Source organism: Mirounga angustirostris, unplaced genomic scaffold, assembly GCF_029215605.1.
Source record: "Mirounga angustirostris isolate CCGP_5_RB_7025 unplaced genomic scaffold, mMirAng1.0.hap1 SCAF_17, whole genome shotgun sequence".
Lineage (NCBI taxonomy): Eukaryota > Metazoa > Chordata > Mammalia > Carnivora > Phocidae > Mirounga > Mirounga angustirostris.
The window spans coordinates 45,648,506-45,927,125 of record NW_026991725.1 but is presented as its reverse complement, the minus strand read 5'-3'; the positions used below and the strand labels follow the sequence as shown (position 1 = coordinate 45,927,125).

The following is a 278,620-nucleotide window of genomic DNA, read 5'->3' as shown; positions in this document are numbered from 1 at the left end:
AGAGGATCTGGACACTGCCTGCAAATCGATGTGTGGCAGACAGACTCCATGCGCACTGGTGACCAGCGGGGCCAGGGAAGCGGGTTCTGCTGGTTCAGGGGAGGCAGATCCAGGCCCCTTGGGTCAAGGAGAGAGGGAGGTCACGACACACAGGACAGGTAGGAGGAGACCATCACACACAGTGCTCGGTTCACCAACATGTTCACAGCACGGGGCGGATCGGGAGGCCGCAGTCCCTGGAGCAGTCAGGGAGGCCTCCCTGGAGGTGGGCAGGTGGAGAGGCAGAGCGCTCAGGGCGCACCCGCGGGGTGAGAGCCCAGAGCCGTGAGTGTGGCGGGCGGACTAGGGGGCCGGGCTCTGGCCAGCAGAGAAGGGGCTGAGCGCGTCCGCGGCAGAGGGGCCGAGGCTGGGGGCGAGCGGACATGCCCAGTGGGGGCGGCAGCTCAGTGCCAACCGGTCGGAGGTGGGTGCGGCTCCGGAAGCTCAGTGCTGCCTCCACCTGTCCCAGCGATCCGGCCTGGGCTGCCATGTCGCCAGCCCTCTGAGGGCGCGTGGGAGGACCGGCCGGGTCAGGACACCAGCACGACCCGCAACCCGGACGCGCCCTGCACTTTCGGGACCGCCGCGGACTGGGCTGCGGTGCCCCCGGTTGGAGGGCGGCGGGCGGCCTTCTGAGGCCCGGGGCTGAGCCGGGCCTGGAACCTGCCATGCACCTGGCATGAGTTTCCTTCCTCAACCCAGGGCTCCTCGCCACGGGCCTGGCGGTGGCCCCACAGGGGACTGACTTTTCTGGGGATGGATTCGCGCCAGGATGTCCACGTTCTCCCGCCTTGTGCAAGGCGCTATCAGACGGGTGTTGACAAGGGCCGGCCTGCAGCCTGGCCCCAGCCCCTCGCGGACGGTGCTCACCTCCACCAGACCCCTGTGCCCACCCCAGCACCTTGTGCTGAGGTCACACTTCACAGCGAACGCCAGCGGCTTCGGTGTGCACCTTCACCCCGACCCCAGCCCTGAACTGCTGGTGTGCTGACCGGGCTGCTGGACGTCGCTCTGTGGGTGAGGGCCTCCCGCTAAATAGGCCCAAACAGGCTCCTGGAGGCCCCCCTGCCCACACCCGTTCTCTGCTCGTGTCCCCACTGCAAGCGCAGCCTGAGTCCACGCATGGGCGTGGACAGCGGTGATCTGCAGGACTCAGCGCACCCGGCGTACGACCACGCGTGCGACGTATGGGCTTACACGGATGCGACAACATGTGACGTAACGTGACGTGTCCCAGCTCTGTCCCTCCAGGAAGCCTGAAGGAGGGGCACCTCCAGCATCCACATCTTGGCCACTAACAGAAGAAGGGCTCCTCGGACGAAGGGCTGGCCCCAGGCCTGGGGAGGCCGAGGCGAACCTGAGGCGAGGAAGCGTCTGTAGGATGATGGGGACGGGTCAGGACGGCTCAAGGGACACCGAGGGCTCCCATGGCCAAACAGGAGATAATGTATGAAACGGAGCGGCGGCAGTGACGCGTTAGAACCTGCTGGATAACGTGGGACTCGATGAGCTCGTAGGGACCCAGACGGACCCAGACGCCCGTCCCGTGCCTCCAGCAACCTCAGGGGAAAGCTGAGGACCTCGGTAGCGCGAGGGAGCCGCGGGGAAGAACGCCAAGCAGCACGCGGCGCTGGGTAACGCACATCTCAGCAGGCTCCCGGATCGGGCACTGCCGGTCCCCCGGCTTTGTCGCTGTGTCCGGGTTGTGCGGGACGACGTCCTTGTTTACAGAGACACACTCTGAAGCCATGCAGGGTGACGAGGCAGCGTCTCTGCTTACAGATGATTCAAGGAAACAAACGTCCATGCTGTGCGTCTGGCTTTTCTGTGTGGTTACGTGACAAACAGGGTTTGCTGAGAGCCCATCTCTGGGCTCGCCCTCGGGGCTCTGACTCAGCGGGTCTAGACGGACGAGGGTGGCGGTGCCCAGACCACACTCTGCGTAGCCGGCCTCTGCCCACTGACCCTGTCCCCAGTGCTGGGACCAGCAGCTCACCATCCTTCCAGGTCCTTCCTTTGCCTTCCAGCAGGAAGGCTTCTCTGCCAGACCCTGCAGTTAGCTCCTGGGTGCCGTTTGGGGCTCAACCCCAGTGCCACAATCTCGGGGAGACCTCCCTTCTGGAAGCTTCCTGCCCTTACCAGGCTCCAGAAGCTGTGAAATCTGCCTACCGCCTTCCTTGTCCGTCTCAAAGGCAGCGGGACTGCCTGGGACTCCCTGCCTCCCTCCTCCGCTTGGGAGCGCCTCGTGGTTACGCTGGGCCCACAGATGACCACGGACGATCTCCTCATCCTCGGGACCCACAGCTTCAGTTCCACAAAAACTTGGTTCCCCTTCACTTCGTAACCTAAAATAGCCACGACCTCCAGGGGCCAGGATGTGGACGTCTTTGGGGACCATTATTCTGCCTGGATGTATCACCACTCACTACCCCCACCCTACCCGTCGAGCCCACTCGTGTGTTCAAGGACACTCTACGAGCCCGACAAAATCCTAGGTTCGTAACAGTGGGCAACGTACACCAGATCCCCAACGCGTGGCTCAGTGCAGCCCACCTCGGAGCTAACCGTGGCTTCTGGGCGGGCAGTGGGGCGGGGACGTGGGTGAGAACTCTTCCAGGGATGGCTGAGGCCCACGCCTGTTCTCCGCCCCCCACCCCAAAGTTCTTCGGGCCCCTCCGAGCAGCCGAAGAAAGCTACGTGCTTGCTCCCTTGAGGCATGAACCTGTACCCTCCACACACACGCCCCCATTCTGCAAATAACTTCGGGGCACCATGGACCACTGAGGCCATCTCGTGGGCCCCAGCCAGAAACAACTCCTCTCCACGCGGTCTCCCTGGTCCAGGCCAGCCTCCCCTTCCCGGAGGCCACGGCGCCCGTGACTCACAACGTCCAGACACTGCTGAGGGATGGCCCCACTGTGCGCCCGGCCCGTGGGTGCTCACAGGTGCAAGCCATCGAGACAGATACTAACTCAGGGGCCTCCCGACTCTTGCTGGAGACAGAAGCAGCTGGAGACACATTTTCTACCTCGTGTGAAAAATAACGTTCGGGTGGATGGAAACCTCCATGAATCGAGGATTTTCAGTCGTCTACTGTGACTTTCGGACTGCAATGAGCGGCGGCCGCTTGAAACCCCAGCTCCAGGCTGCGCCCAGCGTGGAGAAGAACACCCTCAGCCTGCGGTCCGACGGGGGCTCGGGGTTCAGCGCTCTGTGCTTCTGAAACGATGATGCCTCTCCGTTCAGAAGTAAAACGCCTGCCCGCTCCGCCCCGCCTCGGGTCACCCTTCTGCGCTAATCCTCGTGCACGCTCCGTCTAGCCAGGCTCCCGCCGCCGGCTCTCCGGCCACCCCCCCACCCCACCCCCTCGTTGCCTCGGGCTCTCAGGACGGCCCCAAGGCGGAAGTGAGCCTGAGATGAGGCCCGTCCTTCGGGGTCCGGGTGGTCCCGCCCGCGTTCTCAGCGATGAGCAGGGATGACATCAGCTTGCACCGGGCACCTTATTCCTGCAGGTGGATGCTTCCCCGAACGTTCCCGTTCTACCTTACATGGTCCTCTGCAGCCGCCCTCCAGCAAGCGTCTCGGGCTCCGGCCACAGCATGATCTGGGAGTTCTCCACACGCTGCTTCAGGGGCGGGGACTTGACGGCAGCTGTCTCTTTAAATACCACACACACCCCATCCCTCCCTTGGCATATCTCGCATGGTGATGGATTCTTTGAGACCCTGCTCTAGTGTCACCTCCTCCAGGAAGCCCTCCCTGATGACTCATGAGTTGCCCTGAAGGTTCTCATCCTCTATACTTCAAATGACATTTCTGAGCCCTGACTGCCCGTGCCCACAGGGGCCTGCGCTTCCCTCCATCATGTCGTGAACCACTCACTGTGCTCACCTTCTCCACCACTCTGATCCTCTTCACCTTGTGGACCCCGTCTGCAGGGACTTGACCACTGGAGAAAAGCTCTCCTCTCGGGCGGGTGGTCTCAAGGTCTGGTCTGGACCAGCGCTGGGGACTCGTAAGCCCCTGTAACTCTGCTAAGTTGGGAGCCCCTCACCGGACCACCGTCAGCGACGTCTGATGCTCCTCATCCTCCCCCCCGCCCCATCCCCTCTTCCGGTTCTGAGCTCGGCTGGGAGAGGGGTGCTCCTTACCAGACATGCTCGCAAACACTCCAGCAGGTGCTGAGTGCCAGCCATTCGCCCCGGGGATACCCATCGAGCATCCCTGTGCCAGGACAGAGCACGTGAGAGTAAGACCTGACCTGTCCTCAAGGATCAGAGCAGCGAGGAACGGGCTGCAAGGTAAACTGCTGGAACGTGACGTGTTCTCACTCGGGACAAGCAAAGCGCTGTGGGACTCAGCACTAAGATGGACCGGCCCTGCCTGAAGAGTAGGAGATGGCTCTGACCAGGAATAATTTGGGTTTTCCGTGCAAATTGAAGTCTGGAGGCTGCTCCACGCAGTGCAAACATGGAGCGGTTCTAAAGTGCACAGCGCTTGGGGGGGCGCGATCAACCCTCCGTGCTGCATCCTGGGACGCAGGGATGTGGGACGTGTAGAAGAGGCTGGTCCCAGAAGAAAGGCATCTTCACCACCAGGACAAGGGCTCTAGAATTCGCCGTGCATGCGACAGGGGCCAGGACGGCCCTGCGCTTCATAAAGACGCCACCTTCTCAGAACCTGACACTTGCAGGCTCTGAGCCCCTCCTGTGGCCGGAAGGACAGAGAACCAGGAAGACTGAGGAGGCTGGAGACCGCGGGCGGTTTCCCTTCTGACGGCGATGCTCTCTCCTTGGCCGTGACGGATCTTTCTGCAGCCCCTGATGCAGGAGCTCACTGAAGCACAGAGAGAGCGACCCGGCCACGGACGCCTCCTGGACCCCAGGAGTATGCTCAGATCCGGGCGAGATGGCATGGAAATCGGAGAGAACACGGTCTCACCGGCTCGAGGATGCAGCCCCTCAGAGGTGAGCAGCTTCCACAGAAGCCGCAGTCCCCCCATCCAAACGATCCGAACGGTGTCCTGGGTGTGTGGTGGGGACTCTGGCCTCAAGCAGGGCAGGAAGGAGGAACGCATTAGGTGCTGCCAGGCTTCTGCCCCCAGCACCCGCCCCGGAGCCCCAGGCAAGGGCAAGCTCCTTCCCTGGACGTCAGGGCCTGGGCCCAGCCTTGGGGAAGCAGGACAGAGAGGAGACCAGGCTCTTGGTCTTGGTCCTGTCGGCCTGTGGGTTGTCCCCTCAGGAGCAAGAGGAAAGAAGGAGCAGAAGACAGAGTTCTCGTCCCCAGGGACTCACAGTCTACACGGTGAGAAAGGCCCGTGGCACCCAAGCCACCGGAAGGTCACAGAGTCCAGCTCCTTCCCTGTCCTGCATGCATGGGAAACTCAGCTCCGCCCCGAGAACCCCGTGTCAGTAACGACACTCCCTTCTCTGCGGCCCCCAGACCCTCCGAGCCGGTCCTGCAGCCTGACTTGCACAAGGATCGGCTGTTTTCTCTAACAAGGAACTCCTCTGGCCAATGGCTATGCCACGCCCCAGGCCTGGCATGCAGGAGGCGCTCAATACCTGAGCTGTGGAACCACTTGCGATGCAGGTGAGCCCTGGGTCAGGCCACGCGGGAGCTCACGGGGCGGTGCTCCAGCCCTTTCTCCCGGCCCCACCTCAGCCCGAGGTGCAGAACCTCCGCACCCGGCCGAGCCAGAGAAGATCACTGACGGCATCTGTGTGTCGGGAACGCAGGTCCTCAGTGGCCAGTCACAGCCATCAGCCAGAACACCGGGACACCCTCTCCCTGAGCGTGCACTGAGCGCGGCTGGTGCACCACCCGCGCCACCGGAAACCACGGTGGGCAAGAGACGCAGGGCCAGACGGAGCTCCTGGAGCTCGGACTGCCGCGCTGGAGGCTTCCATGGGGCCGGCCCGGGCAGCCCCTCAGAACACGTCCCCCAGGGCTCCCAGAAACCCTGTCTGAGCGGGAAGGAACCGCATCAGGCTTCCTGTGACCATCGGCCAGCAAGAGCTGCCCAACAGCCAAGGCAGGCGGTTGTTTTAATTTCGTTATCTGCCTTTCCTTCCAAGAGACTGGAACTGGATACGCACAGCAGAGAGATATTTTTAAATATTCAGACCCAACGGCAGCATCTGAGTGAAAACTTTTGCTTGGAGACTTTACAAGTTCCGTATTGTGCCAAAAGATACACTTCATTTTTTTTTCTTTAGCTGTTTTTATTCTTTAACTTATTGATTGATTTGGATACCCGAAAACTCTGAGCCCGTCTTCTGGGCGCCAGGAAAACCCCCGTGTGCTCGTGCAGCCGGAGCCTCCGGGCCACCATCCTCACTGCCACCCCTGTCACCCTGAGGTCACCGTCAGCACCAAGACCCAGGGCTCCCTGCCCACCTCCCTCTCGAACCCAGAGCCGCGGTGTCAGGCCTCAATGGGTTTCCTGCGGCCGCCAGGACAAGTCACCACACTCAGTGCCTCGAAGCAACACCACCACGTTCTCCGGCAGCTCTGGAGCTGCAAGGTCTAAATCCGGGGCGTCAGGCGGCTGCGCTCCTTCTGGAGGACCTGGGCACGTGCATCTTCTCGCCTTTCCCAGGGTCCAGACACACCTGTGCCCTTGGACCCCGGCCCTCCTCCCCCTTCAGAGCAGCGGCGGAGAATCTCCACCTGCTTCCCTCTCTCCCGGTCTGTCTCTCCCCCGCACACATGCGCACACGCGAGAACACACACACATGCAGGCACATACACATGGGCACACGAGCACACGTCAGCACGCGTGCACACGCACATACATGTGTGACCGCATGCAAGGCACACGAGTCAGCAGACACGCACATACATGTGTGAGCATGCACACACCTCTGCTTCCCTGTCACACCTCCTCTGACGCAAACCCTCCTGCCTCCCATGTAGGAGGGTCCTCGTGATGACCTGGGGCGCATCCGAACAATCCAGGATCATTCCCCCCCCGTAAGAACCCTGATTCAATCGCATCGGCAAAACCCCTCCTGCAGGGTGAGGTCGATTCACAGGTTGGGGGCAGGAGGACGTGGCGTCCTTCCAGAGACTGTGACCCCATCTGGCACAGGCCCCGTCCAGTTCCTCAGGGTGCAGCTACTACAGTCCCTCGGGCCTCGGGCTGACCACCTGGGCCTTGGGCACCCAGCAGAGCCTTATTCACCGGACCTGCCGCCCGCGCAGAGGGAAGCCCCACGATGCCCGTCTGTGTGGCTCTAAGCAGTGTCCTGCCCTCCCTGGCCCTCAGTCTCCCGTGTGCGCAGGGTGGCGGGTGGGGACATGGGCTTCCAGTTCTGCCCTCCCACCCCAAGACCGCTTGGCACACAGGCCTACCAGAGAGGGCCCAGCCTGCCGCTCGCCAGCCGGCGGTGAGCACAACCATGTCCAGAGAGAAGCCGTTCACCCAGGACCCAGGAGTGGGAACGATGAAGAAGTCCCTCAGCTTACGTGTTCTAATTAAATCAGCATAAATCTAATTTGGATGTAATGTTCAGAATATGACCCATAAAAACATCCATGAGTGCTGTTCCATGGGGCCTCCTGGAGGAAAGCGGCCCTTAGGGGCCCAGGAAAGGGCCGCCTGGCGCTGTGACCAACAGGCTCCCCCGGAGGCCAGGAAGGGTCTGTGACAGGCCGGAGGATGCTGGCTTCCTGCCTGGACCTCCTGAGGCACAGGAAGGAAGGGACGGCCTGGGGGTGTAGGGACGGTGACCGAGCAGGCCACGGGTCCGAGGCTCAGTCCTCTTGGCTCCGAGACGGGGCTGGAGGAAGGCCCCTCGTGTTACTCAGCCAGCGACAACTTCCACCGACAAGTGTCCCCTTGACCTCCTGACCTCCTTCTGACAGGTCTTCACCCAACCTTGGAAAACACTCCTACCAGTTCCCACTTTGCTACAGGGGAGAAAACCCTCCTAATGAAAGTTCCTGGTGAATAACAAGAGTCTTGTATCACGGAATCTTGCACACATTTTTCAACAATAAAAATGAAAACAAGTTTTCTTTCCTACGAGGATTTCTGTTCTGCTGCACTTACCAGCCTGGGAAGGAGATGTGATGGACCCAGACTCCGTTTTACGGCCACCCTGGGGAACAGAGATGCCGTCAACGCAAGCGTGGAGGAGCTGTGGGGACAGAAGTTAGAGACGGAGACCGTGATAGTCTAATAAATGTTATTATTTGAAATTGGATTTGGGGGCATCAGCTCGAACAGTCACTGCCGGGACCGTGAAGGTCACGCCTGCAGACAGCCAGGACACCCCGGGCCCCGGTGCTGGACGCTGCAGCTTCCAAGGTACTCCCGGGCTCCTGGCAAGGAGGCTTTCATCTGAGAACACCTCCGTCCTCACGAGGGTCGGTGTCCCCACAGGACGGATGGGACAAGGCTGATGCACAGAGAGGGGCCGGTGGGGGTGGGGACGGAGGTTCAACCTGTCGGCCAAACGCAGCACGCAGGCACCAGGTGAGCCTGGGAGTGGTGCCAGGAATGTCCCAGCAGACGTGCTGGCAGAGAAGGCTGGAGAGACCGCCTCCCCTGGGGGCGCGGGGTGCGAGCAGGAGACCAGTGTCGCCTGTTTACTGCCGGGTGAGCAAGTGCGATGTTGCACCTGCCAGTCCGTGAGGGACCCAGATCTGCCCGTCCCGCCCGAACCGCAGGGGGGCAGGGCTGCCCCCATGCTGAGGGCTCCACTCGTGGGCCCCTGGCCTGGTCCCAGGGGCGGGAGAAGGACCGTTAGGCAGGGCTCCTTTGCTCTGCCCGTGACGTGTGATTTCGCCTCCACAGCTGCCGTGGTCCCAGTCTGGCCGGAGACAGGGATCCCAGCTCCCGCCGAGAGCTCCAGGTCTGCCTGAGAGGGAGCACTGTGGGCCCCGGATCCGGGGCTGGAAGACTGGGGGGTCACCCGGCTGTCCCCGTGCCCCTCTGCAGCCTCCACGGCACTAACGGCTGCTCACTGAGCGCCAGCTGTATACACGCCCTTCCTCCAGGCCCGTTTAGGTCGACATCTCTGATCCTGAGTCCCACGGGGCAGCCACCACTCTCCCCATTCTAGGAACCTGGAGGCCCAAGGTCACTTTTAGAGCACCGAATGGCAGGCAGGTGTGGCTGGACCCAGGCTGGTGTCATTCCCACACCAGGCAGAGCGAGGCTGGAGGTCAGGGTGGGCCCTGGAGCCCGACTCCCTGGGCTTGAAGGCCGAGCCTGCTGTTTGCGGGGTGTGACCCCGTGCACACACCTCCCCGTCGGCAACATGGCCAGGAGAACTCACTCCGTGGCGCTGAGGCATCCTGCACGCCGAACTCCAGGGGAGGGGCTCCGGGCTGGGGGGCTCTAAGGCGGGTCTGCTGGTCAGCAGCATCAGCACCACCTGGAACCTGTCAGGGAAACAGGTTCTCAGGCCCCACCCGGACCCACTGGCTCAGAGACGGGGCGGGCCCAGCCGTCGTGTTTCCACGCACCCTCCAGGAAATCCGGGAGCGCCATCCTGTTTAGAACCACCCGTCTGGAGAGTAGCGTGGGCATGGGTTCTGGACTGGGCTGATCTCAGCTCAAAGCCTGACCTCAAGCCTTTTGCAGGGAACTTGGGTAAGTTCCGGAACTTTCTATCCTGTGGCGCTCCTAGAGACTAAACAAGGGTCATCATCTTATCCTGGAGATCTTGGTCAGGGTCAAAGAGGAGAAAGCGCTGAAGGGCTTTTTAAACTGTGGGGTGCCACCCAAGGTCATCGGGGGTCTCACCCCCTTCTGCCGCCCTCCCAGGTGCCCCCACGTCGGGGGCCGGGGAGGTGCGGAGGGACAGGTACACACATCTCCACCCCTCCGCCATCACCCAGCTGCGGCGGAGCCTGGGTCTCGGCATGCTGAAGCTGCAGTTAGAGCAGGAAGCCTCCGGAGAGAAGCGGCCCAGCGCCTGCCCCTGCCAGGTTCCACAGTCACCGTAGCCACCCGGGGCCGGCCTGCAGCTCCAGGTCCAGTGCTCCTGAAACGGGCCATCGTGAACACAGTGTCTGGGTCCCGAGTCCCTCAAGAGTGTGCTGGGCGGGGATGGCAGGAGCCGACGGGTCAGGCCGCTGACAGCCTGGGCCCCGTGCAGGCTCTCCCCCAGAGCAGGTCTGGGAAGCTTGCTGTCCGCCGGCTGCCGGCCACAAGCCTCACGTCCCCCCGCCCTCCGCAGCTGTCTGTCTGCAGGCAGATCAGTCCGGCAAGACTCCCACCATGTCAGGAACCTGCCAGGGTCGCCCAGTGAACCTTCCTGCCCCTCACCGCTGGGTCTGGCAAGCCCTGCGTGCTGCCCTGAAAGACTTTGACCACTGAGGCTCTGAGGAGAGATGGAGCCCCACTCCCCCTGCGGCGGGCAAAGCCATCCCCCACTTCCTGCTGCAGCGCGGAAAGGCCCAGAACAAGGGGCTCCCAGGGGCCAGCCCGGCAGCTCACTCAGCCCTCCCGAGAAGCAAGGCTTCAACCCTGAACGTGGTGGCTTCCGATGCTCCAGCCCCTCGCCTCACTCCACCACGGGCAGGCAGCTCCTCACAAAGCCAGCCATCACGCCAGCATTGCTGGGTCCGACGGGGGCCGAGTCCCTGCGCGTCTGCTCGGGCTCACACTCGGGGGCCCGTGAGCAGCGAATGCTGCCCTGAAGCTCTCTGTAATCTGGGGGACCTACGCCTTGGGAGGGGAGGGAAGCAGGGCTGGGCGGGTGGGGGCAGAAGCTGAGCTGCGGGGGCATCTGCAACCATGGGCTTCGCTGACCCCACACACAGCTCTGGAGCCGGGACCACATCCCACGGCTCCGGGGAGCTGGGGAAAGAAGGCAGGCCCTCTTCACCCCGGGGCTGATCACAGATGCGGACCGCCCCAGAAAGGGAGCGGGCTCCCAGGCGAAGCGACCCTCTTGAGGGGGGGCAATCCCTAGAAGGGGAGCGACGGGGGAGCACCCTGGCTGCAGACCCTCCAGCAGCTGGGGACTCGTCGTCCATGTCCCACAGCATCCGCCCCAGGGGCCCCCGAGGAGGCAGAGGGCCGTGCGGCCAGCATCTTCCTGCTGCCCCCGGGACAGCGAGGGGGCTGGAGGAGACGCAGGGGGAGACCTCCCCATACCCCACCGTGGAGACGGTGACACAGACTACAAGCAGATCACAAACAACCCCAGATTCTGAACACACCCAAAGCAAAGCCATTCCAAGTGGTGAGGACTAATCTGTGACATTTCTAGAAGGAAACCAACTCAGAGTTTCAACCCACTGCTTACCCACACGGCAAACCACTCCTGGGCTGGGGCGCGATGTCTGCAGACCCATCTGCCAGTGGGTGTGAATCCAGCAGCCTCAGCACAGGACTTGGGGAGACACCGGCAAAGTGTCCCCTGCTGCATGGAAGGCGTGTGGGCCCTGAAGCCACAGCCCCAATTTCACATCCTGGCTCTGCCGCTGGCTAGCTGTGTGACCCTGGACAGATCAGCGGACCTCTCTGAGCTTCCGCTTCCTCCCCCGCCAAACGGGGATAATAACTGTGTATAGGCCCGTCAGGAGTTGTCCTGTTACCCATCTCATACCAGGGTGGACTGTCACGGAAGACACACGGGCGTCTCGGGTGTCTCCCCGAGCTCTGTGTTTGCTGGGCCTCGCCATGCTCCCGGCCCCGGGGTTGGGGGGTGCCAGGCGGTGAAGACAAGAGAGAATACTGGACCTGCCCTCAGGGAGCTCTCCGACTCGTCCAGACCAAGGAGCGCCCTCGTGAAGGAGCAAGGACATCTCTGATTGCCTGCAGGGGATAGTTCTAACCCCTTTTATAGCTCACAGACGGGCGAGCTGAAGTTCCAAGGGGGACACGCAGCCTGAGCTGGAGCCAGAATTCAGGTCTGTCTGGCCTCAAACCCCGTGACCACCTTGGGGGCACACTGGCCGCCGGTGCTCCTGACTCCTGCGTCAGCTCAGCCCCTCATGCTGAGCAGGAGACTTGAGTGAAGGAGTCCAGCGGGCTAATCAGGGTGGCTGCCTGGAGAAAGAGCAATCCAGGCCCAAGGAGAGGAGGGTGGAGGAGCGAGTGTCTGCGGGAAGCCTGAGGGCTGGGTGCTGGCCTGTCCTCGCCCTCCTCCCAGCCCCACCTCTCTGTCCGGTGGGAATAGGGGTCGGAGTGTCCGGGGCTCCCAGCTCTGCCTCGCTGGGGCTCCCGGGTCCTGACGTGACCCTGACTGGAGGGAGGGGCTGCAGAGCCCTCTGTGGGCTTGGCAAAGGCCACACGGCAGCTCGGCCTCTCCCCTGCCACAGGCAGAGGCCCACAGCTGACGGCACGCACCGCCTGCCCTGGCTACTTCCCGGGGACCCAAGCCAAATGGCGTCTCATGGAAGCAAGGGGGCTGCAGGCGCCACCCCACCGCCCTCACATGCCCGACCTCCAGGGAGCACCTGCCCGAGCGCAGCACCCGGCGGCCCGGAGCTAGGTGAGCACGGGTGGGAGCTGGCGGCTGTGCGGCCCAGGTGCTCTACCCCGCTGCAGCCTGCCCACCAGCCCCGGGACTCCACCAGCATCCGAGGAGCCAAGTGACGGAAGGAACCCCTCGTGGCTGGAAGGGCGCTGAAATGAATCAGCTCTAGCGGCCCCTCCTCGGCCTACACTCCCGGTCCCGCCACGGCCGGCCGGAAGCCCCCACACCTGTCCCCGCAAACCCAGCGCCTGGCAAAGCCCAGCCCCAGGGGAGGCAGCCGGGCTCTCCAATGAGCGGAGGCTGTTGTGTGAACCTGTCAACATGGGGGCGCAGGGCTCCCGGCAGCCTCCCCGCCCCTGCCCTGCACGTGGATCCCACCCCGAGGGGAGCCCTGTGCAGAGGGAGCCCCCTGTTCTTGGGAGGCACACTTGGTCCCTGGGGCGTCTCTAACGGGTCACCAGAAAGCTGCCCTCTCGCAGCTCTGGGGTCCACAGTCAAGGTGTCAGCGGCCCTCTGGGGGGGTGTCTCGGGCCGACGCATCCCTGCCTCTTCCAGCTTCTGGAGGCTGCCCAGGGTCCCGGCCGTGGCCTGGGGCTCCAGGCTCGGCCTCATGGCCTTCTCCGTGCCCATACAAAGGCCCCCCCGCCTTCCGTGAGGGTTGTGTGGTGCCCTTAGGATCTGCCAACAGCCCAGCAGAGACCCCTCCTCCCGAGACCCTCGACTCTGACACCAGGTCACAGGCATGGGTCCTCGGCATTCGGACGCGGCCTCCCCATCTCGGGCGCTCCTCGCGGATTCTGGAGGGCATGGGCACGCTGAGCGGTTCCTCCATTAGGGACGGCCCAGGACTGGCCTCTGCTGTGAGGTCTGTGGGAAGGTCAGCGGCCTGTGGAGGTCACTGCCACGGCCTCCTTGTGCTCGGCAGCTCACCCCCTTCGGCGGGCTAGCCTGGACCCTCACCTGGGGCTTCTGTGGCCACGAGGACGCAGCTTTTGAAGGCACTCCCGGGCACGGGGACCAATCACCCTAGTTCCCTATGCTTTGCTAGCCTTAGCTCTGGAAGTCCGTATCCTGTGACCCCTGGGTCCTGGGCACACGGATGCACAGGAGAGGGACACTCCTGGCCAGCAACCCTAGCAGACCACAATCTGAGCAGGAGACACTGCTTCTCTAGGCCGGCTCTTGGGGTCCCCCCACACCCTCAGCACTCTGCCTGGGAGGCCAGGCCCCACTGGTTGCCCAGGACCCTCCCCACGCCCCGCACCCCGTCACCACACTCCAGGGGCCCTAAACAACAGGCAGGTGCGGTCTCGCGGATCTGGAGGCAGAAGTCTGAGATCGAGGTGTCGGCATGGCGGGGCTCCGTCGGAAAGCAGTGAAGGAACCCTTCTTGGCCCCGTCCTCACTCCCGGGGCTTTGAGGGAAATCTCCGGTGTTCCTCGGCTTGCAGATCCCTCACCCCAATCTCTGCCCCATCCTCACAGGCGTCCCCGCACCCTGTGCCCGAACTCCCTTATCTCGTAAGGACACCCGAACTACTGGACTGAGGCCGCCTGAGTGACCAGCTTCTCCACAAGGAGACCATGTCTCCATGGGCCCCGGGGACGGACTCCGGCTTCCTCTCAGCCCACAGCACTCCTGGGGGGCTTCGGTCTCCTGGCTCCAGCATGGCCCCAGGCTCTCCCTGCTCTGGACGCCCCCACCCCGTGCCGGTGAGGACTCCCACACGGAGCCCTGACACTTGGAGGCTCTTGGCCAGCCCAGCACCCATGAGGGAGGTGGCGCTGGGACCGTGTGGCGGGGCTCACGCCGAGGAAGGCTTACTTCCTCCAGGGCCAAAAGGCATCCAATCCATGCTGTGTGGCCCACGTCCCCGCCGACGGTCCACACGCGCTGTGCCCTCCGCTTGCAACACCGCACCCCTTCATCTGGCCGACTGCCGCTCGTCCTGCAAGCTCATCTCGCTCGTCCTTCAGGGGAGGCTCCCCCCACGAAGCTCCACTCCGCTGCACCCCTCGCCCCTGTCGTGTGTCCACCAAACGTGTGTGTGCCTGGTCACGTGTGTAGGCAGCACAGGGCTCCCTCACCAGACAGATCCAGACGCTGAGGAAGGACCACTCGGCCCTGCGGGTCTGCCTGCATCCCTCTAGAAATAAAGAACTCACCAGCTCCTGAAAAGCTCCCCCATCTCTCCTCGGCTCTGACGCCCAGAAGGCGACCCGACCCCATCCCCGTCCTCTAAGCGGCCCTCCTCTGTGCTGGGGCTCCATCCTGTCGTCTGCGCATGGGGGGGGCAGCACCAGGCAGCACCAGGAGCCCCTGCGTGGTCTGGTGAATGTTCCAGAACACACGCCCAGGCTTCGCCACACTCTTTGACCTTCTGGAATGTCTTCACCCTCTGGTTTTACGTGCAACCCAACCCACGGACGATGTCAACGCAAACACAGCAGAGCACTTTGGGAGGAAAGCAAAAGCTCGTTTGTTTTTAGGGAAATGCAAGTGAAAACAAAAATGTGATCCTACTTCTTAGCCTCCAAATGTAAAAAGACTGATAAGATCCAATCCAGCTGGGATGTGAGGAAAGGGACACTCGCGAAGCTTGTCGGCGGACTATTTCAACCATTCTGGAAAGTCATCGAGTGGGATTTACTCAAGTTGAAGACACAGAGTCCCTCTGACCCAGGAGCAGTGCTGCTTCTGGGAACCTCTCCAACCGAAATAAAAGCGCCAGCCCAAAATGTGCATGAGCAAGAACTGAAAACCCCACGTTCTCTGGAACACTACACAACCATCATGAACAATGAGGTTCAGCCACGTAAAGTGACTTGCAGAGAGATGCATGAAATAGCGAGTGGGGAAAAACAACAAGAAAATACTACAGACGGTATGTTTTGTTTAAAAAAAAAAGGAGCAGTAGTAGGTGGAGGCGTCTAGCCCTTATTATGTCTGGAGGCAGGGGGAAGGCAGGGGCCTCAGCACGCCAGCCCCATGTGTGGTTTTGGGGTACGCAGGTGATGGCAGCCACGGAAGGCCCACGGCCCCGCATGCTCCCGTGGCAGACCAGGTCCCAGGAGGCTCGGGGACAGAACTCACACAGTATGACCCGCTCACTGTAAACATCCAGTGGACACAGCTGTGATACTTCCGGAACTTACGGCTGTGACAGAAAGACGAGTTGTTCTCGGGGTTGCTTGGTTTTACTCAGACGATCCCGACAGTGGAGACAGGGAGGGAACAGAAAAGCCCCTGTGGCCTCATCCCCTCCGGGTTCTAGAAGGGCCCAGACGGGAGAGGGCAGGGGGCGTTTCTGAGCACCCTCAAAGCACTTGCGGTTAGAGCTGGGGCGGACTGCCCTGGGCTCCTGGCGCCCAGCCCCTACCCCGCCCGCGTCAGCTGCAGGCGCGCGGCCCAGGCTCCTGTGAGCAGCCCCTCTGCACACTTGGGAACAGAGGCGGCCCAGCTGGACCGTCCCAAGGTCGGCAGTGGTTCAGAGCTGCATCTCAGCCACCCACAGCCCCTAGCAGCCCCCCAGGGCTGCCCATCTTCTCTGGGCCAGGAGCCATCACGGCAGGGAGATGGCTCCTGGCACCCTCTCCTCAGACGCGGATGAGATCGGGACGAGGTGTGGCACACGGAGGGGACACCTCTCCGGGACCACTGCAGCTGGGTCTGCGGGGTGCCAGGCCCACCCTGATGGGGCGATCCCATCAGCCTCCGCCCCCCACCCTGGCTGTGCACCCAGCATCTCAGGCACGCGGCATGAGTGCCCAAACCAAGGCCCGCCCGCACAGCTGTCATGGGGCTTCTCAACCAGGGTTCACGGGGTGAGGGCACGTGGGCTCCAGCACCAGCTCCTCGGCTGGTTCTGATGGGCACTCCACACACAGCCCATTCTTCGCGGCGTGTATGTTGGATCCCGTTTGCCCACGTTCCGCTTTCCCTCACACTGACCCTGGAATGGGGCCTTGGCTGCCGATGGCAACCGTGAGTTATTTTCAGATGACCCTCTGCTGGATTGAACGGCCCCAGAGCGGCAGGCCTGGGAAGATACTGGGGACTCTCTCTTCCTTCTGCCGTCCTTCTGCATTGGACGCGGGGCAGGAGGTGGGTCTCTGTGGAAGGAGCATGCCTGCGCGGCCTCAGCCAAGTCCGTCAAGCCAACAGCCAGCAGTGAGCAGCCGACCCTGCGAGGATCGAAGGTGAGGGGCTCAAGCTGCTTGACCGTCCCTGGCAAAGCTGAAGTGGCCAGGCCTCGCCAACCCGACTTCATGGTTCTGGCGGTTTCCAGGATGCTCCTCCCTGCTGAACCTCCAGTCAAGCCATGTCCAACCTCTTAGCATGCAGGACGCAGCCGGTGCCTGGGGGCTGCTCTCTGCTGCATGCTGCCCTCTGGCAACAAGAGCTCAGCCCTGGCCTCCCTAGGCCCGCCTGCAGGCCACCCAGCTCCCCAAGAGTCCAGAAACCAGGGCCAGAACTGCAGGAGGAACGTCCCCTAAAACCACGTGTGGCCGTCCGTGGGCACTCACTTGGAGCTGCATGGGCGAGGCCCTGTGATTGGAGCAGGCTCAGGGCAGCGCCAGCCCACTTCCCCAGGCAGGACAGGCCCCGGCACAGATGGGCACTCCGTGAGCGCAGACAGACTCAGCCACGCTGTCCTCACTGCCTGCAGGCAGCGGGGAAGAGGATTCAAAATCAACAATCTTTCACATTAGGCGCATCCACTTGGCTGTCCTTTAATGACAAAAACAACGTATGCCCAAATCAAACAATCACCAACCACAGAAAAAAGCGAATCTCCCTCCCTGCCAGCAACACTAGGCAGCCCTGGTACCACCCGAGGGCGGCGGCCAGCAGCGTGCCATGTTCCTTCCACGTCCCCTGGGCCTATAAGCACGCACGCACGTGCGCCTCCGCAGGCTTGTCCGCCGGGAGCCGGGTCCACGCTCGCACGCACGTCTCCTTATGTTTGTCCGCCGGGAGCCTGGTCATGTACTTAGGAAGCTAAACTGTCTTCTAACAAACGTCCTTCCAGATCAAAAGACACACATGTTAACTTATTCTCTTCAACGACTGCCGGCCATTCCTTCCGGGTAAACCACACACTGTTGAAACGTCCTCCTCCCCATCGGCGTTTTAGTCTGGATCCGCCAGAGAGACAGACCCAACAGGATGTGTACAGACAGAAGAACTTACTTCGAGTGACAGGCTCATGTGACGGTGCAGGCTGGCCAGTGTGAACTGTGGCGAGTAAGGCCACAGGCCGCAGGCCCAAGGGAGGACTCAGCCTGAGTCTGTGAGCACAGTTCCTCCTTCTGTTGAGCAGGGAGTCTTTCCTCTGAGGGCCTTCAACTGATGGGATAAGGCCCACCCACACGGTGGAGGATAATCAACGCTTCAAAGTCTACCGATTTAAGTCTCAATCTCCTCTCACACACACACAAAACCTCCACAGAAACATCCAGAATCATGTTTGGCAAAGTAGCTGGGCACCAGGCCCCAGCCAGGTTGACATACAAAATTAACCATCACGGCAGGCATTCAAACATTTACTGAATCATCACTACCTGGCACACTGCCCTGGAAGATTTTCATCCACATCATTTTCTTGAATCTTCCCAATAATCCAGAGGGTACACAGAACTGCCTAATACACCTGATGAACTGATGCTCAGAATTCGGGCATCTCACGACACGTTCTGAGCGCTTACCAGCTCCCCTCTGTAACGCAGGCTCGACAACAGTAAACATGAAGGCAGACGATAAGCGTCCAACAGAGCAGAGACCCTTCTGCTCCCAGCGGGGTGCAGGGCCTGGACGGCCCTTGCTCGAAGTGCGGAGCCCTCCCACAGCGCGTGGGTGGGCGCAGCAGGTGCGCAAACTATTTAGAAACCGCACCGGCCCCTGCAAGCTGGGAGGCTCCTTAATTAAGCAGCAGCCTGGCCCACCACCTGGCCGCGTGTTTCCATTTCCTGGCCTGAGCTCCAGTGTTACCACAGTCGGCGCTTTGCAGAGGAGATCTGAGAAACATTAGCACTCTCCCGAGCCCACGCTCCAGACCCCCTGGGGAGCCCACCTCGCCATCTGCCGCCGGCCCCAAACTGAGCATGCACCAACAGGGGAAACCGCGCACCGTATGTGCAATGTGCTTTCGAAGGCAGAGGGGGAGGGGGGCCGTGGAGCTCTGGGCTGGGCGTGCTCCCCACCGACACCCGAGCCAGGGCCCCAGGCCAGCTCTGGACAGCAGGACAGGGTGCTCGTGGCACGTTCCCCTGGTGCCCCTGTGGCCCTGCGCTCCCCGCGCTGGACTCGCTTCAGGGGCACAGGATGCGGAGAGGCCTCGGCCATCTGCTGACGCCTGCAGCTTTCCAGACACCCAGGGCTGGAGGGTGACGCCTGGGACCTCAGACAGGGCACACTGCTTTGCTGCCCGCCACCCCGACCGCACACACCCAGAGACCCCCCCCTCCGTTTAGGAGTGAGAACGGGGTCACTGCGGGGACCGCTGATGCAGTTTCTCTCTGGGCTTCTGAGGTGGGGACAAGGGGTGTGAGCATTGAAAGGCGATAAACGCAGGCAGCACTGGCCCACCAGCCACCCATCCTCGCCCTGATCCGTGTGGGAAGGCCCCCACTGCTGGGAGGGGGCACTGGAGGGAGCTGGTGACTCCGACCAGTGCGGCTGAGCCCCCGCCCCTGACCCAGGGCCAAGAGAGGGAGGGACGAGGAGGAGTAGGAGGGTCCAGGGTTGGGACCCGCAGGCCTGGGGAGGCCAGGCTCTCAGGGGTGCAGACGACGGGCATGCATATCTCAGGATCCCCAAGTCAGGGACTGAGAGGGGCCGAGAGTGGAGAAATGGGCTGAGATTGGGCCAGCAGTCCCAGTAAGTGGACAGATGAAGGAAACGTGCCTTGGAAGAAATGGAGTCACTCACTGGGCGCTAGGAGTCAGAAAATAAATCCAGCGCCAGAAATCCAGAGCATCACACTTTTCCCCCAACCAACTCTGTGACCATAAGGTTCCATTCCCACCACACAAGCACCAAGTGCGTGGCTCCTTGGGACATTGTTCTCCGTGGAGCGCAGAACGCAGCCCCGGACCCCTGGCTGGGAAAGACAGCCGCCGACTTAGCGCTGTCGTGAGCGTGGGGTTGTCACGGTGGGGACTTCTGCGTTGGATGCTGTAGGACCGCCCGTAGGGAAACCTCAGCTCATATCCTTTCTTGTCACGGGAGGGCTTAACGGGAGGGCTTACTTCCCCCCAAGCCCCTTGTGGTATTATAGTCTGGGTTCCACAGAAGCAGATTTTGAGATCAAGGTTTGAGAGCGGGTGGGTTACTAGGGTGGTTACTACCGGGAGCCCTGCAGGGAGTGGGAAGGTGCTCTCACGAGCAGGACGCCACCGTGGGGAGTGGGTCTGGAGCGCTCCCCATCGCCACCACCGGAGCGAGGAGACTGGGCTCCTTATCGCCCGCTTCTCTTTGTCATGGGCCAAGGGCGGCTCCTAGAGGCACGGACATCCAGGCACTGCTGAGCCTGGCCGGAGCCTGTGGTGGGTGCAGGCCGTGCAGAAACGCTGTGCCGGGCATGCGTGTGTCTCATCCCATCACGTGAGACAAGCCTTGTCTAATGTCCTCAATCAGGAACCAAGTAAAATGATATGCCCAGTCTACGTAGAAGTAATAGTCTTAAAATCGGGAACATCTCCACCATTGGGTCTGACATCCCACCCCATGCAGGAAATCCAACTGAACCATCATTCTGAGCAAAAATCACCCTGCACGTGAGTGACCCCAGGAGACAGGACCCTTCCTCCTGAGCCCAGCTCCCTTGCTGTACAAAGTCCAGACTGTGACACAGAGGCTTCAGCTCAGTTAAAAACGCCTCCCCTGTGATTTGCACCTACTAGCCCCAGTTCAGTCTTCTGGGGCCACACACAGGGAAAACCAAACCAGACACTTCGCTGTCTGCAGGAGGCAGAAGCCTAACCCCCGAAGGTGCCCACGGCCTCATCCCCAGAACCTGCGAGAGTTGCCTTCTATGGCAAAAGGGATTCTCAGGTATGATTAAATGAAGGGCCTCGACATGGGAAGACTGTCCTGGGCTGCCCGGTGTCATCACAAGGGACCTTACAAGGGAAGAGAGAAGCCGGGGAGTGAGAGGAGATGTGAACATGCAGGCAGACGTCAGAAGGCTAAGGATGCTGTTCTGCTGACCGAACAGGGCCAGAGCCACTGACAGCCTCTGGAAGCTGCAAAACACAGGTAACAAAGGCGCCCCCCAGGCCTCCAGAAGCAAAGCAGCTCTGCCGACACCTTGATTTTGGCCTGGCGACCTCTGACCTCTGGAACGGTAGGACAAGTTTATGTGGTTACAAGCCACGAGATCTGCGGTCATCTGTTACAGAAGCAAGAGGAATTCAGTGTGCCATCTTCGTGCCGGCCCTCGACGTGGTGAAGCCAAAGACCACAGCGCCCCCCCCAGCTTCCTCAACCAGCTCTCACGCAACACGATCTCTGGCTCTTGCCATCCCTGTGGCCCGGCTCGGTAAACTCTAGTGCCCACAGCTACTTCCCTGGCGGCCCCACTCGATGGACGTGTGACTCCACGTGAAACCTGCTCAAGTCCAGAAAGGACCGGCGTCACAGCCTCCCTTGATCCAAACAGCCCTCCTCCCCGTTGTGTCTACGTTGTGACAGCCTCGTCAGACTGACAGCCACACGCTGAGTCCCCATCGTGTGAGATGTTTCAGCCTGTTCCCCGCGTCCTGCATGCGCACACCTGAGTTTTCAGACCCAAATGTAGGAGTCTACATTACATTTCTTCTGCTTAGCCCTTAAACTTGGTTTTCCTCCTGATTCTGACCCGTTGTTCCAGCCCAGCTAAGTCACCTCGGAGTCTGACTTCCAGTGATAAGGAACCAGAGCTCCCCTGCAGGGCTCTGCACCTGCTGCATCCTTTCAGACTCTAGTCCACCCCCAGCCGGCTGAGACTAGAGCCACGGCCTGTGCCCACAGCTGTCCCTTTCCTGATCCCCCAAAGACAAGCACAGCTCAAAGACAAAAAATTGGTGTTTTTCTCATGACAACTGGGAAGCAATGCAGAGGGAGTAAAAAAGTAATCAACTGGAGGAAATTCAAGTGGTCTCGACCCCACAGGTCCATGCAGCATGGCCCCTCATCTACGGCTAGAGCCCCCGAGACCATCACGAGATGCCCATGGACGTCTCCTTAACTTTACCCCCTGAAGATGGGCTTAATAGCCCCCTCTACCTCCAATGTCCCCCACACACACTCCCTGAACTAGGGAGCCCCTTTCCCTGAGTGAAGACACCATCTTGCAGAAGGTCAGGGGCCTCCGTGCCTCTGCTGGGCAGCTTACATCCGTGTCCCCTAGACCACGAGAGCCTTAGTCACTAAGGTTCTGTTTAGTGTAGGACGAACCCTCTCTGCAAACTTCTTCATAGGCACCCACCTATGTCCCCAGCTGATAAGCAGACACTTAGCATTATCCAAACATTAGCTGTAATCACCGTCAACTAATAAAGACCCTCAACAGAACAGCCAAGGACAGAGAGCTGGATGACACTCTGCAGACCTTCTTCTGGCTTCACCGCAGTTCTGTCTGGCCATTCGGTTCCAGGTTAGTACAGGATAAGCTCATCCTTCCCCTATACAGCAGGGCGGGGACCTAGACCAAGACAAAGTGAAAACCAATTCTATATAAAGAACTCCTACAACTCAACAACTAAAAGTTAACTCATTTTTTTCAATGGACTGAGCCCTTCAGTAGACATTTCTCCAAAGAAGACATACAAATAACCAACAGACACATGAAAAGATGCTCCACATCACTGATCATCAGGGAAATGCAAATCAAAACCACAGTGAGATTCCACCTCACACCTGTCAGAATGGCTAAAATCAGCAACACAAGAAACAGCAGGTGTTGGGAAGATGCGGAGAAAGGGGAACCTCGTGCACCGTTGGTGGGAACGCAAGCTGGTGCAGCCCCTCTGGAGAACAGTATGGAGGGGCCTCCAACAGTTACAAATAGAGCTACCCTAGACCATCTTCCCAAAACTGCACTGAGATGACCAAAGCAACAGGAAGCTAAGAGTGCGTCCTGGCCTGGGCTGCAGTAACAAACGTGCCTGAGCTGGGGCTTATCAATGACAGGAATGCATCTCTTGCCGCTCTGGAGGCTGGAAGTCCACGATCAAGGCCCCGGCAGGTTTGCAGTCTCATAGCTGGCCTGGTCCTCTCAGAGGGACACAGAATAACGAGCTCTCCGGGGTCTCCTTCAATGGGCACTAGTCCCATCACAGGGGCTCCGCCCTCATGACCTCATCTCCTCCCAAATGTCCCACCTCCAAACAGCACCTCACTGCTCCAAGCCAGTGGGGGCCACTGAGTCCACGGCAGGGCCTGCGGCAGAGAGAGGCGTGCAGAGCCTCCTCCTGGAACAGGTCAGTACCTGGTCAGGGAACGTGGTCAGTAAATGGACAAATGAATACACACACACACACACCCAGCAAGAAGGCTCACGAGGCATACAAGGCAATGATGGGCCCCCTGGGAAATGGGTAGGAAGGTTCCTCAGCAGAGCCCAGGAAAGTCTCGGAGCTCAAGGGAACAGGGACCTGGAGCGAGGGCAGGAGGGACGTGAACAGGAGGCGGGAAGCCAGAGTGTGGGAGGCAAGCGCTTGCATGAGCTGCGGGAAGGACCGGCCCACGGTGGTCCCATCTGGGTCAGTGGAGGGGGGCGTGCTGAACCAGGCTCCGGGTGTGGTCGTGAGGGCAGAGAAAAGAGGGCCAACTGCAGGTCACCCCGACAAGCAGGACTGAGGCAGCCGGAGCCCCAAAACCTCAGCCCAACGCCAGTGTCCCAACCCACCAGATGTCAATTACTTGTACAGAACCCAAAGTCAGATCCGTTTACAGCAGGACTCAGCATATAGGCCCATATCCACCTCTCACCGAAACAATACTTACTCTTACTACTCGTGTGGCATTCTGGTATTTTCTCTTCTGGTGTAGTCGGTTTCATTAAAAAAAAAGATCCTGGCCAGAACCCACTAGCATGATTCAATGCAGCTCAGGTCTCCATGGTAACTCCACCACTCTCCATACACAGATGCCCCCAAGGTTCACCCAAGAGGCAGGGAGAAGAAGTGGAAGCAGGAAGCATCAGAAAGAGGACAACTTCTAGGTTTCAGGGACTCTGTCAGAACCCCAAGAATTGCTGGCATCCCTCACTAGAGGATGCCTGCCTAGGACACTGGGCTCTGTCGCCCATCTGCCACAAGGGAGGCCCCTACTTCCTCTGCTCCCAGCAGATATGGAAGAGCTTTGTGCAAATCAAAGAGAAAAATACAAATGTCACAATGGGGAAAAGGGCCAAAGGCATGAACTGGTAATTCACAGGAAAAGGAAGAATGGGACAAGGACACAGCTTATTAACTTGAGGATGCGCCCACCCCCCGGCTCTAGAGCCAGTTCCGTCTGCAGGGGGTGGGGAGGATGAGGGAGGAAGGGACAGAGCTTCTGAGAAGAGCCTTTTCAGTTATGAGTTAGAGCCCCTTTAATATTCTTGGGAGAGACACAAGGAAGGCCTGATTCCTTTTTTAATTACTTGGGGCCGTGTGCCTGCTTCTCTGATTAAGCTCCGTGCTGAGCCAAGACTGGGCTCTCACGTGGGGCATGCAGATGAGAGATGTGTAACCTCCCCGGAGATCAGAGAGACACAGAATAACGTGACCGTGCAGGGTCACTGGAACCCAGCAGCTTGGAAGAGGGGTGGAAAGTGGCACCGACTGTCCGAAGTGCAACCTGCATTCTCTGTCATGATTCAGACTGCACACGTTCTCCGACTCAGCACTTCCACGCATGCACAGTCACTGAAGGAAGTAACTGGAAAGGCACGCGCATATATTTACCGGAAGGTGAAATGCCGAAAACGAGCTAAACAGCCATCACAAACATTTACCTACACGCACTGGGTACCAGATGAGGACAGGGTGTGTAAAGGCTTTGTTCTGGTTACCGCTCGTGTCCCCCATACGGGAAGTGCCCTGCGGTCCCCACTGCAGAGGGGAAGACATGAAGACTCAAAGCACGGCTGCGTGACAACAGCCTGTTCTCAGGACCGACTGTAACCTACAGTGACCTACCGTAGACACGTTTAAGAGCAACGCATGTCTGTCGAGTCTCCCTGTGTGCCAGGCGCTCTCCCAGATGCTGAGGACACAGAGCTGATTAAACCAGACAGAAGCCTTTGTCTTTCAGGTGCCCACAGCTGTCTGTGCGTGCCGGGGAAGAGGGACCGCAAGACAAGTGGACAAGCAGGCTCAGTTGTGCATAATGTGATCTATTCATCCATCCAACCAACAGTTACTAAGCGGCCACTCTTTGCAGGGGATCTGCAGGGCCCTCCTCTGGCCTGTAAGGCCCACAAGGTCAGAGCCTGGCTCCTCCCCGTCTCCTGGTTCATGGTTCAGCCTGGGGTGGGTGCGGAGCCCACCCACCAGAAATGTCTGCTGACTCGATGAATCAGCACAAGAAAATATAAACATGAGGTTTTGGAACAAGATCCTTCCTTTTCCCCTAAAATAGAAGTATCCTTTAAATTTTTAGGACAAAAGTTAACGTTCTTGAAGGAAACGCTGAGACAATTCAGAAGTATCAACGGTGAAACCCCCTACCGTAACCCCACTTCTGGGAATGAATTCTGATCTTCTCGAGCTATTTTCAGATTCCCAACAGTGCCCCCAGAACAGTCTCCCTAGTTACTCTGCCGCACGCAGTACCTAACCTGTCCACTTTACACGTTTATCAAAGGTGGAACTGCTTTATTCTTTATCTGATTACTGTTCACTGACGGTATCACCCGAACCAAGGACAGAACCTTCACACAGAAGCTGAAGACTACGGAGAAGGAGCTTTCCTCCACACAGCTAATGGCCACATTTGGAGACCAAGACAAAGGATTTTTTCAACTGAGGAGTAGCAGAAAATACCAGTTCTCCGTCGTTGAGTCCCCTGTCCCAACTTCCTCCCCCAAGTCTGCTCCTTAAAATCTCTGCGTCTTTTGTGTCCTCGGCTTTTCGGAGCTCTGGTCTAGAAGGCCCATCTGTGTAAGTATCTCACGCGTGCGTGGATCAGACTTCCCATCCGTGGCCGAGGGATAGCGACAGGACCAAAGCCTGGGAGCCTTGCCCTGCAGCACCCTGTCCAAGCCTGGGCCCCCGGGTCTCCAGGTGCTGGAGCTACTGGGATTCCATGAGACACAGGTACGTGTTTGCTAAGCCGTGAGAGCAAGAGCAATTAAAAAGGTGTTAGTGGTGCTTTTGGGTCGACTCGTGTTCTTAAAACTAATTATTGGTTCATTAAGACTCCCAGCTTTCATCAAAGGTTTTGTCACATGGAAACAGCGGACACGCCGGACTCGTATGAAACAGAAGGTGAGCAAAAGCAAAGCAGCCCTCACAGCCAGGAGCTGCCTGGGGCTCTGGGGTCATCAGGACAAACCCTCTTACTGAGACCTGTGAACTCGGGGTGAGCAATGAAAACATACATGATTCATGCTGTGTGTATTAATCAGGTCTCCGTGCTGTGAAACTAGCCAGAAACTTTATCAATCTTTACTATCTTTGCACAGATCTTCATGATCGCTTCCAGTTGCAGACCTCTGACTGTTCTAGAAAGGTGGGATCAGAACCTGTTGATTAATCACGGGTATTCATTTCCTCTCTCACCCGAGACCCCACTCCAGTGAATGTGGACGACCGCGCCAGGTACAAACGCTCATCGACAAAGACCACGGGAGGAGAGCCGTCAGCAGAGCAGGGGCGCAAGTCAGTCTCCGGAGGCGGGTGGACGTGGGACGGCGGGGAGGCAGTGTGGAGGACACCGCCCCCAAGGTTACACGTGGAGACAGGTGCAGTCCTCTGCAGCCCTGTGGATGGGACTCGGAAATTTCTCACAGAAACGGAATTGAGATACAGAGCTGAAAGCAGGGTAGCTGAGTCCATTATACACATAATATGTGACCCCACTGCTGGACCAAAACTGAGCAGCCAGATCCATCTACCTAGGTGAAACACCAGAGTCAACCTCAAGGAAGACTGACAGCCTGTGTATGTTACTGCGGCCGCACAAGTTACCCCAAAGCTGAGCCCCTCACGACAACAAACACAATTATTATCCTTCAGCTTCTGCAGATCAGGAATTCAAGAGTGGCTCAGCTGGGTGGTTCTCGCTCGGGTCTCTCCTGAGGGCGCAGTCAAGACATGACGCAGAGCTGCATCATCTGAAGCCTTGCCTGGGGCCGGACAGTCTGCGTCCAGGACGGCTCCCTCACCACCCAGACTCTCCAGTGGCCGCCTGAGGGTCTCCATGACATGGCAGCTGACCTCCCCCAACAGCAAGAACAAGAGGAAACCTCAGTGCCTCTTGGACCTAACAGTGGAAGTCGTACGCTGTCTCGTTTGCCACACTCTATTTGTGAGAATAAAGTCACTAAGCCCGACGCTCACTCAACAGAAGTGGAATTAAGCTCTACCTCTTACAAGAGGTCATGCCCAAAAATCTACAGCTAAATTGAAAAGCCACCCCATCCCAGAAAAACAGACCTCCTCATCTGGGGTTCGGGGTCCCCCAGCCCTAAAGACAACTCCTTGTGACCAGTTCAAAGCCAACTCCCACCATTTAACAAGCCCCCCTATGGAGCACCTATGCACCCGTGTGTGGCTTATTCTAAATACAAATACAAATTATCTAAATGTAACTGTCAACCAGAACACCAGATACTTAAGAAATGAAAACCCCTATAGTGTAAAAGAGAAGGAATCAAACTATGAAAGAAAAAAGCTGACCCGTAAGGGATTAGAAACAATTCTGAAAACAGGAGATGAAAAACCACCACCAACAACCCTAACTAGTATCTTCAGGGAGAAAACAGAAGACATTGCATCTATTATAAAATAAAATGGTTCTACAAATTTAAACACTCAGAGAACATAAAGGAACTCCTAGAGATTAAAAATATATGGCCAAAAGTATTTTTAAAACATGTAAAAAGACTGTTTAAAAAAAGTCAAATCCAATAGCCCAGAAAATATAACAAAAAGAGACAGAATAGATGAGAGAAAAACAAGGAGAGGCCAACGAAAAGTCTGGGGGGCCCACCAGATACGAGATAACTAGTGGGGCTCCCAGGAGATGGAGGGAGAAAAAGACCTTCTAAGAAAACGAGGGAATTTATCAGATCTAGAGGACACAGCTATCAGTACTGAAAAGCTCACCAGGCCTTCAAGATAGTTTTGATGGAAACAAGAGCACTCTATCAACAGTTCATGGGGAAAGCTCAAAACATCGAGGATAAAAAATGCCCTTTGACCTAAAGCACGTGTTAGCAACCCATTTGTTTTTGTAAGTAAAGTGTTTTGTTTGTTTGTTTTTAATTTGGAATGCTTCCCAAATTTGCATACTGTCCTTGTGCAGAGGCCTCTGGCCTCTGGGTTCCGTAAGAACTGCACTGGCATGTTCTGCATGGAGCACGGGTGTTACACGAAAACAATGGACCGTGCATCACCACATCAAAAACCAACGATGTAGGCGCCTGGGTGGCTCAGTCGGTTGAGCGGCTGCCTTCAGCTCGGGTCGTGATCCTGGAGTCCCGGGATCGAGTCCCGCATCGGGCTCCCTGCTCGGCGGGGGGTCTGCTTCTCCCTCTGACCCTCTTCCCTCTTGTGCTGTCTCTCGTTTTCTCTCTCAAATAAATAAATAAAATCTTTAAAAAAAAAAACCAATGATGTACTGTATGGTGACTAACATAACATAATAAAATTTAAAAAAAAAGACAACCTTGCTTATAAAAAATAATACTAATAATAATAATAACAAAAAAAACCTTAAAAGCTAAAAAAAAAAAAAAAAAAAGAACTGCACCGGAGAAGCCCAGATTGCCCTGGGTTTGGAATTCCTCCCCACACGCCCACGAGGAGCCTCCTCCCCTGAGCCCGCTCCTTCTGGAAACTCCACAACTCCACCTCATTATGTACAAAGAAGTGATTCCCTCCCTCTTGGTCTGCAAATGTCCAGCCACATCCTCAAGACTCTGTTTTCAACATCTAAGGCTCCATCAATGTTTGGTAGCCAAGGTCCACACACCCTAGAGAGAAATTTCACAACCAACAAGAGAGGCTTTGTGACAGTTGTTCTAAATAAAAATTTCCTCTCTTTGCCAAATTTCCATTTTCCAGGTGAGAAAACTGAAGTCAGACAGGTCAAGTCACGTGCTCAAAGTTACGACACTGGGATCAGACCCAAGACTCAGAGCCAGGATTAGAATCCAGAAATGTCCGCTTCAGAGCCTGGCTCCAGGTTTCTGCTTCTCCTCCTCCTTTTCCAGGGAGGAGGGGCCAGTCACTGGCACTCTGTCCACCAAGTGAGCCAAGGCTCCCAGCTTCTGGTGGAGAGAACGTGACTGGCCTAGCTCAGGTCAACTGTGCCTTCGTGGGCCGAGCAGCTCTGGCCAGGGACAGCAGAGGCTGTGGGGATGCCGGTGAGTCAGGGGGCGGCTCCTGGGGCGACAAAAGGCGTATGAGCTGGAAGCCTGTCCCGAGGGGGCCTGTAACAGAGGGGTACAATTTCATGAGGCACAATCGGCTGATTTCGTATCGCTGTGTTCACTCACGTCAGTGGCCGGGCAGAACCGTGATGATTTTTCACCAGATGTATTCTGGTTCCCCACCCTGAGCAAGGCCCCTCTGGCTCAGGAGCAGAAAATGGAAATGCATTTGCTTCTTCCCCAGGCTCAGGCGTGGGGTGATTACTTGGCAAATAGCCCTGTCACATTTGGTCATCTCAGACATTTTTCCTACCCAGCAGCTCCTCTTCCCAAATGGACCCAGAGACATTTCTCAAAATGTTCTGCTCAAGCAAGCATGTGACAAAACAGCTTGTCAGTGTGTCTCTTTCTTGCCAAAATGAAACCATGATGTTAAGATCCAGTCCTTTATTCATTTAGAAACGATGTGATAACGGCGCGCTCGTTTAATTTTCTGGGGAAAATAAGATGCTTCTTTACTAGCGAAGCTCCCCGTAACCCCAACGAAGAGGCGTAATTATCTTCTTCAGAGTCAGTCCCTTGTGGATCCCCTAATTAATTTAAAATATAGACGAGGGCTGTTCAAAAAGTGAGTTTACAAGGTTAATTACTGGTGTATCGCGCACAGCACAGGCAGTTGGGGTGGTTTGCTGGGCGCATCCCGAACGGCAACCGAAGTCGACTGCCAACTCCCTCTCTGTCGAGGGCCTGAGTGCTGAGCAGCGACCGGCAGGCTGGTTCTCCGGATGCACGGCATTATCGAGGGAAATCAGCTCTGCTGGTGGTGGTCTGGGCCCTTGGCTAAAATGACTAACTGTGCACCCCAACACACGCTAGTCCACACACACACACGATCACACATGCGTGTGCACACACACAAATGTGCATGTATGTACGAGCAAGCATGCACGTCTGCAGTCCTGCACGTGCAGTCACACGCGTGCACATGCATCTCTCGCGCGTGCACACACACACACACACGTTACACAGGCAGCAATATGCCAAGGACGTGTTCTCAGCTAGTCGCCAGATGTTATACCTCCAAAATGCCAGGAGCCTACCAGAACAGAGGAGCTCCAGACAGAGAGCAATCTGTGTCTTCCTTTCCTGATAAAGACCCTAGGAGTTCTGTAGGAAAGGGGGGTCGCTACAGGGATGGGCTCTAGCTAAATCAGGTGGATAAGAGTGAGGGTACTGCAAGGTGGGAGAAAAGGGGAAGTTTGTTTCTTGCCTGGGACTTGCAATACGTAAGGGGGAGGGGCATCTCCACGTCCTTTCCCCAAATTCCTCCCCCTGCATGCCCACTTCCAGCTGTCCCCAAGTGGAGGTGTTGGCCCGGCTGGTCAAAGCGCGCGTTTCGCTAGCCAGCAGGGCTGCAGGCTCCGTGCCCCACTTCCCCTCCTGCCTCCTGCGGGACCAACAGGTGGGTAACCATGCCTCGCAGGGCCTGTGAGGAGCCACGAGGTACGGAGAGGACGCTGTGAGAGCAACACAGCAGAGAGAGCCATTGCTCTGTCCGTGATGTCCAGAAGGACGCACTCAGCTGGACCCTGCAGGGTGAACGGCAGCTGCAATGCCCGGGGAGGAGACCCGTTAATAGGGACAGTGGTGGACTCGTATGTACGGACCCGAACTCACCCAGTAATTAATTCGGCCGATAAACATGGCATTAACCCTCCCGTAGTGCTTGACTTAAATGAGGCTTTTATTGAAATACTGGGTCCAGTTTCAGATTTTGCAGCTAAAGCAAGTGGGGACGTTGGTAGTGGCGGGGAGGCTGGCACCAGAGCCGCGCTGAATGCCAAGTCAGAGGGGAGAGCCGGCCCGTGGCCCAGGACAGGCCCCCATCAGAGCCCCGCAGGATCCGACACCGGCTCGGATGCCCCGCCCCAGGTGTGTGCCAGGCTTCCAGGTAGTTCTCGGAGGTCGCAGAGCCAAGTCCTGATCTTCCCAAACGCGCCTGTGGGCAGATGATGGCAGTGCCCCCATCAGAGCCCCCCCCACCCCCACTGTCTCCCTTCCCGGTGCCCGGGACCTCCTCAGACAGTAAAACGGAGACACGGTCAGAGTCAGGTCCACATCTGGGTTGAGTCACGCGCCAGCAATTTGACCCTCAGTTTAGAGAGGTCCCTTTTCTAGTCTGTAAATCCTAAAAAGCACCTACCTTGTATTGTTTTTGAAGAATAAAGAGCATAATGTGCCAGGGTGTTACGTATTTAGCCCTGGGTCTAGCTCAGGATGGGAACTCACTAAACAAGACCTACAGTGCTCTGTTTCTTTCCTCAAGTCTGGACCCTCTAGTCCTCGGAGACAGGCCTTCTCTGCAGGTGGCCAGCAGCTCTGCACAGAGGTCAGTTTCTCAAGTATTCTTTGGCATTGGGGCTGGGGTTTGCTCCCGATACGCGGTGGGGGGGGGTGGCAGGAGGGCGTCTGGATCCCAGGAATTATCAAGGTCATGAGACACCATACCTACTGCATTCAGGTCACTTAGAGATCCTTCTAATGAGATATTGCCCTTGTGTTGAGTACTGTTGAAGACGAGCGACGGTGCATATGGGTTCATTGCTCCATTCTCCCTGGTTTTGTATGTTTTCATCGGTTTGATTTTTGTACAGACGTATATGAAATGAGTTGAATGGAGTTTCTGAATTCCACAGCTAGGAACAATATTGTTAGGCTCAGAAATTGGCACTCCTGTGCCCTTCTGCATTCTTGGTGAAGCTAGAGCCCTGCTGTGACCAGCAATAAGAATACAAGTGGGTACGCTTTAGGAGACCCAAACACCTTCATTTTTTTAAAGAGCACTGAGGAACATAAGTCATCCAAGTACAGTGTCTTGATTGAAAGGAACAAATTATTAACCATGACAGCTGAAACATAATGAGATTCTAATTGACACCTTTCCTAAATGTTCCTTGCCCCAGATCATATGCAGAGCAAGTGGTATCATTAGGAATAGAACTCAAGTTTTCTGCTCCTAAACCTGGTACTTTTTGTACTATAACCCTGTAGCTGTACTGTTAACCATCGTAACAGTAAAAGCCGAGAAAACAACAGCAGCTAGCATCTGTTAGGGCTTTCTCTCTGCCACAATCTCCACTAAGATTTCTGATGCTCTGTCTTCCGTGTATGTGCGTGTGTATGCGTGTGTGTATATGGGTGTGTGCCTGTGAACATGTGTGTGTGCACGTGTGTGTATCTGAATGTGCATATGTGTGTACACATGTATTGTGTGTATATGAATAAATAAATAAGTAGATAATCTCTTGAGCAATATAACATTATTATCCCCACTTTACAGACGAGGAGACGTAGGATCAGAGTCATCGGGTGACTTGCCTAAGGACATATTGTCAGGGAGAGCTGGGGCTGGGGGTCATCCTGCTCTATCCTGTCTGCTTCTGCAGGTGCCCATGGCTGCACAGAAGACTGTGGTTCAACAGTCTTTCCTGTCGGGCATTGTGGTTCTTTCCACTTTTTCCACTCTGCATTGGACATCCCCACACAGGACTTTGCTTTCATATCTGTCTCACCCTGTTCAAATGCAAAAGCTGCTTAAGATCAGGGATTTTTGCCCACTTTGTTCACTTCTGTATCTCCAGTGCCTAGAACAGAGACTAGGTCAAGTAGGCTCAATAAATATTTGTTGACAGGATGGATGGATAAGTGGATGGGTGGATGGATGGATTAGTGAGTAGAAGGAAGGAAGGATGGAAAGAAGGATGGATGGGTGGGTGGATGGATGGAAGGAAAGAAGGATGGATAGATGGGTAGATGATGGATGGACGGACGGACGGACGGACAGCCGGACAAACAGGGGGATGGGTAGGTGGGGGAGTACTTCCCTAGCATAGATACCCAGAAGTCTCCCTAGCTCTCACCCCTAGTGACCACAGAGTTTATAGGACAAGGGTTCTCAACCTTGGTTGCATATTAGACTCTCCTGGAGACCTTTGAAGAATACGGACGCCTGAATTCCAGCAGCAGATAGTCAGGTTTAACTGACCTGCCGTGTGGCCTAGGCACTGAAACATTTAAAAGCTCTCCAGGTAATCCGAATGTGCAGAAACACTAGTGTGGGCAGCCTGAGGACCACCCTTCTCAGAATTGCAGAGAGCACTTGTTAAAAATGCCAACTGTTGTGTCCCACCCACCAAGGCTTCCCAATCAAGAAGAGCCAATATGTGTTGATTTATGCCCAAGGGAGATTTTTTTCGTTCTCCACTCAGTACCAAATTTACAGGTAGGTGGTTTTCCTTGCAGTGAGGATCAAGGGTTATTTTTGGTTCCCTAATGATGAGAATGAGGGGTTCCTAGTAGACTCCCCACCTGGCCTGGGTCTTTGCCTATTATTCCAAATCAAATTTCATATTCAGCAAATGCCATTGGGGCAAAAATCCAAAGACTAGGAGGGGTGCCTGCCCTGAGTTTTTTACCTCATTGGTCCTTTTTTTCCAATTTATCAGTGCATTTAAGGAAAAAAAATTATATTTTATCCAGCACTGTTACAGAGGGAGGGTGGTCACAATATGTCGTGTGCCTTACTGGACAGGCAGAAGTCTGAGCTGTGTAAGATCTGCTTACTACAATTTGCTGGGATTTCCGCCATAACCTAATCCATACCCATCCGGTTTGTGTGAATATTTGTTTCAAGTGTGCTTGAAGATAGCGTGTATCATCTATTAACTGAAACGTCACGTACGTGTATATATGTGCAGAAGCATGTATGACTAGCTAACGATCACGTTATTAAAGTCTTCTCTATACTTCTCTCTTCTCTCTTTGATCTGTTGATTTCAGAGATAAAGGGCTCCATGCTGATTATCGATCAACTTCTTCCTGTTCTTTGACCCATCAGATCTTGCACAGGTATTTGGAAGCCACAGACCGGAGGCTCGTGATGGCTGTGACTTCGTCAGTTGATTGGACCTTCTGCCAATGCCAGTCGTCCCTCCTTATCCCTTTAATACTTTCTATCTTGAAATAATTATCGAATGTCAACAGGGTAACTTCTACTTTTCTGTTGTCAGGACTGGCTCAGCGTCGCTCATAACATCTCTGTCTTCCACATCCCTGTGTGATTCCCATTCCAGATGTGCTTCCTGGAAATAGCAGAGAGACACATTTCTAACCCTAACCTGAGACCTATCTCAGTAGGTGTACCTACGTACGGTCACTTTGGACTGACTCTTACCGTTTTATTTTGTGTTTCCTTTTAATCTGCTTTTTTCTTCCTCCAGCCACACCCCACCTCCTACCTGTCACCGAATGGCCCAACTGTCTTTATCGTATTTTTCTTCTCTCATGTTTCCCTTTCTGATACTCTTTCTCCATTGTTCCAGAGAATACCCTTAAATACTCCATGTCTGTACTTGAACCTACATTATCTATCAACATCTGGAAGGAATCAGTCTCTATATCTTTCCCTGGAGCAGAACGAAACTCCAAATATCCTTCGCTTCCTTCTTCCCCCTCCACCCTTTGTGTCTCTCCCACACTCATGTCCTCTGGGATTCGAATTCTAGATCTCCCTTATTTTTAGCAATTTATCTTTATTTTAGTGATTTATATTTAACACGTACTAGTGTTTTGCAGACCATCTCTTCATTGATTCATCTTTCATTTCTCTATTCATGTTTTCAGGTGGATTATGAGAAAGGTGGGGGGCAGGCAGGGTGGGTGGAGGGAAGAGGGAGGTCCAGGCTTACAGAGATGGAACGAGTGAGTCACGGGGATGAAAGGTTCAGCGCGCCGGTTACAGTCAGTGATGTAACAATGTCTACGGTGGTGAGCAGAGTGTTAACTTGTAGACGCGTCCAATCACCACGTAATGCACCTGACACTATGTAACATGTGTCCACTGTACTCAAGGTTTTTTTTTAAAAAATTACAAGGCGAAGTATGACTTGAATCCACATAATCCAAACTACAAGAGAGAGAGATTCACCCGGCATGACTTCTTCTGATTGGGCTCTGGGGGAGAGAGATCTTGATCGCTGTGCAGTCACTGACTCACCGGTCGTGAGTCAGTTAAAAGATTGCTGATGTTAATTCTGTCAAAGCACTGGTTGCTCTTTAAAGAGTGTAATAATTTTTGAGTTTCGTTCTTGGAGGGAAAAAGGAAGATAATGGGCAGATGGATTATGAGAAGTGAGTGTTCTGAGTTCTTGCCCATCGGAAACTGTCTTTCCCCTCTGGGGCATTTGAGGCAACGTAGGAAACCTTCGCTTTAAACTGCTTCCCCTCAGAGCTCAGACCACACGGCTCCTCGCCCGCTGGAGTGTTGCTCAGATTTGCCGTTTTATAGAGAATCGGTTCTTCGCTTTCTCTGTTGATCTTTTGCTCTTTCTGAAAAGTTTTTAGGATATTTCTCTTTATCCCCGGTGGTATGAAATCTTTCCACGATTGTCTGGGGCTTTGTGCATTTTTTATCCAATGCACTTGGCTCTTTGGTACCTTTCAATAATAGTGATTATTGTAATGTTAATTCCTGGCACTGAGCTTCATAGCATGGCTAGCCTAGGGATGCTTTGCACAACCCCATGCTGGATACTGTCATACTCCTTGTACAGACGAGGAAACTGAGCCACACACCCACAGAAAAGCCTTTCCTCAGTCCTGGGAAGCATTTTGCTATTATTTCTTGGAAAATTTCCTGCATTTCATTCTCTCTGCCGAGTCCTGTTTGTCGGGTATGGGATTTGGAGGTTAGTCTGTGGGCACAGGGTTTGGGAGATTCCCTCAGCTGCATCGTTGGGCTCACCTACCCCGACCTCAGCTGTGCCCCTCCTGCCCCTGGACCCACCTACGGAGGCCCTGCCGTTGGGAGTTAATTGGACACTTAGGTCGTCAGGGCCAGGGTCTCCAATAAGAAAGCAAAAAAAAGCTGAGACAGCTGAGACAAAACCGCACTAGCATCCTGTTCTGCAACTTCAACAGGACCACAATAGCTTCCTGTCTAGCAGCCTTTGCAGAAAAGGCTTTCGCAGGGCATCCTGAAACAAAATAATTCACCATAAACCATTGGCCACTATCACTTAGCCTCCAAATGTCAGCCCACGTGAACAATAACCCGGTAGGTAGACAGGTGCACGATCAAAGCCCCGATTGGCACACCTTAGCGGCCAGTCCACAGGGGCCTGTCCACAGGGGCCCAATCTCAGGATGCTTAAGATAGTTCCTGGAGAGCTTATAAAAAACCCTACACTTAGAAGCTTAAAGGGCGACCCTCTCAGGACTCCCTCCCTCTCCGGGAGCTTTATGCTTTTGCTCAGTAAATATTGCTTTGCTGCCCACCACTCTTTGGTCCACTTCTTCATTCTTCGAAGTGGCGCAAGCGAGAGCTGTGGGCACTAAGGGGACACAAATCCCGTAACGATGCCTCTCCAGTTCAGACAGCCTGGAGACAGGGATGGAGCAAGGGCCAGACGGCCGCCTGCCCCTCCACACCCATCGTTCACGATGCCCACTGCCCCGGCTCTCTCCCGGCCCCGCCAGCCCGTCCTCAGTTTGGCACCCCTAGACGTGGTGCCCCCAGTTGTTGCTGGCTTGGATTCTGCTCCATTTGCCTTCCGTCTTCTGTGGATTTCCAGTCCACTCCACAAGCCTGCTTTGTGCTTTCCACGGCTGTTGTGCATGGTGATACCTTTTCGGTCACATCTGGGGATTTGGAGCAGAAAGATAAGCAGGTCCTTTGTTCTCCACGCGACCCAGTCTCCTCCTCCCACCCTGAGCAGGGGGACCTGTGTGGCAACAAGGTGGACGGTGTCGCAGATGTACGGCCCCCAGGGAGAACGGGCCGCACGCCGGGCTGCAGCCTGAAGAGCCTGAGAAGCTCTCCAAGAACCGGACAGGACCCTGCAGCAGTCACCTCCATGCCTCAGCTGCAGAGGGGAAGACGGGCTGCTCTGACCCGCTCCCACCAGGCCCTGCTCTGTCCTGCTGGTGAATCCCTCTGCATCTGGAATTTAAATTTCCAGGAAAGACCTGACTGACCCGGTTTGTCACTATGACTGCTGATGCTCTAAGCTCCGCCACCACCCTCAGCCGCGGACCCACGCCCCGAGGTCGGAGCTCACCTGGGCGCCCTAGCCGGGGCCTCCATGGCAGGGGTCAGGTGGCCCCCCACGCAGTCCCTTGACCCAGACTGTGGTGGTGGCGGGTGCTCTAAGACCCCTCCTGTCCACCCCAGATCTGAACATCTGCGGCCTGTGGGCGTGTCTGCATGCTCAGCACCAGCCTCTCCACGACCACCGCTCTGGAAGGAAGAAATGTCCCCTGAGAAATCACGTCTACAAACCCGGGCTGTTGGCTCTAGGGCAAGGACTCTGAGGATGGAAGGGCTGGTTTAGGCTCAGAAACACCAGGGGAGCACCTCCGGGAGGATGTCCTCGTGCTTCCAAAAACCTGGCTCTCGGCGGTGCCCCCTTCCCTGGGACCCACCGGTGGGGGCAGAGTCCCTTTGCCTGGAGAGACCCCCACTCTCCCATCGGCTAATGGAGGGTGACACTTCCCTCGGGGTGACCCAGGCTGGGCCGGTGGAATTCCCTCTCCCCTCCCGGGAATTTGACACTCAGACCGTCCAGGAGGAAGTATTCCTGTATTTGCAGTTCTCACAAGCTGCCTCCTTGGCCCACGGCCCCGGCCCCAGAACGAGCCGTGTCCTGGCCAGATGCTGACCTCTGAGCCTGACCCCCGCTGGTGACCTCGGGCACACAGGGTCACGGGCGGCCCTGGTGTGTGAGCAGGTGGTTTCCCTCCCCATCGGTGGGCTCACATCACCTTTCCTCCCCTGCAGTGAGGGCGGCCGATGCCTGGACCTGTTGCTTCCACACCTGAGCCACGGGCTGCTCTCTCGCTTGGGACCCAGGGCCCAGAAAGAGCGCCAGGCCCGTCCGTGACCTGAAGGGACCTGGCAGGGGTAGGCACAGCTCCAACTCCCTCCCTCTGCAAGAACAGCTAAGCAGATGCCCCCAACCAGAACCCCTGAGGGTCATCGGGGCCACTGGAAGCCCCTGGGCTGTGCTCAGAGCTCCCACACTAGGGTCTTATATCCCAGTGTGCCTCCTGCAAACTCCCTCTGCACCCCCCTCCTCGGTTCATGCCAGCCTGCGGCCACGGCCCTTCCCGGGGGAGCCCCCCACCCCCGCCATGCAGCACTGACAGCTGGCAGGAGCACTCAGAGGACCAAATACAGCCACATTCCGCTGCTCACAACTCATCCACGCCCCCCGATGAAGGCCCCCCTCCTGGGTGTGGCTCTCCAGGCCCTCCATGATCTGGCCTCCAGGTGCCCCCACACCAGGCTGCACCCAGTGGGGAAGACAGTTTGTTCTTCCTGCAGACAGCTCCCAGCAAGTTCTCGTGGGCCTCCATTCAGACGCCTCCTCGGGGGAAACTGTCACTCCATACGGGAGAGTAGGGGGTTATCGTTACATATTGCAAATTGAAGCTGTTATTAATCAAAGCATCCCTGAAAATATCAAACACGTCATGTGACATCTCTTCCCTCCTCTCCTGGCCCCACTGTGCGTCCACAAGGAAGCTGACCTTTTCCACGGCCGAATTATAAATGTCAGAATTGTGTGGCTCCATCCTTCAATTACTGTCACCTTGAAAGGGGAGAGCGCTGGAGGCCTCAGGCTTAAGTCTTTTCAATCAACAGATAGGTTGTAAACACGCTGTTTGCTGGAGAGAGGAGTGCAGGGTTCCGAGAAGCCAGGCCGGCCCGACCACGCTTCCTACACGCCTCGTGCAGTGACCCAGAAAGCCAACAACTTCAGAGATGGTTCGGGGACCGATCACGACTACCCGTCTGATCTCCTCTGTTCCAACAAACTAAAGATTTAATTTTTCCTCAACTGCTATTTCCAGAAGCACCACAGGACAAAGAGGCCTCCATGGCCCATCTCCTAAATGCAGATAATTGTAGATTGCTTTTCGTGTTTTCATGTACATTGCTAAGTCGTGCTTTTATTCTGCAGCTTTAAAAAAAAAAAATTCCTTCTGGTCACATTTCTGTTTTTCATTCAAAGTCTCCAATCAACAAGAAAGCAGAATGGGTTGAGTCCAATAAGCTGGGGAAAGGCAATTGCTCATTCTGGGCTGATGTGATAGTTGTGGTATTTTTAGTGCCAATGTGTCGAATTAGCAGCCTTGCATGTGTTACAATATAATTTCTTCCTCTGTCTCTTGGAACCTATATTTGCAGTGTGGTCTTTTTTTTTTCTCCTTCTGCACTAAATTAACAAGGTATATTATTGGATTTTAGTTATCACCCAACTTGGGCAATCAATATTCTGTTTCTCCTTTCCACGGAACACCCTGGGTCTGATTTGAGCAGAGGAGCCTGGCCCCGTCAGGGAGAGGAGCGTTATAAATTCAGTGGGCCTCATCTGGGACCCGTAGGTCCAGACACACGCTGTCTGCTTCCAGGTTCAATGGCGCCAGAGCCCCATGGCCATGAGGGTGGTTGGCCCAGGGCGGCGGGATCCACTCGCCTCCCCAGCTGGAGGCTGGCCTGCATGCTGGGGCATGCACTCGGGGCACGTGGCCGAGCTTGCCCCTCCTCTCATTCCTCCCCCTCCCCCGAGAGCGAGGAGCAAGTGTAGCTGGGAAGGCAATGCTTTGTAGGGGAAGCGGTCACTCATCCTGAACCAGCCTTTCAGAGGTCACGAATCCTTGGATGTGGTACTTGTTCAGAGTGCTGGAGGCACATTGGGGAAGTGGTGCGTAAACCAGGCCGTGAGTGATGCCCAGAAGCTGGACAGAGGGTCGGGTGACCAACCCTCCCCATCTACCTGGGTCTGGGGAGTTTCCCAAGACGTGGGGGTCTCCCTGTTAAAAGCAGGACTGGACCGTCCCCGGCTAACTGGAACGGTGGGTCACCCTTGAAGGTCCCAACCCCCTCAAACATTAGAATCCGGCCATGCCTTTGAGTGGGGGACCCGGGGAACGCCCCAAGCCTGTTGGTGAGAGCGGCAAACCTCTGGGCAGATGCGCTTTGTGTCACTGATGGGACATTCACTGCCCTCTGCGGGCACGTGGGAGGGACGCTGGGCACACTCCACATGCAGAGGTCACCTCCAGAACTTAGCGCGGGGGCCAGGCCACGCCCATCGTGGGGACCAGCACAGCCAGGATTCGGCAGGGCCAGGCCGGTCCTGTGTCTTCCTCTGGAGCCCGACGTGTGGCTCTGGACACCCCCCTCACACACACTCACATACACACTCAAACTCACACACACGCTGTCCCTCCCCCGCGGCCCGCGAACAGCTGTGGTGCCCCTCCCCCAGACCGGAACCTTCTCTCCTGCTCCCCAGTCTCCCCATCTCAGGTAACAGGACTTCTGTTCTTCCCGTCACTCAACCCACACCCCCCATCCCCCCACCCCCCACCGCACCCAGGTGTCACCTGGACTCCTCCTCCTCTCCCTCCTCACCTCCACCCTACAAGAAGTCCTGTCAGGGCTCCTTGGAAACGTGGGAAGAATCCACCACCTCTCAGCATCTCCCTGGCTCCTACCCTGGGCGGGTCCCAGTCACCTGGCCCCTGGCCCTTTGTCACGGCCTCGGGGTCCCCCCGGCTTCTGCTGTCAGCCACCTTCACTCCGCCTTCCACAGAGCAGCCGGAGTGTGATCTTCAAACCTAAGTCTGATGGTTTCCGTCTTGAGTTCAAAGCTCTCGTCTCAGCGGGGCCCCCTTGTTGGGTCTCGCGTGCTGCACGCCTGCCCGGGGGCCCCTGCAGGTGCTCTCCCCTCTGCTGGAACGCCAGGGGCCCACGCGGCCAGCTCCCTCGCCATCCCAGGTGTCCCTGACAAGCGACTTGAAATTGCACGTGCCCCCAGCCAGCCCTCCCCGGCCTGCCCCCGCTTCTCCCCCTCCAAAGCACCACCAGCGCCACCCAGCACCCTCGACGCTGCCTTCCCCTCCCACCGGAATGCAGAACTCAGACTATGTCCAGGTTTATCTCCTTCCTGTCTTCATGTGTTCTAACATTTTTTTATGACGATTTCAAACATAAGGGAAGTTGGGAGAGTTGCACAAGGAGGGCTCACATGTGCACATGTGTGCACGCACGTGTGTGTGTGTGTGCGTGCGTGTGTGTTCGGGGCGAGGCTTAAAAATACAGCTTTCTAGGGCCACCTGGCTGGCTCGCTCAGGAGAGCATGCGACTCTGGATCTCAGGGTTGTGAGTTCGAGCCCCACGTTGGGCGTAGAGATTACTTAAAAATAAAATCTTAAAGGGGCGCCTGGGTGGCTCAGTCGTTGAGCGTCTGCCTTCGGCTCAGGTCATGATCCCAGGGTCCTGGGATCGAGCCCCACATCGGGCTCCTTGCTCGGCGGGAAGCCTGCTTCTCCCTCTCCCACTCCCCCTGCTGTGTTCCCTCTCTCACTGTCTCTCTCTGTCAAATAAATAAAATCTTTAAAAAAAATAAAAAATAAAAAATAAAAATAAAATCTTAAAAAAAAAAAAAGAGGGGCGCCTGGGTGGCTCAGTCGGTGAAGCGTCTGCCTTCGGCTCAGGTCATGATCCTGGGGTCTGGGATCCAGTCCCGCGTGGGGCTCCCTGCTCCGCGGAGAGCCTGCTTTTCCCTCCGCTCCTCCCCCTGCTCATTCTCTCTCTGTCTCTCTCTCTCTGCCAAATAAAAAAAATCTTAAAAAATAAAAAAAATACAGCATTCCAGCTTTCAAGGACCACATTGGATTTTATTTTCGCCACCTGGCGGGCTAAGGATAGGACAGAGAGGCGCGCTCTGCAGGTAGGCGCGGGGCCCCAGGGAGCTAGCTTCCTGTGGGTGGAGCCCACGGTCACGGGGAGGGCAGTGATTTAGATCTGGTAAAACGGCATCCCATTAAATTAATGCTGTTAATTTGAATTTTCTTGATTTCATAGTTCGCCATTCCGTAATCTGTCTACTTGTTTTGCTTTTAGAGTGAAATGAGAGCCATAAACAGAATTTTACTCCAGCTTTCGTGTTGGTACATAGTCAAGTGACATTATAATGGGAATTACTTGAGGCAACAGAAGTGGGGCAGAGTTATTTGGAAATATTTTTATTTTAAAAAGAGATTCCAGCGTTATTTGGGTTTGAGAACTATTTTATTTGGCGTTAGATATTTCTGCCAAGATCGCGGCCTCTGAGCCCTCCAACTGCCGGTGACTTCTTCATGCGCAATCTGTGTGATTTCTTTTCGGGGTCACCAGTGGCCCACGGGCAGCTCAGAGCCTGCGGAGGGACGTGCGGTGGGCTCCCCAAGCCCACCCAAAACACACCCAGCCTCCACCCGGTACAAATGAACGGGACAAAGCCGCAGGAGCTGGAAGCCGGAGGGGGAGACACGGCCATCACGGTGGGTCCCCCATTCTGGGAGAGAAGGAGCTGTGTGATATCGCAGGACGGACCCTCGTGCAGAGAAGCTGCCCCCAAATGACGGATCCTGGAGAGCGCGTGACGGCCACAAGCACGACCTTGCGGGAGATGGGCTCTTCCTTCTTCCTCTCCCACAACAAGAAAATACCGAGGCACCGCGTGAGGGATGAAAGCTCTCAGCAGTGGCCCAGTCATAAGCAAACACCCCAATCCCACATGTTGCCAGATTTCATATTCTAACTGGCGTGAAGAGCAGAGTGAAAGCCAATAGGAAACGCACAGTTCCCAACACAGCCGTTACCTGCAGCCCGCAAGGTCAGGGACGGCTCAGGCATCATAAGGTGTAGCCGGGACCGAACTCCCCACACACACCTCCCCCTTCGGCCTCCGTCTGGCTTCTCCCGCCCACACCCAGCACCCCAGCCCACCTCTGGTTTGCCGTGCTGAGGGTCCTCGTGCTCCTCCCCTTCCTGCTGGGAACGCCCCCCCCACCCCCCGCGCTGCAGACGGGCTGAGCCCTGCTTGTCCTCTCACCAGGCTGAGACGCTGCCTCCTCCAGGAAGCCTTCCCTGACCTGCGCCAACACAAGCATTTGTGCCCCTCCTCCACGCCCATGTGGTTTGAGTGTCTGTTCCCCCCACCAGACCGTAAGTGCCTTGAGGGCAGGGGCTGGGCTCCTCGATCTTCCACAGGCCTAGCCAAATGGGGGGCGCATACTCAGTTCCTGTTTGTGAATACTGTCACAGGAGAAGAACAAGGGACCCTGGGTGGGAGCTCCCCCCTCCCCCCCCCTCTGCTTCCCCGATCCCTGACCACTGGGCACGCTCGGTTTGTGCTGTGCCTTTGGGCTGCCCACTCCCTAAGGCAATGGGCCCTGGAGCAGGCTCACTCTCCCAACCAACCCAGCAGGTGCCCCCTCCCGGACCCCAGGTTTCCCCATTGGCCTGACCCAGGACCCAGAGCAAACCGCCAGGCACCGCCCCCCCCCCCCCCCCCCCCCCCACTGCAGGGGCTCTCGCTGGGTGTGGATGGCAGGTGTGGGGAGGAGTCCCTGGGGCCTGGACCACGTCTGGACAGGTGGCCTCCTTGGTTCCTGCTCCAGTCACTGGCCATTTGGCCCCCAGCTTCTCAGGAACAGGGCGTGACCGTGGGTCTCTCTGCCCAGCTCTGCCGACGTGCAGGCGGCCACCGCCTCTCCCCAGCCCTGCTGCGCCCGGATTCCTCATCCCCTGCCCACGGCACCGACCACCCGCTGCATCTCAGAGTCTTCTCTGCTGAGAACAAGAAATCCCCCATCCTTCCACTCCCGGGCTTCCCAGGCCAACTGGACCCAGAGATCGGTGGGGGAACCGGCTTTGCCCGAGGGGCAGGTGGAGGTCAGGTCAGGTGTCTCCCCCGTTGCTCCTCGCGTGTGCACAGCCCGGCCTCCAGCGTCCCAGCGTGTGACCGTGCAGACAACCCCCAATTCAAACGATAAAAGCCAGGTTCTCTCTGCCTCTAACATCCTGCCCGAAAATGAGCTGTCTTTTGAAACACGTGGTAAAGTGTAATCTTTCCTTCTTCGCCCTCAAGCTCCTTCATTTTGAAAGAAAACAGCGGCTGGCGGGTCGGATTTTGGGTTGTGTGTGTGTGTGTGTTTTGGTTTGTTTTGTTTGCCAATTATACATTTTGCTTCAAAAGGTGCCTGGAGAACAAAACAGAAGTGAAGACGTTCACGCTCTGAAGGGGGACGTTCTTCAGAGCCGCCCGCGCCCGCCACCCCGGTCTGGAGACCAGCGCGCCAGTCCTTAGCGGGAGCGCGGGTATCGGGCTGGAGCTCCGACTAGCGTTTGCGCGCTGCAGTGAAGAATGTCCTCTATTAATGACAACAGCTGTTGGTTTAATAAACCCAGAAAAGATCATTAAATTCCTCCACATTTCCCAGAAACAGATGGAAGAATTGTAGAAAGGTTCAGGCATATGGGGGAACATACGGAATTACGGCATCTCCAAAGAGGGGCCGAGCCTGCTGCGCTGACGGAGGGTCCGCACAGCGTCGCCGGGGGCACCAGGGACGGCGAGGTGCCCGGTGCCCCGCGGCGGGGCGTGGAGGCCACAAGCGCTCAGTGCGCCAGGCCCGGCCGGCAAGGTGGCCGCCCGATGGCGGGTTTGGGGAAGGCCGAGGGGGTGGCCCCACGTTGCTGCCTCAGCGAGTGCTGGAGGCACCGCCGGCTGGCCGCGGATGACACACTCACGTTCCCGCACACGCTTCCTCGGATCACCACTCGCTCACAGCGTGTGCGTAGACGCATGGGGTCGGTGCCCTGCGGGTGAAGTCCTGACAGGTGCAGCAGTGGACACAGCGCTGAGGGAAATGCCCACATCAGAGCCCGTCAGCTCCGTCCCTGTCCCTTCCCTGAGTTCAGGGTCCCAGGACCTGCGCCCCCTCTGTGCGTCCAGGCGCGGGTCGGCATTCATTCCAAGAGCGCTGGGGCCGGGGTTCTAAGGATTCGGATCTGACCCTGCATGCTTGGAGGAACGGGGCATCGGCCGCGGGGGAAATGCAGGGGTGAGACATTAGCTTCCCCCAGAAAGGGCACAGGACCCTTTACTCACACATTCATTAACCCCCACGCTATGTCAAGTGCTCCCACTCCCTCGTGCTGACAAACAAGGAAAGCTAAGCTGCACCTTCTACGGAGGAAGCAAAGAGCTCTGCGTCAACAGAGAGAAAACGGAAGACCGCGCGTGTTTGGGAATGCGGGTATAAATGGGCTCTGTAAGCAATGGCAGGACAAATAGAAAATCACTCTGACGAATAAATGCAGATTAACCAGGTTTGCAAGAATGGCTTAATGTTACAACATTAATTAACAGAGAATACATATGACACTGTTGGGTGGAAATGTTAAATAGCGTAAAGATCTCTTGTGCTGTTTGCTTCAATTTGTGTCCTTCTCAAATGTATTCATTGGTGTCATGGGTTGAACTGCATCCCGTCCCCAAACGATATGGTGAAGCCCTAGCCCCGCCTTGTCTGAGAACGGGACCTTGTTTGGAAATAGGGACTTGCAGGTGGAATTAGTTAAGGTGAGGTATACTGGAGTCAGGTGGGCCCTTCATGCAGTAAGACTGGTGTCCTTATAGAAGACAGAGATCCCGGGAGAAGCCCGGATCCCGCCCGCCGTGCACCCCAACCATGGCCGGCAGCACCAGACGCCAGGGAGACGCAAAGAGCTCCCCTGCGGGCTTGAGAGGGAGCGTGGTCCTGCGGACGCCTTAACTTTGCATCGCTGGCATCTCCAACCATGGGACGATAAACTCCTGCGATGTTGAGTCGGTCAGCGTGTGGTCCTTTGTTACAGCCCCAGGAAACCCACACAGTTGGTTTAAATCAGGTGCCCGCGAACGGCAGCCTGCAGGTCAAACCCAGCCCACGGGCTGCTTTTCCACAGGCCTCGAATTAAGATTGGTTTTTATATGTTACGTTTGTGGAAGAAGAGGAAGGAAGGGAGGGAGGAAAAGCAAAGAGGGAGGAGGAGGAGGGCATCTAGAGCACCTGTGTCCCACAAAGCCCAGGATATTTAGTATTTGACCCATTACAGAAAAAGCTTGCCGACTCTTGGCTTTATACAATCCTAATGAAAATTCCCAACAGATAAACTTAGGAGAAGGAGAAACAGGACAAAGTTTCAGCTAAGAAAGCTTTGGGTAAAAGAACAACAAGGGTTTGTGCATGAGATATTTACGTATATTAAGTATATAAACCCACAGTATAAGGAAACCAGGGAAATATCGGCAAACAGGTCAATGAAACAGGACACGTCCCCCTTAAATGAGCCTGGTTTATAATAATGAGAGTAATTTCTATTATAGAATTTCTATTTCCTGTAACGGTAGTTTGTAGGAATACATAAAATGTTTTAAATATTGGGGGAACTTGGGATATGGGGAAAAATAAATTATAAATTAAAATAAGTCCTAGACTGATTTTTTAAATTAAATGTAAAAAAAAAAGAAAAGAAAAGAAACTTAAAAGATCTGGAAGAGGATGTCACTGTTTGACCAGCTGTGGGGTGGGGGAGGATATTCCAAGCACGAAGCCACGGGAGGAAGTAACACAGATGAGATGACAACGTTTAAATTTCTGTGCCTCAGAAGAATCCTAAACCAGGGGCGCCTGGGTGGCTCTGTCAGTTAAGCATCTGTCTCCAGCTCAGGTCATGACCCGGGGTCCTGAGATCGAGTCACACATCGGGCTCCCTGCTCAGCAGGGAACCTGCTCAGAGGGGAACCCTCTGCCCCCTGTTCATGTCATGCTTTCTCTTTCTCAAATAAATTTTAAAAAATCTTAAAAAAGAAGAATCTTAAACCAAACTGGAAAGCAGATGACAAGCTAAGAGAATATTTGACCTCATTATGACAGAGAAAGGATTAAGAGCCTCCATACATAAAGAATACCATGAAGATCCTAGTGGAAGAATAGGCAACACCCAGGCCCCAAGAGTTCACGCAGGACACAGGATTGGCTAAGGAACATATGAAAAATAGCCATTTCCCTGATAATAAACACACACACACACACACACAGAAAACCAAGATCCCATATCTATCAAACTGGCAAAGTTTTCTGTGTTGGGAAGAGTCTACTTAAGGATGCAAATGCACGGACAGTGGAAGGATCCCCGAGGCCCCGCGTTGGCTTGCAGGTTTGCAAAGCAGTCTGTCCGTCCTGCTCTGTGATGGGAATGAGGGCTATGTGATGGCAGAAATGTCGACGGAGCCCAGGGTCACATCGGTTCACATGCAGTTCTTCCCGGGCTGTGTTTGCACCGCCATCAGCTGAGCCCCAAGGTGGGGCTCACAGCTGAGCAGGGGATCCCCGAGCTGCCTGCCCACCAGGGCGCCCCTGGGCCACCACCGGGTGCCCTCTGCTGGGGAGGCACCGTCCACACTCCCACCTCCTCTCCCTCGCTCAGCTCTTCATCTCCAGACCGTCCCCACACACCTCTCCAGCAAGCAGCTTCTACAAGTAGAGCAGTTCTTGCTCTCTTTGTTAGAAATTCAATTAATTTTTAAATAGCATTTTTATTAAGATGATTATTTTTTGTTAGTGTTGTGGTTACAACAGAGCATAATTTTTAGTGATCTGCCTTAAACATATTTTTTCCTGTAAGTTATATCCTTTTTACTGCATGATTTTACGGAACACAATATTTTTTGGCATTTTATATGAATATATACATATATATCATGTCGACATAGAACAGCTCCATATGATAATCAAAATCTTCAAAAAATTCCACTCACAGCAATACGTACATAGGGAAAAAAACGGAGACCCGCACAAAAATTTACGCGTGAGTGTGCTCATCAAGGACTTATTTGTAAAAGTAAAAAATTGGGAAAAATTATCCAAATGCATAATAGTTGATTGAATACCGGATATTCCAACTAAACAATGGAATGTATGAGCCATTAGAAGTCATCTTTTTGGAGAGCCCTTGGAGCAATGAAAATGTTCATAGTCGTTCATTAAGTGGGAAAAAAGCAGTCTATAACATAATGCAAATTTCATAATATACATTATTAAATTACATTCTTATCATTTACATGTGGCAAATATATAAATATGTGCAGCAGAATATAAATAATAATCAGACTCATAGTAGATGGGGTCGGGGGCATGCATTAACCAGCTCCTAGTGCTCTTCCAACAATTTCCAGGTTTCCTATTATAAATAAAAGAAAAATGAACATTACGTTTTAAGCAAATAAAAGTCTAATGGATCTTTTTTTGATACTAAGAGGCAAGGACAGAAGAAAGGACGGGGAAGGGGAAAGAGGATCGGGGGAGGGGGAGGCCACCCTCAGTTGGAACCCTGGCGCCACGTGCCCAGAGATCCGGGGACGGATGGAGGAAGACTCTTCCCCCGGCCTCCAGAAACCTTCAACTCCTAGAAACGTTCTGCCTTCTTCCCGAGCCAGCAATGCCTGGACACCTGGATTCTTAAAGCCCCCCTCACCCCCTTAGTGATGGCGACACACAACAAGGATGAGACCCACTGGTCTGAGAGCGCAGAGCCACAGAGCGGGGACATCGGGCTGTGAGGGTGTCTCCTGAGGGCACATAATTGCAGAGAAAGTAGCTCAGACTGTCAGTGACCTGGAGGAAGGTATGGGTCATTCTGGTGCTATAAAACAGGGACATAAAATCATATATGCGACTTGTGCTCGTGAACGCAAAAAATCTGTGCGGGGCGGGGGGAAATTCGAAGGAAGCATCCAAAGGCTAACGGACTTGCTTCTGGACGGTAGAATAACGGGTTACTAATTTCTACTTCTTTATATGCTTCTGAGACATCAGTATTTGCTATCATAGGCATGTACTAATTTTATAATTGAAAAAGTAGAAATTTAAAAACTGGGGAAAAATCACAGGTCCCCTAGATTACAAGCAAGTCCTCTAAGATGGAACCCTACCTACAGCTCAGAGTTTCCCTGCACGCCCCACACCCAGGGATCTGCCCTGGACACCTCAGCGTGCACGTGGGCTCACCCCAGCCACCAGACAGTCTGGCCCTCGCTACGGGGTCTCCGAGGTGTCTCCCTGCCATTGGCCCAGGTGGAAGTCCTCCGAGGATCCCCTCTACCCGCCCTCAGGGAAGCGACACCTCTCCATCCCAGAGGCCAGGGTCTTGTCGCCAGCCCTGACATGCAGCTGGGGGGCTTTGCCGTGGCCCTGTCCCCACACAGGGCACATTCCTGGCCCCCCAGACTGGCCCTGCCAGAGGCAGGGGGCCCAGGTGTTTGCTCCAGTCCATTCAGATCTTAGCAGAGTGTACAATGAGCTTGCTGGGAAATTTTAAAAACGTGTGATGTGCAATGTATCCATAATAAACAGTTCGCCTCTCTGTGCAGAAGCCCCTCAGGACAGGTCACAGGCAGTGTCTGAGACCTCCCCTCCACAGAGCGACTGACCACCAGGGAGCCTTTGAGGCCAGCCAGCAGGAACAGCGCCTGCAGCCTCGGGCAGGACCAGCCCCCGCAGAAACCATGCTGCTCCATTGCAATCGGAGGATGAGGACTGAGATGCCCTGAGCCCACTGACAGGCCCAGCAGGGGCCCCCAGGCTGGCCGCCAACACATCAGGGGCCTGGCTCAGAGGAGGTGGGTGGAGGCTCCTCTCCCCGGACACCTGCCTGCAGGTGCTCATCATCTCCGCGGGCATCGTGGGGCTCAGAGACGGACCCTGGGCTGGTCAGCACCTGCTCCCAGCTGTCCTGCTCAGACACAGCTCCCATGGAGTCCCCGGCAGGACAGCCTATCCGGTCTGTCTTACTGGCCTGGGTCCTGAATGCCCAACAGGTGCTGGACTGTTGGATAAAATGCCGCCGGCAGGACTGACCACAGCTACCGGTCTGCTGTGCCACTTCGTCCTGCTGCCACCGCGTGGGTCGGACCTGCTCCTGTCCCGGCCCACTGCCCCCCCAGGACTGGCGGCAACGTCCCCACCAACAAGCTGGGAAGAACAGACGGGGTCCGGGGCAGCCAGGAATGATGAAGCCCGCCCAGGACTGGGAGGGTGACCCCTTCAGCTCTCAGTGGCACCTGCTGAGGAGGCATCTTCGGGGTGAGTCTGGGGGGCTGAACGGAAGTTCTCAGATCGGAAATGGGGAGCACACAGCAACGAGCCAGGGCAGAAGGGGCTGGGGGGGTGTGGTCATCCCACTGCAGACAGTGGAGGGAGGACCCCGTGGGCACTTTCTTCCCCCCAATGCGCCAGAGGACACAGTGTCGCCTGCTAAGGTCCAGGGTGGGAGGCCACCCTGTTTCAGGGCTCTGGCGTGGACAGCGCGGCTGAGCACACCTGCCCACCCTGCACGCTCCTCTGGTCCACCCCTGCTCAGCCTCTCTGCCCCTCAGCTCCACCTCTTCCTCCTGGGAATGGCAGGGGAAGCACGGGATTGGGACCCAGCCCCCGAGTCTCCCACTGTGTGATGCCGGCAGGGGCCCCCACCTCTGAGCCCCGGTTTTCTTGCCTGTGAGGCGAGGATCAGGAAACCCACCTCCAGCTCTTGATCATAGAACAGAAGCCCCTCGAGCGATGCTCAGCACAGAGTAGTGCTTGAGAATCAGGATCTCTGTGCTTATTACACATGTCTCATGTCCTAAGCCCAGAGGCAGCCCACCTCCTCCAGGAAGCATTCCCGGCATGTCCACATCTCCCTTCTGGGCTCTGACAGTCTTGCCGTCTGCCCCATCAGTCCAACGCCTGACTCCTGACTCTCTGAGAGCAGACACCACCCCCTCCCCTGCTCCGGCCTCACCCTCGAGATAGAGTCCAGCAGACGGTAGGTGCTCTGGCAGGGAGTTCACGGAGCAAGGGCTCTGGAGGAGGGGAAATGAGGGAAGGGGCCGAGGGACAAGGCTGTGGGTAGCGGCTCCACCAGATTCCCACCTGTTCCCTTCTTCCTCTCCCGGCAGGGGCCATGGCAGAGTGATGGATGCGCCAGGGGCTATGCTTTATTAATCACCGTTATGGCACACATTCATCTTGGTGCAGGATTTTTACTTTTCTCTTCTAATAATGGATTAAAGCGCCCGGGTATTAATGGGCCAGATAGTTTATGTTTTGCTTAAGCACAAAAAACAAACCATCAGGCCCTCACGGCAACAGCACTCTCCCACAGATGGAGAGATCCGCCAAATAAATCGCTGAAGGTGGACCATGCAGGGCCAATACTCGAAGGTTTGCAAACATTTTGCAGCAAGTGCAATAGGACCTCTGCATGCAAACAATTACCCGCTCCCACCAGGGGGTTTTCCCTCCTCCTTGCCTTCCCAACAGCTTGGGGGCAATTAAGCTGCTAATCCCTGGACCACCTGTCCCTGTGCCCTGGTCACAAACTGAACAAGTCAGTCCTGGGAGCAAACACTTCATGGAGGCTCTGTGCCACCCAGAGACAGCAAGACGGGCCAAGACCTTGCTCCTCTCCCGGCACGTCTTTCCTGACAGGAATCTTGGGGAGAGAGGTTTCCTGAAAGGAGAAGCCAGAGGGAAACTCTTCATTTTGACCCTCTGCTTTGCACACCGTGGAGCGTCAGCCATGGTGGATCGTCTCGGATTCTGGCCCGGGGACCAAAGCTCTGTAATGCGCCAAGCCGTGGAGAGGGGACAGGAAAGCTGGTACTTATTTCCTGCATGGCACCACTCATGGTGTGACCTTGATCAATCCCCTACCACCTCTGGGTTTCGGCTCCCCATCTGAACAATGAATGCTCAGTTTTGCTAACTCCAGACTCTGCCATGTGTGGTTTAACCACTGCTGGGCTCCAATAGTCATACAGGACAGGAGCCCCAAGGGTTGGAGCTGAGCATTCAAAAGGACCGTGTATGCTTGGTGTCCACAGGAACTGCCCACTGAGCATGCTCAATGCCAAGGCAGGCAGGTGCCTCATCCAAGGCACCAGAGCAGACCCTGTCTCATTGGGCATGCTCAGTTGTAAAGGAAGGGGGCACTAGGCACACTTAATCACAGGCAATATCCTGCCTCTGATGAAAGCTTACCCTCTCTCCTTGAGTTCCCCAGAGATACGATAGATACACCAGAGGCCCTTAGCAAGTAGTTGACTTAAACAAATCACGCGATCTTTATCTGCTGGCTTAGATAGACTCCAAGTGAGATACGTGGGTCCTGAATAAAAATGTTACACCAAAGCTTCATCCCCTGCAAGTAAATCCTCATCCGCCAACCCTGCCCCCTGCAACACAGAGCATGTCCTCCTAGGCCATCTTCATTCCCCTATTTGTAAGAATATAGAAGATTTGAACAATACCATCCACCAACTTGACCTGATTAACATTGAGAGGTCACTCCATCAAACAGCAGAATTCACATTCTTCTCAGGAACACAAGGAATGTTCGCCAGGTCAGACCATATGTGTGGCCATAAAGCGTGTCTCAAAACATTTAAAAGATTGAAATCATACAAGTTATATTCTCTAATATAATGGAGTTAAATTTAAAAGAAATAGCAGTAAGCCATCTTGGAAATCACCAAATATCAGGAAATTAAGCAAAACACTTAAATAACCCATAGATCAGTGAAAAAAATAACAAAAGGAATTGGGAAATATTTCACACTGAATGATAATGAAAGCAAAACATATCAAAAATTGTAGGCAACAGCTAACACATGGGGTTAAAAGAAAAGTTAAAGCTCTAGATGCCTGTATTAATAAAGAAAAAAGGCACAAAATCAATGATCTCAGCTTCCACCTATAAATGTAAAAAAGAAAAGCAAATAAAACTCAGTGTAAGCAGGAGACAAGAAACAACAAGAAGAGAGAAAATCAATGATATAAAAATTGGACAAACTAATGAAAATCAGCAAAGTCAAAGTTGTCTCTTTGGAAAAATAATAAAATTGATAGCCTCTCTGAGGAGATTAATCAAGAAAAAAAGAGCAAAAACACACATTATCAATATCAGAAACTAAAGAGAGGATTTCACTACAGATTCTATATCTATTAAAAGAAGAATAGAAACAAACCAAGGATTGCTAGAGGGGAGGTGGGTGGGGGAATGGGGTAACTGGGTGATGGGCACAAAGGAGGACATGTGATGTGATGAGCACTGGGTGTTATACACAACTGATAAATTATTGAACACTACATCTGAAACTAATGATGTACTGTATGTTGGCTAATTGAATTTAAACAAAAAATTTAAAAAAAGAAGAATAGAGACTATTAAGAACAACCTTACAGCAATAAGTTGGCAACTTAGGTGAAGTAAACAAACTCTTTGAAAAAGATAACTCGCCAAAACTAACAATATGGAAGCATAAGTTTAAATAACCCTATATATAAAATAATTTTTAATTCAATTCGAAAACTTTCCCACAAAAAAAACCCCTTCAAGTCCAGATGGATTTACCAATGAATTTTATCAAACATTTAAGGAAGAAATAGTACCGATATTAAACAAAGTCTTTCAGAAAATCAAGGAGAAGGAAGCATTTCCCAAATCATTTAATGAAGCCAGAATAATTCTGGTACAAAAGCTGAAAATATATTAAAAAGAAGAAAATTACAAACCAGGAATCCTTAAGATTAGAGAGAGAAAAATTTTTATCCAACTACTAACAAATTAAACATAGTGGTATATAAAGGTGTAACACATCATGATCAAATAATGTTTGTCACAAGAATGCAACATTATTATAACATTGGGAAAATGTTTGAAAAAATCAAGTTGAAAAAATTTGAAAAAGTGAAATTTTCTAAATTAACGTAAAGGAGGAAAATCAGTGTAATTTGCAACACTTGTCATATAAAGGAGAAAAATCACATGATTTATTTATTTATTTATTTATTTTTAAGATTTTTATTTATTTATTGACAGAGAGACAGTGAGAGAGGGAACACAAGCTGGGGGGAGCGGGGGAGGGAGAAGCAGGCTTCCCACAGAGCATGGAGCCCGATGGGGGGCTTGATCCCAGGACCCCGGGATCATGACCTGATCCAAAGGAAGACGCTTAACGACTGAGCCACCCAGGTGCCCCGAAAAATCACATGATTTAGGTAAAGCATTGGACAAAATGCAACATCTACTATGGTTATAAAAAAATTAAACTATGAAAGAATTTCCTTAATCTGAGAGAGGTGTCTATTAAATCCCTAGAACTAACAACATCCTACTTAATAGTAAAACACTGAATGTTTTTCCTATAAAACCAATAGCAAAGTTACCTGATAATTGTTTTCAACGTTGTACTGGAAATTTTAGACAGTGTAATAGGAAAACAAAAATAAATAAAAATCATAAATATTGGAAATTGAGTAAAACTGTCATGATTCACAAGTGACATGGATGTATATATAGAATATGAAATCTACAAAAAAGTACCAGGATAATTGAGTTATCAGCCTTGCAGGATACAATGCCACTGTATAAAAATCAATGAGGGGTGCCTGGGTGGCTCAGTCTATTAAGCATCAACTCTTGATTTCAGCTCAGGTCATGATCTCAGGGTCCTGGGATTGAGCCCCATGTTGGGCTCAGCACTCAGAGGGAGTATGCTTGAGATTCTCTCTCTCTCCCTCTCCCTCTGTTCTTCCCTGCTTACACGCTCTCTCATTCTCTCTCTCAAATAAATAAATAAATCTTTTTTAAAAAATCAATGATTGTTTTATGTACTAGCAACAAAAAAATTAGAAAATGGAAATGTTTTAAAATACCATCTGCAATAGAGTTAATAACAGCAGATACCTAGGAATGAATGCAATGAAAGAGGAGCAAACCCGCTCTACCAAAAACTATAAAACATTGCTGCGAGGAATGAAAGATCTCCATAAATGGAAAGATATACCATGTTCATGAATCAAACAACTTGACATTATTATGATGTCTGCTCTCCCCAAACTGATCTATAGATCATAATCCCAGTTTCCAAGAAGAGCTTCCTGGGGAACTGACAAGTTGATTCTAAAATGTATAGGAAAATCCAGGTTACCTAGAATAGCCAAAACAGGATTGAAGAAGAACCAAGTTGGGAGACTTTAACTGATTCTTCTAAAGCAACAGTAATTGCTTCAGTACAGTTTTGATAGAACAGATAAACAGGTGAATGGAACAGAATACAAAGTCAAAAAAATCAACCCACACATATGGTCAATTAATTTTTGACAAAGTCGATTCAAGAAGAGAAAGGAACGTCTTTTTATAAATGGTGCTAGAACAACTGGATATCCATATTGAAAAAAAAAAATCTAAGCACCTTCCTCACTCCACATGCAAAAATTAAATAGAGGTATGTCATAGTCTTAAACATAGTGCTAGAACCACAAAACTTCCAGAGAAGACAGATGTTATTTTCAAGACTTGGGGAAGACAATGTATGAAATCATAGAATATGTAGATATATGATGGTCTCTGCCCCTCCCCCTCCCCTGTTTCTGGCACAGAGTTCCTAAATCCTTTGGCATTGCCTGAGTGATCGGAATGTCCTATGTTCTAAGGAGGTGACTCTTGGTGGCTCCTGGAGGGGGCTGGTCTCCAGAGAGACCAAGCCATGAATAAAAGCTTGGAATTTTTGGTCTCATTCACTGTTCTCTGGAGAGAGGCTAGAAATTGAGTTAATGATTGACTATGCCCATCATATGAGACCTCTGTAAAAATCCCCAAAGTATAGGGTTCCAGGAGCTTCTGGGTGGATGAACATGTAGGGATGTGGGGAGAGTGGTGCCTGAAGAGGGCATGGTGGCTCTGCCCCTTCCCCAGACCTCACCCTGGGCGTCCATCTGCTGTTCCTGAGTTATGTCCTTTTATGGTAACATGATAACCTGTTTCCTGAGGTCTGGGAGCTGCTCCAGAACATGAATCAGAACCAAAGAGGGGGTCGTGGGAACCTAGAGCTGGCTGGTCAGAAGCATAGGTAACACCTGGATCTGCAATGAGCACCTGAACAGGGTGGGGGTGGGGGACAGTCTTGTAGGGCTGAGCCCTCCCCCCATGGGATCTGATGTTGTCTCCAGGTAGGCAGGCTCAGAATTGAGTTAAATTGTAATGCCCCCAGCGGGTGTTGCAGAGAAGTGCTCGACAGGGGGAAAACCCACACGTCTGGTGACCAGAAGGGTCAGAAGTGAAGAGCTCTGTGTGAGAAGAACAGGAGAGATGCACCAAACAGTGAGATTTTCCTGCTCACAAAGGCTTCTTAGAACACAGAAAACAATACTCAACAAAAAATTTTTTTAAATGAACAAACCAAGTTTATCAAAATTTAAATTTCTTCTCTCCGATATATACCATCAACCACATTTATAAGCAGGCTACCAACTGAGAGAAGGGGACTCGTGCAGAATATGTAAGGAATCCCAGTAATCAACAGCAAAAAGACAAGGGACATGACTTTAAAAATGAGCAAAAGACTTGAAAAGACCTTTCATGAAAGAAAATAGATGACTAAGCACTAAGACATGAAAATGCTCAATACTCACGTCCATCTGGAAATGCAAATTAGAATCACAGCGAGATACATTTCATACCCACTGGGATGTGTTTTAACTGACAGCAGGTGGGCACAAGGAATCTTTCTGGGGGAGATGGAAATATTCTAAACCAGATTCGGTGGTGATACAACCATATACATTTATGAAAAACCTTCCAAGCACCCCACGTAGATGATTCCTCACCGAGCTCCATGAGGAGCATCAGCCGTGGATTACAAGGGAGAGACGCAAGCCTGTAGGGAAATTGTACCAAATAGCTGGAGAAAGTAAATGTAAAATTCAGGTGGTAATTACCTCGGAGAGGGTGGGAAGTCCTAAAAACAAAGAGGAAACTTCTAAGGTATTTGTAATCATTTTCCTCCATATTGGCAGCAATAGGTGGGTCGTTCATTGCATCAATACTTTTTATGCCTTATGGATAGTTTATAAATGATGTCTTGTTTCCACCCTAGAGTTAATGCAAACAACTTCACTAAACAGATCGTGGAAGAGATTGCGGTGGACCAGATAGGAACTCTCCTTAGAGTAACAACCTGCCCGGTGGGGAGTGGGTGGGTGAGACTTGACCCCCCACCAAGAAACTGGTAATAGCACCACAGGCAGAGTTAGGAGAGCCCCCAGGGATGAAAGCCAGTGGGGGCCACGTAGAGAGGCAGGTGGATGGACCTGATGGGGTGGGGGTTGCCCAGTGAGGAAGAGAAGGCAGAGGAAGACAACAATGGCTTGGCTCGAGACTGCGGATGCTCTACTTAGGACACATGGCCTGATTTCTTCCAGCTCCCTCAGCTCAGTGCTGGTTCAACATCACACCTCCACACTTCAACTGAGCTACACGTACATCCTCCTCAGGCTCAGTGTCCAGTCTGTTCGGAGAAGGTGAATGGGGACGTCGGAGAGGGGGGCTGATGGCGGTACCTTCAGCCCCGAGCAGCACCAGCTCTGGGATTCCTAAGCCAAGCGCAATGTCTGCATAGCTGGAAACATGGACGTTCCAGGCAGGGTGAGCTGTGTAACAGACAGAGCCGTGAGACATTCATGGTGCAAACGCAACAGGCAACCATTTCTGCCGCATGGCCCCAGTCCAAGGACGGGGTCCTGGCTGTCAACTCCCTCATGCAGTGACTTAAGTCACACACTGGTGGTTACCTCCTGACAGCCAGGAAGAGGAGGAGGGACACCTCTGTTTGAAGTTGTGGTCCAGCGACCTTGGGGCAGATAGGAATTCCTTAGGCAGCACAAAAAGAACAATCCATCAAAGAACAGACAATGAATTGGTCTGCATCAGAATGAAGATATTTGCCTTTTCCAAAGACACCATTAACAAAACGAAAAGACAAGAGGCACTGAGATTCGTGGGTTCTCTATATCTGACGAAGGACTTGTACTCAGAGTATATAAAGCACTCTGCGGACTCAACCAGAACATGACCACAAATGTTTAAATGGCCAAACGTTTTTAAAACATTCCCAAAAGGAGATACCAGGATGACCAAGAAGGACATCAAAGGATGCTTGGTATTCGTGGCCAAGGAGATGCAGCGGGACGTACACCCTCGGCCATAAACCATCCCCTACGGCACCCTTTACACCCTTAAAAGCACAGAAAACAGCCCCAAGCTAAACTCAAAACCACTCAACTAACCATAATATAAGGTAAGAATGGAGGAAAAGCGAATCCTAGTAAAACAGTACGTGTTTCAGCATTCACCGTGTAAACGCTTGGGCATGCTTGCGCCTGAAGACAGTGTGAAGCCTGCAGCCCTTTGCATGTATGTGCAGAGTCCCACACGGTGCTCCATAGGGAATGACTTCCAGTGTGCTAAATGACTGTTGGCACATTCAGAGCAAAAGGAAACATGAAATTCCCATGCTCTGTACCCTAGCTGCGTTCCTGGACTATTTGGTGTAGATGAAACACTGAACCAAAAAGGACGGGTGTTCTAGGTTCACATACATGTGAACAAATGCCCTACAAGAATGTCTGGCTGGACGTTCGAAGCCCAGCAAGACAAGGGATCGTTTGTCGAGAACATTGCAGGACAACGAGGCATCCCTCCGTCTTTGGTGCAAAAAAAACCTCACCCTGGAGCTTGAGGGGTCCCCTCGGGAGCGGGGCTTCCCGTCGGGATGTCAGATTGGAGGCTGTCATGACCCGAAATGCACACTATGGGAAACCACAAAGCACCACCCTCGAGGACCCCCAGGGAGACACAAGGAAGCAAAACGGAACAGGTGCCCGGGGGGGTGGGGAGGGGTGATAAGAGAAGCAGGTGCAGCTCCCGGCAGATCACTGAGCCGGTGGCTCTGTTTCCCGCCCACATCAACGGGGGAAGACTCGGTGATGCAGCCCCTTTGGGAGGTGGCCGGCCAGGTTGCCCACCGTACCTGTGTGGCTCGGAGACCCCGTCCTGAGGGCTGCAGGTGGCCCACTCCCAGCTCCAAAATCCAGAGCTCACCCTGAGAACGAGCTTCTGCTGGGCTTGAAAGACGGGCAAATTCAGGGCCTCCGGATGGGGGTGGGGTGTCTGGGCCAGGTGCATACCTCAAAATTGAATTTTTTTGTCTATGCCCCTCCCCCCACCTCAGAGCTTTTCCTGAGAAATGAGGGAAAGTCATGGCTTGATTTGATGGCTGTAGATGACTTGGCTGGGTCCCCAGGGGCAAAGGGAGAAGCCAGAACCTGTGTGTTTCTGCACGCCACACACACTTAGACGGTGATCTATGGGCTATGGAGTCATTTCTGTTAATTAAACTCCTTAATATAATTTGGAGGTAAGAGAGCTTGGCCTGTATTTCAGACGGTCCCTGGAGGATGGGGAAAGTGGGAGAATATGCCATCTGGCAAAGCACCGTGAAACTTAATCACAGGGCGACTCTGCCAGAAATCACATTGACGGAGGAGGGACACGCAGGTGGACAAGTCCACACGCAGAATCCCGACTCACTTCGCCGACCGCTCAAGGCTGAGAGCACGTTTTGGGGTCCCCACGGCCTGCGAATCCCCCAGGGGCTGTACCAGGCTCCCTCCACACCCCCATGGGAGTCCTGCACCCTCCCCCGCTCCCCCGGGGCCAGGCTCCCCTGACTGCCCCCCGAATCGAGCCCCCTTCCTGCTCAGACGGTGTTTCCTCGGGGCCACAGACGGGCCGCACTGTCCGAAGGCCATGCATCTTCGGAAGGAAATCAATACGTAATTATGTGTCTTGTGTGTGCAGTGGGACCCAGAGCCAGGCTATTGGGAATTAGATCGAGTAGAAGCCGAGGGGTCGGGGCTGGACCAGCAGGGACGAGCTGGCTGGGACGAGCCGGGCCCAGGTCCCGCCTGAGATCTTGGAGCCGTGGCCGCCTCGTGGGCCTCCCCCACGGACACTGGGTCCCGAGACATGTCGGGACAGGCAGAGCCAGGGGTGACGGCTGCTTGGCTTCTCCCTGTGGGTCTGCAGAGGGCTGGACGCCGCGCAACCACCCCGCGGGGTCAGAGAGGCCCAGGCCTGCGTCCTGCTGGGTCACCGCCAGTCACCGGCCCCCCGCGGAAAATGAGCAAACGAGAACAGCGGCCAGAGGGGTGTCTGCAAGCGTTCCGTGAGACGGAAGACGCAAACGCAAACACAGCGCCTGACACACAGCGGGCGGGCGCCACAGAAGGACGAGCCATAGGCACCAATACCCTGCATGGCTTTTCCACGATAGCGCCGGATGAGCTGGGTCAGCGGAAGAGCCCGCAGAACCGAGAAGGGATGTGCTCGAGGTCCGCCTGCGCTTTGATGAGACCTGACCCCATGATTGACTTATCGGGGTTCCGGAGGCTTGAGGTGCCCGAGCAGGGGGTCCGCAGACCGCCGTCTCCCCGCTTCTCCTGATCGCAAGGGCGCTGACCCCACCCTGGGCCACGCTCATGGCCTCCTGTCACCCCAACATTTCCCAAGACCCCCCACCAAATACCATCACCCTGGGCGACAGGGCTTCAACATATGGGTTTGGGGGGACACAGCTCGGGCCCCCGCGAGGGGCACGGCAGAGTGGGTGGCGGGGTCCCGAGCTGGTGCCAAGCCCAGCTGGGTTTGGGTCAATGCTCGCTTTCTTCATCCTCTCCAGGCCTCCTGGCAACTTGCCCGTAGCTGCGTGTGCGACTTGGGGAGCCTCCGCTGTGGTTCCCGCACCGTGGAGGCTCTGAGCCTCACATCCCGCTCTTTTCTCATCCCCGATTTCTTTTCCTGAGGTGGTTCCAGAAGGCACACTCTCCCACAGCATTAGAAAATAATTTATAGAAATAACGTTCCTTTAATGAAAGCTCCCGAACGATACAATTTTTACGGCCCGTGGCAGAATACGAAAGGTCCGAGCTCTTGCAGAGAAATGAATCTCTCCCACTCCGGTAGTCTCCAAGCACCACGACCTCCTCGGGTGCATATAATATATTGACTTGGGAAGTCTAACTTGCAGTGTAATTGGGCCAAGCCGGCCACTCAGTTCTGCTCCAGAGAGTCCTCCGAAGACAGGCTCTCTCGGCCAGGCTCATAAATACGAGGACAGGAAGAACAAACTCACTTCTGCTTGTTCTTCATCTTCCTTTTTTTTTTTTTTATAATTAAACAGTTAGTGGATAAATTGCATGGTAATTGATTGCAAAATTGCTTTTTTAATGAGATTTAGACACCAGGAAATAGCTTTTTTTCTCCAATACGCCCAAAGTGAACCTGGTCCTTTTGACAAGTCCCCTTGCTGGCCTCCTGGGCACGTGCCCCTCGGGGAGGAGCAGAGAGCAGGGGACGCGGCTCAGACTGTCTGAGGCTGTCCTGCCCGCCCCCTCATCCATCGGGATGCTGAAGGCTGCTCTGGGAAGTGTCTCCTGCATCTCGCCCCAGCTCACCATGTGCCCGTCCCCGGAGGGACCTGTGAGGTCCCCCGGCCCCCAGCACCCGGCTGGCAGGAACTGTCAGAACTTAAGGCTTCCCAGAATCTGGCACGGGGAGGTCTTTACATTTAGTGGATGAAGACACGGAGGCACTTCTCGGGACCCACCCCAGGCCTCCCTGATGGAATTCCAGCCCCCGCGAGTCCACAGCTCAGAGGCAAGACGCTGAAATAGGTACACCAACAGATCAAGAGGCCCCACGGTCGGTAGAGCCCGTGTACGAGAAGGAGCTCTTGCACGGGGCCTTGCAGGGTGAGTAGGAGTTGGCAGGATGAAGCCAGAGTGAGCACCGTGCTCTCTGCTCACACTGGGTGTCCAGTGGGTGCGTCCACGAGCAAGGCAACCGTGGCAGGAACCCGGCCGGCACCGGGAGGAGCTTGACCCGAGTCCTTGCCCAGCCACACCCTTGATCCATTTCGGCTTCTCCACCGCTCACCGGGGCTGTGGGTGTGAATTAACAGAGATGCTGTCTCTGCCCTCCTGAAGCTCAGCAGGAGACGTGCCCATGTAATCGTGCGTCCCCACCCTGTGCGGTCTGGAGGAGGAGACAGCCACCCCCCCAAATGGTCACACGCACAGAAAGTGCAAAATTCCAGGATGGGGCTGATCCTGTATGGGGTGGGCGGACAGGTTCTAGACCGGCTGTTGGATGCACCCTCCCCAAGGAAGATCCAGACATCACAAGCAACCTGGCGAGGCAGGGAACGCTGCTCCGCGTGGAGGGAACGGTGTGTGCAAAGGCCTGGGGCAAGGGGTCACGTCAACCCCTGGGGTCTGGGGGCCTCTCAGGAGGGCAGGGAAGGCAGAGCGGTGGCCGTGGAAAGGAGCTGTGTCTCTGTCAGGGAGGGCTTCGAGGCGGGAGTGACGTGGACAGGTCTGCGTCCAGAAGAGGCATCACTGGTGGCTGTGGACCGAGCATCTGGGGGGACGCGGGGTGCCGGAGGGCAGGCAGGAGGGTCCGCAGACGGCGCAGCCCACACACTGTCCTGTCCCCGGGTGGCCGCGTGTTCCCGTGTCTCCTGTGCCCTTGTGTGTCCTTTCAGGGACCCTCCCCAAATACCTGAGCCAGGTTCGGTTTGTCCCGAGCCCCTCACTCCGTCCTGCGGCTGGGTCAGTGACCACGGGGAGCCAGCTCTGCACAAATTCGGAAGCAGACTCATCATCAAGAGGTCTGGAAGCCGTCAGCAGCCCAGCACCCGTTGCGTGGATCCCCGGCACGTCCCCGAGTGGCTCGGGCGTCGAGTGAGGCTTCACCGCCGGGTGAACCCCTGAACGTACGGCCCCAACGCTGATAGACCTCCTCTTGCCCACGTGAGAGTCCAGCGCGAGTGCGTGCTCCTGGCGGTGATGCATTCCCTCCACATAAAGACTCAGGGACCGAGTTGTGTCAAGACTCGTGTCCCACCTGTCGTCCCCCTCGTCCAGCTTCTTCCGCAAACATTTTGGGCTTTGTGGGTCAGAATGCCTCTGCCACGACTTCTGGGCTCCGCCACCCACCGTAGCGGGGAAGCAGGCACAGACTAACCCGGGGGCGAATGGGCGTGGCCACGTGCCAGTAAACTTGACTTAGAGAGACAAGCAGCAGATGGGAAGGGCCGTGTTCCGATAAAACTTTATTTATAAAAACACACAGCAGGACCAGATTCAGCAGGTGTGCTGTATTTTGTCCCCTGCTCCCCGTTGGCAACGGGGTAAGGAGAGGGTCGAGGAACGCTCCTTGGTAAGTCCCTGCAGCCAGAACGGCCCCGCGTTCCTGTGTCCCTGCCCAGGTGAAAATTCGTCCCAGGCTGGGCAAGTGCCCCCTGGGGGAAGGGAAGCGGGTCCTGGTGATGGGCTAACCGCCAGCCCCGGGACCCGAGTTACTGAGTTCTGTCCAGCCAGCACTTACCGAGCACCTACCGTGGGGCAGGCTCTGAGCTCCATCCGGGGAGACTGGCGGGCACAGGACTCTGCTCCCGCCCGGGAGGAACCAGGGTCCAGTCTAAACAGAAAATGCAGCTATTCCTAAGAGCAACGCAAGCTCCCTTTCAGACAGGTGCCCGAAATGCCAGAACCACGCCCTACGGGGACGCAGCTGAAAGAGCCACAAATCAACAGGGCCCTCCAAGGCAGGAGCATTCTGTTCAGTTCTATTGAAGCCCCTGAGCTCAGCACAGCCCCCCACCCCACACACACACAGCCCCCAGAATTGGCTGGATGGGAGAATGCACCCCGACCCCTCCTCAGAGCTGGACCCTGGGGGCTTCTCATCCTCCACAGGTTCCTTAATCCAAGCCAGAGACCCCCGGATTACTGCAAAGTCAAGGGGAATCATTTGCATCCCAAAACGAGAGCAAACATTAGGTCTTTCCAGCAGGCGTTGGGGCTGGAGGGGGACTCCAGCCTTGCCTGCAGCCACGAGGTCTGACTCTAGGACTCTGTAACAGGAACTCAAGGATTCTTCACACCTTAGGAAAGGCAGGCACACCCACAGCTTGTGGGGACCCTCACAAGTGACGCGAAGGACAAGGTCAGCTCCGGTCCGTCCAGCTTACAGGAGACCCCAGCCAGGGCCTACGGGGTGAGGCGGGTCCCCCAGCGCCACACCAGGGCCTGGAGGCCAGGGCTGAGTCTGGAATCTATGGGGGCCATCCCCTCCCCGGGCCTGTGGCTCTAGCCCTGAGGACACCATACCACTAAGTACCCATCTCCTTGCATCTTCTCTGAAGAAGAGTGATCCAAGCCCAGTACGTACTGCAAACACTCAGAAGCTGTAATCTGGTGAAGTTTATAAATGAGGTGCCCTGGGGCGTGGCACAAAAGGGATGGGGTTTACAGAAAATCCAGGGACAGGGGCTGGGGGACACTCTCCGTTCCATGGCCTCTGGCGAGTCGCCCACACCCTCATTTTATTCCCAGTCATCCCAGGAGGGGTGGGCTCAGAAGCTCCCTGGAGTCTTCCCTACTCGAGGAAAGTGCTGCAGTCGATTTTCTCAGGGCATTAGGCCAACATCTTCACATTCCCTTAGTGGCTCCTTAGCCCCCGGAGGGGAGGCAAAGGCCCGCAGGGAGGCCTGGGCGAGGCCCTCAGGCAGCCTCTGGATTGAGGCCCAGCAGAGAGAGCGGGGGCCCTGGGGAGGGCGGGTGGAGGGCCGCCGACTCCCCGCAGGTGCCCAGAGCCCGGAAACGCCGCAGGTGCCCAGACTCAGAGCTCCAGAGTAGCGGTAGCGTGGTGAGAACGAGCGTGGGGGGTGCCCACAGGTCCTTGCGCATCCTTGGAGAGGGAGGGGGCCTGGGGGTGGGAGGAAGCCGTCCCGTCAGGGGCGGGAAGCTGGGCTGGGGGGACTTTCCAAATGGGAGCCCCCGCGCCAGGGAGGAGGTGACCACGGGACTTCGCGGGCGTCTGTTCTGAAAGGTCACGAGCGCCAGGCCAAAGTCAAGATTTGTATTATTTTTCGAAAGCCGCGTGGATGGGTGCGCGCTAGCTATACAAACAGGTGGTGATTGCAGTCACTTGCCGTTCCCGTGGCAACAGGCGAGATTAAAAGAGCAAACAAGGAGGGGAATTCTCTCCAGATTCAACTCCGCAGATTTCGGATTTTCACCGCCAAGCAGCATGCTAGAACATGGCGCCCGCGGCTCACCGTCCAAGTTCCTGGGTAAGCGACCCGGGGCCTCCAGCCTGACCACGCCGCCCTCACTCCTCCCATCCAGGGCCTGAAGGCATCGGGTAGCTTCTTGAACATCTCCAGCGACGGGGAGCTCACTCCACTGCTGTCTGGATATGGGTGCTCAATAAAGGGGGACTGTAGGCGGCCAGGGGTAAAACCATGAAGGCATGGGGTCAGGCTGCAGAAACAAGGACGAACAGACCACAGTGGCTAACGGTTCATCTTCCTCACAGCTAATGTTTATGGAAGCGTGGTTCTCAGTGCTCCACCCTCAACTGACCGCAGAGGACCAGGTGCGGTAGCTAGTGAGCAGAACAGTTGCACAGGTCACGCACTGTGCCAGTCACTCCCTACGCACGACCTCCTCTGGTCCCTGCCACAGCCTGCAGCAGCAGCATTATTATTCCTCCTTTGCAGACGAGGGATGGCAGCCTGGGGAGGTGAGGGCCAGCGTAGCAGAACCACGATGGAAGCTCAGACCCGTCTGACCCCAGGGGCACGTTTGGCCGTCCAGCTCAGCCCTGGAGGGAAGACTCCGCTGGATTTGGAGACAGTTGCCTGGCTGAGGCAGGTGGTGGCGAGAAGGTGGGGCTCGGACGGCTGGGCTGGGAGATGCTGGTTGCACCACGAGCCTGGTCTCTGAGCCCCACGCCCCTCTGCAGAGAGGCATGCTGTCACCAAGGAGGAGCAGATTTTTGGAAAAACATCGCTGAAACAAAACAATGAATTCACAAAGAAAATGACAATTACATACACCGCCCTGGGGCACCTGGTGTTAAGCCACAGATGAACAAGGTCCAGTCCCAAACTCAGCTGTCTAGTCACTGTGTACCTACTGTGTGCTGGGTGCTGTGGGAGGTACTGGAGATTCAGAAGGGACAAGGCCTGGCCCACAGAGAGGGAGGTTGGCATGGGGAGAGGTGGTCAAGGCCGCAAACCGCCACAGGGCAAATCAAAAGCAAGTGTCACGAGAGTGATGTGGACTGTGGGCTGAGGCTGGGATGGGGGGACCCTGGAGGGCTTCTTGGAGGAGAGGGCTTTTTCAGTCCTCTTGGTCTGGCCCATCCAGAGAGGCAGAGAGGGCCAGACAGGAGCGGAGATGCACCTGTGGGGTCAAAGCGACAACAGCCTGGGAGGGATGGGATAACACAGATGCTGGCAATGGGGAGCGACCTCGCCAGGCCCCACGGACGCACCGGACATAGAAGGAGCAGGGGGAGGAGCAGAATCTGCAGTTACGGCCATTCCAGCCACAGGCATGTGGGTTTGCCTCCCACTCAGGGCCACCGGGCAGGCAGAGGGTCAGGTGTGAACGTCTGCATCCTGAACGCTGAGGGTCTGCCGGCAGATACAGATCTCCAAATGAGGCCCGGGTATTCCTCCCTGGGTAACCCGCTGAAGCCGGGAGCCCGGGAGCAGCCAGGCCTCTGCTCGCTTGTCCTGCAGGGAAGCCCCCACGCCCGCCCGCCCACCAGCAGCTCAGCCCAAGTGCGGACACCACAACCAAACTTTCACTGTCTCACCTTAAAAATGCGCTGGGCCAGCAAGGGTCTCTAGACCCTGGAGACGACCGCCGGTGTAAGAAACACCGAGCAGGGACTTCTGATTAAATAAGGCTAATACAGGAGCAAAAGGGACATTTCAAAAACCTTACCATCAATACCCTCGGGGAGATAAAAAATATATATATATACTGTTCCCCACAAAACTGGAACAGAATTCCATAAAACAGAGATGACCCCACCATAAACAAGAGCTCTGAGAAATTAATACTAGAATAGCAGTATTACAAAATCGAGTGGAAAGTTGTGCAAATAAAGTTGAAGAAATATCCCCAAAAAATAAGACAAGAAAAGACACGGTCAGTAGGAAATCAAGAGTATAAAGTCTGGAATATCAGTGCATGAGGTCCAACATGGAACTGAGACGAGTGCCCGATGGAACGGGGCGGGGTGGGGGCGGGAAACACGACAGAGCAGATGACAAGCATTGCAGACGGAACGGCTTACTGGTGGCCCGCGAGAACGGAAGCCAAGGACCCGCCAAGGCGTGTCGTCGGGCAATTTCCCAGTGTCAGGAGTAAGGAAGGGCCTGAGAAGCTTCCGAGGGAAGTCACGTGCAGTCACGTCCAAAGGCTCAGGAATGAAAATGGCTCTCTGTACGCTCCAGGCTGACCCACATTCCCCCAAAACCCATATGGGCAAGTCCTCACCGTGACACCTCGAATGCGATGAGATTTGGGGACAGGGTCAATACTGACATCTCTAGTTAAGATGAGGTCACGCTGTAGCAGAGCGGGCCCCGAATCCAACAGGACAGATGTCCTCGTAAAAACTGGACACGGGCCCGCGCACAAGGAGATGCCACGTGAGGGTGAGGACAGACTTCGGGGTGATGACAGCTGAGCAAGGCCAAGGAGCACCAGAAACCTCCAGGGGCAAGGAGACAGGTGTGGAATGCATTGGCCCCCCGCCCCCAGAAGGAGCCCGCCATGGTCTTGGAGTTGCTGCCTCCAGAAGTGGGAGACAGAAGACTTTTGTGCAAGGCCCCGTTCGGTGGCGCTACCTCGTGGCAGCCCAAGAAGACTGAGTCATAGCCGCCGGAGGACGCTGGGAGAGTGGCGCGAAGCCCCCAAACTGGCCCCCAGCCTCAAATTCTCAGCCAGCCCACGACCAGTCGAGCGGGGAGGAAAAATAAATACACTCAGCCGTGCGTGATCTCCATCTGCCACGCACCTTTTCTCAGAAACCCGCTGGAGGACGCTCTGTCCCTGAAATGAAGGAGCAAATGAAAAAAGAGAAAGACGGGCCCTAGGAGGTGCGGAAGACAAGGAGTGCGAGGCAAAGGGGTGTCCCTGAGTGACGCTGTGAGGCAGGAACGGAAGGAATGTCACCGGAGGGAAAATCAAAAGCTGATGGATCACGGGGGAGTACCACCAAGAGGGACTGCACGGAACCCGCGGATGTTTGGAAGGAATTTCTGGTAGATGCACAGAACGCTAAGCCAGTCCATCCCTGGACAATTACGTCTCAGTGCCTTCCTTGGGTCGGGCACCGTTTTCAGCTCCGGGAACACGGCAGCGAGGTCGGCAGATAAACTCACCTTTGTGGGTTTACCTTCTAGTGCAGGAAATCACACCAGAGCGGAAATTGGGCCGCCTCTGGAAGTAAAGCGGGAACGGGGTGCTGGGGGAGGATGGGGGCTCCACTCCAGCCAGAGCAGCCAGGGAAGGCCTGACCGAGAGGGGCCTGGACGGGGTGAGGGAGGAGGTCTGCGGCGTCTGGGGAAACCGAGGCAGAGTCAGTGTGAAGATGCCCAAGGACGGGCAGGTCGCCGGCGCGCCTGTGTGCGGGAGGGAGCCGAACCCGGGAAGGAGCTCACACCCCAGGAGCAACCTGGTCTAACCACCGTGCCGCGGAATCACTCCACCTGCTTGCTGAAACAGGGAAGAGCGGTGGACGCGCAGGGACCCAGCACGGGGCGCGTCCTGAGCACCGGGTGGGAGCCCATGGTGGTTTGGACCACGGCGGCAGTGGCTGAGGGAGGCGGTGGGAAGCAGGAAGAATGCAGCCGCCACCCCCTTCCCACGGCCGCCCCGTGCAGACCCCGGGGAGGAAGTGCAGGAGCTCGGGCTTGGCTCAGACCACGCATCACCGCCACGCGACACGTGGCCACGGCGCTTGCTCGCCCCTGCTGGACGCGTGGTTCCCACCGCTGCTCTGGAATCAATGCTTGGATACGTGTTTACTTGGACACTCGCTCTTTCCTCTACACGCCGCACGCCAGGACGTGCATTCCTGAAAGACGCACTATTTTTTTCTGTAATACTGTGCTTTTCCGAGGCGATAATGTTTCAGCTAGCAGACAGTTCCACAGAAAAAACGCTCCCGAACCGTCTGATAGAAAATGCTGGTACGGGGCGCCTGGGTGGCTCAGTCGTTAAGCGTCTGCCTTCGGCTCAGGTCATGGTCCCGGGGTCCTGGGATCGAGCCCCACATCGGGCTCCCTGCTCGGCGGGAAGCCTGCTTCTCCCTCTCCCACTCCCCCTGCTTGTGTTCCCTCTCTCTCAAATAAATAAATAAAATCTTTAAAAAAAAAAATGCTGTTACAAATTACACCCTCGTTACGATGGAAGGATGATCTGTGGGTTCGGGTGTATTGTTTTAAACCACTTCTTTCCCTTAAAGACACACACCTGTGACTCAGCGATCTCGCCGCAGTAAAAACACACAACGGCTCTCCTCCTCCCGGTTCTGTTGACCAGCGTCTGTGTCCCTTTCAATAGTTTGTGTTTTACTCTCTCATTTTACTTTTTCTTTACTTAAAACCAGGATGAGTGGTTCTGTCCCGTGTAGATTTTAACGCAGCTGCTGAAGGTTGCAGGAAGAAAACCCCACCGGTGAAGCCGAAACTGAAAACCGAGAGCTGATCTTTGTGAACCTTCTGAGTGGATGTATTTTCAAATTGGCAATCGGAAAAATGATAAAATTAGCTGGAATCATACAGTGCGATGGGGGGGAGCAAGTTTGGCAGATTATTGTAATTCTAATTTTATTTTCCTTGTGGTGGGCTCGCAGGATGGGAGGTTGGGGACGCAGGCACGAAGCCGCTCTTTCCGTCTGGTGCCTCAGACTCTCATGCCCCGAATGCTGTGGGTTCGCAGAGATCCTAAATAGCCGGCTTCTGGGTCTTTGTGCCAAAGCTACATGGGAATTAGGACTTCATGATGTTGAGGAATACCTGCTGGAGAACTGTGTCTGCAGACCACCCGAGACCTCCCGTGACCTCCCAAACGCAGTGGCGCCCGTCCATCTTCATCCTAAAAGAATGGGTCCTGGACTTGGGACCTCGCTGCTGTCATTGACCCCGTTCTTGGCAGCGTGGACAGGACTTCCCCAGCTCCCCCGAGGGTGTCAGTCTCGAATAGTTTGAAAGCCGGGACTCTCGTACCGAAGGGGTAAAATATTCTTTGGGAGACAACTGAGCAACGGAAAGACAAGAGTGGACATGGAGACCCAGGTCTCTGGTCTACAAGGCCGTGGGACCAATGGGGGGCTCACCTGGGAGAAGCTCAGGCCAATCCCCTCACCCTGACCAGGCCCTGGACACTGCTGCTGACCTCCGCCATCCAGCAGCTAACGCGGATGCTGAGCCATCCTGAGCTCAGGGACGTTCCTCTCCATCCAGAGTCAGTCCCTGTGTCCCTGACACCGTCCACCTGGTACCCAGCCCCACACAAACAGCGCCGTGCTCAGCTAGTCCTCCCCAGCTGTGGTAACAAATGTCCACAAAAGAAGTGGCTTAAAACAACACAACATTTACCATCTCACAGTCTTGGGGTTCAGACGTCCAAAATGGGCCTCACTGGGCTGTAATCAAGATGTTGGCAGGGCTGGGTTCCTTCCAGGAGGTTCTAGGGGTGAGTCCGTCTTCTGGGGAGCATCCACGTCCCTCGGCACGCGTGGCCCCTTCCCCCACCTTCCCGGCCGGCAGCGTCTGGTGGAGTCCCTCTCTCTGGTCCCCTCCTCCACTCTGCAGGCCCCTCGTGGTTCTGAAGACCCACCAGACACTCCAGGGTCATCTCCCCATGTCAGGGTCAGCTGATTTCACTCCTCCTCAGCCGTGGGGGCCCGGCCCCCAAGGCAGCGGCAGACCCAGACGTGGAGCTGGGGAGGAGGGTTTCCGGCGGCCGGTCCTTGAGCTGTCACTGGTACAGAGACGCTGTCGGACCAGCTCCTCATCCAGGAGCCCGGCAAAGGGATTCACTGTGAACCAAGAAAAGCAAGATGGGGACCAGCGCCTGGAACGGTAAATGCAGAGAGCAAAGGCATGGGGGGCGTTCGAACCCCCCAGAGCCTGTCCCTTCCTCTGCACGGTCAGGGCAAACCTCAGACTCTTATGTATGCTTGGACCCCGTCTCCTCCACGCCCACGCGGGGGCCTTCCCAGCACGGCAGACCGGGGGCAGGGCTCCGCACCTCTGTTCTGTTGGCGGTGCTCATCCTCGTCGCTGACTTGGTTGCCCCCACCGACGAGAGCCTCAGCCTCCTCATCTCGTCTGAAAACCGGGATGATGATAATCCCCACACACATGCACACACACACACGTGCACGCCTCCCCCTCCCCCTCTGATTCCCTGGCGCCCTCTGCCTGCAAGTGCGGCTGAGACATGTGCACCCCACGTGGGACCCGCTCTGGCCGGCGCCCCCTCCCCGCTCCGAGGCCTAGCTGCTCCGCACCCCGCCACCCTCCAGCGTGTGCATCCTGAGTCTGAAACGGAGCCGCTCAGCACTCAGGGGTGGCCAGTGTCTTGCGCCTCTGATTCGGCACAAGACCACCCTCTCCTCCAGGGAAGCCACGCGAGGCAGGAGCCTGAGCAAGCCCCTCACTGGACTGGGACCTCCAGTGAGGTCGGGAAACAGTCTGCCTCCCGCTCACCTCCCTACACTCAGGCCCGAGGACCTGGAACGTTGTAAGCAAGCTCTCAGTCATGAACCCATGAATCAACTCATCGCCCGTGGCAGGCCTGCGAAACTTCTATTCTCGTCCCTGCAGGGAGGGAGCGGCTGACAAGGGCCCCCCGTTCCAGCGAGGACAGCCGCTGACCACCGTGCGGCCAGCTCTGAGTCCCTGGGCCCTGAGTCCTTTCAGGAAATGACTCACGCAGGCAGGGATGTGATCGCTGAAGACGGGATGTGTCCCCACTCTGCTCCAGACCTGCTGCTGGGCCCCGACCACAGGGCCTCACACCTGCTTCTGTGGAAGCTCACATACTGGGGCGGGGGCGGTGGAGAGGGGGGTGGGGGCTGTGCTCACCGGGCACAACCCTGGACCTCCTCGGTCACAGCCGCCGACAAGCGATGGGAAAGGTTTTGACAGAAGGCTCCAGAAGGGCGTCCTAAGCGCACACAACAGGGCCTCACTGCAGTCCAGAGCCTAACCCGCAAGAAGGAAGAGCCTCCTGGCCTCAGGTAAGCAGGGAGCCAAGCATGTTCTAAGTAGTTCCCACGAGCACAGAAGTGGATTCTTGTAAACGGGAGGAAGGTATCCACGTTCTGGTCTCAGATGCTTTGCCTCCACCCGCAAGGGCTGCACCCGAATTACCCAGCGGCACGCGAGTCTGACTGCAGAGGGGACTCCCGTTCTCCCGCGTCATCACGGTCCGACCTCACGCCAGGGAAGCATCGTCCTCCTCGAGCACGACTTTGACCCTACAGATCGCGGGCCTGGTCATGGAGTGCTCGGGAGCACCGACCCCGCGGAGCCGCCCGTGAGTCGTCATGGAGTGGCCTGAGGCTACCCCGAGCAACCACTTTCTGCTACCGGCCCCCGGCCCCCGACACCAGGGCCAGCCCTCTGTTTGTCCCCCAGACGTCTTCCAACAAGCGACTCATGTCCAGCCCTCCGCCCTCGGGACACAGGGCACCGTCGGCTGCCACGTAGGAAGGCGGGGGGGGGGGGGGCCATGCCCAGAGCGGCCCGGCTCTGCCACTGCGCTCCACAGGCCGGACTCAGGCCCGCGGGCGTCCGTCTAGCGTCACACAAGCTTCCCTCCACCCCAGCGGCAGGTTCCCGAGCCGCGTTCATGGCCCCCGGAGTCGCCGAGACCACCTGCTCGCCCTGCGCCGTGGCCCACCCCGTGAGAGCTGGTCCCTAAATCTCCAGCTAACCGCCACCCCCCTCCGGCAGCCTTCCTGGGAAGCTGGCTTCTGCACAACCCCAGAAATCGGTTCCCACTGCGGGCAGCTGATCTTAAATTAGCCGGAACGAGGCGTGGCGGGGAGGAAGCGGTCGGAGAGACGGCTGATGGCTTCACGGGATCTGAGGGGCCTCTTCTCCGCTGCCGCCGCTGCAAGCCTCCCCTCCCTCCTCCCATTTGGACTCGGGGGCGTCTGCAAGCCCAGAGCTGGGGCCTGGGGATGTGGGCCCAGGAACCGGCAGGGCGGCCCGTAGGGCAGCCGGAGATGCCAAGTCCTGGGAAAAGAAGAGGCATGTCTGGGAGACAAAAGCAAAACTGTCAGCAGATGAATACGAAGTTTCCGGATCAGGGTCACTTTCCTTGCTCCCAATGCCCCACAGGGGTCCCGAAAAGCCCTGCGAAGGAGGTGAAGACTCGGGGTCGGCCGTTTGCGGTATTGAATACGGAAAGGGCCGTTCACACGGGCACAAATATGCAGGAGGCTGCCCGAGGCCACAGATCCCTCCTCCCACGCAGGCGGAGCTGCCGGGCTCAAGCGGGCTGAGGAAGTTCGCGCTCGCCCAGAGCCCGAATCCAGAAGCGCCTAAACACGGGCTCGCAGGCCGCACATGGGGGGCCGGGGCGGCTGGGGTGTGACCCCGGTGCGTGAGGAGGTGACCCCGGGCCCCCGGCACACGGGGCAGTCGTAATAACGAGCGAGCCCATCGGCTGGGGTTCGGCCGGGGTCCCAAAGCGCCGTCCGTGTGGGGACCTTGGGGAAAGTTTCTCCAGGGGCCTTGCCGGAGGTGCGGGCAGGACGCAGTGAACCCGTGGGGGCTGGCCCCCCAGACCGCAGCTGTCAGGGGCCCGCACCAGCCCCAGAACGAGGGGGTCGTGGTTACCGAAGCCCCAAGTACAGTGGGTCGGCGGGAGCACGGAGTGGAGGTCGGAGGTCACAGCGGGAGAGCCGCAGAGACGCCTGCCCGCCCGCGTCCTGTGCCGGAGTCCCGGCCACGCGTGGGTTCCCAGGGGGGACCCCAGGCTCCAGCAGTGCCCTGGGGCCAGTCTGCAGGGGTGACCACGCCCTCGTCCGGGCTTACCCACCGCCCCAGCCCGGCCACCCGGCCAGGAGGAGCTTCCGCTGGATGAGACACGGACCCGGGGGCCCCGGCATCACTGGTCGGCAGTCGCTCCCGGTGTGGCCCTGGCCAGTGTCAGATGTGGACATCATCAGGCCCTGCCCTCACACGCTGACTTCTCCAGGCCCGCTGTGTGGAAACGCAGGGCCAGCAGCAGCCAATATGGCAACCGAGCAAATTAGGAAAAGCTGTGCCTTCCTCGAGACACTTCCCTGCCATCTGCTGGGCACTTGCGGTGACTACAAGTACCTAAGAGGACGAGGATGTAAACAGGGGCCCCTGGATTGTGCAGTGCACAACGTGCACAACTGTGAAGGGCAGCCCGGTGGCCTTTCACAGAGCCCCATCACAACCGAACGATGGTGATGATAGGTCTGTTGTCTGTCTCCCTGGGCCCCACCACCCACGCCCGCCAGCAAAGGCCACCAGGAGGGCGCCTCGGCTTGAACACACTAGGCTTACGCACTAACACAGTGAGAGATCAGAGAAGAGAACACACTGTCAGATCGTGCTCATATGAAGCTCGGGAAGGAGTCTAATTTGTAGTGTGTGGGACTGGAGCGGGACGGGGTGCGGGGCCCTCCTTCCCTCCCTCCCGGGGCGCCCGGTCAGTGTCGGCAAGTGTCCCCGTCCCTGGTTCTGTCCATGACTACCGCAGCCACCTCGGATACGCCCCTCCTCGTCTGCGAGCCTCAGTTTCTCCATCCACAAAACAAGGGCTTGGGCTGACCACTTCTGAGGGTCCTTGCGTGTGAGGACTGAGATGTTTCCCGTGAACAAATGCTCCAGCTCGGCCGATGCGCCTGAGCCCCCGTCCGCGGCGGGCATTGTCCTCACAGCTGCACGGCGCCCACCCAAACAGGCAGAGGGCACCGCCCGCCCGAGATCGACACCGTCCGCAGAGGCCGCTGGGGAGAGACCGGGGCCCCAGTCGTCCTCCGACGGGGTCTTTATTGGAGGCGAGAGGCAGAGCGAGAGTCTTTGCTCATCAGATTCTCGGCGGACGAGGACCTGAAGTCAGGAGCCCTGCACACGGGCAGTGGCCATCACGAAGACAAGGCTTTGCCTGACCTTCCAGGGGCGCCCGCAGCGGGCAGGGTCGGGGAAGGAGGCCCCCCAGACCGCGCGGGCGAGGCGCTCACTACGGCCCCCCGCGCTTGGACCATCCGGTGCAGGTGAGACTGGAGACCGTCTTTCCCCAAAGATGCCCGTGGCCTAATCCCCAGAACCCGTGAACAGGTCCCCTGTTGAGGCAGAGGGACCTGCCGTGTGACCCAGCTAAGGGCGCTGCGCGGGGAGACCACGCTGGGTGGCCAGCAGGCCAGCGCATTCACAAGGGTGCTGGCAGGAGGGAGGCCGGAGGCGCAGACAGGCCGGGGGACCCGATGGCCGCCTGTGGGGTGCACAGAGGCGGGAAGGCGTCTGCCACCGGCTTGAACACGGGGGCCTCCGGCCCGGATGTTTGGGGGCCTCCAGAAGCTGCAGATGGCGGGGAAGCCAGCGTAGGGGCCAGAGGCCAGGGTGGGGCGGCCGCGTGCTGTAGGGGCCCGGGTCAGCCCCCCCCACCCCGCACTAGCCAGATGGGGTATGAGATGCCATGGTTCCTGAACAGTGTCCTGTTGTCCCGCCTTGGCCTTTGGATGGTAGTAACAATAGGACGAGGTGAGCCTGCTCTCTCTCTCTCTCTCTCTCTCATGCACACACACACACACACGCACACCGGTAAGAAGCGTGCCTGGCAGGGCAGACATCACCGGGGAGAAGTGCAGGGAGGCTCAGAGAGCGGGGCCTCCAGGGGGAGAGGCCGTTCATGCCTGAGGCTGTCACAGGCACAGGACCCTTGTGTCCACCATAAAAAAAGTCAGGCGGAAAGGCTGGGGGCCGGCGGGGCTGGGAGAGAGCGGACCTAGAAAGACGTGAGTGGAAATGTGGCTGATCTTAATCCGCTGGATGGTGTGGCCGGAGGAACCCCAGTGGACCCTGTGACGAGGGGAGGGGTCTCCAGCTGCGCGGGTCCATCCCTGCCTGGAGCACTAACACCAGAACCGCCCTCGGTGTCCCCACCCTGCCCCCTTCTCTCTTGGTCTTGCAAAGGTCCTGGGGCATCGGGAGGGGAGATGCTCACAGGGGACCAGGCAGGGTCATGGAACACATTCGGGCATCAGCCCTGCTGGGGGGACTTCAGATGGGGGGAGGTCCTCGGGGACCCCAGAAAAGAGGACAGCTGGAGGGAAGGCACACACAGGAAACGGGAAGGACCACGGGGGTGGGAGTCCTCAGGCCGTAGCTCCTGGTCCTCAGACAGGCTCTGCATCTGCCTCTGAGCCACACTGGAACCTCTGCTCGCCCAGCCTCGCAGGGCCGTCGGGAGGCAGGTGACCGTCCCACGCCAGCTTCCCCAGCTCACAGCGTCCCCTTGCTCTGACCTCCTCCCCTCGGGCCTTGCTGGCCTTCCTCCCGGGTGGCCCTTAGCCGTGAGCAGAGCCCGCCAAACATCAACCCTCTTTCCTCCGCGGTGGGAGGACTGACACCTCAAAACTCCTGGTGCCTGAAGGGGGGAAGGAGAGAGAAAAGAAAACAGCACAACGTGCGTGGCCACTGCCGCCACCAGGAACAGCCTCGTTCTGGTGGCCCTGGGGGCTGTGGATTTGGAACCATAGAAAAAGAACTGTGATCACAGTGCCACGTGGGGCCTGTGGGGAAACTTACACTGTTTATTGGTTTTTTCCTTTTAGAGTCAGCCCTCGGACAAAGCACAAAAGAATTTTGGCTACAGACGGAGCCTGTGTGTTAACCGCGGGGAGACAGGGCGAAGTAAAGTTCCAGCGGTCGCCCTGCGCAGAAGAGAGTGGTGGGGACTCGAGAGAGCGTTCTAGAGGAAATCTATAAAGCTACAAAAATAACCAAGGAGAGGCAGGGGAGGCAAAGGAGGACAAGGGAAGCAGGGGAGGCCAGGGAGGTCAGAGGAAGCAGGGGAGGCCAGGGGTTGCCAGGGGAGGCAAGGAGAGGCAGGGAGGCCAGGGGAGGCCAGAGGAAGCTGGGGAGACTAGGGGAGGTCAGGGAGGCAGGGAGGCCAGGGGAGGCCAGGGGAGGCCGGGGAGGCCAGGGAAGCAGGGGAGGCAGGGGAGGCCAGGGGAGGCAGGGGAGGCAGGGCAGGCAGGGGAGGCCAGGGGAGGCAGGGGAGGCAGGGCAGGCAGGGGAGACAGGGGAGGCCAGGGGTTGCCAGAGGAGGCAGGGGAGGCCAGGGAGGCCAGAGGAAGCTGGGGAGACTAGGGGAGGTCAGGGAGGCAGGGAGGCCAGGGGAGGCAGGGGAGGCAGGGGAGGCCAGGGGAGGCAAGGGAGGCAGGGCAGGCAGGGGAGGCAGGGCAGGCAGGGGAGGCCAGGGGAGGCAGGGGAGGCAGGGGAGGCAGGGCAGGCAGGGGAGGCCAGGGGAGGCAGGGGAGGCAGGGCAGGCCAGGGGAGGCCCATTCTGCACCCTAGCCCAGCATGTTCCGGCATCGGAGCCGCTCTTCCTCCCGCTTCTCCTCCATGCGATTTTCCAAAAGCCTCAGCTCCCTGCGCACTGCCTTCCCCATGGATGGCTCCAGCTCCAGCACTTTCTGGAGGTCCGCCCTGGCCTCCGCCTCATTCCACACCTCCGCGTGAGCCCGGGCCCGCACGTAGTAGGCCTTTGCGATCCCTGAGGGGAGGATCAGACTGCACCAGCTGAGCCCCTTGGAGGCACGGCCTCAGAAGCTCACAAAACTCTTAACCTTGACCATGATCCTTAACCTCTCTGTGCCCCCTGAGCCGCCTCCTCGGCTGTAAATGGAGGTGATAACAGCCACAGCAGGACCTACTCCCCTCCCTGTGGGGACCCTGCCAGGGCCGCGGAGCAAACCTAAATCCATAACTTCCCTCCGGTTACGTAGGCTCCCTGCATTGCGGGCTCCAGGCCCCCGTCCCCGGCACCGAAGGAGGTGAGGAGTGCAGGGAACCCCCGTGCCTGGCTCCTGGCACACAGCCGGAGTGCGGCCCCCCGCCCCCCGGGCGCGCACCTGGGTGGAGCCGCAGGATGTCGCTGGTATGCTCTAGCACCTCGTAGTACTCCTCCTTCTTCAGCAGACACTGACAGTAGTTCACGATCAGGGTGTTGGTCATTTTCTCCAGCTTCAGCCACTGCACCTCCCAGGGCTTCTCCTGCAGGGGTGGGGGGGCACGCCTGCCTGCCGTGAGCTGGGCCGCCCTGCTAACCCTAACCCTGCCCCCCGGCCTGCGCCGGCCCCGTGGGCAGCCCCCTACCTTGGTCTGCAGGTTCCTCAGGCAGACGATGGCCTCCTGGTACTTGCTGGAGGCTTCCTCGTAGCGGCCCAGCTTGAAGAGGCGGTTCCCCTCCCCGTGGAGGAGGGGCACCACCTGCATCTTCTCCTCGTTGTTCAGGCTCCACGTCTCCCTCTGGTACTCACTCGGGGCCTCGACCTGGCCCGAGAGCGGCAGGCGGGTGAGGCGGGGACCCCGGGAACCTGTGTCCCCGCAGCTGGCCACATCCATATACAAAGGGGACAGAAGCCACGGGGCCCCGCCTTAAATGAGCACCTTTGTGCAAGTTAGGAATAGACAGCCCTTTGTCAACACTTGACTTCCAATATTCAGAAGACTGTCTCCATACTCATTTGGCTAGAACAAGACACTTTACTGCCATCTGCTGGAAAACTGTCATCAGAAAAGTTCAGATCTACAAGGTCTATAATGAGCACCTCAGAGGTGAGGCCCTTGTGCAGTGCACAAACCGCACAACTGTCCTAGCAGGCCCACAAAGGCCCTTTTGTGACACAATCCTCTTATTTGTTCCCCCATGTAGCCCTTGGGCTGAACCTCATCCTTGGCCATAAGCTGAGTCCCCACACGGGCTGGACCTTCTCCCACCACCCCACAAACATGGCTGTGGTTCACGAGCCCTCTCGTGCTCTAGAGAGAAAGCGGGTGACGCCCAGCGACCAGCGAGGCGGGGCTCCCCGCACGCTCCCTGAGGCTGGGACAGCGCTCCGCCCGCCCCATCCCCAGGGCACACCTGCAACAGCTCGATCACGAAGATCAGAGGCTGCGGCTCCTTCTGCAGCTCGTCCAGGTCCTCGTAGCCCAGTGTGTGGTAGGCGAACATGTTGGCCAGCCCACACGTGTGTACGTGCCACTCCGTGGGGTCCTTGCCCTCCGCCACCTGCCGCAGGCTCCGGGACAGGATGGGGTAGACCCCTGTGTGCTGGGAGGAAGGACGGCCGATGGCATCTGGCCTGTGTGCTCGGAGCTAGCCGGGCCACACGGAGCCCCGCTCTGAGTCCTGCCTCAGCCACCCCTGTCCCATGGTTGTTCCTGCTGATTGCACGCGCTGCGCCGTGTTCCAGGCCGACTGCTCTACCAGGTCCTTCTGTTAGCTCCTTCCATCCTTCAGATGCCCCAGAGAGGGAGGCACTTATCCCCCTTCTGTAGGTGGGGACACTGGAGCCCAGAGACATTAAGTAACTTGCTTAAGGTCACACAGCTAGGAAATGACGGAGCCGGGATTCATGCCCGGCTCCAGAGGACACGCTCTCATCTCAGGGCCATGCTGCCTCTTGCTGGCCCTTGTGGTCAGCCCTGACCTATTTCTCTCCCGGAGAGACCTGAGCCCGTGGGTCGGTGACCTGCAGGGAGGGAAGTGTGGGGAGTCGGGGAGGGAGCAGGCCCCAGGGGCCAGGGGCCAGGGGCCGGATCGGCAGCCCCAAGGTGCTGCTGAATAGCAGTGAGCCTGGGCACCTGTCTGAGCTCCGGTCCCCTCGGCCGTACCTGTGGTCGTGGAGCTGGGTTCGTGGGTTAGAGGTGGACTGGTAGAGGCCCAGCTCATCCCAGCCTCCCCCTGCACCGGGCTCAGGGCTTGCCGCCCTCGGGGTGGAGGAGGGCTGGGAAAACCAGCCCCTTGGGCCTCAGCTTGCCCATCTGTGAGCTGTCTCTGAGAGCCCCCCTCTGCGTGGACGGGGTTCAGAAACGGCCCGTCTCAGGCACCCTCACGGCAGCTCCAGGACCTGAAGGGGCGGAAACAGTTCAGCTTGTCCTCCAAGTCACCAGTGCGGGGATGAAGGTCAGGCCTCCCAGCCTCCCCCCAACCCCCTGCAGCTGGGATTAGCCCAGAAAGCCCTGCGGAGGCTCCTCTGTGAGAGAGGCCGCCAGCTGGTAGTTAATCCCGCCGGGATCCAGGCTGACCGGCAGGGAGAGGCCCAGCTGCAACTGGCCGAGGGAGAGGCCACTCCTGGCCCTACACGTGGCCCCAGCTCCCAGGCCCCGTGTCCCCGGCAAGTGCACTGAGCAATCGGGCCCCAAGGCCGGGTGGCTGCCTGGGCAGGACCTCGGGTAAAGACTTGTCCCATGAGACACCCACACCCTCGCTCTAGTAGAGCTCAGGGCAGCACGGTGGGCTGGGGGTGCCACCAGGAGCCCAAAAAAATCCAGGAAGGAGGAGGAAGGCCAGAAGAAGGTCCCGAGTCCTGTGCCCAGCCGGGTGGCACCTCCTTGGAGGGAGGGAGCAAGGAGGACTCCAGACTGTGTCAGTCTGGAGGCCAGCTTGCCCGGCTGGGGGCCGCAGAGCGGCCAGAACCACACGTGGGGCTCTGTGGAGCTCGCCTCCAGCGCTGGGGACGGAGACCAGGCCTGTGGCCGAGGCAGGGGGCCCCGGGACCCCCACACCGAGTGTCCTGTCTGCAGGGCTGTCTACACCGGAGGCTGCAAGCTGGTGAGCCATGGGCCAAATTCAGCTCGCAGATTGGTTTTGTCTTACTCCTCACCTCGTGGAGCCGTTATGACTAGTTCACCAACATTCAGATGTTGAGGGAGCTCTCATGCTCATGAAGACTTCCAGCTCAGCTTAAGAACTCAGAACGGCCAGCCGCCGGGGCTGCCCCTTTCACAAGGCGACCATCCAGTCGGAGCTGAGGACTGGCTGCCCCATTTGGATGAGGCAGATGATCTGCAGTCAGCCAGAGCTCCTGGCTCCTCGAGGAATCTGAGTTTGCAACCCGTGGCCTCACAATCCCGGGCACCATCGCAAAAGTCCCACACAGAGACCAGCGTCCTGTCGAGGGTGGGGGCGTGGCAGAAGCTCCCAGCTCCTCACTGGCCCTGCCTCCCTGGTGTAGGGGCAGGGGAGGGAGGGAGAAAGCCCCCTGCTCTTCAGTCCTCCAATGAGGACTGTCCAGGAGGAGGGCTCTGCAGGGAGTGATGAGCAGCACTGCTGGGGGAAAGCCAAGCCCTCCTAAGTCCTCTGTCGAACAAAATGATCATCCCACTGACTGCTGCCGTCTTTCTAAAACTCAGATTCTTAAATGGAGAGATGCCCCCGGAGGGGAAAGGGGCTAAGCAAATTAAGCATGCCAAACCTTTTCACACTTCCTGGCCTGGATGCCACCCGCTCCCTACGTGCAGACCTGGTGAACTCCTATGCATCCTTCAATACCCAGTTCGATGTCATCTTGGAGATGTTCCCCCAAGACCCTAAAGAATTAGTTGCCCATCTCCTGTGGCCCCGAAGCAGTCTGCCCCTCACTTGCTTACGTCATGGGACTGGCTGCCCTGCCTCAAAATTGCTCGAATGTTCACTCCTCCTCCAAGAACTGAGGTTCCTTGAGGGGCAGAACTTGGTCTGTTTCATTCCTAACACACAGCAGAGTCCAAAGCTGGTGCCCAGTGAACGTTTTCAGATAGATAGGCACAGACAGACCACGATGGGTGGATGCTTAGTGAGGTGGGCAGTGCCCTCCTGTGACTGTGGCCAAAAGGACGCAGACGGCACATGACACACAGCCGTGCTCACTTTAGGGGAAGCTCTGCAGACAACAAATCAATCAGCCAATCCAGGATTTATCGGCAACCCTCCGTGCACTCAGCTCTCCTGCGTTAGTGAACATGCATCCTATGGAGGCAGGGCCCTCGCTGGTGGCCAAGCCTTGTCTACCCTGCGGCCTGAATGACAGGTGCGCGTGGGTCTAAAACGTGCAGGGCATCCTCACTGTAAGCAAAGATATTACTTTAGATAGATATTTTAAACTATGTGAAGCCACAAAAAAGCCCATTTTCTGAAGACTTGGCTTGTTAAAAACAAAACACCTTTAACATCTTTCTAAGCACCAGGACGAAAAACAACACAGACGCCGGTAGGGCTCACCTGGTATTTGCCAGGTGAGTCAAGAAATAAGGGACAAGGCGGGCGGGCGCCCCTAGCGGTAGAGAACGGAACTGCAGCCTGGCTCCCCACTATGATGGGCAGCCGCCCCGGATGGGCAGTGAGGGGACCGGGGATCCCACCCTGACCGTGTCCCTTAACTTGTCTGACCCAGAGCAAGTCACTTTCCTTCTCTGCCTCTTACGCTTCCTCATCAGCAAAACGGGGGAGTCTGTCTCTGAAATTCTGCAAGCACTTTTCAATCTCCCGGTACTATGACTTTTCTTAGCCACCACCACGTCCTGTAATCCCCTCAACAGCCGCTTAGCGTACGGTTTCCCTTATTTATAGATGAACGAAATAGAGTGCCGGATAGAGAAAGGACTTCCCCGGGGCCACCCAGCCAAGTGACAGAGCAGAGCTCAAACTCAGATCTCTCTGTCTCTCTCTCCCAAATTGCTCCTTCGAAAGGTCAGCGGCGCCTGATGAAGGGATGGGTCTGAGCATCCGCCATCAACGGCTGGTGGGCCCATTAGGTGAAAGCCAAGGGGGAGCTTCGTAATGGCTGGATCGGGTTGGCGGCATCTCAACCTGTCAGCCGATCACGGTAACAAGACGCCTCCCGGCTGGAGAGGCCAGCAGACGGGGAAGGCTGCCTAGTGGGAAGCATGCAGCACAATTTCTAGAAACTGTGGGGACAGAGGAACATGGCAGACAATCCCATGGCAAAGCAACCAGCAAAATCAGAATGTGGGGACCTTCTGTAGGACAAGTGATCCAATTCCTTCAACAAATCCATGTCAAGGGAAAAACAGGGAAGGAAACAGAGCCCCGAGACACGCACCCACAAAGCCCTGTGCACAGATTTGTTTGGGTCCAGACTGGAACAAACCAACCACAAAGAGTAAATGAGGTGACGCCTGGAGAAATTTGAACAGTACCAGAGGGTAATTGGCGTGAAGGAATTATTGGGGTTTTAAAAAAATGTAATAATGATATTGAGGTGATGTTACTTTGATACCCTTTTTACAGATACAAATTTTAGTACTTTTAGATGTAACGGTAGGGAGTCTGGAGCGTGAATTAACCTTGCGGGATAAGGAAGAGCAGGGGACAGGGGTAGAGGAAGCCAGCCTGGCTGGGGTCCACGGTGGCTGGCATGGGGGGTGGGTGCGGAGGACTTCTCTGCACTTTCTGTCAACTTCTGTATATGTTTGAAAGTTTCCATAAGAAATGTTTGTTTGGGGCTCCTGGGTGGCTCAGTCGTCAAGCATCTGCCTTCGGCTCAGGTCATGATCCCAGGGTCCTGGGGTCGAATCCCACATCGGGCTCCCTGCTCACTGGGGAATCTGCTCCTCCTTCTACCCTCCCCCCAGCTTGGGCTTGTGCGCGCGCTCTCTCTCTCTCTCTCTCTCTCTCTCGCAAAAATAAATAAATAAAATATTTTTTAAAAAAGAAATGTTTGTTTAAATGTTCTGTGGCCCATTTCTATCTGGACCACAGAATGAGGAGGCAATCCCAGGAGGGCCACAGATTTGCAAATAGTTTTAGATGGCTCACGGAAGCCGGGAGGAGGGCGGGAAAGTGACCAGTGGCCAAAAGTGCCCAGGATCCGGTAATCGTGTGTGGGCACGGCCCTGGTGCCACGTCGTCCCGGCCAGCCACGACACCGACGGTCACTCTGGGGGCTTGTGGTTTTGGGTGACTCCCCTCCACGTGCCCAGTGGCAGAGGGAGAGGGTGCAGGGTTTTGCTTTCACCCCACTTGGCTGAAAGGCAGCAGCCCCGCAAAGGGGTGGACAAGCCCTGCAGGCGGCGTGGGCGGCATGGGCGGGCGTGGCCTACTTACGATGGAGTCACACCAGAACTCAGCCACCTCGCCTCGCCGCATGGACGTCAGCAGTACTTCCCAGACCTCGAGCTTGAACATGTTTCCGAGGATAATGTGCATGGGGTGGCCCACGCGCTTGCTGTCATCTATCACCGTCCGCTCCTCGTCGCATTTCATGGTGCGGAAGTGAAAGATCACCTGGTCAGCAAGAGGGGGGACGCTGGTCTTAAACACAACCTCCCACTGTCGCTCACGCGGCTGTCCTCGGGGCTCCACTCGCCCCACCCCTGCCAGATGCCCAGACCCCACAGCTACCCCCCCGCTGCCTGCACTCGCCGGGGCTGGGAAACCCCCCCTGCCCAGAGGACCCCGTCCCACTGCCTGGAAGCTCTGTGGGTCCGGAGGGCCTTGCTTACAGAAGCCCTGGATCTGGGGCCACAGACCCCGCCATGCCACCGTCATCCAGGGAAGCCCACCAGAGACTTGTGGACAAAACCGTGAACCCTGAGGGCCTCTCTTTTCAACTCAACATTTGGGGCTCCAGAAAATTCCCAAAGCCCTTCCCCCAGCCCACGCCAGAATTTAATTTGCCAGTATCGAAAACGTCCAGCGAGTGGGCACCAATTCCGAGTTTCCCAGAAGCTCAGGGGTTGATAATTCTGGGAAGGACCCTCCTGGCTCTGTTTTGGCAAAGCCGAAAGAGGCACAGCAGGAATGCAGAAGGCTGCCGTGGGGGGCCCCGTCTGGTACGGGGAGAGCAGGCCCACTCACCCGGGACCCCGTGATGAAGTTTGGGAGCTCCCCTGCGCCTCCATGCAGAATGGTTTTCTTGACCCCTTCCACGTTCAGGAGCAGAGCGGCATCCATGGCTCCCGGCCCAGGGAGGTGTCGGGCTCAGGCTGAGATAATCTCCCAGGAGGAAGACACCCAGACCCCGGGATTGGCCCTGCCCTGGGGGCGGGTGTGAGCCAGGAGTAAGCCGGGCGGCGCCTAGCGCCTGCTCCTCAGGGTGATGTGAGGCCCCCACCTGACACCCACCTTTGGTTTTCTCGCATCCCAAGAAGAAAGCAGCCGAGTGTTCTCAGAGAAGACGGAGAGAGGGTGTGGCAGGAAAGAGGCCTCAGGCCAGCCAAGGGGAACAGGACCCGGCGTCCGTGCCAAAGCCCTGTGGTCTCTACGGTCCCTGCCTTCCCTCTTGCCTCTTTCCTCCTCCTCTCCCCCCAAACTCTATGCAGGAGAGGATGTGATCCTGGGGGGTGGGGAAACCAGGTTTCTGGCCTGGGGGGCTCTAAAACGGGTAAGAGAAGGGGCAGGTTTGGGAAAAGTTAAGGGCGCCCCCCAGCCCCACTCCAGCCCCCACTCTAGGTCCTGGAGGTGGGGAGCAGGGCTCTCTCTTCCCCGTTGGAGGGTCTCATTCCTCATCCCTGTGCCCTGGGTCCCCGGGAGAACTCAGTCCCTGCACCTGGGATCCCCTTTCTGGCCTCCGTGACAGGTGGCCTGAAGATGTGGTGTCTGGCGCCACCTTGTGGCCAGTGGAAGCTGCTGTGCTCGGGCTCCCAGGGTCCTTCCTCTGGGTGACCCCAGACTGAGAGCGGGAAGGGACAGGGGCGCTGCAGAGAGGGGTGGAACACTGGATTGTCAGGAGCCACAGAGAGCCGCTGACCCCACCTCTCATTTCCTGACCTGCGGCCTTGGGTGTCTGCCACCCTCCTTAACTCCATTGTCCCCCCGAAACGTGAAGATCCATCTCCCCTGCCTCTCTCCCCTGGAGCAGCAAGTGGGACCCCAAACCCAGCCCCCCAAATTCTCCCACGAAGAACCACTGGCATAGAGGAGACCAAGCCTGAGCGCCCAAACCCAGACTGGGGCAGCTGGATCAGGCCCCTCCAGGCCCCGTCCCGGGGTGCTCAGACCCCCAAGGGCCCCGATCCAGCCCTCCCTGCAGGCAGGGTGTTCGGGTGCCGGGGTCCTGGGGTCCTTCTCCTCTGTCCCGCCCTTCCCTAGCCACACAGCAACCTAGAGGGGTCTGAACGCATAGGAAGCAAGACGGGAGGTCAGATGCTGAAAGTACAAAGGGAAATAAAAGTGATTACCATGAAAGTCGGGGGAGGGAGAGATGGAGGCAGGACTCAGGGGTGGGAGTGGGGGGCTGCTTCTGGGGTCCTGGCAATGCTGTCCCCTCCCCCCATGAGGGTGGTGTGGCTGTTGGCTTTGTATGTGTGCATCATGCTAGACGACTGATTTCTTGATGTAATCCGCGGTGGAAGAGAAAGCTGACTGATCGCTCTGCTCTAGAGGGTGGAGAGGGTCGAGAGGCATGGGGGACGGCGGGGTAGATCAGATAGATCTGAGCCCCCGGTAGGCAGGGGTGGGAGTGGGGTTGGGGGGTGCTTGTTGAAACGCAGGCCAGAAGAAGGAGGTGTTCAGGCCACAGCCTCCAGACGGGCCCCCAGACTAACCTCCTAAGGGACTTCAGGGAGAGGCAAGTCTAATAACCCCACCCCTCTTAAAACCCATCAAAGGCTTTCTGCCACTCTCAGGAATAGCCCAGGCTCCTTCCCCGCAGTGGATCAACCCCTGCCCCAGGCTGCCTGCCCCAGGGGGCGGGCCCTCAGTCCTCCCTCTGGCCTAGAAGCAGGTGGTGCCCAGGCCCCTACCCTGGCCTTGGCAGGCCCTTGTGTTGGAAAGCTTCGCCACCCCCCTCCACCCTGCACTTTGTCCCCTAGCTCCTCCCCTAAAACCCCCGCATGCCTGGGGGAGCCTGCGCGGTCCCCGCTCACATGGGGTTCCCCCCGCCCCTTCCTCCCCTTCCTCACCCCGAGCACGCCTCACTCGTGGCGTCTGGCACCGTGTTGTGTCTGCTTCTTCCAGCACCGACCATTCTAGGAGGTCACGGGAACTGGCAGGAAATTCTGCGGCTGGATAGGGAGCCCCGCCCAGGACAGGGCAGGGCTGGGGCCCCTCCTCCTCTCCTCCTCCACCCTCCTCTCCAAGAGAGGCACGGGTGGGGCTGGACCCCCCAAAGCCTCCGCCTGGGACTGGCTTTGTCTCCTTCCGCAGAGCCCCTGTCCCCTCCTGCAACCCCTCCACTAGGAGCCTGCCCCCCTCAGCACACCCCCTCTCCTTCCCCCGCCTGGCCTCTGAATGAGAGCCTCTCATTCAGAAGAAGACGTTTCTTCCTCCCCTCGTTGCCACAGACACTGCTGTCCCTTCACCCGGGCTGCCGGGGACGTTCTGAGGGAGGGGGCGCAAAGCCCCACGTGGGCAGGGGGCCCCGTCAAGCATCCCTCCATTCACGCCTGACCCTGGGGAGATCCCACGATCCACGACGGTTAAGCATTCGGGGTGGGAAGCCGGACACGCGAGGGTTTCTGTTCCAGCTCTGACTGCCCTCCGTGTTGGGCCAGACACGTCACCTTCCCAATCTGCGCTGCCATCCGAAATGGGAGTAAAAATAGCACCTCCTCTGTGGGCTTGGCCCGGGCTCAGGCTGGACGGATGCAGGCTGTCCTGTGATGGCCGGACACAGTGGGGACCAGCCCCTCGGAGCTCAGACTGTTTCCCCTTCACTGAGCCGCAGGTTAGTTTTCGGGAGAACAACGGGCGCTCGCTCCCCCCCCACCCCCGCGTCACTGGTGAAAGGCAGGAATCGAATCCCCTAAGTACCACCCGCAAGCCTGTCCCCAACAGGCCACAAGTCAGCCTCAGCGCGCGGAAGGTGGGGGGAAGGCAGAGCCCTGGTCAGGCGATGAAACAGCCAAGCAGAGAATCACAGCACACTGCTCAGAGTCCAACATTGCTTCCGGAAACTTCTGTCTCACTTACACACCTGTGGGCTGGGTGTCCGACCGTGGGTGCTGGCCCCCTGTGCCGGGAGCCCCCCCCCCCCCAAGCACATTCTCTGCTCCCTTGGCTCATTCTCTAGGCCTGAGCTGTAAACGGGCCATGTGGGCGCCTTCATTGTGTCATCATTTTCTTTGATTATTGGTTCCTCGGTTCATCGACGCTGGTCTCTCGGCACACGCTAGATCTGAGGAGTGGGTGCAGGGCCCCTGGTTCCCCACTCGGGGAATCCCGCCGGCCCCTACCTGAGGGCCACTGGGGCCCACCTCACCTCGCCAGACCTGTTTCCTGGTCTACTCCTAGGCTGCCGCGTGAGGTCACCACGGAGGGCTCGTCAGGCACACCAGCACCTGGGGCGCGCGTCCCCCCGCCCCCGCCGGGGAGAGGAGAGTCCCTGTGCCCGGGGACTGGGGTCCCCCAGCTCTGCAGCGGCCGGCCCAGAGCTACGGGGAGCGCCGATGGAGCCCCCGCCGGAGAGGGGGCGCGCTGCCCGGCGGGGAGCCCTGTCGCGGCCTGGGACAGAGCTACGCGGTGAGGGGCCCGAGGGCCGGGGGGACAGAGCTACGCGGTGAGGGGCCCGAGGGCCGGGTGAGGTCCGCAGCGGGGAAGCCGGGGGGGCGCGGCAGGGTGGCCCTGGGGTCGCGGGAAGCAGGGAGGGACTTTCTAAAGGGGGAGGTCTGGAGCTTGTTCGGATGCTGGGGGGGGAGGCCTCGCCCTGGATGGGGGGCTGCCCTGGAGAAGGGCGGGGGCCGGCCTATCCTAGTCTGTCCCCTCCTCCAGGATCCTCCAGGGTCCAGAGTGCGGGGGGCGCGTTTGGGGAACGCAGGGCAAGGACTGGAGACAGAGACACACGCGCGGGAGCGGGCACCTCGCGAGCGCACCGGGGACACACCCCCTCGGCGGGGGCCGGGCCGCGGGGACAAAGGGGCGCGGCCCGCGGCGTGGAGGGGGCGGCCAGCCAATCGGAGGGCAGCATTCCCGCCGCGAGGGCGGGGGCCAATCGGATCCCGGGCGCGGCCGCGCTGCGGGGACGCGGCCAATCAGCTACGAGGACGGGCCGGGGGGCGGGCCCGCGCGGAGTTTCAAACCGGCCGGGTGCGCGCGGAGCGGCCGTGCGGGGCGTGCGGGCGGCGCCGGGGGCTGTGGGTGCGTGCGTCCCGGGGACTCGGTGGCCCTTCCGTTCCCGCGGGACCCGGACGAGGCGGGGGGCTCGGGCAGGCCGGGCGCGCATGCGGGGCCGGCCGGGGATCGCAAGATGCGGATCGGGGGGTCCGCGCGGCGTTCGCGAAGGGGCCGCCGATGGGGCCCCGGCGCAGGGAGGCTCGGCGAGGGCCGGCCCGGACTCTGCCCGCCCCCCGCTGGAGTCCGAGGCCGAAAGGAGGCTGGAAGGGAAGACAGCCGTTGTAGACACCCGCAGACGCGCGGAGCGGCACGTGCCCCCTCCGCCCTCTTCTGGGCCTCGCTGACCCCTCTTCCAGGAAGCACCCTGCTTCCCGCACCCACGGCTGCCAAGGGCCTCCACGCCCAGCCCGGGCCGCCTGCATGTCCGTGGGGCCTGGGGAGGTAAGGGGATGCCTTGCTGACCTGCCCTTTGGTCTCCTCCCCAGGCTCTGGTGGGCTGAACAGACTCTTGCCCAGGCAGATGGCCTCCAAGTGGCCGGGCGTGGGGGCCTCGGTGCAGCCGAGATCGCTCCAGGACCAGCAACTGCTGGAGGGGAAGGAGGTGCTGCCGCGGGCCGCCTGCCATCCGGAGACCTCCGGGGGGGCCCTGGGCTCCCTGTGCAGACAGTTCCAGAGGAGGCTGCCCCTGAGAGCGGTCAGTCTCAACCTCGGCGCAGGGCCCTCCTGGAAACGCCTGGAAAGCCCCAAGCCAGGCCAGCAGGGCCTCCAGGCTGCGGCTCGCTCAGCGAAGAACGCCCTGGGTGCCGTGTCCCAGGTAAGGCGGGCGACGTCAACTGTCCCTTGGCCCAGGCTTCCGTGGTGCCAGACGGCTGAGGCCTCCAAGGGCCGCCGTGAGGAGGCAACCCCATGAGGACAGGTGCACTGTCCAGGGGAACCGAGCCCCACGACGCAAGACGATACAGCTGCGTTGTGGTAGGGTGGCAAGCAAGGGCGAAATGGGGGGACACCAAACACAGGAGGGCTTCCAGAGGAGGTGACTCCACGGAACCACCCAGGACAGGGGCAGTGGGAGGAGGTTGTAAGGCAAGCGAAATAGCCTGAGTCCAGATCCAGAGCTGGGGGACAGCGAGACGCAGAAGAGAAGTCTGGGTGTGGCCAGAGGGCAGAGAGCGAGGACGGGAAGGGCAGGGGTCCCGGGCGGGAGGTGTTTCTAGACTCTCCCAGGAGCGACTGGGAGCCAGGGGGAGGATTTTCAACAGGGTTGGAATCCGGCCGGATTAGCATATTAGTACTGTTCTTCAGCTAGGTTGGTAGAGGGTGAGAAGCAGATTCACCTCCGAGGGGCCTGGGGGCCTGGCCTTGCAGAGGCTCAAAGGTAGGTCTGCAGGGATTCGAGTCAGGTGACAAGTGTGGAGTACCTGTGGGCTTTCCAGGTGAACGGGTCTTCAAACCCAAAAATGAGGGAAGGTGTCACCTAGGAGGGACAGAAGCCGCAAGGATGGACCGACCCCCAAGGAAAGAATGGGGGTGGGTATCTCCTTGGGGTCTGACCGGGGATCTGAAATCCCCAGACCCTCCGCTGAGAGGTCTCTGAGCCAAACGTCAGTCTCGTCTGTAGGAGCCCCAGGACGGTTTTATTCCCCGGGGCTCAGAGACGTGAAATGAGACGGTCCGCCCACGGCCACACCACACACCACGTGGAACTTGGGTCTTAGTCTAACCTCTGGCCTCTGGCTCTGCCGGGCAGACGTTCTGGCTGAGAGGAGCCCCGGCGGGTCCGAGAGACCCCAGGGCTCAGGCTTGCCCCCGTAGGCAGTGAGGAGCCCCAGAGGGCTTCCGAGCCCTTGAGCGTCCCGAGAGCTGGCCCTGCAGAAGACTGCACCAGCGTGGACGGTGAACTGGTGTGTGAGACCAGAGGCGGGTCCTGGGGGGCAGGCCTGGGCTCTGGGCCTTGCTGGGAGAGCCGGGTCGTTACGGGTCCCGGGAGAGGGTTTGGGCTTGGGTGAACGCGGACTCTGAGCAGCGCACTCACTCCCCGGGTGGTTCTGAGGTGGCGGTTGCAGCAGACTCATCCTCCCCCGGGACCCGGGACCCGGGACCCGGAGCTGCCGGGGTCCGCAGGCCCGCTGGGGGGCCGAGGGGCGGGAGGTACAGCCGGGACACTTGGGAGTGGCGCCCGCTTGGCTTTGGTCCCTGCTCAGCTCTCCCTGTACCCGCCACAGAGAATCCAGGAGTCCTGCCACAGTGGCACCACGTGGCTGGCGGAGACCCGGGTGAGAGCCAGGAGGCGGCGGAGGGGGGCACAGAAGAGCGCCCGGCTGTCTGGAGACGCCCACGCCTACGTGGCCCTGGACCCGTGGGAGAGGGACGGTCACCGGCTCCCCGCCCACGGGGGCCCACGCGCCTACCCCCTGCGGCGGCCCAGGAGGGAGGCCGCCCTCCGCAGTCCCTACTCCTCGACAGAGCCCCTCCGCTCCCCCAGGTAAGGGGAGCAGTGCCTGGCGCCCCCAACGCGAGCTGGGCCCCCTCCCGCGGCTGCCAGGGGCACCTGAGCTGCCGGCAGCCATGCTCTGGCCCAGCTCTGCCCCGGCTGGCGGGGGGCCCGGGGGGGGGGTCCTCCAGGGCCTCAGTTTCCCTATCGGTCAAAGACGCGAGCCTCCCGGCGAGCCCAAAGCAAGTCTGAAAGCCCTCTGGAGGCCGAGGCTCAGGTTCCAAGGGGGCAACACAGGGCTGGCCTGTCTGCAAGGTCACCTGCCCTTGACCTTCCGGGCCTTGCGCTTTCTGTTCTGTGCCTGGCGTTCCAAGTGGCACCGATGTCACTTCCTGGGGGGAGGGGAGGGTCTGGGACAGGTGTTCCCAGCTCCCCGGGCATCTCCCCGGCCTGCACGCCCGGCCCAGTGCCACTTGGGGGGGCTGGCTACAGGTTTCCGCGAGTCTCGGGGGCGGCTTTTCCTTGTTTCAGCGAGTCTGACGGTGACCTAGAGCCTGTGGGAGCAGGACTTCAGCATCTCCAGCAGCTGTCCCAGGAGCCAGACGAGGCCATCGTGGCGGAGGAGAGGTGAGCCGGCATTTCTGGGGCCATCTTTGCCCCTGGGTCTGACCTGCTGTGTGACCCTGGCCTGCCCCTGCCCCTCTCTGGGCCTTCCTGGTGCCACATTTGTCCATCACCTGGAACCCCCCCAGGCCAGGTACCTGCTTCCTGGAAGACCTGCCCTTCCTCCAACATTCCCCATGGCTCCCCGATTCCTGCCTGCCCGTGGAATTGGGAAGAGCTCCGTGGCCGCTAGGGAGTTTCTGGTCTGTGCTCAGGAGCCCCTCCTGGAGGCAAGCCTCGGGTCTGCAGCTGCCCTAACGTGGGGCCAGTCCCCCGTCCATCCAGTGGCCACGATGGGCTCCTGGGGGGGGGGGGCGCGGCCAGCTCTGGGGACGTGGCGGGAGGGCCCCTCGAGCCCGCGGCACCAACGGCATCGGTCCCTCCCGCCCTCCCACCTCTAGCGGCGACATGACCGTTTCTCTCATCCGAGACTGAGAAGGACGGTGCCTGCAGGTAATGCCTTCCTCCGAGCATCTTCCCTGGGCCCTCCTCCTCCTCCTCACGCACAAACATGTGCAAGAACGGAGTCTTTTCTGGAAAACCCCCCGAGCTGATGGGCCCAGCAGGGCAGGAAGTGTGCGAGTCTCCCCTCGCCTGGAGCGAGGGCTGCTGACCTCACCGACCCCGTCAGTAGCTGAGCACACCGGCCGCCTCCTAGCTCCCGCCTCCGGGGGCACGACCGTGGGGCCCCCACGTCCCTGCTCTGAGCGCGGGGAGGGGGCACGAAGGGAGCCACATCTGACCACCACTCCCTCACACCAGGGCCCGTGTGTGCCCCCGGGGCTCCCAAGCACTGCCCTCGGGCCCCTGCTAACAAGGGGCCTCTGCTCAGAACCGGCCACAGCTGGTTCTGCCCGTGACCGCCCGCCCCAGCCTGAGACTCACCGGGCCTGGAGACTCAGGCCGCACTCGAGCTCCATGGCGCGTCTACAGCGGGAAGCCCGGGCAGCAGAGATTCTGCGGAGCCCTGAGCCGTGCACCCAGGAGGGGGACCTGCGAGGAATCAGCCCCTGGGCGGCCCAGGGACCCCAGCTCCCATCCCCGCGGCCCCCCCAGAGCCCCGAGCCCCTGGGCCCACAGACCCCTACTTGCCGTCAGCACAGAGCGCCGTGGGTGTGCGGGAAGGGGTGGCACGGCTCAGTGGGGGCTTCTGCCCTCGGTAACTTATTTAAGGAACCCGCTTTGTCATTTTATTAGAAACCAGCGTGTGACTTCCCTGGAGATAACACTGCTTTTTCATAATAAAGACTCTGCTTCCGAGTGTGACTTCTGTTCTCTGTGTCTCACACTCACACACACACCAGGCGGGGCGGCGGGGCTGCACTCCCCTCGTCCTCCCCGGGCCAAGCGGCCGGCCCCCAGCTCGGGGGGAGCACGAGGAGCAGGAACGGTCTCTCAGCTTTGCTCGGAACCAAGAACACCTTAAAGGCAAATAAGGTTTTTATTTAAGTGACAACATCCGAGAGTTAAAAACCAGCTCACGTCAAAATCAAGACCAGTTGTAAAAATCTTGTAGCTCCGTGATGCGGTGTGTGTCCTGTTAGAAACCTGGTATTTTACATTTTCTTCCCTCACGGATTTTGTACAAGGCAGCCATGAGGAATAGGGTAAACCTTTCTTTGACCACAGAACCATCCACCACAAGTAATACTGAGAGTCACACATTTAGGAACAGCCAGACCACGGACAAGGTCAGACAGGCTGCCGCCATGGAGTAAACAAATAGGAAAGGACAGTGGGGTCCCGGGGTGGAGGCCCCTCGAGCGGGCTGCCTCCTGTCCTGCCCCTCAGTGTCACCTGCCGATCCTCGTCCCAGTGGGGGTGGGGTCCCACTGCGTTCCCTCCCGGCCCCAAAGGCAGGACCCGGGCCAGGCCTCGCTACTGCTCGGGGACGTCACCCTAGCTGTGATTTTTAAGAAAGTGTCCCCAAGCCCAGAGGGAGGGGAAGGAGGGAGGGGTGGCTTCTTTTGGCTGAGCCAAAGAGAATAGGTTTCCAGAGCACTTGGCACCCAAACCCCCGGGATTCGGCGGGAAATTGGTTATTTAAGGCGGGGGCAAGCTGCGAGGCTCCGCCGCAGTCCGGGCGCCCCTCCGAGCGGGGCGGCACCGAGGCTGGCGGGGGGGGGCGTCCGAGCAGAACCAGTGCCACCTCCCCACCCGATGGGACTGGGTTTCTTTCAAAAACTGGCGCCCTGTTTTGCCTACAGGACACGTCAGGGGCACAGACTCTGGGCTCCAAGGAGGTAAAAGGACCATCTCGAGACCGTGAGACCGGCCTCCCCTCTTTCAGGGAGCCCACGCCCCAGCAACCTCCAGAATGCGGGGTCCACACCTGCTCTTCCGCGGCCCGGCACCCAGACAGGAGGGCCATTCATCCAAAAGCATGAAAAGAGTTGACTTTTTTAAATACGTGTTTTGTTGAGCCTAAGGGAGGAGTCGCGAGATCTTCCAGAGAAAACCCATGATGCCGGGAGAGCGGGCGCCAGCCAGCGGTGCACCCCGAGCCCCCAACAGGGCGAGTGCGGACGAGGGGGGCAGGCAGCGCTCCGGCGAGCACAGCCCCGGGTCGGGAAGAACAAACATGCCACACGAGAGACGAGGAGCTTTGGTCAGGCAGGAAGAGAGGTTCCCAGCCCCCAGGGAGCGGGCACACCGGGAACTGGAAGGATTCTCTAGAAAACAGCCAGACCGGGTCACGGAACTGCTCTGGGGAGAGGCAAGCCCCCTCCAGGGAACAGCACCACTGCGTGCTTTGTTTTTCTCGGCCTGGAGTGGACGGACACAACGGAACAAGCCACTGGTACAGGAAGTGCGTTGGTTAGTCTCTGGGAGAGCCGAGGAGCCTCCCGCTGCCGAACCCCACCCCGCACGCGCCCCAGCTGGGGCTCCTGGGGGTCCCGCTCACCGCGTCCCGCTGTACACCTTCAGCATCGCGGGCATGGGTCCTCCGAGCTCCGACAGCAAGGGGGTGGCCTCCGGCCGGGTGCCCCAGCCCAGCTCCAGAGCCCAGGCCCTGGAGCCCTGCTCACGGGACGCAGCTTCCCCTGCAGGGTCCCGGCGCTCTCTGTCTCCGTCTGTCTCTGTCTCTCAGGCTTCCGGCCTGGGGTTCGCAGAGCAGAGGAAGCCCAACTCGGGAAGAAGGAACTCCCACTAAGGACTTTATCACCTACATCAGCAGCTTCCGTGTAACATCAGAGAGGCAGGCCGTCTGCCCGCGCTCCGTCCAGAGCATATTCTGGAAAGGGTGGACGTGGCTAGGCCCTAAGCGCTGGCGCCTCACAGAGCGCCCCGCGGATGGAATGTGGAAGGAGGGGCGGCCCGTGTGGGGGCGGCCCGTGTGAACCGGGAACGGCCGGGAGGCAGGGCCAGAGAGGGAGCAGCCCGGGACTCGGGCTCGGTGCCGACAGCCCTGCAGGTGGAGCGGGCCAGCCGGCCGTGCCGGAGAAGACTCGCGTCCCGGAGAGCGCGGGCTGGGGGCTGGGAGCCCGGACCTCCCACCCCGGCCCCAGCAGGATGCCCGCTTTGCCAGGCAATTCACAGAGCGGTCGCTGTCCGGGGAGAACGCGGGCCACGCAGGAGCTGTGAGAGGTAGACGCTGAGCGGAAGCGACACGGGGCTCACGTGGGTGCCTGTTGCGGATACAGAGGTCTGGGCTCTGGGGCAGCCTGGCCGGACGCAGCCCCGCTTGGAGGAGCTGAGCCAGCCTCGGGGACGGCCAGAGAGGGCCCAGAAGCAGGCCGCGGCAGCCCCGGGGACAGCAGTGGGCCCGGCCGGACAGCAGCGGAGTGCAGGGACCCAGGCCCCCCGGCCAGGGGCTTACAGCAGGACAGTTTGGGCAGGCCTGAGGGGCCCCCCGCCCCGGGAGCCAAGCCCTGCCAACCTCAGGGGACGAGCCAGGGGAGGGTAAGGGCACCAAACCCAGCGGAGTGGCAGGCAGAAGGGAAGAGAATACAACAGTTTGAGCCAAAATCACATGAACCCCCAGAATGCCGGGATGTCAACTCTGTGCCCTCCAGGAGCCAAGAGGGAGAATCAGTGTGAGCAGAGCTAGGGAGGGCGAGTCAGATCAGTGCCCTCTGGGGCGATGTCCCTGTTCCTGGGACACCTGGTTCGGACATCAGTGCAAAGCAAACCGCCCCGGGGAGCAGGGACCCCTTCCCACCTCCCCATCCCCCTCCCTCCCCGCAAGGGCTTCCTGTGAACTGGTGGGGTGCTCGGAGCCCGCGAGGGGCCCCCAGAGCCCCCTCTCAGACTGCGTGCAATGTGCACCCTGGGCCCTCTGAGGGGCTCCTAGTGCAAGACAGCCCAGGAGTCAGAAACCCGCACCCATCTCAGCGGGGAGACCCGTCCAATCCCATAAGCAAGGCAGGGCCCAGAGAGAGCGAGCAGTGGGCTCACAGGCAGCCCAGCTGGGCCAGAGCCCAGGGCCGCAGCCTCACGGGGGAGGGAGGGCGCCAGGCAGGACCCCGGGAAGAGGAATGACTGTCCTCATGGGCCACGGGAGAATGGTGACAGTACCGAGGACAAGACGGGGACAATGGACAGCCGCAGGAGAACAGACCGTCAGCACCAGACCCCGCTCCCCCCAGGGCCGTGGACAGACACCGCGGACACAGGAGGACCCAGGGGATAGCCTCTCACTCGCAGAAGGTGGCCACTTGGCCCCAGGAAAGCCAGGAGGCCCAAGACGGTGACCCAGGATGCCACAGGGAGGGCGGTGCAAATGCCGCTCGCCCCTCCGGCAGGAGCTGTGCCCGCCGGGGCCGCTGGTGCCCGGTCTGGGGGCTTCTCCCCTCCGGGCCTGCCCGGCACCTCCAAAGCCTCGGGGCCCCAGAAGGATGGTCGACTCCGCCCAACCCTCCCGCTCCAGGCAGGCCGGCTCCCTGGCGTCGCACACGCACCAGCGCTGGCCCGGGCTTGCGGTCACGGGCCCCACGCGGGGAGGCAGTCGCGGCTGCACACAGACCCTGGGCTCTACCCCCGGGCGCGGCTGGGTCCCCCCCCCGCTCTGGTCGGACACTGCTGGACAGACACGGGAGGGAAAAAGCAGGAAAAGGCCTGTCTCGGGGAGAAGCAGCCCCCCGGCCCACAGGCAGGGCCCCCCTGCTCTGCGCACAGCCCGGCCCTCAGGGCACCGACTCGAACTTGGGGGGCCCGCGCGCCCAGCTGAGCGCGGCCAGGGGCCGCTCGTGGTCCTTGTCGGACTCGGGCTGGCTCTGCGCCCGCTCGGGCTTGGGGTTGGCGGGCGGGTCGGGCTGCTGCACCGACATGGTCCTGCGCAGGTGGTTGCGCTTCCGCAGGAACTCGGGCTGGGCGTGCAGCCCGAAGCTGCCCTTGCGCAGGATCATGCGCGAGTTGTTCTTCTTGGGGCGCGAGCGGTGGCCGGCCTCCAGCGCCGCCAGGTGGGCCGCGTAGCCCTCGCTCAGGAACTGCCGGCGGTGGGGGGGGGGGGGGAGGCACAGGCGTCAGGTGGGAGGAAGAGCCGCGAGCTGCCGCCCCCACGCCTCCCGCGGCCACCCTACCGGGTCTCCAGCTGTGCCCTGGAGCCTGGCGGGATGGGGAGCTCAGGACCCAGAACAGCTCCCCGCCCACCTCGAACCTCTGAGCACATCCATCCGCACCCCTGGGACACACAGAGCTCTGGGTTCTTGACGGGGGATCCTTGTCCCTTGCCACCAAATCCCCCAAATGCAAGTTTGTCCCATCACCCAGCCCCTCCTCCACGGACTCCATCAGGTCCTGGCCCCCACGGCGGCCTTCCTGCCCATCGCCCCCCTGGGTCCTCACACCCTGCTCCCCAGAAAGTGGGTTGTGGACCAGCAGCAGCTACAGGACCTGGGCCCTGACGGGCAGGCTCTCCGGCCCCAGCCAGGCCTACGGATGTGACCAAGGCCCCAGGACACCTGGGCATCAGGGCCTGAGAAGCCCCGGGTCCCACTCTGGGGGGGCATCTGGCCTGGGTCCCACTCTGGGGGGGGAAACCATCTCTGCCCTGGGTCCCACTCTGGGGGGCACTGCCCCTGGTCCCACTCTGGGGGGGAAACCATCTCTGCCCTGGGTCCCACTCTGGGGGGGGCACCGTCCCTGGGCCAGGTCCCACTCTGGGGGAACGCCATCTCTGGCCCGGGCCCCACTCTGGGGGGACACCATCTCTGCCCCAGGTCCCACTCTGGGGGGCACTGTCCCTGGCCCAGGTCCCACTCTGGGGGGGGCACTGTCCCTGGCCCGGGTCCCACTCTGGGGGGGGCACCGTCTCTGCCCGGGTCCCACTCTGAGAGGGCACCGTCTCTGCCCGGGTCCCACTCTGAGAGGGCACCGTCTCTGCCCCAGGTCTCACTCTGGGGGGCACCGTCTCTGCCCGGGTCCCACTCTGGGGGGCACCGTCTCTGCCCCAGGTCCCACTCTGGGGGGCACCGTCTCTGCCCGGGTCCCACTCTGGGGGGCACCGTCTCTGCCCCAGGTCCCACTCTGGGGGGCACCGTCTCTGCCCGGGTCCCACTCTGGGGGGGCACCGTCTCTGCCCCAGGTCCCACTCTGGGGGGCACCGTCTCTGCCCCAGGTCCCACTCTGGGGGGCACCGTCTCTGCCCGGGTCCCACTCTGGGGGGCACCGTCTCTGCCCCAGGTCCCACTCTGGGGGGCACCGTCTCTGCCCGGGTCCCACTCTGGGGGGCACCGTCTCTGCCCCAGGTCCCACTCTGGGGGGCACCGTCTCTGCCCGGGTCCCACTCTGGGGGGCACCGTCTCTGCCCCAGGTCCCACTCTGGGGGGCACCGTCTCTGCCCGGGTCCCACTCTGGGGGGCACCGTCTCTGCCCCAGGTCCCACTCTGGGGGGCACCGTCTCTGCCCGGGTCCCACTCTGAGAGGGCACCGTCTCTGCCCGGGTCCCACTCTGAGAGGGCACCGTCTCTGCCCCAGGTCCCACTCTGGGGGGCACCGTCTCTGCCCCAGGTCCCACTCTGGGGGGCACCGTCTCTGCCCGGGTCCCACTCTGGGGGGCACCGTCTCTGCCCCAGGTCCCACTCTGGGGGGCACCGTCTCTGCCCGGGTCCCACTCTGGGGGGCACCGTCTCTGCCCCAGGTCCCACTCTGGGGGGCACCGTCTCTGCCCGGGTCCCACTCTGAGAGGGCACCGTCTCTGCCCGGGTCCCACTCTGAGAGGGCACCGTCTCTGCCCCAGGTCTCACTCTGGGGGGCACCGTCTCTGCCCGGGTCCCACTCTGGGGGGCACCGTCTCTGCCCCAGGTCCCACTCTGGGGGGCACCGTCTCTGCCCGGGTCCCACTCTGGGGGGCACCGTCTCTGCCCCAGGTCCCACTCTGGGGGGCACCGTCTCTGCCCGGGTCCCACTCTGGGGGGGCACTGTCTCTGCCCCAGGTCCCACTCTGGGGGGCACCGTCTCTGCCCGGGTCCCACTCTGGGGGGCACCGTCTCTGCCCGGGTCCCACTCTGGGGGGCACCGTCTCTGCCCTGCATCTGAGGGTTGCTGTCACACTCCACAGTCCGAGGGGTCAGCACCCTCCCTTCAATCCCCGTGTTCTCCAACCTGCTCTCAGTCCCCGTGACAGCAGCACCTGTCTGGTCACCCACGCCAGAAACCGGGCGCCATCCGTGGCTCTCCCTGTCCTTCAGCCCACACGTCTGACCCAGTCACTTCGGACTCCAAGCCATCCTGCCTCGCGGTGTCTCTCGGACGCCTCCCCTTCTCCCGACGGGCCTTCCACCTGCAGCCTGGGGACCACTCTCAACCACAGACTCACCGCCAAGACGTCGAGGACACGGGCCGTGAGCCAGACGCTGGGCTGCGCCCCCCCAAGCCGAGCTGGGGTCCTGCTGCCACCCCCCACCTCTGCTTCTGCTGCTCCTGCCGCCAATGCTCCTCCCACCTCAAGCCTTTCCTGGACAACTCCTTCAAAGTCCCGAAACCCGCCCCCCCATCTTAGCTGTTCCTCGCTGGGGGCCCACGACCCCGTGCTCCCCGCCATGCATCAGGCCTCCTTTGCCCGCTATCCTGCTGGATGGGAGGACGTGACATCTGGTCCCACCAGGAGCCCCCCCTGCGCCCACACGGGGCCTGGCCGGGCACGTGCCCACCAGCACTGGTGGAATGAAGGGAGGACAGAGCAGACAGAAGAACCAGCTGCCTGCGCTGCCCCCCGCCTCCCGCGCCCCCCCCAGCCGCCACCCACCTGGCACTGGGCTTGGTACTTCTTGGCGGGCCGGCCCACGATGAAGATCTGGGAGGGGGGCAGCCCCAGCACGCTGTAGACAGAGATGTCCTTCGTGGAACCGTAGGCCGCGCTGATTCTGATGAAGCACTGGAACACAGGGCCGCCGGCTTCACCCCGCGTCAGGAAGCGTCCCTGCAGGAGCCGCCCCTCCCGCCCCGCCCTGCACCCCAGGCAGCTCCCAGGGGATTCGGAACCTCAGCACCTCCGACCCCACTGGACAGGGTGCTACAGGACCCAGGCCCAGGACCAGAGGCTGGGTGTTCCCCGCCCGCACCCCCAGACTGTGGAGCTCACGCAGCTCGTCGGCCGGCCACCCCTGATGCTCACCCTCCGGCTGCTCACTTTGAGCCCCCACTCTGGTCCCCCCATCGCCGGGGATAGCCCACTGACCACCTCGGCCTCCACCTTGGTTTCTTCAATGGCAGTGGCCTCCAGGGCTGACCCCAGAACTGCCTCTCTGGGCTCTGACGGTCCGCCTCCCCACTCCGCCCCTGCTCCTTCCCTTGCAGTCACTCACAGCTTCACCTCTCAGGGGCCTGGGCCCTTCCTCGTCCCCAGCCCCCCCGGGCCACGCCTCTGCTGCTGATGACCTCCAGGCCTCTGCGCCTGCTTGACCTGGGCCTGACCCTGTACACACGAGCCTCAGAGAACATCCCAGGCTCGTCTACCTCAGTGCCTTTGCACAGGCTGTTTCTTTGGCAAACTCACACGCAGGCTTCAGGACTCAGCTCAGAAGATGCCGCCTCCTAGAAGCCTTCTCTGCCCCCACCCCCCACCCGGGCAAAGCCGCCTCAGTCCTGTTTGCCCAGGGGCCTGTGCTAATCTGGGACCAGCAGGCTGTCGGTTCACCTGTCCTTCCTTCTCTGAGTCAGGGACTGGCAGACTTTGCTGTGAAAGCCCAGATAATAAGTACTGTGGGCTCCGCACTCTCGCACCCACGGTTAACACCACGTAAGCAAATGATGTGGCCGGGTTCCAACGCAACTGTGTTTACGGGCACTGAAATCTGGGTTTGCTATCATATTCACATCATGAACCGTGATGCTCCTTCTGATCTTCCCCCCAACCGCTGAAAGCTACCAAGGTCTGGGTCACACACACCAAGGCTGTGGGCTGCACTGAGCCCCTGGGCCCGCCCTCCATCAGCGGAATGCAGAACGCAGACCGTGGGGCCCTGTCCACCGTGTCTGATGCAGGAGGGGGAGGCAGAGCGTCTACCCGTCTAAGGAGCTCCCAGGGGACACTGTGCTGGGGCCTGGGTCCCACGGTGAGGACCGCTCCAGGTCACAGCTCGGGAGGAGAGGACGGCTCGGTGCCCCGAAGCAGGACCCGGACGGAGCACAGTGCCACTTAGGTGTCCACTGAATGAATAACCAGAGGCAGAGACAGAGTTTAGGCTTCGGGGGCAGGAGATAAAGGAGGACGCGTGTGACTCAGGAATCGTGGGCGAATCACTGAGCCCCAGTGAGCCGCCTCGTCCTCACGGGTCCCTGCGGACAGCACCCACCTTGCGGAGCTGTGCGGGCTCCCAGCGAGACACACGGGTGTGGCTCTGCACCCAGGCGCGGTTGCAGGTGGAGGGCGGAGGGGAGGAGCGTGCAGCAGGGCTTGGGGGCTGATCTCTCCCCTTCCCGGCTGTGGGGACTCACCTCCTGCACGAGGTTGCGGAGGAAGATGGCCTTCTGCCGCAGCGGGTCATGCACCAGCCCGTCCGAGAAGAAGATCATGCCCTGGGGGAAGTTGTGCTGGGAAAGCCAGGACACCACCCGCTGCTTCTGCATGTCCGGCCGGCCCGTGATGTACAGGATCAGGTAGCCCAGGTCCTGCCAGTGTCTGTGGACACACAGCAAGGGGGGTCCAGCCCCCACCCCACGCACCTGCAGCCCCCAGCCCCCCTGCAGCCCCCACCCCACCCGCAGCCCTCCTGAGGAGCCCCCGGGGAAGGACTCCAAAGCCACACTGGGGCTGAGCCCTGGGAGTCCCGGACATCTCCCAGATGGCCAGCAGACACCGCAGGCCCACCACCAACTGACCCCCACTGCTGCCCCCTCTGCTCCTCCCCTCCTTCCAGCAGGATCTGACCACCCTCCCCCTCAGCTTGCTTCTCTGCCCTGGCTCACAGCTCCCCCACTCCAACCCAGCCCGGGCAGCCCCCCAGGACTGCAGGCCCGTCTGTAGGGTGGGGGCACGGGGGAACTGCCACCTAGGGCTGACCTAGGGCCGACAGCCAGGCCTGGCAGGGCGTGCTCCTGCAGGCTGCGCTGGGGGGCCACTTCCTCCTTATCCTTGGGGCTGTTTCCACGGCGACATCTGTCAGTCACAGACCTATCCCCTCACTCCATCCTGGCTCCCGGCCCGTCCTCAGGTCTCCCTCCTCTGCGCACCTGGGGCCCGCCCCTCCACACACACAGCAGCTTTGCTGCCCACAAGCCTTGTGCTCTGCAGCTGCCGCCCCCTCCCCTGCACAGCCTCCCTGGCTTCCTCTCTTCCCGTGCCCATGCCCCTGTCTTTCAGGGCCCCCTCCTCCAGGAAGCCTTCCCAGCTTCCCAAGCAGAATCAGCCCCGTGGGAGGGTGCTCTCTGTTGACCTCACCCAGAATCCTGGCTGCAGGATGCCAGCTGGGCCCGACCTGCTGGGGCTGCTGGGGCACTAACCTCCCCCCAGGCTTGTCAGAGACTGGGGGTTTCCAAACCTGGAACCTGACCTGAGAGATCCGGGAGGTTTTGCAACAAAGCATGGGCCCAGGGGTCACCCCGGGGACTCCGGCGAGCTCTGAGCTGGGGCCCAGTCGCCTGTTTATCAAGAGCAGCTTCTGATGAGTGGCGAGGTTTGCAGAGTGCCACCGTGGCCCAGGCACCCAGGCGGACAGGCCCGAGCACTGGACGGGTCCCGGGGGGGCAGGACCACAGTCTCCCCTTCCCAGCTGTGGGAGGGGGACGCTCACTCACTCATTTGGGCGGGGGCTGGAGATGTCGTAAGAGAAATGAATGCTCCCCCCCCCCGAGCGGGAGCTGGACCCTGTCCAGGGCCTGCAGGACCAAAGGGCATCTAGCGGTCAGCTGACTCTGGGAGCCCCTAACCCAGGCTGGCCTGCTCTCCCCACAGTGCCCACAGCTACTGCGTGCAAGCAGAGCCTGGGCTCTGTCCTGCTCTTGGGGTTCTGTTCACTTGGAATCCTGGGTTACGGTTTCTCGTGCCTGTGACTTGTCTTCCCCACGGGACTGAGCTTCCTCCCTCTAGGAGTTCTGTCTGCTTCAGTTCCCAGCTTGAGCCTGGAAGGGTGGAGGCAGGGAGGGAGGGGGAGAGAAACAGGGAGGGAAAGAGGGAGGGAAGGAAAGAAGGAGGGATGGGTGGAGGCAGGGAGGGAGGGGGAGAGAAACAGGGAGGGAAGGAGGGAGGGAGGGAAGGAAGGAAAGAAGGAGGGAAGGGTGGAGTCTGGGAGGGAGGAGGGAGGGAGACAGGGGTGGAGGCAGGGAGGGAGGGGGAGAGAAGCAGGGAGGGAAGGAAAGAAGGAGGAAGGGGTAGAGGCTGGGAGGGAGGAGGGAGGCAGTGGTGGAGGCAGGGAGGGAGGGGGAGAGAAACAGGGAGGGAGGGAGGGAGGGAAGGAAAGAAGGAGGGAGGGGTGGAGGCTGGGAGGGAGGAGGGAGGGAGACGGGAGTGGTGGGAAGGAGACGGGAGTGGAGGCAGGGAGGGAGGGGGAGAGAAACAGGGAGGGAAGGAGGGAGGGAGGGAGGGAAGGAAAGAAGGAGGGAAGGGTGGAGGCTGGGAGGGAGGAGGGAGGGAGACAGGGGTGGAGGCAGGGAGGGAGGGGGAGAGAAACAGGGAGGGAGGGATGGAAAGATGGAGGGAGGGGTGGAGGCAGGGAGGGAGGAGGGAGGGAGACAGGGGTGGAGGCAGAGAGGGAGGGAGGCAGGGGTGGAGGCAGGGAGGGAGGAAAGTGGCCCCTCTCCCACTTTCCTACGGGCAAAACCTTTCTGTGGGCTGTTTCCAGCCACACCCGTGGCCCCGTCCGAATCCGGCTGCCGACCCGGTCCCGCCTACTCCCCACACGTGCTCTGCCCTTCCCTGTCGTCACGCTGCATCGTCTCTCTGGCCGATCAAAATCAGCAGTGTATTTTCTTCTTCTTGCTTTTCTACGTTCACGACTCTTTGTGCAATGGCGTGGACTGAACACATGCATCCATCCATCCTCCAGAGGCTGTTTCTAACGCCACCTCTCTCAGGAAGCCTGCCCTGCTTTCCCCAATCTCCCCCTTAGCCCTGTGCATTAGCTGGTCTCAAAAGGTGGCCCCTAGGGAGCCAGGTATCCCACATTCACACCTTTACGTGGCCCCTTCCCCGTGAGTCAGGGTGGATCCCACCACTACTTACGACCCACAGAACGCAGTGCAAAGGTCACTGCGACCCCCAAGGCTGGGTCATAAGAAGGCCTGCAGCTCCCCCTGGGTGTCCAGACTAGCCACGGAGAGCAGCCACGTGGACAGAGAGCGAGTGAGCCCAGCCGAGGAACAAGAGCTCACGTGAGTACAGAAGCCACATCGAACTGCAGCCTAGGGGGCCTGCAGACGACCCCAGATGGCCACCTGGCTGCGAGTCATGGGGACACGTGACAACATCAGCAGAGCCCCAGCAACCCACAGGACCACCAGAGATGGAATGATAAATTATTATTTTTGGCTGCTAAATTTGGAGGCATTTCTCACAGAGATAATCCAAATACACCAATTGTATCCTGACCAGGATCGGAAGTCGGGAGACCAGGCCTGATTCACCGCAGAGATAAGTGGACGCAGGGAGGGAGCGGGGAGCTGGGGTCCACGAGTGGCAGGGCGCTTCCGGGGGGCCCTGAGTCACGGAGACCAGGACTCCCCGGCTCCCGGCCCAGACAACACGCGGCCGTCTCCCCAGGCTGCAGGCTCCTGGCCCCGAAGGCAGGACACCTCCCTCGCAGGCAGGGAACACTCACCGGACAACGTCCACCGCCCCCGGCCGGACCTTGGGGTCACTTCCCATGATGGACACGCTGGCGGCGAAGGACCCGTCGATGCTGAACACCACGCACTCCATGCCCCGGGGCAGTACCGTGAGGTAACTCATCGCAAAGGTCTGGTCGCCCCTAGAAGGCATCTGCCTGTGGTCAGCCGTGCATCCGGGTCAGGTGTTGGCCTGAGGCCAGAGGTCAGCCTGCAGCTGGGGCCAGAGCTCGTGGGGGCCAGGGTCACAGAGAAGCTGGCTGGGCCTCCCGGTGCCAGGCCGGCGACCCTGTCCATCTCCGTCTCTCCCCACGGACAGGGACGGGCCCGCGGGAAAGCACAGCCCGCAGCTCACCTGACAACCATCTTCACCGGGTAGACGCCAACCCCCAGCCGCCGGGGCCGCGGCACGCTGTACGTGATCCGGCCGCTACTGCTGGTGATCTCCGTGTCCAGGTGCACCCAGCGGCCCGAGGACGGCTCTGCCATCACCAGGATGTCCACCTGCGTGCGGCGGGGGCGGGGGCTCCCTGAAGGCGGGGGCTGCGGCGCGGCCGAGGGGCCAGGCCAGGGAGCTCTCCGCCCGGCGCCCCTCCCGCCTCTCAGACACGCCGAGGTCACGCCTTCCCCCAGCTCACCTCCGCGGCCTGCTCCAGGCTCCCACCACCCGGCCCGCCCCCCGCCTTCACAGCCCGCGAGGGACAGCGCGGACGCCGTACCTTCTCCCCGGTCAGGGCCACCATGTCGAGGGGCCCATACATGAAACGCCCCAGCAGGACCTGGGGGCCGTCTTCGGCCGCGATCACGTCGTTGGCCCGGTGGTTCGCAGTCACGTTCTGAAAGGACAGAAGCGGGCTCGGCCGGAGCTGGCTTCTTCCTGACACCGTCCCTAGGACGGCCGGAGGGACGTGTCCCTGCCGCATCATGCCTTCACGGTAGACCTGAGCCGCGTTCCCGCGGGATCTGCGAGGAACACAGACCCGTGGACCCCAGCACAGTCTCCGAGGACAGACAAGCAGGCTCCGCTCCTGACCATCCCGCACACCCCGAGGGAGCGGTCGGTCCCGACTGTCCTCCTTCCCGGGTCCTGGCTGGACGTGGCCGGGACGCCTCTGGGGCTCCCTTCCTGGCCCGGCTCACGCCCCATAGCCATTTACTGGGAGAGCGGGATGTACCAGAGCGGAGGGAGCTGCGCAAGGACTCCATGTGGGCCCCCCACCAGGCACAGCCGCTCTGGCCCCCACCCCCACACTCCAGAGCATTCTGGACTGGGGTCATTTTGTCTGTAACTGTCCCGATGTCACCGTCCTTCCAGTTCTGGTTTCCATTCATCCTGCAGTTCAGAGGCCCCCCCGACCGCCCACCACCCCCAGCCTTGCTCCCAGACCCGAATCCCTCACGTCGGTGACCCTCCCCTTACAGGGCTCTCCCCACACCTGCCGGGGAAGCACCGTGAACTCGTGGCACCCACAGATGACGTCCGGATCCTGAGCCGAACCCACATGACCTTCCAGTGCACGTCCCGTTGCTCCCCATCCAGCCCGTGGCGCTGCCTCCGGGCCTGGGCTCACCCGGGCGCCCCGACTCCGCGTGACCCGAATGCCAGCCCACCCACCACCGCGGCCTGGCCCGGCCTCGCCCAGAAAGCACCCGCAGACTCCTCTCAACCCCCACGGTGTCTGCGTGCAATTCAGGCAATTCAGCTGCAGGCCCCTCACGGCACGAGTCCCTGGGCTGGGTGCCGGGCACGCGGGGACGAAGCAGTCAGGCATGCTGACCTGGACACAGTCGGGGGGCAACACAGGCCCCCTACAAGAGCACTCGAGGGGGGAGAGTGGACTCGTGCGAATAAACGCACGACAAGATGGGGAGCGCAGAGCCACACCGCCAGGAGACCCGTCGCGCTTGCCGGGGTGGCCAGACTCCTCACCAGTGCCCGCCCCCACAGGGTGCAGACTGGCACAGCGGCCTTGGAGAAGCTTGCCGGCCCCTCCCACAGACAGACGAGCTTCCCGGCTGGGTCCGCACCCCACAGAGTGAGAACACATGTCCACGCAAAAGCCCGTTGCATCGCTCCAGGCCGCCGGCCAAAGGTGTGTCCCTGTTCTGTGTGTGTCCCTGTTCTGTGTGTGTCCCAACAACCTGCACTTGGGACACACACAGAACAGGGACACAGAACAGGCCGTGAGGACGTCAGGACAAACGGGTGTGTCCCTGCGAGGCGAGACCGCTCGGCCACCCGCTCGGACGTGGGACGCCCCACAAGAGAGGCCTGACGCAGAAGACAGCAGCTGCATGACCCGTACACGGAGGGTCCACGGCGGGCGAATCCACAGAGAGCGGTGCTGGGGTGGCAGGGGGTGAGGGGCACGAGCCAGGGGTCTGCTCCTGAGGCCACGACCATGTTCCAGAACGGACTGCAGTGATGTTTGCACATATTGCGACCACGCCGACATCCACTGAGCTGGGCACGTTTACACGTGGTGTAAAATGTGGCTATAGCTCGATACGTAAGTTTACAAAAACAGCTGATTCACGGAGCGCCGGTCACCTTCTGTCCTCGGGACTGTTCTTAGGGTCCACGTCAGATGTTCCCACCAGGCCAGGGGCTGTGTCCCTAAGCCCCTACGCTCCCCCCAGCAGAGGACACAGTGGCCACATCCACACTTGCACTTATGCCTCCCAGACTCCTATTCCTGCTTCAACACCTTGTAGAGGTGACTCTCATTCACGGAAGCCCTGCGTGGCCTGCCCTGAGCGTCCTTTTCTCGTCTTCCTCTCCCTCTATCATGGCAAATACCACAGCAGGCCACGCTCAGTGGTGAAGCAGATGGTGGGCCCCACGGTTGTGGCCAGGACTCTGACTCACGTCCACATCTGCGGAGGCCGGACCTCCAGCAACTGCTGCTCAGCTGGTACCCCCCCGCAAGCCCCCCCGCAAGCCGACCCCAGTGCCCAGACCCCCAGAACCCCGCTCCCCCAGCCCTGCCACAGCCCGCTCCCGGTGGCCGCCAGGGAGCACGCACCCGCAGCTTGACCTGGGTCCTCTTACGGAGCCACTTCTCCCGGGGGTTGGCGGGGCTCAGCGCCGCAGGATCCAGGCCCGCGCTCTCCTTGACAGTCACGCTCTCATAGCGCATCACCTGACGAACAGAGGAGCAGGGCTCCAGGTCAGCCCGGCTGCCCTGCTCCCTCCGCCCGGACTGTCAGGCCCACCAGCCTGTGGCCGGCCAGGCCTCCCCACCTGCCAGCCTGGGACCCTCAGGGGGGCTGGGAGCCCCAGGACCCGACAGCTGGGCCCAGAGCACGGGGCTCTCAGACGCTCAGCTTCTGCCCGCTGCGCCCGAACCTCGCGGCGTCCGCTCTGTATCCCTTCTCTGCCCCGCTCCTTCCCTGAGGCCGGCCCCTCCCTCCTGCCCACTGCGGGCATTGCTCCCGCCGCACCCCCACCCACCCCACCAGGGCGTGCCCTCTAGCACCCAAACATGCTGCTCCCGTGCCCGTCCTGAGGATGTCTCCGTGCCTCTCAGAACCGTGGCATCTCTCCGTGGTCCCCCACAGCCACACCCCACGAAACACCCACCCCACCCATGCAAGGCTCCCGCCCGCCCCACCCCTCCCCTGCACCTGCTCCTGGCAGGCTCGCCCCAGGCCCCCCAGCAGCCACTGTGCACGAGGCCCCCTGACTGTGCCCTGCCCAGCTCAGAGGCTCACTCCCTCTTCTGCTCCGTCCCCGGGGACTGGTCTCCATCCTCTGGATCTGCGGCTCCCTCCCCGGAGGTTCTCTGCCTACAGTGACTCCCTCAGCATTTGGGGGAGCATGACTACAGACCTGGTCTTTGCTTCCGGCGCAGAGCTCCTAAGACCCTTGCAACTTCCTAAATGCTGAGAGACCTAAAGGTGCCTTTTGTCTGTTAATGAGGTGGCATTTGGACCCCACCTAAGGGGAGGCTGGAGGCCGGGAGAACTCCCAGTCCCCCCACTGACCAATGCGGACGGACGACTGACTGACGGGCTGGAGGTCGAATCGATCACCAAAAGCCAGTGGTTTAATCGATGGTGTCTAAGTAATGAAGCGTCCACGAAAGCCAAAAAGAATAGGGTGAGCGCGCGGGGGTGCTGGTGGATGGGGCTCCTGGAGGGGGCACGGCGGCCCTGCCCCTGCCCCACACCTCGCCCTGGGCCTCCCTCCCACCTGCTGTCCCTGAGCTGTGCCTAACAAACTGACGATCCAGTGAGTAAGGGGCTTCTCTGGGGCCTGGGAGCTGCTCTCGCTAACTGACGGAACCCGAGGTGGGCTTCTCGGATCGCCCGTGAGGCCCAGGCAACAACCTGCACTTGGGATTAGCTCCGGTGGAGGGTGGCGGCCTGGTGGGCTGAGCCCTCAGCCTGTGGGTAGGTGGGGTCAGAGCCGGGCCGCACTGTCTGGAGGAGAGCTGCCGGGCGTGGGGAACCCCACACATGGGAATCAGGGGGCCATGCCCATCACTGGCTTACGTGCCATCCACGTGGGCCCCAAGCTCCACTCACCTGACCTCCTGATCCCCGGCAGGCACCCCACTCTTCCCTGGTCCAGACCCAAGATGGCTTTCCACACCCCCGCCTGGCCCTGCTCCTCCCCAAACCTAGAAGCCGCCCCCAGGTGCTCGGGGACAGCAGGACCTGCGGGCCTCCCCTCTGTCACATCCGGCGGCCCCCTGGCGCCCCACACCAGCACCCAGCTGCCGTCCCGAAGTCGGGCTCCCAGGCTGGCCTCACAACGGGCCTCCTGCTTTCTCTCTGGCCCACCAAGCAGCAGACACAGGATTCCCTCCCAGACATACAGTCAGCTGACCGCTCTCCCTCGTCCGAGCCCTGCCGTGGCTTCTCGTGGGACACAGAACAGAATCCATCTCCTGCCCTCGGCCCCCAAGGCTGCACATGGTCTGTCCTCTCCGGCCCCACCTCCCGGCCTCCTTCCTCCCAGGCCCCCCCAGTCGCTGGCCTCTCTGAGGACCCTGAGGCCCTTGGAGGGACAGGCATTTGTCCCTTGTCTCCAGGATGGAAGATGGGTATGTACTCCCAGGTACTCTCTCTTTCATTTTCTAGAAAGTACCACACTGTTGACCAGAAGCCCATGCTCTTCGTGAGACCCACTGTCTGACCTTGCGACCCCCCACCTGGCTAACGGCTCCAGGGCCCAGGGTGGCCTGCAAGGTCGCCCTCTCCCACGCACAAGGACCGGCCCTCCAGGAAGGGGCGCAGTACCTGTCTCAGGATGAAGGCCACCACGTCCGTGGACTCCCAGTAGCTGGCGTGGAAGAGGTGAGGCAGGGCCACCGTGGGGAAGGCCGTGAGGACGTCAGGACAGTACAGGGCGTAATCGATGCGCTTGGTGCCCCACCACTTGGCCGTGACTGTGGGCCCGAGAGAGAGGTGAGGACAGTGTGGCCGGCCTGGGCCTGGACCCACGGGGCCGTGTGAGGCCAAAGCACCCAGCTCACACCGAGCTCCCAGCTTCCCGCGGCCAGCAGCTCCTTCACCTGCTGCCCCCAGGACAGGGGCTGCACACGGGACCCCGGGAGTGGGGGCCGGCCCTGCGGAGACATCCGGTCTCATCCCCGGGATGCAGGGTTAGGGCTCGGGCTGGGGTCGACGTCAGTCTAGGCCACGGCTCGGTCCACAGGGCCCTCTCCGGGCCAGAGGTCAGAGCTCAGTCTGCGCTTCCTTTATGGTTCCTGGCCTGCCCTCAGCAGCCACCCCAGGGAAGGTCCCTCTCCCTCCAGCCAGGCAGGGCCCTGAGGACCCTCACTCACTGCGGGAGGCGCCTGCGGGGGCCAGGCTGTCCGAGGACCCCGAGCTCTCGCTATGGGAGCTGTCCTGGCTCATCCTCCGTCCTGGGCGCTGGGCCCGCAGGGCCTGGGGAGACGAGGCGGGGGCGTCCGGAAGCGGTGGGCTGTCCCGCGAGCTGCCCTCCAGGAAGAGGGAGCTGTGGGCGTGTAGAGCATCCGCTGCAGGGGGAACGTCACAGTCAGGGCGAGGTCGTGCGTCCCCGAGCTGCCCACACTGCGCCTGCCCCACGTGGGCGGGAGCCCGGGCACCCGGAGGCGCCAGCCACCTCCCACCCCCCCACCCTCTGGGGCCCCCGGCGGGCCCGGCTGGGCTCCACCTCCTCTACGTCGTGGGCCCTGCGCATCTCTGGGAGACTGCCCCAAAAGCGTGGGCTGAGGTCACAGGGTGACCCGTGACCACGTGCTCTCGTTCAACTCCCCCCTGAGCCACGGAGGACTGAGGCCGAGCCTGCGTGTGAACGGCACTCCAGCCTGGGGGCTAAGGTGCTCTCTGGGGCCAGGGCGTTTTAGGGTGCGCGGGGGGAATGTTCAGAGCCATTTCTGTCTGCGGAAGCTCTTGACAAGTAGGACTTTGGAAATTAAGTTTCTGTTAAAAATCGGGGGGGCGGGGCTGGTTTTTAATCCCGAACGAGCCAGAGGCACTGCACCCTCCGCCCAATCTGCCCCAAAGCTCTGAGCAGGCTCTGGCCAGACTTCCTCAGCGGGGATACGGAGCCGAGGCCCTGGTCTCCTAGCCCTGACCACCCGTCGTGGGCCTCCCCTTGTCCATGCCTGGTCCACTCCACTCGCGCCCCGGAGGCTGGCCCTCCCCCACGCCCCCCGCCCTTGCTCCCCCTGCAAAGTTCCCCTGGACCCCCGTCCTCCAGGTCATCCCCACCTGTCCCAACGCCATGTCCAAGGCCCCGTCTTCCGAGATGCCCACCGGGGGTGACACTCCGTGCCCTGCCCTCCAGTCAGCACCCAGTGTGGGCCCCTGGACTTGCAGCCAGGCCTGGCGGCTCGGGCACTGTTGGTGCCAGCCACAGGAAGCCGTCGGGGGCAGAGCCTGGAGCCCCCAGGCGCCTCCGCGGAGCAGGTGCGCACGCGGTGGGATGCTGGGAAGGCAGGGGAGGCGGCTGCTTCCCTGGCTTCGGCTCGGTTGGAGCTCGCAGACCCTGCTCCGTGGGGGCTCGTGCCTCCTTCAGCTACTGCGGGACCCAGCCCCGGGCGCAGCATACCCTCGCACCCCCGCGAGCCTACCCAGGAGCAGGGACTGTCCATCGCCCAGCGGGAACCTCTGGTAGCGGGGCACGCTGACGGGTGGCACCAGGTGGAACTTGGGCTCCAGCAGGGGCTCCAGCCGTGAAGCCGAGGGGTCCGCACAATGGAAGAAGCTGTATACCTGGCCGCAGGCGGGACGCACCTGGAAGCCTGGGGGTGAGAGGTGATGGGGTGACGGGGTGCTCGCCCGACTGCAGCTTTGAGTCGCCCACCCCCCTGCTCAAGCCCCTGCCTCGGCTCCCTGCTACCAATAGGGGCAAGGCCGTTGTGCTGAGCTCGGCACTCGAGACCTTGCCGACCTGCCCCCTGCCCGCCCAGGAGCAGCACCGGAGGCCCCAGCACTGCGGCCGAGGCGCTCGCCTGCAGCCCCCCACCCAGGCCACGGTGTCCCCCGTCTCTGGGCCCCTGCTCACGCAGCCCCTCCCTCCGCTATCTCCCCGAGTCAGGCCCCTGCGAATCCGTCCGGCTTTCACGTAGCCGCTGCCTGATCTGCAAGGCAGACACGGTCCGTCACTGTGGCTCGGGGCGTCCCCGAGGCAGCCGGGTTCACGGCCGCCCAGAGCCGGCAGAACGCTTCTCCCACAGACCAGCAGGTGTCTCCACTGGGGCTCCCTGTCCACCGGGCTCAGGGGGCTGGCCGGCCCGGTGTCCAGGGAGCCCTCGGCTTCCTTGGCAATGCCGAGGGCGGCCGCGGGATTCTGCCTCACTCCCCAGCCTGCCTCGGGCAGAGCTCCCCCTTCTCATCCGTCCCGTTGTGTCAGCGTCGGTGAGCGCTGGTGCTAAAGCAGCTTGAGAAGCCCCGACACGCGGACCCTCGAGGCGCCCTCAGAATCACGGCGGAAGCACCGCTGGGCAGATCACTGCGCTGCGTGGTTTAGAGCAGTGGGGGCAGCTGTCCAAGGTGAGGGCACTGTGTGCGCCCGGGTACACGCAGGGGGCAGTACGGCCGACCGGCTGCAGCAGGCCTATCTGCCTGGGCGCCGGGGACGGGCGGCCGCAGGAGGGTAGACTCGGCTTCTCTGAACAGGGGCGTGAGATCCACCAGCGCCCGCGTACCTTTGCCCCATCAGGGGAAACCGCCCCCCCGTCTCCCCGTCCCCCACACCGTCTCCCCCAGCCCCTCCCCGAGCCAGAGGGCCTGACGCACCGCTCCAGACACACGAGGCCTCTCAGGCCCCAGCCCAAGCCACCCACCGTCCAGCCCGGGCAGCACCGTCCTCCGCATGGCCAGGACCAGGCCCAGGGGCGAGCCGAAGAGGAAGAAGTCGGACACGTCGAAGTCCAAGCGACCCAGGCTGACCTCGGGCGGCTGGGACCCCCCGGCTGCAGGGGGCTCGGCCTCATCCTTCAGCACGCTGGAGTGGATGCTGCCCCAGGGAGAAAGGGCCCGGAAGGCCGTTAGGGAAGCGCGCAGGCTGAGCGGGGAGAGCCCAGCCCTCCGTCCCCGCGGCAGCCTCCGAGCCCACACCCAGCCCCGCGCTGGCCACCAAGGCCTGACATTCGGCGAGGGCAGCGGTTGGCCGGCCCACGTTTCCTCTGAAGGGCCAGATGGTAAGCATTTCAGCCCTCGGGGGCCATAGGGCCCCCGCCCCGTCTAGTCGGCAAGCAGCCAGAGGAGACTCTTGGACAGACACGCTCGGCCACCATCCAATAAAGCTGTATTTCCCCAGCGGGGCTGGGAACCTAGGAGCACCCAAGCACCCCGCACAGGGGGAGGCCTGCCCCATGGTGCCGGCTCAGTGGGGGCCGCCCTGCGAGGTCCTGCATGGGCTCCAGAGAGGCCCGGCCGCACACACCCCCGCCCGCCGGTGACGTCAGGCCCGCCGGGATTGGGCCTTTCACCGCAGCCCGCAGACGCAGCCGCACAGGAAGGGGGCGCGGGTTCCAGCCAGTTCCAGGAGCCGCTGCTCAGAGCCCAGGCTGACGTTCAGCCAGGGACCCAGAGGGGCTGCCCAGGACGGGCTGCAGAACCGGGGACTCCCCGACCTTCCCGTTGGCCTTGATGCTCAGAGTTTAAGACCGCCCGGGGGATCCCCGGATCGATGAGGCGATTAACTGAACGCACATTCAGCCAGAATCCTCAGGGTGGACGTGAAAGGGGATTTTAGAAATAACAATGAGCGAGGGTCCGGGAGCGTCTGGGAGCTGGATGTGAAGGCTCGCGCTGCGAGGATGGTGCTGGTGTTGGGCGGTCCGCATGTCCCTAAACACGCAGGTCAGCTTCCTCGCTGCCCGAGAGACAGCCATCCGTCCCTAGCACAGAGGGAAGCTGGCCCTGCTGAGCCAGCTACAGAGGGCCTCCAACCTCTTCTCATTCCCCAAATCTGGGGCCTTCTTAAAGGATTTCTCAAGGATGAATCAGGAATGTTGCAATGTCAGCTTGCAACCCGCCTTGGAAAGTGGCTGTCAGAGCAGCTAGAATAGTCCGAGATCTGACTACGCAGAGCCTCTGATCTAGCGGATGCCCCTCCAGAAGGGCACCTGAGTGGGACAGCTCTCGACACACACAGACCCGTTTACGCGCAAACATGTTCACCAGAGCGCCACCTGTAATTTCAAAGCACGGGAAAAGCCACGCAGCCAAGTCCTGGGATGAAGTGAGGTGGCCATTCACTCAATAAAACATTCCCTGTAGAGAATACTCACCAACTACTTATTACGTAGGGAAAAAATCAGAAAAGATCACAATATGAGTAGAGTGAAACTATACGGGAAGCACGTAAACGGTATATACAGAAAGGAAATGCTCGGAAATGCTCAGAGCAGGTCTGTTTTGCAGAGCTTGTGACGACCTCACGTACCTGTCAGTGGGGTAAGAAAGGAGAAGGGACAGAGGGCAGGGGCAGCCCCTCCTGGGTGGGCTAACACCGGCCCGTGTCCAGAATGAACCTGCAGGTGACTCACTGAACTCCGGGCAGGAGGCACCGCCCTGGGGCCTGGGAGCCGGGACGCTGGCCCCAGGGCTTTGGCAGCTGCCCTTGCCACCCCAGGAAACTTCCCGGCCCACGGGGGCCTCTGCTGCCCCATCTGGGAAATAATAAGAACACACACCCGGAGTGGCTCCCAAAACACACCCACATCCGCTCTTGGACCACGTTCTCAAAGCCATCGGCGAAGCAGGCCGGCAGCAAGGGCCCTTCGGCAGAAAGAAGGCACTGCGCGGCCCAGGGAGGGGGACGGGCTGTCCTGGGCCTCTGCCAGTCGGGGTGGAGCAGGGACAGGGTGCAAGGCCCACGCAGAGTGGCCGGGGTCCCAGCACTTCGTGCTCACCCACGGGGCCCCTGGAAGGGCCCGGCAGCCATGACCGGTCTCAGGCCTCCCAGGGGCCTCTGAGCCGGGGCCCCCTCTGCCGCGGACACCGTGCTAGAAGGAGCGCTTACCTCGACAGGAAGGCGTGATGCTGGGTGATGGCCTCACAGTCGTAGGTGGACGAGTCGCTCTGTTTCCGCGGCAATGGCCTCTGGGGCTCCTCATCCTCGGGCACGCTGGACACATCGATGCTGCTTTTGCTGAGACGCTTGCTGCTGGCCAGACCGCATGCCTCGTCTGCCACAACGGGGCTGTCCTTTGGGGCCACGCAGAGGACAGGAGGGCACTGCGGCCACCGGAGACCCCGGGGCCCCACCTCCTCCCCGGGGTACGCGCGAACCCCTCTCCTGAGGTGTGAGGGCGGCATTCTTCCGAGGAGCCCCACGGCAGCGACGGTGGGATTTTAGGCACGGGCGACCCCCTGGACTCTGGACAGCCATCCAGGACCTAGCCCTCCGTGAGTCCCACTCTTGGGGGACCGTGAAGCAACGCTGCATAAGCTAGCTACCGCGGACAAGTGGGAAGGCTGACGTCCCCTCCCCCAGGAGAGGCCCCTGCTGCCCTGGGGCTGGGGGGCTCCCAGGGACAGACCCCTGTCCCATCCCCACTGTCTGGCCCGCACCTGCGTGCTGCTGATGCTCCCCTTCCGGCTGTCGCTGCCCGGGCTGTCACCCGAGGGCCCCACACTGTAGCAGATGGCATCAAAGGCCAGGAGGCCCCCCACACAGTCCCCGATGAGACACACCTGGAGAAGACACAGCTGGGACTGAAGGCCTGCCCACCGCCAACCCCGCGCCCCCATATCCAGCCAGAGCACCAGGCGCCTGTCCCCGGGAGGGTAGGGAACCTGTCCCGGTGAGACACGGAGAGAGCCCCAGTGGGGGACAGGTGCTCATTCTGCGGTCGTGGTCGGCCTGACGACAGCACTCAGGCTAGGGCCGGGGTCCGACTCGGCCTGAGGACGGACAGCACTCAGGCTAGGGTCAGGGGTCAGACTCGGGCCAGGGTCGGCCTGAGGATGGACAGCACTCAGGCTAGGGTCAGAGGTCAGACTCGGCCTGAGAATGGACAGCACTCAGGCTAGGGTCAGGGGTCAGACTCAGGCCAGGGTCGCCCCCAGGACAGACAGCACTCAGGCTAGGGTCGGGGTCAGACTCGGGCCAGGGTCAGCCTGAGGATGGACAGCACTCAGGGTAGGGTGTCAGGGGTCAGACTCGGGCCAGGGTTGGCCTGAGGACGGACAGCACTCAGGCTAGGGTCAGAGGTCAGACTCGGCCTGAGAATGGACAGCACTCAGGCTAGGGTCAGGGGTCAGACTCAGGCCAGGGTCGCCCCCAGGACAGACAGCACTCAGGCTAGGGTCAGGGGTCAGACTCAGGCCAGGGTCGCCCCCAGGACAGACAGCACTCAGGCTAGAGCCAGGGGTCAGACTCAGGCCAGGGTCGCCCCCAGGACAGACAGCACTCAGGCTAGGGTCAGAGGTCAGACTCGGCCTGAGAATGGACAGCACTCAGGCTAGAGCCAGGGGTCAGACTCAGGCCAGGGTCAGCCTGAGGATGGACAGCACTCAGGCTAGGGTCAGAGGTCAGACTCAGCCTGAGAATGGACAGCACTCAGGCTAGGGTCAGAGGTCAGACTCGGGCCAGGGTCAGCCTGAGGATGGACAGCACTCAGGCTAGAGCCAGGGGTCAGACTCAGGCCAGGGTCGCCCCCAGGACAGACAGCACTCAGGCTAGGGTCGGGGTCAGACTCGGGCCAGGGTCAGCCTGAGGATAGACAGCACTCAGGGTAGGGTGTCAGGGGTCAGACTCGGGCCAGGGTTGGCCTGAGGACGGACAGCACTCAGGCTAGGGTCAGAGGTCAGACTCGGCCTGAGAATGGACAGCACTCAGGCTAGGGTCAGGGGTCAGACTCAGGCCAGGGTCGCCCCCAGGACAGACAGCACTCAGGCTAGAACCAGGGGTCAGACTCAGGCCAGGGTCGCCCCCAGGACAGACAGCACTCAGGCTAGGGTCAGGGGTCAGACTCAGGCCAGGGTCGCCCCCAGGACAGACAGCACTCAGGCTAGAGCCAGGGGTCAGACTCAGGCCAGGGTCGCCCCCAGGACAGACAGCACTCAGGCTAGGGTCAGGGGTCAGACTCAGGCCAGGGTCAGCCTGAGGATGGACAGCACTCAGGCTAGGGTCAGGGGTCAGACTCGGGCCAGGGTCAGCCTGAGGATGGACAGCACTCAGGCTAGAGCCAGGGGTCAGACTCAGGCCAGGGTCGCCCCCAGGACAGACAGCACGCAGGCTGGGGTCAGGGGTCAGACTCGGCCTGAGGATGGACAGCACTCAGGCTAGGGTCAGGGGTCAGACTCGGGCCAGGGTCAGCCTGAGGATGGACAGCACTCAGGGTAGGGTGTCAGGGGTCAGACTCGGGCCAGGGTTGTCCTGAGGACGGACAGCACTCAGGCTAGGGTCAGGGGTCAGACTCGGCCTGAGGATGGACAGCACTCAGGCTAGGGTCAGGGGTCAGACTCGGGCCAGGGTCAGCCTGAGAATGGACAGCACTCAGGCTAGGGTCAGGGGTCAGACTCGGGCCAGGGTCAGCCTGAGGATGGACAGCACTCAGGCTAGGGTCAGGGGTCAGACTCGGGCCAGGGTCGGCCTGAGGACGGACAGCACTCAGGCTAGGGTCAGAGGTCAGACTCAGCCTGAGAATGGACAGCACTCAGGCTAGGGTCAGGGGTCAGACTCGGGCCAGGGTCGGCCTGATGACAGCACTCAGGCTAGGGCCAGGGCTCAGACTCAGGCCAGGGCCGCCCCCAGGACAGACAGCACTCAGGCTAGGGCCAGAGGTCAGACTCAGGCCAGGGTCGGCCTGAGGATGGACAGCACTCAGGCTAGGGCCAGGGGTCAGACTCGGGCCAGGGTCAGCCTGAGGATGGACAGCACTCAGGCTAGGGTCAGGGGTCAGACTCAAGCCAGGGTCGGCCTGAGGATGGACAGCACTCAGGCTAGGGTCAGGGGTCAGACTCGGGCCAGGGTCAGCCTGAGGATGGACAGCACTCAGGCTAGGGTCAGGGGTCAGACTCAGGCCAGGGTCAGCCTGAGGATGGACAGCACTCAGGCTAGGGTCAGAGGTCAGACTCAGCCTGAGAATGGACAGCACTCAGGCTAGGGTCAGGGGTCAGACTCAGGCCAGGGTCGGCCTGAGGATGGACAGCACTCAGGCTAGGGTCAGGGGTCAGACTCGGGCCAGGGTCAGCCTGAGGATGGACAGCACTCAGGCTAGGGCCAGGGGTCAGACTCAGGCCAGGGTCAGCCTGAGGATGGACAGCACTCAGGCTAGGGCCAGGGGTCAGACTCAGGCCAGGGTCAGCCTGAGGATGGACAGCACTCAGGCTAGGGTCAGGGGTCAGGTCGGCCTGAGGACAGAGAGCAGGCAGGCCAGGGTCAGGCTAGGTCAGGGCAGGTTGGGGAGGCCGTCCTACCTGCCCACTGAAGCCGATCCCATCAGGGGACTTGAGGAACTCCGCGTAGACCTGGTTGGCCCGCTCAATGACGGTAGCCACGGCGTCCTGGTAGCGCGGGGAGGAGATGGCCAGCAGGGGCAGGGCGGCCAGAGGGACGTGGTCCTGGCTGTTGCCGAGGCAGCCCTCATCGTGGCTGTAGGGGTTCAGGCTGCAGACAGGGTCAAGGGAAGCCCAGCCGGGCTCAGGAGCGGCAGGCAGAGGGCGGCGCAGACACAAGCTGGCCACGGTTAGGCCCCTGCTCAGGGCTCCAGAGGACGAGCCGGGTAAGAGCCAGAGTAAACACGGCGCAGGCGGGGTGTTTGGGGGGCACTGTGCTGGCTTCCTGTGCATCTGTGCCCGCACGAGCCTGGGATGCGAGCCTGGGGTCCCCTGGGGTAGCGACCCTCCCCTTCCCTCTTCTGCTGGGCCCCAAGCGACACCCCGATCACGGAGGAAGCCATCTGGTGCGGATCAGGATGGGGACATATCATCAGAGCAGACTTCCTGGAGGAGACGGAGTTTGGACTAGTTCTCAAGGAAGGCTTTAGGGACGCTAGAAAGGAGGAGAGCGAGCCCTCCAGGCGTGGGGTCCCATGTCAGCCGCCACTTGCAGATGGGCACACAGCTGCACGCATGACCTTGTGTCCGTCCTTCTCGGGAGAGGGTCAGAGCCTTCGTGGGCTTTGTGGAAAGGACCACGAGAGCCTGCCCTACAGCATCTTCACGGCCAGGGCAGAGTCCAGCCCCCTCATTTCCCTGCTTCCTCACCAGCAAGTCTCTCCCTCTGTGGGTGGCTCAGACCCCTCTGGGGTCAGCTCCCAGCACCCGCCCCAGCCCATACCCCCACCTGGCCTGCCTCTGTCCCTTGGCCGGGAGGGACCAGCCCCCTGCCCACGGCCCAAGCTCAGGCTGACGAGGGCCCAGTGCCGATCCTGCTGGCGACCTGACAGAGACCAGGACAGGCGACGGGGCTCAGGGTTTTCTGAGCAGGTGGCAGAGCCCTCGTGGTGCGCAAGCTGGCCTAACAGCCCTTCCTCATCTCCAAAGAACACAAATTAGAGGAAACAGGCCTCAATTGCAGCCGGAGAGATTTTAATTAGCTGAGCAAGAACTCCCTCCCGGCAGTGACTGGTGTGATGGATGGCCGGTGAGGAGCTGCCTGGGGGAGTGAGGCCGGTCCCCCGCCCTCCCCTCGAGTGGCCGGGCTATCCATCTTGCCGGTGATCAGGCCGGGGCTGGCTGACCCAGTTCTGGAGGTCAGACGTCCTTTGGGCGAGGGCCCGGGGTCCTGAGATCGAGAGCACGGTAACTCCTGACAGCCAGAGCGGGGAAGAGCCCACTTCCCAAGTCCCGTCGCAGGGCAGGTGCCCAGGACGCAGATTCCAGGGCTCCTGCCCTCCCGCCCGGAGACCCCAGGGTGAGCCCTGGAGTCCCGCATTAAAAGAATCATGTCGGGCTGGGGAACTATGACTCATCCCGTCCTTTCTTCCAGCTTGGATGGAGACCTGCCCTGCGCGTCCCGTGACTGCAGACGGTCAGAGGGGAGGCTGTTCTGGGTCCTGGAGGCAGCAGAGACCCTCCTGTCTCTCAGAGGGAAGAGTGAGCCCCGCACGCCCTGCTCTCTCCCCCAGGGCCCAGGGGCAGGCTTGGGTGAAGAACCCCGGCCCAGTGAGCGCGCTGCCCCATCCCCTCCACCGGATGCCCACGAGAGTGCCATCCCTCAGTGAGGACGAAGTGAGTCACAGCTCACCCCTCACTGTACCTGCTGCACCAGCCTGTGGGACCCTCACAAAATCTCCAGCAGGTACTTAGGACATGATTATCCCCATTTTACAGAGGAGGAAACCGGCACAGGGCAGTCTCCCGGGTCCCCCGCGGAGCCCTGCACCACCTGCATCAGAACACACATGCCCACTGGGCTCAAGAACGAGGCTGCCCGGGTTCGACTCCCGGCTCCAGTCGCTGGGTACCCCTGGGGGGATTTGCATTAGCCTCTCGGGGCCCCGGCATCCTCCTCTGGGCCAGGAGACCAGGGCCTCGTGAGCACCGGGAGCAGGTCTGCACCACCGAGGGGGCTGGCGCCACCCGGCCCGGCAGAGAAGGACACGCCACATGGCTGTTCACTGCTCTGGACTCTGACCACTCCCAGCACCGTGCTCAGGTCGGTCAGGGCCTGACGTCCCAGGGAGGTGCCCCAGGCAGGGAGCCCCGCCACGCCATCCCCACCAACCCCGGCCCGGCCAGAAGGGCAGGAAGGACTTAGAGACTCACTTAGAGACGAGTGAGAAGGCGTCCGAGCAGACAGCCGGGCAGGGCACGAACTTGATGAGGATGTGGCCCAGGGCCGCCGGGAAGTGGGCACGCGTGACCTTCTCCAGCACAGAGCTGAAGGTGTGGATGTCGGCCGCCTTGCAGGACGGGTCCCCCACGCCCGTGTCCAGGATGTTCCCCCCATGCAGCACCAGCAGGAGGACGTGCGTCTTGCAGGAGCGCTGTGGGCAGCCTTCCTAGAAGGACATCAGCCGGAATAGAGACAGGCAGAGACCCACCACCGCATGCGCAGCTGGCCTGTCTCCATTCCCGACGTGGCGGGACCTCCTGTGCGTTCAGAGGGAGGCGCACAGGCAGCCGGGTGACCAAGCCCCCCGTTGTCGGGGCAGGAAAGCTCCTAAGAGGCCCTTCTTGTTCACATGGGAGCCAGCAGCCCGGAGAAGGACAAGCACCTGCCCAGGGTCCCACAGCAAGTCCAAGGATGAGGAAGTCAAATGTCTGCCAGAAACGCTGACCAGAGGGGCGCCCAGACACCCCCAGAAGCCCAGCCCACCTCGTTGTCTTCGTGGATCTCGATGCTTCCCTGGGCTGGGAACCTCTGTCTTCTCAAGGAGACCCGATACAGTTCTCCTGCGGGGAACAGAGGACTCAGCACCTGTGGGCCTCCCTCAGGCCGGGTTGCAGGCGCTCCCTGGGGTCCGGCTGGGGGGACAGCGTCCAGCCCCCAGCTCCAGATCAGCGGCACCAGAAACCTTCGTCCCCCCAGGGAAGGGAGGCCAGCAGGGCAGGCCCCCGCACGCGCAGTCCCTGGGGCCGGGGAGGCTGTCCCAGAAAGCACCGTCCTGCTTTTCTTCACACGCGACAACAGCAACAGCAGAAACGCCCTCTGCTGACTTCGGCTTCCAGCTGTGGACGCAAATGTGGGCTGAGCACCCTCTGAAGCCCGGAGGCCCGTTTCAGGTCTTTCCTAAAACATCTGCCTGAAGCCATCAGAGCAAGGCCTTGAGTTGGGGGCCCAGGGCCCGGGGCAGGCGCACCCCACAGGCATGGCAGGTCTGGGCCCACACTCCTCACCACCACCGGGAGCTCTGGTGAGGCCGCCCCCAGGGGAAGGCTGTCCCCGCCTCCCTCAGCTGCCACTCCGCCTCTGGGGCCTCCAGCCTGGGCCCTGGGACCTGCAAGCAGCAGCCGCAGACTGTCTCTGGCCCGCCGCCTGTTTTTGTAAATAAAGTTTTATTGGAACACAGCTGGAGCGGTCGGCTGCTCACACAGGGGCCTTGGCGGCAGACTTTCCTAGTTGCCACAGCGTCTTCAGGGCCTGCAGAGCTGGAGTATTTGCCCTCCGGCCCTTACAGAGACGTCTGTGCGATCGATACCTAAGTTCCCGGAGTCTGGGGTGGAGAGAGGCCCCCTTGCTGCCTGCCCGGTGCCACCTGCCACGCTGACCTTGCTTCCTTCCTCTCCCTGCTCCCCATGGGAAGGACAGCATTTTCTCTGTGAGGCTACACCACACAGCTAGACTGTGACCCACTCGTGTGCCTTCAGTGACGGGGAACTCACTCACCTCCTAGAGCAGCCAGTTCCGCGCTGGGACAGTCTTTGTTTCCTTGCACACCCCCCCACCCCCCAGGGCCTGCCGCACCTGCCAGGAGTCACATGGGAGTGGGGAGGCTCCTTCCAGGGGCTCTGCGGGCAAGCCTGCAGCAGGGGCGGGTGGGGACCCAGCCGAGGGTCTGAGTCCGATCTCCCAGCCACCCCTGGCCCCACGGCGTTTGGTAACAAGGAATTTTTCTTGGAGGGCAAGTGCACTTCTGAACTCCTCGTTCCTTCCAGACACGGCCCTGGTCTAAGGGCAACTGCTTTACGAGCAGGGGGCTGCCACCCACGCCGGCGTGGGATGGTTTCCTCTGATGGAGGTTTGGCCTGGAGGTGGAGCAGGGAAGCCTCGGGGTGAGGGAGGCCTGGCTCGGCCCACACTCCCTCCAGCTCCTTCCGGCCGCTCAGCTCTTCTCCATAACATCCTGTGGACCCTGGGCCCCGACCTCAGGACAGGCTCCCAATACAACACACGGGGAGCTGGCCTGGTTTTTGCCGAGCACTTACTGTGTCCCAGACGCCGTCCCCTACTCCCCACAACCGCCCCCAAGCTTTGGGTCTCTGGGTATTAGTCCCATTTTCGGATGAGACATCCGAGCCTCACAACTCCTGCGTCATGGGCCCCAGGCCCCACCACGAATAAGGTTGAGCGAGCCAGCACACCCAACAGAGGACGCCGCCCGACGACGGTCCGTCCTCCCCGGGGTGGGGGCGGGGGGGTGACACCACGATCCCCGTCCGCAGGAGAGGAGACGCTCAGGCCGCCCGGCACGGACCCCTCCCCCAGAGCAAAGCAGCCACGCTCCATGGTGCGTGTGGCCTTGTGTGCGGCTCTGGGGCCCGTGCGGACCAGGAGACCACGACTTCCGAGGCTGGGGCGGACCTGCTTTGGAGCCAGAGTGCCCGAGTCCAAGTCTCGCTCTGAGCGGCTGGGTGAGGGGGCTCGGTTTTCTCATCTGGGACATGGGCTGGCGGCCTCCCAGGGCAGGGGCCGAGCATGAATGAGCTCAGACGTACCCGCGCTCAGAGCGGGGCCGGCCACACACCAAGTCTCTGTCCACGTCAGTCGTGCATGCGGAGGACAAGCCGGGCCAGAGGCTGGCGGGGACGTGGCTGCCTCCACACACGCCGCCCTGCCCCCAAGTCCCGCCCGAGCCTGGCGGCGACGCGCACTTCCAGGCTGCAGTTGCTACCGATTACCACCGTGAGCCTATAAACGAGCCGCAGGGAAGACGTGAGGGTCCCGCCGTCTCCCGGGCACCGTGCCCTCCGCGAGCTGGGGCTGCATCCTGCGCCTTGGGCCCCCGCCACGCTCCGGGCAGCGAACCGATGCTGCATCCTGGCCACCTGGCTCGGCGGGGACGGGCCTGGCAGGGCCCTCAGCACCCCCACGCCTTCCCCGGCCAATGGGAAGAGCCTGGCTTCATTTCAGTGTGCAGAGCCAGAGAGGTTTGGCAGGAGGGGAGGCCTCGCCCGCAGACCTAGATCCTGCCCCCCGAGGGCCGGCTAACAGGACTGGAGGCGCCCCCCGGGGACACGCACCTCTGCAGACACGTAGAAAGGCAGCCACGAGGCCCCCCTGCCTGGGCCTGGCCCACAAGCCTTCTGCTTTTCTGCGAACCAGACATTCCCCCCAGGGTAACTGAGAACACTGGCGCTGGCTCGCCCACCAGGCCCGGCAGGTTCACTCCTCCCTGTCTCCGCTCATGCCGAGCCTCTGCCGGCAAGGCCTTTCTCCCCGGGCACACCAGCAACCCTGCTCCCCTGCTCCAGCCTCGGGAAAGCCTTCTCAGACCTACTTAGGCAGAGATGGTCACCTCACACCGTGCTCGGCTGGGCCTGGCTCATGCGTCCATTTCTGCATCAGACTAGGGGGGCCCCGAGGGCAGGGATCATCAGCGGCCAGGGTCTAGCATGGTTTTTGTGAAAACCCACTGCAGGCAAAGATCCCAGGGTGCACGTGGCCTGTGAGACATGTCCATGCTCGTCAGTCCCTGGGAGAAATCCCGTTTAGGGAAGCCAAGTCTACAGGGACGTGCGTCTCCTGGAAGGCCCCCGGGGGGCTGGTGTCCGGGAACCACGGCGAGCTCTGGGCCTGGCCTGGGCCTTATCCGTCCTCCCCTCCGCGGGCTTCCCCAGAGCCTCTGGTGACGGGAGCGGCTGGTGGGGTCCTGGGAGGTGGGGAGCCCAGGGCCTCGTGGGCGGGCTGCCTGTTTCTCCCGACGTCTTTGTTTCTGCGGGCACAGCCCTATTCAGGCGGGGTCCCTGCGGTGCCCAGGTTCGGGGTGGGGTGCGCCCACGGCTGTTTCTGCGACCATGTCCTGTGACCGCAGCGCCCGCCCCCACCACCCTGCCAGCCTGCCCAGCTCCCCGGCCTCCTGCTGCCAGCTGGAGAGGGGAGGCTGTATTCGCTTAATCACAGCCTTGGAAACGCAGATTGTGACCACCCTTCTAATTACCCAAGTGCCACACTGTCCCTGACACAGAAGCCGAAGTCAACACCCATGCGCTTGGCATGCCAGGCAAGGCGTCCCCGGCTCGGCGGAGGGGCCCTGTCTCCGTCTCTGCTGCCTCCGGCCGCGGGACCCACGAGGGCCAGAGGCTGGGGTGCCCCTGGCTAAGGCCGGCCGCTCCATCCCACCAGCCCCTGCAGGCCCCCACCTGCCGCTTGCGCCCCCAGGCGAGCAGAGCCGGGCCCAGCTCGCGACCATGCGTCATGCCCTGAGAGCGACCCCATCCTCTGCATGCACGCACGGGCGTAATTCTGTGGACGAATCCCGAGTCTCTGCTGCCTGCTCTGAGTGGGATGCAGGACGTGGACCAGGAGTGTCCGGGAGGAACGAGAGCCTCATTCCCCGCAAGCGGTGTGGGGGGGGATCCGTGTCCTTGAGCCCCCAAGTGAATGCACGCAGACAGGCACACACACGGGGGACAGGGGTGGGAAGAGCCGGGGATGAGGATGAGCACCCCCGTCAGCGAGGTTTTGTTTGGATGGGGGGACAACAGGTGACCGTTCCCTGAACTCCGCGCTATTTTCCCATTTTTCTCCGGTGAGCCCGATTTCCTTTGGCGTAAAGCTATCTGTGAGTGTAAGCATGTGTCACACTCAGAGGAAGGACACTTTCAACAGCCGCAACCCCTGACTTCCCAAACACACACACCAGAGCGCAGGCCTGCCCTCGGGAGCTGGGGGCTGGCGAGGGGACCCGAGGGCGTGAAAAGGGAAGGACGGCGTAACCGTGAAACTCGAAGCGTGAATCAAAATCCTGCGTTTGGGTCACAGAACCAGCTGGACACCACGGCGGCCTCCTGCTCCGCTGGCTGGGGCCCAAACGCGTGTCTGGGAGCCCGAGGACCTCAAGGACACGGGCCTCGGCTGGGCAGGGGGCCGCCCCCACGGCCTCTGCGTTGCAGGCTCCATGGCCTTCAGTGCAGAAGGAGGAGGGCACGTTCCTGCAGCTCAGGCCACTCTGGGGGCTCAGATGGAACCCAGCAACCAGGCAGGAAAGCTGCGGGAAGGAGGCCCCCGCCTGGGGAGGAGCAGGCTCGAGGGGACGTGGTGGCCCACAAATGCCCAGGAGCTGCATTTGGGTCACGGGACCGTCCCGGAGGGAGGCTGTATGAGCAAGTTGTGTAAGTGGACGCTGGGCAGGTGGACGCTGGGCAGGAACTCCAGGCACGGTGGGCTAGGTGGACCTTGAGGTCCCTGCTGTGACAACTTAACCCTTTCAAGGTCAGGGCCCAACCCCATCAGCCTGGATGCATCTGCTAAGGAGGCTCGACCCCCGGTGGCTGGTCAGGCCCCCCCAGAGGCGCTGGCCCACACAGAGGCCTGACCACTGCCCCGCGGAGTGAGCCTGCGGGCGGAGGGGGAGGAACCGCCACGGAGCCCACCCGGCCCTGCTGGGAAGCGGGCACAGAGACAAGGAGTCATCAGCTGCTCCCACCGGCGCATGCCTGCACGCTAACCCCCTGCCACGTCCAGAGAAAGGACAGGGCACGGCTTTTATGCGTGGCCTCCGAACCCCAAACCTAGGGATGCCCACCGAAATTACTCCGAAAGGCCTTTTTCTCACCTCCCAGATGGGCTTTCCCGCGCTGCCCAGGGTGTGGGGAAGCAGCCCCTCCCCTGTTCACGGCTGGAGTCCGCGGAGGGCAGTTTGGCAACGTCACCAGAAACACCCAACGCCCCGGACGCCCCGGGACCAAGCCTCGTGCAGACGGGTGCACGCAGGACACCAGCCACGGCCGCGCGGTCATGCTACAAACACGGAAAGCAATCTGTGCCCACCGCGGGGGCCGGGGAGACAGTTAACACCAGGTGAGACAGGACACGCCTCCAAACGCACTGAGAAGCTGATAACCCCGACAGGTGACGATCGCCCGCGAGGAGCAGGGGGCAGAATGCGCTGCGTGCGGCGTGCCTAAAAATGCATACAAGCGGGTATTTATGGAGACGTCCGCGTGTGCAGGGAGTATGTCATCACCGCCGCGGGACAGGAGGAGGGCGCGTCACCTGCGTCCTTTTAGAATTCACGTGGTCGCCGGGCACTGCCACTCGGAAGTCAGGTTACAATGAGACTTTCCTCAGAGCCCGTGGAGCGGGCTAACTTCCTTTCGGAGACACTGCTTGGGTTTCTTTGCCTCTGGGGAGCCTTGTGGCCATGCTTCCTGGTTTTTGTTTCCAGAAGCTCTTTTGTTCCCAGGAGAAAAGGATTTGAGGAAACGGATTCTCTCCGGCTGAAAAGAGACCCCAGCCCCCAGCCCAGGCTGAGACCTGCGCGGGGTGCCCTAAGGGGCCCAGACCGCCAACAAGGGGCTGCAGAGCGGGACGCACGGGACCACAGGGTTGGGGCTCCCACGTGCCAGGGCCATGGGGTGGGGCACTCGGCTGCGACCTGCAGGGCTGGGAGCCGCCCAGGCCTGGTCTTGTGCCCCCGAGTTCCACTAAATCTGAGAATGTGGTCCTCTCACCGGGCCCTCCTCCAGCCCCGCGTCCACACAGACCTTCCTTCTCCTCTGGAACCCTGACCAAGTCACGGGCTAGATTCTACCTACTCTACAAAACGCTGTGCTATGTTCCCACACCAGCTTCTCCTCTGGGCTTAAGCACTAGGCTGTAGAATGGTTTTCAAACCTTCTCCATCTCACCACAGGGCCTTTGCACGTTCTGCTCCCCAAGACCCGACTCTTCTTCACATTGCTGTGTCCAAATATTCCCTCCTGAAACCTCAGGGGCCCTGCCCCTGGGGGCGTCCATCCTTACTCTCCTCCCAAAAGCACTGTGGCTCTTTCTTCCAGGACGAGTCCTCAGACTTCCGGCTTCGTGGTCACTTGACCTGGCATCTCCTCCATCCCCAGGCCGTGAGGTCCTGCAGGGCTGGGACTGGGTTTGCTTACACTCCATTTTATCCCCAAAGACCATCCAGATGCTGGCATCTAAAAGATGCTCATGAAATATTTTTCAAACAAATGAGCGAACAAATACCTTGTTCCCACTTTAGACCCTGTAAGTGTCAGAAGCTGAGGATGTCCCCAGCAAAGCAGAGATGCCACACAGACTCGCACGGACACACACACGTCCTCGTGCACTCACACGCACGTGCACACGCCTCAGCACTCACACGGCAACGGGCCTTGTTGAGCACAGACGTGCACACACGCAAGAGGAACGCTCCCCAGGCGGCCGTCTGCCACCCTGAGCTCAGTAAAGCCGGCTAAATATAGCCTGTCTGCAGCTGTGCTCAGCAAGCTGCCCACACAGGCCAGGAAAAGACACGTTACCGGGCTGGCGGGGGGGCCGTGGGGAAGGGCGGCCACGGGCAGGGGGCTCCGGGCTCTGCAGGGTGGGGTACTGGTGGGGAGGGCGGCTGTGGGCAGGGGTCTCCGGGCACCGCAGGGCAGGGGGGCCATGGGGGGGTGGCCACGGGCAGGGGGCTCCGGGCTCTGCAGGGTGGGAGTCCGGCAGGGAGGGTGGCCGCGGGCAGGGGTCTCCGGGCACCACAGAGCAGGGGTCTGTGGGAGAGGGCGGCCGCGGGCAGGGGGCTCCAGGCTCTGGAGGGTGGGGGTCTGGCAGGGAGGGTGGCCACGGGCACACCAGCGGGGAAGCCCTTGGTGGTGGTCCGGGCATCTGAGCTGCTGGTCTGATCGCTGGCCCCAGGCCCCAGGCAGTGGGACGTGAGGTCAGGCCCACACACAGTGGGGGTGGGTGGTGCTGGACGGCCACACAGCTTCCACAGGTGATGAGACCACGGAGCCAGGCTCAGTCAGGACGCAGCCCGAGACCAAGCGGGGCTCCGCTGGAGGCCAGGGCGGAGGCTTGATTGGGACGGAGACCGCAGGTCAGAAGGAACCAGGACTGGCAGTCAGTCTACGGTCGCGTCTTGGTCCGGGCACAAGAGAAAGTTCAGAGTCCCATGCACCGCCTACAGCCTCTCCACAGGGACGCACCGAACGCTCCAGCTCCCAGCGAGCTCCTGGGGAAGCCACTGAGCGTCTGTGCGCTCCTTCCAGGACTGGGAGTGGGAGGGCCGGGGAGGGCGGTGGGAAGGGTGGCCGCAAGGTCGTGCTGGGGAGGATGGCGGGTGGTCTGCCTCCGTCGGGAAGGGCTGCCGTGGGGAAGCTGGGAGGCAGGGAGGCCCGCGTGGAGGGCGGCGTGGAGGCCCGTGGAGGGCGGTGGGTCTGGGAGAGAGTCAGAAGTCAAGCAGGACCTCTAGTTCCTGGCTTGAGTTTGTGGAAAAGGTGCCTTCACTTTGGACGGAGGGACAGGAACGACGCTGGGGGGGGGGGGCAGCGGATGAGTCGCGGCCCCTGCGACCCATGCCAGGTCAGCCATGCCGGAAGCTGGGGGTGTTTGCTGGGCTTGGAGTGAGAACTCGGCAGACAGAGGAGACCCGGAGGCACAGACAGCGACGGAAACCAGAGAGCGCTAAAGCGTCCGCGCTAACGGGGCTCCGCAGACTCCACGTGCACGCGTCCCGGGCCCCCTGTCCTCGGCCCCCCAGGCTCCCTGGGTTCCCTGAACGGAACAATCTGGGTCCAAATAACGGGCCCAGGCAGAGGCGCGGGCTGCCGGGCCGTCTGCAGCTGCAGGATGAAGGTGGGCGCGGTCCCCAAGGAGGAGGAAGGATGCCTCACGCCCACGCGGGGGAGCCGGCCCAGGACACAGCTCTGAGCAGGGACAGCTGAGCGGCCGCAGGACCCGCAGAGCCCGGGAAAGACAGAGCTGCGTGCGGTCCCGAGATGCATCCCCACACCCGCACCAGGCGTGCCCATGGCCAGGCTCGTCGGAAAGCCAACCACACGTGGGGACCGTGAGTGCGTCCCACGTGGGAGGTGTGGCCCCTCCGCCCCGCAGCAACCCTGGGAAGTAGGCCTTACGGTCGTCTCTCCACAACGGAGAAAACGGAGGCTCGGAGACGTTAGGGAGCTCGCCTGGAGCGGCCCGGCACAGAATGAAGGAACAGGCCTCAAACCCAGGCCCAGCTCCCTTCCAGCTCAGAGGCTGGGGCAACAGCCCCAGGACTTTCTGAGTCCTGATCCCGGGTAACTCGTCCCAGCCCCCTCTTTGTTTCCAGCGAGGTTTCAAAACCGAGTAGAAATAATCGAGAAGACCGCGCTCAGGGAAGAAGGCCGCGGCCGGGAAAGCACATCACGACCGTCACGGACTTGCACTCTGCCGATTCCGGACCACGAGCAAACAAAGCGCCACAGACGACCGCTGTCGTTTCAAAAGCAAGAGCGCCCGAGCGCCGAGCTCCGTGGACGGCGGGGCCCAGCGGGTAAACGGCAGCACTGCCAAGGGGCCGCGTGCCCGGGGAAGGGCGTTCCGTGCTGGAGGTCTCGCCGTCCAAAGGCTGGCGCTAGACTCAGCCCACCGGCCCCGCCACCACGTTCCCGCGCGTCCTTCCTGAATAAGAGGATCCTGAAGGCGCAGACTTGCAGGACAGCCTTCAGCACAGAATTCCGACGAAGATCTATACCACGGCTTAAAAACAAAGAGACTTTGCTTCCTCTTAAACACGTTTTTTTCAGTCCGGTCCAGAAGCGGCAGATGTGGGGTCAGCCCTGCTGCTTTCCCTCTGAGGCGGGCCCTCCCTCCCTTGCTGAGGGACGTGGCCAACACCCCCCCCAGCGATGGGAGGTCTGACATGGGGGGGGGGCGGACTGGCGGGGAGAGACGCCCTCCAGGGGCTGGCTAATTCCCAGAGATGAACGAGCCTTCCACCTGCAAACACCCAATCTCGTGGTCCAACCACCTCCTTCACGCACAAGCCAACCCTCCCCTGCCCTCAATCCCCCCAGGACGGACTGCAGACACCCCCACATTTCTCAGAGTCGCCGCTCCTAAGCCATGGCCACCTTTCCTGTGGAAAACACTACCTGGGCTCCAGGCTATGTAGCCCCATGCTCCATCCGTCCCCCACTCCGGGGCTGTGCACCCCCATGCTCCGTCCGACCCGGAGGCCGTGCACCCCCGCTCTCCGCCCCTGCCCCAGGCCAAACCTGGTGCTTCCCTGTGGCCCTTCCTCTTGGGAAATGTGAATGTATTGATCTCCCCAGGTCTTCACTCAGCCACCTCTGTAGGCTAAAATCTGGGTGCACATTCAGACACAGCCCCGCTCATGCTGAGCTCCGCACACTCGTGGCCTGAGCTTTGGGGGTGCCCCCGACAGAGGTGCCCCTGACGGGCCTCGTCCACACCTGCCCCTGCGTGCGGAACACCTCCTCCGCACTGGCCCCCACCGTGGGAATGCAGACACCCTCCTGCAGCTGAGGGGTGGACGAGCCTGGGGGGTGGGTGGGCAGTGTGGGCTGAGCCCCCAAAGCTGCAACCACAGATCCAAACAGCAGGAGAGGGAAGACAGGGGTTCTGAGCCCCAACTTGCACCTTGACCCTCCCCAGCCCCAGCCTGCTGAGAAACTCAACACTGCCAACAGCGGACACATGGCTGAGACGGCCCATCAAGTCCACCCGAGCGTCCAGGGAGGACGTCCTCAGATCATGGTGTCGCCCACGGACACTCTCCCAAGTGTCCCTGGGTCAGGCCCTGTGGGAAACCCGGAGAAGCCCCATCGGACGGACGTGAAGGTCAAGGAGGACTTGGCGGCGGGCGGGGAGGGTCAGTGTCTGTGTCACCCAAAGAGCCTTGTCTCAGAAGCTCGAAGGCTTTGCACCCCATTCCCGTCCTGCCTCTGCCCACAGGCAAACGACACACGAGGCTTTGCGGGGTCCCATCCGCTGTGCTGGGCTCAGCCTCCTGGCCCACCGCCCCGAGCTGCCTGGCAGGTGGGAACTCGGGACCCCAAGCTCAGCTCACAGGGCAGGGAGGGGCCTGGGCCCAAGGAGGCTGGACCCACCCGGGGGAGACAAGCGTCCGGGGGGTCAGGCTTAACTCACGCTGCTTCTCCTGGAGGGCGCTGGAGGTGCACGGGGCGCTCCCGTCTCCTGCAGAGAAACAGAAGACACATGAGTGGACTCCCATCACTGTCGTGGACGCTGGGGGCCGTGTGGGGCTGCTGCCGGGCCCCTCTCGGAGCTGGGGGTGGGCAGAGGTCTCCCACCCCTCCTGCACCACAACACAGGGAGCCAGGATCATGGGGCCTGGCCTCTGCCGACCCAGCCAAGGCACCACCTCTGCCCCCAGCCTGGGGGCCGCCGGCCCTTCCCCCATCCCCACACTGTCGGTCCCCAAGTCCTGTGGGGTCTGCCGCCAAGACCTGGGCCCCACAGTGTCCATCAGTGTCCCCACGCCTGGCACGGTGCTTCTCAGCCGCACACGCTCCCCATGTGCACGACTCCGGCCGAGCTCCGTGGACCATGGAAATAGCCTCCCCCATCCAAGAGAAGCCGTTCTCGGCAATTATGAAAGTCACAGAAACTCCGCATTGACAATGTGGGAAACACTAACAGACATAAAGAAGGAAGAAGTTATCTCATGATCCCGTCACGGAGAGAAAGCTGGTGATGCCCTCAGGCCTGTCCTTCCAGGCTCTTCCAGACGCATCGTCAGGGCCTGCCGAGGTCACATCTGCAGGGCGGGCGGGGCCCCTGTCACTTGTCCCTGAGCTGCCTCCCGGAAGGCATCGCGGACCACAATGAAGCACAAAATACACTTTCTGTACCTCACGTTCGAGCATAAGCGATTCCCCAACCAAGTCACAACACCTGTGAACATCCTCCCAGGGCGTGAGAAGAACGTTCTGCAGGGGATAGATCATGGCTGACTTTAAAACGACCATGCTGGAGGGAAGATGCGAAATCCCGCCATCGCACTTACGCCCACAACCAACATCTCTGGGGTTGAAGCTCTTTGTGCATTTTTAGTGACTTCCCTGAAATCACACAGCCACGGAGGGGAAGCCGGGTCCACGGCAGGGAAGGGTGGGCCCCGGCCCGCACGTCCCCCGGGGACCCCTGCTCAGGCAGAGGCTGAGCTCTCCGCCTCCGGTCACCAGACTCACACCTGGACGCGCACTCTGCCCGGTCCACTCTCCCGCCCGCGGGCCCACAGCTGCTCCCCTTCATCGCAGCCTGAGCCTGGCAAGCGAGCCTCTCGGGAAAGTGGCCCCTGGGTGCCTGCTCAGCCTTCTCCCACCCCAACGGCCAGCACAGGGCCGGGGTCAGCAGAGGCCGGCTCCCTCCCTCGAGCCCACTGCTCCTCCACGGGATCGCTCAGAAAGGAGACCAAGCCGGAGGCCCCAGGAGCCCCCAGACCCAGCCGGCCAGGCCCCTGCCCGCGGGGGCCCAGGCGGTCAGTGCTCACATCTAGCCCACCAGCTGAACGGCCCTCGGCTCTGCCCTCTCTGCGTCTGGACCAGCTGAGGGACGGCAGAGAAGTGGCCCGACCAGGGCTTGGGGAGTGAGGTGGCAGTTCCAGGTCCCTGGGGCAGGACCATGCCTGCAGATCGCAGCCTCCTGAGCAGGTCAGTTCCCTGAAGCAAAGGTGTCTGCCGCGTCCCCAAAGACCCCCGTTCTCGAAGGCGTGGTTCAAAGCCCAGAACGCCCTTTCCAGGCAAAGTGACTCTTCCCTGCCCTGCAGAACGCAAGGAAGCTCAGCTGGGAAACCCTGCACCTCCCACCAACCATCCAGGGGCTGACGGCAGCCTGGAGCTGCCTCCCCGCGAGTGAAGCGCCCCAGAGCACCTGCAGCCCCTCCCCTGCCCACCAGGGCCGCCTCCTCAGCTCAGGTCCTCAGGGAGGCCCAGTCCACCGCCTCCCTCCCCTCCGAGGCCTGGACCTGAGTGCTCACAGAGGCTGCCAGGACCAGAGAGGGGAGCCGCAGAGCTGGGCGCAGGCTCCCACTGACTGGCTCTCGCTGTGTGACCTAAGGCAGGTCACCCTCCCTCTCTGGGCCTCGTTCTAGCACGGTGGCCCAAGCTCTCGGGTCCCCGTGCACACTCAGGTGCAAACACCTGTATGCAGACACTGGGCCCTCCTGTGCTAGTACGTGGCCCCTGGGCAGGTCACTCTGCGTGCCTCAGTCTCCGCCCATAACCTGGGGAGCTGGTGCTGCCCCCCTCAGGGGGCGTTCATGCGTGGAAAGCCCTGAGCACACAGCCAGGCGCACGGCGAGCGCTCAGCAAGTGGGTCCTATCTGCTTCCCGACTCCCAGCGACTGGGGCAGGATGTGTCCCCGTGTCTGTCAGGATCGCGGGCAGAGGACGAGGGACAGAGTCACGGTCACGCTGTGCGGGGCTCAGGCCAGAGCCTGGGTGCGAGGGAGGTCAGGGGCCCGGCCTCACAGAGGAGCCCGCTTGCAGCATGACAAGGCGGCCATGGCGGCGGCTTCCCCATGCTGAGCCCGCAGATGCCGCAGGAGAGAGGAAGACCACTGCCAGGCCCACAGGTCAGGCAGAGACCGGTGTCCCGTCTGAGCCCCATCAGGCCCACAGGGACGTCAGCTCCCGCCTCCCAGAGACACGGGGCCCAGCGTGGACATTAAGACCCTCCCGTGCTGAACGCCTTCCACATGCCCAGAGTGGAGGGAGGGGCTGGGGGGGGACACGGGAGGCCCAGGGGGGACTCATTCCCACCCAGGGGCCCCGGGGACGCGTGTGGCACAGCCACGATTAGACGGTGCCCCCTGCGCCGCGTCCAAGGAATCGCGGGGCTGTGGCAGAGCCTGGCCTGGGCGGGAGGCCCATTTCCCGGGGAGGAAACCGAGTCCTGGAGAGGCAGAGCCCAAAGCCAGTACTTTGGACGGCTGCTCTGCCCTGAGACGCCCTGGGGAACGTGCCCCTGACCCCGGCCCTCCCCCACCCAGGCCTCGTGGGCAGGTGCAGGGGAGGAGACATCCAGGGAGACAGGGAGGGGGCGGGAGGCAGCCCCAGTGCACGTTCTCTCCCCATCCCACCTGGCTGCACTTACAAAACACAGGTTTGAGGATAAAATTACTCAGATCTGGGAACACTGGCCCCCGACCCAGGGCCCTTCAAAGCTTTGGCGGCAAGCCCTGAGCACAGCACACATGCAGGGGCGTCCCCTGGGCACCTACCACGTGCGAGGGCATGGAGCGGAGGGACAGGCCGGTCTGACTCACGACCGTCCTGTTCTCGCACCAGGCCCTAGGGGTGACTCGCCTGGGCAGTTTCTGAGCCACTGACATCATAAAACACTTTCATTACCAGAAACGGAGCAGGACTTGTATCCCGGGCAGGATTTCAGTGGCCGTAATGCCAGGTAGGGAGGTGGAGCGGGGCTGCAGAAGCCGGGGGCCGGGGAGCAAGGGTGCAGAGCTGGAGGAAGCCAGGAGGGGGGTCCCTGCAAGCCAGGGTCCCCAGGACACACGTGGGTCGCCTGGGAGGAGGGAGGTCAGGAGGGAAGGCAGAGCCAGCCCCAGGACCGTGGCTTTATGGCTTGCCTACTGCGTCCCCACCTGCTCAATCACCGAGCTTCGGCTCAGAAGGATAAAGTCGGTACCCAATGTTTACATCTGGCCCCTCCAGACACCCCGGTCTGCCGGGGGCTCGTCCCATGACCCCTGCCCCATCCCATGACCCCTGCCCCATGGGGGCTCCTGGGATGGCTCAGGCAGTGTGGACGGTGCTTCCTCCAGGCGAGGGGGTGTCCCCAGGGAGGCTGGGCTGCCCGATGCTGGTGTCTCCCGTGGTGAAGCCTGAGCCAGGCATCAAGGGGCCTGGAGAGGCCACGGATCCGACCACGGGGCAGGAAGGAAACGGCCGCGGGAGGAGGTAAAGCCTGGAGCCCTCCCTCTTCCCTGGCAGGGCTGAGCCCCGGCTTCTGCCCTTCCTGCCGGGCAGGCTCCTCAGAGGAGGACGACGAAGCAGCACAGCTCTCGCTGCCCAAGGAGACCCCACTTGGCCTCACGGCCACACCTCTGTCCCAGCCTTCTCCAGTTTGCAAATTGCTGGAAGCCCCAGCAGACAGGACGGGCCGTGCAGTGGGCGGAACGCAGTGCAGGGCCCCGTCTCCTCCCCACGGATGCGGTTTCCCCTCCCCACCCCCTTCCAACAAACCAGCCCCCTTCCCCCCCGGGATGGAGAGAAGTGTTTCCACCACATACCTGCCTCACGGAGGCGGGGGAGCATTCGGACAGCTGGGGCCTTGGGGAAGAAGGAGCTAGGCACCCTCCCCCCGCGGCAGCCAGGAGGGCAGAGCTGACGCCCTGGGCTTTGCCAGCCACCCTGGAAGCAGAGCTGAGAGAAAGACCCCCACCCTCCTGCTCAGGGCGCCCCCCGCACATGGAGCCTCTAGCGTCTGCTGAGCGGCAGGGTCAGGACTCCCTCATGACCTCTCACTTGGCCCCCTGCACCCCTGCACACATTCCCAGGCCCTCCTATAGCCTTCTTGTTGGCTTCCAGAATGAACTTTCTAGAAAGTGCTCCTGCTTGAACCACCCCATGGATCCCCAGAGCACCCCCGGGATGGCCCGGACTCCTTCCCATCCCAGGCCTTCAGCTTCAGCATCCCCTCCCCACCGCTCACTGTCCCCAGCCCCGCACCTCGCACCCTGACTTCAGGCAAGAGGAACCCTGTGTGCTTCCCCCATCTCCTTGCTGCTCATCCCTCCTCTGCATCTCTGCACCTGCAGCTCCTTCTGCCCGCCTGGGGCCCCCTCCTGGGTCTGTCCAGAGCCCAGCAAGGCCTCCTGGCCCTGCATGTCCCTGCTCACGCTCCATGTCCCACGGACCCCACTGTTGTGAGGGGTCAGCCCACTGGGCTGTGTCTGCCCACCCCCTCTGCAGCCGTCAGCGTGTCCCCAACTCACCCCAGCACGGCGTGAGTACCAGCATGTGTAAGCCGAATGCACAGAGAGGGAGGAAGGCGTGAATGTGCCGTGAGCCCCTCCCTGCTTCGGGTCCGGAGAGGCAGGGCTGTACGCAGCAGGCTGGTTGGCACTGCACACAACAGCCCCCCTAAGCCATACGGGGCAGGGCGGAGGCGGTCTGGGAGAGGCTGGGCCTCAGGAAGGCTCCCGGAGAAAGTGCTCACAGTCAGCAAGCAGCCACCTGGCAGCTTTGGCCAGAGCACCGGATGAGCAGGAGAGGAGGGGGAGCATGGCCTAGAAGTGAGGACTACAGAATGGAAGACGGCCTTGGGATCGGTCTGACAGCCCCCTACAATCCGTGGTGGGAGCCGGCCACGGCTGTTTGATTCCTGCGACCATGGTGAGCTTACTAACCCCGGACAATTACATCGGCTGAAGGGAGGGTGCGAAGCCCACTGATGGCCTCCGTGCCCAGCTGGGGGATTTACCCTTCACTCCTCAGACAAGGAAAACCCACGTGCCGGCCTCATCACAGAATGAAGTCACTGGGTTTACAGAACACTGGGGCTGAACAGAAATGGTAAACAGATAACATGATCCAGGCTTTTTCTCCTGCCCCAAATCCCTAGAAAATGACACCAAATATTTTCCTAGGAATTGGTCTTTAGTGGTACTATAAAATAAGAAGGGGGTGTCCTTGGCAGACCAGACACTGTCAGGCCAAATCCACCAAGAGGTGGACAGCAGAGAGAACGGATGGGGGGAGATAGGGCTGGTGACAGGGTTTGCAGAGCCCACACAAAATGAAAACGTGGGGACCTTTGTTCGAAAGTACTAAGAATTTTAAGATGGCAACAGCAGAGCATAAAATCAAGTGTGAGACCCTTGTCAGCGTGGAGCTTCGTATGACTTCGAAGGTCAAACGTCCCTAACGCCGACTGAGGAGAGAGGAAGCCATGACCTGCATCCTGCAGAGGAAGGAAGCCCTGTGGCCAAAGGCGGGGCAGCTCGGGGGGAGAGCAGGCTCCTCGATGGAAAACCCAGGAGCAAAGGAAGCTTTTGCAACTGCCTGGGCGTGCTCATCCTCCTCCCAATACCCGCTTGTACCGAGCAGAGGCATCTGCCTTCAGGTGTGGGAAAGGCTGAACATTTGAGGAACGGGACACCCTGGGAAGCTAAAAATACCAAGAAGAATAAACCAGAAGCTAATATCACCCAGGAGCATGTTCTACCCTCCCCGATACTTAGATGACAGTTGTTTGCAATAAACAGACACATCACATCACCCAGCAATAGGCTGGGATGGGGGAAGTGCGACTACTAAGTCAGATTCACAGACAGTATCATCCAGTATCACAGGAACACCGACAGCGTGGAAGAAAGATGCCAAACTCAGTGACTGAGGGAGGCGAGTCCAGGAAAATGGATCTGCAGACCCCTTGGCCAGCTGGTGGCATCATAATGAATGGCCCTCAGACTTCAACAATTGCCATAAGGACCTAAAGGGTAGTTAAAACACATTCAGTGAGTCTGGGAGGGGCTCAAAATCCACGTTTCTGACAAGTGTCCAAGTGATGCTGATGCTGTTGGTCCAGGGACCACTCTTTGAGGACATTATCTAGACACAGGTCATAAGCCAGAGTCTGAGAGGAACGATGGGGAAAATAAAATAGCTCTCTGGAAAGGCAAAGGCAGAGAAGGTGGTTGGGGACACCTGGGCAGTGCCTGCTTCCCTCCTGTCAATAAGAATGTGGTCTTGATGACACCATTTGTTCCTAAAACAAGACTGTAAGCAGTCCCTTAAGTGATAGCTCATCGACTGTTAGTATAAATAATTCTGAAAGACATATGCAAACTCTGAGCATAAAAGATTAGCAACATGGCAAGGACCAAGTGGAATATAGCCCAGGAATACATATGAAAATCGATCATAATAATAGAAAACAGGACAAAACCCACAGGATCATCTCAATAGATGCAGAAAAAGCATTTGGCAAAACTCAACACCCTTTCATGATAAAAGCACTGATCCAACCCAGAATCAGAAGGAACTTCCTCAACCAGGTAAATGACAACTACAAAACAAAACAAAACAAAACAAAAAACCAGCTAGCATCATATTTAACAGAGGAAGACCAAAAACTCCACTGAAGATTGGGAACAAGACAAGATGTCAGCTCTCACCATTTCTATTCAGTATTATATTGGAGAATCTAGCCAGGGAATTCAAGCAAGAAAAGGAAATAAAAGGCATCCAGGTTGGAAAGGAAGAAGTAAAACTACCTGTTTGGAGATGACATGATCTTGTATATAGAAAATCCTAAGGAATCCTCCCCCAAAAATAAACCTAATAAATGATTTCAGCAAAGTTGCAGGATACAAGATTATACACTAAAATCAATTGTATTTCTACATACTTGCAAATAATCCATAAATGAAATCAAGAAAATAATCCAGTTACAATCAAATCAAAAAGAATAGAATACTTTGGAATAAACTTAACAAGTGCGAGACTTTACCCTGAAAACTACAAAAACATCACTGAACGAAATTAAAGAACTAAAGAAACAGAAAGACATCCCATGTTCATCGATTGGAAGACTAAAATTAAGATGGTGATACTCCCCAAACTGATTTACAGATTCAACACAACCCCTATTAAAATCCCAGCTGGGTTTTTTTGCAGAAATTGAGACACTGATTCTAAAATTCACATGGCAATACAAGGAATACAGAATAGTCAAAACAAACTTGCAAAAAAGAGCAAAACACATGGACTCCTGCTTCCTGATGTCAAACTTACTACAAGGGCACAGTAATCAAGATGATGTGGTGCTGGCCTCAGAGTACACACATAGCTGTGGAATAGAATTGAGAGTCCAGATATAAATCCATATGTTCCTGATCAATTGACAAGGAAGCCAAGACAATTCAAGAATTGTCTTTCCAGGGCGCCTGGGTGGCTCATTCGGTGAAGCATCTGCTTTGGGCTCAGGTCAGGATCCCAGGGTCCTGGGATCAAGCCCCATATCTGGCTCCCTACTCAGTGGGGAGTCTGCCTCTATCCCTCCCCTCTACTCATGCTTTCTCTCTCTCGCTCTCGCTCTCTCTCAAATAAATAAATGAAATCTTAAAAAAAAAAAAAAAAAAAAGAACTGTCTTTCCAATAAATGGTTCCAGTACAACTGGTTACCCACAGGCAAAACAATGAAGCTGAGCCCCTACCTCACACTCTACATAAAAATGAACTCAAAGTGGATCAAAGACCTAAATGTAAGAGCTAAAACTATAAAACTCTTAAGGAAAAACAAAAGGTAAATCTTCATGACTTTGTATTAGTTGATGGTTTCTTAGATATGGCCTCAAACACAGAAACAATAAAAGCAAAAATAGATAAGTTGGACTTCATCAGAATTTTTAAAATTTGCACTCTAAAGGGTATTATCAAGAAAGTGAAAAGACACCCATAGAATGGGAGAAGATATCTGTAAATCATATAACTGATAAGGATCTAGTATCCACAATATATAAAGAACACTTACAACTCAACAAGAGAAAGACAAACAACCTGATTTTAAAATGGGCAAAGGATTTGAGTAGACATTTCTTCAAAGAAGATGAACAACAATGAATAAGCACATGAACATATGCTTATCATCATCCGTCATTAGGGAAATGCAAATCCAAACCATAATCATATGCCATGTCGCACCCACTAGCATGGCTATAATCAAACAATAGACAATGACAAGTGTTGACAAGAACGTGGATTAGTCTGAACTCTGGTACAACACTGGTGGGAAGGGAATGTGGCAGCCCAGCACTCCCAGTCATGGGTGTGTGCCCAAGAGAACTGGAAGTGTGTCCCCACAAAAACCTGTACATGAACACTTACAGCAGTGTTACTCATAACAGTAAAAAAGTGGAAACAACCCAAATGTCCACCAGCTGATGAATGCATGAACAGTATGTGGAACTATTATTCAGCCATAAAATGGAATGACATTCTGGTTCATGCCACAGCACAGATGAGTCTCAGAAACACGATGCTAAGGCAGACAGCAAATACAAAAGGCCACATATTGTTGGATTCCATTTATATGAAATTCGAGGGTTTTGAGGAGGGAAAAGTGGGGAGTGACTGCTGACAGGTATGGGATTTCTTTTGGGGGAGATTAAATGTTCAGGAATTAGGTAGTGGTGATGGTTGCTCAGATTCATGAATATACAAAATATAAAGAAAGCATTGAATTGTATACACTTTAAGAGGGGGGATTGTATGGTATGTGAATTATGTCTCAATTTTAAAAGGAACTTGGCAGGACCTGCTTTCCTTGGACAATGTTAATAATGGCAGCCCTGTGCTTCCTGAGATCACTGGACTCAAGCTCGCTCCTGTTCTGTGCCATAATCTCACTTAGGGGTCTCTGGCTAATTAGCCCACACTGAGGTGCGTGGGGTCTATTTCCATCCACTTCTAACCCACCAGGAGACTCTGAAACTTAAAAGAACAGGAAGATAGAGACCTTACAAAGCACAGAATGAGTCCATGGCACCTATGATATATATCAGGTTGTTACGGAAAAAAACCAGAGGGCACGAAAATGAAAAGATGATTGCTTAAAAAAGAAAAAAAACAACAAACTCCACAGAAGAGCTGAGCAAAGGAATGGCAACAACTGGAGAAGACAGGACCGGTGAGCTACGGATGGGGTTAGAGCCGAGGAACATTTCTAGAGCCCAGCAAGGACCAAGAAATAAGAATAGGACGGGCAAGGTGAGACCCAGGTCTGGCATGTCTCTAAGGTAAGTCTGGAAGGGGAGAGAGAGAAAGAAACACCTCAAGAAATAATAAAAAGAGAATGTGTGTGTGTGTGTATACACACAAATATGCACGTATTACATACACTGCACTGTATATAGATATGTGGATACATTGTATTATATGTTATATACAGAGTGCATGTACATAGTATCTGTTAGGTCTTATTATATAGTACAGATTGTGTGTATATCATATATATTATACATCACGTGCTGTCAGGAATGCGGAGAACGTGAGAGCGCAAAGCAGCTTCAGGCGTCTGGGCAGAGCCAGGCAGGAGGCTAGCGAACAGCTGACTCAGGAGCCCCAGGCAGAGGTCATGGCTGAGGCGGACTTGGACTCACCACTGAGGGCGGTGGAGACTGCCCAGGCTGGTTTCGAGGGCAGCCTTCTCCTGAAGCGTCCTCAGGGCTTCTGCCGCCCAGAGTCATGCCCGGGTCTCCCTCCCGAGGCCCCGCGCTCCGCGTCCTCCTACACGGGATGACCGTGGCCAGGACCCTGCTCCTCCTTGGCTGCCGGAGGCCGTGCCCACACTGAGCACGGGGGCAACCCGTGTTGTGGCTGATTAACGGCTGGCCGGTGAAATGAGTGCGTGTGTTCTGCTCTGTGGATGAATCACACCGTCCCCAGGGGCTGGAGACACAGCAGGTTCCCTCTCCTCACCCTCCCCTGCTTCCCCCTGCTCCCCACTGCCCACGGGGAGGAAATAGCATCAGCATCATAGCCCTGACCCAGTGCACCCCTCCCAGCGAGCCCACCAGGTGCTTGCCAGAACTCACTCGTCCTGGGCTTATGATGACCCGGGACGGAATGCACTTGGCAAGTCCTGACTCAATCCTCACAACACTCAAACTAGCCCTGCTCGGCCCACGAAGAAACAGAGGTACCAGAGGTACCGTGAGCTTGCCTGGCGCACAGAGCCAAGTTCGTGCATGGAGAGTGCCCCAAGCTCTCCCTCCGCTTCCCTCCCCCTGCCCTCCCGGCTCCTCTCCTCGCCCCTCCCCAGCTCCCACTGTGCTGAGTCACATTCTCTGGGTACCAGGGGGCGGGGTGGGAAGAGGATGGGCCCTGAGTGCAAGTCTGGGCTTGTCTTATGGCTACTGAGCACTGTCCTGGGGAAGCGGCTGGAACCCATGACCCCTTCTGGGCCCCTCCAGGGTTTGGGGTGAAGGCAAGAGCGGGCCAAGGGTCCGTCTGCAAATGCGCAGCTGTGACAATGGGGGTGTTGCCTCTGGAAGAGCCCTGGGGACCAGACTCGGGCCTGCCCTTCCTGGGAACATGCCAGTAGCCCAGGGCCTTTCTGTTAAGACCTGACTACTCTGCAGAGGCCCTGAACCCTGCCTCGGTCCAGCTGGGGATCAGGACAGGACGATCTGAGCACCATGCTGCACCAGCTCGAGGACCTCGGGCAAGACACAGCTTCTGTGAGCCTTGGGTTCTTCCTCTGTAGAATGAACAGCACCCCTGGCGCATCCTTTCCTCAGGACGGCTCTTGGGCATAGGGAGAGCTCCAAGCCAAGGGGGCGGAAGGGGCTCGAGGGAAGCGGCTACGGGCGAGACGCCAGCACCGAGTCAGCCGCCAGCAAGACGGCCCTTCTCTTGGGCTGGGCCAGGACTATCTCACGGAGTGCCCAGCCCGTGAGTGAGGAATGACGAGAAATGAGGAAGAGGTGCTATATGGGGTGGGAGGAGGGACGGGGAAAACTAGCCTGGGGACAACACATACGCAGTGAGCACCCTGGATCCCCTGCGGGGTTCTAGATCCCCAACTTGTTCCCGAGTGACCTTAATCCAACACAGCCCCTCTCTGATTATACGGCCTTCCCTGCCCCTCAAAGCCTGGCTTCCCTGACCCCTCTCCCCCTGGGCCCAGAGACCCTCCGCCCAAGCCTGACCCCTTACATCTTGTCTTGTCCTGAGTCACCGTCACAAGGCAGTGGCCCCAGGTGAGGCACCTTGGTTCTGCCTCCCGAACAACACAGTAGGTGGTCAACAAACATTTGGTTAGTGATGCGAAATGGCCAAATGGGCAGGATGCCCGAGAGGATGGGCCTGCTCTGTTGATAAGCTCCTGGCCCAGCTGGCCTCCACGAAAAGCCTCATGGATTAATCCCCAGCCGCACACCCTTCTGCAACCACTCAGCCGCTGGAGGTTACAGTCCACCCTGCTCCCCTTTCCGGTTCCTTCCCAGAGGTACCTCCGCTGCCACCCCAGCTTAACCAGCTCTGCCCACACCACAGGCCTGGCTGTCCAAGGAGCGTGGCCCCCGCCCCCTGCCCCTAGGAACGCGTGCCCCCGGGTGGTCATCCCATGGACAACGGAAGCTCAGCTGCTCCGCACAGAAAGCCCCGCACGAGAGCCAATGGGGGTCCCTGCAGGGCACAACGTTCAGGGACCGTAGATTCAAACAGGGGAGGCGCCCAGAGAGAAGCGAGACTCCTCTAGAAGACCCGCGTTCTAGCCGCGGTCGCCCACACTCCGGCCCCCCGGCAGCACGCTCCTGCACCCGCCCCAGGCACCCAGAAGCAGAGGCTCACCCTGATGCTCCTCCAGCTTCCCCATGGTCTCCATCTGCTCCGCCAGGTCGTTGGAATTCCACTGGCTCATCCCGATGAGGATGGCGTTCTTCCCTTCAGCCACCTCCTCTGTGGGCGGAAGCAGAGCCGGGCGTGAGCACGCGGGCTGTGTCCAGGGGACCCTACCCACGGAGGCCGACTCCCGCCACTGAAGGTCTGTGTTTGTGGACATCCATGACACCTTCCGGAAGCTTCCACCGTGAGCAGGCATTGCTGCTAAGCCCTATGGGGCCCCCACAGGCTGCGGCCAAAGAAAGGAAGGAGGGGACGGCAACGAGAGAGGCTGAAAACCCCATTCGTGTCTCCATTCCTGCCACAAGAGTGGTATTTCCTGAAAGGAAGTGTGTCTGAAGGAAAAGGAAAGCCATGCCCCTAGCTCGCGGTTTTTCTTTGGGTAAGTTACTTGACTTCTCCGAGCCTCAGTTTTCCCATCAGAAAAATGGGTGTGGCAAGGTCCAGCCCGCAGAGCTGCCATGAGGACTCAACAAGGTAATGGGGTAAAGGTCTCAATGCATAGGGAGTGCTGGTTGATAAAGACAGTAAGGTTATTCCTCCACGTGAGAAGGGGGTTGCCACCGGTACTTGGAGTTTGAGTGGGGCAGGAGCAGCTCTGCTGTACCTGGGAGAGCAGAAGACATCTGGCTCTGAGCAAGCCTTGAGCTTTACAGAACCCTCTTGGCTCTCACGTCTACCTTAAGAACCCAGTAATGCCTCCATCCTCCCCAACAGCCCCCTCAACCCCGTCCCCATCTGTGCCCTTCCCCAAAGAGCTCAGGGATTGCTCCGAAGGAGTCAGTGGGGCCATATTCCCCAACCACACTGAGCACAGGCCCCTGGGTCCCCCACGTCATCCGGTGCAGTCCCCTGTCCCAGAGAGGGGCATTTCCTGTAGAACAAACCCACAGGCATCCGCTGGCCCTGCTGTCAAAGGGATGGGCCTTCCTGGTGAAGAGCGCTGTGGGTAGACATTAACGGGCCGGTGAGGAGAACCCTCAAGCTCATGACAGCCGCGAAACGGGGGACAAGACCCATTTCTCTGCCCAAGATGGTGCCAATATGGCGGAGCGGGAGCGTGGGGAGCTGTCCAGAGTTCTGACCATTCCCGCCCCCACTTCCTGCTGGGACACATGCTCCTGCCTGGCGAATTCGCCCAGCTGATGCGTTCAACCACGCTTACAAATGCTCACTCTGCACTGAGACCGTTTAAGTGCTTCACAAACATCCCCCCACTTGATCCTCCTAACAATCCCCCAAAGGTAACGATCATTATCACCTCCGTTCTATAGACTCGGAAAGCAAAGCTCAGAGCAGTTCAGGACCTTGCCCAAGGCCACCGGCTAGACCCACGATTTAAACCCAGGTGCACTGTTTCAAGAGCCCTCCAGTCCCGACGGGCTGCCCTGGACATCCTGTGTCGGCTGCCCAGCCCCCCAGCCAGGCGCCACACGTATGCCCTGACCATTCCCCACGTGGGTGCGCTCCATCCGGGCGCACATCGACTCCTGTAGGCAGCGCTGTGCTCTGGGCAGACCCCTGGCCGGATTCCAGTCCAGACCCTGCCCCACGTGTCCCTCAGCTGTTCCTGTCCTCGTATGTCTTCCATGGGGCCCTGGTTCCACAGCCCTTCGCAGCAAGCTGTCCTGAGGACAAAGGATGAGGCCCTAAATCCGCAAAGCTGCAGGGGCCCACGTGCGGTCAGAAAGTTTCAGGTGGCGCTGCCCTGGGGAGCAGGACTGCCAAGGGGTTAAAAACTCAGCTCTGGGGTTCGACGGACTCTCTTCAACCCTGGACGCACCATCTGCTGGCTCTCGCACCTCGAACGGTAACGTGTGTTTACGAACCTCAGTCTTTCTGTCAAACCGCATCGCGGCGTCACGGGCTGCCCTGGGCTTAGAGGAGGTCAGGAAGGTGTCTGCGGGCTTGACGACCACAGGGCAGAGCACGGGCCTGGAGAACAGCCCGTGAAGACAAGAGCACACCGCCCCGACTCTCCGCTGCCGTCTGCCCCGGGGCGTCCCGTCCGAGGGGCAGGCGGCGTGGGCAGGATCGGCCTGCGGCCCCCTTGCGGGCCTGGTCTCCCGGCTCGGTGTCCCAAGCACACAGCTGTTCACCTGCTCGTGCAACCTTCACTGCTCACCGGCCGGGTGTGGCGTGAGACATGACCCCCATCCCACAGGAGTCCAGTTTTGTGAGAAAACACAGCGGAGGGTCGTTCTGACGCAGTAGGACAATGGGCTAGGGCTCCTGGCCCAGGGCCGGGCATCCAGCATCACTTGTCTACACATCCAAGTCCCGCTTCCTCCACAGAGCTTGAGCAGCCCCCGGGCTGTGTGCGAGGCGGTCAGAGCCCCCGGGCCCCCAGGGCTCAGCGCGGAGGCCCCCTCCTCTCCTGGCCCACGATCCCCCCCCCCGGGGTTTGTGCGAGGCGGTCAGAGCCCCTGGGCCCCCAGGGCTCAGCGCGGAGGCCCCCTCCTCTCCTGGTCCACAGCCCCCCCGGGCTGTGTATGAGGCAGTCAGAGCCCCCGGGCCCCCAGGGCTCAGCGCGGAGGCCCCCTCCTCTCCTGGCCCACGATCCTCCCCCGGGGTTTGTGCGAGGCGGTCAGAGCCCCCGGGCCCCCAGGGCTCAGCGCGGAGGCCCCCTCCTCTCCTGGCCCACGATCCTCCCCCGGGGTTTGTGCAAGGCGGTCAGAGCCCCCGGGCCCCCAGGGCTCAGCGCGGAGGCCCCCTCCTCTCCTGGCCCACGATCCCCCCCCCGGGGTTTGTGCGAGGCGGTCAGAGCCCCTGGACCCCCAGGGCTCAGCGCGGAAGCCCCCTCCTCTCCTGGTCCACGGCCCCCCCGGGCTGTGTATGAGGCAGTCAGAGCCCCCGGGCCCCCAGGGCTCAGCGCGGAGGCCCCCTCCTCTCCTGGCCCACGATCCTCCCCCGGGGTTTGTGCGAGGCGGTCAGAGCCCCTGGGCCCCCAGGGCTCAGCACGGAAGCCCCCTCCTCTCCTGGTCCACGGCCCCCCCGGGCTGTGTATGAGGCAGTCAGAGCCCCCGGGCCCCCAGGGCTCAGCGCGGGGGCCCCCTCCTCTCCTGGCCCACGGCCCCTTGGTCTGTCTCTTCTTTCCAGCAAGCGCACCATCCTCACAGACTTGCCGCCGTGTCCCTGTGCTTGGCGTCGGCCCGCCCCATGCAGCTCAGCTCTCACCTGTGCCCCCCCAGGGCTCCCCCCATTCCTCTCAGGCTACAGCAGTCTCTGCCACACTGTCCCCCACCACCCACAGCAGGCCTCGCTCTGGCCATGTGCTCCGCTCCTGCTCACTCACTCTCTGGGCTCAGGACCTCTCCGTCCCCGTGGGTCCTTCTTGTGTTCGTCCTTCTCCGTCTGGGTCTCTCTCTCAACAACCCCTGGTTCACTCCTGGGGAGCCGCCCCCCCTCACTCTGCTTTCTGGAATCTTCCATGGCCTTCTCGCGCTCTCTGCCCCCACCCACCCCTCGACCCGCTTTCTCCCCCTCCCTGGGCCTCCCCTCCGCCTGCTCCCAACACTCAGCCGGGGCATTTACTCTGCCAACAGTGGGCTCCTCCCCGAGAGGACACACACGCGTGCACACACACCAGGGCCCTCGTGCCGCTCTGTTGGCTCTGCGTCCCCTCACTGTGGTATGTGCCTCCTGGCAGGGCCCACGGAGGCCACGAAGAGCTGGTTGGATGAATGCCCTGGTTATTGATTTCGCATTTTGATTTCCGGAGGCTGCTCCCTGCATGCTAGTCCTCACCCCCAGTGACCTCTGGGGCGGACGGTTTTGCACCTGCTTCACCCCCACGGAGCCCCAGTCCCTGCCCAGACTCGGTGCTGGCGCCACAACCCCAGCCCTGACCCCGGACGGACTGGGACCCTGACCCAGGGCCAGGACTTCAGAGCAGCGAGACTCCTTATCCCGCACAGGGAGCCTCCACCTCCAGCTCACGGGGCCGAGGACGTGTCACCTTCTGCAGTCCCGGGCCCAACACCGCCCGTCACCCCTGCACCCGACACCAATCTCCCAGGACCTAGATGAGCCCGGCCCCAGGGCCTCTGGGTTCAAGACTGCACACCTTCCCTGGTGCTACGTGCCACTGCCCCCACCATGGCCCTCACAGGGGCCCCACTCAGCCCATCCCAGACACCTCGGGGCAGCTCCGTGGCACTTGTTTCCCCTCTCCCACGCCTGAATGAGAGGCAGGGCCGGGGTCAGGAGCACACCTGTGGTTTGCTTCTGTGAGGGCCCCTTTGCCTCCCCCATGGCACAGCGTCCCACTCATCCCTGAGACCAACGACCCCACCCCCTGCCTGTGTAACACAAGGGCCCGGGCCCCAGAGGCTCGGCTGGGGTCAGACATGGCCAGTCACCGGCCCAACCTCTGTCCAGGCAGCCTGCACCTCCGTCCACTACCTTCCCTCCCACTGGAGGCTGTGCCCCCACAGGAAAACCCAGATAGAGCTGTGCCCACGTTCTCCACGAGACCCACCGTGGTCAGTTAAATACAATGGTTATCTCATCCCCTTCACTGTGAGAAGCCAGGGATTGGAGCAAGGAGCAGGGTGTCCGCAAGACTGAATGCAGCTCTCGGGCCCAGCCTCCTGCCAGGAGGGGAGCAGGGAGTCTGCTGGTGCTGGGCACAGGGACAACAGAGAGCAAAGGACACAGAAGACGTGGCTGTGGCAGAAACCTCCAACGTCCCACCCGGAGGGGGCTCGGCTGTACTCCCCATCAGGCTACCCAGGCCAGGTGTGTCCTGAAAACAAACCCCGGCTGCAACCCCCCAGCTGCCCCCTCAGCTGCCCCAGCTGCATACCCCCAGCCACCCCAGCTGCACCCCCAGCCATTCCAGCTGCACCCTCAGCTGTCCCAGCTGCATGCCCCCAGCCGCTCCGGCTGCACCCACCTAGCCGCCCTGGCTGCACCCCCTGCCGCCCCGGCTGCACCCCCCCAGCCGCCCTGGCTGCACCCTCAGCCGCTCCGGCTGCACCCCCAGCCGCCCCGGCTGCATGCCCCCAGCCGCCCCGGCTGCACCCACTTAGCTGCCCTGGCTGCACCCCCAGCCGCCCCAGCTGCACCCCCAGCCCTTCCAGCACACAACCCTGTAACCGCTGGGGCTGGGCCTGCTTGTGCAAGTTCATAGTGAGGTGCAGGCTCTTGTCTAGATGTCAGGAGAGGGGTCTAGAGAAAGCAAGCATCTCCAGGGAAAAACGCGCGGGCCTCCTGCCCACCTGCTCACCCCACCGCATTCCCTTAGGTCACGTGGGGGGTTTCCTCTACTTTTAACAGCGTCACTGAGGTAGAACCGACCTCAGTAAACTACACATATTTAAAAGGACAACTTGGAAAGTTCCAGCACGTGGACATCCGTGAAACCATCACCCCCAGAGTCTTCTCCGGCCCACTCGAATCCCTCCTTCCGGGCCCCAGGCCACCGGCCTGCTCCTGCACTAGACATGGACACTCTGGGGTTCTGAGTACCTGGGGTCACGGTGCCCAACGCCCTCTGTCCACCCACCTGCTCCCACTCGGAGGCCCCCCAGTGCCTGCACTCCTGGCCGGTTCCTCCTCAAGGCCGAGCCGTGTCTCCCCACACGGATGACCCACGTGTGTGCGTGCACTCACCCGCCGCTGTGCGTCTGGGCCGTTTTAGGTTTGGCAGCAGTACATACAGCTGCTGCGCAGGCTCACGGGTGGACGCGCACTCTCCTCCGTCCTGGGTACACACCTGGCCGCGAGAGGGCCGGCGCCTGGGGCAGCAATGACCACGAGTGCAGAAGAGCTAGAACCCACCCCCACGTGGCTGTACCATGGCCGCGCCCTCCAGCAGCTTGCAAGTCCCAAGTCCTCTGCATCCGGGTCAGTCGAGGTAACAGGTGTGGGGCAGCATCGTCCTCATGGGTGCGTGGCAGAGTCACACCGTGGTTCCCCGCGGGCTCGTGGCAGAGTCACACAGTGGTTCCCCAAGGGCTCGTGGCGGCGTCACACCGTGGTTCCCCACAGACTCGTGGCAGAGTCACACAGTGGTTCCCCATGGGCTCGTGGCGGCGTCACACCGTGGTTCCCCGCGGGCTCATGGCGGCATTATACTGTGGTTCCCCGCGGGCTCGTGGCAGAGTCACACCATGTTTCCCGCGGGCTCGTGGCAGTGTCACACCGTGGTTCCCCGCGGGCTCGTGGCGGCATCATACTGTGGTTCCCCGCGGGCTCGTGGCAGAGTCACACTGTGTTTCCCGCGGGCTCGTGGCAGAGTCACACAGTGGTTCCCTGCGGGCTCGTGGCAGAGTCACACAGTGGTTCCCCGTGGGCTCGTGGCGGCGTCACACCGTGGTTCCCCGCGGGCTCATGGCGGCATCATACTGTGGTTCCCCGCGGGCTCGTGGCAGAGTCACACCGTGTTTCCCGCGGGCTCGTGGCAGAGTCACACAGTGGTTCCCTGCGGGCTCGTGGCAGAGTCACACAGTGGTTCCCTGCGGGCTCGTGGCGGCGTCACGCCGTGGTTCCCCATGGGCTCGTGGCGCCTTCACATTGTGGTCTCAGCTGGCGTTTCCCCAACAACGGATGAGGCTGAGCATGTTTTCAGTCTCTGGTGAGGTGTCTCTTCCCTTATTTCATTTTCGGCGATTGTCAGTGTGGCTCACCTGCTCGTCTGTCTTCCCTCCCACCACCACTGAACAGCAGGCTCCATGAGGGCTGGGACAGCGCCCGCTCACCCTGTGTCCCCTATGCGAGGGCAGTGCTCCTCCCCGATGGGCAGGTACTCAGTAAACACTGAAAGAGTGGACGGATGGGTGGATTCTAGCCCCTGCTCTGCCCGACTCCTTGAGTGACCTTGAGTGACCCTGAGCAAGCTTCCCAATCCCCTGGCCTCACTTTCCCAGCCTGGAGACTGGGGTAGCACTGTTGAACTCAAAGACCTTGCAGGTCCCCAGCTCTGACATGGTCAGGGCTTGAGCCACGGCCCCCTTGGCTGCCCTGGGTTTGCCCTTGCTCTGCACCCCAACCCTCTAGACTGTACTGTGGCCCCCAGGTATCCTTCACTGACAAGAGGGAGGCACCTCTTCTGGGTCTGGGAATCCAGACCCCATCACCCACCCTGCAGTGTCCATCAGGGGCAGTGGCCATGTGAGGCCCCAGGCCTGCCGCCGTGGCCCACGGACCTGGCATCCTGCCCAGAGGGTGTTGGGTGCTCAGATTGCTCCATACTCCTGCCCTCAATCCCTCACAAACCTTACACACAGAACCGGAGCCCCCCACCCAGAGCCCAACCATCTCCCCTGAGCTAACAGACTGAGGGTCTCTTGCCCCACCAGGGAGACCCTAGTGCAGGGCCCACAGGAGGAGGGAAGAAGGAGTAATAAGTCCGAAAAAGGGACCTGACCCCCCCTCCCACTGAGCTTCTGGGTTACAGCCCCTCCACCCCACCTTGATGTGGCCTCAGTTTCCCCATCAGAACACTGAGGAGGAGGACGTAACATTCCCGGGGCCTGCTCAGTACTAACACCCAGCCACGTGGCTCCCCCATGGCTGGAGGACGAAGGGCAGGGCTCAGCCTGGCGGGAGAACAGGGCCAGGGAGGGGACCCTTGAATCCTGGACACCTATGGCCTGGCCCCGAGGCTGAGAGCTGCCCATGGGGCCTGGCCCAGCTCAGGGCAGCAGAGAAGGACGGCTTCACCTCTGACTGCCTTGCTTGAGCCAGGGAAACTCCAACAGCCTTGACCAGGGGGCCACACAGACCACACAGGAGGTGGGGAGGGAGCAGCTCAGAAGTAAGGGTGCCTCAGCAGCCCTTGGGCGTCCCCTGTGGCTGAGGGCTGGGGTGCTAGGCTGGGGGGAGCAGCTAGCAGGGTGGGGGCAGGACCCTCCGAGGGGAAGCAGGTGAGCAGGCCTGACCCGCCCACCCACAGTGCCTCCCGCCGCAAGCCATCCCCATCATGCAGGAACCCCAGCCCCGATGAACTGCAAAGTATGTGAAGTAAAAGTGTTCTGAGCATCAAAATACTGACGCTGTTGTTTTCACGCTATAGGCCAGTTGCCCCCAGGAAGGAGCCAGACACCAATGGGGGGAACAAACGAGCCCCAACTGGGCCAATGCAGGGTTGGCCTCAGGGCCAAGACCCCCTGCCCAGCTGGGCTTCCTGGAAGGCACCTGAACTGGGCACTCCCCATTTCTGGAGGTGCGGAGCTCACAGGGAAACTGAGGCCTGGAGAAGATCAACGGCACGGCTGAGACCATGTCCCAAGTGTCCGCTCGGGTCCAGATGTCTTCCTAGTGCACAGTCTGTTTGTCTTTCAAGACCCCGTTTTGCCAGGCATTTCAAAGCTGGCCGTCCTGGGAGTGAGCCGACCCCCCAGATATGGTGCCTCCCTGGGTGTGGCCAAGCCGGCCAGTGAGGACTGGGGCCCCTGGGTGCAGGAGGAGGCCCCTGGTGCTTCTCATCCACCCCCAGACTGGCCAGGTGAGCGTGGCCATGGAAACCCACCCTCGGAAATGCTGGACGGACTCCGCTGTCACTTCCTGTGTCTGGAAGGCTCCTTCCCCTCGTCCCTCGTCACTGTGGAGAGGGTGCCACGGGCCTCCCCACCCCAAGTCCACCAGGGACCCGCCATCACCGTTTCTGTTAACACCTGGTGCCTTTTACTCAGCGGCATCCTTCCCCCTCGGGAGTGTGTCTTCCTCAGTGTCACTGTTGAATTCTGCGTCCCCCACCAAACCACAAGCCTGAGCAGGGCAGTGCCCACGTCCCCCAGCCTCTGCAGCATGGCGAGCGCCTCGCACAGTCCCCGAGCTAGACCCAGAGAGCCGAAGGGTGAAGGCAGGGCCCCTGCCCTGGGAATCACAGATCAAGTACCTGTGAAGTGTGGGATGCGGCGTCCAAGGAGGCGGAGACACTGACCCCCAACAGGGATCCCCCTCTTGGGGCTTCTAGAAAGGTCATCCGGCCCATAATGGGACGATGGGGTGCACTCACCTCTGGCATCAAAGAATTCATCGTCTGAGCTCTCCACTGAGTCGCTGAGCACGTTTCGAAGGTGCCAGGGGGTGCCGCCGCCCGGGGGAGGGCCACCTGCCAGAGAGAACACAGCCGTTAGCCAGGCCGAGGCCTGAGACCACGCCCGGCGTGAGGCAGGCAAACCCATGCCTTCAGACCGAGGGCAGGCCAGCGTCCCCGCCCCGCGGTCGGTGCCCAGCACCTCACTGAGCCGGCCGGACACCGTGCTTGCCTTTGGGCCCCAACCCCTCTCCGACATGCCATAGTGGGAGCCCCAAAATCGAGACTGGAGGCGGCCAAGGCATGCCGCCAAGGTGACCCAGCGCACCAGAACACGCGGTGGGCCGTGCTGCATGGGCGAAGGGTCTCTGCCGGCGGGAAGGGGCTCTGCTCACGGCAGCCACTCAAAGTCACCCCCACCTACGAAGCCACCTGCTCAAACGAGACATCGAGGTTTGGCGGAGCAGGGGATGAAGGCCCAGAACGTCAGGCCGGTCGTGGACACGTGTTCCCACACGCTCCCGGCCATGCCCAAGGGCGGCGGGCGGGTGAGGGGGCGGGAGGCTGCCGCCCACACAGCGAGTGCAGGCCCAGACCGCCGCGCCTCCGTGGGACACACGAGCCCTGAGCTCCACCCTGCCTCGGCAACCTGCACCATCCTGTCTCCAGCCGCAGCCTTGGCTCTCCCCCCAAAAAGTCCGGCGACCATCAGTCCCGAGCTCGAAGGATCGGAAGGAATGCATGCTCAGCGTCCGCCTCTCCGAAGGCCCAGACCCACGGTCCCCGCGAGTGACACCCACAGAAGGCAGGACGGGCGCTGATGGCTCTCGCGGGCAGGGCGCACACAGAACGCGGCCTCCTCCGCCCACCTCGCGCCCCACAGCAGGCTGGGCCAGGAGCCCCTCTCTGAGCTCCCTCCACGGGCAGCTGGGGACTCACGCGGAGCCATCCCAGCGTGCCCTCGCCCGACCCCCAGACCCATGAAGACCGGGGGGCTGCAGGTGGATTAAAATCCGTCAAAACTGAAACCATCAAAGCGTTAGGAGAAAATTGACCTGGTAGTTTTCCTGAGGAAGCCATCCGAGAACGGTTAACCATCATGTCCGACAACACCGGAGCCTGGAGGACACCCCGGCGTCCGTGTGCGGGGCCGGGGCGGAATGGTGTGGCGGCTCGTCGTGTGTGGACGCGGAAGGACGCCCACGGGGTGTGGCTGGGAGGGGGGAAGGCAGGTAGGGCCCAGAACAGTGTGTGCCTTTTGACCGTGTTTGGAAAACACGCTTGTATCTGCCCACGGAGGATTCGGGCGGCGTGTGGGTTAAGCGCCCAGGTCTGAGGAGGGACAGGCCTGGATGCGAGCTCAGGCTGAGCCCCCTGCCCCCTCTGTGCCTCGGTTTCCCCGGCTGTAAGGTGAGGACGGCTCACACCTGCCTGGGGAGCGTGTAAATCTCAAACCGAGGCTCACAGCGCTCATTAGCACATGGTGAGCGTCCACAAAGGAGCTTATTGTATAAATTTACGGACGGCGGCATCACCATGTCCGTAAGTATCCGGACGTTATTCGTAGAGTGAATCTGACGGGAGGAGGCAGAGGAAATGTGGTTTTTACACAGCTCACATGATTTTATGACTATTAACTTCATAAATCATCCTATTTTATCAGTTCTAAGAGGCGCACTTTTTCACACTTTCACGTCTTTGAAACCGGAGCGCGTCGCACATCACGGCACGACGTAGCTCACGCGGATCCCTGAGCGACCCGGGCCTTTCAATAAACACACGGGGTTTTTCTTTCAATAAACTTCCTCACACGTTTCTTAGTAACGTTTCTTTTCTCCAGCTCAAGCTACTGTAATTGCACAATATGCAACGTAGACAACACGCCGACGACGTTACCCGTGAGGCTCTGCTCAGCAGGAGGCGCCGCTGCATCTTAGATTCTGCGGAAAACAGTGAAACCACCCTGCACGCAGGGCTCGCTGTCCCCGGGGCGTCAGCCCTGGCCAGCAGGTCACCCGTCTTGTGTCTGCAGAGACCCGCATTCCCGTAGGAGCAATGTCCCTGCCTCGGCTTCCCCATCTGCACGGTGAGAAGCCTGACGGACACTGTCCCTTTTCAATTCTGACCGATGTTGGAGGGGCGCGTCTGGCACACACAGCAGATGCCAGTGAGCAAGTGAGAGGGAGGCGCTCCCCCCACGGCTACCGGGGCGGGGGGGGGTCTGCATCAGCCCCGCCCCCACCACGCCCAGCACCCCTGCAGGATGCTGGCACTGCTCCCTGCCCTGAGCCCAGATCCCAGAGCATAAAGTGTTCGGGAAGGGCGAGGCCAGCCCTGTGGGCCCAGGGACGGCGCCTCCTGCCCGTCCTTCCCGCCCCACCCACCACAAACTCCCAAACACACACCCAACCAGGCGAGCATCACATTCCGAGGCATGCACCTCTGGGTGCAAAGCTGGGTCTGGCCCACATTCCCCGTGGGGATCCTCTAAGCTTTCGATGCCTGGCCACCACGGCGGGCGGTGTGGCAGGCTGGACAGCAATTTCCTGCTCACAGGCCCTGGATTTTACTGCAAGGGATGCACCAATGTGGAGGAGGGTCTGGCTGGTACAGCAAGACGGGAGAAGAAACAAAGGTATACATATTTGAAAGGAAAAACCAAAACCATCTCTATTCTCTGATGGCATTGCTGTCCATATAGAAAACAAAAGTTCTACAAAATCTACAAAAAGCAAAACAAAACAAAACAAAACACAGCCCACCAAAAACGCTTCTGGAACAAATCACTGAGCACAGCAAGATCACCGGATACAAGACCAACATACGAAAGTCAATATATTGTCAATGAGGAACGAGAATTTGCAATTTAAGAAACAATACCATTTATAAATATCACCCCCAAAACCCCCAAAACACAAAGAAGTGCTTAAGTATAAGTCAAGTGTATATAGCGATTTCTATGATTCAAAAAGTAGTCATTTAAAATTCTTGCTGAATTTACATTAATTTTATACGTGTTCCCAGTCAGGAGACACTAAAGGTATGAAAACCACCATCCACACTATATTAATATGCAGATATCCCTTGCTGTGCACATCCATTCTGTTCCCAAGAAGCCAGAGCCTGGACGGTCAGGACAGTCCTACTGTCCCTGTTATTTGGTCCCTGAGTGTTGGATGGGGGCAGCGAGCTCACCGGAAGCTGTGCCCACGTCTATCTGGTGCTTGAGCTTGAATAGCAAAGGCTCCAGAATTTGTGGCTCATGCACCACCCCCACCACACCCTTCCCTTCCGGCCACCGTCCCCCTAGGTCACTGCCACACTGAGGACACGTGTGACGGGCTGGCCTTCGTGGGGTTCCCAGCCGGAGGGAATGGCTGCGGGGAAGCCGGGCTGGCTCCATCTGGGGGAGCCATTCACCCTACTAGATGTAGGCAGAGAGGGAAGGGGAGCCCACCCCAGGGACCGTGCCAGGTGCTGGGGACACTGTGGCAAAGAAGCAGGGGAGGGCGGGGACCTCGCAAAGCTTACGTTCTGCAGGGGGACGGGGGTGCAGAGCTGGGACGAGTAACTGACGAAGAGAATTTCAGCAGCAGAAAGTGACACGGACACAATAGGATCTCTCCCTCCTATCTCTGTGGTGCCCCCTTCCCCACACATCTGACAGCAGAGTCAGCCTGAAGAACAGACCAACATGGATGTGAGTTATGGTCACTGAACCAAAGCTGTGCCTCCCCTTTCGAACAGACTCTCCTCTGTGGACAAAGTCTATATTTGAATTTCTTCTCAAAGGCATGTTTCATTGTGTTTACGGTCATCCTCCTTGTTTTCAAAATGCGTTCCTGCATTGGTTTTTAAAGATGCACTCTATAGGGGCGCCTGGGTGGCTCAGTTGGTTAAGCGACTGCCTTCGGCTCAGGTCATGGTCCTGGAGTCCCAGGATCGAGTCCCGCATCGGGCTCCCTGCTCGGCGGGGAGTCTGCTTCTCCCTCTGACCCTCCTCCCTCTCATGCTCTCTGTCTCTCATTCTCTCTCTCTCAAATGAATAAATAAAATCTTTAAAAAAAAAAAAAAAAGATGCGCTCTGTTTGTTCAGATGCGTTATAAATCCCTCCCTGCTCTCAGGCAGGGGTTGCCCCAAACAACCTCTGGAGAGGGGGTGCACGGGGTCTCAGCTGTCCACACCTCCAGAAATGAGAGCCTATGCAAGCAGGTAACACTGAGCAGCAATCATCACCCGGCTTCTGCACGGGGGGGTGCACCCTTCCTCTCTTCCTCCTGCAGACTTTTTAACAAGGTCACATTGAACAAAGGGGCACAGTGGCGGGATGACTTGGGAGGGTGTGAGAGGGCTTCCTATGAAGGTGTCAGTCAATGAGAAGGAGCCAGACACACCGAGCGTGTGCGTGTGTGTGTGCAGACAGTCCTGCACACACTCGTGTGGGGTGCACAGGCAGGTGCGTGCATGTGACCTGTCCTACAGCTAACGATGCATGAAGCTGCTTGCTCGAGGCCACAAAGCCCGTAAGTGATGGAGGCGGCACTGGAAGCCAGACCCATCCAACTTGCCCACCGGGTGTGCGAGTCAGTGTCTGGGTATCCTCGTGTCTGTACAGACATCCGCATGTGCACCCACCTTCCTTGGAGAGCGCCCCCTCCCCAAGCCCCTCTCCCTTCCTGAGCCTGTCCTGAAGACACATGCAAGCACGCGTGCTCCCGTATAACACCCCCCGCCCCATCTCTGCGCCTCATGCACACGCCAGCCTGCAGGCAAGGCTGGAAACTTCGCAGAAACCTTAGCATGTGGGCCATGGAGCAACACCAACCTGGGTTCCCGCTACCACTTATGGGCCCACGACGGAAGCACATTGATTGCGTGGGGCCTCACTCCTGTCATCTGCAAGGTGGGCATCATAGTTGCGACCTCACTGTTAGGAATTCAGCACGGACCACCGACTGCAGTGTCCAGCACCCTGGCACCCCGTCAGCTGCAGGACTGAGGGGTAGACAGGGCCCATGCGGGCTTTCAGGCAGCCCCCCAAGGCCACAGACCCATCTGCGTCCTCCAAGGCCCACCTGACATCCTCCAGCAGACTCTCCTGTCCCACCTCCTCCACCACACTTACTTAAAGCTCTAAATCAGGACAAAAGAGCAAGGGGGAAACCCATCCCCCCCAATCCAGAGAGAATCACAGGATTCTTTGCACCCATGATGCCCTGACCCCCAACAGAGCTCCAAGTGGGGTCGGGGGACAACCTCTCTCCCTGCCCGCCTACCCACCGCCTCGGGTGGAGCGTAGCCTTGTGACCTCGTCACGGGCCTGGCCTCCCCAGCGTGGGTGCAGCTGGGGGTCCTGGCTCAGATCACCAGCCACCCTGCTCCCCCCGACCTGGGCCGGCTCCCAGGGACACAGCAACAGAGGGCCAGATGGACAGGAGCCACCTGTGGATGTTCTGCCCTGTGCCAAGGGGCCCCCCAAGGTGGCCCCACCCTGAGGGCAGGAGCCCACCAGAAGGGAGACACCACGCTGTGCTCAGGAGCCCAGCCTGAGGAGAAAGGCATTGGTTGACTCTTCTGGGGCCAGACCTTGGGCCGGAGAGCGTCCTGGGGGAAGGAGTTAGGGAAAGAGCTAACCTGGATTGGTCCCTGCCCCTGGGATGCAGCCTCAGGCCCAGCCTTGAGGAGCCCAGGACAGATGAGGGCAGCCTGGCCGCTGGGCTGAATGCCAATCCTGCGCCCCACAGGTGTGGACAGCATGTCCCGGAGGCAGAGGCCCTGCAGGCTGGAGGGCCTGAGGTCTTCCTGGGGAGGGGGCCTCAGCTGAGCCTTAAGGGAAGTCGTGGGCAGGGTGGGAGGAAAGACACAGGTCAGAGCAATGAGGCCATGTCTATGAGAAGCTGGATCGAGAAACTTCTCCTCCAGAATGGGAAGTCTGGCTCATGAGAACAGGAGGGGACCTGGGCGTCTGCGGTGACGGCCACACTCTGCGGGTGTTCAAGTAACACCTGCCAACTCTCACACCTCCAGGAGCCTCAAGCGCCTCTGAGTGGCCGGGGCGGGGTGTCCGGCTCTGGGCCCGCGCCAGGCCCTGCCTGAGGCTGTACCGGAAGCCACGGCTGGTGCGCTGCCTCCACGGAGTGTGCGCCTCGGGGCAGAAAAGCACTCTGCTGTGGCTCACTTAGGCCCCTTGTCCCCATTCTCTCCACGTCTGTCACACACAGACACACACACGCACAGACATACGTACATACATAGACACACAGAGACACACAGAGAGAGTTGCACAGATACACACAAGCAGACACGCATACACTCATAAACACACAAATGCACACATGTGCACACGCAAACACACACATAGACATACACACACATACACACACAAACAGAAAAATACACAGGTACACACACATCCGTGCACACATCAACGCACACGCATGCACACAGACACGCATACACGCATAAATGCACACGCACACACACACGTCTTTACACAGGTCTGAGGACGGCAGGTTTCACAAGCCCACACATCAGGGTCTAACTGCCAGTGGTCAACGCTGCTGAAGGGATCAGGCCACCGGACGTCCCGTGGGCCGGGGGGCAGTGTGGACACAGAGCTGGCAGCCCACGCGTGGCTCACACAGCCACCCCCACCCACGCACAGCTTCACACCTAGTCCCACAGCACAGGATCCCGGGCTCCCAGGGGTCCCCGAACACGGAGTGAGACGCGGGGTCTGGCGCGGCCCCCCGGCGGCCCTCCACCCCAGAGCCTGGCCTTCCCCCTCAAGCGCAACCTGAACCACCGTCCCGCTCACCCTCCCACCGGAGGCTGGTCCAAATCCAGGCCTGCCTCTCGTCTGCTCGCTGTGCACCTCGGGGTCGCAACAGCATGCTGTTCCTATGGCGGGCAGCTATGAGGACTGCACGAACGAGCGTCTGGAACGGTCCGCCGGCGTTTGCGCGCAGACTCTCCCATGGGGGGCCCTCCCCTTCCCCTCCTGGGACAGACACAACAGCAACTGCTCTGAGCAGGCGGGCCCCCATCCCCCTCCCGGCGCAGCTCCCTGTCTCCCAGACTCCGAGCTGCCCAAGGCCAGGACCCGCTCTCTCTCCACCTGCCAGCCGGGGCCCCTGCAGCGCACGGCCCCTGGGAGGTCCCTGGGATTGTGCTCCTGCCTGTCCCCATGCCCCGAGTGCCCTGACTGCCATCCATGCTTGAGGATCAGCTCCGGGCCTTCGGGCCCCAAGGCTGGTCTGGAGCCTGCCTCCTCCGTGCTCCCCTGACGTCCTTCGCCTGCGCCCATCAGAGCACCTATCCCCTATCCGCAGCCGGGGTCCAGGCCTTCCTGCCCCACTGGGTGGTGGGGTCCCTGGGGCACACACCTGCTGGGAACCCTGCAGGCCCACAGCCCCTCCCAGCCCAGGGCTGGGCACAGGGGAGCCCGCGTTCTGCTCGGCACGGCCCACCGCAGGGGAGACCTCGGGCGCGGCCCTCTCGGGGGAGCATCCCACCGCACCTGCCCTCACACCCCACTCCGGGTCAGGATGAGTCCCGGAACCAGAGCAGTCCAGGACCAACCCGCCCAGGCTCAGCCCTCATGGGGTGTGGGGCCACCAGGGAGGGACGAGAGGCCAGGAGAAGCCTTGAAGGAAACCAGTGCAGGTTGGGGGTTGGTTGCTATGGAAACATGTCCTAACTATCTCCCAAACGGCTGTATGCGCCACTGATGAGCTTATGGGCTGGGCTGTCTTGGGGACACGCGGGGAGCCCTGGGAGGGCCTGTCTGCTGGGGCTCCCAGCACCTGGAGCTCAGATCCTGGATGACCCCGCCAGTGGTCAACGCTGGGAAGGAACCCAGCTTCCGGGGGACAAGGCGGCTCCGTGAGTCCAGGCTGCAGAATGACCCTGAGACCAGCCACAGCCCAACCCGGGCCCTGACCACTGCCTGCGCCTGGAGCGGCGGGCCCCAGACGGAGTCACGGCCCTGGGCACAGCGCAGGCCACGCCCCCATCTCCAGCCACATGGCAGACGCGGCCAGGGCCCCGCCGCAGACCCAGCTGTAAATCTGACACCAGTGTGAGCCGCCACCTTCCGCCAGACCCTGGCCGTGCTGGCCCCAGGCACCACCGAGGGGCTCGGCCTCGGCCAACACGGACTTCTGCGCAGCGCATCACACGACAGCCCGGGGCCTGCGTGGCCGGTGAGGCCAGCGAGGAAGGGCCGTGGCCCCCGCCTGCAGCTCAGGACGGAGGCTCCCCGAGGGGGAAGCCGGCCCGCCCTACTGTCCCACCCCCGTCCCCAGGCACCGGCTGGAGGCGGATTAAGACCCCAGGCTCCCCACAGGACACGTTTGGCCAACCCAGGTACTTTGAAAAAATATGCTTTTTGAAGACCTTCTGGTGGCTCATAAATATACCACGGAAATGCCCATTAATTACCTTATTGAGGAGATAATTGGTGATGAACCGCTTTGGCTACCCATGGTATTTCCATCAGCTCTGCCAGCCTGGCTCCCGACGGCTCTGAGTTGCCGGAAGCAGACCTCCCCGGACGCGCCCCTCCGGCCCGCCAGACTCCCGCTTTCTCCTCCCGCTGAAGGGAGCTGCACGGCGCCCACCGCTGTGCCACGTGCAGGTGCTCAGGAGGGCGGGGGGCACAACATGGGACAGGGGCCCCTGCCAGTCACCCCAGGAGCCCCCGTGGGGAGTGGGGAGCCGAGGCCCACGACCCAGGCGCCCAGCTGGGGCCGCGAGGATGCTGCAGAGAGCCCAGCTCCAGGAGCCGCCCGCGTCTTGGTGAGAGCAGCACAGATTACAGGGGCCCTACCAAAGGCGGGCAGCACGGAGCCGTGAGGGCCAAGGTGACCCCGCGGGGGCCCCTTTGCCACCTGCCACTCCGAGGCTGCTCCCGAGCAAGGGTGGGGCCCCAGTCGCCTCCGGCCCGCAGGCTCCCCGTCTGTGCCAGTTCACAGCCCAGGAGCCGCGGGCCAGGACGCGGGAGGGGGGCCGCTCCACGTTACACCCCACAAGAAGGGAACAAAGAGACAGCAAGGGATAAACGCCCCACACGCCCATGCTGGGCAGCAATGGGAGGGCTGAAAATAGCTCTTTCCACCACCAGGGGTGACTCCAGCCTTGCTCAGCCGGGACCAGCCTCCCGGGGGAGGGACGTGGTGGGGACAGGAGAAGGAAGCCTCAGGCCACAGCCGGGCAGAGGCGTCCGAGGAGGAGGACGCTGATCTGGACATCCTGGAGCAGTCCAGAGACCGTCAGAGGTGTGCAAGCAGTGAAGGGTGGCCACGGATGCTGCAAAGCCCAGTCCTGCACCCCTCGGGCTGTCCCTGACTGGGAGTAACACAGGAGGTGACCGGCCTCCCGGATCCGCCCGAACTCAGCGCCCCTCCCAGACAGAGCCCGGCGTGTTTCCATTTTTGCTTCCAACCCTTGCTTGGCATCCCTCCCCTCTAGAATAACGGGTCATCTGGGAAGGGGACCGCCTCCTCGCTGGCCTCCCCCACGCAGGTCAGCAAACAAGCAGGTGACTCTCCAAGGAACACAGGCTCCAGACTCCCCGTGGGGTACCCACCCCTGCAGGGTCAGCCCCGAGCTCTGCTGCTCGGCCTGGGGAGGAACCGCACCAAGAAGCCGAGAGAGAGAGAGCAGCCTGACGGCCAGGAACCGGCAGCAGCACCTGCCCCCCCCAGCCCCAGACACACACGCGGACCCCCTCCCCCCAGGGCCACAGAGCCTCCCCTCGGGGCCCAAACTCGCCTGACGACAGGCCAGCCCCGCATCTCAGAGTGAACCTCCTAAACGCTGCCCTGGGGACGGCCTGGAGGAGGTGGGGGGGCGCGGCAGGGACCCAGCTCCCGCCCCAGGGCCGCTGACAGGCAAGAGGCCTCCCCCCACCCACACGCGTACCCCCGTGAGGACTGTGGCCACACGGCTGTGTGGGCGGGCGTGGCATGCATGGGGGCGGGCGGGCGCGGGCCCTGGAGGTGGCATTTACCTCCGGAGTGACTCACCAAGGCTCCATTCCTTTGCAAAAGGGGGTGCAATTTAGCATTTTCTTTTTCTTCAGAAAACAAGAATTTTAAAGCCAGGAGTAGAGAGAATTTGAGGGCGTGTGTGGGGGGCTGGGATCTCATGTAATTTCCAAGCTCACTTGTTCTGTGCTCTCGGCGCCCCCCACCCCAGGCCTTGGGGGGGGACCAGCCACCCCCTCTCTGGGCTGGCTGCAGATCTGGTGATGGGCAGGTCAGGACCCCTGGGGACCCCCAGAGGCACGCATGCTGTCTGTGCTGGGCCCCCCCACTCCCACCACCCCTCTGGGGTCGCTGGGGGGCAGGAGAGCGGGGAGGAGACCCCCCAAGGCACAAGCCAGCAGGGAGGGGGTGAGAAAGAAGAAAGACCAGTGTTGGAGCTGGAGCAAATTTCAACCTGGTCCTGGCCCCCGGGGCTCTTCCTTGCCCCTTCCCCGACCCCCACCCTTGAGGAAACGGAGGCCCAGAGGGGCAGGTGAAGGTCAAGCAGTGACAGCCAGTCTCCTCCATGACACAGTCTAACCGCTAGGAATGCTGAGTGCAAGCATCGGCGAGTCCCTAGTCCTACTTCCAGCCCAGCCTCTGACTTCTTGGGGGTCTAGAAGGAGACACCGTGTCTTCCTGGGACTCAGTTTCCTCATCCGCAAAATGGGAGTGACAGCGAGCTCCCCCGGAGAGACGCCGTCCAGCCAGCAGGTAGGAAGCAGGTGACATCACAAGCCAGGGTGTCTCGGGCCCCCACACCCAGCACCCACCAGAGCATCCCACTCCCCACAGAGTGTTCACACGCCCGTCCTGGAGGACGCAGACCTCAGGAGAGGGCCCTGTGCCCTCCTGGCCTCAGGCTCCCGCCCTGCTAATTCGCAGGTGGGACTGGAACCCTCTGGCAACGAACGAGTCTGCAAGCAAACGTCACACCCTCTGGCCAGTCGCAGACTCGGCCCCAGCAGGGGGGTCTAGCCAGGTGTCCCACCTGAAGACCCTCAAGCACCCACCAGGTAGACAGGGGCCTCCCGCTAGGACAGGGGCTCCCGGGCCCAGGGCCACAGGCCTGAGACGAGACTCACGGACCGAGCACCCCGCACAGCCCAGGCTGACAGGCAGCAAAGGGTCCCCGGGGGGGCCTCAGCGGGGGAGGAAGAGATCCACCCGAGCCCGGCACCTCCAAGACAGCAGGGAAGTCCGTGAAGGCTTTCCGGAGGCAAAATCTCAGACAGGCCTTGAGTCGGGCACTCTGATGTGGCCCCCACGTTTCCCCCAGGCACCCAGAAAGGGGATCTGCAATCGCCTCGCAGAATGCGATACCCGTTCCGAGACACCCACGCAGCAAAGCCATCCCGGTGCCCTAGGCCTGGGAGCTTCTCCCGGACGCTGACAACGATGTCGTCGCATCTCGAATCCCCTGGCCCTCCCCAAAGTGCTGAGAGTCCCTTGCCTCCTCTGGGAGATCCGGCCACTGGAGGATCAGGCTCCTCCCCTCGGAGCTGGGCCAGCACCTGGTTCCTGCAGCCTGGAAGGCCCAGCCCGGGGCCTGCCCTACTGAGAAGGGGTCCCAAACCGCTGGGGCACTGGGGGGGGGGGGGGGGAGACAGGCGGTGGCAGGAAGCAGCCCTTCCCCACAGAGCCGGCTCTGCCAGGCTGGCCTCACCGACCTCACCGAGGGCAGAGGGGCTGCCGAAAACCCAAACGTGCCACCCTGCCCCACCCTCCATGCTGCTCTCCCCCCTGAGCTCTTTCCATCCCCCAACACCCCTCCAGGGCCTGCACCCTTGGGCACCTCCGGCCAGCCTCCCCGACCCCACCCTACTGCGCCCCTCCACACTCACCTCTTCCTCCGCCCAGCCCCTACCCAACCCCAGGCCTGCCCCTCGCCATCTTCCTGTCCAAATTCACCAGCTCTAAGGCGTAACTCCTACAGACCACCAGCCTTCACTGTCTCGGCCTCTTCTGTTCCGTCCTGCTGCCCACAGGTAGCCGGTCCACCAGACCTAGAGCGGCCTCGGGCCCTCCCCTCTCCTCTCCTCTCCAGACTGGGTGCAGGGCACCGCAACAGCGCTGGCCTGGGTGACTGAAGTCTCCCCAGACAGCGGCACCTGGTAGTAACCCGTTTGGGATCCACACTCTGTAATTCATCCAATCCTTTCTGGAAACTCCCAACGTGTTTTCCTGCACCTGGTGTCTCCTGGCAAAGTGAAAGTCCTTTACTGCTTCTCTTCAGCACCTGTCTGACGTAGTTGACACAGCCATGGCTGGCTGCTCAGGCTGGACACTGCACAAGTCCAGGGACGCCACTCACTAGACCACGGTATGATAATCCTGGAGTCATGCACTATGGTGACTCCGGGGCCCAAACCCCTACCTCCTCCCTCACTAGGTGGTCCCTTGGCCAGTTTTCAGAGGGAATATCTCGCAGGTCACAGAACGTAGCCCTCACTCACAAGCTGGCCTCCCACAGCCTCCACCTCCAACCTTCAGCCTCCCTTGGTTCCAATGTCACCCCCCAGAGTGGCCCGATCATTTCTGGCCATCGGTCTGCCCATCCGCAGTAGACGGTCCTGAGCATCCACCTGTCTGTTACGACCCCTCCTTGCGCCCCAGTTTCTCTAGCTGTGGAGAGAGGGGTATGGGCCCCTGTCTGAGAGGCCGCCTCTGTTCTAAAGCTCGCCGATCTATTCTGCACCGGCTTGGCCAGTGTGGCTCCCATACATGCATCCCGAGAGCCGTTTTCAGGTCAGTAGGCTTAGAGCCTAAAGAGCAGAAGGGACATCTACAAAATGCAAAGCAGCCCAGAAGGACTGAGAGAAGGAGGCGTCGTCCCATCTTGCTGGGTCAATCCCAACGGCTCCTTGGAGGGGCAGCTGAGTATGGGAGCGAGGAGCCCGGGCGCGTGGACCCACAGAGGAGGGGGTCCATGCTCCCTGAAGGGAAGGGCCGAGCACGGAACAGACGCCGAAAAGACAAGATGTCAGAACAGCGCGAGGCACCTGCCGCCATCAGCCCGGGAACCAAATGACCCACAGGCCAGACCGCACCCCCAGGCTGTGGGGGTGACCTGACGGGCCGTGATGGGGAGAGTCCATCACTTACCACCCTCAGAGTCTGGCAGCCCCTGCCCTGCGCCCAGGCTCTGCCTAGACCCTCTGTTTCCAATGCCTTAGGAAGGGGGAGAGGGCCATTCCCCCCCCACCCCCCCCGCCCAGGATCACTGCACACGGCGCCTGGAACACGGTTCACGCATGCTGATGGCCGTGCCCCGGCAGGTGCTCCCTGCAGGGCTGTGCACGCACACGCACACATGCACACACGGAGCGGAGGGCAGTGGGCGGGACACATGCCCTACCACGTGCCCTCTGGGAGCAGTGGGGGTGGGTAAGGCCCGGGCTCCAGGACGAGGGAGGCAGACAGCGTTTTCCAGCCTGCCTGGTGTCATCTCCCCGTGCCTCCCGCAGCACCTCAGGGAGAAAGGGGTGTTTAGCTGTGCCCCACTTGCGGTGTCTCACTCGGCCGGCCCCACCCCTGCAGGACTCCTCGGGGCCCTAAATCACATGCCCAGCATGGGCACAGGGGTTCCGGACGCGGCCCAAGGTCCAGAGCAGCATTTTCGGGGAGGCAGTGGATTTGCACAGAGCCCAGGGTGCTCACACCGAGTGTGCGTGCGGGTGAACTCACACTCATTCCATCACGGTCACGGCTTGTGGGTAGGGGGGTGGAGTTCGTGCCAGACCAATGCGCGTCCGGAGGGACGGCATAGCACCTGCCAACGTCACAGGCTGGGTGTGAGTTCTCGGTAGATTTACACATACCAGCCTCCCCAGCCCGCCCCGCTGAGACCAGGCTTGCTGTCGCCCACACCGTGGGGCCGGCCTGCGGGCTCTCCGCACCCGGGGCCCAGCCCAAGGCCTGGCACACAGCGGATGTTGGTGAATGAACGTCTGGCGGAACGAATGAATGAACGAATGACTAACGCCCACTCCCTCACACCGTGGGGCTGCACCGCCTGCGCCGGGGGGAGGGCAGAGGCCGCGGGACCCCGCACCTGACGCTCTGCCTCGGGTCCAGTCGGGGGAGGGGGCGGGACGGCTCCCAGGCGCTGCGGCGCGGAGCACCCCTCCTTCCCAAGAAGAAATCTGGGTCTCCTGACTGAGCTGGGGGCGGGGGGGTCGCCGCGTCCGGGCAGAGCGAGCGGCAGGACCGGGGCACGTCCTGGCGCTCGGGGCGTGGGATGCAGCGGCGGCGCGGGACAGCCCCTGCGGTCTCCGCGCCCGGGGCTTGCCCGTGGAGGTGGGGGGGGAGGCCTGGGGGCGCGCAGCCTGACCCGCCCCGGGCGCCGCAGGCCCGGCCCTCCCCCCGCCGGCGCCGTCCCTCCAGGTGCCGGGGCGCAGGAAGGACGCGGGGCGCGCGGCCCTCCCGGAACCTCCGCCCACCTGCGCGGGGGCTCACCTGGGTCCGCGGCCCCTCCTGGCGCCGCGCGGGCCCCTCCCCCGGCGCCCGCCCTCACCTGCACGGCCCGCCTGGGCCATGTCCCGGGCGGCGGGCTCCGGCTGCGCCGCGCGCGCTCCTCGCCGCTCCGGGCCCGGCCCGGCCGCCGAGCCGCCTCCGGCCCCGAGCGGGCTCCGCGCGCCGCGCCCCGCGCCCCCGCCCCGCGCGCCTCGGCCGCCGCAGCCGCCGCCTCGCCGCTCCCTCCCGCTGCCTTAAAGGCGCCGAGCGGCGGCCGCGCCGCCCCCCGCGCCGCCGGGGAGGGACTGACGGAGGAAGGCGCCGACACCGCCCCCGCGGGCCCGCACCCCCGCCCGGCCGCGGCCGCCGCTCTCCGGCCGCCACCGCAGCGCGCGGGGGGCGCAGACGCGGGGACGCCGGCGCGCGGGCCGGGAGAAGGGGCGCGGGGACGCGGGGCGCAGCGCCAGGGAGACTCCCCGGGCCGAGACACCAGCCGGGGAGGTGGGAGAGGGGGATCAGAGAAGACTGGAGACCCAGAGCCTGGCGCGGGAGAGACACCGGGCAGCAGAGGGGAGGAGAGAGGGAGGTGGCCCGGGGTGACTCTCCGTCAGCGCCCCCGCCGGGGCCCAGGGGCATGTCCAGGGTCTGACCTAGCCTCCGCCGGGAAGGGCCCCGAGTGCCTTTAACTCTGCAGGAACGTGTGCGACACACGCAAACCCCACCTGGGATTCTGGGGCAGGAGCAGAGTTTAGGGAGGCCAGCAGCCCAGCGGGGGAGCTGTGGCCAGGGCACTTCCCAAACCCGGCTGCAGACATTCCCGGTGAGCAGGCCCAGGGGAGGCCTCTGCCTGGCCGCAGCCGGAGATCAGCAGTCCAGCGCAACCCAAGCGGAGGTGGCAGTTTCCTGGCGGTGCCAGGGCCAGTCCCCTGGCTCCCAGCTGCTGCAGAGGGGTAACTCCCACCAGGCCCTGCCCCAGGAAGATGGCCTCTGCGGAACTGGCAAGGGCTAAGCTCAGTCACCATCTGCAGCCGGCGCCCCACCCACCCTACCCCACGCCCACCTTCTGGAGGAAAGTCCCCCTTGGGCCAGCCTTAGTCCTCAAGGCTAGGTCCCTCTAGCCCCTCCGTGGGAAACTGGGCACTCACAGGCGACAGGGGGCCTCAGTGAGCATCTAGTCCACAAACCCTCTGGGGCTTTAACTCCACCCAGGATTCTCACCGAGTGGCCTACACCTCCTGGTTGATTACATCCAAGGATGGGAGCTCAGTCGCTCAAGCAAGAGTTCTTCCATCTTTGGATGGTGTTGACCCTGAGAATGTTTTTCCTCAATTGAGCTGAAATCTGCATCTTGTATGACTCAAATATGGGTCCTGAGGGGTGCCCCACCTAACAAAGCCAAGGCTTCCCAGGGCCCTCTGTCCAAACTCCCTAGTGTATCCTCCCCAAGGAGGACAAACTGTCCTGGTTTGCCAGAGACTGCAAGTCCATCAGTCCGAGAGCTCTGGATCCCAGCACCAGACCGCAGCACTGACTCCAGCAGACGGAATTTCAGAAGCTGGTCACCAGCTGAAGAGTGAATGGATTCCTGCGGCCCTTCCCCAGTACTCGGGCGCGGCGAGCGGTATTGGCTGGACGGCAGGATGTGCGCGGCTCCGCTTGCGTGACCCGCGGGCCCCCCCGAGGTGTGCTGCACGGTCCCTGGTGCACACAGAAAGAGCCGGAAGCTGAGGAAGTTTGCTGTGGGTGGTCACGCAGCTTTCGATCTCAGGCTCTGCCCAGGGCGCCTGGCTGTCCTCACCCTCCCCTGCAGGTGGGGCAGTCAGAGGCCTGACCACCTGGTCTGCGGCTGTGAATGGTCGCGGGGGGCAACAAGCCTGCCTCAGAGGGAACACACCTGGACCTGAGCACCCCCTGGGGCCTTTGGCTCACAGTGGTAACAGTGACCGCAGTTTGGCAGGGGCCCTGCTACCTCCTGGCACCGCCTTCTGTGCGTGCGTGTGTGCATGTGTGTGTGCATCTGCATGTGTGTGGATGGGGGTGTGTGGATGTGTGCGTGCGTGTGTGTAGATGTGGGGGGGGTGTGCATATGTATGCGTGTGCGTGGGCATCTGTATGTGTGTGGATGGGGGTGTGTGAATGTGTGCGTGTGTGTAGATGTGTGTGCGTGTGTGTAGATGTGTGTGCGCGTGTGTAGATGTGTGTGCGTGTGCATCTGCATGTGTGTGGATGTGTATGTGTGCATGTGTGTAGATGGGGGGTGCATATGTGTGCATGTGTGTGGATGGGGTGTGTGGATGTGTGCGTGTGTGTAGATGTGTGTGCATGTGCATCTGCATGTGTGTGGATGGGGGTGTGTGGATGGGTGCGTGTGCGTGTGTGTAGATGTGTGTGCGTGTGTGCATGTGTATGCGTGTGTGTGCATCTGCATGTGTGTGGATGGGGTGTGTGGATGTGTGCGTGTGTGTAGATGTGTATGGGGGTGTGGAGCTGTGTGCATGTGTGTAGATGTGTGTGCATGTGTGCATGTGTGTAGATGTGTGTTCGTGCGTGCATATGCACATGTGCGGTATGTGTAGATGTGTACAGATGTGTGTGCATGTGCGTGTATGCGGGGATGTGTGTGCATGTGTATGCGTGTGCGTGTGCATTTGCATGTGTGTGGATGGGGGTGTGTGGATGTGTGCGTGCGTGCATATGCACGTGTGCAGTATGTGTAGATGTGTACAGATGTGTATGCGTGTGTGCATGTGTGTAGATGTGTGTGCGTGTGTGCGTGTATGCACGTGCGTGTGCATCTGCATGTGTGTGGATGGGGGTGTGTGCACGTGTGCATGTGCGTGTGTGTAGATGTGTGTGGGGTTGTGCATATGCATGCGTGTGGATGGGGGTGTGTGGATGTGTGCGTGTGCATGTCTGTAAATGTGTGTGCGTGTGTGCATGTGTATGCGTGTGCATTTGCATGTGTGTGCGTGTGTGTAGATGTGTGTGCATGCATATGCGCGTGTGTGGTATGTGTAGATGTGTACAGATGTGTGTGCATGTGTATGTGTGTGCGTGTGTGCATGTGTATGCGTGTGCGTGTGCATGCATACACACTCAGGGAAGGTGCACGGTGAGGCGAGCATTGAGACCCCTCCACACCACTCTGTCCAGACACCACAAGCCCCTGGGAGGGGTGAAGGGAGCAGCCCGGGGAAGGTGTCAGGTTGGTTGGAACTGCAGACGCCCCACGCCCCACGCCCCACCCCTCAGATGGGAAGACAGTGAGTGGGCAGGAGGCAGAGGGCACTCCTGGGCCCCGTGGTTGGATCTGGTCCAGCCAGGAGAGCGGGGCCGGCCCCCAGGGAGAGCCTGACTGCGCCCGCGTTGCCGACTGCCAAGGAAGTTCCGGCCCTGCCTCTGGGCAGAGCAAACACGTCAGGGACGAGGCCGTTAGATTAACTGGTGGAGACTAACTTCCTGCATCACAAGAATCACCCTTAATTGAAGAAAGAATAGCTAGCATTCAGAGGCGCTGCCCGTGGCCACCTGCAGGAAAGCGGGAACCGCTGCCTCTGGGCACCCGGCTCGGTGGCGAGGGCCGGTGTCAGGATTCCGGCAGACCCTTCCCCCGGAGGGGCCGGCAGCTCCCAGGCCCAGCCGCGCACTACTGCCCGAGGATGTGTGCACAGATTGGGCCCATTGGAGAGCTCCGGGCAGGCAGGGAGCGGGGCTGGCCTGGACCTGGGTCCCAGACAGCTGGTGTCCGGGCACTTGGAAAGGGAAGTGACCAGAGCCAACATGGCCCCACAGAAAGGCAGTCACGCCCGGCTACTCTCATTTCCTTTCCGGGCACGCTGGCTCGTGGGGTAGGTCCTGCGGTGCCTGCGGGGCCTGGCACGGCCGCTCCCAGCTCAGGCCCGGCCAAGCAACTCATCCCTGCCCACTGCTGATGGGCGTCAGGGGAAGGCCCGGGGCAGGACGGGGCCGGCCCCGTGGCTCTGCCAGCCGCACCTCCCGGTCGCACCTTCCCTCCTTGCAGCCTTCCCGGCCCCTCCTCACTGGTTCCCGCACTGTAGTCTCGGACTGCTGTCCACTGCCGCGGGGGACACCTCTATTCACAAAAGCTGCCTCGGAAGCAGATGCTCCTGTCTGGAGCTGCCCCGAGTCCTGCCCGCCGCGCGGGACGCCAGGTGAATGAGCTCTCCGCCGCTTGCTGGTAGCTGCAGCTTATCTACCCTGCGCTTCAACCTCCCACCCCGAGAGGGGTTAGGACCACGGCCTCACCCTCACAGCAGAGTCTGTAAACTAGGCGCTGGGTGGCCAAGGCGCTCACTTGTGATCCCTTAAGATCAGCAAGGGAGCCCTTGGGTGAGCCCTGGACCCTATGTGTAAGGGCCCCCAGCCAGGGCAGTCCCAACCCGGGGGCTACGCCGAATGCTCCACAGTTCCACAGAATGCCACGGTCCCGTCCGTGCCTACGAGGGTGGACTGAGAAATCCAGACAATCGTGTGCACGCATCCTCAGTGTTTCCCAAAGACGTGTGGGGAGGTCTCGCAGAACCCGGTGAGTGCCACGGTCACCGAGGGGCACGTTGGGGCCCAGCCTGCTTCTTGGTCGCGCCAATCAGGGTGCGCAGGTCACGGCACTTGGGGGAGCCTGCAGGGGCTGGGGCAGGTTTTCCAAGGAAGGTGCAGTTGGAGGAGGCCGTGCTGGGTGGCACACAGGAGGTCCCTCCTCCACGACCCACCTCCCCCTTCAGCCTTGCAGTGGGGCTGGGTTTGTGTTTGATGTCGAGACGGCCCAGAGCAGGCCCAGCTGTCTGCACGTTATTCTCAGACCAAACACGGATGAGGAACTGGGTGGAAATGTCCCATGGGCGGGGAGAGCAGCCCGTCCTGTGTGCTCACGGCAGTGCCCGTTGGCACGGCCTCAGCCTCGTCGCTCCTCCGAGCTGGCCCCACACACTCTGCGTATTCGGCACAAGTTACAGATGGCAGATTACGGCCGTCAGTGATAAGGATTTAGGAATCAGCTCGTAGACGGGGAAACCGCCTGCAGTTCCCGATATACCCCTGCAGCTGTAGGGACAAGGGCGGGAAACCACAATCACATCATGTGGACAGGCCATCGCAGACCATGGCTCCGTGCACCGAGAACCCGCTCTGCACCTGCTCCAGCTCCCGAGCGCCGTGCCTCGGGCTTCCCTGCTCGGCCTGGTCCTCACGGGGGCCCAGCAGGCCACACCCCGGCCCTGAGATGCACACAGTTGGATAGAGTAGGACCGGGGTGTCTGGCACAGCCCTGTGTGTGTGCGTCTGCTCGGCTCCTCTCCCCACTCCCCTCCTCCACATGACGGCTCCCAGTCTTCCTGCAGAGGCTCCTCCTGCCATGTGCTCCTCACTCTTCCCCTGCCGGCGTGTTTGAGCTGTATCCATGTCAGTATCTGTGGATTTGGCCTCTTCCTTTTGACTGCTGCATAGTATTTCACAGGGTGCAAACACCTCGTCTTATCCTTTTAACCCCTCTTAGTGGCCACTTAGGCCAGAGAGCCTCTTGCTGTCCCGACATCGCCCTGCACGTCCATGCTCCCGGCAGGCAGACTCCAGCACACCCACAGCACGGGGATGCTGGGGCCATCGGGAACACACACGTTTCCCTAAATACTGCATGACAAGTTGCTCTCAGAGGTGGTTCTGCCAACACCTTCCGCAGTGGGACGACTCAGCGCAGCATGAGAACCTGACTTCCAGCCTGGGCCCTGCCGCCTGGAATGCTCCTCCGCCCCTGGGGGCCCCTGGCGTGTCCCACAGAGCCAGCACGGCCTCGCACGGCAGCCTCACCTAGCTGGGACACAAACTGCATTCCATCCTCCGCCTCCAAGCACAATGATGTCCTCCCCGGACGCGCTGGGGACAGAGGCGGGAGGTCTGCGCTGAAGTCAGCTCAGAAGGGCCTCCTTCACGGTGGGGATAAACCTTGGCGGCCCCATCGCCACAGGCGGGGAAAGCTGTTGTGGCCGCCACGAGGCAGGGCGCCCCGTACACGCACAGCGCGCACTTGCTGACGCAGCTCGGAGACTGTGTTGGCTCCTGGAGAGCATCCACTGGCCGGGGCTCAGGCCACAGCTGGATAAGCCAAGACAGGGTCCCAGGCGGAGGGAACCCCAAACAAGGGGTCACAGTGTCCACTCCTCTGCCTCCAGACTCTCCCAGGAACTGGGGACCTCTGGGGCTGGGAACAGTGGTGACGGGGGCCCTCTGAACGGCCCCCACGGCCCCAGGGACCTCGTGGGTGTTCCTCGCGAGTTACCATGTTTAGTCCTGAGAGCAGCCCATCGACCACTCCCATTTTACAGATGAGGGAACTGAGGCTAGAAGCCAGGAATCTTTCTTCGGGCCCTAAGTGGTGGACCAGGTCCGCCATCCAGGATCCCCTCTACCTCCAGAGGGAAGACGACCTAGGAGAGCAGGAAGGCAGGGCACCAGGAGTCGGGGGCTCTGCCTGCAGCCGGGCTCCCCACCCACCATGGGCCCCACAGTCTGCCCGCGTGCACACAGCCCGCCTGGCCTGGGAAGCCTCCCAGCGGTGCTGCTGGGCTGTGTACCAATGAGCAAAAGGCTGAATTTTACAAGGGTTGGAAAGTGAATTGAGTGCACTTATTAAGGATATACTAGATTTCCGGCGGAGTGCAAAGGCACCCCAGGGACCCCGGGCAGCGCAGCCTTCTCCAAAGGCGAGAGCCTCCCTCTGGGGCTGCGCCGGGGAAGCCACGGTGGGAGACATCGCACTGGGCAGGTGCCGATTAGATTAGCGGCTGAAGGACCGCAGTCAGTCAAGGAAACATCCTGGCCCAGAAGGGCTGAAGGCGAGAGAACAGGCAGATCTAGAGAGAAATCCCCTTAGCGTGTAAATCCGCGTCCAAAGGCAGAAGCAAAGACGGCGGGCGCCAGTGTTCATGGAGGGAAGGGGTGCGGAGGCCAGGAGCGGGGGAGGGGCACACGCTGCGCTTCGTTTTCAGATCGGGGGTCCCTGGAGGGAGCCAGAACACCCCGACATCCTCTGTTCCAGCGAGGAAGGACCCCCAGACCCCAGTCAGGGCCAGCTCCAGCTCGGCGGACCCGCACCTCGCTGCACAGCTGGGGACGCGCGGCCCCAGGTACTGGAGATCAAACGGGGCTCCTAGCGCCCCGAAGACGGGGGCGATCCCTGGCTTGTGGTAAGGGGCCCCTTCTCTCTCCTTGTCCTGCCGTCCTGCCCCCGCCGCCAGGAGCAGTAGTGATGGTCTGCTCGCCCCCGCAGCGCGCGGAGCGGACCCACGGTGCGCACGAGGCGCACACAGCACGCACGTGGAGCGGGCCCACGGTGCGCACGAGGCGCGGACAGCATGTATGCGGAGCGGGCCCACGGTGCGCACGAGGCGCGGACAGCAGACCCACGGGCAGCACGCACGCAGCGCAGACCGCACGCACGCGGAGCGGACCCACGGCGCGCACGAGGCGCACACAGCACGCCCGCAGCCCTTCCTGTGGCCACAGGCGCGCGCTCCAGCTCTCCAGCACGGGCGGGGTTTACCAGGGTCTGAGACCTGAGGGGGCTGCGCACACGGGCCCGGGGAGCAGACGGGAAGCCAGGCCGCTCAGGGGCCCACGCCGGGAGCAGACTTGCCTGTCGGCCCCGCCTTCACCACGGACGCGCGCACCGCTGGGTGGGCTCTAAAGGACCCCATCTCCGCACGGCTCGCTGGGGTGGGAGCGGGAGGCGCATAAGGACGGGGCAGTGCTGCCGGCTTTTGAGGGGAAGCTGCGTCGTGAAGCCGAACTACTGAGAGGCCGGGGACTCCGCGACCCCCAGAGCTCAGGCCTGAGGCCTTCCCGAGAGTGCGCAGTCTGGGTCACCCGAGCAGGGCACTCGGGCGCGCACAGGGCGGTGTGCGCGGCCCGCAGGGACCGTCGGGGGGCGGTGGGGTCCTCGCGCGCTGCTGCTCCCTGCGGGCCGCCGCCGACATGGTTTAAGTGTCTCCACGTCCTGATGTTCATACTCGGGGAACAGAACACCTGTGATCCTCAGAGTTGACTTCGCTTGCAGCCGTAGGAAGGAAGTGAAGCTTGACGAAAGCCCCCTGGCTCCTGCAGTGAAGCTCGGCGTGCGGGCGGCTCTCCGCTCCTCTCCCCACCCTGAGTTACTGCAAATCGGGGGCGGGGACCGGAGAGGTTTCTCACGCACCGAAAGGAGCGCGCCCGCGGAGTCCGAGGAAACAGGTGCACCAGACCCGGACGTCGGGTCCAGAGCCACTGACCCTGCTCGGCAGGAAAGGGGCAATAGACCCCCCTCCGTGCACCCCAGAGTACGATGAGAACACGCCTGCAGCGGGGCCCTGCTAGGCGCACAGACCTGCCAGGGACGCTGGGGGAGGCGGCCTTCCCCCCGGGCTTCCTGCCTGCCTGGGTGCAGGGACTGTGAGCCCCCGAAACCGCACCCGTGTGCGTACGTGTGTGAGTGCGTGCGTGCATCCATATGCAGACGTGTATGTGTACGTCATGTGTGCAGGTGTTTCCTGAGGAAAAGCCCGCAGTTTCTACCCGATTTTCCGAGGGGTCTTGACGCTTCAAAAGAGCAAGGCCTTCTCCCCTGGTGAGTCTGCTTGTGCAGCGGGGACAGGCCCCGGAGTTGGCGCGGGGAGTCTGGGGCGTGTTCCCGCCTGAAGCTGACGCGACTGTGAGTTCACGCCAACACTGGCAGCCTGCGCAGTGCCCCCCGAGGGATGGCGTCCTGCCACACGGGCCACGGGCCACACGGCTACAGCGCTGCTCTGCGCCGGGCCTCGGGCCTCGCCTCTCTGCAGGGGCAAGGACAACGGCATCCACGCTGATGGAGAGGCTCACTGTCCTCGGGGGGCGCCCCTGTTCCGTGGGCTGTGCCTCTGCGAGTTCCTTCTGACCCCCAGGAGGCTCTGCACGTCTCCCGTGACACGTCTGCCCTGTACGGTCCATCACCGGAGCTGACACGGCAAGGAGGCCGCCAAGGACGGAGCCGGCCACCCAGAGGGTGCCCGTGGGGCCCTCGGCCCGTCGCAGGCTCGGCCTCAGGAAGTGCCGTCCCGCGAGCCTCGAGGTCCCCTCTGGGCCCCGCTCACTGTTGGGGCGGCGATCCTGACCCACGCCTGTGCCCTTGCATACCGTTCGCCGGCTGGGTTTCGAGAGGGTGGACCAGATGCGGCCGGGCGCATGGCAGGGGCCCCCCGCGTAGACACGGAGGAAAGAGCGGGATGCTGGAGCCTGAGGCTGGGGCGATCACGCGTCCCAGGAGGGTGGACGCGGCCAGGGGCTGAGGTGACCGTGGGGGTGGGTCGTGCCGCTCGGTCACCCGCACCTGATCACACTACGTTCACCGTGTGGCCTGCCCTCCTTGGGGGGCCTTGCCGTGCTGTCCCCTTCTCCCCCCCCCCCCAGCCCCACCCGTCTGTCAAGGTCTGATTCCCAAAGCTGCCTCCTCCGTGAAGGCCAGAGCAGCCCTGGCTCGGGAAGGAGGAGTCAGCCCCTCAGCCGCAACCACAGCTCCTGTTCTCCTCTCTCGACCCCGTGCTCAGGCCTCCGGAGGAGGGACGGCCCCCACTGTCCCTGCGTCTCCGTGGACGGCAGCGAACCTTGCACGAACTTGCCCAGTCTCGGAAAACTTGGGCTTTTGGAGGCGCACAGGCAGCTTTGCCCCGGCTGCCATCTGGTCCCGCGGCTCAGGTAGCGGGGCCTCGATTCCCCTCTGGGAAGCCACCTTCCCCCTGGTCCAGCCACGTGGCCGCAGGGGGCGTGTGACAGAGACCTGGCTGCTCAGAGCCCAGGGTTAGGTCAGGATGGGCTTGTTACAGGCCAGGGAGCAGCCCCAGGGCCCCTGGGCGGTTTCCCGACACGGTGGGGCCAGGGCTCCTGCGCGTAGCGTGTCACCAGGTGGGGGCGCTGCCTGAGAGGAGCGAGGCGAGGAGGAAACCGGGGCTGGGGATGCGGGCGTCACGGAGGCCACGGGCCACGGTGGGGCAAGCCCTCGCACCGGCACGTCCGGCTCAGCAGCGGCCCAGCGCAGGAGGCGAGGCCGCGGGGCGCCCATGCAGCGTGAGTGCTGGCTGCCGGCTGTGGGAGGCGCCCGGCCGACACCCGGGCCCCGTGGGCCGCTGCACGCGCTGTGGACGGTCGCCTGCCGCTGCCTCGTCCCCACCCCACCCGCGAAGGGCTTCCCAGTCTCTGCCTCGGCGTTCGCGTGAGCAACAGGGTGACCGGAGCGCGGTGGCATCCGCGGCGGACGGCTGCTCCGTGGGTGGGCGCTGGGTGCAGCCCCAGCAGGGGGCAGGGGACGGGGCGCGGGGCTGTCGGGAGGCTAGGGCGCGTGTGCTCGTCCTCTCCGTGAGCCCAGACGGAGCAGGGTGGCTGGCGTGGGGCAGGACCACCATCAATACTTAAAGATGGAGGCTGTGTTCACGGGAGCGTCTGCTACGGTCCGTAGGCCATCCCAGCATCGCCTGCCCGACGGACAGACAGACGGTCACAGAACAGGCCTCACCGAGTGTGGTTCTGCCAACGTGTCCCTGAGACCCCAGGCAGACTGGTTCTGCCACCCTGATGCCCCGTGCACACAGTGGGACTAGCGGCATTTCCTCTCCTGCCTCAGGATGTGGCCCGGCTCGGTAAGTCCCTGCGGCTCGCGGGAGCACCACCCAGCGGCCACAGGGGACGTCCAACTGCGGCAGCTGGAAAACCAGCCGGAGGTGCTAAGTGCTGGGCTCAGGGTCGCCGGCGGGGAGAGGCCGGGGGTCGCGGGCGGGGAGAGGCCGGGGATCGCGGGCGGGGAGACGCCCGGGGTCGCCGGTTGAGGAGGCCAGGGTCGCGGGCGGGGAGAGGCCCGGGGTCGCGGGTAGGGGAGGGCGGGGGTCACGGGCAGGAGAGGCCCGGGGTCACGGGTTGGGGAGGCCCGGGGTCGCAGGTGGGAGAGGCCGGGGGTCGCAGGTGGGAGAGGCCGGGGGTCGCGGGCGGGAGAGGCCCAGGGTCACGGGCAGGAGAGCCCCTGGGGACAGAGACCAGGAGACCATCCCCACAAAGAGACGCTTACATGGCTTACTTCCCTCAATCCTCCAATAACCTGTGTCACAGATTGGGAAACCGAGGCGTGGAGGTCGCATGGGACCGCACCTCTTGGCCCCCACCCCCACCTGGCCCTTCCCTGCTGGCACACAAGGCAGGGTGGAGACAGGCACTCAGCAGGTGGGGAAGCGGGTTGAGGGCGGCTGCCTCCCCTCCCCAGCCTTGGCCTCAGGCCTCCAGAGCCACCCCAGATGTCCTCAAGGGCTGGCTGGGCCATCAGCCCAGGCTCGGGGACCCTCCCCCTGACTTCTCCCTTCTTCAAGTGGCCAGGCAAGGAGACCGGGACCTCTGGGCCTGAGGGTCCCACCCAGCAGGGCGGGGGCTTCTCGGGCAGTAACCCGACCTGTGGCTCTGCGGCCCAGCACCAGCCAGGCCTGATGGAAGAGCCAGGAAGTGTGGGAGGGGGCTGCAGGGAGGAGGAGGGGGAGGGGAAGTTCCTGGGTAGGCCTGGGAGTGCCTGGAGGGGCAGAAGGGGGTGGGCTGGGGTTCAGTGGGCTCAGTAATGTTCCCCAGGTCTGGAGGAAGCCCTGCAGCCCAACTCTGAGAGGACCCCACGTCTCCCCTCTGGAGCCCGCAGGCCGCCACGGCCCCGGGAAGGTGACCCAACTGCAGCTCACTGCCTTTCTGCTGCGTCTCTGGAGCCCAGAAAAACCCGGAAGCTCGCTTACCCCGTCCCGAGGCCCTTCCTGTCCCACTGGCCCCGAGGGCTTCAGAGACTCCTCCCTCCTCCTTCAGCCCCTCACCTGCGGGTTAGAAGGAAGGCCGCCCATCACCTTCCCTCCGGGCCCACGGAGCTGCCGGCACAGGGAGAAGCGAGGGTGCTGTCGGCGGCCGCACGCGGCACTTCTCTGACCGACTCGGCATTCCCAGGGCACCAGCGCCTCGGACCCCAGGCCCCGGGGAGACGGGATGGGGCCCCTGCCCCCACACGAGACCCATCCCGGGGAAGCGGGGCCTCCCTTCTTGCACGAATGCAGAAGAGCCCACCGAGCACCCAGTACACGAGAGGCGGGGGCCTCGCCCTTGGGAGCAAACAGACCAGAGGCGGGTGTGCAGCGTGTGTGCTCGACACACGGTTCATCACCGTTCTTTCCGGGGGGGACGCGTAGCAAGTAACCCCGTGCCCAGAGCAGATCTAAAGGTGTTCGTGGGGGGTCCTGTGAATCACATTTCTGTCTGTGGGGAAGAAGGCGTGAGTTATTGCGGACAGACACGCACATACTGTAAAATCCTGAGTTTATTCAAGGAATCAGCACCATACAAACGGCCACACGAACTCCAGCTACCGCCGCCGCCGCCTCAGGTGCACGCGCGCCTCCCGCACAACAAAGACCTTTAACCCCAGAGCCTCCTTGATCCCAAGGCCGCGTGCAATTAGGCAGAACATCAACAACACACACGACCCAGCTGTGCGCGCGTTGCTGTGACGAGCGGCTCACGCGGTCACTCAAACACGCGCACCGCAGAGGAAGTCCAGACGCAACACCGCACGCGTCACAAGGATTCACATTATCCACAGGGGCCTCGCGTCGCTCCCGTTGCGGCCCCTCCGCCAAGCCCAGGCTGGCCGACGGAGGGAAGCTTCTTCCAGGAAGTGGCCTTACGTTTACGCGCATTCCTTTCCTTTTTCTGAAAAATTAGAGGCTCTTCTCGGTAAACACAGCTTGGCGGGGGCGAGAGGGTCGCGCGACTGTGGTTCTTACGTGTCCTCCTGTCTCGGGGGCCCCGGAGGGCTTCCCGCATCCAGGCCGGTCCTCTCCCCGTGCCCGGGCTCCCCTGGGTCCGCAGGCGTGGAAGCGCCGGCCCCGCACACAGGGACGCCAGCTCGGGACCCTCCCGATGGCCTCCGATGGCCCCCGCACCCTGACACCGTCTGCACATCAGATGCGTCCGCCGGGGCAAGAACAGGCTGCGGACCGCGATGCGCACGGAGGACCGGCAGGGGTGGAGGACTGGCTGGCAGCATGCTGAGGGCAGGCGGGCTCCTGTCCCGGTGGCAGCGAGCTCGGGGTGACGGGAGCTCAGGCAGCAACGTGGGCCCTCGAGGGAGAGACACCGGCTGGCGCCTCTCCAAACGCTCGCATCCCCAGACTCAGCAGCCGAACGAGCATAGGATCTCAGTAGGAAAATTACACACTGAGAAACTATTACGTTGTCATAATTCACGATTCCCAGGCCCCGGAAAACAGCTCGCCCTCCGTCATCAACCCCAGAACCATCGCCACGACAAGAAGATGCCAGGGCCCCCTCCCCGTGGGAGCACCCCGGCAGCACAGAGGGACAGCCAGGCTCAGACCGCCTGGGGCCCCAGGGAGGAGGCTGGCCGCGGAGGGAGCGCCTTCAGGTCGCGGCCTCCAGGAACTCCGAGGTGAACACGGCTTCCGCATAGTCCTCACACGCGTCCTCCAGCTCCGCAGCCACGGCCCCCAGAGCCTCGTCTACCAGCTCGTCGGAGAAGCTGGAAGACAAACAACACGGCTGGACGCACACGGCCACGGGAGCCGGGACTCACCCGGCGGGCGGCCCCGAGCCTCACAGGCGAATCTGAGAGGCCCCGCTTTCCCGGACCCGGGCCCAGCGTCCACGCTCTGCACGCAGCGCCCCCCCAGGGCACCTCCTCGGACACAGGGACCCCCAACGCTGCCACTGACGGGACACGTGCTCACGTGTGCCAAAGGTCCACACAGTGTCCATTCTGGGGCGGGATCCGCCGCCCACCTCTCCGGACCCCCCGCCAGTCTGCGGGCGTCCCTCGGCCTTTTGCGACCTTGACATTTTCCAAAAGAGCAAGGAGGCCTTTATTTGTGGCACACCCCTCAATGTGGGCTTGTGTGAGGTTTCTTCGCGGTCACTCAGGCCACAGGAGGGATGCTCGTCCCTCTGCATCCGGCCGGGTCCCTGGCTCCCCCATCCCCCGCTGGCCCCGGCTTCCGTCAGACGGCGGTGGGGAGGCGCTCTCCCTGCCGGACGGACACGCACCCGCCCCGCCCTCCCTCCCCCTCTGCCAGCGGCTCGGCCTCGCAGACTCCGGGCATCCCCGTCTGTGATCGGCTCCCGGTCATTTGTGCAGATACTGATCCCCTGACACTCACACCCCACACGGGCCACCAGCGCCCATCCCCCCGCCACTCCTGGGTCCCCTCGACTGCCCCCTGGTCCTCCGACCCCTCCTTCCTGACTCGGCGTCACGGTTGGGCCATCGTGCCCGCTCCCAGCCCCCCGTCCGGCCGTATCCCCGAGGGGAGAACGGCGCTCGGGAGCCCATGTGCCCTGTGCTCCTGGGGCCGCAGTGTGGAGACCTTCTCAGCAGATGGGCCAGACGGACACACAACACATACCGCGTGCACCCCGTTATCCACGAGGGCTGCAAACTCCCCAGCTCAGTGGACGACTCGCTCTGGCCTCCCCGTCAGGTGCGCGGACGCACGCACTAACCCCTCGACCCTGCAACAGGCCAAAGCAGCCGTCAAGCCCGGGCCACCGTGCGAGATGCCCACAGAGCGGAAACTAAGGTGTGTCCACTGTTCTCCCGTCCCTACCGAGGGCGCACACGCCATGTTCAAAGCTGCTCGGACGCGTTGCCATCTGCCCGTTTCCCGAGATCGTTACTGACGGGAATACCGTGAGGTCTGCGTTTCCGGGGTGGGGGTTCCCCTGACCTCGCCGGTTTGGAGGGATGGACACGGGTCCCACGGGCAGAGTCACGCGGGCGAGGCAAACGTTTAATGTAACTGATACATCAGAGCTCCTGCCAGTAAAACAGAGTATCTTCTTGTTGCCCGTTTGCTCTTTCTCCTGTCTCTGGATTCCGTGGGTTTCTATGACCCTTTCTCCTCGTTGCTACCCTGTACGCTGCACATTCCGCTCCCGTGTTACCGGCCATCCTGCGTTTCTGTGGGCACGCCGACGTCGAGCCTGACCACGGACGTTCTTACCGTCTCCCCAGACGAGCCCAGAGGCTCGGCACTCTGCACTCCTCCTGCCGCGACGCTGGTGGGTGTCCTCATGAGCACGTGCGCCCCGCCTCCGCGCAGTCCCCCACGTGCTGACCCCTCCCTGGCACCACTCCTGCTCTGCCTGAGAATTGCCCGTTCGCCGTTTCCCACGGCGAAGCGGCCGGTGACAAAGTCCTCGCTTCGCTCGTCTGGAACCCTTTTACGTCTGCGACACACCGAGCTCCAGAACGGTGGCCCTCTTCCCTCTTCCCTTCAGAAGACGCCACGTCCTCCGGCCTCCAGCTTTCTGCTTCCCATTTTTCCCTCTTCCAAATGATTTTAACGTTTTCTGGCTTTGACTTCTCAAGAATGCTGTAATATGCACCTATGTGTGGATTTCTTCTCACTCTTCCGTTCGGGGCTTGTAGACTTTCTGGAAGCCACGGTCCCTCTGAGGTTCCAGCTGCGTGTGCAGCGCCCCCGGGCCCTGCCCTCCCCTCTGCGTCCTGACGCCCGGAGTGCCGCCCTTGGGGGCCCAGTCACACGTGAGGAGCGTTCACAGGTGACCACAGTGAGGCCTGGGCTCCCCGCTCCGGGCTCCGTCTAAAAAGGGCCTCAAAGAGGGCCCACGTGCCCTCTGGGCTGACCACGGGGGGGACCCCGGCCCGCGGCTCTCCGTCAGCTAGTAGCTTGCGATGCCGTCGAGCACACGCTCTGCCTGTCGTGAGCGGGACGTGGTCCAGACTCCCGGGGGCACCACGACCAGAATCACCCACTGTGCTTTCGACATTCCTGGCACCCGCCCACCCCAAACTACGAGACAAATGGAAAGGTGCCCCCATGCGTCCAGACGCCCCGGGTACCGAACCTGTTTCCTTCCTGTTTCTGCCTGCCCGCCGTCCCTCCACGGCCCTCCGTCCTCCCTCCACCGGGCTGGGCGCTCCCTACGCTCACTGAAGCGCTCCTCGCGTGGAGATGGCTTCCCCGCCAGAGTCTCGCTTCCCAAGCCCCGTCTTCCTTTCCTCGACGCCCACGCTGCGCTGGCAACACAAGCCTCCCAGGAGCTCGGAGAGGAACGCCGCCCGGCAACCGCATTTCCGGACATGGCCCGTGAACGCGTCTCCACTCTGCCCTCTCATTCAATGGGCAGCTTAGCGGAGCACAGAACTCGAGGGGGATTTTGGGGGATGCTCTGATACCTTCTAGTGGTGTCCTCCTGAGAACGACATGCCGTTCCTCTTTCTGATTCTTGAAGGGGCCCACGGGACTCTCCGGAACCTTCTGTCACCCGCTCCTCACATGGGATGCTCACACGCCTTTCCATAATGATGCCCCGAGGTGCACTCTGCGCGGTCTGTGCCCTCGCTCCTCACTCACCCGCTCACCGCGGGCGGCCGGCCTCCGGGAGGGCTTCCTACCGCGTTTCCTTCAAAGTCTCCCTCCCCTCCCTTCCCTGTTCTCACGGATGCACCTCCCACCGTCAGATGCTGCCACCACAGGCTGAACATCTGTGTCCCCACAAAGGAAGCGTGTCAGAGCCTCAGCCCCAGGTGGCGGACTGGCGCCCAGGCCCCTGCAGGAAGGGGACCCGGGGGGACGGCCACCACCTCTCCAGAGAGCAGGCCGCCCGCACACCCGGCCTCAGACGTCCCCCGTTCCGGCTGCTGAAGTCACAGCTCCGTGACGTCTCCTGGACTTGCGACTCCTAGAACCCGCGAATTTTTAAAATCTTGTTTTTCTACTGCCTGTCTGCTTTGTTCTACTTCTGAGAGGTTTGGCTTTTCTCTCAAAGCTCTCCAGTGACTTTGGCCGCGATACTTTTAATTTCTTAGAACCTACTTCCATTCTTCAGGAGCTCCTTTTTCACGGTATCCTGGGCGCGTTTCCCGGTGTGACCGCGTCCTTTACTCCTGAGGACGCTCACTCTGGTTTGTTTGGTTTGAAGCCTTACCCTGCTTCTCAGAGTCCGCCCGACCTTTCCACTCCCCTGCACCCACACCTCCACCTGTGGGTGCCCGGCGCCCCTCGTCCCCGGTCTCCGCGGCACTCCCAGCGGCTGGGCCTTCTACCACCCGTCTAGCTGCGCGATGGCTTCCAACGCCCCTGCTCCCCGTTTGCCGTCAGTTATGGCTTCACGCCAAGTCCAAGTACCGCCAACAGTGGACGGAGGAGGGGGCGAGTCTGCAGGCGGGGCCTCCCCGCTCCGCTCCCGCAGCGCAGCCACCACCCCACTCCACCCCCACGAGGGAAGGAAGCTCGCGCTCGGAAGAAATACGCCAGCGACGGGAACGCAGCCCCTCTGTGAGCTCACGCTTGGCTCCTGGTTCCCAGGCGGAGGCCACGACACCGTACTGACCTCTCGGCCATCAGCCACGGGTCGAAGGCACCCACGGCCTCGTGCGCCACCAGGCGGAGGTACTTCTCGAAGCGGCTACAGTAGTCGCTGATGCTGTGCCGTAGGCCCGGGGGCACCTGCAGGGCGACCTGGCCTTCCTTCTGTGGACTCTCCTCTGGAAGGGGCACAAGGGGAGCCCCTCTCTTCTCAGGCCCCTCGTCAGTCCCCACGCTTTCATCCAGGGAACTGAGAGAAAGAAGAAAGGAGAGCATTCAGATCACCGTACACAAGGCTGAGTGTTCCTTCCGCCCGACGCACGGACCGGCGAAGGTCGGTCTCCTCCCACCTGAATGAACCCAACACCCCCCACCGTGCCCTGACCACCCAGGGGGTGGCGGGAGCCCCCGTCCCGGAGGCCAGAGTGCTCGAAGCAGGTCTGCAGTAGGACGGGCATGGCCCCGGGGCCCCACGATGCTGCACCGGGAAAGACGAGCCAGGGGACAGTGGTGCCTCCTGCCAAGATGGCACGGGGCCTTCCTGGAGAGCTCGGGGAGGTCGGGCCCTGGCTTGTGGGGATCAAAGGGCCCTGACGCTTCACCAGAGGCAAGCCAGCGCGTGGACACGGGTCTGACGCGGGTCTCAGTGCCACTCACTTGCCATTCTGGGGTCTTTCCAACACGATGTTCACGTCTGGGTCTTTGCGAGCTGGGGTCTTTGTGATCTTGACTGGATGAGGAGAAAGAGGCCTTTCACTTACTGCTGGGAGCTCTAGAAGAGAGGCAGACAGTGACCACACAGAGAGAAGAGCGGCGTGCTTCCCAGGCCCGTCTCTGAAACCTGACCGGGGTGGCCGGCCGTGCAAAAATGCTCTGGTTTGCAAAGAAAAGGCGAATTTAAAGTCGCAAGAGCCTCAGGAGCTCGGAGGACGCTCCACGATGGGGTCAGCCCCGTTCGAGGAGGCTTGAGCACGTGGGTTTGTGTTTTAACCTTTAAACGGTTTCATTACTGGGGAGGGAAAAAAGCATTCACATCTCAACACTTAATTAGCTGCTGGGAAAAACCTGCAACAACAGTCAAAACATTAACTTATCACCTAGACCCCACAGGCTCAACAGCTCTTGTGAGCTTTGGGTCATTCAAAATTTTAAGTGTATTTCAAGTACAGGAAGAAAACGCGTGGCCCTCTCAGGTAAGTCGGAGTCACTCGGATATGCCTGTAGTTTCCCACGGGCCGGAGATGCCACGCCCCCATCAGCGTTTGTCAAAATCCCGAGGACAGCTGTGCACTCTTTGCACGAGCAGAGGACAAGAGCGGGATTAGACGCTCAGTGTGGTTCTGTCTCACAACGAGCACACAACCAGAGCGACAGAAACTGGGTTCCTCCTGGGACTCCCCAAGCCTGCAGGTGTCCCTCTCGGGCCCCACCGCGCTCCTGGCCGGGGCACACCCAGCCTCGCACACTCATGGGCGGCGACGAGTAACTACACTGTCCTTGAAACAACCACACGGAGTCCTGGGGAAGACCAGCTTCCGCACAGTGCAACCCCGCTCCGCGGCCAGGAGCCAAACCGTCCGCGGAGTGAGCCGCCCTCGGCGCCCCCTCTGCTCCACGCCAACAGACACCAGATGCCACGGACTCACGAATACGCAGTGGCCCTCACGGAAGAGGAGAGTCTGGCCTCAAATCTGTGGCTTAGCTGGGAGATGAGATCCGTCCACCAGTGACCCTGACACGACAGGCGTCCACGGGAGCGCACAGGCCAGGGAGGGAGGAAGGAGCCAAGCTCCAGAGTGGGGCAGGCAGTGGCTCCGTGGCCGTGTGAGGTCACAGTGACGGCTGGAGGGCAGACACAGCCACGGAGCAGAGGGCAGGGGCTTGAGAATCACAGAAGACACAAGACAGCGCTGTGCGTAGCGGCTCATCTTTCTGTCACGATGTGGCCTGGCCAGCGCCTTCCCCAAGATGGGACCCTGCACCCCTATTTTAAAAGAGCGGTACGTGACACGGCTCGGCGGCAGGCCTCCCGCACCCGACACTCCGCGCCCACGGCCACGAGGCCACCATGGATGAGGGACACTCCAGCTGCAGCTGTGACAGGAGCCCGGCAACTGTGTCCGTCTGCAGAAGGGGGACAGAAGGGCACGTCTTCTGCACAGACGGCTGCAGAACAGAGGGCTGTCCGTTAGGCGAACAGAACACGGACCTGCACCTCCACCTCACGTCACAGGCCCACTTTCACTCGAGATGGACCGCAACCCCACACACAACGGCTAAACCCATAAAGCTTCTAGAAGAAAACAGGACACCCCCTCTCAATTTGGGGGTAGGCAAAGGTTTCTTAGGTCAAAAGAGAAAAAGAAAAATTGGTGTTAGATGTTTTGAAGCAAGAAACGTCCTCCTGTGACAAACTACATCTGAGAAAATAGGGGGAAATACTGGCAAACGCCCGTCCGAGGAGACTCGGGGCTGTGGGGGCCGCTGCCGCACACACAGGGCTTTTTAGGGGACGAACGTGTTCTGGAGTCAGACGGCTGTGCAAACACGAGAAACCACTGGGCTGTGCGCTCTGAAGGGTGAGTCTACGGAGCGTGGATCACATCTCAGTAAAGCCAGACAATGTACGTATTTGACAAGGACCTTGCCTCAGAACGTTCACACAAAGAACCCCTGCGAATCAAAACCGAAAGACAACCCAATTTTTAAAAATCTACAAAATATGTGGATGCCTCATGAAGACAGACACCACTGGCTAATAATCACATAAAAATGTTCCAAACGTCATCATTCAGCAAGGAAATGAAATCAAAACCATGATGAGACATCAGTCCACGCCCATCCCACGGGGACAATCACAGACCACCAGCCGCCCTGGGGAAAGGCTTGGCAGTTTTCTACAAAGTTGAACACACACCTGTCCTGGGACCTGGCAAGTCTGCTCAGGTGTTTCTCCAAGAGAAATAAAGACTTACGTCCACACAAGACCACACACGAACGTGCTCACAGCACACCGATTCCTAATGGCCCCAAACTGGACAGAACCAAGTGTGGATCCACAGGCAGGTGGATGAATCAGAGGCATGTCCGCACACGGGAACCCCACTGTGTCTCCGTCTGTCAAAACCCATCTAAGGACACAATTAATATCTGTGCTTTTTATTACATGTAAATCTTATCTCAAAAGGAAAAAGAGCCACAGAGAAACAGGACACTCTAGGCGCGGGTACACACGCCGCAAGGTTCGGGGCCATGCACGCCCACACCTGCACTTCCTCTGAGACGCGCCCAGACACGGGAGGACTGGCAGGACGCCGGAGCGCGGGCGGGTCCGTGTGTGGCCACCGCCAAAGGTCTGCAACTTCCCTGTACGTCTGAAGCTACAGAATAAATGCGGGGGGAACGCATGGGGGGGACACTCACCCGTCTTCCCTTCCTGCATCCAAAGATGAGGATCAGCATAGTCAATTTTATTGTATCTTTGGCGAACTGTCTCCTGGTATTTCTTTAAAGAAAAAAAAAAGTTAATTTATGAGAGGAGAGTAGTTTTGTTCACACCAGAGCAGTTCACCCACGTGATGCAGGCGCTCCGCCAGAACCAGGAAGTGAGGCGCGTTTACGAGCCAAGTCTAAAACTAAATGAAGCAATTCATCAACCTGTCTAACGGAGACCAGCACTGCCCACGAGAACCTGCCGTGACGAGGGACCTGCTCCGTGTGCCACTGACCACTGACCACTTCAAATGTGAGCCGTGGGCTCCATCTGAATTGACGTTTGAATCGCCCCGCGAGGCTAGAGCCGGCCACCCTGGACGCCGCAGGCCCGGACGGTCACCCCCGGGAAGGGGACCATGCCGGCACTGGGGCGAACGACATCTTTACGTTTCCAAAAACCAGCAAAAGACGGTCTTCCCTGTGTTTCTACTCAGCAGCAGATCCAAACAGAGACTCAGTCATGGTGCACTTCGACGGGACCGGCTGGGGTGGGGGTCAGGAGACCTGGCGCCCCAGCCCAGCTCCGGCGACCGCAGCCGCACCGCTCACTCCCTCGTTATGCCTCAGGTGCCTGCTCTGGACAGTCCAGGGCCCAGGCTGGGTCCCGCCGGGAGGTCTACACTCGTAACACAAAAGCGTTCTGAGGTGGCATCGTGGGAAGTAACAAGGAGGATGGTCTGCGATTTGCGGGGACCCCATGCCGGGGTGGGTGGAGAAGTCGCTGGTCCCGGCTCTGGTCCCAGGGCTGTTCCCATCACCAACCAATGACCTCACCTCCTGAGCTCCACGTCCCGTGGGGTGCCGACACCTCACACCTCTTTTATCCTCAAAGACCCCTGACTTTTAGGGAGGGCAAGTGACTCTCGCGAGGCCCTGCACTGGCTGCAGTCGGGCTGGGATGGACGCCCGGGCTGCAGAGGCGTGGGGGGGCGGCCCGAAACCTCACCTCCATCTCCTCCACCCGCAGCATCAGAGTCTCCAGATACGGGCTGTCCCTGCCGTCCCCCACGGGAGCGGAGGCTTCCGGCTCCGAGACCCTACGGCGGGTCGTGGCCCAGGGCCCGTGAGTGGCGTCTTCCAAACAGTCCCCCAGCTGGCGAAGGCTGCGGGGCGCACGGTCCACAGCCGCAGCCTGCGAAGCAAGGGAGGAGCGGAGAGGCAATGAAAGACCTGAAGACGGAGAGCAGCCCCGGGCGATCCGCGCACCATCCCCCCTCCCGCAGCAGCGAGTCCAAAGCAGCCCCACGGGCACAGCTGCCGTGAGCCGCTCGGACGCGGCCACGAACCAGCTAGCCGACCATAAGCCCCTGCCGGCTGGCAAGGCCAGCGTCCTCCTGGTGCGCCCGGAGAAGGAGCCCGCCAGCTCAGGGTCGGCTCCCAGACGACAGGTCCGTTCTCGTGTGGTTCTAGTCGTGACATCACGAGCCTCTTCATTCTCTGTCTTCACTCGACACTTTCTACCTTAACCCGGGAGAGCTTTACTAGCTTCTCTTGACTTCGTATTCTTTATGTTTGCAAAGCACTTTACACTTTGCAAAGCGATTTTACACACACTCCAGTTCTTCTGATTCTAAGATAGGTCTATAATCTACTCTGAAAGATGCTCTGCGAGGAATGTCCGCGGCAAGTGACGGCCTCAGGCTCTGGAAGGAGCCATTTGGGGGACACGGGGTCCTGGCTCTGCTGCGCCTTTCGGCAGCGCGCACGACCCCTGCACCTTGCTCTCACCCCCGTCAGGGAGACGGGAACAGTCCCGTCTCAGAGCTGGAAGGGCTCCGTGAGCACGTGCACGTGGGACATGCCGTGAACAGTTCCCGCCACAGCAATTTCAAAATCCTTCTAACGGATCAGAAAAAATATCTATATTAATGGCCAATAAAGATACGAAGAAATGCCCAACCATAAGTTAAGTAAATATCAGAGTTACAAAAAAATCTAGAGCAGAGGAACCCAAGAACACGGGTCTAGTTAATGCAGATGTATTTGCACGGGTCGGATTTTTCATCTACAGGGACCGGAACATCAGGAATACCGTGTGCCCTGGGAAAAGACGAGGAAGCTCTCGACACAGTGATACGGAGCTCACCGGCATATAAAGAAAGCTCCTTCACAGGATGGTTTAACTTTTATATCATACTTTTGCTGAATTATTGGAATTTTTAGCCATGTGCATATATAACTTTCAACTTAGAAAAAACTGGAGCATTCTGGAAAGCTCCATCTCAGGTGCTGAGCGCATGGCCAGACGAAGATGCAGTACCCCTTCCTGACGGCGGAGACAGTCGTGTCGGCAAGTGAACCCGTCGAGAGCTGTACTCCATGTGTGAAGGCCACAAACGTCTCCTCCCTTCCAGAGACGGGGCTTCTGAGAATTTTACAAGTAACACAGAAAACGCTTCTCTCTCCGTCACCATGCCGACTTCAGTGAGGCTCTCTCCCTGTTCGTTTTTATTCAGTTATTTACACACACACCCTCTTCGCGTGCCACCTGGGGACCTCCACGGTGACGCCCACGTCTACCCCAGGACGCTAGCTGCTGACAGAGCTGCTTTCCTCCTCACTCACTCTCCTCAAGACCACCCAGCGCCCAGAGACTGACTCTCACGTGCGAGGCTGGTAGTCCTCAACACGTGGACCCTGCTGACGGCCCTGACGGTCACTCGGGGACGCTGCCCCGGCTGAGACGCTCCGCCAGGAGGGAAGGATCGCCTGGAGGCCGGGCTGCGCGAGGCACGCGGGTCTGCGTGCGCTCCGGACAGGCTCTCAGCTCCCAGCCTCAGGAGCCTCCTCACCCGCGACTCCGCCACGAGATGCTGGTGAAGTCACAGCCACGAAGACCACGCACCTGCGTGCAGGCGGGCACCTGCCTGATCCGCAGAGTGGGGACGCGCTCTCCAAATCCTATGTCACTGGGCTGGTGCGGCTTCGTCCCGCTCCCTCTCACCCTGACCCTGCACGCCGGCTCGGCCCCATGTTTGCTCTGAGCGCAAACAGCTGCTTTCCAACCCGCTGAGTCTCAGTGCGCCGGCCTGCAGCTCCCACCCACAGCCCAAGCCCCAGCGGGACAGGATCGCCCCACACATGCCGGACACAAGTCCTCTGGGGGGACATGCAGGGGTGCCCAACCACAACACGTGCTCTCGTGCTTCTCACCTCTTACCGCTTCCTGTCTGCGAGGCCAGGTCCTGGTCACTGTCCGGCACTCAAAACGTGCCTGCCGAACAGTGAGCATCGGGCCCGTCGTGAGCAGAGCCAGGCCGCGTGGCAGGACGAGAGGACGGCTGCTCTCCGGCCTCGGGCCGCCCACGCTCAGGGCCGTGCTCGGGAGAGGACAGAGCCGCACACAGACCCCTTGGCTCCAGAGAGTTCCGTCGTAAATGTCAACAAGCCAAGAGGAACTGTCACTTCCCCCTTCCTGAGCAGGGTCCCCCGCGCTCACAGGAACCCGTGTCCTTCCCTCGCCACCCAGCACGCTCTCACGACAGGACAGCGGTGTCCGCGGGAACGCCACCGCGCACGCACCTCCTCCGTGGGCTGGGCGGTCGCCGTGTCTGCTGACGGCCGGTCCCTCAGCTGAGGATCTGCTTCCAGAGAAGAGTTGACTCTCTGCTGAAACAGACAAGCGTGATCCATCAATTACCAAAACCTACAACCCACGTTGGTACAGACCGCTACGAGATTAACTTGTGCACGGAGCCGCTCGTCGGCTTCGGCTACGTCAGGCTCTGCGGCAATTCCCAGCCCGTGTGCTCGTGAAAACAAAGGCCGTGTGTTGATCTTGGCTTTCTGTCCCCTTTGGAAACACGGTCCGAGTAGCTGTGTGTCTTTAGGCAATCACCCCACATCTGTTCCAGCTCCCTCGCCAATGAAACAAGGGGGCAGGCGGTTCTCTGCTCCTGACATGTCCGGGATCCTCATAATAAGCACACGCTCCTTACACCAGAGCTACAGACTTCAGTGGCCGCTCAGGACCCAGAACATCGTTCGTTCCACGTAAGATGAGGATACCCCGTGGCCTCCATGTCCACAAAGACGAGACTACTTCCAGCCTGCCGCCCACGGGAGGGGGCGCCTGTTGACGACACTGCACATTCCCCGCTCCTCCTCGAGGGAGAGAGAGGGACGTCCGTGCAAAGGCACTCACCCTCGGGAAAGAGTGCCAGTCACTCCCGAGCACGGAGGTGGGGGAGCCCGGGACACGTGCAGAGGCAGCTAATGGAACGCTGACGGCACCACCAGGTCTAGTTCATTAACAATGGAAGCCGGAGCCTAAACTCACTCCCCAAATAGAATCTCCCCTTTCTCAAAAGTGGGACTTTCCCTCTCTTCCCTTGTGTTGGTCCCTCATGTGCACTGAAGACCCATCAGTGGCCCCAGAGGGGCCGGGCAGTGCCGCACCCGACCACTCAGCGCAGCTCGGCCCGGCAGCCCCTAGCCACCGGCGGACGCGCGGCCTCACGAAGGGCCTCCTTTTTTCCAGCGCTTCCAAAGGCAAATGACTGGGTTACCTGGGCCTTGACCAGGAGAGGCTTCAAACGCTGCAGGACCAGCTTCTCGACCTTGTCTGCTACCTGGGTGTCCGAGACGCTATGCAGAAATAAAGTCAAAATTAAAATCAAAAGCAAGAAAACACCCTATTTTGTATATGCACGTACTACTCCAAGGGGAGGAAAAGCAAACGTGCACGAAGCCCCAGAGTGTCCCTAATCTTGGCGGCCCGGGACGTCCCAGGGCTCTTGTTAAAGAGCAGGCCCGCAGGAGGCCGTGACGCTGCATTTCCAGCGAGGACTCAGGTGCTGCACCCGCTGAGGGCACCTCCGAACGTCTCAGTGGTATGTTAGGTCCAAAGAATTATGGCTGGACAGAGGACTGAACCAATCAAACTAATCTTGTTCCCCTTCCAAACTCCGCTTTAACGGAGCCAGACACAAACCCAGAGACGAGGGGAAAATGGTGCTGGAAAGCAGGACAGCGTGGTCACCAGCGGCGCTGAGCGGACCAAGCTGAATTCTAGGCCGGTCACGGGGAAAGCGGAGAGGCCACGCACGTGCCCTGCTGACTTCACGGCACACGGCTGGTGGGACCAGGCACGTGGGGGCCTGGGGGCGGCCTAAATGTGGGAGACAGGAGCCTGGTGACGTCTGAGAAGCGAGACCCTGGGGCCCCTCTCCAACTCAGAGAGGTCTGGTTGCTCCTCCCCTGGAGCCCTGTGGACCTGCAGGCAGGCTGGCCGCTCCCGGGACGCTGGCAGCCTGATGCTCACCGTCCGGGCGCGAGACCACACCCCTCTGCCCTGGACGCTCTGACCCGCCCCGAGGGAAGGACTAACCGAGTCTCGAGCAGCGTAGCCACACCCCGGAGTAAAGCTCAGGCCCAGCAGCCCTCCCGGCGGACGGCGCCGGAACGGCAGGTCTCCGGGAGGAAATCCACACACGGAGCCGCAGCTGCTGCCCGGCACAGAAACTGGCTCAGGATGGACCGCAGACGTGAGAACACGGCCACAGGAGCAGGCCGCTTAGCAGAGCGCACAGACACTCTCTGGGGCCCCAGCGTTGGCCAGGGCTTCTGAGACCAGTCCCAGAACAAGACCCACCGTCAGATAAAACGTCGATAAACCGATCTTGGTCAAAACCCGAAACGACTTCTTCGTCGAGAGACTCTGCTGGGAAGCTCACACACAGGCCCCAGCTGCTGAATGCCTGACACCAGCTCACGCCCAGGACACACTAAACAGCCTCAGAAACCAACACAACAGACACTTCACAGCCCCAGCCGACTGCAAGGAAACGCAGCCGAAAACCACAAAGCACCACTACGTCCTCACCGAGTGGCTAGAATTAGCAGACAGACACCGGCAAATGTCAGCCAAGTCGGGGAACAGACGCTCAACACGGGGCACCGCCCCAACCACGTCGCCGCCGCAAGTCCACGGGACCCGGCACACATCCACGTGCCCCCCCGCCCCGCACGAGGACTTGCCCGTGACCCAGCCTGTGTCCGCAAACCGTCAGGGACACGCCCGTAGGGGGCAGATTTATGGGTGGGGGCGATGAGAAGATGAACGGAGGAGTCGGGACGGTGGTTCGCTCTGGGGGAGGAGCGGGTGACGGAGGAGGGACCGAGGAGGGACATGCGGTGAGGGCCCATTCCCTGATTAGAGATGCCGGCGCATGGACGTTCCTTTTGTAGCATTCTGGGCTGTATGCGTGCATTTATCACGTGGGGCCACCCAAAGGGATGACAGGGCACGGCGGGCTACCGTCTTGCTATCTGGCCGAGGGACAGTGGGTGGGGGTCTCAGGGCTCCTCCTAAAGGCCAGCAGCCAGAGGAATGGGAATGGATGCCTCCCCGGGGGACCATGCTGGGCAGTTACCTTGTGAGGTGGGCCCGAGGGCCTGGGAGCGCCAGCAGGGGAGTAAGACCCTTCCGGCCCTAAGGCTCTGCGATTGCATCGTTAAGATTTATTTACCTGAGAGAGACCGCGTGTGTGTGGGTGGGGGAGGGGCCGGGGGAGAGACAGCATCTCAGGCAGAGTCCTCACTGAGCAAGAAGCCCGACGCGGCCTTTGTCCCAGGACCCAGAGACCACGACCTGAGCCGAAACCAAGAGTCAGACGCTCAAGCGACTGCACCAGCCGGACGGCCCTGTGATTGTGTAGCTTGAAACCTTAACTACAGAGGAAAGAAATCGGGGCCTGTCGCGCGCGGGCCAGAGCCCTCCCAGCCAGGGAACGAGCGTCTGCCGTGATGGGTAACAGAACACACGTGTGGGTGACCGCAGGGCGAGTTACGATCAGAGTCGGGAACAGCCCATCACGGCATCAGAGTGCCAACACCACCTCAGACTTGAAGCGTGCGGCCGGGCGGTAACTCTACATTCGAGTCGACCCTGAGGCCAAGTACCTGCACACTCACCCGCACGACCAGACACACGTCCACCTCCTCCCGCCCAGAGCAGAGCACCGGGGGTGGGGGGTGGGGCACAAGGGGAAGCAAGGCCGACCTCTCAGCTCCCCCAATCTGCCGACGTCCGTTCAGCATCTAACTCCACAAAAGGAATACTTCGTAGCAAAGCTACTGCCTATGAGCCCGCGGGCACGCGTTCATCCGGCGAGGCCAGGCCGATGCGGTCCAGGGTGCAAGCGCCCAGACCAGCTGCAGCAGGTGACTCCTGCTCAGAAGCAAAGCCCCACCTCAAGTCCAGCTTCTACCCATTCCTGCAGTCCCTCCGTCCTGCCGGAGTCGGCGGCGAGCGCAGCGAGCCTCGGGGACAATGCCAAAGACACTGTCCGTGCGCTCCGCCGGGGGCTGCCCAGGTGCACACAGCCCCCCGACCCGGGAAGTGGCCGCCGCTCTCCCACCTGGGACACGGGGGCTCACCTGTGCCTCTGCGTCTTGTCCGAGCCCTCAGCTTTCAGTTCTTGCAGCTCCTTCAAGGTTTTACAAGCTTCAGCGTCAAGCCAAGCGAGTCTGGTGGACAGGAGACAGACTCAGACCACCCGCCTCGCCCCCCAGGCCGCCGTCCCCACCGCCACGCCAGGGTCAGGGTCGGGGCGCCGGGGCTGGGCTCCGCAGGCAACACCACCTCCCACCTCCACCGCTGGAGCTCCTCACGTGGGGCACGGTGCTGACGCACTCCGGGTAGCGTGGACAGCCACCAAAACCGCCCACGAGTGTTCTCAAGAAAGAGCCATCGCTGTTCTTAGATTTCCTGTTCGACCATAAAATAAAGCTGCTGCTGGATCTCCGAGTTTAGAAGGGGGACACAGGCCCACAAAGCCAGAAAGGAAACGCTAACTCTGCACAACCTCGGAGCTCGGGGGGCTCTGAGTCCTTCAGCTTAGGATGCGTGACTAGCATCCACTCACACAGCAGCCCACACTCGTTTTTGCTTTCCCACAATGCAAGAACAATCTCGGCCACACAAAGGCAGAGCTCCCTCCGGAATGTTCTCACCTCACCCCCGATTCGAGCCTGTTCCTGGGCCCACGAAGCAGCCCGTCCCCTTCCAGCCCTCATTCTTCACCCTCCAGCTCTGCCTCAGACCAGTCGTAGCAGGCCCTTCCTGCGACTCTAAGTCACGGGGGCTGGGATTGTTTCGGCCCTGTTTCTAGAACTCTCCATAGAGCTCACTGCTGCACCACACAAAACAAGCAACCCGTGGACAACGGACACACATCATGTTGCGTGAAGGGAGTGAAAGGGGCTCGCCGCCTGCGCTGGGCCGTCCGACAGCAGAGCCGGTGGCTGACGCTTCACGTAACTGGCTTTATTCGTAGTACACAGGTGAGCAGAGTCCACTCCAGAACCCGTGTGCGCCCTTTTTTTCTCAAAGATTTGAAAAATAGCAGCACAAACCTGACTGCTTCCTGCACAACAGCTCCCCTCAACGGACTCTCTTCCTGAGCCTTGTCCTGCTGGAGCGACTGTTCTTTTGTGGCATCTTTGGGGCTCGGCTTCACCTTCAGCCAGGCAGCACTGCAAAACGCAGGAAAGCACAGCTTTGGGACGGCGCCCTCCGCGCCCTCCGCGCCCTCCACACCCACAGGCTCCCAGGGAGTCGGCGGTGATCTACAGCAGGGGCCTGAGTGGGAGCAGGTGCAAAGGAGAGTGAGCACCCCCAGGGAGCAGGCTCAGTGCCCACGGACATGTTTTCTCTGCTCCACACACACATCCCTGTTCTCAACGAAAAAGAACCGACACATAGCTTCAGGTCACTAATTACTTTAATATTGCAGTGTCTTCAAGAGGCCCTCTCGCCCTCTGCACACGCCCTCAAGACAGCCCATGGGCTCGTGGGCTTGCAGTAGAAACGTCCACCAACGCGTGTTTTCATGAGCTTCCAACTGAATTCAAGTCTTTACACTAACACACACATAAAAATACAGAATTTAGGGCTCCTAGGAGGCTCAGTCGTTAAGCATCTGCCTTTGGCTCAGGTCATGGTCCCAGGGTCCTGGGATCGAGCCCCGCATCGGGCTCCCTGCTCAGCGGGGAGCCTGCTTCTCCCTCTCCCACTCCCCCTGCTTGGGTTGCCTCTCTCACTGTCTCTCTCTGTCAAATAAATAAAATCTTTAAAAAAAATACAGAATTTAGAGCAAATGAACACAAAAAAGCACATCAGGAAATCAGGCCTGATTTTAGATCTAGCTCTGCCATATAAGCAAGACATTAAACTCTCGAGACGTTGCTTCTTCAACTCTGAGGGGTTGACGAGCAAGCACGTCCATTCACACAGCATCGTTCAAGTCTTAGGGGGAGCCCGGCCCACCAGGCTGCTCCCTTGTCACCTGCCAGCCTCGGTAAAGGTGGGGCCCTTGGACCCCTTATCTTCCTGCTGGCCCTCCTCCCCACGCTCCTGCTTTCTGCTGGCCTGATCCTGGTCCCTTCCACTGCGCTCTCAACAACCCCTGCCCCATGGTAAACCAACAGCCCTCTTTCTTCTGCAATTCCCCAGAGACTACCTCCACCTGACTGGCCCCTGCGGCCCCTGGAGGACCTGCCTCCCCCTGGCTTTGTGCAACAGGGCCTCGTGACTGCGTGCAGTAACGTGGAGACAGATGGTAATGTCAGCATTATCCTCACTGTCCCCTGCGACAGTGAGATCTGTGTGGTTTTATAATTCAAAATCTTGTCTTGAAATTAGGATTATTTTTAAATATTCATCCATTCAGCACAGATTTACTGAATGCCCGCCAAGATCCGCCAGGGCAGAGGCCCCATGCCAGCCACTGGACACTCAGCTATGAAGAAGGCACAGCTCCTGGCCTCAGGCCACTAGAATCCACTGTGTGAAGACAGGTGGGGCAAGCCTGTGACCCCCACATGGGACCACATGCCCACAGCAGGTCGGGGCGGCCCCCGGGAGGTTCCCCACCCCCAGTCGGAAGGAGAAAGACATCAACAGGCTTCTAGACAAACATTCTCCCGTACTTCTCACCCAAACGAGCTTCTGTTCTTGGTGGGAATGAGGCTGCTGCTTTACTAGCTCTAAGCGATAGGGGGCCCTCTGTTCTGCAGAGCACAAACCCCACCACGTACCACTTAGGAGATGCTGGTGGGGACGTGGGGTTCGGGGGCACCCAAGGGGCCCTGTTGTCTCTCAGAGGCTGCTGGTTCATTTTCAGTCTGGAGGACACTGTCGTGCGCTGCAATCGGCTTCTGCTCTGGGACTGGGCTGGTCTACTTCTTTCAGCTTTGTGGAGTCCCTGCAAGAGATAAATACGAACTATAAAGCCAGACGGGTATCAAAGAAGCTCTGGCCGATGGAAGCTTCGGGAGTCCCCATGCTACACCAGAAACCTGCGTGGAAAGCACTGTGGCAAAACCTGGGGGCAGGTGTGCCTCATGCTGAGCGTGCCCATACCGAATGTACTTCACACTGAGTATACCTCACACTGTTTCCACACTGAGCATACCTCACACTGAGCGTTTCCACACTGAGCGTGCCCCACTGAGCTTACGTGCTGTACTCCCACCCAAGGGAGGGGATGGGGGTCAGGGGAGGGGTGAAGCTGGATGCCCTGTCTTTGCCATCCTTTCATACGTATGTATATATATTTATTTTTATGTTTTTTCCTAGTGAAAGGAAAAAAAAAGAGAGAGAAATCACACGACATTCTTGGTTTACCCTAACCTCATCTATAGACGGGGAGCCAATTTCCTCCTGTGTTTCCAGAAGGCTGAATGGGCTCATGGAGGAGGAGCGCGCAGCTGTCTCTGAGCAAGAGCGCCGGCTACATGCAGACAGGCCCAGTCCTGCCGGCCCAATGACGCCCCCAGGGGCCGGCCCGAGCCAGGACCTATCAGTCCCCGGGGGCGCCCGGCCGGGGGCAGTAACCACATTACGGGTGTTTAGACTGGGAGGCAGCCTTCCACGTCAGTCACGCTGTGAGCAGAAGCTTCAATTGTACTGTAGCTTCAGGCCAGCTGGCTCCCAAACACACGGAGAGCCCTGACGCTGTGAGGCCTTTCCATGCCGAGCCATTACTTATTTGTCAACATTCACCTCAGGAGGAAGCGAATCTGCGTCCTCTGCAATCTCACACTTCCAAAACAGAAGCAGAAGAAACGGAATTTTAGAAAAGCCCGACTAAGACCACGGTTTCAAATCCAAGCGGATCTCGCCAAACCAGGACGAGAGAGACACCCAGTCCTGGGGGCAGCATTAAAAGCTGCTATTTTTGCTTAAAAAGGCAGACACTACCCAGAGCCAAGCTAAGCCAGCTGTGTCTGGACAGTGGGCTCAGGACTCTGGCGGCACCACGGCCAGCCGGGGGCCAGGGACACGGGCGGTGGACGGAGCCGCTTCGTACCTGAGGCAGCCTCGCCGGCGCCTGGGCCTCCTTCTTCCCGAGCACCGCGCTGCTGGCCGTGGGCCTCCCTGCCGCCACTCCGGCTCTCGCCAGGGCCCGTGGATCTGCCGGGAAGCCGGTGCTGTGGTCTGGAACTGACAGGGCTTTTTCCGGAAAGGTCTCCGCACCCATCGCATCCAGCCCATGCTCCAACCTCCAGGTCGCTGCAGGCACTGCCCCAGGGGGACACTTATCTGTAGGACATTTCAGAAGGACAAACAGAGGGAACTGCTACTCGAGCGGGTGACAAGGATTTCCACAGACAGATAAGCTCCAGACATCTAACCCAGCCTGTAAATGGTGTGGGAAACAAAGGCAGAAGAAAAATTATTAAATTTCCTTACCCCTTAGAGCCCACTGACAAGTCCTTGAGACAGGCAGAGTGACCTTCCTCTAGGAACTCAGCTGCCCCGATGTTAATGATAAGGGAACAGAAGGCAAGCTGAGGACAGAGCAGAAGCTGGTACCGTACCCCCCACCACCACCTTAGGGATATATGTGACACTCCTCAGGCACTCCTGGCTGCCCTAAAGGAAAAACAAACGGTTAACTGATAGAGATCACAGTCCTGCAGGACAGGAGTCTCCCTCGGTTTACAAGTGTCCTAGTGATTTACAAGAAAGAAGCTTTCTCATCAATAGCCTAACTTCCAAAAGACCCATAACTCAGTTTCCTGAAGCCCTAACATCATCCTCCCCTACATGAAATTGAGGGAGGTTTAGGCAGAAGGAAATGTAAGTAAAATTGAATTTCTTTTGAACCTGAAGCCCATTGACAAGGACGTGTGATAGGAGGAATGTAACATTCCTCCAGGAAACTCCCAATTGTCTTCATGTTAGTGCCTCATTAGAGGGGGAAATAGCCTCGGCTTGACAATTACCAGGTCTCCAATATCCTGAGAGTCTTCTTTAGCATATGACAGTCCTTCTGGACACCCCCTTTGTCCTCACCTGAGTATGTAACAGGCCACTCCTCAAGACCACAGGGCAGCAGCTCTTTCTGCCCACGGGTCCTGTCCCCATGCTGTAATAAACCACCATTATGCACCAAAGACACCTCAAGAATTCTTTCTTGGTCATCGGCTCCCGACTCCACCACTCCACCCCACTGAACCTCACCTATATTCCAAAACTGCATCATTAATACTTTGCTAAGGGCAAAAGGCAATTCTAGTCTGACCCCCACCCCCCAATCCTGTAAGTCTACTTTAATGTATAGAAACTCCTTTGGAAACTTCCTTTATCTCTAAACCCTCCAAGATATATGGCAATCATCCCCCAAGCATATGACTCACCTATATACATCTGAAGGGTCTCACGACTCAGGTTTTATTAGACGGTAATAAAATGACCTTTTCCCAACAATAGCTAGCCCCCTCAGGGTCCTGGAAACCTCACTTCCAAATTCCTTAGAGACTTACGCTATCCCTAACCCCCTCCCAAATTTAAAGTATATAATGGGCCGCTCCTCATGACCCCGGTTCCTCTCTTTCTGCCCACAGGTCCTGACCCTGTGCTTTAATAAAATCACCTTTTTGCACCGAAGATGTCTCAAGAATTCCTTCCTGGCCGTCGGCTTCGAGGCCTAATAACATCTTTCCCAAATCATAAACACAGAGGCATTTTGCTGCCGAAGTCACTCCTCGCCCTGTGACTCCCACACGGACCCACAGTCCATGGCTGAAGCCCAGGCTCACCTCCCACGGTGCTCCTTCCCGGTCCCTCGGACCCCAGCCCTGACTGCCTGCCCCAACCACCCGGGGCAGACGTGCACAGTACCCATGACTATAATAACGGCATCTCCTGACCAACCCCTTCTTTGTCTCCAGTCACCCCACGGGGCTACCAAACGTGTTTTTTCTAAGATGCAAATATTTAACTGTCATTTCTCAAAACCTCCATCCATCCACAACGTTCAACTGGCAGCGGGAAAATAAAACAGTCTTTAGTTGAAAATGAGATGATGTTTTCTACATAGAAAATCCAAGAGAATCTACACATAATTAAATGAGGAAGAGGGTTGCTGGATAAAAGAAAAAATATGAAAATCAGTATCATTCCCATGTATCAAAATAACTACAGAAAATATAAGAGAAAAATATCCTGTCTGCATCAACAACAAAAACTCTAAGGCACTTAGGAAGAAATCTAACAAAAGATGCATAAGAATCACAGAAAATATTCAAAGGTATTTTAAAGGACATGAAAGAAGATCTGAGTAAGTTGTTTTCAAGAATGGAAAGAACACGGTGAAGATGTCAATTCTCCCCTAAGTAGTCCAGCATTTCAAATGCAAATTCAATTAAAATCCAAGCAGATCTTTTTGTGGATTGAAACAGGCTGATCCTAAATTTGTGAGTACAATCCCAAACCAGCCCAGACAGCTCCGGAGAAGCACCACCAGGTGGGGGCGGGAGGGGGCGGGAGGGGGTGGATCCCCAGAGGCCCCCCACACCCCCCCGTCCTGATGCAGTGCCCAGCACAGCTCCCAGCGGCCGGGGTCCATGGGGTCAAAACAAAACACGGGCCTCGCCTCACACTCAGCATCACCTAAATTTAAATGAAGTGAAGACAGAAATGTGACAGGAAAACTTGAAAGGTTTTAAAAGAAAGTACAGGAGAAAGGATGAAGTCAGGGCAGAGAAGCCTCTCTTAAGAATAATGCTGATACACTTAAATTAATTACAGCGCATGGCAACTTCCTTTCCGCAGGAAGACCCGATAAACTCCACAGACAGGCCAGAGTCTAAAGTAGAGATCGGTAACGCATGTAATGAACACAGGACTAATATCTAGAATATATTAAAACCATCTACAAATCTATAAGAAAAATATATAATCCAAGAGAAAAACAGGCAAAGGATAGGAATAGGCAATTTAGAGAGTAAAATCTGAACTGTCCATAAAAACATGAAGAGATGGTCACCAATAATCAGAAAAATCCAAACTGAAACAACAAAGTATGGTTTCTGGTCCGTAAGACTGGGGGAGGGGTTCAAGGTGATGACCCCCAGGCGGCCCTGGGGATGACAGGGGCGTGGACAGACGAGGGCGCCCAGAGAGCACCCAGGAGCCGCAGGTGCAGGAGTGAACCGGCCGCCGACGCGGGACAACGCGGTGGCTCTGATGAGACTCGCCCCGGCTGCAGCCTCGCCCAGGGACCCGGGGTCCACGCTCGGCCCAAGGGACTCCCACCATCAGTGTTTAGGACAGCGCAACACGGGCAGCGTGGACAACAAACCGTGGTCTAGTCACACAGGGAAACCAGACGGAAGTGAGACTCATAAATCACAACTCGGGCATCAATTTAAACCCCCTGGGGGGGGGGTCGACGGCAGAAGGAGGACGCGTCCCATAAGAGGTCATTTACACGCGCCAGACAACGTAGCAAACAACACACCGTCTATGGATGGACGCAGAGCAGCACAAGCATAAAAACAGGAGTGACCGTGGGTGACGGGGGGGAGGGGAACAGGATGGGGAGAGAAACAGAAAAGGGACTTCAGGGGCGCCCGGTGGCGACAACCACCCTCGGTCTGGAGCAGCGAAGACAAGGGTGAGCAGCGCTATCCGCTGTCCCGTCTCGCACCTGCTCCCCGCTCTCTCGGCTCCGGCCGGGGCGCTCACATCCGGGCCTCCCCGCGGCACACACAGCAGGCGGGACTCGGCCACCACGGCTCTGCAGATGAGGAAGCAAACCGCCAAGCGGCAGGACTGCGCCCTCAGACTCCGGGGCCGGGGCCGGGCCCGTGCCTTCTGCTCTGCCGTCAGGGACGCCGGGACGGCTCCGCAGAAACACGCTTTCCCGGCTGCGCACGCCCGCTTACTGCGCCATGGCCCAATCACCTCATGATTTTAGAAATGGACAAAACTCGTTTTTAATGGCCACCAAAGATCTGCTTTCTCAGCTAGAACCTGCCTACCACAATCCGATCTTTCCTTAGTAGCTTGAGATTGTCGTGAACTAAAAACACCTGCCATTTTTATGGCACTCAGTGATTACCCAGCTTGCTACTTACACCCAAGTCCGTCACGTAGGATAAGGACTAGCATCCTCACTTCACAGACGGAAAAATGAAGGTTGAGAGATGAAGTCCTCAGCCCAGGGTCACCAGTGCGGTCTTTCTGGCCCGTTTCCTGCGGGCATGCGCCTTCCTGCTCTCCCAGATGGGCTCTCTGGTGAGCTTTAGACAAGCAGCTTTCCAGCCGCTCTCTCTGACGCGGGGGCTCACCTTGCACTCATCAGCTATGGGCTCCTGTACTCTTCTAGGCTGGTTAGGAAAGACGTCTGTGTGCAGGCCTGGCAAGTTGTGCGCGTCTCCCCCCGGCCCCCAGACGCAGCGTCCTGTGCTTGCTGCCGAGAAGCCTGTCCTCCCGCAGACACACGTCCTCCTGGAGCCTGTCACGCAGGCGCCTAGCTCTGGGCCCGCATGGGGCCGCCGGCCAGTTGCGGGGCTGTAAGGGAAAGGCGGGCCAACTTGGGGCTGAGTTCTACTGCCCCCCGGTGAACGGGAGAGAGCTGAGTACGTATCTAACCGCAGTCCGGCAAATTCGGTTTTGTGACATCCACGTCAGATGGTGCCGCAGAATGAGTGGCAGACTGAGACGCAGACCAGATGAACATCGGTACATAACCTCCAACCCAGTAGGGGAAACAGTGAAACAGGCTGAGTTGATGGATATAGTAAATTACAGCCCAGGCAGAGGAAACCTTGGCAAATGAAACACGCAAACTAAGGTTGAAGTCCAAGTGCGTCCTTCATCTCGGCAGACCTGACCGGATGAAACACAAAGCTCACCGACAGCCGCCTACTTACAAGAGAAATTCCTAGAATGGCAGCGGAGGACGGAGCCCCGGGACAGGGGCGCTAGGTCTAGGCGCGCACCACACCAGCTCAGCACAGACGGCCATCGGGTGAGCGGCACCGAGGTTCGGAGAGAGGCGTGCAGCAAGAGCGACATGGAAAATCCCCCAGGAGACCCACAGCCCGGAGGGCCCAGCATCTCAGGATCGGTTCAAGGAGACGGAGCAGAAACCCAATGAGAGATCGAGTCTCAAGCATCACAAGACACCTGCACAGACCTTTACATCAGCCATCTGCAGACTGCGTAAACGAAACCAGAAGACTACGGGGAAAAAAGCAATAAAGGAACAAAGGCTGGAAATAAACCACGGATGATCCAATTCTGTACACAGCAAACCACAATCTACTGACAAAGTATTAGAAAACGGAAGCACGGCAAGGGTGCTCGATACAAGAAAATGCATAAAATCAGACGTCTATATATCAGCACGCACGTCAGGAGTTAAAGGTTTTGTTTTGTTTTTTAAGATTTTATTTATTTATTTGACAGAGAGACCCAGCGAGAGAGGGAACACAAGCAGGGGGAGCGGGAGAGGGAGAAGCAGGCCTCCCACGGAGCAGGGAGCCCGATGCGGGGCTCGATCCCAGGACCCCGGGACCATGACCTGAGCCGAAGGCAGACGCCCAATGACTGAGCCACCCAGGCGCCCTGGGAGTTAAAGGTTTTAAAGGACGTCACACACAAGAGCACGGCGGAATAAATCGAGTGAAAGCTGCACTAGAGCGAACACGCACGCACGGTCTACACCCTACTGGGAGGATCTGAGGACACCTGAAACGAACGGAGGCCCCATCTAACTGAGTTAGGGTCCATATGCAGAATACTCCTACAAAGAACTATAAATCCATTTTTGAAAAAAAAAAGAGACAAAGAAAATAAGGAAGGAAGAGAAGGAAAATGTGAAAGAGGGAGGGAGAGAGGGCAAGAGACTTGGAACTGGCACTTCCCAGAAGGAGGCATATAAATGGGGTATAAACACATGAAAACGTACTCACACCATCACTCAAACAGAAAATGTAAATTAAAGCCAGAATGAGGGGCGCCTGGGTGGCTCAGTCGGTGAAGCGTCTGCCTTCGGTTCAGGTCATGATGCCGCGATCCTGGGATCGAGTCCCGCGTCAGGCTCCCTGCTCCGCGGGGAGCCTGCTTCTCCCTCTCCCTCTGCTTGTGCGCTCTCGAATGAATAAATAAAATCTATAAATCAATGAATCAGTCAAACCAGAATGACAGCCGGGGCTCCTGGGTGGTGCCGTCAGTTAAGCGTCTGACTCTTGACTTCAGCTCAGGTCTGATCTCAGGGTCCCGGGATCAAACCCTGCGTCGGGCTCGGCGCTCAGTGCGGAGTCGGCTTGGGATTCCCTCCTGCCCTGCTGCTACCATGCCCCCCGCCGCCCGCTCTCTCCTTCTCTAAAATAAATGAACAAATCTTTAAAAAAAAAAAACCAGAATGATAGTCTACGCTCCTAGTGGGAGACTACGCTTACTAAGACGAACAAGTGCGGGCAGGGATATGTGGCAGTGGCCATCACGCGCTGCTGGTCGGCATGAAACCGGAAACGCTACTTTGAAAAAACTCTTGACCTATTACAGCTGAACAGACGTACCCGCTATGAGCTGCCCATGATACCCCCAAACGCATCCAACACAAACACACGTGCACACGCACCAGGAGACACACGAGAAGAGCAGCTTTCTTTGTAATCGTCCAGACCTGGGAAAACCCCGATGATGAAGACAACAGAACCACGGTCCTCTCACACAGCGGGACGCGGCCACGAGCCGCACAAACGCGACTCTCACAAAACATGAACGAAGAGGCCGGCCCCAAGAAAATACCCGTCGTGTCATTCTAGTCCTACAAAGCTCGTAAAGTTCCAGATCCGGCAAAAACCAAAGTACGGCAGAGAAATCAGAGTACCAGTTAATCTGGGGGAGGAGGCGAGGCACGGAGATTGCAAGAGGGGACTGCTTAGTGCTTTCGTAACGTCCCACTTCCTGACTTAGGTAGTGACCCTACAGATGTTTATTTTCTGATGAACTGAGCTGTAAACTCCTATTTTGTGTACTTTTCTATCTGTATATTCTACTTCAACTGAAACGGGAAAATTAGGTTACTGGATTCGTCCACACCAACACCGACGGCACATTAAAAAACGCAACGTTAAAATCTTGAAGCTATTTTAAAACACTATCAACGTATATTTCTATCAGTTTAACGTAAAAAAAGGAGAAAGTAGAAGAAAAGAAAATCTCTTCACGAAACTGGAAAAAGAAACAGAAGAATATTTCCTCTGATTTGGCCCTCGGACACGCGGAAAGCACAACCGCAAGGCTCGCACATCGACAGATCCCACGAAATCCGGGGGGGGAAATGATGCCCCGACTGCGCCTATCACCCGATACTATTCTGAACTAAATTCTGTCCAGTAAAGAAGGAAGAGAAAAAAGAAAAGGTATAAAAATTGTAAAGAGAGAGGCAGAGCTTTACTTATTTGTAGGTGATCTCATCATCTGGAAAAACAAAAGAATTAACTAACAAAATCTCATTATTCATCAAATCTAAAACATTAAGACATCCTTATTTTCTGCACCTATGAGAAATTTTAAAACACTGCCAATTAATTGTAAGATATCATCAACGTAAGAACGCATCCCAATCCCAGAAATGTTCCACTGCACCCCTCAGAACCAACGAAACGCAGCGTCGTTGCCACCCGGAGGTCTGGTCCACTCACACAGTGGTGTGGTCCACGGTCCCACGGCTCTGCTGGAAGGAGCGAGAACCCGCTTCGACACACAATCAAAAGACGATCCCGTTCACAGTAGCAGTAAAAACCATAAAATGAGAAAACTGGACATGAACCTAACAAGGAATCCAGGAGTTCCTAGTATCCCTACGTCAGGAGTTATCGTATGCCAAAAACCGTACCCTTCACCTGCAGGGAGGGAGAAAGGGCACCATGATGTCATTCCCCTCCCCCCAGGCCAGCCCGTGAACTCGAGGGGCCCATCACACCCCCCACGGCCTCTGTCCTGGAACCTGACTAGCACCTTCTAAATTCCTCTGAAGATACGCAATCTCCATCAGCAAAATTTGAAGAAGAACAAAGAGGAAGAGCCTCCTGAAATAGTAAAACACGTAAGAACAATGATTCTGCCCACAAAGTGCAGATATCTGTTCCAGGAAAGGGATCCTAAACCAAGTCAAAGGCATGTAACTGAGAGAAACATGCAATCCGTGTAAACCCAGAAAGGAGGCCCAGAGTGCAGGAAGGCCCTCTACACATGTGAGAGCATGATGCCGGCCCCCGGAGGGCAGAGGGCACGCACAGAGGAGGGGGCACACGCCCGGGAGCACCAGGACCTTCCACCCCGGAGTCAGGACAGGACGAGACACTGGAAAATTCTTACAACTTCACGACATCAAGTACTTGGCAAGGATGTGGGAAACACTCTGATGCTCATTGTTCGCCGCAACATCACCGTGGGCCTGTTCAAGGGCAAGCTGGCTGACTGTCTAAACGTGCACAAGCCAGCAATTCTGGTTCTGGGGACGAGTTATTTGTTACCTACGCTAAAAACATACACACACATCGCGTGGCTCTCTGTGCATATGCGTGTGCCTATGAGTAAAATCTAAATAAACAAACGTTTAAAAAGCGGGGTTCTCACTTCTAGCTCTTCAGGAATCTCCTCTGGGTAACTTAAGCGTGATGATGTGGGAAGAGAGAACCTGACATTCCCCACCCTCCCCTACGGGGGGGACTCTCCCTCTATGGGGGACGACCCCCCTCTATGGGGGACGACCCTCCTCTACGGGGGGGGACCCTCCCTCTATGGGGGACGACCCTCCCCTACGGGGGGGGACCCTCCCTCTATGGGACCCTCCGTCCACGGGGGACCCCCCTCTATGGGGGGAACCCTCCCTCTAGGGGGGCTCCTTCCACTACGGGGACCCTCCTCTGTGGGGGACCCTCCAGCCTCTCACCCAAGGGCGCACTCTGGTTGCTACTTGCTTCCTGGGTTCAAGTGCACCTGCTGTGGACCAGGTTTTAAATCTGACCTCCCCTCCATGCAGCGTCTGTGTGGGCCAGAACCAAACGCCACACGGTGAACGCCTCAGGACACATACCAGCAAGGAGCGTTTTTGCCCCCGAAGGCCATCTTGCTTCCTCTGGAAATGTCTCCTTTGCTACGAGGGGTCTCTTCTCATGCTTGGGCGAAGGACTCTGCCATCTCTCCAAGGCCCTGCGGCCACCAACAGGAAACCTGCTCCGAGTTTCTGTGACACTTTTCTTCACTTGTTTTGGTGACGGTTTCTTCTCCAGGAGGGATTCCAAAGCCTGCCATGAAACAGCCCATTACTGTCTTCGATTATCTCACCAAAGTCTGCTGCTGACCACAAACCCGAAAATCAGGCCCCCAGACAAATGTGTCATTACACGTCCACGTCTAGTGGTCAATGGCATGTCGTTTAGCTGGAAAACTGAGAACATCTACTTAATTAATAAGAGAATTCTGCATGTCCTTTTACACATTTAGCTCACTGAAACCAACAGCACAAAGGAAAAGAACAGGACTACTTTGAAAGGCATCCAAATCCACCATATTCTAGAAACTAACCACGGTCTTCAGAGCCTAATCCTACATGCTTTATAGATGTCTTAATTCTCGATAAAAATCTCATACACTCAAATGGTATTTTCAGTGGACAAAGGAACTATGTGTAACATACCTTTTCATAAACCACGCCGCATGCCCAGGGCCATGGCCACCCACCCACCCCACGTGCCCTCGTTCCTGCAAGAGGCACCTGTCGCTCATCAGTGGGCAGTAAGCGCCGGCCTCCAGCGTCGGGACTGTGCAAACTGAAGACACCTGAGCATGGCCGGGGAGACTTAATCCAGGGACAGTAAGGCACGAGGACAGCAAGCCGTGGAGGAGCGGCCCGTCGACGGGACTGAGCTCCCCGCACTACTGACAGAAGTGTGTAAGAAGCATCACGTTAAGGGGCTCCTGTTTAAACTCTGGGAGGGGACGACACAAGCCCCTGAAGTCTTCCCAGGAGATGAAGACGCGCCCACCATGTCTGCGAGGGGCCAGCGTAGAAAGCACCATGCGACCCGCCACGCTGTCAGAGGGTCTGCACCCGACAGCGCTCCTGGGCTGAGTCCTCCAGGCACCAGCGCCCCCTGCAAACCCCACACGCCGTGCCAGCGACGCTCAAGGAGGAGGGGCCGCGGGGCCACCCAGGCTAGTTAACTTAGCCCAGAAGTCTCCCTCCGGTGCACCCGTCCCCCATGTCCCACCAACGTGAAGGTCGCTTTTCGCCTGTGGACGGATGTGGGGCTAACTCCGGAGCTAACTCCGGCAAGGAAGTCACGGGGACAGCATGCGAGGAACGTCGGTGGCACCTCTGGGACCTTCTTCAACTGCAGCGTGCGGGTAATAAAGCCTGTGCGGCTCCCAGCACCGCAGCAGGCGGGACGGCACAGATGAGGGCCTCCTGTTCTTGCCGGCTCCGTCCCGACCAGTACCTGCCGGGGGACGGCCGGACGTCCCCAGCCGTTGGCACAACTTCAAGCACTTCCCAGAAGTCCACCAAGGCAGCACACGCACTCTCATCCAAGCACTAACCGAAGAGTGCTTCCCTGCTCTCCTTTTCTGTGCTAACAGGTTCTCTCTCAATGCACGGTCAGGGATGGGACGTTCTGGTGAATCGACGGACCTGGTTAAGAGCCGACGCACGTTCCATACCCAAACCACCCATTCTCCAACAAGTGAGGTGCAACGTTACAGGCCGGACGGTAAGGCTGATAAGATAAAAACAAAGTGCGTCCTCCGTCCCCTGCAAAGCTCGAATTCAGCACATGGCAGCTTTGTCTTGTCTTCTCCTTAAACCCCAACGGAACCAGGCCACAGTAAGCATCACCTCCCTGCTTAGAAACAAAGCACTTTTAACAAAACCTGCCGTCCGATTCATACCTCAGTCTGTCGCAGGATGTCCATGACCACATCGGGGACGGAAGGGTCGGCGTCCAGCTTGGCGGAGCAGAGTGACAGCCGGCGGATAAGGCTGCCCAGCCCCCTACAGCGTGCAGGAACCGGGGGCTCCCCGCGGTCCGTGAGCTGCGTCACCAATGCCTGTAAGGCCCGGATGGCTCCTCGGTGGGCAGCCGCCAGCCGCGACATCACCCAGGACTGGCGGTGAAGGGGGGGGGCAGTTATTTCAGAATTCAGAACTTCTCCACCTCAGTCCCACCCTCACGAGGATTTGCGGCCTGTCTCCTTTCTAGACAACGCTGTACTCGGACACTTTCTCACAGCAGGGAATTACGAAGTTCAAAGGTTTTCTCCAACAAATAGCTTTCTCCTTCCTATTGTCAGTTTCTTGCACCAGCAGCAACAGAGTCTGTTCCTTGGAGGGCCACACCAAGTGCAGGATATTTACGGTGCTCGTGCCCCCCCAGACCCATCTCTACGAGCACCGTGCACCTGCTAGTGCAGAGAACCCACACGCACAATCCCCACCAGACACTGGAAACGCAACTTATAAACAAGCAGTATCCACCATGACAGCCTGCGTCATACCTTCTTCGTGGGTCTGATTTTATGTGGGCTCAATTTATCCAACTCTTCCTGGATCTCTTTCACCTGTTTCGTAAAGGGGAAAAAGTGAAGACTTCAGACCCATCCACTGATCCGTCTTGTCCAAATACAATCACTGTTTAATTCAAGTCACTCGAAATGAGACAAGGCTCTTCACTCGTGACCCAAAGCACGGTCCCAGGCTTCAAGTTCATGACGGCGAATGGAGCACAGTGTCCCCCCCATCCCCTGGTCCCAGGGTCACGGGAACCTCCCAGGAGGGAGAGAAGGTGGGAGGCCACGCTGCATCGTGGGCTGCACCATGTCCGGAGAGCCCTGACAGGGTCAGATGCGTGTTCCAGAACAATCTCAGTGGCCAGTGTGGAGCGAGGACTGAAGCACCACCCCACAGCAACACGGAGCAAAGTCTAACTCAGGCATTTCTCCTTTTACAGGAAAACATTCAGCTTTTGGTTCAAGCAGTAAAGCCAGCCTGTGCCGTAAGTGACGGGAAGAGAGTCGAAGGTGGAGCATGAGGAAGGTGCTACGGTTAAAAGACATCTAAGAGCAATCTATCTGCAACGTAAACAACGTGAACGCCTGCTCACCGAGACCCTCAGCAGGCCTCCCTCCTTCACTGTTCAACAAGACAACCGCACGATCTGCCGTTACTCAGCGTCTGGCCCAGCACAGACGGGAGGCAGGCGGGAAAGTGCCGAGGCCCCGTCCCTCTAACACCAGGGCACCAGCTGGGGTCACTGATCCACTGTCCACTCGCGTCTGTCCACAGAAATACATGTTCTACCAGCACTGTTTTCCAGGACAGGACTCACATTCTCAGATTCATAGAACACAGGACCCCAAAAAGCCAAAAACCACTCTTCAAGGACTTCGGCCCTATATTCACATTACACAAATACACATGAAGGCAGACGACAAAAAGAAAAGAACCACTTGTCCACACGTTCAGGAAATTCAGGCTCAGAAACGCAACAGGAGTCACGTGGGACACTGCACTCGTGCTGCTGAGACGGGGCAGGGGAAGCTCTCGGTAGGGCCCCCAAGGCCGGCGGCCGCTCCCCCACTCCCATACCTGCTGCTGCAGGACATAGAGCATCCGGGCGGAGCGCACGGCTTGCTCCTGCCTCCGGACTTGGACTCGCCGCTCCTCATCTGGGTCCAAAGCTTCTTCCGCTCTATCTGAAAACAGTGTTTCCCCAAAAGTGGATTATACATACATACAGAAACGCATGAAAACTTCAATTATTCCAAGACATAATAAAGCTGAAGATCTCTAGTTTTATTAAAAACAAAACAACGGGACTCCCACAAAAAATTCTCCACCAGCCAAGAAATGAGGAAGGAGCGGGCCTGTGTGTAACCCAGTCGGAAGAGACACAGGACCTCAGACCAAGCTCCCGCCACTCGGAGTCCCGGAACCAGACCCCGGCGGAAGCTTCCGCCAATGCCAAGCACCGCTGACTACTTTGAGATTCTTTCTACTGAGCCCAAACCTGTAACGCTGTCTATTTTTTTCAGAAACCCTTTATTGGCCTATTTTATGTTTGGCAAGATTTCTTTGATACTTTATCTCAAATTCAAAAGAGAAATGCTTTCTTAACACGTTCAGACTGCTCGAATGTCCAAAGCCTTGACATCTTTGTCAGGAAGCACACCCTTGTACCCACGGGTGCCCCACGTTTTCAAACCACGTGCTCGAAGAAACGGTTTCTGGGGGACTCTGAGGGCTGTGCGAGCATCCGCTCCCGAGCCAGTGGTTCTTATGCAAAATCCCAGGATACAAGTCAGAAAAAACCGTGTTTTATTAGTGCAAGTGTATTTTATAAACTCAAATATTTAATATTTACTGGTTAAGAAACCAAATGATGAAAAAATTTTGTTCTGAGAAAAGCAAAACTTTGGAATCGGAGTTCTGGGTACAGACACCTGCTCACGGGGCCGACCAGCCAGATGTCTGTCTCGTGGGGGCCGCGTAGCAGGGAGAAATGCGGGCGCCGCGTGCGTGCGTGGATGTCAGGGACACCGGCTCCGACGGGGCTCCGAGCCACCACCCGGCAGGCGGTTCTGAGACAAGGGGTCTACGGAGCCGCACCCGGGAAGCACCCTGGGCATGTCAGGGCCCCCGGAAGCGTGGTCTGCAGAGGGGGCCGTGGCAAACGGCCCAGGCCACAGCGAGCCAGTGCAGAAATTTAAACTATGCACGGACAGGTTTTTACAGCCATTTGCCATTGTGGTGACACATCTGCTATAATTCAAAAGGCACGATTTGTGACAACCTGAAATTTTATTTATTTTATTTTTTTAGATTTTTTATTTATTTGAGAGAGAGAGAATGAGAGAGAGCATGAGAGGGAGGAGGGTCAGAGGGAGAAGCAGACTCCCCGCCGAGCAGGGAGCCCGATGCGGGACTCGATCCCGGGACTCCAGGATCATGACCTGAGCCGAAGGCAGTCGCTTAACGACTGAGCCACCCAGGCGCCCACAACTTGAAATTTTAAACTAACAAATAAGCGAGGGGCGCCTGGGTGGACTGGTGGGTTAAGTGTCCGATTCCTAATTGTGGCTCAGGTCATGATCTCAGGGTCAGGGGATCGAGCTCCACGCTCAGCAGGGAGTCTGCTCAGGTCATGATCTCAGGGTATCGAGCTCTGCGCTCAGCAGGGAGTCTGCTTGAGATTCCCTCTCCCTCCGCCCCTTCTCCCCTGTCATGTGTGTGCACGTGCTCTCTTCACACCTGAAAAAGTAGAAGAAAATAAACGAGAAATCACCACACCAGTCCTTCCCCAGAGTCTGAGGAGCTCTCTGTAAAGGCCCCCGGCTCAGGCCATGTCGTCGGAGCAGGGCTCTGTCGCCCGACAGCACGGCTTCCACCATGGGGTGCCACGGGGCAACCCCGGCAGCCCACACCGACCCTCCTGTCCCTGCCGCGATATCACACAACACACTCGTCAGGAAGACCACGGGAGAAAGGTCTTCCTGACACAGCTGTGTCCTGTCCCAGGCCTTGTAAACTCTGCAGCCATCACCTTTCCCTCTTCAGCCGGCCGCTCGGAAGCTCAGGAGCAAGTCCTGTTTCTCCCGTGCCGCCACATCCTCCCTTGCGTATTTCTGCTCGGCTGCTCAGTCACGTTTATCTCGGGAAGGCAGCTTGAGCACCTCGTGGCATGTGCAACTGTCTGCAGAGGATCCCTACAGACCCCGGGGGGATCCTAGCAGTGGTCCCCAGGGATGCTCAACCCCCCACTCCTCGCAGCTGGGAAGCTGCTCTCCTCTCTCCGACCCGCTGGGCCAACCCAAACTCGCCACAAGGAGTCCGTTCCCTACTCCGCAGGAAACGTGGGGCAGAGAGGGCACCGAACAACCGTGGGAAACAGTGTGGGATGACCGCACACCCTCCCTTGTGCCTGGTGGTCGGACGCCCCCCTCACACACACCCCCAGCTCCTGTCACGGCTGCGAGCCCATCTAAACGCTGCTCCGTTACGACCAGCTTTATCGAAAGACAAACATGCACATACAATGCTCTTTTTTGAGCAAATTACAAAAATTTTGCCAAACGGCAAAACACGACAGGATAATTTGCGTTCGGGAGCCGTAGGGCCCGCAGGACGGGGCGGTGTCAGCTGCCTCTGCCTGACAGAGGGGCCAGGGCAGGGCCAGCTCCCCAGGAAGACAGACTCTGGCCAAACGCACGGCCCACCTGCCTCGTGGGCTCTGCTCACTGCGGGACGTGGGGTGGAGTGGGATGGGGGCAGGGGTCCTGGACGAACGTGTTGGACTATGCCACTCCCCCGCGGGGAGTCTAGGTGCTCTCACCTTTCTCAGAGACTGCTTCCATTTTGTGGACACAGGTGTTCAATGCCCTCTGGAGCTGCTGCACTTCCAGCAGGCTCTGGTGGCCGCCGGTCCTGGGGTGGGGCTCCGGCCCCGGGGCGCGCGTGGGCGGCGAGTGGGGCACGGCCGGATGGGACGGTGCTGGACAAGCTGTGGACAGGTACACCTTGGCACCCGAGCAGGACGTTCCCACCGTGGACGGCTGGTGGGCGCAATGACACGTTTCCCGGCTCCTCGGTTCCTTCCTTTGTGCCCCGTGCTCAGGGATCTTATGCTCGTGGGGCCCCCACCTCTGAGAGAGCTGGGGCTCACTTCTGAGGCGGTGCTGCTTGACGTGTTCCTCCAACTGTCTGCGCTTCATGTCTCTCCTGGCCAGGTGCACGGCGCAGCTGAGCCTCTCTTCCGAGATGATGGAAAACGAAGCAGAGCCGCTCCCGTCGGGACCATCCCTCAAACCCAGATCGTGACGGTGGTATGACTCGCTGTATGAGTCCTTCAGCTTCTCAATTCTGATTGCGTGCGGGCAAGAATAGCGGACTGCCAAGTTGCTGGAATGGGCAGGAACGCTCCTATTAAACTGCAGCTGGCTCTTTAAACAAAAACAAAAGCAAGAGCACATCCGTCTGAGGCCAAGTTTCCAAACTCCCACCACACAATCGTTAGCGCTAAGAGGTATTCTTCCGCACAGACAGAAGCAGCCACTCTCGTACGCCCGACCTCATCACACGCCCGTGGCTCCCGCCCACGTCACCAGGCCACGGTGCCACCCTCCCCTTCACAGAGCAGCCCGAGCTCCTCACGTCCCCCGTTACCCACTCTACATGGCCTCAAAAGGTCAGGTTCCGGCAGAGACAACGCAGTCCGCCACGAGCTCTGCGGACACGGCTCCCGGACGCCCCACGCACAGGAGCTGCGCTGGACGAGGCCATGTGCCTGTCAGCTGCACCATGTCCTTGACCCCTCACCCGAGAGCATCCCGCTCCCCAAGGTCCGCGTACACCTTCACAGGCACGCCTCAGGTTTTGTCCGTTTGAACCATAACAGATATAAGCTTTGTTCTGCTTTCCTCTGAAGGAACAAAGGCATGTTTCCAGAGACTAACATTTCTATTGTTCTTCACGGTGGCATTCCCCAAAATCCCACAAATGGCCTTCTCGTGCCTAAACTAGCTATAACCTTGCTAAGCATTTAGATGGCTCCGGTTTTTCCACTAATAGAAATATTGCTTCAAATAATATCTCTACACATTTAGCTTTTTTCTCATTTTAAAGAATTTCTTTAGGATGGAGTACCCGTTCTGGGATTACTAAGTCAAGGGGAACGAACAAGTTTACAACTGTGGGCCCCATGGCAGGTCAACGGCCCAAGCCCACACCTCCACCACGAGCCCCTTGCCCCAGGGACGGCCGCCCGGGCCTCATGATAAAGGGTGATCGTGTGTCACGTGACGAAGGGCCCGTTTAAAATGAGGCCGCTGTGGAAAAACTTCAGGAAAGTATTTCGGAAACAACTTAAAAACCTCACTGCAAGTTATGAGAGAAAAAAACAAAGCGTTGCTGTCTGAAGGGTGCAGACAGCCCATGAGATGTACAGTTTTATTTGGAGAAAGTTTAACCTCCAAAAGTAAAAATAACCAAAATACCTGAGGGGGTGGATACGAGCACTAGAAAACACACATACAGGCGAATGCCTCTTGAGCCCGGCTAGAGAAAGGCTTTCTAACTAGGACTTAAAATCCATTTGCAATAAAAGAAGAGAGTGATACATCTTGCTACATTAACATACGAATTTTATTTTATTTTTTTAAAGATTTATTTAGAGAGAGTGAGTGAGCACAGGCAGGAGGGGCAGAGGGCAAGGGAGAAGCAGACTCTCCGCTGAGCTCAGAGACCAATGCGGGGCTCCATCTCACAACCCTGAGATCATGACCTGAGTTGAAATCAAGAGTCGGATGTTCAACTGACTGAGCCACCCAGGCACCCCTAAAATACAAATTTGAAAAACAACAGGCCTGGGGCACCTGGGTGGCTCAGTCGTTAAGCGTCTGCCTTCAGCTCGGGTCATGATCCCAGGGTCCTGGGATCAAGTCCGGCATCGGGCTCCCTGCTCAGCGGGGAGCTTGCTTCTCCCTCTCCGTCTGCCTGCTGCTCGCCCTGCTTGTGCTCTCTCTCCCAAATAAATAAATAAAATCTTTAAAAAAAAAAAAAGGCCTGTGGGGATTAAAAACACCACAAACAAAGTCAAAGAACTGAAAAATTGGAAGAAAAATATTTGTAAATACAAAGGGCTCTCTAAAGAAATGTTAAAATTGAAGTGAAAAGAGACCAAAACTGAATAGAGAATGGGTGTGTGCAGGAAGGACAGGAGAGGTGGGTGAGAGGAGACACTCTCAAATGCCGTCTTGGGCAGGAAGGTTGGCAACCACGCTGACGTTTCACATGCAGCAGGGACATGGGGAATAAAATCTATAAAGACAAAAGAAAGCCCTAAAGATGAATACTAACAGAAACCAATGCACCAAACTGCTCTCATACAAATAAGTCAGTCACCGCTTACCAACCATCAGAATAAAAAACTGATTCAGACAAAAATTATCGATGAATGCTAAACTAGTTCATCAGTCTGGGGAGCAAAAGGACGCTAACATGGTCCTGAGGACGGACACTTGCAACTGCAGAGAAAAGTGAGAGCAAGTTCACAGCGGAGGCTGGGCAGACACGCCCTCGCCGCCACCAGGTTAGGACGAGGTCAACGGTGGGCGCCTCCCGACGGGGCACACGAGAAGGGCTCAGCATCATGCTGCAGTTTTCCCCCCACAAGGATGTAACAGGAGTGTCATTCTGAGAAATTTCAGACAAAGCCAAACTGATACAACATCATCAAATAACTGGCCTGTATTTTTCAAGAATGCCAATGTCATGAAATAAAAAGACAGTCTCACAAAGTGTTCAGATCAAAGCAACGAGACAAACGTGGCAACTCACGCCGCTCAGTGACCCGGGATTCCTTCACCGTAAAGGACACTATTGGGATATCTCATGAAATCTCAACAAGGCCTACACATGAAACGGTAGCTTTATCTTAATGTGAACTTCCAGATTCTGATCATGTTATTATGTAAGAGAAATGCTTGTTTCAGGAAATACATACCGAGTACTTAGCGGTAAAAAGGCATCGTGTCTGCAAGTTATAACTCACCAGTTTAGAAAATGCCTGTGCATACGTGGCGTGTGTGTGCACATGGGTGTGCACGTACGTGAGAGTCGTGTGTGCACATGTGTACGTGTGCATGCACACGGGTGTATGTATACATGAGTGTGCCCGTGCACATGGGTGCGTATGTGCGTGCATGAGTGTGTATGAGTGCGCACGTGTACGTGAGTGTGCACACGGGTGTGAGTGTGCATGGGTACATGTACGTGCGTGCGTGCACATGGGTGCGTATGTGTGGGCATGGGTGCATGTGCGTGAGTGCATGGGTCATGTGTACGTTTGTGCACATGGGTGCGTGTGTACATGTGAGCACGCACGGGCACATGGATGCGTGAGCACACGTGCATGTGCATGGATGTGTGTATACATGTGAGTGCACGTGGGTGCGTGCAAGCATGCATGTGCACATGGGGGCATGTATACATGTGAGTGCACGTGTGCACATCGATGCGTGTGTACGTATGGACATGCATGCATGTGCATGGGTGCGTGTACGTGTGAGTGCACGCGTGTGCAAAGAGGGACAGAGAGAAAGAGACACAGGGGAGGGGGGCGGAATGTAATAAGAGGATTAACACTTGGGGAGTCTAGGAGAAGCATACCCAGGAATTCTATGCACTACTGTTGTAACTTTTCTGTCAGTTTGAAACTATGTCAAAAAAGTTTTTTAATTTTCTTGGTAAACTACAATGAGATATTACTTCACACCCAGCAGAAGGGACCCAATTAAAAAAACCACTCCAGGCTGGCGAAGACGTGGAACGACTGGGGGTGCTTGATAGTTGGTACGAACAGAAGATGGCACAGACCCAGGAAGAAGGTCTGCTGGTTTGTTAAAAAACTAAACATACACCATCCCCCATCCCAGCGACTTCGCTCCCTGGTATTTACCCAAGACCTGAAAACACGTTTACAAACAGAGGTATACCAGGAAGCTCCCAGCAGCTTCATGTGCAGGAACCCAAACCAGCAGCTGGAGAACCAACTACCAGGGACACTGCTTAGCGTTTCAGAGCGGCCGCGCCGGCTGAGGAGCCCCTGTGCATCACGCCCAAAGAGGCCTGACCCACGAGATCACGTGGCATACGAGTCCCATTTACAGGAAGTCCTGGAACAGGCAGAATCCATCTACGGTGGAAAAAATTACAATGACGGTGGCCTTGGGAGGGCAGGAAGGGGCAGAGGAGAATTCTCTGGAACAACAGAAAAGACCTCCATCCTGATAGAGGTATGTGCGACACCTATGTACACATTTGTCGAAACTCAGCAAATGTGACAACATGCATACGTTTTGATGTATTCATTTCAGATGTAAAATTTGCATCAGAAGAAAAAATTGAAATTCTAAGAACGAGCTCCAAGAATGAATTCTAGCGTGTGACGCGCACGCTGAGGCAGGCAGGGTGCCCGTGTCTGCACCTGACTTCCTTATGTATCAGAGTAAGGTGGGCTGATGGATGGACTCTGGAGGGTGGACTGAAGGTCAGACAGGCAATGAAACAAATACCACGAAATCGTAATGCAATTTGGGTGTTCGCCGTAGAACCCAATGTTGTTGCGTGAAGATTTTCATACATTCAGTGTTGGGGGGAAACACATTTTGGGGACAACTGGATGAAGCTGAGGGAAAACTGGTTATTACATAATACTAGGAAATGATTTTTCATCCATTTTGTTAGGTGTGATAATGGTTAAGTAGAGAGTTTATTTTTAGGACTGTTCTAAAATACTGAGCACTCTAAAACATCTAGGAGGGAAGCGTCATGACATCTGCAGCTGCCTTTGAAGTGGTTCTGCAAACATCCGAGAGAAAAACAGGACAAACCGCTAACCACCGTTGAATCTCGAAGGTGGTTTAAAGGGTGTTTACTGTCCTTTTCCTCCAACTTCTGTTCAAAATGTTTCCTGATAAAAATCTGAAGAGAGAAAGGGAAGAGAACTACCTGGGCCTGAAGTGTCCTGGGGTCACTCCTCCCGTGTAGCTGGACGCAAGGTGCTAGATGAGCGCAGGCGGAGGCTGGCCTGCCCGGGCCCATCCCGTCAGAGCGCGTGGGATGCTGCAGAGAGCCCAGCCACCGGCCAGCACTGCTCTCCCACAGTCATTGCCTAAAACGAGAGAAAGCCACTTCAGACCAACAGCATTCAAACACAGGGGAAGAAGTTAAACACAGCACCATGCTCATGCAACAACATTCTAGAGAAGTCCACAGCAGCCTCACGCATAACAGCGAGGGCTTCGGGACAGGTACAAAAGCATCTTCCCTTTTGAAACCCTACTTTCTGAGAATACGGGGAGCACTATTCTAATGACTAGCTATTGAGCCATTCCAAATCTCAGATCTCAAGGGTCACCAGGAAGACAGGAGCTCCACTACAGTAGGCGAGCAACCGTCCAGCAGGGTAGCTTTACGGACAGTCCACGTTCACAAACCCCAAGCCCTAGTTAGAAAGCGGCCCGCTCTACTCTCCCGGGTAGCTCAGGTCAGAACTCTGCAGGACTCTGAGGAAGCCTGCGGGAGGATCAGAATGCCCAGACTTAGGGCAGATCTGCCGCCGGAGGCCCCCTGCCCACAGTGGGCTAAGACAGGAAGGTGTTCTGGGAGTTGATGTGGGCTACCCCCCCGACACTTTGTTACCCCTACTCAGCACGAGCTCGTCACGACCTCGCCTCACGTTGTTATTTACCTATGTCCCGGGGCAAGTCTCATCTTCCCGGCTAGACAAGGCTCCTGGAGGGTAAGGACCTGTCTTGCTCTTCTCTGATATTTCCCACAACACTGTGCTTGGAGCATGGCAGACACTTGAACTCAACATTTGTTGAATTAAGCTGGTTTTCCATAAACTGACTAGTTTTCAATGTACTGGGGTATTTGTTCTGTCAAAGAATCCTACAGTAAATCAATGGGGAAATCCAGGTCTTAAGAAAAAATCCCTAATTTCAGCTTTTGCATAAACCCCAGGTTTGCAGACAGGATTTGCTTCAAGACAGACGCATCGGCAGGAACATCAGGGCAGCTGTTCAAGATCCCCTACTCCCAGGGCTGTCGAGACGCGAGGGCAGGTGAGCGAGGCGGCCCCGCTGCTGCCTGAGAGCCCCCACAATCCGGGGGCTGCAGCCGTAGGGTCAGGCGGCCCACAGGGTGGGGCCGTGCATGCACGAGTCTGTCGAGGCCGGGGCCGGCACTTTCCCACTCTCCGCTAGGAAACACTAGGTGACCCCTCAAGTGACGCCACACACACACACACACCTGCACGCACATACACAAACACACACAGTCCAGGGACACCCACCCCCACACTGACCCCTGTACAAATGCCTGGGACACCCCTCTCTTTGCAACCTGTCCCCACCCCACTGCTCCAGGAAACCCAGTTTGTCACCCAACATCCCCTAGGACATCGCTACGAAGCCTCTCTCCGTGATCCTGAGACACCCCTACAACCTGTGTCTTGGTCCATAACCCAGGCCACACCTCCCCCCAACCTGTCCCCTCCCACAGAGCCCAGGACCCCCCCACTTGCTCCCTAACATACTACTGGAAGGCCCCCCTCAACCTGTCCTCCCCCACACGGTGCTCTCCCAGAGGGCTCCCCCTCCCCCTAGCTCCAGACGCTCCGCCGGCCTGCCCCCCCCCACTCTGCTGCCGGTGATCCCTGAACCGGCCCATGCCTGTTTCCGGCCTTGAACCCGGGGGTGCCCCCACTGCGGTTCTGAGCCCTGACACGGCGCACAGGCTCTCCTGGTCAGCGTCTCCCCCGCCAGGCCTCGGGCAGCTCCATGACCTGGTCCCGCAGCCGTGGGTGCGAGGCAGCCCCCCCGCCTGGCTCCCCGCCGTCAGCTCCAGACTCAGGCCTCCCGCCCCCGCCCCCGAAGCTCCCTCCAGGGACTGTCTCCTCAACGCGGGGAGGCCCGAGGCAGCCGCAGCCGTTTCTTCCCCCATGCACCCGGTCACCCACACCGCGGCAGGCGCGTGCCCCGCCGTGGGAACCCCTACAGCCGCGAGCACCCCCAGAGACACAGGCGCCCGCAGGGCCTCAGCGGCCGGTCCACTGGCTCTCCTTCTCCACGGGCCTGAGACACCGTCGGAACCACCTGCCCCATCAGCAGGTCCTGCAGCCCCGGCAGCAGCGGGCACCTCCATCACCGATCTCTGTCCCCACACACCTGAAGTGTCCCCAGAGCTGGCATCGGCCACCATCGGCCCAGAGGCCCCCACAGCCACGGAGAGGCCCGCAGCCGCGGGCATCTCAGCCGCCCATCTCCCTCCCAACAAGCCTGAGGGGCCGCCGGGGCCCAGCCTTTCCCCCGTGAGCGCGGGCATCCTGGCGGTGCTGGGCACCCCCAACCTTGTGGAAGCCCAGGCGTCTGCTGGTCCTCGTGCTATCTCCCGCTCCCCCCACAGGCCTGCAACACCTCCAGGCGCAGACTCTTCCGGGACAGGCCTAGGTGTCCTGGGGGCCACGGGCACCCCGCCAGCTGTGGACACCCCTGCGGTCTGCCTCCTTCCCGGCAAGCCTGAGAAACCCCCAGGGCCGGCCTCCGACCCCAGAGGACCGGGCACCCCGGCAGCCGTGGGCACCTCGGCAGCCCCAGGCGCCCTGGCACGCGGTCTCCTTCCCCAAGATCTCGGGACGCCCCCGGGGTCTGTCTCCTCCCCCACAAGCCCAGGCGCTTCAGGAACCCCGACAGCCTGTCTCCTTCCCCACGACCCGGGGAAAGCGGCAGAGCCAGTGTCCTCATGCTCACACCACAGCTCCTCGGGGGCCGCGGGGACCCCTGCAGCCACGGGCACTGCGGCGCTTCGGATCCTTTCCCACAGGCTCAAGACATCTCTGGAGCTGCCTTCCTGACACACAGGGCCAGACACCCACACCGCGGCAGGCACCCTTCCAGGCCCGGGCGTACCCGCTGCTGGGGGGACCCCTGCCGGGGCACACCTGTGCTTGGGCAAAACCGCGGCCTTGGGCATGCCCTCTGGCTCAGGCCACCCCACAGCCTGTCTCCTTCTGCACACACAGGACCCGTCGCCACAGCCGGCCTCCCGATCTGCAGGCCCGGGCACCCCTAAAGCTGTAGGCACCAGGGCCTCTTGCTCCCCCATAGCCGGCCTCCCCTCCCACAGGCTCACGACGTGGCCGCAGCTTGTGTCCTCCCCAACAAGCCCGGCCACCGCATCGGCCAGAGGCACCCCCAGAGCCTGCTGCCTCTCCCACTGGCCGGGGAGACCTCCGTAGCTCACCTGTTCCCCTGGAGCTCCTGGTGGCACCACCACAGCCTGGGACACCCCCACAGGCTGCCCGGTCGCCCACAGACCCGGGAGGTTCCCACAGCCTGTCTCCTTCCCCAGAGCCAGAGGCACTCCCATTCCCGGCCCCATACCCCACAGGCCTGGAGCACCCCCAGAGCCTACCTCCTGCTCATCACGGCCACCTACCTCCGTGGTCTGTGTGGCTGCCCATGACCCCGGGTCACCTCCAGACCCAGTCTCTACCCACACGCTCTGTCCCCTTTCCCTGAACCCTGCGTCAGCCCCACACCTGGCTTCCTCTTCAACAGCACAAGGCGCCCCCACAGGCTGTCCAGCACCCCATACGCCAGGAACACCGCCAGAGCCCACCCCCTCCACAGCCCGCCTCCTCCACCACATGCCCAGGGCACCCACAGAGGTCGCGTCCTCCTCCGTGCCTCTGGGCGCCCCCACAGCATCAGGCACCCTCCCAGCCTGTCCCCTTCCCCACAGGCCCACGGTGTCCCCACAGACCGCCTCTCGGACCAGCGCCCCCGGCACCTGCACCGGCTGGCCCCTGTCCCACACACCCGGAGAGGCCCCACAGCCCGTCTCTCTCTGCACAGCCTCAGGCCACCCCACGGCTCCGGGCACCCCCAGGGCCTGTCCTCTCCCCAGCAGGTAGGGGATAATCCCGGAACTCGTCCCCAGGGCCGCAGGCACACCCCCAAAAAGCAGGCCCGAGGCCATCCCACAAGCTGCCCCGAGCCCCATAGCTGCAGCTCCTCCAGGGGCCCCGGGGGCCGCCCTGGCCCGTCCTTTCACCCAGGGTCCTGTGAGGCCAGCCCGGCTCGTCTCTACCCAGGAAGCCCGGCCGGGGACACCCCTTTCAACCGGGCCGTCCCCTGCAGGCACCGGGAGGAGCTCCACCCTGCTTCCCTCCCCACAGCCCGACGCTGCCCGCATAGCCTGCACCTTCAGCCACAGCTCCAGAATGCTCTCGTGCCCCGTGGAGCCCGGGCGGCCCTTCCGCTCGCAGCCCCGGGGACTCGGGGAGGGCGCCCCCTCCTCCTGCCCGCCGGCGCCGGTCACCCACACTGACCCGACGGGCCCCACCACCTGCGGCTGCCCCACAGCCCCGTCCACCCACACGGCCCCAGGGTCCCCCGCCGCCTCAACCGGGCCGGCAGCGCCACGGGCCCCCGAAGCCCCCGGCTCGCTCGCGCCTGCGGCCCCGGCCTCGGCCCTTCTGCCCCGCGGCCGCCGACCGTCCCGCAGCCGCTCTGCGCTCACACAGCGCGTCTCCCAGGCCGCGCCGGGCGGCCGGCGCCCGGCTCCCCGCCCTCGGGGCGTCCCCGCGGCGCACCTCTTGCCCCACGGCCGCCCGCGCCCGCGCCCCGGCCGGCTGGGCCCCACGCAGCGGCCGGCCGCCCCGCTCATGGCCGCAGGGCCGCGCGCGCCTTCCCCGCCCGCCGCACGCACGCACGCGCCCCGCGCCCCGCGCCCCGGGCCCCCCCGGCGCCCCCCGGCCGCGGCAGGGGCGCGAGGGGCGGGCGCGGCCCCGGCTCCCCGGCTCCCCGGCTCCCCGGCTCCTGGCGCGGCGTCCCAGGACCCCCCCAGCCCCGGCCCGAGCCCACCTGGCCCGGGCGCGGCGCGGCTACCGGGAAGCGGGAGGGGGACCCGCTAGGCCGCGCTTCCGGCCGCTCGCCCGGTCGCCATAGCGACCGGCGCGGGGCGGCCTGGGAGCCGTTAGGGGGCCCGGCGCCGGGGGGCCCGGGGCTGCGCGGCGGCGGCGGGCGTGGCAGCCAGCGCACATGGGGCCGGGGCCGCGGCCGCCGGGGCAGAGGCTCGACTGTCTGCGCGGCGCCGGCGGGGCCAGCAAGGCGCAGCGGGCGCAGGAAGGCGGCGCGGGCGCGCCCTGGCCGCCCGAGGCCCCCGTGGCGCCGCGGGCTCCCGGCGGAAGCAGCCGCGCCCCGCCGCGCTCGGGGCCCCGCCCCGCGGCCGCGCCTCCAGGGGCCCCGGGCGGCCGAGCGCGGCGCGCCCTCCCGATGGCGGGCTGCGAGGAGGTGAGCGTGTCCGGCTTCGAGGAGTTCCGCCGGGCCGTGGAGCGGCACCACGGCAAGACCATCTTCGCCTACTTCACCGGCTCCAAGGACGCCGGGGGCAAGAGCTGGTGCCCCGACTGCGTGCACGGTGAGGCGGCGCTCGGGGAGCTGCTGCGCGGACGGCGGCGGCCCGGCAGGCCGCGGCCCGGGCGGGGGGCGGGGAGGGCGCACGAGGGCGCGCGGGGCGGCTCGCCTCCCGTTCCCAGCCGGCCCCCGGGCGCCCCTGCTCGGGCCCGGCCGCCAGCCCAGGCCCCAGCATGCGCGCTGCCGCGGCGCGAGACGCGTTCCCCCGGGGCCGGTGGGTCGGCGTGGCCCGCATCAGGCCCCTCCGCTACCTGCAGGTGAAGGGCTGCGCCCTGTCCCGGACGCGGCCTCTCCGGGCCAGCGGCCACAGCGGGTATGCCACTATTTTGTCTTTTTGTCTTAAGCCGAGCCGGTCGTACGAGAGGGGCTGAAGCATGTCAGTGAAGGCTGTGTGTTCATCTACTGCCAAGTGGGGGAGAGACCCTAGTAAGTGCCCGCGTACTCCTTGTTCCCCAGGCACGCACTAGACGTGCAGCTTGGGCGGGAGGGGCCTCGGGACAAAGGTTCTCCCTTCTCAGTGTAGCCGGGTAAGGCAAGCCCTTGGGAGCTGCTGCATTTAGCCACTTGTGGTATGGGTAATTCAGTAAAGTTGGCCTGGTATTAGTTCAGAACTCAACGGTCTTTACATGTACTTTATATCGTAGTCAGGCTCTAAAGGAAAAGTGCAGAGTCACAAAGTCATAGTCCTCAAGGTTCGGTAAACGTTTACGACAAAAACAAGGATTACTAAAAGACTAAACGCAGGAATAGATCGAATGTTATCTGTGAGAAACCACCATCACCTCTTCTTTTCAAAACAGTTGGAAGGATCCGAATAATGACTTCAGGAAAAACCTGAAGGTGACGGCAGTGCCTACACTACTTAAGTATGGGACGGTAAGTGTCTGCCTTCTCATCGTGCTGGGGCCGCAGCTCACCCGTCAGAAAAGACCCTGACATTTCATGCCAAGTACCACGTTGGTGTTCAGAGTGCATTAAAAATACACAACTTGGATGTCCATCCCTATGGCCGATCCCAATAAGCTATTAATAATGCAGATATCTAAATATTAGGTCTTTCTCATGCTTTCCAAAAGCCACTCCGTTTCAAAATTCTGTAAGCACGGCTCAAGGAAGCTAGTTTACACATCATTCCTGACCATACTAGCAGTTGTTTTCCACTTAATCCAGAATTCTGGTCGAAAAGAAAGGGTGCCTCCTCTAGGTTAGCCACGGCCCTGGGATTCTAAATTAAAGACCGGGGGGGTAAGGGAATGGCACTGGGCTTGCCGTCTCTCGTTTTGGTCTGAGGAGCCAAGTATTTTAGTGATTCATCTTCAGGCAAATAGCTTAACTATTTCCTAAGACTTGTTACAACTAGTTGATAGTTTTTGAATGGCATAATTTCTCTGTTGTAAGATGTATGTCACTCAAGGCAGAACACCACTTTGCCTCCTAATACCATTTTTGTAGCCATGGGTTAAGATTGGACCGTTGTTCTTTTACAGCCTCAAAAACTGGTGGAATCTGAGTGTCTTCAGGCCAGCCTCGTGCAGATGTTGTTCTCTGAAGATTAAGATTTGATGATGGCAATTGTGTCTGGATTTCCTGATTTCCTCTAGTATAAAGGCAATTGCATACTTTTTTTGAATTCATGTTAGCAGTAAATAAATAATGGTTAAAAAAAAAACTGGCTTACGTCTGAATAGAAAGTGCTTTTAAAATGCCCACGAACCCTTCAGTTTGCTTGTGATATATGGGAATCTAAGATCGAGGTAAGGCAGGTCTTCAGGGGAACAGTAATAGCACAAGGGCATGTATTACTGGAGGGGAGAGAAGTGCCCCAAAGTGCCTACCGGTGCAGAGAGCGAGTTCCAAATGTCAAGAGGAGTTAGGATCTTTGACCTTAAATGCCACAAACGGTCCTTCCTCGAGCGTCTTCTTTGGCTTCAGAATGTAGAAAGCACCCTAACCATGGAGAGCAGAGCACATCCAGTCCAGCCTCTGCACAGCCAGTGCAGTCCGCTGTCGAATGTGCTCCACCACTCTGGATGAGGCCGGCGGCAGAGAGGTCAGAGCCCACAGAACCTGGTGGTGGCAAGAGCCCCAGCCTGTGAGTCGGGGGCACTGATCACCAGTTCCTAGCTGTGTAACTGCAGACAGGTTAGCTACCGTGTGCACCTCAGCTCCCCCTTTAGGACAAGGCTGCTTCTGCACGTGAAGCGCGGACGGGACGACGCCCGTACAGCACCACCTGCCACGCACTTGTTGGCGGTGCCGGATGATGGCGCATACTTGAGGCTGCCCGTCTCTGTTCTGGCCCACGGTCAAGAGTCCAGGTACAAGCTAATCATCCGTCTCCTCCCTGCCATCCCAGGTCAGTGACCTACCGACGACCGCTCCTTGAAGCTGTCTTGCACAGCAAGGGGTTTACAGGTCAGTCCTTCCTGCAGGTCCTGCTCTCTGAGTTAAGCAAGTCACGGACTGCCCTCCTCTCATTCGTAGGTAGGAGGGGTAGGGTAGCTCCTCTGAGGGACCGGAAGCTCGGGGGAGACAGACTTGCCCAGGCCCCGCCGTACGTGAGCAACAGAGCTAGGCCTGGGGTTTGGGACATGTGGTGGCCCTCCCCGTGCCCCATCCCTCGCTGCAGCCTCAAACTGGTTTAGAGATTTACCTGACGTTTCCGTTTTTATTCAGTTGGTGAAGTCCTAGTAACAACTTACCAATCCACAGGGAAACCAAAGTACGACAGTTCTGGTTTGACAGAAGCCATCTACGAACAGGACAAAGCTAGCTGGATGAAACCGCGCCCGGAAGGCTCGGGGTACCCACCCAGAGGCAGCCAGAGTCTGTGCTCGCCGCGCGCGCGGGACGTCCGTGTCTGAAGAGCCCCGTGCAGCCCCAGGGGCCGCGTCACTTCCCCGCCGCGTTGTTCTGCTGCTGCTGCTCGGCCAGCGCTTGCTGGAGGCGCATCCGCTTCCGGGAATAGTGCTGCCAGTGCAGGATCTGCTGCTCGTCGATGAACTTGGCACACTGAGCGTTCACCAGCTCCTTGCGGAAGTGCTCGTACTGCAGCAGCTCTAACATGTGCAGACACTGGGGGTACCTGGGTTTAGGGTGACAAGTGAGTCATCAACCTGACTTAGGTCGGTAACGGCAAGCTGCAATCCAGCCACTCACTCAAAAACCATCTGGTGGCCTACCGTTTCTAGAACACTAACTCGGTTCACTTTGGTAGTACAGGGTTCTGTGTTTCCTGCTTCTGCAGGGAAGCCGGTCATCCAAGTCAGCAGGAAGCAACATTTTCAACAGTGAAAAAACTTAAGTTCAGGAAGATTAAATAACCTGCCCAAGACCACACAGTAACTGGTAAGTAGAGTCAAACTTTGGGGGCAAACCATGCTATTCTAGTGGTGTCCAAGGTGAGGAACAGGAGCCCTTTTTAACTTTAGAAGTTATCTGTTTAACTGATAACTACTGGTTTTCCATCAATAGCGATAAAGACAACTTTTATTGAAAACGGAGTCCGTTTTACAAAGAACTATGCACGATACTGTGTTCCAGTCTTCCACAAGGACTTACTTCACATATACTCTAAGATTGAGCAACCGTGTCAATAAATACACGGTAAAGAGAGCCAAGTTTCCAACTATCAGAAAAGGAGTTACAAGGAAGGGGACAGGCTAGAATGGACCATGTCATGGAACTACAGTTGAAAACATCAGCATGAACCCCTGGCTGCTTTTCACACAGACACACAGAAACAGACAGGATTAGAAGCAGACACAGTGTATACACACACAAACACACACACCCCTTCTTGGCTGTGTGTGCGAAGAGGGCCTAGAAGAAATGACTGTGGTACCAACAAGCACACTCAGCGCCCAGATCATGGATTTTCAGTAGCACTTTCCAGAGCTCCTCAGGGGAAATGGCTGACTGCAGGGCTAAGGCAGGGAAAGTACAAGGTGAGCTGGGAACATTAGGTAGTGCTGGAAAGTAAAGTGCTCAAAAAAACTATGGGGTATGTCCCAAGTACTCAGGAGCCAATCTGAAGGGGCTCCTAATGGCCAAACCTGGAATCATTAGAGCAAGAAAACACATAATTATAATCCAGAAAACAAAAATAAGAATCCAAGAGTACATGCTCATGTAACTCTTGTAAATGAATAAATAAATAGGGAATAAGAGAATGTTTCTTCCTTACAGCTAAATTACAACTAATGTAGAAAGAACGCTAGAAAATCACAGTAAAAATTGTCTCAGGCAGGTATCAATAGATGCTAAAATTAGTGGGTAAAAGTATGATAAGAAACAAAGTATTTACATAGTCTCAAAGCATTTCCTCACAAGATACTTACTAAATACAAAGAAAAACTAGTAACTTGATATGGAGAAACCTGGCAGCCACACCTCAACCAAGCGATCAAAATTACCACCAGTAGTAGGTCAAACTGACTACTACTCCTGATGGGATATACCAAGAAGCCTACAATATCACTTCTGGCTCACAGTCATCGGGGGCGGGGGGCGGGGGGGCATCAAGAAACTCAGATTAAAGACTAAGAAGACACAAAGACAAAACGTAGCGTAGTGGCCTAGACTGGATCCTGTCCCAGACACAGGACATTAATGAGCCAGTGGACAAAATCAGAATGAGGTCTGTAGACTAGGTATTAATGTTCCCAGGAAGATGTGAGCATTTACAATACCTGGGTGAAGAATATATAGGAATTCTCTTTATTTTTCCAGTTTTTTTTTTCTTTTTTTTTTTTAAATTGTCAGAGAAAGAAACAGCACAAGCAGGGGGAGGGGCAGGCAGAGGGAGAAGCAGGCTCCCCACTGAGCAGGACGCCTGATGCGGGACTTGATCCCAGGACCCTGGGATCATGACCTGAGCCCAAGCCAGCTGCTTAACCGACTGAGCCACCCAGGCGTCCCTTTTCCAGCTATTTTCTAGGTGACATTATTTCAAATAGAAAAGACATGAAATCTAAGTGAATTCATTAAAAAACTTCTATAGAGAGCACAGAGAGCCAAAACTATGAAGTATACAAATGCCTAAAGTATGAAAACAGGATGGGCTCATGACTCACTTCTTAAATGCAGAGTGTGACTTAGTAGGTCCGGGTGGGGCCTGAGCGATGCATTTCTAAATGAGCTCCCCAGGGACAGCAAGATGCTGGCCTGAGGACCACACTGCGTAGCAGGGCCCGGTACCAATGCCGTCCTTCCAAAATAATAAAGGTGCGCTATCTACACTCCAAAGATACAGTTGCTTGTAGCTTTGGGAGCTACGCCTGAGATGCCCTGCTCACACCTGACGTGGCTCTTCCCTTTCCATGCGGGCACTGGTAGTTAAAAAGACCTGGGTTTGAGGGGCACCGGGGTGGCTCAGTCAGTTAAGCATCCGACTCTTGGTTTTGGCTCAGGTGCTGATCTCAGGGTCGGGGCACGGAGCCCCGTGCTGGCCTCCACGCCGGGCATGGAGTCTGCTTAAGATCCTCTCTCCCCCTCTGCCCATTTCTCCCCTGCTCCTCTCTTAAAACAAACAAAAACACCCGGGTTTGAATACCAGCTCTGCCACTCAATAGCTGGGGGCCTTTGTACAAGGTACTCAGCCTCTCTCAGGTTTAGCTTCCTCGTCTGTAAACTAATGTGACAACCAAGAGAATGGTCTGAAGTGGCATTGAGTCAATAAACGGAATTTAGACATGCAGTGATCATTTCTCAAACCTGGAAAAGACAATGCTCAGAGTACATTAAATGACAGAATAAGAAGAATTGATAAATATTTTGATCAGCTACAATTACAGCATTAACCAACCAGAGAAAATAAAAGAAATACAGAAGGAAAGTTCTGCATTTAAATTTTTAAAAAGACAGACAGACATAAATGGAGAACTCCGTTAACAGCACTGATGAAGACCTGAAGGGTTCAAGCGAACATAAAATTCTCAGTAGGTCAGCAATGTGCATCCTTGCCCCTTCCCTACTGCAACAAAAAAGTAACATAAACTCAAGTTGCACTTACCGAAGGGTAATGCCCACATGAAGGAAAGAAACGATCTGCTCCAGCACACCCTGACCACATCTGAAGGCCTGTGTTTAGTTCTTGGCTGAACAGTGGAAGGCACAATTGCAAAACATCCACAGAAGGGCACCCGAGAAGTGACTGAAGGGGGCTGAGAAGAGCAGACAGAAGCAGCCCCCTACAGGTGCGGGTGTGGGCTCCTGCTGGAGCAGACGTCTGCGCACGGGGGCTGCCCCTCAGACCAGGCAGGCACTGACTTGGAAGCACGAGGACCCGCAGTTCTCGGCTTTTCCAGAGTTCGGATCATTGTAAGAGACTTCCCAATCTTTCAATGGTGGCGACTACTACACAAACAAACCCTGTACAGACTAATGCCCACAGGGCTTAACCTGCAACCTCTCCTGAACGTGAACATCGGAAGGGCAGCTGCCTCCAGAGGGCACAGACTGGTTCCAGATTAATTCAGGGACAAAACCGGAAACATGGGGTTGAAGCTACACAGGGATATAGATTATATCCCAAAATAAGGACAAACTTTCCAGCATCCAGCAAACGGTGGAATCGGGCTGTCCCTGAATAGAGCAGCAGGTGCTCACCTGGTCCTCTCCAGAGTGTAGACAGCCAACCCAGCAACGCTGTGGGGGAGATGTTTGACCGTGCCTGCGGCCCCATGTCCACACGGATCGCCAAGTCCACATACACACAACACCTAATAAAAACTCTTTTCTCTGGATTATTAAGTGAGTGACTATTTATAAAGGACGAGTCTGGGTGCAAAGGGTCCTGCAGGCAGAAGGATGTGGGCTTTGTGAATCAGTTGACACAGATCAAAAAAGTGGCTTGAATAAAGGACAAGTCTGAATCATTTTCCTATCAAACATGGTTTACAAAAAAAAAAAAGAAGTTTCACTATTGCTTTCTGACTACCGACTTAAGGCAAAGAAGAGCTGAGAGTTCAAGGTTTAAGTTAAGTACAGTGCTTGGCCCACAGGAGGCCCGCAGCTACAGACATACCGGTTTGGTTTTGCTTTTTGGATTTTCCGTTTACTAATTAAAGGTTTGTGGCAGCCCTTCATCGAGCAAGTCTGCAGGCACCACTTTTCCAACCACACCTGCTCACTTCATGTCTGTGTCACATTTTGATAATTCTCACATTGCAAACTTTTTATTGTTATTATATCTGTTATGGTGATCTGTGACCATGACTCCCTAAAAGCTCAGACTATGGTTAGCATTTTTTTAACAATATTTTTAAACTGAGGTATGTACCCTTTTTTTGACTTAATACTATTGCACACTTAACAGCCTGCAGTATAGTGTTAACTTTTAAATGTATCGGAAAACCAAAAAATTCATTTGGCTCAATTTATTCCAATAGTCACCTTATTGCAGTGGTCTGGAAGCAAACCCACAATATCTGAGGCATGCCTGTATTAAGAGTCAGGTGAGGTCACTTCTTCCACAAAATCTTCCTTGTAAGTACCCCATGTTCTTTAATTTTCAGCCTCAGGCAATACCACTTCATCTACAGATTGTGGGTTCGTTAGGGTCAGAAACCCAGTGAAATAAAGTAATTAACTAATTGGCCTTTCTGTTTCAAACCAAGCAGCTATTTTGTTTATGCTAAGCCTTGTACATGGTAGCCCCAGCCACACACATTTTAAGATAAAGTCAAAAAACAAGAGCCAGATCATACAGGGCTTTAGTCCAAGAAAAGAGGTAGGACTTTGTTCTGCACGCAATGGGAAGCCATCGAAAGGTTCTAAGCAAGAAAGGGTCACGTCGTAATTTACGCTTTTGAAAGATCAAGTTGGCTTCTGTGTAGAAAACTGTTTTGCTTCGTTTGGCTTGGGGGAGGGTGGACCCAGGAGGAAGGGAAGAGCAGAAGCAGGGATAACCAGGGAGTGGACACTGCAATAATCCAAGCTGGAGATGAGAACGTCTTGTATTAAGGTGGAGGCAACTGAACGAAGTGGAGAGGTTCAAAACATACTTTTTCCAACATGAAACGAGAAAATCTGTTAAATATCAATGTTTTGGAATATAATAAACTATACATATATTTAGGACTATAAAAATTAAACTTACTTTAGATACTTGGCATATTCTGGTTCTTTCCAGTAAAGCAAGTACTTAAGATAATTAACAAAAGCTTTGTCTTTGAAGTAACCTCTCTGGGCAAGAACTGAAAGGCATAAAAAAAAAGAAGTCTGTAGAGCAAACCAGCCCTCGGGCTACTGATCTGTGACTCCTAACACAAAGCATCTGCTCAGATAACTTCCCCACCACCGACACACACTGAATTCAAACATAAGCCCCGGTCTGTTCAACACACACACGTTCCCACGTGAGTGTGGCAGTCATTTCACTGCACCGAGTACGTATAAAAACAGACGTTATTAGGAACTGCAACTGCTCCGTCGGAGATCGCTAAAGGCTACCCAATCCAGCAAGGTGCTCGACAACTTACAGTTAAGGTAATTGGGGTTGGCTAAGCACTGCACGAATTCCAGCTCCAACTGAAACCGAAGTCGATTTCCGGCATCATCTGGGAGGGAAGACGGCAAAAGTCACCCAAAAGAGAGGTCACTATCTACAACCCTGGCTTGTCGGAGAAAACGACAGTGGAGACGAGGACCGCGAGGCGCGCTTCCGCATAAACTCGGGCACGGGGCGGTTTTCCTAAGCTGGGTGTGGGAGGACAGAGCCTCCCGGAGCCCCGTTCGAGAGACCGCGCCAGAAGCTCCTCTACAGAGAGGTCGTCAGAGGACGCAGGTGCACCCACAGGGCGCCACTGCCGGGGTCTCCGGAGTGACCCACGCGGAAGGCTGTAAGAACCGTGCCCCGCCGCGCTGCCAGGCCGGTGCCACGTCCGTCAGGAGCACGTCTGGAAGGCAAGGGGCACAAGCGTCGACCGCGCGCGCGGCGCTGCGAGGACGGTCACAGGCACAACGGCACACGGTCCGGGGGCAGCTCACGCCTACGCAAGCGCCTCCGGGACGCAGAAAACCAGCCAGAGGAGGCGGGTCCGGATCGCGCCCTCCCGCTGGGCCGGGCCGCGGCGCCGGGGACCTGGGGTGCGGGGGGTCAGGGGGTCGGGGGTCGTGGCCGGGGGGCCGGGGGTTCGGGAGGCCGGGAGGGGAGGAGGAGGGAGCCGCGGACAGCAGCCCCGCCGGAGTTACCGGCAGGAGGCCCGGGGGAGCTGGAGGAGGTGTCGGGCCTGGGGTGGCTGTGTTTGCGGGGCTCCGGGCGCCACTCACCCGTCTCCATAGCGACGGCCGCGGCCATCGCGAGCAGAGGCGCCAAGCCACCGCCAGCCCAACCAGCAACCGCCCGGAAGTTCCGGAAGCCGCGGCCCCTCTTCCTGTCGCGGGGCAGTGTGGGATGGGCGCGGGGCGGGCCCCCTCGGGCCCCGCCCACCGGCCCCGCGCAGACTCCGAAGCGGGGAGAGGCGGAGCCGGGCGCACCCGGGGCCCGAGGGACCGGCGCGTTGCGTGTTGACCCGGCTCCCCGCCCCCGCAGGCCCACCGTGCCTCTTGCACCCCGGTGCCTGCGGCGACGGGACCGGGTGGTGTCACTCCTTGCCCTGGGACGTAGCCTCGGGGGTCCCGAGCGCGTCGGGGAGCGCCTGCGCGCGGACACGCCCCCCTGCTGGGGGTGCTCTCCGGGGGGGCAGCCCCCCGCGGCGCTCAGAGAACCCGCCCCCTGCCCGGAGGTGCCCCCGCGGCCCAGGCGCAGGGGCGCCTGCCCGCCCCCCCCCCGGCCGGGGCGCAGGTGCGGGGACCCGCCGGCCGGCCGCGGGGTCGGGACTCGGCCCGCACCGCCCACCGCGCGTGCCCGGGGCCGCCCTGCCCTTGGCCCCGAGAACCACCTTCCCTTGAGGCCCGCACGAGAGGTTTTCAGGCCCGCGATACTCCTCCGTCAGTTGAATTGATGGACACGGAGGCTGTGGCCCCCCAGCAACCTTCCCGGCTCCAAACCTTGGGGACAGGGAACAAGCCGAAATCGTGCCCGGTGGGAGGATTACGCGCCCACCGAAAACGCCGAGGGGCAAGACGCAGACCATTAATTAACTAATTGGCCTTTGTGTTTCACGCCAAGCAGCTATTCTGTGGATGCTAAGCCGTGTACGTGGTACCCCCAGCCACACACGTTTTAATGTAGGTCAGAGGTAGTTAAAAGTGACGCATGAAGGTCAACGACAGACATAAAGAAGAGTAATCTTGGAAGGGAACCTGACCCCAGGTCTCAGGATGGGGAGGGGAGGACGCTGTGCCAGGCCCTTGGGCTGCGGACCAGGCAGACAGGTCCCGGCTCTCGGGAGCTCACAGTCTGGTGAAGGGGCAGATGACAAATGATGGAAAGACCATTTTCTGTTGTGCTGAGCACAGGTCATGTGACAGAGAATCCAGGCGGGGGGCTCTTTACGTAGAAGGGTCAGGGAAGGCCTTGCTGATCAGGAGACGTTCGACCTGAGGTTTGTGTGGGTGAACAGTGAGCCGTGCAGGGATCTAGAGTGCATGCTAGGCAGAAGGGACAGCAGTGCAAAGGGTGGATGGAAGCAAGCTTGGAATGTTCAAGGAACAGAAAGAAGAGCAGTGTGGTCAGAGCCAGGGAGGGACAGCATGGCATAGCAGAGAGGACGTCGGAGAAGGAGGCGGAGGCAAGCTTATAAAGGGTCTTGGGAGCCACAGGAAGGAGCCTGGGTTTTATAAGGTCGGTGGGAAGACATTGGAGGGTTTTCAGCAGGGGCGTGGCATGATGCAATACTCATTTTTAGAAATATCCTGGTTTTTCTGTGTGCAGGATGTAGGACAGTGGTTCTCGACCAGGGACGATAATGTCCCCCAGGGGACACTCAGCAATATCTGGAGACATTTTTGTTGCAATTTGAGGGGTGGTGGTGACAACTGGTGTCTAGTGGGGGGAGCCCAGGGATGCTGCTGGACATCTTACAATGCACAAGACAGCCGTCTTCCCCAAACAAAATGTAAGTAGCATGAGGCCGGGGAAACCCTGATGTAGGGAGTAAGAGAGGTCCGGTAGGAGATGACAGTGGCTCGCACTAAGGGGGCAGAGGGCGAGCTAGAGACAAGACAGCAGATAGGGAGGTGTTCTGGAAGCAGAGCTGACCTGACAGATGGCTGTGGAAGGTGAGGGAAAGGAATGGGAGAATCGAGAAGGACTTGCAAGTTTGGACCTGAGCAGTTTGCTGCATGGTACTGCCACGTCCTGGGATGATGCCTATAAAATGCCCACATGAAGCCGCTGAGCCCCAGTGGTATAAAATGAGGGGTCATCGGTTCACACATGGCACTTAAAGCCGTGGGACTGTCACCTACCAGTCTCTTTGTTTTATGCCATGTGAATGAATGTAAGTTGTCCCTCAAAGAGTACCACCTGGCTAAACACCTTTTCTCCTCTCTCCCCAACCCCCCACCCCTGCACAGGGACCTGCCTAAATTTCCCTTGTCCATAGTCTTCTGGTGGCCACCAACAAGGGAGAAAGTTTGCACTAAAATGGTAGACGAATCTTGGCTTTCACTAGGGAAAGGTCTTAAACGTCCATGTCTTGGGTTTTGTTTTTTTGTGTGGGGTGCATGGATAGCAGCTCATCGTCCTAGTCCCAGGTCCTCGTGGGATGGTGGAAAAACTTCTGAACTTAACAGTGGCTCTCACCTGGGGCACTTTTGGCCCGCAGGGGACGCTTGGCAGTCTGGAGATATTTTTGTCACGGCTGTGGGGGGTGGAGGCTACTGGCATCTGGTGGGTGGAGCCCGGGGATGCCGCTGAACGTCCTACAATGCGCAGGTCGTCCCCCCACCCCACCCCGGACAAAAAAAGATTACTCAGCCCAAAATATCAGTAGTACCAAGGTTGAAAATTCTGAAGATTCTAGCAGCTTTAAAAGGTTAGAGCATGGTCCACGGGGGCGGGGAGCCCCCCCCCACCTCCTAGCAGGATTTGCTAGGAGGGATATTTATGGGATACTTATGGGATATTTACCACCAGAGGAAAGGCAGGCTGTCTCATCTAGAGGGTGTAAGTGAGCTTGATTCTGGGGGACCTCATGGTGAGGGGGAGTCCATGCTCCAGCCGGTCGCTGCACTAAATCATTACCCACGCAAATTCATTTAATTATGGGGCAGCGCCCTGGGCTGCCCAGTGGAACAGGGGCTCAGGCCAGGGGGTTGTTATAAAACCCCAGAGGCTACCGGAAGCCTTCTGACTCATAAAACTTCTGCTGTAAACTAATAATTAGGCTTTGGAATTTAGTCTCTGGTGAGCTTACTAATTCTTTTTAACATGACAGACCATGTGCATTATATCCAAACACTCTCTTAATCAATGTTGTTGTTGTTTTTAATGAACAAAGTAGTTACTTTTCTTTAACTGCTTCTTATTAATGCTTTTATTACAAAGGTGATAATGTATTAAATGTAACATGAAATAATTGCAAAATGTGTAAAGGAAAATTTAATAATTTGTTATCATTCCTTTCCATCTTGTGGAAATCATTAATGTCAGCAACCTGGTGCATATCCTTCCAGACTTTTCTGCATCCCCTGCTTCTGCCCCTCCTTTCTCGTAGCACCTGGAAGACTGGTTCGAAGGTTACTGTGGAAAAGCCAAAGGCTTGCTTTCTAGACGATTGATGCTCTTGAAAGGATACGGGCTTCTGGTAGCTTCCTTCTGTTTGTCACACTCGTTCCATAAGAAGGTTTGTCCCTCCGATCTCATTTATCCGTGTTTCAAAGCTGAAATCCAGAGAGGCATACACAGAGCAAGAAAGTATCAAAAAAAAAAAAAAGACAGGAGTCATGAAGTAAAAGGATGTCATGAGATATTTGTCACATATACTGCTTGACAGACCAGATTCCACAGCTTTGGAATGACCCCGTGTGTTAAAGAAGTTTCTGTCTGTGACGTGGCATCTAAGGCTGAGCCCAGCATGTGCACAAGAGAGCAGAGTGCAATGCATCCCCTGCCGAGAAAGCCTTTAATGGCTCCATCCACTAATCCCTTAGATTTATCGAACTAGGTAGTAGCCGTGACTTGCCTTCAGTTCTTGCCAACCAGGTTAGTTTGGAACTAAAGATGTGTACAAGTCAGCACCTGTCATCCTCGTAATCCATCTATTTATATAGAAGCCGAGAGCAGCTTTCGAAATTCAGCGTGTGTGTATTGCTGTCAGCTGTGTTGAAAATACGAGAGGAAAGAATGCCTTTCATAGAATACTCTTTCCCAGATCACACAAGCCATGGGAAGAACCCGCGAGGCAGCCAGCTCAAGCCCTCGTGCAGATCCCCCTGGATTCCTGGCACTCCCAGGGTGGCTGGCCCAAACGCCTGCCCTGGAGACTGGACCCAGCTTCTAGGGACCTCCTCATGCTGCAGCCTGGAGAAAGAGTTCACTGCTTAAAAACATTTTTGGCAGGGTTGGGGTGCCTGGGTGGCTCAGTTGGTTAGGCATCGACTCTTGATTCCGGCTTGGGTCATGGTCTCAGGGTTGTGTGATCGAGCCCCGTGTCCGCTATATGCTGGGTGTGGACCCTGCTTAAGACTCTCTCTCCCTCTCTAAAGAATACCATCACATTTGATCTTCACGGTACAGATGGAAAAACTAAAGCCCACAGAAGCCAAAAATAGTTTGGCCAGGAGGCTCACTGCCTCCCAGAACAGTTTCTTTTGAGAGCGAAGTAAAGGCAAGCATGGTGTCCCTACGTTTAACTTACAGGGGGCACCGTGGACAACACCAAAAACAGAAAGAGAAGAGAGACAGGAGTAACACTTATAATGGAGTTCTACAGAGCACCCTCATCCCCGGGAGGCGCCAAAAACATCTCATTATGGTTTCAAAGGTGTTATTAGGTACGCACACGTCATCGTGTCTTCTTGATAAATTGGCCCTTTATCATTATGAGATGACCATCTTCCACCCCCCCCACCCCCCCCCCCGGCAATATTCTCTGCTCTGGAATCTATTTTATTTGATGTTAACCCAGCTGCCCCAGCTTTCTCTTGAACATTGTTCGGACGGTGCATCTTTTCCACGCCCTCACCTTCAACCCATTTGCGACTTCATATTTAAGGCGGACTTGCTGTATTATGTATGTAGTTCGATCTTGGGTTTTTCTAACGTAATCATTTCTGCCTCTTAATTGAGATGTTTAGACAGTTCGCATTTGCTGTAATGATTGACAGGTTTGGGTCGAAATCTACCATCTACCATCCTTTGTTGGCTTACTTACTCTCTTTGCCGTTGAGTATGTTTTAAAAAAATGCAAGTAACAACTCCGGAGGGTTCTTCATATTTACCCCCATCATCCTCGCGGTTGGCGGGTGGCGCACCCCATTCCTTTGTGCAGACGGGGATTCCCATCTGCTCGCACTTCCTTCCTTCTCTCCGGAGCCCTTCCTCCATGGTTCCCTCCAGTGCTGGTTTGCTGGTGACGAATACTTTCTGTTTTTTTACCTTCAAAAAAGTTTGAGTTTGTCCTCGTGTTTGAAATGTATTTTTTTTTTCTGCACAAAGAATTCTTATTTTATTTTTCTCTCAGTATTTTAAGAGTGTTATTTCACTGCCTCTGACTTGCATTTTCTCCAGCAGGAAAGCTGCTCAGCCCTGATCTTTGCCCCTCTGCACAAACATCTCCTCCTGTCTTTATCATTCGTTTTAGGCCACTGGATTATGACGTGCCTGGTGAACTGTCCTCCTGTTTCTCATCCTTGGGGTTCATTGCGTGTTTGAGATCTGTGATTTTATAGTTTTCACCAAGCTTGGACATTTTTTTTTTTTACTCTTATTCCTCGAAATATTTTTTCCATTTAAAAATGTTTCAGTGAATTGATTTGAACAAAAAATAATCCAATTCCGGGGCGCCCTGGGTGGCTCAGTCGGTGAAGCATCTGCCTTCAGCTCAGGTCATGATCCCGGGGTCCTGAGATCGAGTCCCGCATCGGGCTCCCTGCTCCGCGGGGCGTCTGCTTCTCCCTCTGCCCCTCCCCACCCTCCCCACTTGTGCTCTCTCTCTCTCTCACTCTCTCTCTGTCAAATAAATAAATAAAATCTTAAAAAAAAAAAATCTGATTCCATCACCAGTTGGCCTTGGGTGTGGCCCAATGTCTGAACGGGGTATGGTATGCCCTGGCTGAAGTTTGGGACACGAGGGAGCACATTTGGCACACTAAGTGAATGTTTTCTGAACTCCAGAAGAAAATCTGAGACTGTGACATCAGTTTCGAGTGTTATAATCAGCATTTTTCTAACGAAATAAATATAGAAAAATGTAGAACACACCAGAGTGCTGACACATAGAACAGGTAAGAATCGCCGTGTGATGGGCACCTGGGTGGCTCAGTCGGTTAAGCAACTGCCTTCGGCTCAGGTCATGATCCTGGTGTCCCGGGATCGAGTCCCGCATCGGGCTCCCTGCTCAGCAGGGAGTCTGCTTCTCCCTCTCCCGCACCCCCCTCTTGTGCTCTGTCTCTAAAATAAATAAATAAAATCTTTAAAAAAAAAAAAAGAATCGCCGTGTGAAACTTCCATGTGCTGTCACAGAGTAAAACACATTCAGACTGGGAGTCACTGTGGGGACGGCTGGAGGAAGGTGGGTGTCTGAGGTCTCCTCCTGCTAGGGCGCCCCTCGGAGTCCACGACCCACTCTAAGTCTGTGCCATGACAGACAGTGGACAGCAGAGGTCAGACGGCCCCTGCACAGCAGCTGAGGCTGATCCACAGCTGCGCGAGCCACACGTGGCCTCAGGCCAGGCCTGACGCCACAGAGGCTCACTGAAAATCCCGCTGGCTTGCCTTGGGCTGACCCCTTCCTGAGGGACCGAGACCTCCAGCAGGACGCCCTCCAGGGGCCGTGGCACAGCCCCACACTGGACTCCAGCCTTGGGACTTCAGAACCCCCTGGTCTAGGTGCTCTCAGACCAAGGTCCTGTGATGTAGGTTGGGGCCCTCGCCACGTTCATCTCGGAAAATCAAAGCATCTTCTTGGGCCCCGCCCACACTGGTTAAGGGCGGATTCTCATGTTTCTCATTCCCTTCCAGAAGAAGCTGGGCTACTGATGGGGCTGGACACAGGGGGCAGGTCAGGACACGGGGGCAGGGAGAGGTTAAGTGACTTCCCTGGGGCGCTGGCTCGGAAGGAGCCGAGCTGGGATTCAGAGCCCGGCCGGCTGCAGAGCGTGTGCCCTCGGCCGCCCGATTCCACGGGTACCAGAGGAAAAGGCCGTGACGGCTCCACGGGTCGTGTGTATTTTGCAGGATAGTGAGGGTACCGCGTGTCCAGGAGAAGCCCCCCGGGCCGTCGGGAGGGCAAGAGCGCCGCTTCCTTCTGCTCCTAGAAGGGCTGTCTGTCCTGGCCAGAGGAAGCCCCAGAGCAGAGCTGGAAGCTGAGGGTGAAAAGCTACCAGATGCATGCGGGCTTAAAAGAAGGAAGCACTTCTAAAGTTTGTTATAAGATCCACAGACAAAGAAAGCCAGCTCTACTGAAATCCCGACACCGTGCTGGCACGTCTACATCAGATCGCAAAGGAAGACCTGCCTCACGGTTGGGCCTGGCCTGCAATGGGCTAGGCTGCCTGCCTGGCCTCCTCATGGTGGTGAGCGCCGCCCTGCGGAGTGCGGACCGACAGACTGATGGACGGAGGAGGCTGTACCAGCCCTGGGGCAGAGACTCCTGCTGGCCAGGAGGGCCCGAGGCTTGAGGATGAGAAGACGTGGAGTGTGTGGGGCCCTCTCCCTCTCCTCCCACTCCCTCCCTTAGGTCCACAAAGATGCCCCATCTCTCCGGGGACATCTCCCCATCCCAGCTCCCTGCTGAACTGCCCCGTCCTGAGGTCCTCGCTGCCGGCAGCCTGGCCACTCCGTCCTCCCCAGAGCTCTCCCTGCTGCCCCCCTGCCAGACTCAGAGGCTGCCCACAGCCCACCCTCCCTGACCGGTCCATGGCATCTGACACCCGGGGCCATGCGCCCCCCAGACATTCCTCCTCTGGTCCCCTCCAACTGCGTCCTGTCCCACCCCAGCCCCAGATGTCAGGTCCCCAGACCTCATTGTGCTCTCTACCCCACGCCCTGCGGCCCCGCCATGCCCTGGAGGAACCCCACGAGGAGACGGGCACAGGGCTTGGTAGAACCAAGGAGGCTGCTCGGCCCTGTGTTTGTGAGGGTGGTGGACCAGGTGTGGCCTGTCCCTTGTCCTCGTCCAACCCAGCGGGCTCTGCTGGACAAGGCTGCGGCCTGGCCCCTCATGTGTGAGGGGCCCGGATGCAGCCCTGAGACCTGGCACCGGAGGCCAGAGCCTGGCTGAGACGCAGGAGATGCTGTAGCCCTGGAGCCAAGAGCCAGCACCACGACTGGGGGGGCGGCCCCCACCGCCCTGCGCTGCGTCCCTGCCCCCGGCCCCCTCTCCTACCTTGCTGGCCTCCAGGTTCATCCCTGCCCCAGCACCTGAGCACCTTCCACAGACCCCGCCTGGGGCATTCTTCCCCAGAGTTTTCAGTGATCTGCCTCTTCCCGTCATTCAGGCGTCAAAGTGAATATCGATCTGACTAAATACCCCCTCGCCCCCCATCTCCGACACTCTTATCCCTTAACCCTTATTATGTATTTGTCCATGGTCCTTAGCACAATGGGACTGATTTTGTTTGTTGCTTGCTCATTGTCTGTGTTCCCCACTGGGAGAGCAAGGACCCTGACTTGTTTGTCTCGCCATCCCCAGACCCGTAAGGGTGCTAACACAGAGCGGGCGTGCAGCCGTGTCTGCAGTGTGAATGAATGCGTGCATGAATGAATGAACGATCAGGATGGATTTCAGGACCCTGCGCTCCACGTCGGCCCGCAGGGGATTGGCTGGTGCTGAGCAGGGGCGTCCGCCGGCTCCCGCGGGGGAGGCTCGGCGAGGCCTCGGTGGCCCCTGGCGCTCTGACGCTCCTTCTCACAGGTGACACGCCGCCTGTCCCCAAGGCCCTGCTGCATTTCCACCGCCCCAGGAGCCCTGCCCAGGCCGCCCCGCCCCTGAGCCCACCTCCTGGGTGTTCCCACGCCCCACGGCTGCCACCTCCCCTGACAGACCCATGTGACTGCCCCTGTGTCTCCCATGAGACGGAATGCACATCAAGGGCAGGGACCACCATAAAGCCCCTTTGTGTCCTGTGAGGAGGCATGGACCGAACGAACAAGGTTCGGTTTGTCCGGACACGGGCTCCGTCACCCCGTGTTCTTGGCCCCCGGAAGGCAGGGCATGAGCGGGGCAGGCACGAGGGGAGTTGCTTCTCCAGAGTACGATTCTGGGCACAGTAGGGAAGGGCACACAGACTCGGAATAAAGACAGAACTGTTGGAGGGTATGTGTTCATTCATGCCCCTCTGGCTCCCCTCGGGGTCCCCACACGGCGCCAGGACCCAGGGAAGACAGGGCTGCAGGATTCAGACTCACATCGGTGCCCGCTGTGGGGGGTGGGCCACGAGGGAGACCCCCCATCCTTCCTCCCCTCGAGTTCAGTCCCTGATGAATTGCTTTCGCCCCGTGATGCTCCAGCCGCGAGTCCAGACTTCAGCTGGCTCACACAGATGGCTGCACTTGGAAACTGCAAGACACTGCAGAGCCTTCAAAATCACTTTATCCCCTTTCTCAACCCAGGACCCAGCTCCACCGTGTCTGCTCCGGTTTGGCTTCCAGAGCTGGGACGTTGGAATGACGCGGCGGGCATCACCCGGCCTCTCTGGGGCCCCCAGAGCGGGCTGGCCAGGTGGGCAGGCGCGTCCCCACCAGGCTGAGGTCTGCGGCTTAGGCTCCTTGGTTAGAGCGCTCCAGACAGGGGCGGTGGGGCAGATCCCTCGGGAAGACAGGAGTGTCTGTATGTCCAGTAGGGCGTCGGGGACCACAGTTCACTGGCAGGGGTGGGGCCGTGCAAACATCCCGGCAGCCGCTTCACGTAATTATTAATTTTCATATGGAGATAGTTTTATTTTCTGCTTGTTTGCACATTTTGCAAGGATCCCTAAATGTGATTATACAGGCTACACAGTCCCTATCTAAAAAAATATACCCACGGCAGCCACACCGTAGTGCGTTGGACATAAGGGATCGCATGGCACCCATCATCTTTTCGGGCAAAACTGTCACGTCTCCATTGAGTTCTTGACTTCCAACGCGTTCCCAGCAGCGGAATTACCGTGAGAAGAGGGATGAGCGTTTAACAGCTCTGGAGCCGTATTGCTCAGTTTCTTCCCTAGAAGGCTGTGCTAATTGACGGGGCCCCTGGCGGCGTGTTTAAGGGTGAGATGTTGTCATTTCCTCAGCCTGTGCTAATTTAGAAGGTGCAAACGGCTGGCCAGGCTGCTCTCCCGTGCGCTTCCCGTTACAGCGGGGTGTCCGCGGCTGGCCTGCTCTCTGTCACCCACTCCTGGCGGGGGCTTCTTCCGTGTGCCAGGCACTGGGTCCGTCTGTCCCGCTGCACCTCCTGGCCTCTCAGCTTCCGAATCCCGTCCATCTGCAGTGCCTAACAGGGCGGGCACATGGCTGGTTCGCAGAAGTCCCGCAAACACCAGCCCTGCTACCGGCTAGACCCGGATGCTGGCCCTGGCCTCTGCGGACTCCCTCCCCGTCTCATCTCTGCAGGAGGCCTCATCTGCACTGACCTCCCGAGAAGTGGCTGGGAGTGACCCGGCTGTCCCTCAGGGACCCTTGCCACGGCTTGCCAGATGGGCCTGCGTGTCCTGGCAGCTGGGGATGTGTGGTCTAACGGAGCCAGTGAGTGGGGTCCCCAGAGCCCAGAGGCGTGGACAGCAGAGGGGCCCCCAGCCGGTCTTCCCGCTCCAGTGAGCCCCTTGCCTAAAGCAGCAGGAGAACTCAGCTCTCAGGCAGAGAGCCCGCTTGGCCCTGGCTGGGCCGGGGGTCACTGGTGCTCCATATGCGGGGGGGCAGGGGCGGGACGGAGCAGGGCTGGCGGCTGCCCCAGTTGCAGAGACACTGATGGTCTTGGGAAGACTTCAGAGAGACAGGTGATCTCCACGGACACATTTGGTGAAGCCCCATGGCGGGCAAATGTCTGATTCCAGGCACTGGACCCGTTGCTGCTGGTCGCCGGGGCAAGGAGCCTCGGGAGCCCCGGTCCCTGGGGTCACCTCGCAGAACCCACGGACGGCTCTTTAAAAGCCAGACGGCAACCCAGACGGCAAGTCCTACCCTCTCATTGTACGTAATACTTTTAACGCCCTGCTCTTTTAAGGTTATTATTAAACTTGATACAAAGTATTTGGAAACTACAGGAAGCAATAGAAATGAAATTCAATCCTACAAATTCACCGGTGATCACTGCTATCATATGTCCACACGCACTCTCCCTCCTCCTCATGACCACCGACAGCCGTGCGGGAGCTGAGCCCACGCTTCCGTCAGCTGCCCGGGCTCGCACGCCGCTCGGCAGACGTGGGGCCCGGCGCTGAGCCCAGGCCTGCACCGACCACGCGAGCGGCTGTGGGCCGCGGGCCGCGGGCCGTAGGGAAGAGCAGGGGTGTGGGGAGGCCTCCGCCGCGCCCCGCTCACTGAGCAAGGGCCGTTTTTATGTGCTACACGTCAGGCAAAACCAGTGCCAACTGCCCAAGACTGCACTTCCAATCCAGCAAATAAGAGAGAGGACAGTGTGGATTACATTATATTTAAAACAAGCCCACACAATGCCTGTAATTTTTCATTCTGACTCCGTGATTATAGCCCGGGACCGGCTGGATCATAGTTATCCCCACACCGACCCGCTGTTAGGACACATCGAATTAAAGGCTTTGCTGCTCCTCAGGATTCTATTTTGAACGCCAAGCCCTGGCAGGTAACGGGCCTTTCACGGGGCCAGTCTTATTGCAGCTCTTTCCAGGCAGCCTGCACGAAGGCCAGGTCAGCACCAGCTTTGGGGAAGACCCCCCACGCTCGTGAGCCACTGGGCCCGAGCCAGGGCCCTGGAGAGCAGAGCGGGGCATCGCCGCCCTCGGTCAGGCTGATCTCAGCCTCTGCCCTCTCGAAGGTTCCTGAAGGCTGCTATACCTCCGGCCCTGACCAGGGTCCCAGTGTCAGAGAGGACCGTGGTCACAGACAGGCTGGCATCTCCTAGAGGGGCCCCATTCAGAAAAGAGGAGAAAAAACTCAAAGGAGCACTAAGGGGCCAGGTTCACACACACAGCCCCTGAGACTCCCAGCGGGCTGCACCCCTCCCTGCCCCGGGACCCACCCGGGGAGCACCACGTGTCAGCCCCACAAAGACACCTCCGATGGAGCACGAGTGGGAGCGGGGCCCTGCTCGCAGACCCGCGGCTGCACCCCCCTCCCTCCGCGTGGCCCCCCAACCGTCCCGCGTCCCGGTCACCCTGCGGGAGACAGAAGAGCTCCCGTTGGTCAACCGAAGGACTGGCCCTGCACGTGCACACCTTGTCCACTCGCATCTCCCAGCCAGGAAGGAGCAACTAGTTATCACAATGAGGCAGACACAAGGCAGGGGAGCCCAGAGAGACCTGTGGGCGCTGGAAGCCGGTTGTCCGAGCGCCCCCGCCCCCAGCTGACCGCACCGCTCATCCACAGGCGGCTGCCCTGAAACCACCCGTCCTCCTCCTGGCTGCCACTTGGTGGTCCCATGGCCAGGCAGCTCGCAAGCACACGGGCCTAAGCCCAATGCCGCCCCTGTCCTCCACGCACTGTCCTGCAGCACACAGCTCACCTCGCCTCCGCCAAGCGCCAGGACGAGCCCGCCGAGGCATGGACGGCGCCCTTCTCCCGCCCTGGACCCGTCTCGCGCACACTCGTCTTTTAACGTCAGCCCTTCTCATGGTTCACGTGACGGACCTACCAGAATTCTCAGGGCAGGGTCTGCTTCTGTCTCTTTATCACTGGTTTGAAATCTGGCACATAGCAGGTGCTTACTGTTTGTGGAAGGAAGGAAGGAAGGAAGGAAGGAAGGAAGGAAGGAAGGAAGGAAGGAAGGAAGGAAGGAAGAGGAAGGAAGGAAGGAAAAGAGAGGAAGGAAGGAAAGGAGAAAGGAAGGAAGGAAAGAAGGAAGAAAGGAAGGAAGGAATGGAGAGGAAGGAAGGAAGGAATGGAGAGGAAGGAAGGAAAGAAAAGAGAGGAAGGAAGGAAAGGAGAGAGGAAGGAAGGAAAGAAGGAAGAAAGGAAGGAAGGAATGGAGAGGAAGGAAGGAAGGAAAAGAGAGGAAGGAAGGAAGAGAGAGGAAGGAAGGAAAGGAGAAAGGAAGGAAGGAACGGAGAGGAAGGAAGGAAAGGAGAAAGGAAGGAAGGAAAGAAGGAAGAAAGGAAGGAAGGAATGGAGAGGAAGGAAGGAAGGAAAAGAGAGGAAGGAAGGAAGAGAGAGGAAGGAAGGAAAGGAGAAAGGAAGGAAGGAAGAGAGGAAGGAAGGAAGGAAAGGAGAAAGGAAGGAAGGAAAGAAGGAAGAAAGGAAGGAAGGAATGGAGAGGAAGGAAGGAAAGAAAAGAGAGGAAGGAAGGAAAGGAGAAAGGAAGGAAGAGAGAGGAAAGAAGGAAGAGAGAAAGGAAGGAAGGAAGAGAGAGGAAGGAAGGAAGAGAGGAAGGAAGGAAGAGAGAGGAAGGAAGGAAAGGAGAAAGGAAGGAAGGAAGGGAGAGGAAGGGAGGAAGGAAAAGTGAGGAAGGAAGGAAGAGAGAGGAAGAAAGGAAAGGAGAAAGGAAGGAAGGAAGGGAGATGAAGGAAGGAAGGAAAAGTGAGGAAGGAAGGAAGAGAGAGGAAGAAAGGAAAAGAGAAAGGAACGAAGGAGGAGAGAGGAAGGAAGGAAAGGAGAAAGGAAGGAAGGAAAGAAGGAAGAAAGGAAGGAAGGAATGGAGAGGAAGGAAGGAAAAGAGAGGAAGGAAGGAAGAGAGAGGAAGGAAGGAAAGGAGAAAGGAAGGAAGGAAGAGAGGAAGGAAGGAAGGAAAGGAGAAAGGAAGGAAGGAAAGAAGGAAGAAAGGAAGGAAGGAATGGAGAGGAAGGAAGGAAAGAAAAGAGAGGAAGGAAGGAAAGGAGAAAGGAAGGAAGAGAGAGGAAAGAAGGAAGAGAGAAAGGAAGGAAGGAAGGAAGAGAGAGGAAGGAAGGAAGGAAGGAAGGAAGGAAGAGAGGAAGGAAGGAAGAGAGGAAGGAAGAGAGAGGAAGGAAGGGAGAAAGGAAGGAAGGAAGAGAGAGGAAGGACGGAAGGAAGGAAGGGAGAGAGGGAGGGAGGAAGGAAGGAAGGAAGGAAAAGAGGAAGGAAGGAAGGGAGAGGGAGGGAGGGAGAGAGAAAGGAAGGAAGGAAGGAAGGGAGAGAAAGAAAGAAGGAGAATCTGCAAAATTACTCATCCTTCAAAACTCTGCTGATTCACACAGACCGAGTGAACACGTCCCCTCCCTCCCAGTCTGCCGGAGGGCTGTTTCCTTGGGTCCACCCTGGAGGACAGGGACAGAGCCTGATTCCTCCCTATGACCCCATCTCTCAGGCATGGAGCAGGGGCCAGTCAATGTGGAACTGAATTGTTCCTTGCTTCGGAGACCCAGATTAAGGGCAGCATGACCTGAGCCAGCCAGCGGCCCAGGTCACCAGGCTGAAACCACCAAGAGCTGGCATGCCAGGGAGGGTTGCTAAGAATGGGAGCACTGAAATAAATCCTAACTTTAAAAAAGAAACACACCCCAAAGGTGTTCTATTTATATGAAAATCAGCTCCATTTTTAGGTAGCTGCCCTCCTGCCTCACCTCCCCAAGGTGGGCCCTGCCCTCCCACAGGTCCCCTCCACACCCCACCCCATAATCAGGGCTCTACCTGCCCTCATCCTCTCCCCTGATTTCTCTGGATTGTAGGGTGTGAGCTTCCAGACGCCCCAGAGGCCTGTCTCTTGCCTGGCCCCAGACTCTCTCCCTCCCTTCCTCCCCGCCCCTTCCTCCCCCACTCCCTTCCTCCCCAACCTGCCCTTCTAATCCCTTCTAATCCGGAGTTCTCAAAGAGCAGGCCAGAGTCAGGGCCCTGGGTCCTGGGGGGGAGGGGCAGGGCAGGGAGTCCATCTGTGACTCGGTGGCCCCTTACCTGAGCCACAGCAGAGCAGTGTGGGGGGCTGGGTGCACAGGAGCCCAGTCTCTGTTAGGCCAGCAGGACCCCCTTCCCCCTTTCAGACAACTCCAGTCCACACGGGGCAGTGAAGAGTGGGCCTTCGGAGTCAGAACCATGTCCAGGTTGGCTCCTCTGGGGACGCCCAGCCCCCTCCCCCTCCTCAACCTCTCCCAGCCTCAGAACCCCCACTGGCCAGACGGAGACCCCGCGTGTGTGAGGGTCACACCAGGCAGCAGGCAGAGCACAGGGGGGCCACTGCCCTCGGGATGTGGGGTTGCGTGTGCTCCCCGAGGCCCCTGGCCGTCCAGCCCTTCCACGAGCCCTCACCCCTGCACCAGGGCCTCGGCCCAGAGTGCCACGGGGGCCAAGGGTGCTCCCTGCACCCCCATGGGAGGCCTGATGGGCCCAGGGTCCCAGGGGTCCCCCACCATCCCGGTAGCTTCCCCAGCTGCAAGCCGGGTTCTAGGAAGGGCCCGGGCAAGCCCGTGGTGGGCGCTGGGCCACCCTCCCAGCTCAGGCTCGGGGCTGTGGCCAGCATCCCGCTCACCACAGTGGTACTTCCCCGAGAGCCAGGCCCCGCCGCAGGGACAGTAAGCTGAGAAGCACTGTAGCTATAAATGTCAAGTGGTCAACCGCGGACGCCGCAGAGCCCGCCGTGGGCAGGAGGCTCCAGCCCCTGGAAGCCGGCCTCCCAGCTCTCAGTCTGCCAAGGCCGCTGGGGCCCTGGAGGGAAGTCCCAGGCCCAGGGGAAGGCCTGGCTGGGGGCAGGACAGACAGGACACAGTGCAGCCCTGTGTGGGCCCCTGTCAGGCCTCCCACCCCCACCCCAGAGCATCAGTTTGTTTTATGTCATCTTTTCAGAGCTTTGTGCTTCGGTGGGTCTTATCCCTGCCTGGGGTGGCCCCAGGTCACAGCTTCAGACCCATCTAGGGCTGCCTTGGGCATGGTCAGGGTGACCTCGGCTGAGCCTGGGGCCTTTTGTGGTCCTGACCGGGTTCTCCCAGGAATAGCCAAGCAAGAGGTCCAGGAGAGGCCGCAATGACGACGCAAAACTCAGAACTGTGGAAAGGTCCTTGTGCCCCTCACAGGCCAGGGTCCACCCCGGGAGCAGGGGCCAGCGCCCCACTGTTGCCGTGCCCAGCCTCCCCCCCACTCCCACCCGGCAGGCCTGGGCAGGCATGCAGCACCCGGTGGGGGACAGGGTCCAGGGGAAACAGAGAAAGGGAAGGTGGGGCTCTCCTCTGACACCCCTACCCCACTGGACGGTCTGGTCTGTCCCTAGCACCAGCCCCTCTGCCAGTAGGCTAGGGAACCGGCCAAGAAAGCAAAGGTCACTCCTGGGCGCGTCACTGCATGGCAGGGAGTCAGAGATGAGCCCCTAGGTCTCTGGAGGGGCCCCGTGCCGGGACCTGAGCAACCTCTCTTCCCTGTCCCTTGGCTGGAGGCCCTCAGGGAGGATGTGGAGATGCACAGCTGGGAGGGTCTCTCAGCCGCGCCCCCCACCCCCAGACTTGAGGGAGAGCCGGGGACAGAGGCAGCTTGGGGCTCCCGAACACAGTGAAGTCGCTGGGGCCTGGCCCTGTACCCTGGGAGGGGGGTGCAGCTGCCCAAGGGCACTGACCAGGAAATAAAAACCAGACTGGACAGATGTTTACTGCAAAAAACATTCAGTGTTTCTTATTTACAGTGGACTTCACACCGCACAGGAGGGCACAGAAGGACACTTTAATACGCGGGAAAATGCCATCTTGTTGTGTAGAATGAATTGTAGTCATTTCTCGTCTAATCTCATCTACAAACCTACTCTGATCTACTCATTTATCCATGTTTTTAAGATTTTATTTATTTATCTGACAGAGAGCGAGAGCACAAGCAGGGGGAGCGGCAGAGGGAGAGGGAGAAGCAGACTCCCCGCAGAGCAGGGACCCCCGACGTGGGGCTTGATCCCAGGACCCCGGGATCATGACCTGAACCGAAGGTTCAGCGCCCCTCATTTATCCAATTTAAAAGCAAAACTAACTATTGAATGAAAAGAACCCCAACGCGTCAGCCCCCACTACGCCCCAGATGCGGTCTAGGCACCGAGTACACATCAACAGTCAAAACCCCGCTGTCCTCGTGAGGCTTACCCTGCTGAAGGTGGGGCAGAGACAGACGGAAGAGAGAACCTGAGGACAGAATTCTATCAAACGCTGGAGGATGAACAGAGCCCCAGGGAGTGGGGCAGGGGTGTACCCCGCGGGCTCTGGGAGCAGCGAGGAGTCCGGCTGAGTCCACAGTTCCAGACACTTGGCACTGCATGGAGCCGTGGTTCATTGTCACGGGCGGGGTAGGGGTGCGGGGTTGCTCTTGGCCTCCGGTGAATAGAAGCCAAGACGCTGCTGAATACCCCACAGGGCACAGAACAGCTCCCTACAGCAAAGAATTGTTTTGGCCCCAAACTCCAACAGTGCGTGCACAGTTTTCGGGAATAAATACTGGCCAGGCCTCTTTGGAAAGCACCTGGGGAGCATCTGTCCCAGGCTTAAGTGCACACAGCCTTTCGTCCAGCCCACCCTTCAGGAAAGTGCTCTCCCCACGTAGGTTCACGCAGATGTAAGTAGGGACACGTGCAAGAAACCCTGCAGAGGGAGGGAGAGCGGTAGGAGAGATGGCCGGAGAGGTAAATGCTGGCCAGGTTGTTTTTGGAACTAGAAGCTGATTCGGAAATTCTTATGAAAAGTTTGTGAGAATCGCTAGGGTGGGGGTTGGGGGGAGATTATGAAGAAGAATAGAGAGTAACTAGCTTCTTAACATACACTATAAATATTCCTATGCCAAATGACTAGTTTCCTTAATATATAAAGAGCTCTTACAAATGAATAAGAAAAAGGCTTTTTAAAAAACTCTTGAAAAAAAGTGGGGAAGAGGGAGTTCACCAAAAAAAGAGACACAAACGGGTTATAAATATGTGAAAAAAAATTGATGTTGCTTATTCTATGTAATTTAAGGAAATGGGATGAAAATCATGAGAGAGTATTTCTCAAGTGTCAGATTGGCAAAGATTGAGAAGTTTGATCATACACAGAGTTGCTCAGATGTGCGAGAATAAGGCCTCATGCAGTTTTCGGGAATAAATACAGGCCAGGCCTCTTTGGAAAGCACCTGGGGAGCATCTGTCCCAGCCTTAAGTGCACACAGCCTTTCATCCAGCCCACCCTTCAGGAAAGTGCTCTCCCTACGTAGGTTCACGCAGATGTAAGCAGGGACACGTTTGTTACAGTGTTAGGGAAACACTGGCAGGGACCCGTCAGTAGGGACTTGTTTCTTAGCTGGGCTCACGATGGAATATGACGCACTTTCCAAGAAGGCTGGGGCTTACTCCCGGCCACGCACCAGAGAGAGACGAAAACACATGTCCACAAACAGGCTCCTGCAGAGAGCTTAACAGCTTTATTCACGATAGCCCCAAACTGGGACACCCCGAAGGTCAAACCAACCGTGGCCTATTCACACCACAGAGCACCACTCATCAACAATAACAAAGGAATGAATATCAGAAGTGTTTTGTTCAGCAAATATGTCGGACACGAACAAGTATGTACATTACGTTCCATTTGTATGAAGTTCAAGGAGCAAAATGGGCCCGTGCCTGGGGGGAGGGGCGGGGTACTGGAAGGGGGGGTGTCGTTTACAAGGTGCATGCAGGTGTCTAAAACACCAAACGGTACACTCAAGATCTGTGCAATTCGCCGAATTTCATGTTACCTCAATTTAAAACAAAATCAACTATTGAATGAAAAGATAGTCACAATTAATAGGTCCTGAAATGGAATGATCTCCAAATAAATTAAGGGGAGGGGTGGAAACGAGGACACACGCTACGTGGGGATGCTCCCCCGTGTGATGAAGAGGACGTGCATCTACGGCAGAAGCTTACATATAGGGGATGTTTCCGGAAGGTCGTGGGAGACACTGTGGGCAAACTCCCTCCTGGGTGGGGGCGGTGGGAGGCCTCGATCTGTGCCGGAGGGTCACCTCTCAATCCTGTTTTGCACTATGGGGGTTTCTTGTATGGGTTTGCTGTTAACTTCTTAAAGGCAAAAACTAGCCAAGCTTTCCTGATTGGATAACAGGATTCTGAGACTGAATTCTGGTATTTCTCGACCCTCGTTCGAGAGCCAGAAGCAGGTGCCGGACGGTAGCCAGCCAGAGGCAGCCTGCGTCTCCAAGGATGGACGTGGGCGTTCGGACAAGCAGACCAGGGAAGCGAGAACCCGAATCCTGAGTCCAGACATCAAGAGAAATAAAACTGAATGTCTGAGTGCAAGGGTTTCAGACCCTGATGACAAGATTTCCATCGAAGGACGTGGAAATCCTTCCCGGGCTGTGGAGGAGTGATCTTAGAGGAACTTTGTTTTTATTTTTATTTTGAAAAGAAGCTTCCCTGGTAGCTTGGGAGACACAGCTTTTAAGAGGCTGTGGGACCAGAGGGAGGGAGCATGTTGAAGACGCGGTTCGGAGCCAAGAGGAGGACTGTCTCGTTCAGCTTTTAAACAGACGGTCCCGCATTTGGTCTTTATTTCTACGAGCAAGGACATGCCTGTATTCATTTTGAGGACTGGACCTGCTGCTGAGCTCCTTCCCAGCTCGGGGCCCAGAGCAGACCTCTTGCTGTCCGTTAGTGGCCGGCGTGGGAGACATGATGGGAGGAGGGACCCGCTCACTGGCCCTGCCGGGGAGGGAGCCTCGGATCTTGCCCTGAGCAAGGTCTCAGCTCTGCGGGACAGGGAAACACCCCAGTTCTGGGGTCGTGGATGAAGACCTCTGCAAGGCACGGGGCCCTGGTGGGGTCGTAAGTCACTGGTGCCCAGTTCAGACAGCAGTCCTGGTCAGAATTGTGTGCTCAGCGAACCTCGGGCCCAGATGTCTGATCCAGGGGCTAAGAAGAGAGGACAGGGGTCTGGGGCAGAACCTCGTTACAAAATGTAAGAGGCAAAATGTCGACGGGGAAGAGGTCTGAGAGGATTTCCAGCAAATGGCGAAGACCAGAGGAGGGCCAAGTAACAGACTCCAGGCCAAGCCCCCGTGGGGCGGGGGGCCACACTGTAGCAGCCCCAGACAGGGGTCCCTTCCTGGTGGAAACTGAGGCCCAGAGAGGAGCCTGGAGGGAGGGCAGCCCCTGAAAGGTTCAGAGTACAGACCCTGTTCATCACCAACCTACAGCACCCCCACTGTTTTCCTGCCAGAACCCAGACTTCCTGGCGGGTGCAAACCTCCCGGTTTAAGGAAACGCAGGCCCATTCCCCGAGCCCAGGAGATGAGTCCTGATTGGTCTCATGATACGCTGACGACGCTCGATGCTCGATTAGCCTTTGTCAACGCCCGAGTGCGGCTGTTACACGCGGAGGGCAGGCTGCTGGCCTCCCGAGAAAGGGGAGGACGCAGCAGGCCCCGTCCCGCCCCTTCCTCCTGCCTGCAGGGCACACGCGTGTGTGCAGCATGCACGAGGCTCGGGCGCGGCCGTGAAGGCGTGGTGCGCTCAGGAGCCCCGCGGCCCCAGCAGCCGCGGCCCTCCGACTCCCTGTCCCGTCGACATTGAACGCCCACCTGGTTCATGCTGCCGTCACCTGCAGCCAAATGTAGTCCTGATCGGCCCTAAACTCCAGAGCAGCTCCGGCTTCAGAAGTTGTGCAGCATCAGCCTGTGGTCAGAGTCCTCGGCCCGGGGGCCCGCTCTCCGGAAGCCCCCGGCCAGCTTGCTGCCGGCCGGGTGGAGCCCCACACCTCCCCGCCGCCGCAGCCTGGCCACCCCGGATGGCCCTGGTGACCTCCCTCACGACCCCTGGGTGTGCGCCGACCGGCCGCACGGATCGCTCACTCCTTCCCGGCCGCACGCACGGGGGCCTGCTCTGGGTCAGCCAGCGTCCTGGAGCTGGACCAGCAGGCAGCGCAGGTCCCCGGGGCCACCCTCAGTCGTCCACGGCAGGAGTGGCCCGGCTTGCCCTGGAGGGGATGGGCAGCCACCCTCGGCTCTCTCCAGCTAGATGCCCCCCGCTGTCCTGAGCCCGCCTCTGAGGAAGCAGCTCGCGCGAAACTGTCCCCTGAGCAGGCAGGCCGTGGGGTGGACGTGCTCACCGTTCCCTGCAGGCCCCTGGGGGACCAAGGCCCTTAACGGCTAGATGAGGAGCAGTGGACACGATGGTGGAAGGTCCGGTTGGGGCCCTAGGTGCCACTAACTTAATACACAACTTTGGACACATGATTGGCCCCTCGGAGCCTCGGAGTCCTCGGGAGACAGCTGAGCATGACAACACTAGCCTATGTCACGGGGCCGCAGCAAGGACCCCGGGAGAGACCCGGAGGGAGCGCCAGGGACGGGAGGGGGGTGATGAGGCCCCTGCCAGGGTAGAAAGCTGGAGCCAGCGCCCCTCCCCGTGGAAGACACGTGGGGCCGTCAGGAACCACCCCACCCCAGGAGCCGGAGACACCCTGGTCCTCGAGGGGACATCCCTGTCCTCAAGAGCATTTCCTTGAGTTCCCGACCTTCCCCTGCCCTGAACGATGCCGTCAATGAACCTAATATGCTCCTGCCCCCGCTTCTCTCGCACAAAGAAAAGGAGGGTGGTGGGTGGGGCTGGGTGTCTGTCACGTCTCTGTCACAGGGTCCCCGTGGCCGCTCGGCAAGTGGTGCCCCCACATCCTCAGATGCTCAGGGGCCACCAAGCACGGCTGCAAAGGCTGGTCAGCAAAGGGGCACTCACGCTCTGCCATGACCAGCTCTGACGGGCCCCTGCTCTCGGCTGGTAACAGCCGCGTCCACTCTGCACCTGCAGGTGGCAGAGGCCCCAGATACCCACTGGGGGCCCCAAAGGAGCCATCGCTGCCCGTACTTGGAGTGTGACCCCAGCTGTGTGGTGTGACCGGAGAAGCCGAGCCGCCCGGGAGAAGCTGGTGCGCTGGAGGGCCCCGGCCAGGGGGTCCAAGCATACGTCGGCCCACGACAAAGGGGGTGCGTGGGAGGACAGCGAAGGGGTCCAGATTGTCCGCTAAGACGGAGCAAGGTAAGGAGTGGAGCAGGTTAGCCAGCAGCTGTGGGCCAAGGCGGCCAGAAGTTCTTGCCCAAATTCCTCATCCTTCAGTGGCAGCACCATTCTCCCCGTGGTTCCAGGAGGCTCTGATCTCGGTGGTGGGAAGCTGCCCGGGATCAGACATCGTGGGTGAGGTTGTCCCTTCAGGTAACAGGAGAGCCCGGAGGCAGCCGAGGCGAGCTGCAGGAGGCCCACGCTCTCCTGCGTCCCAAGCTGGGATCTGATCCCCACCTCGATGACCCTGGGACTAAGCGAGTGGACACCAGAGCCCAGCTTGCGGCCAGCTGGCGGCCTGCGTCCTGGTCCCTCTGCAGCCCACCTGTCCCAGAAGGGATGGCAGGTCCCCCAGGAAAAACAGACGCCCCGGTGTCTCCGGAGGCTCCCTCCACTTCCGCCCAGCAGCTGCCCGTCCCCAGCTCTGAACCTGGGCCTGGCTGGGTCTCCTTGGGGGTGTGGGCATCACTTGGGGGATCACTTTGGGGAGTGAACCCCAAAACTCTGCTGCAAGGTGTGCTGGAAGGCTCAGGGGTCCTCAGGAGGGCGGGTGATGTGCAGCTGTCCCTAAGTCTCGATATTCGTCACATTAGCCCAGTCAGGGAAATGATCCAAGTCAAATATGACCCGTCCCCAGGTGTTGACCGCCACAAACACACAGAAGACTCCAATTATGTTCATCATGAGTCCTGTTTTCACCTGGGGGAAAAACAGGGTCAGAGTCAGCACCCCCTGGGTGGGCCAGGCTGTCCGAACAAGGGCGACGGGACACCGGGAGTCCTGATGCCCAGCAGAGGCTCTGCAATAACTAAGCCTCCGTTTCTGGCTTCCCCTCCCCTCACAGGTGACGAGACACAGCAGAAGAGAGGGGGTCCTCCTTTGTCCACATTGTTCCCAGGACATCACCGGCTCCTAGGCCGTGGTCTCTCTCTCTCTCTCTCTCTCTTTCCGCCTCCCGACTGGTGTCACGGTTCTTGCTAGTTTGCAAAGCCCATCCCGGCCACGTGGGACCCCGCCCTCACCCCTGCAAGGGCTCGGCGAGGGCTCCCCAGGTGGGAGCTTCCGGAACCCACCTCTCAGCTCTGGGAGACAGAACGGTCTATGAAATTTGAGATCATTGCCAAAGAGAAGCAAAGCTGCATATAAATGCACATGAAGAGTACAGGACTGGACACATCCTACGACGTCACACGTCAGCAAGAAAGGGGGCGTCCAGCCTCACGACAGAACGTCACAGCTGGTGAAGCAATAGAAGGGCCGCGTTACCATGTCAGAAACCTTGAGGTGTCCGTAGGCAAACACGATGGCGTTAGGTGGGGTGGCCGCCGGTAACATGAAGGCAAAGGACGCGCTCAGGGTGCAGGGGAGCATGACGCACAGCGGATTGAGGCCGATGGAACGGGACTGGGGAGACACAGCACTGCGAGGTCACAGAGGCACAAGACAAAGGTTCCCGGACCCTCTTCCTGCGAAGCATTCCCCTAACGCCCTGGGTGCATTCCCAGCCCCGTGCCCTTTGTCCCGCTGGCCCCTCTACCGTTTGCCATGGGTCTGGATAACAACTGTGCTGGACTGAGGGCTGACCTCAGAGCTCCCTCCCAGGGAGGCCTTTCTGAACCCCCTTGTTCATTCAGCATGTATGTCTTGGCCACCAGCTGTGCCAGAGACCACGCTGGGCACTTAGACGGCACTGAACCTTGGGGTGTTCCCGCGGGCCCCCCCGCACCTGTCTGTCCTGCCCCAGATCTAGAAGGCCCACATCTTCTTGCCTGTGGATGCACCTGTTCTTACACACACTGGGGACCGTTTTGCATATGGAATTTGGTATCCATCTTTTTTTACTCTACAGCCTAAAATTCAGCCACTTCTAGCCGCCCCTACTGCAGAGTAGACACTCATTAAACGTCTGTTGAATGAATGAATGAATGAATGGTATAATTCACGATATGTTCCGACCTCTACCAAAATTCACAATCCATCGTGCAGATGTACACACACATGAGGACAGACACACACGCGACATTCTATCAGCAAAACACTCAGGAGACAGACTCATCGATACGCTGACCCCCAGAGAAGCAGGTGGTTCAATAAAACATACATATGCAAACAACAGGGCGACTCTCGGCTGTGTCTAATCTGCTAGCACGGGAAGATCCCTGATAGATGGTTAGAGGAAAACAACACGAAGGTGCAAGACGGGACCATACCGTGATGCCATCTCTCTAAAAAGAATGCGTGTGTGTGTGCGTGTGTGTGAGATACATCCAGAAAGATACCCAAGACATTAATAACAGAAGTTGTCTCTCGGCGGGAGGCTGGAGGGTCAGGGTCTGTGCACCCTCTGGGGTTAATGGACATAATATGTATGATGTTTTGTGTGTATGTTTTCAACTTCAAATGCCCTTCAAAACTGTGATTTCCCCCCAGTGCCTGATGGCATTATATCGTATGACTATCCCCTCCTGCTATGAGAACATGTTTGTAACAAACAGTTCTGTAATATAGGCTCGTGAGCACCCCTGACGATCTTCCTAAGAGGCGTTCCCAGACATGAAATTGCTGAGTCCAAGGGCAGGAGCGGGCTTCAGGTTACGGGTCCTGCGGGTAAACAGGTCTCTGGAAAAGTTGCACCCAGGCTCACGCCCTCTGGGAGTGGCTCAGAGGCCCAGGCAGGGCCTGTCTGTTTCCTGACCACCCCCCTTCGCCCTGGCCCTGGGTATGCATGGCTTAGGCACCCCCACGTGCCTCTGTGACCCAGCGGAGTGGGGGGTCACTGCCTGCCCCTCGCCCGTAGGTGGATGCTGAAGCAGGAGCTCCAGCGGCCTCAGACGTAGCTGTGGGCTTCTGGTTCTAGAAAAGCCTGTTTTCCAAGGGCCTGGCCACGCCCTCAGGGGAAAACCCCCATTTGTCTGGCTCTGGGCTGGAGGTGACCAAGCCAGGCCTTTCCTGGGGGCGGGGGCCACCACTGCTTGCCCAGCAGCCTGCTTGGGGGAGGGGGACGCTCCAACACTTTCATCTCCACTGAGAACGGAAGGAGCAGACCATTGGGCTTTACTTCCCATATGCGTGGACGCGGGGCGGCCTAATGCGAACCTACTGACTTGAATCGTGAGCCGGGACGTCTGAGAGTCTGGCTCCCGACTCCGGAGTGGCGACCACGGCCTCTCCCAGGCTTGTGGTGTCGCTCATGGAGGATTTCCATGGCCCTCCTCTTACCTGGCCCTAAGCACAGGTGAGAACTGAGGTTCCTCGTTTGAGGACCCCACAGCTTGGACTCAGGTCCTCTGACGTCCAGCCCAGGGCTCCCGCTGCACCACCCTGAGGTCGGGACCACCGTGCAGTGAGAGGCGGAAGGAAATACAAGAGATCATAGCAGCTCTTCCCCTAAGCCCTGCTTCTCCTCAGTCCCAGCTCAAATCCACGCTTGCCCAAAGCACAGGACTCTAGCCTGGCACTGGGCGCCCTCACCCCGCCCACTCCCTCTGGGACCAGCGCCCTGGGCTACTCCATCTTCCCTGAATGCCCTCTGCCTCCCACCTTCCCCAAGACCCAGTTCCTCGGGATTTCTTCCTGGTGGGCTCCAGCCAGCAGTGGCCCTGCTCGGCCGCCCTTCCACGTACCCCTACATACTCCAGACCCTCCATCACCTCCCCGGCACTGGCCCACCCCTCCTTGCTGCAAATCCTGTCTCCTCAGCTTGAGAAAAAATCAGCCACATTTATACATAAGTTCTGAGTGCCTGGTTCTTGCTTTGCACTTCGGTGAGCATGGGGGATACAGAGAAGGACCTCGGAAGCGTGGTTGGGCTCTGGCCCCCGGTCTCACTGTCCCTCTATGGACCCAGGATGTGGTCCCGGGTTGACGGCTTCCTGTGACATGAGGGCTGGGGGTCATCTCCCCGGCAGGTCACTTACCATGGAGGCAAAGATGGGCAGGAACAGGGTGGTGGTGGCCACATTGCTTGTGCATTCCGTGAACACGGCAACAAGCAGGGACAGGATCAAGGTAATGGCGGCAGGGTGCACAGAGTGCAAGGGCCGCATCTGCTTCCCCATCCATTCGGACAGCCCCGAGGCCTGGGAAGCACGGGAGGGCAGTCACCGAGGGCCGGGAGCAAGCCCGGTCCTTCTGCAGGGAGCTCAGCCCCTCCTGAGCTTCCGACTCTCTCCATCCTCACCCTGCTGTCTCCTAAATCTGTTTCCAGCCTGGCCAGTCTACTCACCGAATTTTGGCCCAGAGTCACACTCAACACGCCCCAGCCTGCATTCATCCTCTCTGGCCCAGAGTCTGCTCCCCGGGGCTCCCCATCCACCTGCTGTCCAACCTAGGGGGCTGGGTGCCTCCCTGGGGGCCCTGTCCCCCTTATTCCTTATGCCCACTCAGCCACCCAGTCACCCAGAACGTCTCACCACCTCCCAGCCTCCTGTAGCTCTTGATGCTCAGGAAAGGAATCTGAGCCAGAAACTGAGGGTTTAGAGGGGGAGGGAGTCTGAGGAAGGAGAGAATGAGTTAGATGAAGGTACCGAGCACTGCCTGGGTCTCCCTCAGCCCTTCCCTGCCTGGGTCTCCACCCCACACATCAGGGGATTTCCCCATGTGTAGATCTGACCGAGTCACTCCGGCCTCAACCCTTCAACAGTTGCCCACTGAACGAAGTACACACCCCCTATCCTGACTCTCAGTGAAGTGGCTTCTTTGAGCCGCACCAGCCTCATCTTCTGCTGCTCCTGAGCTAGATACTGCATGCTTATTCCTTCGCTCAGGTGTCAAGTCTTCCTGACATGCTTTTCCAGATATGACTTTCTCTCCAGGCTGCAAAGGCCTCAGAGCAGGAACATTATCAACTTCCTCTGTCATTCCCAGGCCTGATCTAACATGGACATAATAGGAATGTCTGATGAATGAATACATGAATGAATGAATGAGAGACGATAGATGGATGGATGACTGAATGGAGAGGTGACCAGATGGATGGATTTATTCATCTAAAAGATATTTATGTTCCTATTATTCACTGGGTTCCATTCTAAATGCTGAAGGAATAGCAGAAACAAGATAGACCAAGTCTGTCTATGACCTTCTACTCCTGGGTGGATAGATGAAGGGATGGATGGATGGACAAATGGATGGACGATGGAAGTCAGATGGATGGATGGATGGATGGACAGGTGGAAGAATGGATGGATGGGTAGATGGATAGATAGACAGATGGATAGATGGATGGATGGATGGATGGATGGATGATGGATGGATGGATAGATGGATGAATGGATGGATAGATGGACGGATGGATGAATGATGGAAGGATGGATAGATGGACAGATGAAAGATGGATGGATGGATGGATGAAAGGATGGATGGATGGACAAATGGATGGATGATGGAAGTCAGATGGATGGATGGATGGACAGGTGGAAGAATGGATGGATGGGTAGATGGATAGATAGACAGATGGATGGATGGATGGATGGATGGATGGATGGATGGATGGATGATGGATGGATGGATAGATGGATGAATGGATGGATAGATGGAAGGATGGATGAATGATGGAAGGATGGATAGATGGACAGATGAAAGATGGATGGATGGATGGAAGGATGGAAGGATGGATGGATGGACAGATGGCAGGATGGATGGATGGATGAAGGGAATGATGGATCAACAAATGGAAGGATAGATGGATGGAAGATGGGTAGAAGGATGGATGGATGGATGGATGGAAGGATGGATGGATGGATGATGGATGGATGGATAGATGGATGAATGGATGGATAGATGGACGGAAGGATGAATGATGGAAGGATGGGTAGATGGACAGATGAAAGATGGATGGATGGATGGATGAAAGGATGGATGGATGGACAGATGGCAGGATGGATGGATGGATGAAGGGAATGATGGATCAACAAATGGAAGGATGGATGGATGGACAGATGGGTAGAAGGATGGGTGGATGGATGGAAGATAGTAGCACCTCTCTCCATCCACCTCATTTCTTCCCTATTGAGGAAGGGGGGAAGTAAGAAAGTTACATTTTGGGGTGTTTTCTCCCAAAAGCTGTTCCTCTCCTTCTGTGCTGCTATATACCTAGATAGAGGAAAATTTTTTTTAGATAGAGAAAAAAATGTTTAAATGTCAGCTATCTGAACAAAGAGTTCAGTGAGTAGAACAAAATGGTGTGGTAGAGACCTCCCGGAACAAATCAAAGCAGAGGTCACTGTCGCCAAACCCCAGAGGAGACCTCACAGCATACTCCGCCTCTCTTGGCTAACTTATTCTCCTGGTCACTTGTTCATTCATTGCTGTAATCGCTCAAAGAGCACTTTCTCTATTCCAGGTCCATCCATCCATCCATCCATCTGTCCATCCACTCCTTGGTGACAAGACAGAGTCCCTGTCCTCAAGACACCTGCAGGTCTCTGGAGCAGACAGACATAGGACCAGAGCCCGCAATGCAGTGGTGTGGGTGGAGGGACAAAGTTCTCTGACGCCCTCTTGTGCAAGAGGGGCCCTTGCAGCCTGCAGCGGGGGGCCTTACCTCACATCCTTTGGCCAGCGCGAAGCCGCCCCCCAGCAACAACACGATGCCCCACGGCACTTTCTCCTGGGTCACCTTCCAGGTCAGCAGCGCAGGGGGATAAAATGGAGTTTTCCTTTCTGAGAAGAAACCATAAAAACACACATACACAACCCAGAGCCCAATCAGGAAACAAAAGAGATCTAATCAAGGGGAAATGAAGCCCATAAGCACAACGGGCAGCTCTCCTATCCATAAATCAGCTAAAACTCACAGTAATCACGACCCCTATTGCTGGTAAAGATGTGGTAGAAATGCCACACACTCCTGCCAGCATAGAAATTGGCACAATCTTTTTGAAAAGCAATTTGGCAACACATTTTAAGAGCCATTAAGACATATATAACTCTGACAATAACACTGCTCCTGGAAATTTATCCTAAAGAAACACCCTCAAAGAAAAAGCTATATACGTGAAAACATACAATAATATATGTTATAATATATATGACATAATAACGAAAAATTAAAAACAGCCAGAATGTTCCATAAGAGGAGAACAGAACAGCCCCTCAACGCGATACGATGCTGTTATTGGAAAAAATAAAGTTGGAGGCTGTGTCTTTAACAGGACGTGTGCATAGCGTAAAGACACGAAAACCCACACGCCGGAGAACCAGAATGCAAGCTCTGTGTGTGTGTGTGTGTGTGTGTGTGTGTGTGTGTGTGTGGATTGCAGCCATGTATACACATGCATCCTAGCAAAGTCAGGGAGAGAGAAGTCAAAAATACACAGACGGCACTGCGGGAAACCGGGAACGTTCTTCTGCTCCTGTTGTGATATTGATAAGATTTCCAACGTGTAAAGAGCACAAGAGAAGAGAGTTTGCGCTGAACAGTCCCCGCGGAAGGGCTGACGACCGTCCCCCTGCCTGGACGGAACGCCCCCCGCCGGGACCATCAAGCCAGGCCTCTCCAACAGGGCGGGCTCCCTCCCGCGGGGCCCCACCCCAATGAGTGAGGGGCCAGGACGGAGCCTTACCCTCCTCCGTCTGGCCGCGGAAGTTGAACTGGGGCCTCTGCGAGGGCATGACAAACAGCAAGGTGGCCACGAAGGTGGCCACGGTGGCATCAGACACGTACCTACAGGCGAGAGCACACAGGACATGCCCAGCTCGGCTTTGGGGCCTCCATTCAACAAACCTACTCTGTGTCCACAGGAGCGCTGAGTGCGAGGATGGAACACCAACGGCCCACATTGGGAGTGCCGTACGGACGAAACCATGGCTGGGAACTGGGACAGCTGCGTCTCGGCCCCGCTCTGCCCCCAGCGGGGTGACCCTGAGCCGCTCGCTCCCCTCTGGGTCTGAATGGCTCCGGGGCGAGCATCGTGACGTGTTCACATCAGACTGTCTAGGATCCTGGGTTCCCCGGGGGGCCTGCGAGGGCCCGGCTGCTAACTGCAGCAGAACTTCTATGCAGCAGGTGTAACATCGGGCAGCCCCCAACCCGCATCGCCTGCCTCGTCTAGAAACCTTGCTTCCTTCTGACCCCAGACCAGCTCAGCCTGGAGGGAAGGAGCGCACACACTCTCCGCCCGGTCTCTACAGACGGCCTGGGCCCCGGACGTCTGCCTTCAGAGGGAGGAAAGATGGCAGAGCAGACATTTGGAAGCAGGAGCTCCTGGCTCAGCAAATCTCTCCCTGTCAGCCCAGCCACCTGCCTGGCCAGCGGGGACACACCTGCGGGCTTGTCTTGAGGACCGGGGAGAAGAGAGTGAGCTGCAGAACTCAGGTGGGACGAAGCAGCCCGCGACTTACTTTGTCTCGCCCTCCTCCCAGGCCAGCGACACCCAGCCGGGCATGAAGCCGGGGTCCCGGGAGAACCACAGGCCGACCAGCAGGAGGAAACAGAGCAGGACGTTGGCCTCGGCGAACGAGAAGGGCCCCAGCTTCCTGTACTCCTCCTGCAGCACCTGGTAGGCAGCCTTCTCGTGATTCCTGCTCTCCAGCCCGCAGCCCCAGGACTTCCTAAAACTAGACGGTGCAGAGACGAGAGGCCAGTGAGGCAGGCTGGTCGGCTCAGGGCCCGTCGGATGGTCAGATGGAAGCCTGGACGTTGGGCAGAAGGACGTGGCGAAGGGCACGCGGTGCAGCCTCGAGCGAGCCTCTTCCCCAGTCCTGTGTCCATCCTCTGCCGACGCTACCTCGCAGAACGCGGCGGGAGACAGTGTCTGTGATGTGTGCCCAGCGCATGGCCCACGGTACCCCCAGAACCAGGGGGCACACAGAGTGGGGCAGCCAGGCTGGATGGGGTCTCAGGGCCAAGGAGGCAGAAATCGGCAGAGGTGGGGCCGCCCCTGGTCAGGGGGACGTGGCAGGTGCCTGGTCGCCTGGGAACCAGCGGCTCCCATCATCCGGGGGATGGCCGGGAGAATATCGAGAGCCAGCTCGGGGTGGGGGGTGCTTCCTCACCTGGGGCTGGTCCCACCGGGGCCCGGAGCTGAGATGCCAAGCCCCATCATGGGGGTGGCTCAAGAGGACACAAAGAACAAGGACGGGTCTAAGAAGCCGGGGCCAGGCAGAAGCAGGGGTTAGCTTGTGGTCGGAGGGGGCACAGGTGTCGGATGGCCCTGCCCTTGGGGGCTCCCCGGGGACCAGTGGCCATGGCCACCCACAGCCTGCCCAGGTTGCCCAGCAGGACCTCCCCTGGGGTGCTGGCATGAGGGTTAGGGAGGAGGAGGGGTCTGTGGACAGGTGCTGAGGGTACCTCGGCCATGGGGAGGGCCACCGGTGCCCAGGATGGTCCGCAGGAGTGTCTGGGCATTCCGGCCCCAGGCAGCCTGAAGGCCAGGAGAATTGTCCCCAGAGAGCCCTCCCTGCTGGGAGTCCCTCCTGGGCCCTGGGGCAGACTTCATGGGAGGGCAGGGGTCCAGAAGGACCCCCATCCCTGATCCAGGGGACAGCGTGGTTAGCAAAGCTGGATGCAAGCCAGTGGTGATGTCCTGTTAGTTCTGGGGGACCGGTGGCCCCTGTGGCTGGACGTGGCCTCAGAGGCCGTCTGTGAACCCAGGAAGGTAGTTTTCCTGGATGAGGTTAGAGGCAGCCACCCTGACATTGCTCAGATGAGGGACCCGAGTGAGGGTGACAGAAAGGACCCCCCCACACACAGCTGAGGCCGGTGCTGCTTCTACAAGGCCTGGGGGCAGGGGCCCCAGAACATCCGCTGCTATTCTCCCAATCAAGGCTTCCTGGGGGCTGCCCCCCCACCATGCTCCATGTGGGGTCGGCAAGGGCCCCTGAGCTGACGAGGCTGGCTGGCTGAACAAAGCCGCAGGAGGGCTCCCCCATCAGAAGGCCGGGCAGGGTTCCTGACGGTGAGACCCCCAGAGGCTAGCGGTGCCCCAGTGGCCTTGGGGCCAGCCCGGCGCCCCCTGCTCGCCGTGCAGGGGACTCAGTGGGCCTCGGGGCTTTAGGGCAGCCCCCCACCTCATGCTGCGGGGGGCCACACCTGGTGCCCCCGACACCTGCTGTCCCTGGGCCTCAGGACGGTCCAGGCCAGCAGGCCTCGGTCTCCCCAAGAGGGGACCCTTATGGACTAAACTCTGTCCCCGCACGCTCACAAATTGAATACCCATGCCCCAGGGTGACGGCAGCAGAAGTGAGACTTTTGCAGGTAAGTAGGTCCAGATGAGGTCCTGAGGCTGGAGCCCCGAGAGGACTGACAGGCACTGGTGGCCAAGTGTAGGTGTGCACAGGGGCCGGGGGTCTCCTCAGCTGCTTTGGCCCGCAACTGCTCGTCCCCCCACCCCCGGGGGCCGGGCGGGGCCCGAGGGAGGCCCCAGTGAGCAGCTCGTGGGAAACGCAGTGGGGTAGGGCGTCGGGCGGTGTCCCTGCGGGGGAGCCGGTCGGAGCTGGCCTCGAGGCCGAGGGCCCAGAAGGCGGGAAGGTAGGGAATGGCCTCCCAGCAAGAAGGACAGCAGGTGGGGAGGTGCGAGCGGCCGGGGGCAGCCAGACTAGCAGGGTGCCGGAGAAATGGCCGGGGCCAGGCAGGAAGAGTGCGCCGCCGCGTCTGGGCGTGCCACAGGGATGCGGGGGGCGGGGGGCAGGGGTGCCTGATGAGAGCGCGCTCACCTGAACCTCAGGTACACAGCCTGGAGCCACAGCCAAGCCAGCAGCAGCATCACCAGCATGTTGGGGAAGGCGAACCCAAACCAAGAGGCAAAGTTCACCAGGTCTTTGCTGGCAGGAAACAGCCTGAATGAAGGGAGAGACGCTGGGCCCACCTCCACGCCGGGGCCTAGAGCAGCAGCTGGGCCCCTGGCCATACGCAAAACAGGCCCGAGGAGCGGCCGGCCGCCCTGCCTGCGGGTCCAGACCCCACTGGGGCCCTGCAGAAGTCGGTGCCCATCCCTCCAAAGTAACACACCTTCACACCCACGGAAGCCGAGCCCGAGCTTCAGGGCTCCCGGACGCCTCACTCCCCGGGGAAAGTGAGTCTCCAGAGCTCCCCGGAGGCGGGACGGGGTGGGGGTCCTTCCCTGGGGCTGGCGGAGGGTCCTTCGTGCTGCAGGCCCCGCTCTCCAGCCCCAGGCCCGGCTCCCTCGGCCCGCGGGTCCCCACGCTGCCCCGACGGACGTCAGGGAGAGCCGTAGTCTATCATTACAGGGAGTCCTCTCAAGATCAAAACCGCCTGCGTGGTGGACCTCAAGCGTCTGCGGGCTGGGCTCCTGCCCACCTCCCAGCGGCCTTGGCTGCCTGGTCCAGGGCTCCATCTGCCCCGGAACCCTCGGGCCACCTGCCCGGGACCCTGCAAGGGCAGCCGTCCGCTGACCCTGAGTGCCCCACGGATGGGACCGGCCCCACCCGCACACGCTCTGTGTCCCTCTGTGGCCGAGGCGGGAAGGTGCCGACCAGCCCTGTGTCCACCCGGGCCCCCCCAAGGGCACGTAGAGGCAACAAGTAACCTGACCCCTAGCCCTTCGCTGACGCCGTAAGGCACCGCTGTTCACAACCAAGGTCAGCAAACCAGCAGTGAGGGGATGTCTGTTTTCTGCAAGTTGTGACCCAGGACCAGGGTCATTTCCCACGATTTCAGCTCGGTGCTTGGTGCACAGTCTCTCTCGGAGCGAGCGCCGGGGAAGAAGGGCAGGACTCGCCCCAGAGCAGAAAGCAAGCAGGCCTGTGGGGCCCTGGCAGGTGCGGGGCTGCAGCAGGAAGGAAAGGTGGGGGTGCCCCAGCCCCAGCTCTCCTCGCGTGCCCGCGACTCACTCATGCATCTGGCCCAGAAGCACCACATTGGGTCCCGTCCCCGTCAGTGTGGCGGTGCCCCCGATGCTGGCCGCGTAACACACGCACAGAGTCATGGCCTTGCTCATGCTCCTCCTGTCCCGGTCAGCCTGCCGCCCCTCGGGGGGGCCTTCAAAGGTCGCTTGGCTCCCTGTGGGGGGCACGCCGTGGGCTGAGCCGGTGCGGGCCTCCAGCTCCAGCTCCTGACCCTGCCCTGACCTGAGGATGGGACGGGCCAGCCCGCCAGGTGCCTGGTCCCCAGCCCGCTGCACCCCTGTAGCCGGATCCAGCCGGCTGAGCGCAGCCCTGGGGACGGGGTGTGAAGGGGCCGAGAATAAAGCAGGCGCTCTCTGAGCATCCTGAGCTCGGGACCTCGACGGGAAGCCAACGTGGGGCCCCCACCCCGACACCTGTGGGAGCGGAGAGGTGAGAGGCACCCAGTAGGTGCTCAAAAGATGCCCAGAGGAATAATCGGTGACGGCACTGGTTTCTGCGGTTGGCAGGAACCACGCGTGGGATCTTGCTGTGAGCTCTACTGCAGGATCTAACTTTTATGCAACGGCCACGTTCCTCAAGGTTAAAACCCAAGCAGCATTTTCTAAGTGTTTCCCCTGTTTGAGGGAGGGCTCCAGGCGGCAGAGAGGACAGCTGCCCTCGTGGGCCCCCGCAGCCCCCGGGCCAGGGCTCACCTGGCAGCTCACCGGGCTTGCCCTTGTCTGCCAGCTCCAGGCCCCCCAGGCTGGCCTCGGTGGCCGCGTTGGTGGCCTCCATCTGCTGCAGCATGGCCTCCACGATGGGCACCATCATGGCCGTGGTGGCCGTGTTGCTGATCCACATGGACAGGAAGGCAGTGACGCCCATAAAGCCCAGCATCAGCCTGCAGAGGAGGGAAGGGGAGGAAAGCCAGAGAATCCCCCAGGGAGCCACGGGGGCTGGGTCCCCCTGCAGGGATGCCACCGACCATGGTCAGCTCAAGACTGGATCATGGCGGGGGTGGGGGGAGTACAACGTGGGGCCTCCCCCCCACCTCTCCCCTACAAGCATTCCTGATGTCCCTGGCTGGCTCCTGGGCACCGAGAGGCCTGAGACCCAGTCACGGCTGTAAGGAGCTCCCACCTGGCAAGGGCGAGCCACGGAAGGGGCCCCGGGAAGCGGGACTTCCCTCCGGGCTGACCCCACCTCTCTCCATGCATGCACACTGCCACCTCCACGTGGCGGGGAACCAGGTCCAGAAACCGTTCAGGAAACGTGCTCCCCTCACTTGTAACACCCCATGGTCCCCCAGTGTCCACCTCTGTCCCCCACGAGAGATGACCGCCTCGTGGCCTTCAGAACCTGTCCCATGACATCCCTTCCCCGTGGCTTCCCTCCCCGCGCGGCAGCTAGGGATGAGCACACCCCCTCCACCCTCGCTCGGATGCGCGTCCCCCACTGGGTTTGGAGGAACTGTTTCCACGCCTGCTCCCTCCTTCTACCGTGAGCTGGGGAAGGGTCTGATTCTGCTCCGTGGTCTCCATGCCCGTCTGGGCCAGGCGCCTGCCCGAGGTCACCGATCGGCCCGAGGAAGGGGTCCAGGGTTGCGCACTGCACCAAGGTTCAAGCTGCTGTCCATGTCGGCAGACCTCACGGACCCGTAAGATCAAAGGCTGGGACCCAGGCCAGGAGCAGGGCCAGAGTTTGCATGAATGAATGACATGGTGCTTCACAGCCCCAGCGGGGCTCAACTAAAAGGCCCCCGCAGCCCCCAGGACGGCTCAAGCCGAGCTCGCAGCGGGAGCCGAAGTGTGTGTGACCTTCCTGGATTTGGGAGCCGAATCTGAGTGGCACCCGAGAACGAGGCCCACCCACTGACAGAGAAGAGCCGTCAAGGATCCCGAGGGGGAGAATGCTGTCACCCTGAGGTCTTGAGTCTCTAGAACACACAGTGGCCCTTCATTTGGCCCTGTAAACCCTCCGTGGCTCGAGGTCACGGAGCGTAACAGGTCAGGGAGTCACAAGCCCTTCATGGTTGCGGCCGTGGTCTCCCGGAGGCACGGTCCCCGGCACACGGACGTCCCAGGAGGGCTCTGCCATGAAGTAACCAACTGGGGCTTCCCAGGACCCAGCTGGGGACATGCCATCCCTGAGGGACCACACTGCCCCCGAAAAAAGGAGCAGCCCGAGTCCCCAGTGCAAGGGGCGAGGCTCAGACCGGTCGGTCCTGTCCCCATGTGCCCATCGGCAGATTATTCAGCCCTTCCTCGGCTCTAGAACATGGTGGCAGGGATAGTACCCCTGCCCCCCACCCAAGTAAACCGCTCTGTCTGCCAGGGGTCCTGCAGGTGCTCTCGACACCCAGGGGTTCAGCTCACATCTTCTCCATGGGCTGGCTGGAAGTGGCCTGTGGTGGGCAGGGGAGGTCCTGCAGAGCCGTGAGAAGCTGAGGGATGGAGTGATGTGGGGGAAAGCGAGGTAGGGGATTCTTTGTGGGGGGGTGGAATACATGTGCCAGCTTTGGAGGGATGACCTTTCTGTTTCCCCTGAGCTGGATTGTTAAGACAACCCTTTCCTGCTTTCTGCACAAAAGCCCTAGGGGTTTCAGGCAGGGCTTGATCCAGCCCCCACCCACCTTGTTTCTTGGGGAAGCTGCAGCCCCACCTCTAGGAAGTCTTCTGAATGTGCGGGGGCTTTCGCTGCCGAGTCTCCCTGGGGCATTCAAAGAGCCCTTACCCACTGCTGCTCACACACCCCTCTGGTCACCCAGCTGAGACTGTCACGTGCCCATCCAGGGGCCCACCTGCCTGCCAAGCCCAGGAAAGCCAGTGGCCATCGCTGGCCTGTGGGTGATCTGGTCTGAGCCACCTCCCCGCCTGTCCCCGGGGCCAGAGAGAGAAAGCGTGCTCACTGTGCAGGCTTGGCCCCCACCCAGAGGAGCGTGCGCAGAGCTATCCTCTTGTGTAGATTCCAGCGCTCCACGGCCACCGCCATGATGAGGCCACCCAGAAACAGCATGTTTGTGTCCTTCATGTACTGGACACACACCTGAGGGACAGCATGGGGCCTGTCAGGGCGGCCTCGGGGCCCCCAGTCCCCGAGATGGGTGCACCGACTAGATGCCGACTCCAGGGGCCACTTGGAGTGGGGAGGGGAGGTCACGTGGTCTGCGTCTGTGCCAGACGCATGGGGTCCCCCGCGGCCCAGGCAGCTCTGAGAGGGGCTTGGAGGGTGCACCATGGCGGGAATAGCCGCCCGGGGCTGCTCACCTGCTTGGAGTCCAGAATCTTTAAGAGCGGGAAGAGCAAGGCGGGCATGAGGGAGGTGACAGCGAGAGGGATGACTTCGGTGCACCAGTAGACGGCCATGAGGATGATGACGTAGGCACACCTGACGAACTGCAGAGACAGCCCTGAGACCTCCGCGGGCTGGCACCCCCCTTCCCACCACAGCGTGCTGGGGAGGCGGCCGGCTCGCGTGGCCAGAGCAGGGCGGCGGCATCAGAGGGAATGCCCATGGCCGCCTGGTCAGCACGGGTCAGGAAGGCCCAGGACCCGCTCACAAGGGCCTCCTGCCCCTGCCTCCCAGCTGCATGCTCAGCCCGCCCTTCCACCTCCCCAGGAAAGAGCAGGAGGGGAGGGTGTGGAAGAGCGGGTGGGGAGGAGATTAGTACAGACCCCCCCCACTTCTGAGGGTTCCACCTGGCCATCCTCCTACCCTACAGTGTGTGGAAGCCGTTATGCATGCGGCAGGAGCCCTGCTTAGAATTCTGGGTTTGCATCTTCCCCGGGCTCTCCACGCAGTGTCCTCGTGGTGCTGGGCGGCTGCACGCTCTCCGGGCCGACAGCACCCACACGGCCCTTCTGTTTGTCGCCCTCCGCCAGGACTCTCCCAGTGTGGAGGCTTGGGCGCCCCTGCAGGCTGATGTGCCTGAGCGTCCCGGCCACCAAATCAGCCTCCAACGCTACAGCTCCCACCTCTGACTCTCCAGCACCTTCCCTCGCACCTTCACCGCGCCCGCCGCGCCTCCCACCTGGAGCCTCCCATGCTGACCTCCCCACGCCCGGCACCGCGTGGCTCCCTCTTTCAATCTGCAAATCAGTTCCGGTCATTCCCTTGTTCCAAAGGCTTCTTCAGGACAAACCCAACCGCCTCAGCATGACTCGGGAGACCCTCTGCGAGAAGCAGGCCGTGCAGACCGGTCCAGCCCCCCTCCCTGCCCACTGGCACCCGAGTCCCCACACTCCACTGGCAGTGCCTGAGGCTGGGCTCTGGGTCACCCGCGCCTTGGCGCAGGCTGCCCCAGGCCTGGAGGGAGCGCTGGCCGCCCGGCTCCGGGTTTCTCCTCGGCGCCTTCCCTCACCCCACCCGCCCAGCCTGGCTCTGTGTCCCCAGCAGTTCCCACCCTGCGGGCTGCCCCTGTCTGGCCCCCACACAGCACGCACACCCAACAGTGAGCAACCAGAGAGAACCCATGTTAGGGGATTCACTGTCCTCGGCACGCAGGACAGTGCCTCGGGAGACGCTGCCCGAGCGCTTATGAGGGGAGCGGGACGGCAGGGCCGAGCTGTCACCCCAACGGCAAGCGCACGTGTGCACCCTCACTCTCCTGTCTCCCACCAGAGCACCTACTGCGAGCACGGAACATTGCACAAAGACCCGGAAATCCCTCATCTGGATTGTGCTCTCAGTCACAAAAGAGAAGCCATCCTTCGGCCTCCCAGGAGCGCCCCAGGGCACCTGCCTAGTGTCCGAAGCTGGTATTTTGGCACTGATGTTCTGCGGCGGGGAGCCAGCCGGAGCAGTGCTGGGTGCTGCCTCCGTGGCCCCTGCCCCACCAGACGCCAGGAGATCCCTCTCCAGCTGCAACCGTACAAAGTGTCTCCAGACTTTGCTCAGGGTTTGCAGGGGTCAGTGCTGGTTGCAGCCACGGGATTCCAGGCAGGACCGCGGTGCGGCTGGAAGCCCGGGCTTGGCCACCAGACACAGCTGATCCCCGTCCGCTGTCTGCCCTTGTCTGGCCGTCAGCGTCCCACATGTCCCAAGGCTGGACCTTGGTGCTGGACTGGGGAGCGGGGGAAAGTAGGAATGATCCCCTCCAGGGGCAGCCAATAAAGGGGTGCATCATAGAGAATTTAAAAACAGGGGCCTGGGTGGCTCAGTCGTTAAGCGTCTGCCTTCGGCTCAGGTTGTTATCCCAGGGTCCTGGGATCGAGCCCCACATCGAGCTCCCCGCTCAGCGGGAGGCCTGCTTCTCCCTGTCCCTCGCCTACTCCCCCTGCTTGTGCTCCATCTCTCTCCCAAATAAATAAAATCTTTAAAAAAAACCCAGCAACACAGTCCACAAATCCTCCTCTTTCTCATCATTGTGCCATAGCATTTCTCAACAACGTCACTGATAAAATACTCCCCGGGCTCCCAGCCCCAGCCCCCTCCTGCCTTGTTCCCTCAAGAGTACCCACCAACATATTGTGTACAGAAAGTGCTCGGTGGCCTTTATCATCTAAACTCAGAAACAGTGGCGTGTGTCGCCAATTTTCAAGGCACGGTTCCTGGAGGCGCCACACATAACCAGCTGGGGATGCGTCTGGAAGAGCGCTTAATGCCGAGAGGGAGGTGGACAGTGGATTGACAGGGCAGCACCCAGCGCCTAGTGAGGCTCAACAGCTATACGTTCAGTGCACAACTAACTAAAACCGTAGCTCGTTATTTGTGTAATTATTAACAAGCAAGGGTGTCCAGGACACAGCGCTTCGGGAAAATGTGGGTGAGGGAGCATATCTGCGTGTGGGTGTGAGTTACGGCATTTGAGGGCATTTTCATTTTTACTCCATACTTTGCAGACCTTGGAAACAATAGTTTTTAAATAATTTTAATAAACAGTACCATGAATGTATTGTCTATCTCATTAAAGAGCGATCTTCTAAAGAAAGGACCCAGAGAAAAGGCAGAAAAAGTGAAGCAGAGATGAAGCCGGCAAGGGAACAAGGGGGAATAAGAGGAGAGCTGCTGGGGGCCCCGCACCAGCAGAGGGGCCCGCAATCGAGCCACTGCCCCACTCAGACGGGGCCGCCCACACTGCCAAGAGCCTGCTGGCTTCCCGGAAGCCCTGCCCATGCCAGGTACTTCTGGGTTTCCTTGCACGACGGTGCGGCCCGCCATGGGGGTGGGGGTGGGAGCTCTTTCGTGGTGACCAAAACAAGAGGCACAAAGCCAAAAACACAAGAACACAGGGGTCCAGGCGCCTGATCCACCCAGAGGGAAAGCACCTGAAGGCCACCGTTGGAACGACTCTCCCTCCTTCCCTGGCCTGATCTCACTCCCAGGGCAGGTTACTGACCAGCATACACACCTGAGTTGAGGGTCCCGGCTCAGGACCCACCTGCATGCATACACACGGGTATGTATGTCAGGGTGGGAGTGGGGTCTCGGTCACGCTCCCCCTGAGCAGGAAGGTCATCATTATTCCAGGGAACATCACTCCCTGCCAGGAGAACTAAGATCAGCTCTCCTGCCTGGCTCCCTCCCTTTCTGCAGAGGAAATAAGGCGGCTCACAGTTGGGGCGGCACCGGGGAGGGGGCGCCCCCAGCTAGATCTGCTGTCCTTGGCCCCACCAGGATTGCTCAGCCCACCCAAGGGTCCTCCCAGCCTCCCCTCCTCCCATCCTAGGAACTGGCATTATCACTTTGGGCACCCTAAGTCATAAAGCGTGGGAACCACACCTCCTTGCCCGTTGTACAGATGCGAATGCCAAGCCCCAGAAAGCACAGGATGGTGGCTAAAGTCACAAAGACGAGTGAATGGTGGAAGTACCCTTCTCATGCAGGTGGGCTTCCTGACTCCCCCTCCCCCAGGGCTGCCCACAGAGCATCCCCTCAAGAGCTCCTCTGTTTCCCAAACCTGCCGGGGCGGAGGCGGGGGAGAGGGGGTGCAGGAGGTTTCCTGTCTGGGCTCAGAGAGAAGGCGCTGAAAGGGGGAAGGAGGAAGGAACAGCCAGCAGCCACAAAAGGCTTCAAAGGGCTCGGGCCTCTGCCAAATGGGCTCCCACAGCCCAGCGCAGCCAGCCCGGCCTGGACTCCCGGCCCCGCCCCCGCCCTGCGGCCAAGGCCATTCATCCTCGGCCTCCCTCCCGGGAGCGCTGGGCAGCAGGGCGAGGGACACGGCTTCCCCTGCAGCCCTGGGTCGTGCCACCCAAGGCGCGAGCCTGGGAACTCGGCTGCCTCTTGCCCAGACGTCGCAGGCCGCGGGCGGGCGGAGAAGGCCAACTTGGATCCGCCTTTCAGCCAGGAGAGGATTTGGACTCAGCTGTGCCTTCCAGGGCTTGGGAGCAGGGAAGAAATGTGGATCACATATGGGGAAACTGAGGCTCAAGAGGGGGCCAGGGAGTGGAAAAGACAGCACTCGGGATCCACTTAGGTGGTGATCTTTTTGTATGGGTCCTTGATTGACCTCGGAGCCCACGCACAGCTGGGAAGTCCTCGATTGCTGAAGGGAGAGCCAGGACGAGAGGGAGGGAAGACAGGCGCCCAGGCTCCCTGCGGGCACTGGTGACATTTGGGGGTGAAGGGGAGGCATGAGGTGGTTCAGTCTGAAGAGATTCTGAGCCAGGGCTGAGCCTATGCATGGGCTGTGTGGCCAAGATCTGTGCTAACTTCTAGGTTCCAGGGCTCACCGGGTTAGGTCCTCGGGCCGGGGATCAGTGAACCCCAAGGTCCGTGCGCCCCCGGGTCTCCGCGCCCCTTGAAGTGCTTTGTCGGCACCTCTGTCTGGCGCCCGGAGCTCCCGAGTGCGCGCCCAGCTCAGCGCTCCGGCTCAGGGCCCCCGCGTTGGTGCCCGCTGCTGGCACAGGGCGCCCGGGGTCCGCGGAGGTGCAACTAACCTTGGCGGGCATCAGAATGACGAGCGGCAGTAGCAGCAGCGGGGTGATGAACAAGACCACGAAGGACTTGAACTTGGAGACATAGCTCAGCGCCGAGGCCATAGCGCGGGAGGGAGACCCGCGGGAGAGGCGGGCGAGGGGCAGCGCGAGGCTCCGCCGGCTTAAGAAGGGGACGCAGTCCGCGCGGCCTGGGGGGCCGTGCCAACTCCGCCCCCACCGCGGGGCCGCCCCGCGGTCACGGGGCGCGCCTGCCCGACCCCTCCACGCGGCGGCGGCGGGAGGCGCCTGCGGACTCCAGCGCCTCGCGCGGCGCTCCAGGAGCGTCCTGAGCCCCGGCACCGTCTGACTCTCCAGCCCTTCCCGCGCCGCCCCGGCCAGAGGCGCGCCCACGGCTGCGGGCGAGAGGGGGCAGCGCCGTTCTTTGCGCGGGCTTCGGCGTGCGCCTCCGTCCGCAGGCGCACCTACCCGGGGCCCGTTCCAAAGTCTGCGCCGCCCCGGGTCTCTCAGAACCATCTCCCCAGCCCCTCGCTCCTTCCCCCTTGTTACTCCCGCCCCCACCTCCCGCGTCCCGGACGGGTCTCTGGCGGAGCCGAGTGCGCCCCGCGCCCTCCGCGCCGCAGGCTCTGTGCCCGGGGGCCACCCCAGGCTCCCCAGCCGCGTCCGTGCCTCTGCTCTGGGCACAGGACCCCTTGCCTCCCCGCGCGCGCCCTGTCCGCCCCGCGCATCCCGCGCGCTCTGCAGCGACCGCGGAGGGGGCCGGGCCTTGGTCCTGGGCAGGCTTAGCGCCTTTCGCCCTCCAGCGGACACCAGCGGCCCGCCACGCCCGCCGAGCCAGGCTGCTATTGCCCTTTCGCAGAGGGAAACGGAGTCAACAGAGGAAGGGACTTGACCAAGGCTGCACTGAGAGCGTTCCTTCACTCGGCCAGCCGCCTGCGTGCAGGAACTGGGCTCCTATTCCGTGCCAACCCCCGTCTGGGGCGCTGCAGACGCAGGGATGCACACAACCTCCTCTGTCACTCTCTTCTTCCCTCCCTCTCCTCCGTCTGCCCTGTCTCATTCCGCAGCTCTCTGTTGGGGAGTCTCACCCAGCTTGTGACTGAGCCCCAGACTGCTCCTTAGAGGTCACGGTCCTGGTGCTGGAGCCCCAGACCTCCGCTTTTCCAATCTTTCCTGGCCTGGATGTGCCCGGGATCCAAAACAACACCTCCTACGTCAGGTGCATGACTTTTCCTGTGACCTCCCCCCCCCCAAGGGTCCCCCAGACCCCTCCTGCCAGTGTATGTCGCCCTGGGTTTCCTTCCTCCCCATGTGTGTGCACTCAGAGCCTAGACCAAGTAGTTTCAGCAGTAGAGAGATTTTTCCTTCACTAAATATGTTAAACACATGAGAACAGTTTGATGATAATATCTAATAAAGGAATAAAATTATTTCTTTTTTTATTCATGAGCGTTATTTAGTTATTCTCAGGAGCTGAACATAAAGTTTCTATTTTTAAAAAAGATTTTATTTATTTGAGAGTGAGAGCACCAGCATGGGGGGCGCGGGGAGCGGCAGAGGGAGAGGGAGAAGCAGGCTGCCTGCTAAGCAGGGAGCCCGACTCAGAAGCCCAACTCAGGACTCGATCCCAGGACCCTGGGATCATGACCTGAGCCAAATGCAGACG

At 59.2% G+C, this 278,620-nt stretch overlaps 8 protein-coding genes across 32 annotated transcripts; 2 read left to right on the top strand and 6 right to left on the bottom strand.

Annotated features, from left to right (window-relative positions):
- Nucleotides 1–64,122: 64,122 nt before the first annotated feature.
- On the bottom strand, nt 64,123–96,020 carry AIPL1 (aryl hydrocarbon receptor interacting protein like 1). 9 transcript variants are annotated; one of them, XM_064582617.1, is made up of 8 exons: nt 86,652–86,887; nt 84,874–85,123; nt 84,607–84,786; nt 83,854–84,033; nt 78,889–79,077; nt 78,120–78,296; nt 77,876–78,039; nt 64,123–65,730 (listed from the first exon to the last, which is right to left on the bottom strand). In XM_064582617.1, the coding sequence occupies exons 3-8, from the start codon at nt 84,700–84,702 to the stop codon at nt 65,496–65,498; spliced, it is 1,041 nt and encodes a 346-aa protein (XP_064438687.1). In that variant the 5' UTR covers nt 84,703–84,786; nt 84,874–85,123; nt 86,652–86,887; the 3' UTR covers nt 64,123–65,495. The 9 variants fall into 9 exon arrangements, with proteins under 9 accessions (XP_064438687.1, XP_064438691.1, XP_064438692.1 ...); XM_064582625.1 differs by having other exon boundaries at nt 65,586–65,730; nt 77,876–78,017; nt 86,652–86,860; XM_064582619.1 differs by lacking the exon at nt 64,123–65,730 and adding an exon at nt 65,765–70,786 and having other exon boundaries at nt 77,876–78,017; nt 86,652–86,868.
- PIMREG (PICALM interacting mitotic regulator) lies at nt 88,741–93,160 on the top strand. Of its 2 annotated transcripts, none has more exons than XM_045890102.3 (5): nt 88,741–88,824; nt 89,286–89,614; nt 91,023–91,282; nt 91,763–91,858; nt 92,296–93,160. In XM_045890102.3, exons 2-5 carry the CDS (start codon nt 89,321–89,323, stop codon nt 92,327–92,329), a joined length of 684 nt encoding a protein of 227 aa, XP_045746058.1. In that variant the 5' UTR covers nt 88,741–88,824; nt 89,286–89,320; the 3' UTR covers nt 92,330–93,160. The 2 variants fall into 2 exon arrangements, with proteins under 2 accessions (XP_045746058.1, XP_064438709.1); XM_064582639.1 differs by lacking the exon at nt 92,296–93,160 and adding an exon at nt 91,984–92,284.
- On the bottom strand, nt 93,322–168,141 carry PITPNM3 (PITPNM family member 3). 4 transcript variants are annotated; one of them, XM_064582561.1, is made up of 20 exons: nt 168,037–168,141; nt 153,471–153,566; nt 144,455–144,562; nt 132,261–132,308; nt 121,818–121,894; nt 121,265–121,500; nt 118,973–119,162; nt 116,120–116,242; nt 115,569–115,753; nt 113,383–113,555; nt 112,168–112,338; nt 110,893–111,087; nt 110,345–110,493; nt 108,124–108,240; nt 105,817–105,933; nt 105,453–105,601; nt 105,091–105,240; nt 101,774–101,957; nt 100,083–100,211; nt 93,322–97,323 (listed from the first exon to the last, which is right to left on the bottom strand). In XM_064582561.1, exons 1-20 carry the CDS (start codon nt 168,056–168,058, stop codon nt 97,021–97,023), a joined length of 2,922 nt encoding a protein of 973 aa, XP_064438631.1. In that variant the 5' UTR covers nt 168,059–168,141; the 3' UTR covers nt 93,322–97,020. The 4 variants fall into 4 exon arrangements, with proteins under 4 accessions (XP_064438631.1, XP_064438628.1, XP_064438629.1 ...); XM_064582558.1 differs by lacking the exons at nt 153,471–153,566; nt 168,037–168,141 and adding an exon at nt 144,675–145,008 and having other exon boundaries at nt 105,091–105,255; nt 121,818–122,170; XM_064582559.1 differs by lacking the exons at nt 153,471–153,566; nt 168,037–168,141 and adding an exon at nt 144,675–144,999 and having other exon boundaries at nt 121,818–122,170.
- A 12,162-nt stretch (nt 168,142–180,303) lies between these two features.
- KIAA0753 (KIAA0753 ortholog) lies at nt 180,304–229,085 on the bottom strand. 10 transcript variants are annotated; one of them, XM_045889993.3, is made up of 19 exons: nt 221,405–222,104; nt 220,663–220,825; nt 215,489–216,095; nt 212,746–212,852; nt 211,656–211,718; nt 211,050–211,265; nt 209,197–209,407; nt 200,161–200,393; nt 198,887–199,053; nt 197,204–197,323; nt 196,226–196,315; nt 193,354–193,432; nt 192,368–192,454; nt 189,792–189,977; nt 188,774–188,855; nt 186,008–186,122; nt 185,376–185,600; nt 182,423–182,528; nt 180,304–181,542 (listed from the first exon to the last, which is right to left on the bottom strand). In XM_045889993.3, the coding sequence occupies exons 2-18, from the start codon at nt 220,753–220,755 to the stop codon at nt 182,465–182,467; spliced, it is 2,745 nt and encodes a 914-aa protein (XP_045745949.1). In that variant the 5' UTR covers nt 220,756–220,825; nt 221,405–222,104; the 3' UTR covers nt 180,304–181,542; nt 182,423–182,464. The 10 variants fall into 10 exon arrangements, with proteins under 10 accessions (XP_045745949.1, XP_064438633.1, XP_045745946.1 ...); XM_064582563.1 differs by lacking the exons at nt 182,423–182,528; nt 221,405–222,104 and adding an exon at nt 228,948–229,085; XM_045889990.3 differs by lacking the exons at nt 182,423–182,528; nt 221,405–222,104 and adding an exon at nt 225,585–225,813.
- On the bottom strand, nt 222,238–225,402 carry LOC123853622 (collagen alpha-1(I) chain). Its single transcript, XM_045888194.3, has one exon. It carries the CDS (start codon nt 225,385–225,387, stop codon nt 222,253–222,255), a length of 3,135 nt encoding a protein of 1,044 aa, XP_045744150.2. The 5' UTR covers nt 225,388–225,402; the 3' UTR covers nt 222,238–222,252.
- TXNDC17 (thioredoxin domain containing 17) lies at nt 225,906–227,808 on the top strand. Its single transcript, XM_045890128.2, has 4 exons — nt 225,906–226,140; nt 226,481–226,562; nt 226,937–227,012; nt 227,624–227,808. Exons 1-4 carry the CDS (start codon nt 225,996–225,998, stop codon nt 227,690–227,692), a joined length of 372 nt encoding a protein of 123 aa, XP_045746084.1. The 5' UTR covers nt 225,906–225,995; the 3' UTR covers nt 227,693–227,808.
- MED31 (mediator complex subunit 31) lies at nt 228,777–235,564 on the bottom strand. The gene is made up of 4 exons (XM_045890126.3): nt 235,410–235,564; nt 234,620–234,697; nt 234,238–234,334; nt 228,777–229,221 (listed from the first exon to the last, which is right to left on the bottom strand). The coding sequence occupies exons 1-4, from the start codon at nt 235,435–235,437 to the stop codon at nt 229,029–229,031; spliced, it is 396 nt and encodes a 131-aa protein (XP_045746082.1). The 5' UTR covers nt 235,438–235,564; the 3' UTR covers nt 228,777–229,028.
- Nucleotides 235,565–257,079: 21,515 nt separating this feature from the next.
- Nucleotides 257,080–277,059, bottom strand: SLC13A5 (solute carrier family 13 member 5). 4 transcript variants are annotated; one of them, XM_045888175.1, is made up of 12 exons: nt 276,958–277,059; nt 272,347–272,475; nt 271,989–272,125; nt 269,794–269,981; nt 269,087–269,255; nt 267,950–268,072; nt 265,637–265,852; nt 264,859–264,959; nt 263,838–263,956; nt 261,211–261,372; nt 258,560–258,697; nt 257,080–257,992 (listed from the first exon to the last, which is right to left on the bottom strand). In XM_045888175.1, exons 1-12 carry the CDS (start codon nt 277,057–277,059, stop codon nt 257,861–257,863), a joined length of 1,716 nt encoding a protein of 571 aa, XP_045744131.1. In that variant the 3' UTR covers nt 257,080–257,860. The 4 variants fall into 4 exon arrangements, with proteins under 4 accessions (XP_045744131.1, XP_045744132.1, XP_045744133.1 ...); XM_045888176.1 differs by having other exon boundaries at nt 269,794–269,930; XM_045888177.1 differs by lacking the exon at nt 272,347–272,475.
- Nucleotides 277,060–278,620: the final 1,561 nt, after the last annotated feature.

Bases quoted from the DNA above. Each gene is read 5' to 3' on its own strand.
- AIPL1 (XM_064582617.1), bottom strand. From the start codon at position 84,702: ATGGATGCCGCTCTGCTCCTGAACGTGGAAGGGGTCAAGAAAACCATT. The intron at 84,034-84,606 runs GTGAGTGGGCCT...CTTGCTGACCAG, and splicing joins ACTTCATCACGGGGTCCCGG to GTGATCTTTCACTTCCGCAC. The intron at 65,731-77,875 runs GTGCGCGCCCGG...GTTTTGTTTCAG, and splicing joins CATCCTGCGGCTCCACCCAG to CGATGTTTTTCCAAAAATCT.
- PIMREG (XM_064582639.1), top strand. From the start codon at position 89,321: ATGGCCTCCAAGTGGCCGGGCGTGGGGGCCTCGGTGCAGCCGAGATCG. The intron at 89,615-91,022 runs GTAAGGCGGGCG...TACCCGCCACAG, and splicing joins CCCTGGGTGCCGTGTCCCAG to AGAATCCAGGAGTCCTGCCA. The intron at 91,859-91,983 runs GTGAGCCGGCAT...GAACCCCCCCAG, and splicing joins GCCATCGTGGCGGAGGAGAG to GCCAGGTACCTGCTTCCTGG.
- PITPNM3 (XM_064582558.1), bottom strand. From the start codon at position 144,861: ATGGCTTTCCTTTTCCTTCAGACACACTTCCTTTCAGGAAATACCACT. The intron at 105,256-105,452 runs GTGAGCTGCGGG...GGCTGACCACAG, and splicing joins CCGGTGAAGATGGTTGTCAG to GCAGATGCCTTCTAGGGGCG. The intron at 97,324-100,082 runs GTGGGTGGCGGC...CACCGCCGGCAG, and splicing joins AGTACCAAGCCCAGTGCCAG to TTCCTGAGCGAGGGCTACGC.
- KIAA0753 (XM_064582563.1), bottom strand. From the start codon at position 220,755: ATGGGCCCGGGCAGGCCAGCCTCCGCCTGCGCTCATCTAGCACCTTGC. The intron at 186,123-188,773 runs GTGAGTGTCCCC...CCTCTCTTCTAG, and splicing joins GATGCAGGAAGGGAAGACGG to AGCTCCCAGCAGTAAGTGAA. The intron at 185,601-186,007 runs GTGAGTGGCACT...TCTTTCTCTCAG, and splicing joins GAAAGACCCCAGAATGGCAA to TTCCCTGGATGAAAGCGTGG.
- LOC123853622 (XM_045888194.3), bottom strand. From the start codon at position 225,387: ATGAGCGGGGCGGCCGGCCGCTGCGTGGGGCCCAGCCGGCCGGGGCGC.
- TXNDC17 (XM_045890128.2), top strand. From the start codon at position 225,996: ATGGCGGGCTGCGAGGAGGTGAGCGTGTCCGGCTTCGAGGAGTTCCGC. The intron at 226,563-226,936 runs GTAAGTGCCCGC...TTTTCAAAACAG, and splicing joins CAAGTGGGGGAGAGACCCTA to TTGGAAGGATCCGAATAATG. The intron at 227,013-227,623 runs GTAAGTGTCTGC...GTTCTTTTACAG, and splicing joins CACTACTTAAGTATGGGACG to CCTCAAAAACTGGTGGAATC.
- MED31 (XM_045890126.3), bottom strand. From the start codon at position 235,437: ATGGCCGCGGCCGTCGCTATGGAGACGG. The intron at 234,335-234,619 runs GTAAGTTGTCGA...TATGCCTTTCAG, and splicing joins CAACCCCAATTACCTTAACT to TTCTTGCCCAGAGAGGTTAC. The intron at 229,222-234,237 runs GTAAGTTTAATT...CCCTAAACCCAG, and splicing joins GAATATGCCAAGTATCTAAA to GTACCCCCAGTGTCTGCACA.
- SLC13A5 (XM_045888175.1), bottom strand. From the start codon at position 277,059: ATGGCCTCGGCGCTGAGCTATGTCTCCAAGTTCAAGTCCTTCGTGGTC. The intron at 265,853-267,949 runs GTGAGCGCGCTC...TGCACCGTCTAG, and splicing joins GCTGTGTACCTGAGGTTCAG to TTTTAGGAAGTCCTGGGGCT. The intron at 258,698-261,210 runs GTAAGTGACCTG...GTGTCTCCCCAG, and splicing joins TGCCCATCTTTGCCTCCATG to TCCCGTTCCATCGGCCTCAA.